This window comes from Erithacus rubecula (genome assembly GCF_903797595.1).
Source record: "Erithacus rubecula genome assembly, chromosome: 3".
In the NCBI taxonomy this organism is placed as follows: domain Eukaryota; kingdom Metazoa; phylum Chordata; class Aves; order Passeriformes; family Muscicapidae; genus Erithacus; species Erithacus rubecula.
The window spans coordinates 53,832,979-54,121,336 of record NC_136689.1 but is presented as its reverse complement, the minus strand read 5'-3'; the positions used below and the strand labels follow the sequence as shown (position 1 = coordinate 54,121,336).

At 39.5% G+C, this 288,358-nt stretch overlaps 1 protein-coding gene across 1 annotated transcript; it reads right to left on the bottom strand.

The window, feature by feature from the left end:
• Positions 1-58,779: 58,779 nt before the first annotated feature.
• Positions 58,780-273,011, bottom strand: ITGA9 (integrin subunit alpha 9). Its single transcript, XM_079301914.1, has 28 exons — positions 272,840-273,011; positions 264,607-264,734; positions 263,261-263,367; positions 257,579-257,702; positions 252,051-252,118; positions 249,621-249,750; positions 248,003-248,088; positions 246,552-246,620; positions 243,249-243,386; positions 240,563-240,668; positions 239,080-239,174; positions 236,059-236,149; positions 235,491-235,536; positions 231,854-232,008; positions 223,329-223,489; positions 167,372-167,527; positions 158,666-158,742; positions 143,444-143,594; positions 123,705-123,791; positions 122,288-122,367; positions 119,158-119,247; positions 116,392-116,500; positions 112,964-113,071; positions 96,885-97,010; positions 96,169-96,288; positions 94,403-94,504; positions 81,190-81,309; positions 58,780-61,666 (listed from the first exon to the last, which is right to left on the bottom strand). The coding sequence occupies exons 1-28, from the start codon at positions 273,004-273,006 to the stop codon at positions 61,568-61,570; spliced, it is 3,096 nt and encodes a 1,031-aa protein (XP_079158040.1). The 5' UTR covers positions 273,007-273,011; the 3' UTR covers positions 58,780-61,567.
• Between the last annotated feature and the right edge of the window lie 15,347 nt (positions 273,012-288,358).

The window sequence follows — 288,358 nt, the reverse complement described above, 5'->3', positions numbered from 1 at the left end:
GGGATTATCATAGCCTGTCTAAGACTGAGGAATATCTACATTCAATCACAGAAATGTAGATATAATCACTGCTTATTTTAAAAAGCAACCATGGTCATAACTGCTATTTACCAGGTCATTCTCCTAACCATGAAGGCACATTTGTAAAAGCACTGAGAATCTGATATGTCTTTTAGAGAAAACAGGACCAAAATATAATAAGATGTTACAACATCAGATTTACAAAGCTTGAAAAAACCCTACAGAACTTAAAAACAACCAAAGAACCTAAGTTTTGACAAGGATATATAGATAATCTGTAAGTGAGGCACTGCTGAATTTTTGCACAATGTACCCAGAGTTGTGCTTGCATTGCTATTAGCTTGAACACATCAACTGGATACAGGAAAAATGCCGCAAATACATTTCCTTATCAGTAATCTTGTTGCAGAACACTGTCACAATCGAATGAGCAACAGTGCCTGTTTCTCTCTTACCTTCTTCAACCATACCAAATTCCAGCAATACCTAGCTCATTTTTACTTAAGAAAGCCTGCTGGAGAGTGATTACAGTGGATCTTATTCCTTCCCCCTTTCTCCTTCTTGAAAAAAACCATTCAATATGGGTTTATATAAGTATATCTTATAACCAAAGTAAGATATTTCAAAGCATTTTTGCTTTGTTGGAAATTTTCTGATCAGCTTTGTTAATAAAATTGTCGGATTCCCAGCATGCCTTCTCTTTTTGTTCAAACTGGCACCAGCTGTGGCATGGTGATCAACATCAACAGTAAATAAGGCCAAAATCATAGGCACAGAATTATTTTTTTCATTAACAATACTTGCAACTGACACTTGTTTGGTGCATCAGCATCAGTTTTGGTTTGGCATTTTTCATCTATGCCTGGATTTCACTTGTAGCTGGGAAACCACATCCAGCACAATGCTAGTGATATCAAAACTCAGAATAAGAAAGCATGGGGCTGGGGCAGAAAAAGAGGTTTTCATACCCTGAGACCTAGTACATCAAGTTACATCAGAGGTACCCATCAAAGGCATGAGCACAATCAGAATTAGGAGGTCAGGCTTATCAAACATCCACGGGGCTGCTCAAGAAGAATGAGAAAGAGGTTCTTGATGACTTTATCAGAGACACATCTGAGGCATCATTAGCTGTTGGTTCAGAGTGGTTGTTGTAAGCACAGCAAATATAGACATAGATTTCCTCTCCTGGAAAATATCTTTGCCAGACCTCTCCTGGGCAGCAAAGGAATCAGCACACCATTGCAGCCGGGCTAGACACAGACAAGGGAAAACGCAGCAGCACTAACAATGCTGAAGCCTTAATTGTCAAGGTACTCAATAAAACAAGTCTCTAATCCAGGCAGTTTTAGGATTTCAGATTATTTTGACTAATTTCTAACCTACATTTTTGGGACAATCCCAGACAAAATTATTGTGAAAGAAGTGACACAGATGGAGGGAAGGAAACAGAAGCAGGCAGCCCATTATAACTTAATCCTTACTCTTTCCAGCACTCCTGACATCAATCAGCCCTGTCCACCAGGAGGGCATCACAGTGAAGAGAGGGCTCATGGATGTATTTCACTGCATTTGCACAATGATTTCCTGAAATGCCAGGGAGCGGGGGAGCTGCCTTCTTTATTTTAGTACTGTCAACTGTTAGTACAGAGAGTCTCTCTGGTGTTATGTTCTCGTGAGCTGGCAGATCTGTCGGGAATATAATGAGGTCTGTTCATGCACCTCCATTCCTAACAACTTACTCCTCACATGCTCTCCTGATTTTCTTCAGGCGTAAGGACCAGTTGACTATGCAAATGAAATAAGAGAATGTAGAAAATGAGTTTGACACAAAGGGAGTTGCTGGCAAATGCCACCGCTTCCTCCAGGCATAATGGTAAGAGACAGCTGCTTCTGCCAGCCCAGAAGCAGTAGCTGAGGGGGCTAGCACAGCTCTTTTGAAAATCTTTAGTCTGATGAATAACTAGGCAAAAGCTGCATCTATTTACAAGGGAGGACCCCCAAATCCAGGGCTTCAAATCTTGATCTGCTGTTCCGTGTTATTATCCACTGTAAATGCACACAGGATTGATGTTAGGTGACTTTTGTTCAAGTTTTTGAGTTTATTGTCTTCAAGTCCAATTAACAGGAGGAGCAAGCAGACTGTGAGAACGTGAAAAGCACCGTCCTTTGCAATTTCCAAAAGTGTTATTTTAAGAATACAGTTATCATTTTTGCAGCAAGATGCTACTTTTTGGATCAAACATTTTGATATACGAACAACCCCAGTGACTTTAGAATAAATAATCACAAAAATATTTAATCACTGTACACAATACTGTGATTTTATTTTACATTTTCATTACAGAGTTATTCCCTTGAGTAATTATCATGGCAATTGTAACTCTGATGACACATGTATTTTGTTGATCTGTCTAATAAAGAGTAGCAGAGTACTGTAACTGACAGGCATACATAAATGTTTTAGGAGTTAGTAATTCTTAAATCGTTTTGGAATAGTTATAGTAATCAGTAAATACTGATACTTTTACCTCTAAGAGCATCCGTCAGTTGGAGAACTGTCAAAATGCATAGAGTACCACTTTATGGAAAAAAATAACAAAAACGTTTATTGGTAGTATTAAAGGAGTGGCTTGGTGTTTTTCAGCTCTGAGCAGAATAGCTGTCTGGAGTACCACATGTTATGATCAGCACACGAATACAAAATAAAATCTTTCCACAAGGGAGACCTTCATTTCAAACAAGGGAGAAAACAAAATTCTCAGTATTAAATTATTAAAAGCATACAATACTCGGAAAAAATAAAAATGGGCATTTGTGCTCTTACCTTTCCTGAGAGGATAGGGACACATGGTACTTTTCAAAGTCCCAAAGTTAGCAAGTTGTAAATAAAATTCACATTTCCTGATTTTCCATCCTTTCCTCATCACTTCCCAGGAAATGTAATAAATCTCTATTATGTGTGCCCACCAATAGAAGGCCAGATCACTTTGGCAAGATTCTGCCCTTGTTCCTACCAGCAAAACTCCTTTAAACACATTGGATTTGCTCAATTATTAATGGAGATAAGAATAAAAACTTGCATTTAGTTCTGCCAAAGTTCAATATCCTCCACACTTCTACCCCATAACAAATCCAAACATCCTACTCTTACAACATTCCCTTCTTTTTTTATTTCCCTCAGAACACTTTGTATGTGTGAGCTGGCACCATTACTACAGTTTAAACGCATGAGAAAACCCAAGATGGAGCTGCTGTCCCAAGAAGTTACAAGCTGAGCAGAAACCTAGTGAGTGATCCACTTCCTGAACCAAGCTGAACCCAGACTCCCTAAATCAGTTTTCAGACATGTGACTGAGCTGCTTTGGCTTAATGGCTGCCATGCATCAGCTGAGCCCCAGTGAAAACAGTTTAAATTAGCATGTGCTACCCTATATTTGCAACAGCTCAGCTGCTACATAGGAACTCATTAAGCTATGGTAACTTGCTCAAGTCTGAAACCTCAATCTGATGCTCTGCCCAGTGGCCCACATAACTGCCCAAATCATGCTCTCTGCCTTCATGCCAATAAGCCTCCTGAGCCAATCTTTCACAAAGCAAGGATGTGCCCAAGAAAATAAGCTCAGTAAACTTTTCCAGTGAGATGCTTCAGAAGATTTATTTAGTTAAGCAGCTAGGTCTGGATCTCTCTGCAATTCAAATAAACTTCATGGATAGTACTAGGATTTCTTCATGTCCTGTCTTTGCCTTCTGTTTTACATACCATGTTTTCTTCTTTAGCCCACCAACAAGTATTACACTATAGATTCCTCTTTCCTTAACTATTGTAAGTTTGCCTTGTGGTCACCTCAAGACACACTTCTCTAGAGTACTTCAAGCAACTGCTTTTTCCTAGGGAAGAAAAGAAAATTAAATATATATATAAATATATATATATATATATATATATACTGTCTACTCCTTCATTGAGAAATCCAGTTTCAAGTTGTCTATCATTTTCTCTTCCTCTCTAAACCAGTTATTCATATATTAGAAATGTAGTGCAGCAAACTTTCCTACAGCTAGTGACATGGGAAATGCACATCCTGATCCTTGAGCCTTCCTATAGGAAAGAGGGCCCATATTCATTCTTGATTTCTTTCTTAATCTCTCTTTTGGAGTATTGTAAGCATATAATTTATTAAATATAGGACACAGATCACATTAAAGTGTTATGCAAAATTAATTTGTATTTTATTTTTTATTATTTTGCAGCCTGTAATATAAACCAAGGGTAATATCTCTGAAAATAATTGAATTATATTAAATGCAGAGCAAAAGTGAATATCCCAATACACCTGACCCAGTATAGCTCAGCATCTCACCTTTTGTAAGGCACTAGTTTAAACCTTGGGGGTTATCTCAATAATTATGTCTACAGGTAAAAAAAATTGAATTGAGTTTAGAAAATTTGTCCATATATAAAATTATCAGGATAAGATTTGCAATTTTTCAAGTCAACTAATACAACAACAAAATTGTATTTTGGAGTGGGTGAATGCAGGAAGACCAGTTACTGTCTGATGCCTCAAATTTATGCAGCTCAATGAAAAAAAGCAGGCTGGTCTTGTTCCATCTGGCAGTATTATCATAGCAATTTCAACAGGTAAATATAATTTCAGCTTTGTTCTGTGGCAGAAAAGCTCTGATTATCTGTGAGTTACCCCTTAACACACTATAATAATCTTCCTAGATTTGTGCCTCATGGGCTCACAAGAAACTGAAGACCTGCTTAGTTTTAGGAGCACCTCCCAGGGCTGATGGCTGGGCTGTGCTAGCACAAGTTCTGCTAGGAATTGCAGTTCCCTGACTAAAGGAAGAAATTGGAAAGGGAGGATTGCTGTAGTTTTTCCATCTGATTGAACTGAGACCTTGCTTCTTCCTCAGCCCAGTCCCACCAGCTGTGAAATAATGTGAATCTAAAGGACCCATGGCCATTGCCATTCTTCACTTGTTCTCTCAGCTCTCTGGGGGAGATGCCTCTTACTGCTTCTATGTATGAAGCAATGTTGTGGATTTAGGGCTCAGCCTGTCCGTCAGGGCACCCTGCAATCTCTCCATTGTCCTACAGGAGACAGCTGTCAAAAGTCTCTAACCAGTCAACAGTGTCCAAAAAAGGGGCTGCCCAAGATTTGCTTGAGGTAGACGCCAAATTGTCTTACCTGGTGATAATTTGTTCATATCACTGGCAGGTTTGAAAACTGTATTCATAGCAAAATCTCTGGGAAAACACAATCAAAATTTTGTCCTTTGGCATCTCCATGAGGGAATACATACCTTAGTTCAATCAGTAGCTACTAGAGAGGTGGAGAAAATGAGATATGAATCCTTTTCAACAAAGGGGAAAGGGTATCTATGCCTGAGTGCTTATGTCTAGATTCTATTCCGGGAGCAGAAAAGTGTACAAATGGAAATGAATAGGTTTGTAATAAACAAGACAAATAGGGAATATTCCCCAAACAAAAATTATATAGAATAGAATAGAATAGAATAGAATAGAATAGAATAGAATAGAATAGAATAGAATAGAATAGAATAGAATAGAATAGAATAGAATAGCTCCCCACACTAAAAATATTGCAGGAGACAAAATCAAATGCATTTTGCCAGTGCTATAAAGAGAGTACCCAGCTCATAAATTCCATCAGGAGCTTGGGGATTTTTGATATAATGAGTTCTACAGTTTCAGAGGAGACTGCTTTGCTAATAATTATGTAACAGTAATTAAATCTGAAAAAGGTTGTACTCTAACTATGTTGATTTATTGCAGCTCCAACAAAATACTTCTAGAGTGTGCTTTGGAGCGTGCACCTCCTCCCTCCAGTTTTCTTTAAATTCTCACAGAGCACTGGGTCACAGATGGTCTGAGATGCGATATTCTCCCTATTAAATTCCTAATAATCTTTTTCTGAGGCTGAGTCATGGAAGCCTGGGGATTTCTCATTTTAATTAGAAGGTTTAAGGAGCTAACTCTGTTTGAAATTTCCTCTTAGGAGATATGGGTGCAGGTGATCCCATTCAGAAGAATGACACAATATCAAGGCCAACATCTCATTTCCATATTAGATTGCATCTAGTTTGGCATAACTCCTGATCTGGATGCTGATGATGTGCCGCCTGAGTTGAAGGCACAACATTTCACCAATTGGAAACAGAATTATTTTAGGATTATGTCTGAAGACATTTTAGGTGGATGTTGTCTACCCTACCACCATGCTGCATCACCCTGTGAAGAAACTATTTATAAAAGTGAATTATTTATTAGTCTGATTGAAACAATTAGTCTATATCATTTGGAAACAGAACTGTTGAGGATGCTCATACAAAGAGACATACTATATTTTTCAAAGGGTTGATCATCTCTGTGTTTAAGATATTAACATTTCAGATTAATTATATCTGCAAATATCATAAGCTATAAAAATACAACACACACCTAGGAAAATGGTTTTTTTTGTACGACTTTAGCATTCACAGTATGCAAAGAACAGTGTCCCACCTCTGCCATCCAGAGGAAGTTATTCTTAGGCCCTCATAGCTGAGTTTGATAATTTCATGGAATGCCTGTTGTTTAAGAGTTAGTCTGGTGTACTATTCACACGTCCCTTGATAGTCTATTGTGAAAAAAATCCTACTTCTTATAAGACAGCTGTTGAAGTTTCATCAGCTTACACTCTACAGACAATTCCAGTCTGCTTTAGGAAAACAAAGTGCATCTCTTATTCTTCCAGCATGGCATGCAGTTGTCAAGAAGTCAAATGAGACATTATTTGCCTTTTATAGCACTAGGTATCTTTTCTGTTTTCGGCAGACAGAAGTGACTGTGATTTGGGAAAGTAAAAAAATTTCACCCACTCTCAACTGCACCACTTACACATGCTAAAAATAAAATTTTATTTGAAGTAGTACTGCAGCATATAGACTTGGCTGTGAATAAAAGAAATAACCTTTTCTACATTAAATCCTGCCAGTTGTGCCATCTCCATGAATGAGTTTTTGTAAGCCTGAAGTTTTAATTTTGTTATGTATTTAAAAAATACTCTGCATGTTATTGTTCATAAGCTTACATTGACATAAATTGTTTAAAAGGTTTAATTTCTATATAAAATCCATTCATTTGTATATGCAATTTTTATGCCCTAGTTGCTGAAATGTTCTAAAGATTTTGGATTTAATATAATGGCAAGTACTTCTCTTATGTGTCACAGAATCTATAAACAAAGACACAGAATAGCACTTTATACTATTCTCTTTCCAGAGATCAAATCCATCCTTACTGTCTGCAAATCACAGACTGCAAATGCCTCACAAATAAGGTTAATCTCAGTAAAGTGCTACACCACTTGTGAAGGAGGAGGAAACCATGCTATTTTATGAGCAAGAAATGCCAACTCTTGTCTGGAATATGGTGAGAATGAAGAATTTGGCCCTACCCTAGATTGCACATAATATTTTGCGTATTAAACATCAATGTGTAAACTGCAGAACCAGCCGTTCTTCTGAATGCTCACAAACCCAGCTGATGCTGTAAAAATTGGCTGGATTTGTCCACTTGCTTCATAGCACTTTTTGTTGAGCCCAGGAAGGAGGTGGCTGGTGGCAGCTGCTTTCCCAAGGCATTCCCACAGAAGCAGCTTGGCCTCTGAGGTCTATTGTTATAACACTGTCCCTTGCCATCACAAGGAATGCACATCCCACACTGTAACTGTGTGGAAAATCCAGTGTGTTAATTTCTCCCAAAACCAATGTAGAGAACAAGAAGTCCAGCTTTTTAGGCCTCATTCACATAACAGTTGAGACACAAAATTAATTTCTCAGCAGAGGGCCAGCAGAAAACACAAGCAACAACAGTTTTTTTTCCAAAGCAATTAGACTTCCAATATTTTTCTTCCCCTAGAAGATCCAAACTGTGAAAACAACAAAGAAAAGTAGATTTAAAATACTCAGTAAAGCAAAGAGTTAAAGTGGCAGATGAAATCAGGTTCTGTAATGAGTTATAGAGAAAATGTCTCTGAGTTCTGATTAATGACTGGGGACACCTAGAGCTGCTTTGGCTGTCTCAGCAGTACATGACTGGTGCATCAGGGTAATGTCTAATAACTAATCTTTGACACCAGAATTAAGTCATTTTGCAAGAAAGCAGGTCATTAGAAGCTAAATTGAAATATAAGTAATACGATCTCTGTGGAGGATTGTAAATTAATTGGTTTTTAACAATAACACTTCTGTATTTTATTAAAGCAGTGTAAGAATTCAGAGAAGAAAAGAATGTAGCAGATAAACAGGGCAGGTGTTGATGATGCAAATGAAATAGATGACAGATGGTTAGTAGCACGATCACTCACTGCGTGTGTATAATGGATAGAGGTAATCAAATTCCTTTGTGAATTGGTGACTTTCTTTACATCAAGAACTATAACTGTTCCATGCTTATACAGCTTCTCCTTTAAAATTACCTCCACTCCTTGTCATTATCCTGGGGTGCAGGACACTCATATTTGCATACTGTCATAGTCACACACACAAATACAAAAAGGAAAAAAAAAAAAAGGCATGCATGCAAATAAGACCCCACCTGGGCAATTACCTATATTTAAAAATTGGTAATAGGATATTAAAGCACAGTCTGCCATCAAAGAGCAGCTCACTCCCCCAGTATGGTTGCTGACCCCCCAAATGCCAGGTCATGGTACTGTCTTTGAGGGAAGGGAGAAATTACTGCTTTAACAGAATGGCACAACTTCTTGCTTGCTGGTGGGTCCCATACTCAGCTCATTACACAAGAGTTATAAAGATTTTTGAGGAAGATTTATTTCATGGCCCCCCAGAGCTGTGCTTCATGATTTGACATAGACTATATGAGAAAATCAAGCTCTAGATTCAGAGGTAGCACATATATCTATCACACAAATATATATACAAACATATCCAGAGATAAAGCAGAGAATGTTTGAGCCAGCACTTACTTTACAGGAATCTCCCTCTGTCTGAGCCAAGCAAATGAGCAAAAATAATTGATCAAGGGTTTCAGACACCCTATCAGGAGCAAATCTATTAGCAGAGCAGCTTCCAGGATGGGTAGAGAATGGACTGCTGAGGCAGTAGATGAGAAATGGTATCTAAACACATCACTTTCTTAACACTGTGCATTTCATCAAAACAAAGGCATGCCTTTTCCATGGAAATACTCTGTGTATGCCTGCAACATATTTCTAGGATTGCTGGTGAAGCCAGGTTGACATTACCTCTGTCCTTGCTCTTTACAATTACAGGCATAACTTTGCTGCAGCACAGGAGTGGCATTGTCAAGGTGTCTTTGGGGCAGCATAGAAGGCTCTCATGGTCTAGCACAGTATTTCTGTAAGAACATGTTCTGCTGAAGCACCTGCTTTGCACACCCCTTCCTCACTCTCAAGAAACAGAAGTCATGCCTGCCAGGGGGAAGAAGGGTGGCAGGATTCTCTGCAGCATCCCTCTGTCACAGCTAATTCTACTAAACTGCCAAAACATCTCCTAAACTCTGTAACTGTTCAGCAGAAGGCTTTGTTTGCTCTAAGGCTAGAGCAATTTCAGGGTCACAGTGTCAGCTGCTTGTACCCCTCTCTGTCACCAGAAGCTGGAGCCTGGATAAATGCAGATCACTCACCGTGCTTATGGAGATAAGCATGGTGCAGAGTAAATATTGTGCTTCAAGCTAAATGTCAAGAATTCTAGCAAGCTTCTGTGGGGAGACAACAGATATACACAGATGCTAAAGAAAGATTACTACATTTTATATCACAGAATCAAAAACTCTCTATTAGATGACAGAGCATGTTATTTGATACTTTTAGTAATATATCAAGAACAGAATTCTTGACACTGTTTTGAAGCAAAATGCTTTTTCCCTAAAAATCTAAATCTACTCCCTATTGAAAAGAAATTGTAGCAGGTTGCTGCATCATTGGAACAGAGGAGATAATGCATAACCCAGAGATTGCCATATTAAATAAAAGCCTGGAACTATATTCAAGACCCTTTGATGTTTTAGTTTATTCACGCTGTATTTCTGTGTTATGTTTCTTTATTATTACAAATTATTATTTTGGCTTATTCATGTCTATACTTATGACTGTTACCTGCAAACAATTTAACAAAGTTATTAGGGAATTTTATTATTTTTCCCACAGCAAAACTGCATACTATTTATTTTGGGGACAAAGACAAAACACAGAATCTTTTAGTTGTTACAGGAACTATGCATAAACTTGAAAACATCATAAGCATTTGGAACAAAGAGAATGAATCTCATGGAATAATAATAGAAAAACCATTTAAAAAACATTTTGTCACTGCTTTTAAATAATATCTGCTTAGACATCAAGTCGTTGTTGTTGCTATTGTTGCTTCTGTTCTTTGTCTGCCCTCCAGGGACAAAACAGCAAAGAATGAACTTGGTTATTTTGTTTTAGGAGCAGTGTTGACAATGAACTGCAAAATATATGAACCAATGTGTTGCATGAACCGTGTGTTACATCTAACCTTGAATGAAAAGTTGTGGCAGGGGAAAATATGGACTGGTGTATTTTCACCACTAGTGGTGACTAACAGCTAAAGAAGAAGGTATTTGGACACCTGAATGGTAGGCTGAGTTTACAAGAGAATTTTTTGTAAGGAAGATTTTTTGCATAATGCAGATAATACAGAAACTAGCAAGGAATGAAACTGAACATGAGAAAAGTGCAGTGTTTTTGCCATCACATTTCTGAGACAAAAGATACTTTCAAATGAAGGAAATCCCTTAGAGAGGTATTTAACTGTCAAATGTTTACAGGCAAATATGAAGAAAGGTGCCAGAACAGGTAGAAAATATGTGTGACCATGGCTTTCCAAATGGCTGTTAAAAATCAGTTTTAAAATCAGAGCCTATAACAAGGCTGGGTCCTGTGAACAATCCAGGCTAGGACTCCAGCTCAAGCCTATCAAGCATTTGACTACTGCCTGTGTTAAAGTAGCATTTTGTCACTGCTGCATGACAAAATGACTGCTGCGTGGTCATTTGATACAGGTAAGAGATCTTAGAATGGGTTCCCTCTAGGGTTAGAGTCCTCTCCTGTGGGGACTGGAACTATTACATCTCCATATGGTCAGAAGCTTCTTTAGGAGGCCACACACCTTGCTCTGTGTCATCTAGGCTTCACATTTCTGCCCTGGTGCCCAAACTCACTGAAATTTGAGAATGATTACCCACTTTAAATGAATGAGCATTTGAATATTCATTGATATTAGCTATTCCCTGCCACCTTGGGTCATTTTGACAAAGATTTACAAATTTCCCAAATATGACAACATACTGCTGGAGACCTCAATCCTACATTCCATATGTATATTAGCAACTATACTACAATCTCTCAAATATATTCCCACACACCTTTCAGATCATTGCAGAAAAGTTGCATTGGCTGATATATCTCACTCACCCCAAGGCAGGTGTGTCACAGAGGGAGGAACTAAATTAAATAAAGGTAGACTTTAGGTGAGTAACTGCTTTCTAGCCCTGCATGTGCTGTGATAAGTGGGTCTTTGGAAAAATAGCAGAAATGCTAGATTAATTATTTTCTTTTTGGAATGCAAGTTTCTTCTGGAATTACTGGTGTTGGAAAGCTGAAATAAAGAAGAATGTAAACAAGGAAAAGGTACACCTCTGCAACAATTTGTTTCTTAGCTTTTTAAAATTCCTGCTGCCAAAGAGGATCTAGAGAAATAGTCTGATCATCACCTCTTTGTTCATCAAAAACCTTATTGTGTGGGGAGGTTGGAAAAGGAGCAAACATACAAGATATCATAAGAATGAGAACCTAAATTTTGCTGATTTGGGGAGTCCAAATATCAAAAGACTCCCCATAAATTACATGGGTCTTTTCCTTGAGCTATTTTTAAGGCACAAGAGCTCTCTGAGGTAGAAATAATGGTCTGAATTCAAAGTCTTGAATGTGTCCCTATTCCAGTAAAAATTAACTTCTACGTACACTATGCAGCAGTTGCAAGGATGAGCAGCTCTGCATCACTGCTCTGGTGTGTGCTCTCTTAAATGACAGGTAAGCATCAATTCTTCACCTTGACCCCTGCCACACGCCTATGACTGGTTCTTGCACTGAAGCATTACCATCAAACTGGTCTCACAGGTGGTAGGCAGAAACCAGGGTTTTGGTGAGGTTTCTTGGGGGGGGTTTGCAGTTTGGGGTTTGTTTTGGTTTGGTTTGGTTTGGTTTGTGTTTTCTTGGTTTTGCTTGTATGTTGGTTGGTTTTTGAGATGGGAGCAGCAAAAACACCACATTTTCCTCAAAGGCTACAGAGGATTTTTGGTTGCTGTGGGCTGGGAGAGTGTTAGAGCAAAGGCTGAGCATCAGGAGGCAACTCTGAATATCAGATACAGCTCTGTAACCTGACACAGACCAATGGAGGAAGTCATACTGAAAGAGCCTTTAAAGCAGGCTCTTGGGATCACCTAAAACTCCTCTATCATATTTTTAGAAAGAATTTTAAATTTTCTGAGTTTGATTTACTTTTTAAAGCTTTTAATGAGAAGTAAATGTTGCTTTTTTTTTTTTTTTTAGATGCCTTTTTAACTCAGAAAGCACATCATTTCTGCTACATTAATCTAATTTTGTAGCTGATACATCACACATGTTTGACAATGAACTTTTCACATTTATCTTGAACTGGAATTTTGGAATAGGCATCTAAAATTGAAAAGCTATTGCCTCTTCTGCTAGAGTCTAAAGACTCAACAGGCCCTTAAAATTGCCAAGGGACTTCAAATAGAAGGTGGAATTTGCTGCAGGTCACATAGGATTTCACTGCATGAGGACAGAAATGAATGGGTTCCACAGCTTTAAGGGAAAGCAAATAACCAAGAAAGGGAGGTGTCAAGTAAGGACTCCTTCCTTCCTGTGGAAAGGCAAAAAACCCCCCTGTCCATGGACATGTGAGATGCTTTAATGAGAAAAGTTAAAGTTATGGAAAAAGGGACACAAAATACTAGTCATGAGCTGGATGTGAAGCCTTTGCAGAAAAAAAGCTCAGCCAAAGTAGCCAGCTGAAATACTGCATTTGCTTCCCAGCAACCATGTTGCACCAAAGATGAAGCTAGAGCTACACAAGCCATAGAAAAGGTTCAGTTCTGAGAAAATCTGTAACCTAAAATTAGCAGTGGACAACACAGTCCAGTGATATGACATGCATATGTGATCCATGGCATCCATAATGCAGTTACTCAGATATGTCATGGAAGGATTTTGAGTTGCTTTCACAAGAGCTTGACTGCTGCAGAGAGGGCAGCTGAAAGGCTTTTTTGGCATGGATATTGCAATAGGGAACTGCACAGGAGAGGAGATGGAGAGGGTGCTGTGGAAAACACCCAGGCAGCAGCTGGGTGAGGCACACAAAAAGCCCAAGCAGAAAAGAAAGCATCTGCACTGAAGCACAGTGATAAGCATTTCAGCCTCTGTGCCTATTGATAATAGAATAAGGGGAAGTTGCACTACACTTGCACTGTTCAGAAATGTCTCAAAGCTAAGAAACCTCCTTACAGGCTGCATCAGAATGGCAGCCAGACAGCACAAGGAAATGTGAGCCTCTGTGCTGATGGCAAGATGATTTTTTTAATATTTTCATTTATATATGTAACTTTTGTGTATCCTCAGTATTCTTAGCATGCATACTTGTAATTCCTTAAGTCTGATGACTTTGCATAGTCCTGATATTTTGTTATGCCAGGAGAATAAACATCCTAAAGGCCTCATAGTAGGAGGCCAGAATGCACTATGCTACCTTGAGAAACCAAGGTCACTCCCCTACCACGCATCCTGTAAACTATCCAGTAAAACCCTTATCCCTTAAATGCATCTGGCTCTCAGTTTTTTTAAGACCTGCAAAAGGCATCAGTGTAACACAAGCACTATGCCCAACACAGTTGTGACAGAGGCTCACAAGCCACCACTCCCCACAACCACCTTCTTGTCAAACTTTAAAATAACCCTCACTTAACAAGATGAACACAATGTACATCAGCAGCTGCTTATAAACAACCTGCTGTGCCAAACAGAAACAATCAGTTGTGGCTGCACTGGACCTGCACATCCACATGTGACTTTCAGGGGACAACAACAAGAAATATTTAATCTACCTCCCTGCCCAGAGGATCAGCTCTCACAGGCATCTCTGCTTCAGTTCTCAATATAAACAACAGGTATCGTGGCCTCATTGCTCTGGCATTTTGATAAACTTCCATGTCTTTCCACAGGAGACCCATCTCAGCTGCAGAGATTGGAAGCTTCATGCAGCTGAAGAGCTGCCTCCTATGTTATGTCTGTAATATGCAGCTACAGCCTCCTGGTGCAGACACACCCAATGTCACTCACTGGAGAACTGACAATACCTAAGTGGTCAAATCATACCAAGTACCCTGTTTTCTGACTTTATCCTTTCTGACACTGGTATCAATGTCTAACTGTGCAGACACTGTGCTGTGCAGCCATCAGTGTAAGAAAATGTCAGCAGGTGATGGTTCACGCCTCATTGGCGCTGCTCTATAATTTAACAGCAGTATATACAAATCAGATCTTCCTCCACTGTCTTTCTTGAGAGAGCTGATATTATTTTAATGCTGTTTGCCAGCAACCTCCTTGCTCATGGTTAAGGGAGAATAGCAGTTACTAGCAAAAATTTTTTCTTGATGAAAAAATAGGTTATGCTTGTGATAGTTTATTTGTGGCAACTGCCATACCAGCTATAAAATGTATAAGGAATAGATTCAATAGGAACCAATATCTGGCTGTGAAATCTTCTAGTAAAAGGAAAAGCAAGAGAAGAGCATCTGCTTAGGAGAAACATATTGTTTTCCCCTTCTAATTTAAAGAAAGGTATGACTGTTTTGTTCCATAGAAAGGTTACATCTTCTTTGCTTTCTTTTTCATTGCTAGGTTCAGTAAATTTTCTTGAAAGAAACTCTTTTCATTGCATCATCAACAATTTCTATAGATTTTTTTTTTATTTTGTAAGGTCAGTACAAAAGAACTCTTCTATTACCTATATTTTTCAATTTTTAAATTACTTTCATGATACCATTTCAGACAGGTAAGAGTCCCCTTCACAGTACCTTTAAAGTAAAGCTCCTCTTTTTACTAGAAAATTTTTGAAAATAGGAACAGGCAACATGCTGTAATTATAACATCCATGTTGTAATAATATTATTCAGGTTTGCTGGGACCCCTCCCAATGCTGGTCAACTGCAACCTATGTGGCAACCAGGACCAGAATTTTACGGAAAAGTTCTTAAATAGTTTCTCTTAGGACACTGCATCATCACATTTTTTTTCAGCTACTAAATATGATAGATCCATAGCCACTATAAATCTTCCAGATCTGAATCTTATTCACAGTTATAGATGAGAGGGGGAAAAAAGGTCTTGTACCATTACAGGAAGATAGAGAGAAAAGAGGAGGAAGACGAAGTGCTAAGCTAGGAATGAGAGGTTTTTTGCAGTCAATTTCAGTAAAAGCTGACACTTGATAAATGAAGAGATGAAGTTTTTTGCACCTTGTTAATTCTTGGAGATTCTTGGAGATTTATTGACACCAACTCCAGTTTTCACATTCACCTAGCCAGACCTAAATCTCTTCTGCTTCAGCACTCTGGTTAGCCCAACTTTCCAGCCATGACCACAAGCTAAAAATCTCCCATTCATTGTTGTAGGGGAACAGTAACTATATCCTGAGAAGTGACAGTGAGCAATTCAGCCTCTGGAAGTACTTTAATAGTGAGCAAAAACTTCTTTTGTTAACTGTTTCAGCAACTGAAACCCTTGACTTACAATTACTCAGTCTTCCTAATTTAAATACCTTATTCAACCTTGTTGGATCAGGTGGCTAAGAAAGACTCTTAATTCCTCCATCACACAATGTGTATATTAAGTCTCCATATTTGTCATTATTTACGTAACAGTTCATGTAAATCTGAAAAAAAATAATAAACCCAGCCTTTTAGGACTACTCTCTAGACAGAAGACAGTATTTTTTTTTTAATTAAAAAAAAACCCCACCAAAACAAAAACAAATCAACAAAAACAAACAAAAAAACCTAAACAACAATCCAACATCTAACAAAAAACCCTCAAACAAACTAACTAACAAACCAAAGCTAAAATAACTTATTCCTAAGGACTAAGAAAATCAGTGTCTTTGGAAATGCCGCTCTGTCTCTCTTTCAGCTTATTACCAAAGCAGAGCAGATTTTGAATTATTATCCCCAATGAGTGAATTGCCTGCTGGGGCATATAACACTAAAACACATTTCATTTATAAATGAAATGGTTTTTTTTCAGCTTGCTGTCTTAAAGCAATCCCCATGCTCTGCTGTCTTAGGAAATACCAAACTTTAACATGTTGGTGATACTTTATACACACTTCTATTTTTTAAATACAGGTATTGTCAATCATGTTATCCATGACCACATTATAATCTCTATTTACACCAATTTAATTGGTACTGCTGCTCAGCAATATCAGTCTAATAAAAACAACTAAAGCACTGAGAATACAGCAAATGTTTTCTCAGCAGAAAGTCATAATCTCCATTGACCTGCTCCCCCCTTTCTGTCTCTGAATTTAGGGCAGCATGAATGGAAAAGTACAAGACAAGACTCAATTTACAGCTAATTTGGTACTAGGCCACTTCTCAAAGTCCTGCCCCACTTTAATCACAGGAAGCATCATGCACAAAGGATTGATGTGTAACTCTGTTGCAAGGGTCTACTCTGGTTTAACCCAAATCCCATTGCAGTCAGACCAAGTCCACCCTGAAAATATGTACTTACTCTCTATAACACATGCATAATTATTAACCAACAACATCAGCTAAAGCTATTTGAGTAAAAGACCTCTAGGATTTCATAGGTAATAAAAGCTTTTTTTGAAAAAAACAAAAAACCTTAAATCAGAAAAATGTTTTCTCACTATACTTGGTGAAATATTTAAAGAAAACCACAGAAATGGTATAATTCTTTATTAAATATTAAAAGGTTCTGAAAGAACAGTTTCCACAGGGCCCCTTTAATTTCTAAACAGTCCCACCGGGTTTCATTTCTTCTGAATTCCATGGGGAAAAAGAGATGAATTTGCATTTAACAATAATAAAAATCTGATAACAGGAGGAGAAAACATCTTGCAGGCACTGCAATCACACCAGGAAAAAAAAAAAAAAAAAAAAAAAAAAAAAAGGAAGAAGGATTATTTAAACAAAAATTAAGGACAACTCATATTTGAATATTATATCTTAAGGCACAGAGCCAAATGCAGATGCATCTAGCCATGTTTTGGACCAAAGCCAAATTCTCTCCATCCCAGTTGTTCAATTTTATAGTGAGAGAACAAAAGGGGAGGTTGATAAAATATCATTTGGTAACCAATGCTTGGGGGCTTGTTAAGGTGCAAGTGAGGGCATTTATGTGAAAGTAGAGCATAAAATTAAAAGTGTTCTTCAAACTAAAGGATGACGTGTGTCATGTATTTTGTGATTATTTCCGATAGCAGCAGGGCAGCTCAGCGTAACGATTTACAATCAAAGACATTGTGTCAATCCTCTGGGTTTCACTTCACAACCATCTTGAGAAAAATCAAATCTAGAAGTGATATGCAGTGACAATCCCAAATTTACTATGGCAATTGTGTTTCTATCTCTAGGCAAACAAACATCTACAACAAGGTTTTTTATTCTTCTCTCATAGCATTGATTAAATAAATTTAGCAAATCCCAGTGTCTGGGAATATTGACATGCTAATGTTAGGGTTTTGCTCCAAATTGCAGTGAATCCACTGGGCCCTTTGTACCAGACACAGGGGAAGGGAAGCTGACAGCACTGGACTGGGACAGAGCAGAACAGGATTATCAGCAATGCCAGAGACCCAAGCCCTCCCTCTCCCCTCCAGTCACGCTAACATATTTCATGGTGTGGAGAATCACTGACTGGGGAAGTAACAGCTGCATAGGCAGTACCAGCCTCCACAGACGTATGGAATATTAGCAGGTACATTGAGGCTGATCCTCTTGTTATTAATTTCCTTGCTGTCCTCTTCAAACTCTCCCTGGAAGAGTTTTTGAGCTGCAGAGAGGAAGCTATAATGGTATCCAAAGTGTCTGGGGCCAACTGAGGTGGCAAATAGTCTCTGCCCCCATCCTGGACCTCCATCGCAGTGACAGTTAGGGGTGGCTGCTCTTCCAAGGCTGGAAAAGACACCTTTCTTCTCAGTGGCTACTGTAAAACTAGAGAAAAGCTCATTTAAGTAAGTAATGATAATTCTAGAGATTTGTAGCTGCAGGGAATTAGACTGGCTGGTTGGAGGGTGAATAAAGAGCCTTTTTCATATATGGGATATTTACAGTGTCCAAAGAAACAGTCAGTAGAAGGAAATGCAGAATCCCAAATTCCAGGCTCCAAGTGGGGAAGAAATGTGATAGCCAGAGGGTAAGGACTGGCACTGGAGCATGTGTGGAACCACCACCCAGGGCTGGCTCTGACTCCAAACCAACATTCCTAAAGAGAAGGGGAAGGGTGAGGCCAGATCATCCATCAGTGCCATGGCCGTCCCTGATGGCCCAGGAACACCTGTGACACATTCCCCCACGCAGGCAGGGACAGCAATAGGTCTTAGAGGAGCATTTTGAGTGCTCTCTGGGTTGTTCTTTGGCACACTTCTCCAAGCCTAAATTCAGCTTGAGTACAGGCGGCTGCCTCAGAGTTGAAGTCAATGAAGTTGCACCCACCTACACCAGATCTGAATTGACTCTATGAATAGCTATGTACAGGGTAGGATATTCAAATTCTGTCGTTGCCAAAACCAGACATCTGTGTCAAAGCATTTGACAAGTGCACTGATATATGTCAGCAAATTGCCTGAGGTACTTGTTAAAAAACTACAGTAACTTTTTCTTCCTGAAATACTTAATCTGCACAATGATTAGGAAATGGCTACAAAGGCAAAATGCTAATAAATGCCTGCCAGAGAATTTAACTATGTGCATGTATTCAAGAAGTGAGACTACAACATAAATTTTGTTATATTCAAAAGAAAAAAGCCAAGCAAACCCCACAACATTCAAATATGTACCTCCAAAAGCATTGCTACCCGACAAGGTGCTAATGGGATGGGACAAAATACTTCTGTGATTCCCAACTCAGCCTGTAACCATTGCAGGGAATTCAAGATGGTCATGACCATCGGTTCCAGAGAGCAATCTCTGTGTGATGTAACATTGATGGGTCAAGTGCCCTGTACTGTTTCCTAGCTTAATAATAGAGCTGCACACCAGATTGCTTGAGGAATCCATATGCCGACATTCTGACTCGGGTGCCTCAGCCCGGGCTGCACTGCTCATTACTGGTGTATCAGGATACCACATTCATGAGAGGAAAAAAGCCAGCCTGAAAAAGAAAAAAAATTCTGTTCTGTCTCCTTTTATCACCAAAGGAACTCAGGGCTTCTAAGGTGTGGAAGGAGCCATGAGAAAATTCTGTGGAAAGGAATATCCGAGACTGAAAGATATCACCTCTGTTTTTCAGGGAAGAAGGAGTATAGTTTGGATTCCCAAGAGACACAAAATAGATGTTCTATGAATGAAGGTGTCTTCATAAGTAACATCAACAAAGCAGCCTATCCAGGTCATTGATCATTAGGATTTGTATTATAAAGATATATATTTATTTTTTCCTCCGGCATATAAAACCCCTGAACTCAGAATTGCTAAAAAACCACAGTTCTGGGCTCTCATGAATTCACTGATTCAACATTCAGGGGAAAAAAAACCAAAAAACAAAAAACCACACAAACCAAAGTGATGACAGCAACATAAAAAACAAAGCAATTTTTTAGAGAAACATCAGATATTTTGAACCCAGCCTGAATAATTAAACAAATTATATAAAAATAAAAATATAGTTACAGGGAATAAATAAGTACAGGAGGTTTTTTTTTAATAAAACAACTGAGATAAGGTGGTTATCCAAAACCAAGAACAAAAGGCAGTTTTCCTAAGAATATTAACCCATCTGAGAATAATTAGTTAGTAAATCTTTAGCAATCTTTAGAAGCAGAGCAAATTACTCTGGTGCACTGCATTTGTGACATGGTATCCATTCTACATAACAGGTAGTAATACCTCTTCACAGCACAATAGTATTTGACATAAGTTTATGTGAAGCTGCATTGCACAGATTACCTATATTTTAGAATTTACTGTAGCTTAAGCTATGTTACTCTGATGACTGCAAGATTTAGTTCAGTAATTTTATGCAATTGGCAAACAGGCAGAAACAGTATAATTTAACATTTATGAATTGCCAATTTCCTCATATAAATACTGTAAAGAATTCTGCAATTATGCAATTATCTAAAGATAGTAAATTGCAGTTTGGAATGCTGCTTATTTATTAAAGTGATTTACAAATGAACATAAGAACATCGACTTAAAGAGTCTAATCCAGTGACTCAACAAAATGTTACTCTGCCTAGCCCAGGTGGTTTTGTAATTATTATACATTAGGGAATTTCACTGTCTTTAATGGACCTATAACTCACCATTCTTCTTGAAAATAAACTATTAAGCTCTTTGATGGAGAAGTGCCCATTAGGCCTTTCTGGAGTCAGAGTAAAATGTGAAAAGGTTTAGTACAACTGAATTCAGCACCCTGATATTTGTGATCTGGTCTATCAAAACTATTCTTATCAAATATGTTATGCTCACTACAGGATATTTAATTACTTTCCTTTCTCTTGCCTACAGGCAAGAGCAACTCCTCTTTCCCCACCCCATTGCCAGGGCTGCTCAGAAAGCACTTGCTCAAGTGGCAAATCTAGAACACAAGAACAGAGGAACAGGCAAAGTTAGCCTTAATTCACTTGCAGGAAGGAATGTTTCCATGAATGAAAGTAACAGTGCAAAGAGAAATCACTGTTCCCTGAAATTTGATATTCATTGTTTGAGTGCAGTATCAAGCCCACAACTTGGAATGAATCAACAAGCAGAAAAGTTCCAAAATTATTTGAGCCCCAGACACACAGAAACATTTGCACTAAGGAAGTGCATATAGAATGCATACAATAAGGTAGGATGTGCAATAAAGAATATATATAAAAATACATAAAGAATGCTTTTCGTATACTAGCAGTAATACTTTATTGACAAGGAGAAGCTAAGAATTCCAGTGATATGCACTTACACATTGTCATACACATATTGCTTAGTTATATTAGGCTTTTCTTGGAGAATGATATTCAGTGGTCCATATATCTCTTTTTGATATGATCCCAAAAAAAGAGCAATAAAAACTTGACAATTTAGCAAAAGTACTTCTGTTCAGTCTCTTATATTGTGTTCATTACAGTATCAGAGGACATTCCATTAGACCAGGAATTGATGTGTATCACACATTTGTTCTTTCTTCTCCTCAAGATGTCTATGGTGTTTTTCTTCATTTCTTGCACACATAAACTGCTGGGGAAAATTCGTGCTGGGGAAGCTGGGGTGAAAGACTTGTGTTAGTGTAAAAGATTAAATGATTGAATTCTACGGTGCTGCTTCATCTTTGTGAAAAAGCATTACAAGTCCATACAGAGAATAATGTCCTTTGAATAAAACTGCCTTTTAGCCTTATACATACAAAGTTGTTCTCTCATTGACCTAAATATTTACTGGACAGGACATGTGCTGAGGGCTGAGTTATCAGTATTGTAAAAAATTCAGAGACTGGTAAAAACTTGGTCACAATAATCCACTAGAAATCATAAAGGTTTAAGCTGAACTGTCTTCCATTAGTAGACATGCAAATCTATGTAATGAAATGTTTAAACCACTAAATCACCAAGAAGAGCCTGTTAACATTTTCCCAACAAAACTCTTTCAACAGAAAACCCGTGCTCTGGCTAAAAGAATGTTTACAGAAAGTACCTGCTTTCTATGGAAATTTTGCCTGGTTGTTGAAAAAATAAAAACATGAAAAGTTTTTGAAACCTATTCTCTGAAAAGTTCTAGTCACAGACATAAACTTAGCTTCTTTCACACATCTTGACAATGTTTAGATCTGTTGACAGTGTTGTTATCAAGAAATGCCGAGGGGACACGGACAGAAATCTGTTTCATGTAGCTCATTTAAGATAGTACCTTCTCCTACCGTTTGCAATCCCAGCACAGCCAGAATGTCCAGAAATAGATGGAAACAACTGTGTGCAAAGGGTGGTTGGTGATAAATCCATCAAAATTAAAATTCAAGGTTCGAAAAACCTTGACAACAGAAGGGATCCAGATTTGAATCTGACAGCAAAATGAAAAGAGCAAAATTCTCATTATACACTCTTCTATGGTGTTCTGGGGGATTTAATCCTGGAAAATTGCATCACAGCCAGGTGCAGGTTCCCATTGCTCTCCTAGAGGACTGACAGGCTCGCTGTCACTTTCAGGAATCCATTTTGCTTAGGCTTATGACACTGCAGTTTGAGGCCAAGAGAGTATTAGGATAATATCTGCATAGAGAGCAGAGCACTGGACCTAGCACCAGTACTGAAGACTGAAAATTGATTTTAGCCTTATCTGCTCAGGGTCTAAGCAATTTCTATATGTTTTTGTTAGGTTCTTAAATTCAGACAAGTCCACCTTGAATTTAATCAGCAACTGCCTAAAAAAATATTCTAATATAATAGTGCCCCAAATAGCTAATTTGTTTTTCAATTTGCCTATTAACTACTATCATAATAGTCTATTTTCAATTAAGGAAAGGGCAGGGGCAAGTGGGGAAAAAAGAAAAAAGAAAAAAAAAAGAAAAAAGAAAAAAAAAAAAAGAAAAAAGAGGCTGAACTTCTTATACCAAGGAGATGAGCATAGTGCAGGATCGAGGGTACTCAAATCAAAACAAAAGAGGTAAAGTCAGGCCCTGGAGTCTTAGCCCCTCCTTTTCAGCCTTTGTTCTGTCAGGTGTGTCAATAATGGTGTCAGGTTGCAAAAATTTGGGGTTAATTGCGTTCTCAAGCTCTCAAAAGTTTTCACCATCACCACACGTTGTTGGCTCTGCACAGATGAGGTTTGCTCTTAAGTGAGCTCCAAAATGGTCCAAACACAAAACTGTTACTACAATCTCCCTTCTGGATGAAAATGGTATTTTTGGAAATTAAAGGACAATGACTGAGCACCTTCAATAGAAGGGGTCAAGAACTGAGAACAGGTTTGCTCTTCACCAAGTCACCTGGTGAGGAGAGTGTCTAGAATCCAGCACAATGCCTCTGTTGTCCATGTATGTTCCAATGTTGTGTCTTGCTGGTGTTTTCCAGTATACAGGACTACATTGCATATTTACCCTGTGCCCAGACAAAAAGAGCAGAAGTATAGTTAATGACTGGCCAACACACACAGATATCAAGCAGAAATATTAAAAGTCCATACTGAAAAATGAAGTAATGTAAAACAGTCAAAAAAAAATTCTACAAACATTGATAAGACATGCAGCTTCTCTAACATCACCTCAATCTGTCCTAAAGCAGAGGGTGCCACAGGAGAAAATGCAAGGCTTTGTGTAGTGAGGGTTTTACTTGTTACCTTATATGGCTGTTGACTGAGGGGTTTTGCCTTACATTTTGTTAATTTATACACATGGCAATTCTGCAGGGAGAAAAATAATGTCCTTGTGGGACAAAGGTACACCCTCCACTGTTTTTGCAAGGCATCCTGTGGGGAAAACCTGAAGCTGGGGTTGACATGATGAATATTAGTTTCTTCAGTATGGATTGCATTATCCCACACTTCAAGGGAGGATGGGACACACCATTTCCCACTTGAGTGTTTTGACTGTGGGCAGCACCAACTCTTTAAAATCTTCTTTCTTGTCAGCCAGGGAAGAGCATTTTCATACATTTGATGTTTCAGTACAATCTCTTTAAGCAATCCCTGAAACTTCACGTATGAATGTCTTAAGTGCCAGGAATGCAAATGTAAAGAGAGTTCTGTGGGTTTTTTTAAAATCTATACTCCTGTCACCATGAATGCTGAAATCTCTGGAGGTAAAAGTCTAGATTATTTCACTGTCATTGCCAACAAGCAAACTCCATTATGAGTGCTCTGGGACCATGGTAAATGAACAAAATTGTGTGTTGGCCTTGGCTTTGTGTTTGAATTAAATCTGTCTGAACTGAGTGACCAGTTGGGCTATGAATTTGAAGGGATGATAAATGAAGGATAGCCTTTCCTTCTCTCTTCTCGAAGTCTGTGATTAGCCCAGTGGCCTGCTGAGAGAAAGGAGGCAAAGACAAGGACAGAGTAACCCTGGATTTGCCATGTCTTGTGCCTGGGTGTTGCTGATAAAAGTGTATCATACACATAATCTGTGAGAAGTCTGCATATTATCTGGTGCCAGGTAACCTTGCAATTATAATACTGGTTTTTGTGGGAATAAATAATAAAAAGTTCTTCAATCAGCTTTTCAAACAATTTCCAAGTTTCAATGTCCACTTATAAATATGTATACCAATAAGTCTGGCCTGACTAAGGCACTATGTTCTTTCACTGAATATCTCCATGAAAGAGCCCCTTTCTCTGCTCAGTCCTGGATGGAGTCTGTGTTCCTAAATGACTCAGTAGGTTAAGGTCCCTAACTGCAATTTCTCATGCATTTTCTTCTATTACCTACTTTTCTCAAATGCAGTTGATTTTATCAGTGGCATGTTTGGAAAGACAAACTCCTGCAGCAACTTCTGAAGAGGAGTTTGCCCCATATGCCAGCATGTGAGTACAGCTGCTAGGCTCCTCATCTCTCCAGGGAGATGAGTAACAGTGGTAGCTGAAGACAGCAAGATCTAGTACGTCTGAAACTGGTCTGGAATGCAGGAAGCCTGTATTTTATTCCAAATCTGTCACTGTGTGTTGTGTGGCTCACCTTAGGTAAATCTTCATCACTCATTAGCTTTTTTTCTCTACCACTAATTTTCTTCATTTTCTCTTCATGGTATAAACTGAGATAAGAGCTACTGATCTTTACAACTAGAAAAACAGAAGACCTAAGCTGAGCCTTACACAAATCATAAATACAGCACTTCAGTTCTTTTGTACTTGCATGTAATTTTTAAACACTTTAGAAACAATCAGTTAAATCTGCTTTTCCAGTGTAGCCAATTGACAACAGGATACTCAAGTGAAAAGCTTTTAACTTCTGAAAATCATTAGCAAACTACAGACTACAGCCTTGAAGCCCTGGCTGATACCACCAGATCCAGTCCTTGTTCTCTCTCTATGGAATCTGCTAAGTTTGAGGTACAGTATCACTTTCAGTGATACACATACAAAGAGCTTCATAAAAGTGCTCTAAACTTATATAGCAAATGCACAAGTGTATTTTAGCTCAGAAGTATTATGGATCCGGAGCTGTCTTTACATGTCACAATTACATTTTCTTACCCATGCTTTTACCATGTGTTATAAGCATATGGCATGTTGGCAATGCATGACAAAAATGCACAAAGCATGGTGTTAAAAAATATCCTACCAAGAAGTTTGAGAGTCTGCCTATTACTCTATTTTCTCTTAAGTAAGTCAGGCATCTTCTTGGGTAATGATTTTCTTGTAAACTGAAGACTCCCTCCACACTCTCCAGAGGTTTTTCTTTTCATACTAAATAGAAACATGCAGCTCTGGAAGGGACTTTATATTCTGGTGTCTTGCTGACAATAGATACAGGTTAAATTGTTAGCTGGTTTATCCTAGTAGGGAGTGTAGACATCTGGTATGGTAGGATGGGTTGACAAGGAGAAAGCAGTGGGTGCTGTCTACCTTGATTTCTGCAAAAATTTCTAGACTATCTCCTGCTGCTATAGGTAAGCTTTCAAAATGCAGGTAAAAGGAATGGACCATGAGGTGGATCAAGGACTGGATGAATTACACAGATCAGAGTGCCATGATCTGTGGAGCAGAATCTGGTTGGAGGCTTGCAGTCAGTGGCATTCCCCAAGGACCAATATTGGGTTCTCTCTTATTCAATTTGTTTATCAAAGACCTGGATGAAGGGATAGAATGCATCCTTAACAAGTTTGCCAATCATATGAAACTAAGAGGAGTGGTTGATATGCCTGAAGGCTGTGCTGCCATTCAGTGAGGACGTGATGGGATTGGATAGGGAGAAACCTAATGAAGTTCAACAAAAGCAAGTGTAGGGTTCTGCATCTGGGGAGGAATAACCCCTAGTACCAGCACAGGTTGGAGGCTGACCTGCTGCAGAACAGATCCGTGGAGAAGGACCTGAGGGTAGTGAATGACTGACCATAAACCAGCAGTGCTCTTGCAGCCAGGAGTGCCAGTGGTATCCTGGCGTACTTTGGGAAGACTGGGGACAAGCAAGGTGATCCTGCCCCTCTATTGGGCTCTAGTGAGCAGCATTGTGTTTGATTCTGGTCTCCACAATTCAAGAACAATCCACAATTAGATTAAATAAGGATATAATTTATGGATTAAAAGGATAATCCATAATCCTTTTCTCCCTCTTTTTCTCACGGGAGAGAGTGGGAAAGCAGAGGAGCTGTAGGGAGTTTAAATTCCATATTGGCTAAAATCATGACAGTTTTTAATTGGCACTCAATGTGGGGTGTGAAGTGTTGAGATAACAACAGATCTGATAAGAATGGGCTGGAAACAATTTTGATCTAAATATATTGATATTTGATATTTGTATATTAGCTGTAAAGCCCTCTGGTTACAATGTTGCTCAGTCTTTTCATATGTTTGGGCTATCTAACCCTGTATATGTTTCACTATATGCAATTTGTGCCCACCATGGTGCTTTTTTTCAGAGTGGAGAGAGAGATCAGGGTTGCTTTGTTGATATGCTTTATGATATCAATTTATGGCATGATAACATCAAGGGCGAGCAGGTCATTTGGGACATGTATTCAGAGTTGCTCTCCTGCCCTGGAGTTGGCTTCTACCACTGGGAATTCATTAACTACCACACCCAGCCTGTGAGGGGAAGGATGATTTTCCCCAGCTTTTTAACCCCTTTTCCTTCTTCAGGCCTGTTACAACAGCTTTGGAGAATTTGGAATTCCCTTTGGATGTTAAGGAAAGCATGCTGCTGTTGCTGAGTCTGCCAGGTCTCCTCAGTGCAGTCCACACCATGGTTAGAATCAGGACAGAGATTTACAGGAAGGTCACTCAGAGATCTGCCCTGATGGTGGAGAGTGATGACAGGCAGAGAATGTGGAAGAAAAAGGACAAGTTGCTGGAGATCTGATCTGCTCCAATGACTTGGGAGCTCATCTCTGAATAACTGTGGGACCCTGATAAAGTGACAGAATATTTGCAAGGAGAATGCTGTGACAGCTCCAGAGAGGAGCAATTTATTGCTGGGTCCTGGCTACTATTTATACTGCCCTGTGCTAGATAACACCCTCAGAGGGAGGGGAATGAAAACAGACCCACAGGCACTGTGGCCACAAACTGCAGATAAAACAGATGAAGAACTTGTGCTTGTAGAAGGTATCCCTATAAAGAAATTTAAGACAAATTTAGTTCACTTAGTCAGGGATGAAGAGGAACAGGGCACTCACAAAAGGAGAAAAGAGGGCCAGAGAGAATCCCCTGATCCCTACTCCCAGGTGAATTGCAAGATATGCAAAAACATTTCAGGTGCCAGTCAGGAGAGCCCCTTGTGACCTGCCTCTTCTGATGCTGGGATATCACAACACAAAATATGAAACTAGATGGTAGTGAAGCCAGGCTATTGGGATCCCTGTTCCAGGATGTGGGCACTGGCAAGGGGATTGGAAAGAGGACAGAAACTCTCAGCCTCTAGAGGCAACATTTGTCAAGCATGAGGGAACAGGATTCTCTCATGGATGACCTAATAGTGCACCAAGACAAGTGGAATGTCATGGAGAAAGGTGTCCAGGACTTGAAAGAGTTGGTTGTGCTGGAGGCAATCTATAGAGATCCAAATAACAAACAGTCCCCTGTAGACCCAGATCAGGTCCAATGCACACAATCCATGTGGCAGAGGTTTCTATGGAATGTGCCATCATTGTACACCAACCCTTAACATTGATGTCAATGAAAGAAGAAGAAACACGGCTTCAGGTGATTACCCGACTTCCACAACATGAAATTCTTCTTTCCTCCCTACCAATCTGTGCCTCAGCTGTGAAAAGACTGAACAAGGCTGCAGACAGACTGGAAAGACTCAAACAACCTAGAAAGAAAATGTCCCATGCCCCAGCTAATATGGACCAGTCTCTGCTATTGGGAGCATGGACCCCCCTGCTAGAGAGAGGAGTACACACCATGAGGCAACCTGCAGTTTTACCTGCATGACCTCAGAGAGGACGTGAGAAAGTGGGATGGAAAACCCATCTCTGTCCTAACAGCAGGGGTACATGGAATTGAGAGGAAGAAAAACCACCAAATGAAATTCTTCAAGGATAATCCAGTTTCCAGTGTGCAGGTCTTCAAACAAAATGGAAGGGAAGAATGTTATTTCTGAACCTCTTGAAGAGATCTCCAGTTCATGTTTACAAGAGCTGAGCAATGACTACCATGACCAAAACTACCAGGGCCCTGCTTCCAGCCATGTGGAAGAAAGGGATAATCTGATTTATTGGACTGTGTGGATCCCATGGCCTGGCACATCAGACCCACAAGAGTGTAAGGCTTTGGCTGACATTGTCACAGAGTGTACCCTGATGCTATCAAGATCTATAGGGGCATAATCTATCTCTGTTTCGGGGTGACAGGAGAATCCCAATAGCTGAGAGGACTGGAAGCTGAGGTGAACCTGATTGGGAATGAATGGCACAATCACCCCATTCTGACAGAGTGCCCATGGACCCTTGGCATAGATTAACTCAGGAGAGGGTATTTCAAGGTCTCAAAATGGCATGGTTGGATTTTGGGATAGCTGCTGTGAAGATAGAGGAAATTAGAGAACTGAACACCTTGCCTGGTCTCTCAAAGGACCCTTCTGCTGTGGGACTGGTGAAGGTCAGAGAACAACAGGTACCAGTCACCACCACAACAGTGCATCATCAACAACACTGCACCAACTGGATTCTGTGACCCTCATCCATGAGATGATTCCCAAACTGGAGAGCCAGGGAGTGGTCAGAAAGGCTCACTCACCCTTTAATAGCCCCTTAACATGGACAGTGTGTAAATCCAGTGGAGAGGGGAGACTGACAGTGGACTATCATGGTCTGGAAAATGTCACACCATCACTGAGTGTTGCTGTGAAGGACATGCTGGAACTTCAGCATAAACTGGAGTCCAAGATCCCACTAATGCTATGCATTTGTACCAGACTGAATTGTAAAAGAGGCTCCAGAATAGCTTCAAAATATTTATGACATCATCACGTGCAACAACACAACAGAGGAACTTTTTGAGAAGGGGGGGAATCCTGCTGTTGGCCAGTTCTGATATAAAGCAAAGCAAGGTTGAGGAACTTGCCCAGGAAATTTAGTTTTTAGGAGTAACATGGCATGATGGACATCATCAATATTCCCATGGATGTGGTCAATAAAAGAGAAGTTATGTCCCCACCAATCAGCAAGAAGGAAACATACACTTTCTTTGGCACTACAGATTTTTGAAGGATGCATGTTCCAGATTAGTTGGATTGCAAACCTTTTCCATCAAGTAACCCAGCAGAAGAATGATTTCATGTGTTGTCCTGAACAACAAGGAGCTTTTGAGCAAATTAAACAGGTGCTTGTTCATGCAGTAGCCCTTGGGCCAGTCAGGACAGGACAAGATGTGAAAAATGTGCTCTACACTGTAGCTGAGGAGAATGGTTCTTCCTCTGGTCTCTGGCATAAAGGTTCCCAGAGAGACTTCAGGAGGAGCCCTGGGGTTCTGGAGTCAGAAATACAATTTAAAACCTATAAAAATCCAGCTGAAAAAGAGATAGTGGCAGCTATGAGGAGGTTCAAGCTGCTTCAGTAGTGATGGGCACTGAACCACAGCTCCTCCTGGCACCCTGAGAGCCACTGCTGGGCTGGATGTTCAAAGTCCCTTCCACACATTCATGCCACTGATGCTACATGGACTAACTGGATCACAATGATCACACAGCGAGCTTGAATAGGAAACCCTAATTGCCCAGAGATCTTGGAAGTCAACACAAACTGGCCAAAAGGCAGAAGTGTCAAGCTGTCATCAGAAGAGGAGGAGAAGGATGTCATGTGCTGAGGAGGCCCTAGCACATAAATCAACTAATCAGAAAATTAAAAGCAATACTTTCTCTTTAATAATGGTTCCTGCCACACTGAAGAGATTCACTGAAAATGGAAGTATGGAGTCCTATGTGGTGAGTTGCAGAAACTGTTGAGGAATAAGGTAGATAAAGTAAGGTTGAAAAGCTGAAAACCATCCAGCTGGCTTTAGATGTCACTGAATGAGAGAAATGGCCAACACTCTGACTCATGGATTGCAGGGGTGGAAGAGTCTTGGGTTTGTAGTGAGGTGGGTGGAATAAGAAGTGGAAAAATCCTGAGCTCCAATCCAGTCCCCAGCTTCCTCCCTCTCTCATGTTGTACAGGTCTATCAACCTCAGTTTCAGAGGAAATTTTATTTCTCTGAATAGAAAATACATCAAAAATGCAGCTTGAGAAGCAGCATAAAACACCACAGAGCCTATTCACAGTCATGTTGAAGCCTGTCAACAATCTCAGCTGACAAAAGTTGGGGCTTTTTTCTGAGAAGTTAAATGCCTGCTTTAAAACTTCAGTGTAAAATGTTTTCATTGTTCTTCTCATTGAGATTTCAATTTTAGAGTTACATTTTTTTAAATGTATATTTTGAGTAGCATACAGACTCACAAAGCAAATATGGTAAATTTTGTATAAAAATAAACATTTGGCCACTGTTTTTATTTCAGTTTAGCCATTGGAACTTCAAATGAATATAAGTATGAAAAATTGCTAAAAAATAAAATATTTTTAAGGGTTTCACTTCACTCAAGCTACACAGTGTCTCAAGCACAAATGATTAATTTAGCAAAATAAGAATTCAGGCTAGAGCACTCAAGGAAACCACCACCACACCCCAATACAATGCTTTCAAAATATTCTTGCTATAATTCAGATGAGGTTATTCTTTAAACAAAAAAAACCAAACAAACAAACAAACAAAAAAAAAAAAACCAAAAACAAAAAAAAAAAACCCCAAAAAGTAACCAAAAAAAAAAAAAAAACAAAACCACCAAAAAAACAAAACAAAACAAAAAAACCCAAAAAACAAACAAAAAATCTATTTTTTCCATCTGTGACCACAGGGCTGATTCCTTCCTCAGTTCTCCCTGGTGCACTCAGTTTGCAGGAATGTGAAGGCAGACGTGTTGTGAGAGCCTTGAAACTGCCCATCTCCATGTAGCAGTGTAATTGTCAAGTGCAGTGAAAAAGTGAAGAAGCAACTCTCTCTTGACACCTGCAATTTCCTCAGAGCCACTGAAATCAGTGGAACTGTTGCAAACATATTAGCATTGGGTGGAAATATGGTTCTTGCCAGAATTATTTGTATTATTTCTCTATATTTGTATTATATCTCTATATAACTCTTAAAAAGAGTTATAAAATCTGTTGATCATGGCACATTCATTCTAGCCTGTAAGAGTAACTAAAAGTGGAAAGAATATTAATAACATTGTTTAATTACAGCCTCTCTTCTTCAAACATGGCCTAAACCTGAGACCTGAACTAGCTTCATATGAAAGATCTTCAATGACAGTTATTGTACTGCTAGGACCATTTGTTACTTTTGAACTGACACAAATGCTAAAGTCTGTACATGACACAGTTTTAAACTACTTTAACTGGCGAACTAATTAATGTCTGTTCTGGTTTAGGAATAGTATTCCCCAATTTATTACCTGAAAAGGACTCCTTCTCCCTGAAAGAGACTGACTTCCCACCTGCCCCCTCTTCTGCCCCACAGCCCACCCCCCCAGACTCCCACCCCAGCCGGTATAGAATAACCTCCAGGTCCTATCCATGCTCCCTCCTGCAAAAATTAACCCTATCATGGCTGAAACTAGGAAAATCATATTATGTGAAAATTTTTGAAATTCATGGAATACTTGTAAAGAAAGAGCTCACACTTTGATGAGGGCATGCATCACTGTTCAAAGGTTAAAAAAAATATATATGTGTTAATCTCTTTTCTATAAGCTAAACAATACCAAGTTGTAACTTTTGCATAGTGTCTCTGTGGTGTTAATTATTGTCTGTTTTACAAATTTGAATGGCCCATAAATATTCTAGCAAATGAAGAAATTTTAATTTTAAGTGTTTTCTAACTTTTTATTGTTATACTTTTATGAAAAAATTCACCTCCATCAAGCAAGTCAGTGCAGCTTACATTCTTGAAAGTGTTGTCTTACTGTAACAACTTCATTGCTTTTACATAGATATACTTTTGGCATTTAACTACAGAACCATCCCAACAAAGAGGTGCAGACATGCTCTCCTCTCCTGACAAACACACTACAACAAGCTTAGAGTGCCTGCTTGGTTAATGGTAGGTTTGAATTCCATCAGACTGAGAAGGAAATTATATTTGGTTGCTTCAGGCTGGGCTGCAGTTTGCTGCATAAATGCCAGCAGCAGCAATATTTCAGAAGGAAATGGCCACAACATTTCCTGAAAGGTCCAATTATGTTGATATTCGTGGGGAACACCCATAACATACTTTCTGGCTGAAGCTACTGAAGGATCAGAAATAATGGAATATGGAGGTTTCTGGATCCTCATTTTATTTAAGCAAGCTGGAAATCAGTATTGCCTAGCTTGATGTGGTGCAGGGTGTGAGCATAGTTCTAGACACATGGGCATTTCGGGAGTGATGGAGAGGGAAACAGAAGTTAATAGGCTTAGGAATTCTATATCACAACCCTGGATGGCTGGTTTTACCTTTCATATCCATCCTGGTTTAGGTCCTGCATTTCTTTTACTGGTGGACCTTTCAACCAGAAGTCAGGGAACATAATTTTACTATGATTTTATGTTCTGAGGAAAACAGCTTGTACAGTGTTGTTATGCAGCCTGAAAAGTAACACAGTGAGAGTTACATTTGGTACAAATGTACATTTGGTACAAAGCATTCAGGATGGTGTCTTACAAGTCAATTCACTTATAGCACAGTTTACATACCTCATATTAGTTGTAAACATTGTAGGGACTCTATCCTGCATGGTTGAAGGGTTTGATTTAAAACAAGGTAACAAAATTGCCAGTAAATGGCCTAATTGCATTTGAAAATATTCATTCCCATTTAAAAAGAAAATCATGCTAAAATAATCATGGTAGTCTGAAATCAAGTGATCAGATTCTATTTGCAAATGATTGGGGTAAAAATGTAGATGGATCTGAAATGCAATACAATGAACCAACTATATTCTCAACACCTCTTTCAATACCCTTTAATATAATCTAAGGAGAAAAAAAAATAAGGTATTGCTGTTAATGGTAATTATTGGAAATAACAGTACATAATTTCTGCTTAACAGGCAATATCAGTAATTAAATATATTTCTGCTGGTCTTGTGACCATATGCCTGCAACATGCAAAATAATTTTTTTCTTTTCAATTTCTTTTGTTCCCAGTACTGACTGCCTGTCAGAGTGAACCCTCCAGATTCCTGTGTGTTGGTATCCATGGGCTCTTTCTTGCCAAGCTGCCAGTCTGGAGCGTCACACCTTACTGCCTTTAAAGATTGCCCTGCAGAGATAGAGGAAAATGGCAATTTTTACATGATGCAGTCTGGCAGCCCAGGAGATTTGAAGTCAAAACTGGTGCCAAGATTTACCCAGGAGAGCAAGCAGAGGCAAAAAGAGAACCTGGGCCAAAGGGGAAAAAAATAAAGCAAAGGAAGAGGGAAGTGAAAGGCAGGAAAGCATGGCAGAGTGGGAGCAGGGTTTTTTTAATCAAGCCTGGAACACAGGGCTAAGTATTGGACACTACATGTTGTTTGCATGTGTTTATTGAGAGGGTCAGGGTCCTAAAGAAAGTCAAAAGGAAGAGGTCGGCTTTTTTTGCATGCCCCAAATTGTAGTAGATTGCAGAATGTAAATGAGACAATTATTACACCAATGCTCATCAAGCTGTGCTGGAAAGACTTCAATAGCCTGATGAATATGCATGCAAATTTGTTAATTAAGTTAATTATTCTGCTGAAAATTCATTTGTCTTCCAAGGACATTTTCCCAATGATTTTAACATGCTTGTGCCATTAGTCATGCTCCATGCTATTTAACATTACTTTTTGTCCACTTTTTCTTTTCCTCTCTTTCTTCTTGATTTTCTATTCTATTCAGTTTCTGTCGTTGTTGCTTTTTCTGTTTTGATTTGCTTTTCTTATTAACACTTTAAAACCAGATAATTGTTTCTCTTAATTGACCCCTGCAATGCTGCAAGATGCTAGCAGCTAGCTCTGTAGGAATCCCCTAAAACTAGATTTCATTCAAATACTTGCTTCATATATAAAAAAATCCCTAAAATGTCACCTAGGAAAGAGGGGGTGCCAGGGGGAGGAGAGCAGGGGGAGCAAACCTATCTGGCATCATTAAAGCTGGAGTCTGAATGAGTCCACACAGGAATCAGGAGGAATAAATCTGTCCTTGCTTCAGGCTATTTCCTCAGCACAGACTTGGTTTGGCACAAGGTGTTACCTTGCTCCAAAAGGTGTGATCTTGTCACACCTCCCTTCCCTCTGCCTGTTCAGCTATACATAGAAACATATGTGTTCAAAGAGGAACAAGAACTGAGATACTTTTCTGTCACCATGAGGGCCAAAACCTGTTACCATGGCAACAAAAGGGAATCGTGAGTTTAAAAATCATGTCTAAATGGCAAAATGAGATAATTTAAAGAAACAGAAGGGGTTTTTTTTTTCCTCCTGTGCAAGGGAACCACAGCATTATTACAACTTTGCGAGATTACATTCTCAAAAAATGGGATCTTTTTCTATCCCTTCTCAAATCCCCATAATTTTTAAATGTATCAGAGTACACAATAACTATTTTATACATTTCTGAAATGGGTTATTTCTCTTAAGTTCACTCATTTTTGTTCTATTATTCTCTTGTTCTATTCCACTGCAGATAAAAAAAAATGTTTAGGTTTTTTCAGCAGATGCAAAAAGCCCCTGTACGGCAATGGGATGCTTTTTCTCTTCCCACAGCACAAGGATACTAGGAAAAAGCTTAACAGAAAAAGAATTAAAAGGAAGCAAAAAATGGAGATAATGGAGTTTAAGAAAATTAATTGGTGAGGATTCTCTTTTGTGCAGTCCTTATACATTACACAGTCTGAATGGCACTGTAGTGTCACATAGATCGTAAACCAATTAGGACGGTATTCTAAACCCTGTAATTTCTGTAATTCCATCTGCTTTAGATGGTTTAATTAGTGAAAGTCACAAAAGCCAAATATATTACAATATTTTGAAATCAAGCCCAAAGGCAAGAAATAAAAGTTACAAAAGCCACTTTATGTGCAAGTGGGCATATTGCATGAGTATATGAAAAAGAGGAGGGCAAGCCTTTTTCTTTTCTTTTTTTTTTTAATTTAATTGAAGATGGGTCAAAATATATTAAGTAGTGTAATTTGAATAATAAAAAAGACAGTTGCAAAATTGCCATGGACTCTAAAAGGATAAGAATTCAACCTAAAAGATGACAACCTTTAGTCCTGAGCTATCTTTCTAGCAGGGATATAACTGCTTTCTTTATTACTTAGATCCCCCATTCCACTCCTTCTGACATCAAAAACAAATTCCTCACTGGGGACTCTGACAAGGTTTTCATTTGTAGTGAGTGGTTGATGAACTCTATAATTTTTCTGACTTTAAGGTGGTGAAATGAAAGGCTGGTCATTGGATATAGCCCTTTTATTCCAGGCACTTTGCCCTGAAGCAATTGCCCCAACTGTTTTATATTCCTAAACTTTACCCAATAAACTGATGAATGCTTTAATGAAATGTCTCAACTGGGTGATTCTATACAATGTATCCCTGTTCTTATCTTTCTAAAATTTGTATGTCCAGTGTGTTTCCAAATGCTAACAGTAAAGAGCATAACATGGAAAGCCACTGTACTGGTAACTTCTCTCCTGCCAATAGTCCCAGGAAAGTTCTTAAGAAGGATGATTTGCATGAAAGAGAGTGACACAAACAACCCATAAAATCACTTTAACAAACTGGAAGGAATAATGTTTCCTTTTAAAAAATGAAGTTTTTCAGAATTTTAAAAACATCTACAACCAATAACATAGCTCGCAATGCACTGTATTTATCTAGAAATGGTGTTTCTCCTGCAAAGCAACTGTGCATTATTATGGACCACAAATAGCTTCAGTAACTGGTGACTGACAGCAGCATACTGAAGACAGGGTGTATGCTATTGCACTGTCTGTCACCCTCTGATTGAGACACCGTAGGTGTCCAGGGCTGTCTTTGCTTGCTGTGAAATATTACAAGGTAAAACTGTTACTCATAAAAAAGATGACTTGTCTTCCCCCTTAATGAGAACACAATATAGAATTCAGCTATTAATTCATGGTACCTCCTACAGTTCAAACAAATCACTTTTGTTCTAGCTGTTGTGAGAAATGTCAAGTCAATGAAGATATCTTACATAAAAACAATTAACAAACAGTGATGATGGAAAGGAAAAATTAAGGGGAGACAACAATTATATAGCACAGTTAAAAAGAAAGGGGGGGCTAATAAAATGCCTGTGTCTTTATAGGGCAACAGCTGTTGCCTGTAACTCTTAGGAAAGGTTTTACTTGTAAAACCAGGCACATACGCTTGTATATCTGATTCTATAACCATTTGCAATGTGATAGTTCTAGTTAAGAGGATAAATGAAAAATTTTTTCCCTATCCAAAATCTACACTGTTGGCTTCAAATGAAATCATATCAGAAGCAGCTGTGGAGATGAAGGACACCTCCTGAGATTACCTAGATGTTTGACTCTTTCTCTGTGTGACAGGCAGCCAACTTGCTCTCTTTCCCATAGCCGAAAGGTTGCACCCAAATGTGTAGTGACTGAGACACAGACTCAGGCAGGGAATGAGAGTCATTTATTCAAAGAAACCAGTTTTATACACTTTCTCAAGGCACAGGATTTCCTTACCATGGTAATTCCCACTATATGACCTATCCCATGTTGCCACGTCAGCAAACACGTTGTAAATGTCCTTCTGTGGGGTGATCACACACTGTTCACCTGTCAGTCAGCTTCCAGCAGGGCTCTATCCTGCAGGGCTCTGCCCTGTGAGACCTCTTCACCCCAAGGTCAGGTGGAGACAAGCCTCTCTGTGCTGCCATGTGCTCCTTTGTGCTGCCATGTGCTTCTGCAGGCAGGTCCCACACCCACAGCCAGCTCCACCCCACCTCTTCACACACTAATGTCCTTGTGGTCACACCCACATCACTGTAGGTGTGAATGTACACCTTTCCTCCCAGTTCACAACCCACTGGTAAAGCGTAGTCTGAGCTTGTGCTCAAAGTTGCTGAGAGCAACTGAGTCTCTGGCTAGTGACTCCATTAGATTAAGAGTAAGGCTGTCAGACCATGGACTACAATTTTGGCAAACACCAATGATGTCTAGAAGTACCATTTCTTCAGGTAATCTCTTTGGGGCAAAATATTTGTGGTTGTATGTTGAATCAAATGAGCAAATTTGGGTAAACCATACATCTTTGCTAGTAAATTCTTTAAAAAGAAAGCACTTTTTCTTAGCATTCAAGAACCTCCTTCCTTTATGCAGTTCTGGTTCCTGTGCCCTTGCTTTGTATTTTTTTTCGTCTCTGGACTTTATCAGCACATTTTGGGATTAATTTCTATTCTTTGCTGCTCTATGACTACAGTGTAAGAACACCAAAGACTTAGCCATATGGACAATATTAAGCAGGCTATGAACAACAGGAAAAAAGATAAACATTTATGCCACAACAAGCAGAAGTAAATTAAAGAGAAGATTTAAAAATTCAGAGCTAGGGACAAGAAAGAAAGAAATAAAGGTAGTTATTTACTCAGAAAGGTTCCAGCAGAATGCTAAAGTTCCATAAGGGTTAAAATTCTTTCCACAAGTATAGAAGTTCCACAAATATGTGGAAAATCCATCCCACATCACTCCATAGGCATAATCAGTGGAATTAGAGGTCAGTGAGATGCCTGTTGTTCAGTGCTAAGAAGTCACACTGTCGTTTTTTGTGGAGAAACCATGGGACATTTTGTACCTCTCTGCTTTCTAGTGTCCTCAAGGCCCAGCTGCCCATCAGCTCCCACAGGCAAAAGGGAAGAGTATAGCCCACTTTTCCCAGTGTGAAAAGAGACTAAAAAGCATCTTGCTACCCATTGCAAGGAGCAGTTCCTGTGCTGAGCCCTTCGTGTTGCTGTAAATCAAAATGACATCCTCTGTGCCATGTTGGGTGCCACAGACTCATCCTGGGGAGACTCTCTGAAATTCCTCTCTCCCTGCAAGTTATAGCCACCCTCTTGCCAGGTCTGAGAGGTTTAGCCCTCCTCACAGGACACATCCATTCCACAGAGCTGCAGTAGCTCTTTGGGCTCTGGAGCAGCTCCTGAAGGAGCTCTTTGTCTCCTGGGCATGGACACAGAAGTAGCTTCACCATGAGGCAGAGCTGACATTGATCCCTGGTGTTTTTTACAAGCCACTAGGGCAGCAGGAATGTTTCCATCTGTTTCTTATAGGTGGATCTAAAACCTTGAATGGAGAGGGTTTTACTGCCCTGACTGAATGTCAATGACCATTTACAACAGTGCTGTTGGAAGGTACTATTATTCCAATGGCAATTTTGCTCAAAAGTTAGGCCAGTGCATCTCATTCCTTCCTAGTTCTGCTATTTCCAAAAAAGCACCACTCTAGCTACAGTCAACTTTCACAGACTTTGAGCTACACTGCAATGTTCCTCCTTCCACTGATCCTCAGACACTTAATGTGTCCTGAGGGACTATTTTCCTCAGAGTGTTTCCCCTCAAGGACTGAGACAGCCCTTGTGCTCCTGCCTCCTCTGCTACACTTTCTGTTGGTGTCTCCACTGTTAATTGTGGCTGTGGGATGGAGGCAGCAACAGTGGTGACAAAACCTTAAAAACTGATCCATTTGAGCCTTCAATTGCAAAATAAACTTGTAAAGGGAGTTGACTCAGCACATGGTTGCACCAATTCATTTTCTTCATTCAAAAATCCAACTCAACCCATTTTAAAACAAAAAGGGTGTGGGAAAAGGCAATAGTCTTACCAGTGAATTAGTCATGGCAGATTTGGGATCTTCTGAGACTGGCAGAGCTATAGAAGTATATCTAATCCTGTCACAGTTTAAATTTAATATCATAGCCCACTCTCCTTGTGTTCACTAGAGCATTCATTGTGATTTTCCTTCTCCAGGAATGACTGTATGAAACTCACGACCTGCACTTGTTGGGATCATGGCTGGAAATGCCCAAGCAGCCCAGAGGACCATAGGCTGCTGTGACAGATCTTCCAAAAGAGGGGAGGAACTTGGGCAGGGAGACATGGGTTTGCAGCCCTGCAGCCACAATTTTGCAGGAGTTTTCACCACGTCCAATGTTGCTCCCTTCCATTTTCATCTGCTTCCCTATGAAGGGCAACTCCATCTTGTTCTGACAGCACAGCTGTGTTGGTCAGAGGTGTGATGAGATATGTACTCTGACAGCCTAAGCTGCCACCACACTCTGGCATGCTATTTTTCTCCAGTTATCGTTAACACTCACAGTGAATAAACCTCTTAATGCAGATTGTCGCAAATCCCCATTTGTCTTCTGTTCTTTTAGGCGAAGAAACACAATATGTGTCTGCATTGCAGTCACAACAAAGTCAGTGAGTTCTGCCCACCATCCAATCTCATTTCAAACCAGCAGATGTGTGAATGCAGAACTGCACTACAGACGACAAGAGACAGATCAGCTCCTGCTGAGCATCACCAGTTAGCTTGAATAAGGCCAGCCCAGGTACACCACACACACTCAAGTGTGTCAAAGGCTCACCATAAAAATCCCTAAAGTGTTCAGCTGAAGGTACTACTGTGAATTACTTGCCAATAGATAGAGATATTTGTGATTTCTCTCAATGTCCAAGTACTTTTGAATCATGAAATTGTGTCAGCAATTTCAGCCTCTGGTTTATAAAACGAAAATTTAAAAGTAGACCTTTATCCAGGAAAAAAAGTCAGAATTGAGACCTCCCTTCTCAAAAAAATGATGAAACGACAAGTGTCTCTAGAGATTTTTTGAGGGCTGGACACACGAGCTGTTGCTTAGCATGTTTTGATTTATTTTTCACTTCTTAAAACATTTCATCTGCTCATCTCTGCAGCAAATGCTAGTGAAAGTTTTGGCATGCTTTGTGCTCGCAGTAGACTAATGTATGCTGATCCATACACTTCAAATTCTAGGAAAGGCATGTTTCTGAGAGTCCAAAACCCAGCTACATCAACTATTTACACAACAGGATTTTTCAGCACCAGGAGGATTTTAAGCTCTGTTGAGCAAACATCAGGTTCTTATCCCATAACTTCTCATTGTGATGTTATTCTATTATCCAGTCCAAAGAAACAGACTCACAGTGTATTTGATTTATGTGATAAAGAAATAGGACACATACTTGGATGGAAGGCAGCCTGCCCTGCTGACAAAGAGCTGTGTGTACACTCAAAATGTTGGCAAGAGACAGCTTCTGAAGGTAGAGAAAGAAAAAACAGGAAAAAAGAAAGAAAAAACCCAACAAACCAATTCATACTTTCACTCCACTGGTTGCTAAAAATTACAATGGGACGGGTTGTTACAACATTTGCAAATTAGGACATTGCTAGAATTACTTAGAGACTATAGTTAACTACATGGGGATTACTGTAAACTGAATTTAAATATTCCTGTACACATTTTGATCTAAGTCTTCTTACCCAAAATAGACTAGGGTTAGCTTTCAGAGGACATTATGACTTTGCTTTTAATGGAAAAAAAAAGTAAAAAGACAGATGCTGAAAATATATACAGTTCATATGAACAGATAGTGTAATGCCAGTTAGAAACCAAGTAAATGGCAGGGATTTTTTTCTCTCTGTATTTTTTGTTGTGTCATGTGAATTATTCTTTCTGAGTTTTTTTAAAAAACTCAGAGAAATAAGGACTTCCTTGCAGAAGTAAATAGGGCACCTTTTTCAGTTTTTCCTTATCCACTTCCTCTCCTCTTTCCCTCCTGCTCTCTCCTGCCACCTCCCATACCCTCTGTACAATTTCAGCTCTATTTACTGATAATGAGCAAAAGTTTAAACGATGTAGTGAGGGTGGTTAACACTGTTAAATCAAGATCTTCAGCCTTGAGCTCGCTAATGCTGCTGGGAACAATGGTGGCTAAAGAGAGACGTTTTCAACTAAAGCTGAGCAAGTGCCTAATGTCTGCATCAGTTCTGCAGAAAGACTAAATATCTTTAAAACTGCAACATAAGTGCACTGACATTGCAAGAGGAAAATAAAATGTCATTGAGGAGTGAATGGTTAAAAAGGTTGCTGGGATTGTATTTGCATTTTTTGGATGGCGAATTAGGTCACAAGGGTTAATATGTTAAAGAATGGTCTGTCTGCTATTATGTTGGCTGTCAGAACCTATCTCAGTCAAGCACAACTACAGACTAAGGGGCTGTCTGATCAAAATCTGAGTTTTTATTTAGTCTCATTCAAAATGAAAAGCCTAATAGTTAATATTGTAAAATATTTTGCAACCAATGTATCATTGCAGTAAAAGTCATACTGTGGAAATAAAAGTGATGACACCACCATACCTTATTTGTGGTACAAAGCATCAAACAGATAGTTTAAATTTGTGAGAATTTCCCTGTTTCTTTCATAAGGAAGACTTTGTTTTCCTCAGCACCAGTCCAGTTCCACCTTGTTTCTGAGCAATATTGGCCAAAGACTTGTGTCCTTGCATTACTGAACTATTACTAAAAACTGAACTCTTACTAAAAACGCTATTCCTATGGGCATATTCCCCCATTAATGAATAATTTCTCAGCAGTCTAGGTTACTTTAATGGACATACTATTTTACACTAAGCTTTTGCATCAGCTCTACCCTCCAACTACACATGCAAAAAGATTATTCACAACTGCATCATAAGAAAGGAAACTGTGATTTAAACACATGTGTATGTTCTTTAATAAATGCAACATTCAATCTGCTATGTTTTTCCCACGTGTTGGAAACAAATCAGATGGAAAACATGATGCACTGACCAGAGATTTCTCTTCATCTCTCCCTATATTCTCCCAGTAGAAGAATGATTTTACTCTCTGAATGACTGTTAAATAAGTAACTGATAGAAGAAATAGGTATTGTCCTGCTTCTTACACAGTACAAGATTGAACAAAGTTCAGCAAGTACTTCATGTGTCTTAATTTATTTGGAAAGTTTAGATGTCTTCTGACTTCTGAGAGACTTCTTTATTTCTGTCATTCATCTTAACATATTAGGAAAAAGTGACACACAGAGGCTACCTTCCCCTTCTTTTCATTAATGCTATGTTTTTAAAAAATAATTTTTATACCCACTTATTTTTCTCTGTAGTCAGTTACTGCAAAACCAGAGGAATTTTGCTACCATTTTCATTCCCAGTCCAACATGGGCAATTTTGAACTGCCATCATATATGTCAATTTGGGCAGACTCAACTAGAACACAAGTTGCTTGATTCATGTCACTGTGGCTCAGTGGTTCTCAGAAATAGGATGACAGTAAATTATTGCATTTAAAGGTTTCATTTTTCCTCTTAATATTTGCTTCAAATTCACTGTTTCAATAAATATGCCTATTAGTAAACTCTTGTGTGAAATATTAATATATCTTGTATTAATATATACTCAATAAAATCTTTTTTATGTCTACTCATTTCTCCCTATAATACTACTTATGGAGCAACAAAGGTACAGTTGAGAAGTCATTTTCTCTGGCCTATCAGTCCAGTCCTACTGCTTGTTTTTCTAGGTGCTAACTCCAGGCTAGGAGGATGATAGGCTCACACACTTTACAGACCTTCACTTCCTTTGCACATTTCTGTGAATGTTTCTGAAGAGCAGACTGTAGGACTCCTATCCACAAACTCGATGCTCTCATATAGCAATACATTTTACCGAGCAGCTACAGTACTGTGGTTTTGTAGTTTCCCCCTCAACTACACAGACTGTCAGTCACAGCACAGGAACAGGAACAGGAGAAGAAATCAGGAGAAATGCTGATGTGCTTGAAAATTTTTACCATATTTACTGCCTGCTGTAAGCCATTCTCTCACCTAAAAAAATCCTTTCTCTCATTTAGTTTGCCTGTAATTTTATGGAAGAGATGGTATAACTGAGAATTGAGCTTTTAGGCCAAATCTTTAGATCTCTGATGCAATGAGATCTCCAAAGGGATTTGAAAAGAAACCGTCACCTACTAGTGAGCTTCCATGATTATGGAGTATTACCTGCCTAGCCAAGAGCTTCAGCTGGTCACTGAGCAGACCAGAATAAACTCCATTTTCATAGTTTTATCCCTATCTTTGAACCTGGACTGTAGTGTGTGTGACTTTTCTTTCACCTTTGAAACAACAGAGACTCTCCTCAGGCCTTAGAGAATCCTACACAGTAATACCTTTTAAAAGGACCAAACACCCAAATCTTTAATTTTCCCTTATTTTCATGGTTGTTAGTATACTTCAGCTCATTTTAAGTTTGCAACAATATCTCAGGAGTATTTGGTGGTGTGGGTAATGCATAGAGCTGTCTATTGATCCTCCACCTTTTAAATACCTAACTATTGTGGCTAAACAGCTGAAGAACAGCAGTGCCCAAACACTTCTGTCACTGCTCTGCATTAGAAACAGATCTAATTAGCAACTGCTGAGCAAGACTTGAAGTTTAATGATGTAAGGCTTTGGGGGAAAAGCCTAGATCTGCAGATTTCACTGAGGTCTGAGCTTGGCAAGCCCTGGCTGAAAAGTGTTCTGCTATACACTGTCCCCTGGACTTGACATCATTCTCCATAAGAGAGACCTGTGGCACTAACATACAGAAATGAAACATACAGAATTGCTTTAATAGATCTAAGGGCTGCACTCAAGAGACAGAAACTGAGGGTTGACCCTACAGCCCCACCAGCAGCTCTCACAGTCCCTCTCAGAGTGTCACTGAGCTGTGATCCAGCCAGAGTTCTGGGCTAGGACATTTCTGACAAGCCCATATCCACTCTCTCCAAAAGTCCACAGTAGTGTAAAATTTGGACAGAAAAACAGATTTCATGCAACATCATACGCTGTTTTCCTTTCCTTATTTCTCTCCCCAGCTCCTAAATGCTAGCAGGCAGCAGGGGCAGCACATCAGGACACACTGGGGCTGGAGCCTGAACAGGATGATTCAGCAGCCCAGTCCGAGTATCCCCTCCTGTCCCTTTCCTCCTTTCCATCCTGGCTGCAGCAGGCACAGCAAATGGCCTCTTTCTCACTGCAGCAGTTGGCTTCTATTGTTTCTCCTGGGCATCAATAGGCCTCCATCACTCTGCTTTATCCCTGGAACAGCGAGCACCCCAGCAAGCTGCTGCACTGTTTGTCGCTCTAGTCTCCAGAGACAGGAGAGACTGATTTTTTTTCTCAAGAAATGACAGGTGTCTGCTCTTTGGCAAGGCAAGTTTAAGTCTAGCGCAGCAGACATACTGAGAAGAAAACAATCCTCACCTGCATTGTCCCTCCAGCATAAAAGGTAGTTTCCTTTGGTGGGTTCTGTCTGTTCTGGCAGTGTGGTGTCCTCATGTTGGATGGGGAAGGGGGGTAAAATATTGGAATGCCAAGCTGTAAGCACTGCGGGCAGGACCAGTCACTCCAGATGCTGCTTTCCCTCTGCACTGGGCTACACTGCTGTTTGCCCTCTGTGAGGAGTCAAGCCTGCATGCCTCTCTTTCCCTTTGCCTGAGTTTTTTTTTCCTATACGCTCTCTATCCTTCCTGATGATTTCTTCTCCTCCTCCCTGCCCCCCCTACAGTAATATGCCTATTTAAAACAGATCCACCTCTTTCCTTTTTGCTACTCACTGCCCTAGCTGCCAAAAACCCCTGTATTCCCAGTGTCTGAGATTATTCCTTGCTCCTGGTTCTTGCAGATCACAACCTATGGAACAGAAGCCCATCTTCCCCTATAGCTCCTGAGGACTGCCCCAGTGCTCTCATTAGCAGCACTTTTCCTGCATCCAGAATTGCAGCAGTAACTGCTAAGGTCCCAAACAAGACAAAAGGAAGCACAGTTTGGGGCACAGGAGTCAGGACTGCTGGTTTTTCTGATGGGAGTTGAGGATTGATGAAACTATCCTATTTCATGGGTTTTTGTCTCCTTCATCGTCCTACTTCTTCTGGTGTGCTGCAAGCCTGCCAGGAAGTAGGCTGACCTAGAGAGAGAAACAGATACATTTTTGGTGATGAGAAGGGAGCAAGAAATGGGAGGGTTTCTCACTGGTAAGAAATATCCTTTACAGAACAGCATCAAATTTGGCAGCTCTGAGAAATCTCTCTGGATCTCCTAACCCCATCATATGCCACAGCTAAATGATAAAGCATGTTGTTATCTCATTAAACAACAGTGACAAAATCCAGAAAGTAGGACATTGCTTTCTCCTGAGTGGTGCTGCCTCTCAGCTTAAGCCCAGGTGGGCTGCAGGAGGACTTTTGCCACTGATATTAAAAAACTGTATGATCTCACCCTCAATCTTAACCATAATGAATAAAAACAATTGCAAAGTAAAGCAGGTGATCAATGAACACTACAGGCAAAAGCAGGGGTTTGTTACGTGAGTGAAAACCCACCTCACAAATAGCAAAATTTTCCACACTGAAGGAAAGACTGAATGGTTGAAGCCGAGTACATTTTCAGATAATTTCCAGAAATTTCATATTTCAATAGGATTATGATGATCTTTTGTAAGGCCACAACTGCCAGGCATTTAAGCAGCCACAACTAAAGAAGATATTTTTAAACTGAAATTAAAAAAGAAAATACAAAAAAAAAAAAGGATTAAATTAATGTTCCTCTTAGAACTTTGATCCTTTGATATTTCACATTAGCAAACTACATGCATATGTTCACACATACTTTGTATTAATTGACACATTTTTAGCTTTTCCAGTTGCCCTTCTGCTGTGGCCTCATGTAACAGAAGGGTCTCATGGCTTTGCTTCGAATGGACATTGAAGTGCTTTCAAACCAAAAGTACTTTCACTGCAGCCAACAGAGACCATTAAATTCCCTGTGCTGGAGTTTCCTGTAATGCCTTCACCAGAGGAGGCCCTATTCTATTTGTCTCAAGTAACCTCTAAAATTCAGCTTTTTCCCCATTATTCCCCTTCTTGCAAGAAATAGAATGTAATCAGAACCAGCATTACCACTCCTCCCCACTCCAGTCCAACTAACTTCTTCCACCCCACTAATGTTATGCATATACCCTCCCCACCCCAATATATGCAGCTCATTTCAGGAACTTACATAAGGTCAATTTCTGTGTTTATTTATTGAGCTATGACAGTGGTATTTCTTCCATTTTCCCTTATAACTATGTAATATTTCACAGTATGTATTTTTTCCACCATGGTGATATTTTATCATAACTATTTGGTCAGATAGCAGTTATTTCAGTAACAGAAAGCCTGCAATTTTCTGTAAGTTTTGTACTATCAAAATAGGATTATATAACCTGTGTTAATAATTGATCATTCCCACACAATGTTTACTAGTGTAGCTATGTTGAATCTTGTGCAAATGAGGAAAACAAAAGGTAGAGAGTTTAAATGGCTTGCCATAGGGCTTACCAGGAATCAGTAGCTAGACACAAAAACCAAAATGCACCTGACCCTTTCTGGATTGGTGATTTCTCCTCCATGTGCTAGGCCAGTTCAAAACAAATGAGCACAGGATTATCCCCAGAATGTACAGTATTAGATAGCTGATTGTCCTGGTTTGAAGGATAGGCGTCTGCCAATAAAGGCAGAAGCTTCTCTTTGGTACAGGAAATGTAAACCCCCTCCCTCCAAATTATTATAATTTTGAAATCAAGGTCTCTCAGGCAAACATACGGGAATTAGGAATAACAGTTCTTTACTAGGAAAATTAAAATAGAAATGCAGTATTACACAAAAACAATCCCAACCCTGACAGAGTCAGAATCCAACCTGACACCCTGTCAGTGAGGGTGTTGGTAGCAGTCCCGTTAAATGGTGGATGCATTCCTCCTGCAGTGGCAGGTGTGGTTCAGCTGGAGCAGTGCTTCTGTAGAAAGGTGCAGTTTTCCTCTGAAGGTCCAGGGAGGATGTGGAAAGGTCCAATGTTCCTCTGGAATCCAGTGGAAAGAAGGATACCTTGCTGTCCAGCAGCTCCATTTTTATCTAGGTAACAAAGGCTTGGCTCCTCCCTCTGGCTGGAGCATCTCCCAGTGGGATGATGTAATTTTACCAGTCATACAGTGGGACTAAATGGGCCATTAACAGATAATATCTTCCTGGAAGGAGGATGGGCTGTGGAAAAGATAAAGGTGATTGCCCCACCTGTTTTTAAAGATGGCCCATAGCAGATAGTATGTCCCACAGAGATAAGAATCACTGCCCCACCCATCTTCAAGAGATGGTGACAGAATACACATTTCTGACCACATTCTGTATTGCAACTGACACTGATGTTATTTTAATAGCAATTCCAGGTAATAAGGAATATAGCACCAAGGTTCTGCAAATGTGGCAAGAGCCCAAAAGAAGGTTGGGGCTTCTGATACCACAATGGTTCATCAACAGGATAAACATACATCTCTGTCTTTGCTAATAAGCCATGGAGCAGAATCCAGGCTGACGTGTTTAACTACTTTTAATCTCTTTTCTAACAGGAATAAATCTACTATTCACAGAAATTTAGTTATTTTACATTGTGATGCAAAGCTGGGCTTCTGCTCTATTCAATTACAGTGCATGTCATATGGGAGGGACTGTATGTACCCAGCTCAACTAATACACTTATTTCTATCCACAAATAATATTGTGAAGAATCAGAATAAAAATTTTATACTTTTTTCACACATTTTTGTATGAATCGATTCTTCTATGTTTGAGACAAAGAAACTTATGTTTCAAAGGTGTTTCAAAATTTCTAGCACGACCCAAAAAACACTGAACAGATTTATTTGAAGTGAGACACTTTGGTGTCCTTCCCCATACCCAACTGAAACTCTGGCCTGTGATTCATAAGAATGCTACCAACAGCACAGCTTTACCTAATCTTTGGTTGTTCTAAAAGGCAGAGTAAAAGTGAAAGTAAAGCATGAAGAAGTCATCATACAAAATCCTTACTAAAGTATGCAAGGATTGAACCAGTCGGCATAACACTGAGCAATCTACACTGAAACCTGAGAGTCAAGTCAGAAATAACCTGAATCATATGCTTAAAAAAAAATAGATACTGGCAAATCATTCCAGAAAGCAAAATCAGATGCATCCTAAATTATTCAGCGCAGTAAAATCCACTTCCATAAAGAATTAACACCAAAGATTCCAGAAGTCAAGTTCTTCGCCTGCTGAAAGGGACTTTTCTCTTGAATTTCAAATAATTACCAAAAATTGTGATAGTCGTCTTTCTATTTTTTTTTTTTTTCCTGAGAGCAAAGGAAAAAGAAAAGCCAAAATAAAATAAAATTAAAAAAAAAAAATATAAATAAATTTTTAAAAAAGACGGAAGAAAAAAAAAATAAAAAAAAAGGAAGAAAAAAAACTCCACCGAAGATATTGTCATCTGGAAGAAAGCTGACTACCGGCTGGTTTCTGGAGGTAAGCCTTAAATGCCATAAGGAGAGAAGTCACGGGAGATAGGAAGGAGCCCTGATGAGCATCGCTCCCTGCCAGCCCTGCCTGCGGGACCCCCCGGCTGCAGCTCCCGGGCGCCCGCTGGAGCTACTGAAATCCCTGGATCGCAGTGACCTCTAGGGGTGAGCTGTACATCTGCAGGATTCCCCCGGTCCTGAAGGAAATGTGTCCTTTTCCTGCACAAAAAGAGACCTAACAGGATTTATATTGAGGATTATCCAAAAATTCCTCCATTAGTACCTCGAAAGTGCATCCAGGTATTTGAAGCAATGATAAGTATTTCCAATTAGGAACATGACACAAAAAGGTTGCTTTACAGAAAAGGTTAATCCGTTAACATGATCTGAGAACATTATCTCAGAGTGGAAGAAAATACAAAGTGAAATTAGTACCTCTATCTGTTGAATACAGTGGAAAAATTCACAGCCACCTTCACAAGTCAAGGGTGCAATGGAGTTTCATTCATTTTTTACTACCCAAACAGAATGCAGTCCTGCAGAAAGAATAATGCTCTAAAAACACCCCAGCAATCCTTCACACCTAAAAGCAGGTAATTTGTGAGTGTTGTTCTTTGATAACCCACTCAAGACTAAAAACATTGAGAATCCATTTACCATTTATTCAGGGACTCCTTCTTGCCAGATCAGCTGAAAAAGTTTGTGAGGCAGAGAAACATTTACTGCCAGGTTATGTTTGAGTGCCTTGCATGAGGAATTAAAAGCTCAGATCCTGTTATTGTAAAAGTTGTGTAATCAATATGTAGCATGCATTAGAACTCCAAGGAACTGGAATAGGTTAAATTAATAATTGTACTACTGTTCAATGAAGCTAAAGTTGAATTCTAAGGGAAAAGATGTTTGGATCCAATGTTTTAGGTCTGAGGAGAAGGTGACACATAACTGTCCTAAGGAGAAGACAAAAAGTGTGATGATCTGTCCAGAAGTCTGCTGAGGAATAGTCTTCCACCTTCTTCCACCAAAACTGATCCTTGTACATTCAAAGGTATTTAGACAGCTGATCTGGCTATTTCTCCAATGTAATTTTTTTGCCATTAAAGTTTCAAAAAACATTAATTTCTCTGCAAGGGGAAAAAAAAAATCACTAACAATTAAGTAGCTAGTTAGAATTTAGTGGACAAGACCACAGACAGGAGAAATACTGCCTGGTATAAAATGAAAAACAACATAATTTTTAAAAGGTCCAATGCTTTTTTAAGCAAGGAAGAATCACAGCAAAACAGCCTTGCAAATCAATCATCCATTACAAACCAGAACATATTGGCATCTCAGTCTGCAGTCACTCAGGATGAGGGCAAAGTCTCCTGATGCCAGCATAGCTTGAGGCTTTCTGAGACATCTGGTCATTTCTCTATATGAAGACTGTAGATAGAACAGAACATATATGAAAATTAAAAGAAGGGGAAAATCATCTTGTGAGTGTTGTTGGGGTGATTACATGCAAATGCAGTGCATTGACTGAGGCAGGAGGTGGAGGGGAGTGTAACTGGACTTGGCTGCATACAATAAAACCAGCATCCAAAGCAATTGATGCTATTTTCACAACCTTCCTGGAAACAAAGACACATTGGCTAAATAATGCTGAGCTTTACCATTTTCTTTTTCTTTCTCTCTCACCCCAGCCCTTAGGTACATCTCACTTACTGTGCTCCTTCAGCTACCTCTGTAGCCTTTAACTCCCCAGGGAATTAAATCAGCCCTCTTCAGGTTAGGAATTCCACATATACCACCATCCCCTGGGTGTCTGTCTGAGCTTCATAGTCTCAGAATCTATTTTCCAGACCTATCCTTAGAAAGAGCATACTGTGAAGCAGTTGGACCAACTCAGATTTCAAAGAATGATAGAATGACCTTTCAGACCATCCTGTTCCAACTCTCCACTGTGGCCAGGGACACCTTTCACTAGACCAAGTTGCTCAAAGCCCCATCCAACCTGCCCTTGAACACTTCCAGTGATGGGCCATCCACATCTGGATATCCTGTTCTGGTGGCTCATCATCCTCTTATTCTACCTAGTATCAGATTATCCGGGGGGAGTGTATGGTCCTTTATCTCCTATCTGCTGATCTCTGCCCAGTCATGAGTCCTGAAGCTTTTGTCTGCAGTGACAGTTATTATTTAGCTTTTCTTTTTTTTTTTTTTTTTTTTTTTTTTTTTTTTCCCCATGCTTGTGAGCAATCTGCTTGTTAAATAAACATGGGGGTTTTTTTCACTTTCCTCCAGAGATTCTTTTTCAAACCTGGGTGAGGAAGGGGTTGCAGACACCTGCATTCTGTTAGAGGACATGTTCATTTCAGGACATTTCCTCAAAATTTGTCTCAAACCAAGACAGTAATCTACATCTACCCTCTTCTGGTTTAAAGCCATTTCAATTTTAAGCCATTTCAACCCATTACCCTGGTCTTTACATGCCAGCATGGCCAACGCTTGCTGGGCAAATGATCACATGGCAACATCCCTGGGCAAGCTACAGGCAAGGGGCAGTGGGTGCCTCCTCTCTGTATGGAGCACTTGCACAGAACTGCCGTGGGGAAGATGCAAAATAGTAAGTGGCATCATAGAATCACACAGACATCTGTCAAGAATAACAGAAACTTCTTTTTAAAGCTTCAGAAAGCTCTGTAAAAGGAAAGCTTTTCAATAACCCTTGGTTTCTCTTAATGTGCCTTTTGAAGTCCTCACAAAGGCAAGAAATAGCTAAAATATGTAACTAATGCAAAATCCCAGGGGCTGCCAGTGAAGAAATACTGTCTAGACAGCTGCAAGTAACTTCCAGTGCTGTGGCTATGCTACTTTATATTATGGAGCCTGTTACACCTTGACATAATAAAGTGGTTTGTAAAAGAACTAAAAAAGGCTGAACCAATCCTGGGAGGTTGAGCTATGGACAGCTAATAGCATAGACAGAATAAAGAAAGTATCAAAGCTGAAAAAAAGTTTTTATTTTAATGTCATTTCTGGAATAACAGCAAAAATTAAACAGAGTAAGTTTCTTAATGTGGGGCTAAGTCACAGGGAAATCAGGGACCACTGCTTAGACATCAAGGTATCTTTCAAACCACTTATGTTTTTATAACTGTTGTGAAGAGGTTGCTTGCCTCCCAGACTGTGAAAATGGTGATTTCTGTTAAGATGCTTTCTCAGCTTTTTAACAATAAACACTCAAGACAACAGAATGGTGTTTTTTCTACTTATTGTTCAAGATCTCACTAATACAAAACTGTACACAAAAACTTGGTGCTTTCTTGAGTTTACATGGAGTCAGTTTTACCTGCAAAGTTACATTTAGCATGCTTGTCTGTGCTAGCATTGGACTGTAAAGTAAATAAATGAAGTTTTGTGGGGAGAAAATATTCAGAGTTTCCTTTCCATTGCTGAACATTGCAGAAACCTAGGAAAGGAATATTTAAGGTGAGCCAGAATGGGCAACTTTCACTCATTTCCATTTCCAATATCTTTTCCAAATCCATTCTTTCCTCAGCTACTTTAGCTCCTACCAAAAAAAAAAAAAAAAAAAAAAAAAAAAAAAAAAATATATATATATATATATATATATATATATATATAAAATCAATACATTAAATAAATTCGTGAATCCCTAATGTACTTTATTCAAAAATGTCACCAGGGTCTCATTCAGTGCAGTTGGCTGAAGCTGCAAGGCTAATGGTCACATTCCTTAGTGAATATTACAGTTGGTCTGATCCCTAATTTTACAGTCATCTTGGTAACTTGTAGGTTTTCTTTGGAAGGCTGTTTGTAATGATAATGAATTGATCTCTGCTGGACTCAAGAACTACATCAGCTTTATAGACAGTGCACTTAAACTCCCTCAGATTTACATTCACTCAGCCGTTCCAATTACCTCAGCCCTGTGCTGCAAGTGCTTGCCATAAGGAAATTAAACCTCCAAACTAAAAAGAATAGGTTTTTATCAACCAAATGTTTCTACAGTTTTAATGTTTTGGGGTTTTTTCTGTCTAAGATTCAAGGTCCATCCTACTACTGATTTCAAGTAGCGAGGTTTGAAGCATCCATAACACAGTCTCTGAAGAAATAGACTGAATTAAGGGCATGGCAAATAGAGGAAAAAAGGATCCCTGTTCCATTACTTCTGCAATTCCTATAGTCCAAGGTACCAGGCCAGTAAAATAAAAGGTACAGGAAAGAAGAATGGCATGAAATAGCAAGGCACTTGGTGTTGCCATAGGTGAACAGCAGGATGCTGCTGTGGTATTTTTGTAGGCATCATGAGACATAGTCAATTTCAGGAGATTTTCCCAATTATTCAGGGTGTTTTTTAATATATTAGTGATTCAAATCCAGGTCAAATGAGGAGAGTACTCATATTAGAGGATATGACCTATATTTTCTTAACCCAGCCTAAAGCATTAAGACTATTATATCATATCACTGCTTGGCCAGGGTAGGAATGCTTTTTTGGCATAGTTGGTCGTTCAGTTTTTAGAAATTTAGATCTGACTAGTAAATATAAATTACAGTGAAAATATGTCTAATATCAACATGCATGCTACTCTAGAAATCTAGCCATCATTCAGAGTGTGTTTAGAACAGAATAACAAGGAGAATGCTGCTTCATACTAAAACTTGTTTTCACACTTTAGGTCCAATGTCACTTCTGCTAAAACCAAAATTTTGTGTTTCATTCTCTTTCACATACTTTGGGTTGACCAGAGAATTTTCAAGAGCTGACAGGATTTTTTGTATCATTGAGATCAGTCAGTAGGATAAATACCAAAATACTGTAGGATCTTCTAACCCTAAATAAGCTTTGGAATATTTCTCTTATTTCACACAAGTGAGCCTAGAGCTTAGAACATCTGGGTACTAGGCTAACATCGAAATACAAAACAACAGCTCAGGATAAAGGGAGGTGTTATTCAGGTTTACAAACACATATTTCAAATTATCCAGAATGGTCTACATGAAATTAATTTTTATCTCTGTCTACTCCCTGGTTAAACACTTGCAGCACTAAATGGATTTTGACTTTAGTCACAATTTCTCTTCTTAAATAGATCCAGCTGCCTAAAGGACTATGATTGATTCTGCTGAGCAGCCCATTCATGCCCACATTACCACCAACAGTCCCACTGAAATTTTGCTCTCAGGTAAAATTAGGATCCAGCTTCCCATGCCCAAAGCACCTCTTTCAGTATGGAAATGCTTATCATGGCAACACTCATCAGAAAACTGGTGTGTTTTGAGTGCCTCCCTACCCCCTTGGAAGGAGACATGGTCCTCTGGAGCTTTTATTCTGCCACAACTCAAATCTTTTCATCTCCTATAGAAAAGAGGAAAAAAAAAAGAAGTGTAGCATAAACATTTATTAGCACATCAGCTTATGTAATTGCTGCAACACAAAGACATAGAAGATGCAGCTGTCACCTGCTATTTTGGATTATGGCTCTTCAATATTCTTTAGGAGGACACCTTTAACTTTCAGTCATGTTTCTGACCAGTCTTTAGCCTTTTAGGATGAGCCAGGCAAAGTAGAATTAATTTTGTCATTGTTGCCATTAATATTGTTGATTGGCATAGGAAGGACAGTTTTCCTCTGGGAAAAACCTGCAATGTTTTGCTGCAGGAACATATGTTTGGAGTGGCAGAAGTAAGGTATTTATTATCAACCATATGATGGCAAAATGCTACACAGTAAAACAATCTGTAAAGATCTATGCCAGAAGGAGTGAAAACTTTCAATGATGGAAACAATCAGAATGTTTGTTGAGGTTTGAGGTGGCTCAAAAGCATTATAGGGAAATTGGATGTTTGGAGTGCTTGATATTGAAAGCTTGGGATATTTGATACTGAGGATACTACATGTTTAGTCTAAAATATTGATTTTCCTTGGAAGTAGTCTTTGATAAGGGGAAAGAGCTATTGAAATAACTCACACTCCAAATGCAAAAGATCAGTATTTTTTTTAAAAGTCTGAACAAAAAAACCCACAAGACTGAAAAAAACTAAACTGTATTCTTGGTCTTCCTTAGTCTTCCTTATTCTGTTATTATGCTGTATTATTCAGTCTAGAACAGACAACAGCTAACTGTCATGTTTTAACTCCAAACAGCAACCAAGACCCATGCATTTTCTTGCTCACTGAGCCCTGGTGGAATAGGGGAGAGAATCAGAAAAGCAAAAGAGAAAAAATACTGGGTTGAGGAAAAGACACTTTAATAGGTAAAGCAAGAGTTGCATACACAAGAAGAGCAGAAAAAAGGAATTTATTCACCACTTCTGGTGGGTGGACTGTTGTTCAGCCATCTCCAGGAAAGCTGGGCTCTGTCATACATGATGGAGCCTTGGGAAAATAAACACCATAACTCCAGATACCTTTCCCTTTCTCCTTTCCCTCACTTTATATAATGAGCTTTGAAGCCACATGAAGCCACAATGAAGCCATATTGTCTGGGACATCCCTTTGCTCAATTCAGGTCAGCTGTCCGAGTTTCTCATGCACATCTGCACACCCAGTCTGCTCTGTGGTGGGTGTTGCACAGCCTGGGTTTTGGTAGTGAGGGGCCACAGAAGTGGCTCCTGTGAGAAGCTGATGGAAGTTCCCACCACATCCAGCAGAGCCAATCCCTGATGGCTCTGAGAATGGATATGCTGCTGGCCAAGCCTGGGCCAGTTAGAGAGGTTGGTAACACCTCTGTGATTACATATTTAAGAAGAAAATCAAAACAAAGTGGGGGCAGTGTTAATTCCAGCCAGAGAAGAGGAAGAGGTGAGAACATGTGAGGGAAACAACATGGAGACACCAAGGTCAGTGGAGAAGGGGAGGAGATTCCTCTGCAGGCCATGGTAAGGCCATGGTGAAGCAGTTGTGAGTGTGAAAGACGGATGGGCTGGAGGGAAAGGCTGTTTTAAGGGCTTATTTTACTGCTCATTATCCTCATCTGATTTTGTTAGTAATAAATTCATTTTTCAACCTTAAGCTGAGCTTGTTTTGTCCTTGAGGTGTTTTCTCCTGGTCCTTATCTAAACTCACTAACCCTTCATTAATTTTTTTTTTCCTTTTCCTCTTCTCTGCCCAGCTGTGGCAGCGGAGGGTGAGCAAGTGACTCTTGTGAGTGCCTGGCCCTGGGCCAGTGTCACACCATGACAATGTCCATCATCTGCTGTGCAGAGGAGCCCAGCTGCAGGGGCCCCTTCACCAAGGGAAGAGCCACATTCACATGAGGGACTCACAAGAGGGGGTGTCATGGCTCATCAAAGGCGAATTCAGACAAACTGGGAGAGAAGGGTAATACCAGTTATGAAGCAGAAGAAAAGATTCAGAAAAAGACAGGGGGGAAAGCTGATAGTATTTGTAGAATGGGAGTGAGAGTGGGAGAAGCACAGCTGAACAGGCAGTAGAATATGAGACAAGGTGTAACATGTGCCACCTGGCCAAGGTGAAACATGAATCTCCCCTTTGATGAAGCCACATCAGGGACACAGACTTGAGCTAAGAAATAGGGCAACATGATACCTTGATTCTGACATTTGGCAATCTCACAAAAAACCCTTCTGTTTCATAGATTGTTAGATTTGATTTCTCATCCCTCATCCTGAAAATTAAAATGGAGAAAAGTATTTTACCACATTTATATAATTTTCCGTTCAATCCTACATATAGATTTCATTAATTTAATACTGAGGAAGTACTCTGACCTCTTAATAAGTAATCACTTTATTGTCAGTTTCCTACTCTGTGCCATTCACCTGAAATCAACACAGTAAAATAATAACTTTAGTACTTAGTCGGATAATTTAAGACAGATAAAAGGGGGGAAATCATTCCAGTTCTCAAGTGCCCTATCTCCACTGAGAGATTGATGTAGGACTGAAAACATTCTCTCAATGAAGTGAACTCTGCTAGATAAAGCAATCACTCCCTTTACTATTCCTTTTATCTTTTTGACTATAGCACAGAGCAATCATTAAGATTGAATTACAAAGCTCTCAGATTTCAAGTCCAGGGGAATAATGATTAAATAACAGAAATTACTGTACATTACCATTTACACTGTTAGTGCAAAGCTTGTCTCATGGTGCATGTTCTTCAGCTTCAGGGGAGCCCGCTTGAGTCCCTTCTCACTTGTGTTGGTATAAATTCAGAATACTTTAATGCAAGTAAATATATCATATCTGAATGCATGTCTGCAGCAGGGACATCTCTGCTCAAGGTTAATACTTCATTAATTTCTGATTCTTTACAGCTGTTGAACTGCAGGTTAATTTACTAAAACATTGCATATCTAGAAGTTAAAGCATTGAAATGGCACTAACTACATAAAAAGCAAAGTAGAAATGAACTAGAAATATGTGTATTATTCCTTTTCAACACTCACAGGACCAAGACATGATAAACTAACTTACATTGCTCTTATATTAATAAGATTAATTTCTCCACTCATTCTTTATTTCTGTCAAAACCACTTGCAAATAAAATCTCCATTTGCAGCCATTTGAAATACTGAAAATTTAGATTTGCAAATAGTCCTATGACTTTAAATTCATTTGTATATTTGAATCTACACAAAACAGCTGTCTTCATTGTATTTTAATTCTGACAGTAAGCAAAGTGGAGCCAGAGGACACTAAATCTGCTTTGCATCCTTAATGACTCCCATGACACTGTCCTAAGGCCTTTGGGATCTCAATTATCCAGTGTGTTATGCACCCAGAATTTCAATCAAATCAAGACATCTTACCCAGGACTACTCAGGTCAATATGCACACCACTAGACCCAAAAGGTGTGAGGAAAAGACTCTTATCTTTTTTCATGGGGTATTTCATTATTAAATGGAAAAGATTTAGCAGAGAATAGTGCTAATTATGTCCAACCTGAAGAGCCAATGGCAGGCAAAGGGAGTCAAAATGTCAGACCAGCTGCAGTCCAGATATATAAGCCAGGCTGAGCAGCAGGCTAACAAATGAGCTGGCTTTTTCCACTGTTAAAGGATATCTTTTTTTTTTTTTTAATTTCAATCTACTTCTTCCTTTCTCGGTGAAACTGGAAGAAACAGATCTGCTAAGGTTGTGGGTTTGATTTCTAAAACAAAGCCGCATTGTCACACAAGGCTATTAAAAGCTGTTTGGGGTAACACAACACACAAAACTCTGCTATGTACAAACTGCTGTTCTCTGCTTATCAAGAAGAGAAGTGAGCCCCACAGAGGGCACCATTAGCCCATCAACCCTCTGGCCCCAGAAGGGGATGTACACTACCTGCTTACACACACACACACACACACACACACAATACAGGCTCACATGATAACAAAGAGATTTCAGTACATCCAAAACTCTCTTGTTATTATTTTAGCTGCTGCAGCACTAGTGCTTCCAGTAATCTCCAAAAGCAAACTGGGCACTGTATTCCTGAGGAAACAGACTGCTTTAGTATAGCTGGAGAACACTGAAACACTTAAGAGTTGTAGAAGTAAAAGCTCACATCTAGCTTGTGCTCCCTGTACAGGTGACCAGTAAGCATGGGGATGTATAGAGTTGAAGACATAATTTTAAATACATTATTTACCTACTATATTCCAGCTACTATGGACTATAAATCCTTGCAGGAAAAGCACATGAAGCTGAAAAAATTCTACTTTTATCCAAATTCATAGATTGAAACAGAACTGAAGTTACACAGGTTGACACTCATATAATAGGTCTGTATCACAATCCATGGGCTTTGATTTGATGTTGATAAAACAAGATTGATGAAATATCAGTAATTCTTACTACCTTTATTTCCATAGTTTTAAAATACTGTATGAAGTCAGTTGTAGTCTTTGTCTCCAAACAGTTTGATATTATAAGTCATAGAATTACAATAAAAGATGTCCATTATCCACACACAGATAAACACATACATATAGTATTCAATTCAAACATAGAGGAGAAAATGCCTCACACACTTAATGGAAAAGCACTTGAGCCAGACAAGGACAATAACTGACAAAATGTTATTATTAGGATAATTTTGCAGTAACTTTTTATTCAAAAAAGTTGGATTTTTTGTAAACCTGATATTTCCAAAACAGTGCAAGTGAATCAGAATACAGGTGAACACAAGCTTCTAAATACAAGTGACATCAGTAAGAGTGAACACATTCTTCCAACCACAAGTTCACAGAAAGAAACATACAATTATACAATATGTAAGCAGTGACATTCTGAGAAAAAGAAGGGACAATGGTGCAGGTACTCTACTGTGCATGCAAACCAAGCTCCAAAAGCAATTAGTCTTCATGCCAGTTTATTCAATGCACATTCAATGAACAAAATTCTACTATCATTTATATCCAGGAAACCCTAGCAAGTGGGTAGACTTGGACAAAGGATAGAAATTAGTTCCATGACTCCCTTAATTCTTCAGTGAAAACAGTGTTATATATTTCCATGCCAAATGGATACTATTCTTCAAACTTGTGCAAGACTCCAAAATGTGCCTACAAACACAAGACATTCAAGAAAATTGATACTAAATATTGTCAAGGAAAAATTTTTCATATCCAGTGCTTTCTGCAAGCTGGGCTACCTGCACATCACTGACTTGGTATGTGGGGCCATTACCATTCATGTATTTAGGCACAGAAAGGGCTGTTTTCACTATTATGCTTGGCATTGCAGAAGTCTTAGCCACTTTGAAATGGAAAAATTGCTTAAGTGGTCTACAGGCTTGAGGTTTACATCAGCCATAATTTGTCTCTCAGATAACCCAAGCAACTTGTGAGTTTTTCTTGTCAGATATTGTATCAACACACTTAATTCACTTTAAAACTATTTTCTCCCTAATGCATGCAGATAGCTAATAGTTAATAAATATCAATACTGTAGTTATAGCAGGCACTTGATGGTGGTGGTAAAAAGCAAACAGGAATATGAATGCGGTCCATTTTTATAATTTGAAGCTATCATGAATATGGCAAGGAAGAGCAAGACCTGTTCTCAAGCAGATTTCTTGCATGTTCTCTGCATTCAAGTATCCAAACTTCCAGCTGTTCTTTTACCACACCCTTAAGGAAGAAGACATCCTGCAGCTTTCAATCCTGGTTTCACTTTCTACCACAGAGCTTGGCCCTTCTTTCATGGATTTTATACCAACATTTACTCCTTATTTACACAAAGTGCAAAATACAAGTAGTATCTAAACCCAAGTCTTACAAAGTTCCACTATTTCTATTCAGAAATCCAAGAGCTTTTCGAGGAAATGTTTCTGAATTAATTACAACTGGATTTCTTCTAATACAACAAACAATTTGTTAAAGAATTACCAGCACTAAAAGTGGCAAGCTGAGATCCAATGACATCTGTGCCTTTACTAAACCTCCTTCTAAATTCTTGAGGAAATACATTCAGTTCTTGGAACACCCAGATAGGCAATTTCAAGACTCAGATATCCAAACATTTTAATCCTTGTATCTACTTATCTCTCTTAAAATTATCATATAAACAAACTCATGACTCAAGTATGTAACTCACATGGTAGACATAATGCTCACAGCATGTAGCAATTTATCACTTGCTTTGATAGCAACAGATCATAATCTTTAACAGTAGCTTTAAAATTATCTGTCTCAATATTAATATGACTTAATTACTTTATTATTATTATTATTAAGATAATTTGTCAATGTCATAGTGGTTGGCCCAGTTACATCCTTTTGGTATATTAAGTGTACACTCCTAGAGACTGCAAAAGAAAACTTCCCAAAGAGAACATTCTGTGCTGCCTTCTTCAGTGAGCCAAAGCAAGCTACATCTTGCTACATGCCATGAAGAAGTGTTTTTATCCTCTCCCATCCAGGCAAGTAAAGGACAGACCCAAGATACAGAGTATCACAACTTTGACATACTTTAGGTTCTGTAGCTTATAAATCAAACACCAAATTTAACTTAAAGAAAGAGATTGTAAAAAGATTTTGGCTTATTTCTATTAAATTATCTGTATATGATATTACCAAGCGTTGTGAATTAAGCATATGAGGATTTCAGCTACTTTTATCTGCAAATCTCTCTTTTCTGTCTTGCATTGATGTTTAAAAGTACAATAGAATTTATATATATTTTTTTTCCCAAAGATTTAGCCAGATATCAGTGCTTGAGTGAACTATATAGCTATTCAATAGAAATTATAAAACATTGATACAAATATAAAGACATACTCAATATAAAAAGCTTGTATTTATAAAAAATATTCTTAAGTAAAAGTCTTCCCCTGAGGGCATACTATGTAGTTGGATTTATAAATATTGCTTTTGCACTGCAGCTTGGATACCAAAGTTCAAAGTTCAACTCTTAAATGAAGTGTGAATCGCTCCAGTCACCTGACATGGCTGCAGTGGTTGCCTCAGGATATGTTCCCTAGCTTTTTGGAGTAATAAAGACACAGCATCAATGGGGTCTCCAAAAAATCTGGAGAAGATTCCTTCTTCCACATATGGAAGATACGAAGCAGGACCTATAGACTAACGAGTGCATGTCACATGACTGGGCAGTTTTGTTCTCATGGGCTGGTTACTGGTTTTTCTGGACCCAGTTCCAACTATCTTCATTCTCCTTTCTGCTCTTTTCAGCCTCAATAATTTCTTTGTACCTCCGGCGGAAGAAGCCCATCTGCAAATCAGAAGAGATGACAGTGGTAAGTTATCAAATCATTAAACTGAAACTTACTTTGTCAGTATGACAACAGATAACATTATGCAGAAAGAAATAACTCAGGTATTAGCATCTAATTCCTCCAAGTGCCAATCCAAAAATCTTCGTTCCTTATTTTCATCAATATAAATGAGATCAGACTGGGTCCCAAATCTTCACAAGTACCCTGGTGTCTATAGATGAACTGCTCTGAGGTAGGAGTCCTCTCATATGAAGTATGATCTCAACAAGAAAAAAAAAGTGCATTAGGTATTTCTAATAAATACAGACCAGCAGAGGCAGATACAGGTTTATTGGTTTAAAGTAGAGGCTAATGCTAAATTTGAAGCTGAACTTAAAACCAGGCTAACTCCTGGGTCTTCTGTAAATGCTGATGGAGTTTTATGAGCAGTACTCTCAGTGTCTACAACCATACAAAACAAGAGGGACCAGAGGAATACAGTACAGTCACCCACATTCCATTTCTCAGTTCCAGCCATAATCACTGATATTCACTTTTGCATATCTTCTTGTTTCCTAAACCCTTGAACCTAAAGAAATACAACTGGTTTTCATCGCAGTTTGGATTAAAATTCTCATATCTGTTTCTTTAAGTCTCTCAGATAAACAAACATTATTTTAATAACAGACTTTGGTAAGCATTCAAAAATAACTCCTCAAACTTAGCAGTGCGCTGTTGAGATCACTGAATAAATATTTTGTTCAACATAATTAAACATTTATGTAATTCCTACCACTCTAAACCTGTTTTCTTACTCCTGCTGTGTAAAACATGTTTTAGTCTTCTTTTATCAAGCAGTTATTGCCACCCTTTATCCCCAAATTGCCTGTATATAGGAATATTTTATGTTGTTTTGTCATTGCAAACAATAAAATTCCATTAAATTGGACTTCTTACTTTCAGTTTTCAACAACTTTAATTTTCTTCAAGAGTATTTTTAATTCCCAGTGGTCTAAATCTGTCAAGGGAGCTTCTCCAGCACATCTTCCTGAAGTCCAAGTCCTTCCCTGTGCCTTGAATTACACCCTGAATTCGCAGCAGCATGACAGTATGCACACACCATCCCAAAATCAATCTCTATCTCTGCCTCTTGCTTTCTGTGCAAAAGACATAGAAGTGTAGCACAGTCGAACAAGCCCCTCTCTTTTGGTAAATGGGACATGCTATTAATCTAGGAGCATAGGTATACATTACAAACATACCTGCTGTCCCACCTGCAGACAGGGGATAATTTCTGCAGTAGCCAGAGGGAGTTCCAGGTAATATGGCTCAGTAGCATTTGCATGCAAATCACTCTTTCTACTCCTTTGTTATTAATATTGTTGCTGATATTGTTTGTTTTCTTATCTCATTGCTATTTCCAGTAAATCATTCTTATCACAATCCATGATCTTCACATTATATACCTCCAATTGTCCTCTCCATCCTGCCTAAGGGGAGTTTGGAGTGTTTCAGTAGGAACATTTAATTCAATAATACAATTCCTAAACCACAACAGCCTAATTTGGTGCCCAAGTGGGACACACAGATTATGATAACAACAGATCTGCCCAGAGCAGGCTGGAAACAAACTTCACTAAGCCTTTGTTGTATTAGGTACAGAGCCACTGTCTACAATGTTACTTGATCTCTTCATGTGGTTGTGGTACTTAACCCTGTATATATATTCCTGTATATAATCCTTGCAGTGCTCTTTTTCATAACAGGGAGAAGGATCAGGATTACTTTGACGATGTACTGTGTGATAACATGTTTATCACATGATAACACGTAATAATGGTCATTTGGGGCTTGTATTCAGAGTTGTTCTCCTACCCTTGCCTCAGGCACAATATTTAGTGGTCCGGTAAAAACTGTACCCAGTCTGTTGGGGAAGGATGATTTTCCCCAGCTTTTTAACCCCTTTTCCTTTTTCGGGCCTGTTACAACAGCTTTGGGGAATTTTGAATACCCTTTGGATGTTAAGGAAAGCATGCTGCTGTTGCTGAGTCTGCCAGGTCTCCTCAGTGCAGTCCACATCATGGTTAGAGTCAGGACAGAGATTTACAGGAAGGTCACTCAGAGATCTGCCCTGATGGTGGATAGTGATGAGTGGCATGGAATGTGGGAGAAAAAGGCCAAGCTGATGGAGGAATCTGCTCCAATGACTTGGAAGCTTATCCCTGAACAACTATGGGACATGAATAAAGTGACAGCAAGGAGAATGCTGTGGCAGCTCCAGAGATGAGAAATTTATTGAAATATGCTGGGCACAGACTATGATTTATTGGACACTGCCCTGTGCTAGAAAACACCCTCAGAGGGAGGGGAATAAAAACAGACCCACAGGCACTGTGGCCACTCAGACTGCAGCTGAAACAGGTGAAGAACTTCTGCCAGTAGAAGGTATCCCTACAGAGAAATTCAAGAGAAATTTAGTTCATTTACTCAGGGATGAAGAGGAACAGGGTGCTCACAACAGGAGGAAAGAGGGCCAGAGAGGATCAACTGATCCCCACCCCCAGGTGAATTGCAAGATATGCCAAAACACTTCACTGACCAGTCAGGAGAGCCCCTTGTGACCTGCCTCTTCTGATGCTGGGATATCACAACACAAAATATGAAACTAGATGGTAGTGAAGCCAGGCTATTGGGATCCCTGTTCCAGGATGTAGGCATTGGCAAGGGGATTGGAAAGAGGACAGAAAGAGCCTCAGCCTCTGGAGGCAACATTTGTCAAGCATGAGGGAACAGGATTCTCTCATGGATGACCTAATAGTGCACCGAGACAAGTGGAATGCCATGGAGAAAGGTGTCCAGGACTTGAAAGAGTTAGCTGTGCTGGAGATAATCTATAGGGATTCAAATAACAAACACTCCCCTGTAGACCCAGATCAGGTCCAATGCACACAATCCATGTGGCAGAGGTTTCTATGGAATGTGCCATCATTGTACACCAACCCTTAACATTGATGTCAATGAAAGAAGAAGAAACACGGCTTCAGGTGATTACCCAACTTCCACAACATGAAATTCTTCTTTCCTCCCTACCAATCTGTGCCTCAGCTGTGAAAAGACTGAACAAGGCTGCAGACAGACTGGAAAGACTCAAACAACCTAGAAAGAAAATGTCCCATGCCCCAGCTAATATGGACCAGAATCTCTGCTATTGGGAGCATGGACCCCCCTGCTAGAGAGAGGAGTACACACCATGAGGCAACCTGCAGTTTCACCTGCATGACCTCGAAGAGGACATGAGAAAGTGGGATGGAAAACCCATCTCTGTCCTAACAGCACGGGTACATGGAATTGAGAGGAAGAACAACCACCAGGGTAGTTACCATGGATAATTCAGTTTCCAGTGGGCAAGTCTTTAGACAGAATGGCTGTATAAGTAGGTACATCATCTAAACATACAAGTATGTCTTGTCATATCCAAGAGTCAGGCTGTTGAAGAACACCACAACAACAGACAGGTAGATTAAGCTGCCAAGATTAAAGTGTTGGAGTGTAGGCAGATCTGGACTGGCAACATAAGGGTGGTTTTCTTCTGGCTCACTGGGCCCATGTTGACTCAAGTCATCAGAGAAGAGATTCAATACACAGATGGTCTTGTGATCAAGGGATGGACTTAACCATGAACAGCCTCCCAGGTTACCCACAGCTGTGAAACATGCTGCAGGCCATCCAAGAAAAGCTCCTATGGTGTGGACAAATGGTCGAAATATAAATATAGAGGGGTCTGACAAATTGATTGAATCACACTCCTGCAAACCCACCAAGGCAAATGCTGAGTTCTTACAATGGTGGAAGCAACCACTGGATGGCTGGAGATGTACCTGTGCCTCACATCACTGCCAGGAACACCATCTCTTGGGCTTTGAAAAGCAAGTTCTATGGCAACATGGCATCCCAGAAATAAATGAGTCAGACAACAGGGCTCATTCTAAAAATGGCTTCATAGACAGCTGGGCCAGAGAGCACAGGGTAAGGAGTGGGCGTATCATATTGTTTCATGCACCAGCCTTTGTGAAAATTAAATGATACTCTTCAAAAGGGACAATTCAAAAATCACATTCAAAGCAATAGATGGTGGAACCTTCAGACATTGGGATCTACACCTAGCAGAGGCCACCTAGTTAGTTAACACTAGAGGCTCTACTAATTGAGTTGGCCCTGCCCCATCAAAACCTCTACGTATCAGAGAAGGGGATAAAGTCCCCATGGTCCATATTAGCAATATATGTTAGAGTAGACCGTTTGGGTTAATCCTGCCTCAAACAAAAGCAAAGCCATCTGTGGAATTGTTTTTGCTCAAGAACCTGGGTGTGCATGGTGGATAATGCAGAGGGATGGGGAAATGCAATTTGTTCCTCAAGGGGATTTGATTTTTGGGTAAGAACAGTCTGTAATGTTGAACTGTATAATATTGGCCATTGAATGGTACTGCCACTGTGTGCCATAACCATGGACAAAATGTATGAATTGCTCCAGATACACCATGCATGATCTCCTGATGCAGCTTGCAAGCACCCCACAGCACACCAGCCTCCTGCCCTGGAAGGAACCTAGGATGGATAGAACCCACAGTCATGGACTAAATGAACTCAACAGGCATCTTGGAGGGATGGCAATTGACTATAGAAATGATACCAGAGCTTGTATATACATACATAACCCACCCCCCACATATACATATACATATACATATACATATACATATACATATACATATACATATACGTATACGTATACGTATACCATCTATGTATGGAGTTGGAAGGTGTAGGATCTGGGCATGACATCCATAGTACAGAATAAGGGGTGGATAATGTCCTAGTTCCAGCCAGGACAGGGTTCATTTTTGCAGTAGCCAGAGTAGGCATGGCTAGAACATGCTAGAACCACCTTGTATCATTGGTGGGGGGAGAGGGAAGACAGAATCTTCAGGGGAAAAATGTTTTTTTCTGAGTGATTGATGGGGTTTGTTGGTTCCAAGCTGGAGGGAATGGTTGGGGTAGCACAGCTGTAGTTGGGCCAGGTTGGCCTCAATGAGCCTTTTGCTTTCTTCTGTACACTTTTGATATGAGTGTTGTTGCTGTTTCTGTTTGTATTCTTACCTCATTTCTGTTTTCAGTAAATTTTCTCAGCTGTGATCTTTACCTTTTGTGCTTCCACTCCTCTCCAGCCCACAACAGGGGAGCAGGTAGAGACAAGGAAGAGCAAAAGGCCCAAGGTTTTAGTGGAAGCACTAAAATAAGAATACCATTCCTGAATCACAACACCTGTAACTACTTTATAAATAGTACAGTAGGTAGCCATACATATAAATGCCCATGATCTCAATGTTACAAAGGCCCCCTGACCTGGATGCCCCCTTGAATAACTGGAATTAGACCTCAAAAGTCATTTGTTCAGTCATTCTTGGGCACAGACTGTGAACATAGTATCTTTCCCATGAACCATAAGCAAAGGTATATCTGCTGAAATATCCATGCAAATGCATGGATAATGGTGGTTCTGTTCTGCAAAATCAACTCACAACTGTTGAATTTTCTCAATTCCTAGGCTCTTTCAGAACACTGTTTGAAAGGATTCAGGAAGAGAGAACTGGAAGGGAGTTTCTCTAGTTCCCAGTTCTTCAAACTTACACTAGAAGTGAGATCAAATTCTTTTTCATTAGCAGAAAAATATAATTATTAGTAATTTTTGTACTTGCATCCACAAGCTATACCAGTGCAAAGAATTTATTTTGAGAAGACATCCTCAAGATTGCACCATCATAAAAACACAGTGAAAGTTTGCCAGTGATGCCAACAGAATTCAGCTGAGTGGAGACTGCAAGCAAATAGCAGAAGTTTCTCTAGATTTTCAGTCTGAAATTGAAGTGAATTATTATATTGATAATTTTAAAAAAGTGTAAGAACCTACTACTTTTGTGTTCTGCTCCAGCTGGATTAATCATGGGTACTTATTTATTCACAGGAATCTGCTGCTACTACTTACATATGCTCAGGGAGCAGATGTTACAAAAATGTGGGTGGCTTTTTTGTATTATCAGTTTTTGTAACAGACCCTACGTGTTCTGTGCATTAGAAGAGAAAACTGCCAGGAGAAGTGTAATTTCTAGTTTTAAAAACAGGTTTTAAATCCTTAAGGTTTTCATCTTTCATGCAACCACATCCTTGGTACAATAAAACTTCCTTATGAAGTTACAATCAAAATTATAGAAAGGCTTTTTAATTTCCTTGAGGGCCAAACAAACAAGCCCCAACTATTTCCCACTGTTATTTTAATTAAAAAATATCTGTTTCCAAACATCTGCTTCAGGAATTGTCTTTAAAAGTTGGTAATGAGGGTTTTGGTATTTGGTATTTTACTACTTTTTTCTGGATAAAGAATGCTGTTGTATAACTTTCTGGTAGGGATAAATATTAATAAAGCATGAAACCTTATATCTAGAGATTATTTCACTATAAAGAGTTATGTTTATTTGCTGTAAATTATGTAGATACTCTAAAATTATGTAGAGGACTTCAATGCAAGCAAAAAGAGAAACAGGACCTTAAGGATTTTTTAAATATTTTCAGAAATAGTGGTGAGGGATTAGATACATTTCCCATCCTTGAGAGACAAGGATGTTCTTTGTTATGTGACACTGTTCTTCAGTGACACATATTTACATTTAATGTGATAAAATCTCTACCATTATTAGAAAGAGATATTTTTTTGTAATCATCATGAAGAAATCACACCATAGTTATTGTCTCCCAAAGGACCACACAACCCACATACCCTTCACCCTACAGTTAACTCATTTCATTCAAGGAGGACAGCAGTATTCACTATGTGGGGAAGGCTGGTAAGTACCTGTAGCAAGCTGGAGAGAATGAGTGAATTTAACATACAGTGATGGGCAATAAGGAGACAGACAACTGGGCCAAAGCAGGAGAGTTGATACAAAATAAAATTGAATATATGCAGGTTCTTTTATCAATGGGGCTGAAGTGACACCAGGTCTCTTTCCAGATCTTAATGGCAAAGCCATTAAGAGAACTGAGAAAACCCATTGAGGAAAGCACTGCTGGGACTCAGTCCTGAATTTCAAGCAAGGAAGGGAGAGACCCTCATCTTTAACAGGAGTATTGCTGTGATCTCATTTGTAGAATTGGTGTTTGCAGTAGGCCAATGGTTGCTAACACTTGTTTCACAGGCAATGAGTCTCTAATATTGTTAATTTCACACAAATTTTACTTCCCATATATATAGACACACATATGTGTGCACACATACAGTTATATGTATAGAGCAAAGAAATACCCAGCTCCAGAACTGTGAACCCATCAGGCAGCCTGTGAGTTCACACATCTCCATCCAAGAAAAGCTCTGAACAGTAAATCTCTGCCTGGGGAAGGCACTCATGGGAAGAAAAGCAGCAGGAGAGTGTGTTTACAGGAGACAAAGAGAGACTGTGGAAAGCTGAAGGGTTATAAGGGAAGAGTAGGCATCATCCACTAAAGACAATGCAGGAAATTAAAAAAGGATAGATGGGCTAGAATAACTAAATTAAAAGATGCATGTAAAACCCATGGATAGTTTCAGGTTTTGAATCTAAATCACCTACTTAGAGCAGCTCTAATACTTCTTGAAGCACCTCCAGAAAGGACTGGTTATTGTTTGTCACTTCAAAACCTGAAACCATCCGTAGGTTTTTACAGACATCTTTAATTTAGTTATTCCAGCCCAAGTACCCTTTTGTAGCATAACCTTACTGCCACCTACAGTATATACTGAGCAGAAAGCATGTTTATGGCAATATTGAATAATAAAGCAACACAAAAACTGCTAGTCTGAGATGGGAAATTACACCTATTATTGTGAAGTTATTTCTTGCCATGTGACAGCACTGTCAAGTCCTCTATTCAAACACAGATATTTAAAGTCTTTAGCAAACACAACTCCTTTTAACTGCCATGCCAGATTTAAATCTCTTCAATCCCAGATAAATTTTATCTAACTACACTCAAATAGAATAGCATTCATCAAGCACCTGCAAAAATGGAAAACTTCAGTCAAAAATTATTTCAAACTGTTGAATTATCATCACAATAAATTATCTTGCCAAGGTTTTTTTTTCTGCTGCTACTTTCTGCATGTCCAAAGGCTGAATTACTAGATCTTACAGTTTCCTAAACTCCAAAAGTATAAGCACTTACCTAACACATCCTGTAGTATGGGCCTGTGGCTATCTCTCTAGGATGTGAATTATAAATATGTTTGAAGAGTAATGAGATTACAAAAAAAAAATTACTTTGCACTTGGGAAAAAAACAAAGCTGATAGAGGGCAAGCAATATCTCTGCTTTCATTTTATTCACACTTAGGTAAATTTCTAAAGTGTTTTTATCATGCCCAACAAGGTTGATTCTCCCAATCAATGAAAAAGAGAAATAACTTGAAACGTGGATTTTAGAAGAATAGTTATGTTTTGCATTTAAAAAGCTTTTTTTCCTATTAATATAAGTAGCTAGGAAACAATAAAAAAATTGTTGCAGTCAGGTACCACTGTAAAAACAACATTATATCTTCATTATGATAGTGTTTCAAAACTATAACTGCGTTAGGAATAGAGGTTTTTGAATAGCAATATTAAAACAGAATTCAAAACTATCAGAAAGTTTTGCCACTTCTAATTTTTTAATTAAGTTTCTCTAGTGCAGGCTGGATGTTAAACTACACACAAGAAGTACTGATTTTTAACAGTATTACTCTATTGACAAGGTTACTGACCACAGTACAAGCCAATGTGCAAAAAGCAAAGAGAGCAAGGTAAGTACTAACAAAGGGGTAAGAAATAAAACATAAGAACCACTGAAAAAATCTCCCAGGGAACTAGGCTTTGATAACATATTTTGGGTTCAGTGCCTTAGTCACAAGCTGTCTTTCCTCTGGTACACAATTTCTTTATCCAATATAAGCAGTGTCCAGCCATACCTGATGAATAGTCTGTATTCACATAATATTCATAATCTAGGTGGATGTCCCAAGCCATTCACAATTGACTTACACATCTCACCTTGTTTTGGTGTATGCTACTTGGGCACTTTTCCCTTCACATAAACAGTACCACAGTTAGAAAAATACACAGGTAATCACGGGTGGAAGCAGGGCCAGGAACCTCACTCCATTATAAGATGCCACCAGTTGGCAGAGGAGCAACATCCAACATCTGCAAAGCAGTGCTGTTGAGATTAGAAGCATAGAGTATTTTGCCATGTAGAGATCATTATTAAGTGCATCTCATTTTATTACCACCAAGAAGGCAGGTTAAAACACTTGGCACTTTGGTTTGCATAGCCCTGGGTGATTCTAGCAAGCCATCAGTTTCAAGAGGATGTGTCCTTTCTCCCAATTAAAGGATGCTTGCCACAGTACAAAGGGGTGACAAACAGATATTTGTATCAGCTTTTCCATCAAGAACTGTCAAACTATCAATCCTGGGCCACCACGTGAAGAAGAGGCATGTATGGAGAGGAGCCATGTGCCTTGTCTATAGTTAAAGGAGAAAATGTGCATTTTGGAGAAGGATGATAGTGTAACGAAAGTAAGCTCCTGAGGACTCGGGAGGTCTGGCTTTGATTATTCAGTCTTTCATTGATTTTTTGAGAGGCAAATCCCTCAACTTTCTTGAAGTGCAGGTTCTCATTTGCTCAATGAAACAAGTCCAAGAAAATAATGTAATTCAAACATCATCATTCCACAAGTGGCTGTAAATATATAAAGTGACATATATTCTTATACAACTGGGGAACTGAGGCAAAAATAAGTTCAGCAGCTTTCTCAAAGGTAAGTTCTCCTCTGCAAACATTTTGTTTAGTTACTGTGGAGGTATTTGATACCTACATCTTTATCTGATCCCAATACATTGCAACTGATAGATATTGCTATGGCACAAAAGTATTAGCAATATACACAAAATAGCCCTTAACTTTTAACTTACTTTCACCTAATCTGGCTATGTTTTCTTGAGATATTACTGCTGATATGTTGGGAGAAGATCTGTAGTCTTTCATAACTATTAGAAGTAAATTTATTTCACATGCTGTAGTACTAAAACAAGAATAGTTTTTGAGTACACATTTTATTAGGCAGTTACTTTTTCATGTTGAAATAATCAGATAAAACTTTTTTTTTTTTAATAAGAGCATTCAAAATTAATAAACTTTTCTAAAGGGACAATAAAATTAACTGTTATTATAACCAAATGCTCTATACCTATCTGAAAGGCCAAATATAAAAAAAACAGTCACTAAGGCTAGGTACCTCAAAGAGATGCATAATTCAGACTAGCAGCATGCATGGAAAAGATGCATTTAGGTATGTGAAACAGTTAACTGCACACACAGAGGGACACCAGTACAGAAAATCTAATTTAATATAGTGGCATCCCATTCACCAATAATTTTTTCCTCTAAGCAATTCTTGTTCAACTTTTCTCCCAGCAGCTTGTCAGTAGCTTCAATGGAGCTACTTAGCAATGTGGTGAATAGAGCTGTTAGATCTGTTATTACCCTTGGAATATCTTTAGCATGTAGGTACCATCTAGACTGAATCAGACAAGACTTATTAATCTAGAATTCTGTTTCATTTGTGCATACATAATATCTTTTGTTAAGGACTTAGTATTTATAGTACTTCAAAAATTAAGATAATTCCACTGACTGGACTTTATAAAGATATTTCAGTGCTAAGTTAGGGTAGCCTGAGTTTAATGAAAACACAAACTTCTTGCATCTTGCAGGATAGTAACTATGTACAGTATCTTGCAAGACAGATGTTACTAGTATACTTGTAAGTGTAATTAAAAAGAGAATTGGCCAACGTTTAAACTTACAAACACTTCCAAATAGTTTAAAAACTTTTCCCTATTGCAAAAGTTCACCATACAGCTTGTGTTTTAAAAAGTTTTTTTTTTTAGAATTAACACAGCCATCAACAAAAGTTCATCTCTGATCATCACTCTCAAAATTGAGAAAGAATACAATGTCTGCTGCAGATATGTCCAGATAAAACTGTCTTCTAAAATCTCAACAGGGAACAGGAAAGTAACTAAAGACAGAATTTCTGTAAACACAATTAAGACATATATGAGTCCATATTTTCTATTTCTCTCCAAACAAAAGAAAGAAACATTACTGAAATATTTTTTGCTTTGTTTGAAAACCAGAAATTAAATATTAAAGACTATTTCTATAAGCAATAAAAAGTACCTTTACAATCATCATTGGACATATTTGATCTGTCAAAAATATTTCAATGAAAATTCACAATTGTCAGAAAAAGTCACTTCCACAGGTTAGCCAAGGAAATGGCTGTAGCTAGTGTAAGTTATAATACAGCATTTCCAATTGTTAACACCAAGCCTAAAGACAGAATTGAGACTAGGCAAATCACATTTGCTCTATTATTGGCAATTGGGTCTGAGAGATACTGACTTTCAACAGCACACATATTGTGTTCTGGTAGTGGGAAATCTTGGAACCTTATTTGCAATTTTTTGGTGTGCGTTCTTTTCTTGGTTTAGACTTCTGAAAACGATGGTTATCCTTTGTCTTTTCTGGAACATATTCCAAACTATAACTCTACCTCTCTCTTGGCAGTATATTACATTTGTATGTAGCATGCACAGCTCTCACTTGGAGGATACTGAGACCACAGAGAACATTCAATCACAGCATTATTGTTGAACATTTGCACAGCTCATTTTATCAAGAAAGATAAGAAAGGCATTTTACAAGTACTAGACACATACCACCACTGAAATGTTGCTAATCTTCCTCTTGAGAGAAAGTGAACAAATATTACATGGCGGCCAGGAAGCTCAGTGGTGATGGCAGTGTTTTAGCTGCAACAGCAGCATTAACCATTTACTTGTGCAAGAACAAATAAAAGATGACCAAACTCAAATCTTTCTGCAACATCCAGTAAGAATTCAAAAAGCACAGCCAATCACTGGAGTAGCTGGCTGTGGAAAACCCAAAGTCTGAGTCACTGTTGCAAGAATACAAACCCTACTGGTCTCAGAGAGCCATGGGTCTACAAAAGTTTTGTGGTGCTTTCTTTGGTTCAGGAAAACGAAAAAATAAAACAAGTTTGATTGTTCTTTAACAAAATAGGCAGACTTAAAATGATCCATTCAACTTCTTCCTGGTGAAAACTTCATTATTTGCTCAGACAGCCAACCACTTCTATTGTCCCATTTCCTCCTCGAGCTTTCCCAGATATTATACAAAATGAAGATCTATCTGTGTTTGGGAGGTAATACAGGCTTGATCTTGAATGATAGAAGTTAATTATCATCTGACTGTATTTTTAGTATTTGTAACAGGGTAATATTGAAAAAAACTTATTCTAGGTCTACGGACCCTTGAGTGTGTATCAAAAATGTAGTATCCTGAGAAGTCTATATGTAATACAGCAAGTAACAACTTACTTAAAGCTACTAGATAAATCGGTAACAAAAGCAATAAAATTGAAAAGTTCATCCCAAAACTGTAGAGAATGCAATGCTTCAAGGACTACAGAAAGAGGAATTTCAGAGAACACAAAGTCATTTTTTGCAGTTTTTATGGACAGATGGGTATGGGCTTTTAGGTTGCTATACAAAGGGATAGTATTTTTTGTGAATGAGACAACCTGAAAAATTAGTAGAAAAAGGAGACCAGGAACTTAGAGCTAAATTTGAAAAGATGGTGTTGACATGTATTTAAGTAAAGGAGAGGTGATGAAGAAGGAAAAAAATCCAGAAAGAAATTAGGAGAAATATAGACTTCTTGAGTTCCAAGGCAACTGGAGCATCCATCTACATCTCTGCAGGGAAGACCTTTGTAATCTGTTCTCTTGGGTTACAATGTAAGATGCAACCAAAAGTAGGTATTCTACTACCATTTGCATAAACTGTCAAGACAGGTGGAGCAGTGTTCTTTATCTCCTCCCTGACTGAGCCCTGATAACTCCCTCAGGGAAGCAGAAGCCACCCTGGGAGTCCATCTCAAGGCCCTCAAAGTCTCTCAGCATGACTCACAGAATCACTTCACCCCCCTGTGAGATGTTCTGCCCTGGGGAAGAACCAAGCATTCCTGGATGTAATCAGAGGCTTGGAATATCATGAAATGACCACCACTGGATTCCCAGAGGCCAGGAGCTCTCGATTACTACCACTGGACCTCCAGAGATGGACCAGACCTTTTCTACAGGATCACTGCTTCAACATCTGCTTTTACATCCATCACTCCAGTGGTGCTGCAGTCACCATTTAACTGGACTGCTACTACCACCCTGAACAACAGGGTAGCAGGTTGTATTTTGACTGTTTAAGACAGTGTTTCTGTACTGCTGCCACCATTGCAATTTTCATAGTAAATTGTAGGTCTGATTTGGAATCTCTCACAAAATATTTGTGCGGAGTTAATTCCTCCTGTGATTTGCTTTCAAACAAGCACAGCTGTAAAATATATTGTTCCCACCAGTAGTGCCTAGTAAGTGCTTTCACAGCAAGTTGATCTGACTGCCTTATTTATCTGAACAACAATTATGATCCTTAATTTTTGGCTTTAGCATACGACAAAATGGTTTATTCTTGAAATTATATGTACAGAAAGGAAAAGCATGTGAACTTGGAAGAGACACAGTAACTTTCACCACAGATATGAAATGCCACTCAGTTTCAATAAGTTTCTCTAAAAACAACATTCAAAGTTATATAGCTATTACACCTAGCTGGGGGATTCTTTTAAAAATTGAAATATACTCTTATTGGAAAGTTTATATATATAAATAGAGTGGGGGAGTGAGGGGGGGGGAGAGAGACAGAGATAGAGATAGGAAGTATATGTATATGTATGTGTACATATGTGTATATGTACATACGTATAAATGTATAGTTTGGTCACAACAACCCCATATGTCACTACAGGATGGGGACAGAGTGACTGGAAAACTGCCTGGTGGAAAAGGACCTAGGAGTTCTGGTCAACAGCCAGCTGAATGTGATCCAGCAGTGTGCCCAGAAGGCCAGGAAGGCAAAAGACATCATGGCCTGTATCAGCAATAGTGTGGCCAGCAAGACCAGGAAAGTGATTGTCCCACTGAACTCAGTACTGGTGAGGCTGTGCCTCGAGTTTTGGGTCATTCACTTCAAGAAATACATTGAGATGCTGGCTCAAGTCATGAGCAGGGACAATGAAACTGATGAAGGGTCTATGGAATAAATCATATAATGAGTAGCTGATGGAGCTAGATTTGCTCAGCCTGGAAAAAAGAAGGTATCAGGGGATACCTGACTGATCTCTACTACTAGCTGAAAGCAGGCTGTAGCAAGGGAGGAGTCAGCTACTCCACTCAGGCAACTAGTGGCAGGACAAAAGAAAATGGCCTCAAGCTGTGCCAGGAGAGGCTCTGATTGGACATGAGGAAGAATTTCTTCACTGAAATGGTGGTTAAGCATGGGAATAGGCTGCCCAGGGAAGCAGTAGAGTCACTATCTCTGGTAGTGTTCAAGAAATGACTGCATGTGGCACTTAGTGCCATTGGTCTAATTGACAAGATGGCAATTGGTCAAAGGTTGGACTCAATGACCTTGGAGGCCTTTTACAACTTTGATTTTATGACTATGAATATATATATATGGTGTGTGTGTGGGTGGGTGTGTATGTATGCATAAAAGCCATATTACTCCCCTGCACTGAAATCCAAAGAGGTTTTGTATAATTGTATAATAATAATAATATTAATAGTGACTGTATTTCCCTATGCAACTCAGAGGGAAACTGTGGTGGTGGAGGTTTTTCATGGGTTTTCTTAAAATTAGTTTTATTTTGTTGCAGAGCTACTTCTTCAAAACCTGGCCACCAGGAAAGAGACCTAGTGTGATGAGTACTCAGGAAACAGTAGTTAGACAGTGCCACCTGAGCTGTAAATGAAAGAAAATGGTTTGGGGCTTCTAACACAGAATACAGAGCAACCACTGGGAAAGATTAGGTGCAGAGTTTAGGAATATTTTTTTTTTCTTTCACTGGAACATGAGAAGCTGTATGTTTTGGCCCATTTAAAAAGATTTAATGTTTGAGGCCCTAAGTAAAAGAAAGCATCTCCTTCCAAAAAAGAGAAAATAAAATGTTTTTCGTTTTACTACATAGATGAATTTCTAGCTAGCTTTAGCTTTGGTTTAGCCTCAGATATCTTCTGAATGCTGAAACAATATATGAGGCAATGGCAACTACTCTGTGTAGGGGAATGCAAGCATTCTTTCAAAGACTCTTGTGCAGTCACAAGTTATTTCTCCTAAAATCTGGGGGGAAAAAAGAAGTTTTCAAATTCTCATTTTAAGACAAAAGGCAAAAATGTACTGTACAGCACACACTGAAGAGCAGGGACCCTCTGGCTAGTCAGAAAACAACATATGGGGGTTATTCCCTTTGTCCTCCTCTATACAATCCTCTCGAAAATCCACAAAGAAGAGGTTATAACATAAGGAACACCTAGAGAACAATTCTTTGACCCAGGAATCCAGAAAGCAATGCTAGAAACCTCATTTTAGACAAGTCAGAGCTTGGATACCACAGGGACAGGATCAGCTCAGACACACGCTTAAGAAAAATAAATTTTGATAAAAGTCCATCTCCTGTGTTAAACATACCACAGAGAAACAAAATAACATTGCTGCAGTGAACATAAATTAATATAAAATCCTTGTTTTGAAAATCACTTCCATGACTGGCTCCATGGATCACTGCCCAAACATCCAGCCTGGTGCTCACTTACACATTCCCTCTTTGATAACATTTTTGTTTTTCCTGTGCACTTAATCTAAAATGAAATGGATTAAATAATTCACTTCACAATGCAAGCCAGTTCTGATGCTGATTTCAACCCAAAACATTGTAAAGCACTATTATCATTAATAGAATATTTATTGTGTTATAATAGATCATGCTTCAGTTTTGCATTGGCATGGTGTGTACCTGGTCTACATGTGCATAAATACATTATGCCTGAAGGAGACTTTGTCCTGACACATTGCTGCAGTCCTGACACCGAGGGAAGCATGTTTGGGACAGCACTTGCCAAAATAAACCAGCTATTGCTGCCTTTCCCTCCTGAATTGTTGCCAGTGCTTGTGAAACCACAGGCCTGTCTAGCACGAGGGTAGCTGGCCTGAAGAAAAGCAACCTCCTCTCCTGCTCCATTTTCCACAAGAATCTGGAGGCCAAAGGGGTACAGGCCAATCTCCACATAAAAAACCAAAATGTGTTGCTGTGGGCAGGAGAGCTCCTCCTGCTCCTCCTGCAAACAGGTGACCACAGGTGAGGTACGAGTGTGGAGAACGAGCCACGCTGCAGAGAATCTGGCAAGTAGGAGAGCATGTCCCCACAGGTGCCTGCACAAAGTTATCCAGAGCAGATGAACAAGACACAAAAAACCACAAGTTGGGCTGTCCAACAAAACAGGCAAAAATGGGGCAATCCTTGCCAGTCTGCCTTAGGCATGGTGTCTTGTGGAAGTCAGGGAAAAGCTGCTCAGCCCCTCTGAATCTGTTTGCACTTAAACCAGGGAAAGCACAACATCTACATGAAGTATGGAAATAAATAGAGAAGTAAAGCCTTTCAAAAACTGATCAAGCTCATGCTAAAAAGCTTTTTGTGCGTATAAACATGGCTGTGATCTTGCACACGAATAAGTAAGCTTTTATTTGAAGTGAAACAACCAAACATTTAACATCACTTCCACTGACAAGAGCCCTCAAAACTGTGCAATTTTAGATCTACAAATAATGAAGTAATTACCATCCAAATCTTAGTATGATGCACAGTAAACTTATTCTGATTTAAAATGGAATTTTGTACTGAGATCTCACTCCTGGTAATGCTATCAATTCTAGCAGTGTGTAAAGTAAAATATTTACACATATTCTAGTATTCTTCTGCAGCTTTAAGAAACTGTTTACTCCATTTGCAAAACATCAGCATGTTTGAGGGTTTGTCCATTGTGTAGTGCCATTTGTGGTGTAGTGCACACAGCAAGAGTGTATTTTCCACATAGGGCAGAGACAGGGGTGCTGCCAGCACACTCTGCACTGCTGCCAGTGCTCAGCTCTGTCACAATGAGTTTGCTCCAGCTCCTGCTCTGTTTTGTGTAAACAGCTGCCTTCCAGCACCACCGTTTAGCTATAATTAATTTCTTAATAAAAATATAATTTATTTCACAATCTAGTCCTGAAACTCGGGTAAATTCTTGTTCTCACTGGCAGTTCTAAGATATCCACAATGTAATTAAAATCTGTTATTTCATTCCACATTTAAAAACTAAATTCTAATATAAAGTTAGGATTTTTTTTGACTTCTTCACATACAAAATTTAGGAATGACTGTAGAATCTACTTGGCCAATTCAAAAAAAATATTTATGATCAGACAATTAAGATTCCTCTGTAGGACTGCAGCTTTCCCATGTCAGTTTTATCTCAGCTTTAATATTACCATAATTTTAACAAATAGAGTAACTAGTGAGTGCAAAGTATTACTTATATATATTTATGTATCAAACTACAATAAATTAAAATACTGGCTGATAGCAGCACCTACACAGTTTTAATCTCTTTTCTCTAAAATAAAACCTTAAATTGTTGGATCTTTTAGTAATCATGCAAATCTGTGCATGAAGCACTGGAGGTCCTCTGGAAAAGCACAACTATCATCTCTGACTCTGGGCAAGGCACCTCAACTTCCTTTGCATCAGCACATATGCATGCAAAAAGAGCTGTGGAACCCTAGTTATAGCTATTGCTGATGTTACTTGAAATTTCTCTCAAAGTTTTCATGCAAAAATATGGCAGTTTTTTCACATGTACTGAATGACCCTTATAAAATATAAAAGAGCTCAAAGTATCAAGATTAGCCCAGTAAGCAAAGGACTGTACTAACTCTAGTGGAGACCAAGAATTGAACTTGTGCAAGTTTTACCTGAAGACTTACAGGGTGATATTTCTCTTGTCTTACACATTTTCAAACAGTTCATCTCATGCCTTTTTATGACAAAAAATGAGCTATATTAAATCATTCATATAGGTATCAGCAGCAATATATCCTTGTATCAAAACTGCATGTAATTGAGAAATAAACCCTGGGCCTCTTCCAATCTCACATTCTTCCATTCTCATGGTTATTCCCCCATCTTAATTGCATGGACTTTTTTTTTCTTTTACTATTTCTGACACAGAATGCAGAAGTATTTACCAAGAGAAACAGAAGTTATGAGATATTCTAGACTGTGGTCAGACATTGTCTTCCAAATGAACCTGGCCAGTAAGTACTTAAAAATCTTCAAAACTGATTATAAAAATACTTTAAATCTATAAGACATATAAAATGTATATATTATATGATGTAGTGTATAATCTATAAACCAACTATTCACGCATCTATATAATTTAAAATAAGAATTGCATGGCCAGTTTTAGGTTTCCAAATCCATTTTATGGATTTTATTTTTCCATTTTATAGCTTCACAATCTATGAAGCAATATGACCAGCTCACTGGGGCTGTGGTCTCCTGTCCCAGCACAGTTGGCTAGCAGAGCCTGCAGCACACATGCTGTTAAACAGTGCAAGTCAGGCTTCTGGATTTCTGCCATGGGAAGCAAAATAACACTGGATTTGTTCCCATGTGTGCGTTTGAGATTTACTTCTCTCAAAGACAGTCCATGACCTTGACTGTGGTCTTCTAAATTTATGGATTGGTAACAGGGAACTGAAAAATTAAAACACTTGAAGTTCCTTACCCTTCATATTTACCACACCAGATGGCTGCTGGCAAGTGCTAGCATCAGCCCAGTTTTACCCTGTAACAGTGCTTGGGTAAAAGAATTGCACTTTATCAGAGATGGTGTGAAGGCCATCTTTTAACAGGTCCAGATGCTTCTTGCTCTGGTAAGGCATTTTACTGATCTGGAACTCTTTGTCTGAGGGATCTGAAAAATTTATTGCTACTCCTTTCCCTAGGGCATATATCTCTTGGACAGTAGCTACCAAGTAGTTTTTGCTAGACATGCACCCTCTCTCTTTGGTGGTCAAGTAAAGTTGATCCGATTTTCAGGAAACTGTGAACATCAGTCATCATAAAAACATAGAAATGCAAAGTATGCAAGTGAAATATAACAACAGATTTCTAAGAGAGACCTTCTGTTGTCCTGAAATGGTTATCAGAGGTTTCAACTTTTAATAACCACTCTAAAAACCCCCACTTTTTCACTTCTTCTCTTGTCATTAGTATCCCCATGTCTCTCACAAAAGCTTGTATATTAAATTGGTTTTGCTGATTAATGACTTCTGTAATGGAGTAGACAATTATTCAGTTCCTAAAGAAAATGGATGTTAAATACAGGAATAAATTTAAGCTTTTTTTCCTTGAATTAGCTTTGCTTTTATGTTGTATCTGTAACCTTACCTTCCATAAGAGCACAGCCAGCAATAGGAAGATGAGAATTCCCACCAACAAACTGATGGCAATGATCCATCCAACAACATACCCACGAGGCTCCAGATTGTGCAAAGCCTCAAAGACCACCTACAAAGCAATTAGAAAAAGATCTTTATAGAATTGGAAGATGTATTGTTTTCTCTTGTACTTATCTTATTAAACACATTGTATGGTGGCCTCATTGATCATATTTCATCTGTCAAACAAATAAGGAATGCAGCCTTAATTTAGTGCTTTCCATCAATTTTTCCCAAAGGATTTAAAGCTTTCAAGTGGATTTTTAGTCAAGTGTTGGATCCAAAGAATATCAGCCTCCTCTCCAGCATAACACTTACCCTGACAACCCCCAACACTGAGCTTGTTCAGGTGCTGGGCCATCAAATGTGCACAAAGTTTTGCATGAAAAATTCCATCCCTTGGATTGGCAGGGATTGGCATGACATCTTGCATAGCTTGTCTTACTCATCATGTTCTGGCCCAGCCAAACCCCCTGATGTGACACATGAAATATTCATTATGAGCTTCTGTGGGTTAGGTTTTCTCAAGTGAATTTCTTCTCATTTGTTGTCAGGGAGATGCTGGGGGTGGCTTTCTAGGTAAATATACAGCAATTAATAAACAAAAGGAGTAGTCAATCACCCTCATATGCCATGGAAATGGTTTTGGGGAGGAGAGGGGAACAGGGGTTTGGAGTTTCTTAGCTGGGTGGGAATATTCATTTCCCAGCTGGAAGCAGAGACAGTCATGTGGGGTTTTTTTCCACCTAGGACCTCTCCTGCACAGTGGTTTCAACACTGCCATGGAGCTCTGCCTGCCACCTGCTTGCAAGAGAGAGAGTCCTGGCTGCCCCATTGACTGAGACCTCACCAGCTGCCAGCACTGAGGGGGACAAGCACAGTCCATGTGGGTGCCTGGGGGAATTTTTCCTTCCCACTCCCTCCCCAAAGCCACTGCAAGGTGAGAGTCCTGAAGCTGGAGCTGCTCCCTCCAGACCTCTTCTCTGTATGGCAGTGCAACACCAGGATAAATTCCTGCCTTCCCTCCCAACGTGTGCTGGCTCCAATTATGGGTGTCTCAGGGAGTAATTTTCCTTTTCCTTTCCCCCTCTCTCACCTGAGCTGGTGATACCACCACCAGGGAGGTTCCAGTCTGGTATCAGAATGCCCCCTGAAGCAGTGAGGGGGGTACCGAACCTCCTCTGCCCCCTGTTGAGCTTCCCCAAAGGGGAAATAGCTTAACTGATGGGAAAATCTGTTATTGGGGCTTTTTTAAGTATCATTGTTGTTGTTGTTTGTCCTTTCTTGTTACACATATATGTTCTAGTAAAGAACTGTTATTCCTTTTCCCACATTCTTGCCTGGAAGCCCTGAAATTTTGAAGTCACAATGCTTTGGAGGGAAGGGTCATCTCTGCATTCCAGGAAGGTTTCCACCTTCCTTGGCAAATATTTGTGTTTTAAACCAAGACTCCTTGTTAACTACTTTTTCCCCCCAGAAAAGCTGGACAACTCATACATCACTATTAAATACAAATCACCCCTGCTGTGCTTTACAAGACACATTGTGTGAGAGGCAAGGACACATGCAGTCATGGGTTCTTCTGGAAATGCTGGGAGCTGTTCTCTCTTTTTCTATTGCATGTACGGTTGGGAAATACAGACAACAAAGAGCCTTCCCACCATCTGTTTCAAGAAGACAATGGGAGCAAATTATTCCTTGACACTATTTGAATTTTCAGTCTCTTATTTCAATCAAAACTAGTTCCTCAGTGGAAAACTCAAGAACATCTCTCCTCAGTGAGGGCTATTTCTATGTAAAATTTTGTAATTTAATATCCAGCAAATGCAGAGAGGTAACAAGGTTTTTTTAAAGGTAATCCATTTGCTTTGTCTGGTTTTGTTTTGCAAGACAAAGTAGTTAGTTCTTCTCCCTCCTTCATGAACCACTTACACCATCTTTGCTTAAAAATGCCAAAATCATTTTGTAGATATGAACTGCTAAATCAGTTTTTTTCAAAAATGAACTGTTAAAAGTAGGTGAAAATCCAGGGGTTATAGACACATAGAATTAAGCAATCCCAAGATAAAAGGTCAATGAAAGACTTCTAAAATATATTCACTCACTGGTAACCCTGTTCAAACAGCATCATTTGTGAGACAGAAAAGGTGATGCAATACCACACAACTTCTATGAATCTTGAAGGTGGGCATTCAAGAAAAGCCTGCAAAAGGAAGGAGATGGCAGTACTGCTACAGGGGCCAGACATGCCCTGTGTTCTCCAACCATGCAGATTTCTAAGCCTCAGAGAAAGCCACGAGGATCCTGAGTGAGTGCAGGCAACAGCTCTTCTTTAAGTGGGAGATGGGACAAGGATAGTCTCTCAAGATCCCACTTAACAAATGTTTCTCTGTTTCCATAAGAATGTGTAGCCTTAGCAAAGAGCCACAAAAAATACAGGCACAGATGAGAAAAAGAGGGTGACTATATTTTGTCATGGTTTTCCAAGAAAGAAATACTCAGACATTCTTCATCTCAATTTCACAGATTAACTTAATGCTGATTAAGATAGCAGCTTTTCTAGAGGAAGAATCTGAATATAGCTGATTTATATACACTGCTTTTTTCTATCCATGAGGTGTTATCAGACATTTCACAGAATTACAGAATGAGTGAGGTTGAAAGGGACCACAGTGAGTCATCTGGTCCAACCTCCCTGCTCAAGCAGGGTCATTCTGGAGCACATCGTACAGAATTGCATCCAGATGGTTCTGGAATACCTCCAGTGAGGGAGACTCCACAGCTTCTCTGGTAAATCAGTTCCATCACTCAATCACCTGCACAGTAAAGAACTTCTTCCTCACATTCAGTAGGAACTGCCTGTGCATCAGTCTTCCTGTTGCCTCTTGCACTATCGCATGGCACCACCGAGAAGAGTCTGGTTCCATCCTCTTGATGCCCTTCCTTCAGATATTTATATACATTGATGACTGGGGGCAGAGGGGGGGCTCATCTCTTCTTGAGACTGAACAGATCCAACTCTCTTGGCCTTTCCTCCTAGGAAAGATGTTCCATTCCCATAATCAACTCTGCTGTCCTCCAATGGCCCCACTCCAGCAGCTCCATGTCACTCTTGTCCTGAGGAGCCCAGAACTGGACACAGCACTCCAGATGTGCCTCACCTGGGCTGAGTAGAGGGTCAGGGTCACCTCCTGCACCTGCTGGCAATGCTCTTCCCAATGCACCTGAGGAGACCATTGGCTGCCTTGGCCACAAGGGCTCACTGGTGGCTCATGGACAGCTTGTTGTCCACCAGGATCCACAGGTCCTTCTCCACAGAGCTGCTTTCCAGCAGTTTGGCCCACAGGCTGTGCTGGTGCAGGGGGTTATTCTCTCCCAGGCGTAGGACTCTGCAATTGCCTTTGTTTGAACTTCAAGACCTTTCTCTTCTGCCCATCTCCCTAAACTCGAGGTGTTTTTAAAGGGCTTCACAGCCCTCTGAGGTATAAACCACTACTCTCAGCTTTGTGTTGTCAGTGAACTTGCTGCCCCTCAAGTCACTGATGAACAAGTTAAACAACACTGGGCCCAATACTGAACCTTGGCAGACATCACTAGTGACAGGCCTCCAACTAGATGCTGTGCCACTGTAATACTCTGGTATCTGATGTTCAATCAGTTCCCAATCCACCTCACTGGCCATTAATCCAGTCCACACTTCCTGAGTTTGCCTATGAGGACATTGTGAGAGGCAGTGTCCAAAGCCTTGTTGAAGTTGAGGTGGACAGTATACACTGCTCTCCCCTCATCCATCATGGAAGTTGTCCCATCATGGAAAGCCATTAGGTTGGCCAAGCATGATTTGTCTTTAGTGAATCCATGCTGACTACTCCTGACCTCCTTCTTGTCATCTATGTGGATAGAGATGGACTCCAGAATGAGGCACTCCATCACCCTTCCCTTTCCAGGGATTGGCTGGTAGTTCCCTGGGTCCTTCTTACCCTTTTTGAAGACCAGGGTGATATTTTTCAGGCACCTCTCCTGATCACCACAACTTTTCAGAGATGACTGTGAGTGGCTTTGCTTTCGTGTCATGATAACAGGACTTGAAAACACAGCAAATAGACATGAACTTAGCATTACCCAAACATATTCCCATAACTAGCATCACAATATTCAAAACAGCTCTCAAACACGGACCAGTTCTCCAATCAAGAAAAAATTAATTTAGCATTTCAGGTAATAGAACAAAGGCTTTGTCAGGCTTTTAAAGATATTTTGCTGAACACAGGGCTTCTTAAGCAATACTGTCCCTCAAAGCCAGTGTAAGGAAAACAACAAATAGAGATCAAACACCAATCTTTTGTCTTCCTTATTGTTGGGGTTCAGGATCCTTTCTCTCAAAGAATTTTTCCCCATAAGTGTTGGCAGGAGATAATAATGACCGAGTATTTAAGAGAGACAAATTAAGTGACTGTGGCTCAGGGGAGGGGTCCAGCTGGCTACTCTCTTTTTACCTGGGGGTTTCTTTGGGAAGGGCAGAGGTACTGTAAGAATTGGGCTGGAAAAAGAAGGGGCTGGGTCCTCTCTCTCTCTCTCAACTCTCCACTTCAGAGGAGGACGGTTGGAGCTGCTGCTTGGGGGAGGGAATTCGCTGCTGCTGCTGGAGCCCAGCCCAGAGCTGCTGCTTCTGCTGTGGAGCGAGCTTCTGCTCATGAGAGCAGTCACAGAACTGGGACCCTGTTAACACCCATCTCACTGAAAAAGGACTTTGACCACCCACTGGGGTGCTTCAGGGCAAACCCTGGGATCCCTGAGCCCTCTCCCACTCCAAGGGAGCCTTTCTCTCCAAGCTCTGTTCAGGAGTCAGGCAGCCACTGCCCAGTCCCCACCGATTTTTGCCACTGCTCTGAGGTTTCTTTGCTGCACTGAAACTCGCACGCCCTGCAGGGACATCCTGCGGCTCTACAGTTGCCGAGCTTCTGATACATCTCAACCACACTCTGGGACTTTGCTTATCCCTGCCTTCCCAGCTTGCTGCATCCAAAATCCCTGCTACAGCCCTTTTTGCTATCCAGAGGGGGCACTAGGATCGGCTGGGCGATTTTGTAAGGGAATCCCCTTTCCATCCCTTCCCCCGGCTGTGCCGCCATTGCCGTGTGGAGAGAGGGGCTGGGCCCGCGCCACAGCGCCCCCTGCAGGCGCAGGGGAATCATCGCACCCACCCTGCCCGGCCGGGAGCCACCAGCGCCCCTGGCGGCTGTGACCAGAACTGCACCAGAGGGGAAAGGGCACCACGAGCAGGGAGAGACTGTTCATTGGGGTTTGGTTTCTTGTTTGCTGTTGTTACTGTTGTTGTTGTTTGTTTGCCTTGGTATGCATACACACACTAGTAAAGAACTTTTCTTGTATCTTTGCCTGAAAGCTCCTTAATTTCAAAGTTATAATAATTGGGAGGGAAGGGGGTCACATTTTCCACTTCAAGGGAGACTCCTGCTTTCCTTAGCAGGACACTTGTATTTCTAAGCAGCTTGGAAAGATGAGTTGATGTGGCAATCCAGATTCTAAGGTTAGCGTCTATCTTATGTACATACGTCTTATGACTATTTCTTAGATAACAAGACATTAATTTTATTTTCCTTTCTGACTCTAAAAATCCCAAACTCCTTACATTTTAAGTATTGCCAACTGTATTGAAGAGACCTTTCAAGCAGTCTCTGGTGCCTTCTTTTCGCTACTCAGTGAGCAAATGTTAACGTATCACAGCCTCCAGCACAATAGACATATATGCACTTCATCCTGCCAAAAGACAGTGCCAGAAAAAGCATCAGAGATGAAATAATATGTAATCTCCATAGCAAGAGCTTCACATTTCAGGTTTGAATCATACCAACTAGAAGAACCTGGCTGCTGCTTCTGCAATCACAGCTTGAGCTAACAGGGTAGAGAAACAGCTTCTTATCCATCTGATTTCTTCTAGCAGTCTGGAATCCACATACATGTATAAAAAAGCCCATTCATGGCTTTATAGTTTGGAGAGAAGCAGGCATATATTAATGTGCCTAACCAATCTTAAGTCCTCAAAATCTGCATGCATTAATACAGCAACTACAATCAGTTTTGATGAAGAAAGTACCAACAACAAAAAACCCAAGCCAAACCCAAATCAAGTCAGACTGAGCAGAGAGTTAGTATATATTGCATATCCAGAATATCAGAAAGAAGGTGATAGAGTCAGTGGCAGGATGCCATCCCTGGGGGGAATGTTGGAGGCAGAGGGTAATTGGTACTAAAGAGAAGCACACCATCTGCCACCTGCTGCATGACTCACTGACCATCGTGCAGTCTCTAAAAGCTGCTCTTGGGCAAATATTGGATTCCCAATATGTCCTTTCCACCCCAACAGCACAGCCTCTACAGGGTGGCTAACAGGTTGGGCAGCACAAGGCAGCCTCCAGCTCAGCACACTTCCCACAGCTCTGACCTGTAGAGAACACAGGAGTCATAACAGCAACTGATGCGGAAGTTAAAGGGTGTGGGGCTGCCCAGAAAGGGCAGTAGGGGCAGCAGGTGGTTCACAGAAAGCACATGTAACAGTTACAAAATACAGATGTTTGTTTTCAGACTCTGACAAAATGACAGGGAAAAATCTTGAAAAACACTACTGTCTTGATGACATATGAAGATTTTTAGTTTCATATTTATATTTTGCACTGTACAGGCAGGATTTGAAAGTGGGAAAGCCCGGGAGGCAGTGCAGCTCGCCATTTAGCTTAATGTAGCTCACAACTCAGGTTTTACACAGTGTAACTGTCCTTCTGGAAAATAACTGTGATTCCCACCCAGCTACTGATTTTTGCAATGTCAAACCCAGATGTACAACAGCACCTATCAGTTCACCTTCTGCCTGTACCAAACACTCGCTATATTCTGACAGTTTTATCTTGGTTAACAAATAATGAAGAAATAGAGCTTTTGTTTTTAGGAAGTTTTAAAATACCTTATTTCAGTAAGGCATGTAAACAAGAAATTAAGCTGAGTAGGAATTTCTGAAATCAATTAAAGTTCATACTCCATCAAAGCCCTTTGCAGAAGAGGTACAAGCTGCTTCATTGTATTCAAAAAGAAAAGAAATATACTTCAGCAAAAGCTGATAAAATACAAATTGAAAATTTTACTTTTCTTTTTGCTTTTGTATATTAATTTTATGCACTTGCACCATGAGCCACAGCACCATGGAAGGCACAGGCTTATAAAAATGCTATTCTATTTCTGTATTATCACCTAGATTACTTCTGGTTTTTCAAACTACACTGCATTGCTGGTTGACTTTTCCATTCAAGTACTGTAATGCTTGGGGGGGATTTCACCAGTAAAGTCACTATTCTTCTTTATGTCTGTACATATATGCACATACACCCCTTTTACATGTGTTTTTTTATTTACATATACTAAGAAAAGCAGTATTTTCTTAAACCTGAGGTTTCCTTGCAACCTGCTTGTGTCTATCCTTGGGAAATTAACTGTATTTTATTGTTATTGTGTATTCTATTCCTTCACCCAAATGTATATTTCTACCTGCAGTGTAAAGATAAGAAAAACTATAAAAGGAATATTATAGTACCAAATCTATAAAAGGAATGTTATAGTACCAAATAGAAAGGTAAAACATTAAAGTGAGTAACTTAACATGACGAAAACAATAAGGCAGCAAATAATTTGCTGGCAAGAAGGCTGCAAAGCTGCTGGAGAAAGCTCCAGCCAGGCATCAAAAATGTAAGCTGGAGAGAACTGGTGCCTTAAAAGGCTGAGTATTTCTGAAAAATGAGAGGTTTGTGCTGGATTGCTGAGTGGAAGAGGTATTCCCACATGCATTAAAAAAACCAGCTGGAACATCATGAACACTGTCCAGTACCACAGGCTGCTCCTTTCAACAGACATGGAGAACAGGCCAAAGTCAGGAGTCACCCATGCTGCAGACAGACAGCTAAAGCTTAGGCTCATAAATATACATTTAAATATCTTTGCATAGAGATATGCATATAAAGACACCTTCCAGGCCTTCACAACCATAAACTTACTTTTTGTAAGTTTTTTTTTGCTATATTTTTTCCCCAAAATGTATTGTTTCATCATTGTAAACATAAACATACCTAAATTCTGAGAAGAAAAAATTCATGGAGAATTGGCAACCACTTGCCGGTGTTGCATGGCCTTAATGTAAGACAATTTAATGGGAACACTCTACAATGAGTTCTCCCCCTTAGTTTTAACCACTCCTTTTCCACCAATAAGGAGAAACTGAATACTAGCAGATATAAGTAGAAAAAAATACCAGTTTACTAGCAAGCAAAACAGCAACAGGAAAAAAATAACAGCAATACCAGATACAGAAGTGCTAAATCTCACAGACCCCCACCAGTGACAAAGAGAAACCTGAATTTGCAGAGTGATCCATCCTAAGATGCTGAGTGTGTGGTTACAAAGCAGTTCTAGAGGCAGACAGGAATTGCCAGCGGGATTGTGTGGAATTAGTGTTGGTGCTTGCTGCCGCCTCCTGACACCTGCTGGACTCTGCTGCTTTTGGTGCTGCTGGCTGGGGTCCCTACTGCATTGGGTTGATGTGGCCAGAAGTGTGTATTCTATCACCATCTGTTGGGGCCAGGTGGGGGTAGTGATTTCCTTATCTCCATGGCACATATTATCTGCTAATGGGCCATCTTTGGGACAGGGTGAGGCAATCATCTTTATCTTTTCCACAGCCCATCCTCCCTCCAGGAAGATACCCTCTGCTGCTGAGCCATTTAGTCCCACTGTATGACTGATAAAATTAACATCATCCCACTGGGAGATGTTCCAGCCAGGGAAAGGAGACAAGCCTTTCTCATCTAGATAAAAATTGAGATTTGCAACACCAAGTTATCTGTCTTTCCACTGGATTCCAGAGGAGCACTGGACCTTTCCACGTCATCACTGGACCTTTCAAGAAAACGGAACCCTTCTACAGGAGCACTGCTTCAGCTGAACTACACCTGCCACTGCAGGGGGACTGTAGCCACCATTTGATCAGACTGCTACCAACACCCTGACTGGCGGGGTGACAGGTTGTATTCTGACTCTGTCAGGGTTGGGATTGTTCTTTGTAATACTGCATTTCTATTTTAATTTTCCTAGTGAAGAATTTTTATTCCTAATTTCCCTGTCTTTTCCTGAGAGCCCCTTAATTTCAAAATTATAATAATAATTTGGTGTGGGAGTCCAGGGTTTTTCCCTGGCTCCTTTGGGGGTGCAAAAACCTCCCTGGCAGACCCCTCAGAGACCCCTGAGTGCTGCCCAGGAGCTGCAGGGGCTGGATTTGGCTCCTTGGGAGAATCTGCCCACATTGAGAGAAGAGACACAGAAAATAATTATGAGTAGAGTGTAAATTAGAATGTTAGAACGTAGATAAATAGGTTTTTTTGAATGTTTATGATAAGGGACACGTGGCCAAGATGGAGAATTTGGGGGTGGACACCTTTTCCTCCTTCTTCTCCATGTCATCCATGTTGGGTGACACGTTGGCCTCTTGGATTGGTTGGGGTCAGGGCTGGACCATTTAATAAAATTGCATTGTATTGGGAAAATTTTGTAAACATGTAATACGTAGTACTAACTATATAAGATAAGCCCTGCCTTGACCAGGCAGATTCCACCATGGATGCCAGGCTGAGCAGACCGCTGCTGGCCAGGCAAAATGTCCCAGAGATAAGAAATAATAAACTGTCCTTGGAAAAAGAGAAAACTGTCTCCGGCAGTCTCTCTCCAGTCTCTTCGGGGAAAACCAGGTTTTGAACCACCTTCGTGTCCCTCTGGGGTGATCTCGGGGCAGAGGAGGAACCCCAGACTGGGACAATTTGGAAGAAGGGGGTTTACATTCTCCATTTCAAAGAGAAACTTCTGCTTTTATCGGCACACACCTGTCCTTCAAACCAGGACACCTAGTCAGATGGAAGAGGAGGGAAGGGAATAACAGACTTTCAGTGCTGATGCAGGGTAGTCTGGCACCAGACCAGTTCTGGCTCAGTGCTGCCCACAGGTGTTTCAAAATTCACTCTGAAAGGGTTTCTGAATGCAAAATGCAGATTCTCCATTTGCTACTGTTGCAAGTAGAGGCCAGAAAAGTCCAAGAGGCAAGCCAAACAGGGAGAGAGATATATCACTGGCTGTCCCAATTTTTAAAAGTCCTGGGCACCACCTCCCCATTCTGGCTTCTGGCTGCAAGGGTCTTAAAGGGACAGTAACAATTTCAGGCACAGATATATAGGGGATACTGTAATATTTTGGGATACCTGTGATATGCATTAAACAAAAATGGACTGACTGAGCTGGAAATAAAAGAACAGTGAACTCTATCCAGAAGGCAGAAAAGGTTCAAAGGCTCGATGAAGCATACCTGTACTAAGTGGATAGCACCAGAGAGTGGCCTTTCACTTTACAGGTCATTTATCTGGGTTGGCCTTTTCATGCACCCAGCTCTGCCTTCCCTTACTTACAATATAGGAAGACTCAGAGACAGTTGGATAGTTTTGTTGCAGTAAAATCCAGTTAATCTTTCCTTCCACACTTCCAAAGGCAGTGATTTTGCTCCTTAAGAGCAGTCCTCCTCTTCCTGCATAAAAGCAGTGAGCAGAAAATGTGGACTCTTTGATCTGGTCTTTGACTACTGTATTCTCTTGGAGCTTATTGTTGGTTTTGCTCACAGACTGAGAAGAAGCGAGTCAAACCTTCATAGAAACTTACATGATTAATACCACTGTCATCACAGAGCCAAACTCTGGATCACCTTCTTAATGTGATTTGTCTAATATAAGAGCTCAAGCAGCCTATTGTAACCAGAACCAAAAATATGCAATTACAAATCACATAAAATCATATCCAAATCCAGATAAATTATTTCTGAGAATTGCATAAATGCATATTTTTAAAAAGGGTTCATTTCAAAGACAGTCTGCTATCCAGTTTAGAGATACTCACACTTTTGCATCTCCCTTACAAATTGTCTATTGAAGTTTTTTACAAGGTTGGTGCTTATATGGGTGGTCTACCAGTATTTCTTACACTATTGTAAAAAGTAGCAGCCTTTCTTTTCCACTTGTCTTCTGTCTCCATTTGTCTTCTTTACAGAGAGTTTGCACTCTGATACTGTGCACTATAATGTAAAATAATGTAAAATGTACGCTATAATGTAAAAGCATCAATTGAACTAATGGTACCTGGTCCTAAAGAACCATTTATATGTGATAATAAGCCCACATTTAGCCATAGAAAGCAAAAAGGCCTTTTTAAGCTTAGCATGATAAAGTTTCTAAGTCCATGCACAGCTGTACAGAAGGAGCTGGTATCCAAATGGACACAGTACAGTCTCTGTCAATGAAGAGAACAGGATGAGCTTCAAAAAGGAAGAGAGGAGTTTGAGCTAAGACATTTTCTTCCTCCACTCTCTATTTCCAGCTAAATAGTTGTGGCTTGCAACAACTACTCTTCCGTTCTGCATTCCACAAGAAGAGAACACAGAAATATTGATACCTTAAGCCAAGTAGTATCTTAAATTTTTGCCTGAACATGGCTTTATGCAAAACATACAGCAATACAGAAGCTGGCATACAGAAATACCATAAAGCAGAGAGGAAATGGCACTCACATGAGAAAAGACTTGGAACTACAGATTAATGTTAGATGGCTACAGCATGGCAAGCATGCTCTTGTACATCTAGGGCTTCCCAGGAGCTAGAAGCAGGCTCTTATTTGAAGATTAAGATAGCTTCCCAACACACACACAGTGCATTTCATAATGCAACTCAAGGCTTGATGAAAGGTTTTCTGAGAATAAAAGGACAATTTATTTTTTACATTAATTTTCTTTTTTTTCTCTAAGCATTAGAAACAATGAAATACAGTAGAGCTTGCATCCCTAGAAAAAAGCATTTCTAAATTTTGAACATTAAAAAATAGCAATCCAACACATTTTACAGTGTGCCTATCATTCTTAGATATTCTAAAACCGTTTACAGTTGAAAGTATTCGTCATAGAGATACTGGCTGCTTCCATTTCAGTTGGGGTATGGGTATCACACTCAGGTATTACTTCAGTCATTAATGAAATTTTGCCATACAATTGCAAGATGTGTTATGTGCAAGATGCAGAACTTAGGAGAGGCCAAGCAATGTATTAAGACTCAGACCACTTATAAGGCACACTCCCAGCAATGACTAACTATGTTTTCATTTTAACTTCCAAGCTTATTTTATAGAATGGTACAGAAACCTGACAAAGAAAGTAAAACAGAAGAGAAAAAAGAAGTTCCTGTCATATAAAAGAATTCCTTTTTCTGACAGGTCTAATGAAATAGAAATTCAGTACTACAGTTACAGACATTATGGATGAGGGGTACATCTGGTGTAAGTAGCTGGGTTTGTAAACTGCAGATTAAGATGCTGATCTAAATGCACATTGAGCCCCTTGTATGAGCCCAGACAAGAGGCTGTGAACTGAGTGGTGCCAGCCAGATGAATGGACACTGAGACAGGGCAGGAGCAGTGAACTGCCAGACTTTTGGATAACAAAAGGAAGGAAGACCAATGGCACCAAAAAGGTAGAAGACACAGTAGGAACAGAAGATTCAGGAGGAAGAGGGAGATGAATAAAATATGTAGTATCAGCTCATACTTGATTTTTACCAGCTCAGCACAAAAAATTTAAATGAATTTCTGAAAGTTTAGACACTTTTTCATTTTCACAGCTCCCAAAATATCATTAACACATCTAAATATTTAATTCTGGCACATATGAAAAGACATTGCTGAGGTTTCAAGTCTCTACTAGGTTTTCAAGGGAAATTTTAATTAGATTAAAGCAAATGCTAACCCTATATCAGGACCTAAACCTAATTTTTGCATTCATATCTCTAGGGCATTTTAGCTAGTACAACACAGATGACTCTGGTTTGACATAAGATCATTCACTCTGTTGACATGGTTATCACAGAGATCCAAACCACTGAAACATAGTTCACGGTACTGTTAGCCAAGTCAGACAAAGTCTGGGCACTCTTGTGCTCAGGCAGAAATTCCAGTTTGTATAGAGCTCTCAGTGATTTCCAGCCACTGGGATAAAGAAACATTTCTCTTCAGGTTTCTCTACTCACAGCTTTTTCTTCTGGGCTCCCGTTGGGCAACTCCACAACTCTGAGGTCATGGTCCACCTGCAGCCTCGCCCTTGTGACAAACTGGATGACTGATGAACTGTCCTGGGAAGTAAAAGGAGGAAGAACTGGACTTAACCACAACAAAAGCAACAACAAAAAAAGCCCAACAAACCATCAAACATTTGCCAGTGTAATAGATACACTCAGATAATGCTTAGTGAAGGTTAGGCTGGCAGTTAAGTACCAGCCTGGTTACAACTCTGCTTTGAAAAAATATACTTTATGCTCATAACAGACAGATATAACTGAGCACATTATTTCAGATTATAACAAAATCAGGTATGTTAGACTTTAAACACACACTTTGTATTTGGTTTGTTAATGTTTCCCCTATTTACCACAAAAGCAAGACAGAACATTTCCAAAGACACAGGCAGGCTCAAAACTCACTGCGAAAAATATTCTGATTTGTTTTTCAAGTTAACAGAAAAATTATACACAGAAACTGGGATAAACTACAATATATCCCAGAGGGAGAATTCTCATTTGAATCTGTGCATGGCAAATATTTTAATTACTCACTGTACAATTCCTCTCATTAATAGTATTTCTCCAATAAAATGCCTAGTGCATTTTAACAGGCACATTTCAGTAAGATGCCATTTCAACTTAGGGATTAGTCACTTGAATGCAGTTTGGGAAGGGCACACAATAAGTAGAAAATGGGATGCACTGGTGACACTCAAACATGTAAACACTGCATGTCTTTTAAAGGAGTGTTGCTAAAAGCAGTCTTGGAAGGGACCCAGCAGATGGGATGAATCCTGGCTATTCCCAAGTCTGAATTAAGCATATCTTGCATGCACACAGTTACTTGTTCACATATTTCAGCATTTCTATAAGCATGTAACAAATAGCTGAAACTTCTGGCCTTGCCTGTGCTTCCTGTTTTCAAATGCAAACAAACATTAACAGATTTAATGGTTTCAATTGGAAAAGCTCAGGTCTATTAATTACTTGAACAACTGTTTTCTAATAAGGGCTCTCTCTGACATTTTAATCCAACAACTATGAAAGACAGGTTTATTTTAGTAGGCTCATGTTATCAGTTTTCTCCTCCAGTTATCTTATTCCCTCATAACCTTACAACACCTTGCCATAATTAGAGTCAGAACTTTTATAAGTAAAGGAAATTAGGTCAAAACGCAGTAAATCACAAAAAATTTAAAAGATTTGCTGTCTCATTCAGTGGCTTCAGAGAAGACAGAAATTAACTTGAAACCATTTGTTTCTTGTCACAAATGTTAAGTTCAGCATTAATGTGGTCATGATGCATCTTCTTTGAATAATAATATTTTTAAGTAAAAATGACAAAATGCTACCACATCTCTGTTTACACAGAAAGATAATATATAACTGGTCACAGTTTACATTCACTTACATTCTTTAGAATGAACTTTCAGAAATCAATTTGATTTTCAGAAATCTCTAGCCTTAGCATCATGCACACAATAAGGAGTCTCATTTGTCATTTTTCAATACATAAATTTCTTAACTAAATTTATTTCTATCTTAATGAGCAATGGGTAAGAACTAGGATGAACACCTCCATGCACACTGTTAATAAGTAGATCCATTTTCTTTGACACCATGATTATTTTTCACACACTAGTAAAGTCAGGAAAAAATTGCAAGTTTTGAGTTCATTGGTTCACATAAGCACACTTAAATTAGCATTGAAGATGACCTACAAGGACACCACGTACCTTCTTCAGTATCTCAGTATTCAGCAGCATGTACATATTTATATCACAGGACTCTGCTTTAGCTAGAGAGCTTAAGTTGCAGTGTACAATTAAACAAGATCTGCCTGGTCTTTCACAGTCCTACAGGAAATATGGAAAAAGTTGTTAGGCAAAGGAGGCAAAAATTCCATGATAAATGATAAATTGTGTGACAGCAAACATACCAGAAAACTAAGTTTTATAGTAAATTGCTATAATACAGCACTCCTGCATTAAAATAGCAACTTCCAAGAACCGAAGACAGAGGGATACAGATGCCTGCATGAAAGCAAGCCAGGTAAAATTCAGTCCTCCACAGAGGCGCTGAGCCAGGCAAGCATTCAGGAACAGGACTGCAGCTGCACCTGAGCTCTTTGTGTGGGTCAGGCACCAAGTACATTGCAGTGACCCCCTGTCCACATATGCCTTTGACAGAACATGGGAGCAAAGGATCTGGTACCCAAGTGTGTGCTGCCATGACAGCTAAATCCCTTTCCACTGCAGTTCCTGCATATCCATGCTTGCTTTTAAAAAACAGACAACCATAATCACTAAATGACCCCCCAGCACATCATCAGTATTGTTATGTATGCTCCATAAAGAACTATCTGCTTCACATCTTCATGCCAAAACATGCAAAATATTTTGTAAAATATGCTGTATGTTCAACTGGTGCCATTAGTGGCACCATTACTTACCAACACTTTTCTGCCAGACTTCGTGAAAAAAGCAAATATTGTGTGAAAAATATTTTCATTTTCTTGAGGGACAATGCATGGGCTGTGGTTTCTGCGGAAAGAACAGCTTCCTTTGTCCTGACCAACCTGCATGCACAATTAGAAATCACAATTATTATTCCGAATTAATTAAATTATACAAGAAGGTTTAATTAGCCTGTCTGTAAAAACACACCTAAATCTGAGCTAAATGTCTGGACTCCCATTAATAATCAAAAGAAAAAAAAAAAAAAACACCTTGGGAGCCAAATAACCCTAAAGAAAGTATTTGAAGTAAACCAGATTAATAATGGACTGAAAACACTTTGACTGGACAGGATACAAATGCGTCTAACCTAGCTCAGGTGTAGGTGTCTGTGTTCTACATGTCTGGAAATAAAGGAGAAAATCCTCAGAAAAATATATGTTGTGACATAGCATTTTAAATCAATAGTTGTCCTAGTTACAGAGATAGTATGGAAATTTAGCATTAGGGCTGACCTAAAATCTTTCTCTACATCAACCCGCCACAAGTTTGTTTATTGTCTCTTTATGACTTGGAGTCAGAAGCAGAAACTCTTCTATTACCCCAGTTCACAAAACGGGGAGGGGTGCTTCGTGCCATTAAAAACTGGGGTAGGAAACATGGAGCTCTCCCGCCCATTCCTTCTGGGCTCCGGATCATTCCAAAATCCCTCCAGCCGCTGCCGTGGGCCATTGTCGGGAAAGGATCAGGCTTGCCCACCATGCCACAGGGCAGAGCCGCTCCACGAGTTCAGCCGCTCCATGACTTCCAGCCCTTCCACGAGTTCCAGCCCCTCCACGAGTTCAGCCCCTCCACGAGTTCCAATCGCTCCATGAGTTCAGCCGCTCCACAAGTTGAGCAGCTCCATGAGTTCCAGATGCTGGAGAGCCCCTGGTAAGAGGCGTGGAGCGGGCAGCATGGCAACACTCAGTGCTTTTGGATAGAAACAGTTTTTCCAGATTTTTTTTTTTTTTTTTTGGTCCCTGTTCCCTGTTGGGTTAATAGTTCAGTGTAAGGGAGGGATGAAGTTTCGGAACAACGCAGGCTTGTTTGCTGTGCTCTTCCCTTCATTCTCTCTCTCCCGGCTGTGTGGCCTGGGGTGGAGATTCTCCACCATTTTTCCCGTGTTCTCGGCATAATCAGGGGGAATCTCTTCCGCATTTGTGCATGGGAGTTGAAGCGTTTGTCTGAGTATTTCCTGATTATCACTGTTTCCTTAAGTAAACCCTTATTCTTTTCACTTACATCTCTTCGTATTTGTCTCTTCTTATTAGTGGAAAGGGGAGAAGTTAAAACTAAGGGGAAGCAACGGTAAATCCCTGTAAATTTTCTTAAACTAAGACAAATGTTACCCTTTGTACTACATCTTTTTATGTTTTGGCCAACTCAGGTGCATCCCTGTTTATACCAGAACTAACAAGATAAACCTTTGTGTAAATGCACAAGCCTAGGCACTAAAACTGTTCTTTTACCTTTAGCAGATAGAGTACAAAACTCCCTTTTTGTATCAGTAGCTTATTCACTTTTCCAAGAAAGTGGATGACTGAGGCAAGTAAGACTTGAAGAGTACCAAACTCTGATAAAATGAGCTTCAGTCAAGATAATCTTGTTCAAAAAAAGCCTTCTCACGTTTTGCAGCTTATAAAAAAAAAATGAAATTTAATAAAAACTATGACAAAGTATCAGCAAATTCTTCCTGCTACCATCATTAAAGCCTGTAGGAGTGATAGAGGGAGATTTTCTCACAAAACATCAATTGACATTCTTACACATCCTGCTGTTGACCTCCTCACATCCTCTCTGAAAACTTACACCTTTTTCATAAATCCTTGAAAGAGGAGAAAAGAAGCTGTTACAGATACAAAATTACTGCATACTCTGAGTCTAATTTAGCATTACACAATTTGTGTTAATTATTGTGAAAAAAAAAAAAAAAAGAAGTAAAACCCAAAGGTCTGTCTAGATTTTTAAATGCTATTTTCCAGACAAGTGATATCTATGTCTCTTTGAAAGATGTATCTTTTCTGCTTCACTGGCCAACACATTCTTCATAATCTGTTCTTTGCAATATGTATTCACAACATGATTTAAGGTAATCTGTCCTTACATTTCCAAAAGATATACCCAAAGTTTACAGTCTCCTTGGGCTCAATTGAAGATTAAGACTATGGTTTGTCTAGATCACCTGAAATGAGTTTTCATTATTTATTTTAGGAAAGAGATTCACAAAGCCCATAGACATTTATTTCTTTGATCTTTCACATGGAAATTAGTGCTATATCAACTACAAGGTTTATGTTATATTAAAACCAGCAAAAAGTCAGGATCTATTAAGTATTTGTTCTTTATTCCTGAAAGTTTAAATTACAGATGTCATTAGATTTATGCAAGAGATACAGGAAGGACAGTACAAGTTTCTTTGCTACACAAACTTCTGGCATACTCCCTAAATAGTCCTGATTTGTATCTTGTAAAAGTACAGTGTAAGAATGAGCCAAAGCAGAAATATCTCACAAGACTAAAAGGAATTGTCTAGCATGAAGCAACATAAACTTGGTCCTTTCTCCTTGAAGTTACTGTCTTTTTTTAAACTGAAAATTGGCATAATTTTTAAAACACTTTAGCTGAAACAGAGAAAGGTAGCTCCAGAGAACCAGCTCTGAACTTGGAAATATCTTTTCCTCTCCACCAACAACACAACAATCTTATATGAGGTGGGTTATAAATTCAGTGTTTCAGTCCATATTAGGAGAATATGAATAAGAATATAAGAATATAATATTCTTATAAGAATAAGAACTAAGCACCTCCTGTTACCTGCACTACTGTGGAACAGATCATCAGGTCACCTATACCCTGTTCTAGCAGCCAAAAGCAAAGGTTGCTTCCCAGAAGGCAGGCACTGCTATTTGGCCAGCAGAATTTGGGGGAATTCAGCCAGGCAGAAATTATATTACACTCATCTGTGTACCTGTGATCAATCAGCATGTGCTGAGAGCCAGCAGGCAGGAAAGGATGCAAGGCAGCTGAGCACCAACCCATTTCTTTAGCACTCTTGGAAGTCACAGAGCCACAAAACTGGGAAAAATTAACAAAAAAATTCTAAATTGATGGATCATGCTAAGGTAGAAGGAAATCCATCCTTTTTAAAGGACTGGCCACAGTTGGTTTGGTGGGATATTTTTTAGGGATTTTGGTTGGTTTGTTTCCTTTTCTTAGGATGACTATTAGGCACTTCACACCATGTGTTATTCTCAATTTTTACATGCATAAGGGGTCAGTCAGCCAGAAAAAACTTGTGGCAACTTTTCAATAGACTTTGTTTTCAATTAAATATTCATCTGTACAAAGACAACTAGTTAAATAAAATTCTAGCACAAAACTCCTGTTTGCATTATGCTGAGACTGAACTGCATCTCTGAAATACAAATCATTATTTCTATTGTGAGCCTCATTGTGAGTTTCTTCTTGTTTGAACACTATAATATCCCAGCCACCTTGTGGTACACAGACAAGGAAATTTCTGGCCAAATGTTTTTGATTTATAGATGCAAGAACTGCACAAGTCTTCGAAATGGAGTAGGAAGCAAGCCAGGCTCTAGGAGTTTCAGGGTACCTGGCATACCAGAGTTTTTTGAAAATTTCCATTTCTCAGCAGCCTGTAAACAGAAAAGGACTACCCCCAGAGTGGTCTTCCCAGGATCCGGTATCCAACATCTTACAGAAACAGCAGAAGGGACTTTTTTTGAGCAGTGGATGTGGAAAGAGATGTGCACTGCCTTTGTGGTCAGTGCAAGAACTATACAGAAGCCACAGAGAAATGTCAATATCCAGCTCCTAACACAAATGAACAACTGAGGCAGGGAACAAGAGGCACAAAAGGGAGGCTCTCTTAAATCCTACATTAAGACTATGGATTGGGAAATAAAAACCTTTCCCAAGAGAGGTACCAAGTAGAAGTAGTCCTGCAGCCTTCAAAGAAAGGACTTTCAATGAGCTGTGTTGGGGCTGTCTGTGCTGAAGGTTGCCTCATTCTGTTTTCCAGAAACAATTTACTAAGTCCTGAATAAAATAATTTGTGGTCTGCTGCTCTGGTCTGGCGCATACAGATAAATCTGTACTGGAAATATATCTGAAATCTGTACCCAGACAGAGGTACATACACAAAGTCCATGTTACCACATAAAGTGGGCCAAAGAAAAAGGTAAAGCAGGCTAACTGCATAGCATCTTCAGTACCTATGCTCTTATTACACATTTTTCTAACCTGGTCTGAGTCTGGTCCTGTGGCCTGAATGTGCTGCAGCCACAAATTAATGGCTGACCTAGCAGATTTGACTGAATAGTTTTACATTGCAGGGAAAAAAAAAGCCTAATTTCAAAGATCTTAAATTAGTTTTTACTTTTTTTTCTTCTCTATATTCAAGAGACTATGTCTTCACATACAATCTATAATACCATACATATCATGAGGTTTTTTTCAGAGCAACTGTGTAAAATTTTTGTTACACAGAGGTAAGTATTACTAATTACTGATCCTAGCCTTGAACTCCTGGAAAACATTTTTAATTTTAAAAAAATGCATTTTTTGCAAAGAATTTACATTTTCAGAATTCCAATTCTAAACTGAAAAATTTGTGAGGGGGTGGTTGTCTGATGGAAATCCAAATATTTTATAAAATCTTTTCACACATATTTGATATATCTATTATTTGTCATTTCATTATTAGAATGAAACATTCTTTCACTATCTTGAATGTCTTCAACTTTCACGTGAGGTAAACCAACATCAAGAGCAAAAGTAAGATCTTCCCACAGAAGTTTTTAGTGACTATTTCTTTTTACCATGGTTGAGATGCTCCCATTCTCTAGCAATGTCTTGCCTTAGACTGCAAAACACTTAACATCAATACATGCATCATGTTTTTGCTAGTTTTTACCTTAATTACAAAGGCACTTTTGTCAAACTGCTCAGCCCCAGTGCAAAGAAAGGTAAAACAAAATCATTCTAATATTCTCACTGTGGAATATCAGAGTGATTAGTGCAGTAGCACAGCCTGCACTCAGATATCATGTGCATTCTTTAACACCACTGGATGTCAGAATAGCCTTCAACATTTCTCAATAACAACACATTATTGTCAGGTGTCTCACTTAGACATCTGTGCACTTGAAAATCACCACCTTTCCAATAGTTTCAAGTGGACAACCAAAACCTAATGGACTGAAAATCATTACCTCGCTCCAGAATATATATATACATGTGTGTGTGTGTATGTATATATCTCCTATTGTATTCAATGTGTGCATATACATGTAACGTGCATAAATGTAAATAGAGACAAGCCAGAACATCTGCACTACACAGACTCTAAGTGGAACCTTGCCTCTACATAAGAGGCATGTCCCCGTAACTCTGCAAAGGCTAATAATATTACTAATCTGTCATCATGCAGAGTAGCAGAAAGTCCCTCGTACTGCCTGTACTACCCATTCCAACACCATTCTCTCGTGTTACATTCTATAAATAACCACACACTCATTCAGAGACAAGTTAGTCTCTAGCTTGCTTAATTTAGTGTAAGTTGCTCTCCCCTTGACAAGCCTATGAACATACTTGAGAGATGTTTAAATAGGACTGCCTGTACAATGAGTTACTCTGCCAACTTTTTGTTGTCAGCACAAACCACTAAATTTCTCAGAGAGGAGATATAACCACTGGAGAAAGCATGCACGTTACTCCATGCTTTTAACATACTCTATCTGCAACAAGGAAGAAATTACCACAGGATGATTTTAATGGATTCCAAATATTTGAGTCTGAACTACTTTTTTCCTGCTACTTTATAGGCTGAACAGAGGTAAACCCATAAAGTAGCAATGGTTTTTAATCATGTAAGATTATACCATTCTTGAGAAAAAGTAGCAGGAGGACATTTCAGAGTGTAACAGCTGTGTGTAAAAGGCATCATGTACACTCCACACACATCACATCCTAAAAAGCCTGAAGGATTTTTAATAGGACTGTATGAGAACAGCAGGTTGAATTTATTGCATACACAGGGATTATAATCTCTGACTTTCCCTGCATGTGTAGAGATTTATGAGAATACTCAGGTCTGGTGTGCAACTCCAAGAAGGAGGTATCAGCACAAAGGGAAAATCACCACACATTTTCCAGGAAACACAGAGGATAACCAAGGGCTGCCAGTGAAGTCAGGTCACTCAGGAGTGGTTGGCATTTCTAGGAGAGATAATACAGCACATTTCCATTCTGCTAGCAGCTCTGTTTCCCACCTTCAGGGTACTTGCAACATCATCTCTGCCCGTCTGTAGCTACTCTCAGAACATGGCAATTTCTGGGAAGCCCTTGAGGCCTTTCAGAAATTGTTGGGGTTTATCAAACTGTTAGCAAACTGTTTAAGGGTTTAGGCTTATACTGTAACATAAACTTCCGTGAACTGAAAGCCAATGGCCTCTTCTAAATTTAACCTCAACCCATTAACATGCAACAAAGGCAAAGGCATTTTTTCAGGACCCTGCATCCAGCACAAGATGTCAACCTGGGACAAAGGAATTAAATGAAATTCCAAAATGGGCTGGACAGGACAGTTGAGGACCAAGCACAAGAACTGGATATAGCAGCTGATGTGGGGTTAAGTGTGTGCAAGGGATAGGAGTCTCTTGGAAGAATGAGACAGAAAAATGGGAGGGAAATTGGCTGTTGCTTCCAATAAAGGATTATGTATAATCTCCCCATTGTATTGCTATATATAAGAAGCCAAGGGCTATTCCCATATTTAATGATTGACATTTTACAAAATAAATGGGCGAGCAAATGTGTATCACTTATACAAGAAACACTAGATTACCACTAAGAATTCATTACGATATTAAAACAGTTTCCAGGCTCTTTCAGTAAGTCTGGGATTCCCTTCTTGAGCTAAATCATCACCAGGTGTGGAGGAGGGGAGGGCCTGGAAGCCAGCTGAACTCAGCTGATACAAAGCAAGTATGAAGGTGGAATGCAGACGTGAGTGCATGTGATAAAACAAAACCCACATCCGACCTCAGAAACAGTGTGTGGGCGAGTTCAGGGAAAACATCGTGACATACAAGATATTTGGAACCACATGCTCAAGGTCTGAACGCAGGCCAATAATTTCACAAAATTTTTAGCATTGTTCAACTCTGTAATGGATGCCTTTCTCATCATCCCTGGGCTATACTGACTCCAAAGGACAAGGCGGTTGGCCATAGTCTGGAAATTACTGGCAGAGAGTTTTAACATATTTTCCCCTGTATGTTTTTTTAAACTGTTTTTATTTATGTATGAATAACTAAGCAGTGGTTCAAGTTTTCAAACTTGAAAAATAAATAACAGATGCGTTTGTCTGTCTTTGTTGCTAACCAGAGCACATTCATCCTAGTATTAGGGAAAAAATGTATGCAAGTATTCTGATTTAAAGATACTGACTCACCCTTTATTAGGTGAATAAAGAATTGATAAACAGGGTTAATCTGACATGTCACACTGAGAAAAAAAGGGTGCTGACAAGAAATTCCAGACAAGGTCAGACTTTCTACAGTAGACAAATAAGTTATGTAAATATGTTATCTGACTACTTGTGCCATATGCCAAGAATGTTTAATATTCACAGATAATGAAATACATTTGAATCAGAGCAGTCTTGTTGATTCTGGTTTAAGAGCCACTGAAACAACAGAAAATAATTTTTTAAATTAACCCATTTTACAAGTTCTTGGAAGATTTCAACTGAAAACAGCAATGATGGCAAGGAAAACCAGTAGTCCACAGATCCAATAAGTAACCTTGCAAGAGAAGAGGCAAGCAGAAACAAAGTGGAGATGCTAAAGCCTTAAATCAGCTTACAGAAGGAGTATACCATAACTGTGGCTTCTGCTCCTCTAGATAACAGGAGAATGCACCAGATGCATGTTTGGCATAAGTCATGCTAACCTGACTGCAACACCTTTGGATGTTTTTCTGATGCACTTAATATACAGCTCAATTAAATAATCAGGTTTGATAAGCATGATTCTTGCAACATTGCCCTGGTCTTGGCCCTGCAGCCAATTTGCAGATACTTAGCAGCAATTCCCAGAAGTACTGCTCTCAAGAACTAGTGATTCCTACCGAGTTTTGTGACAAAGATCTTCTCATATGAAGTTCCTGACTTACAAGACAGCGGGTACTCTCCTAGACAGAGCTGTACATGCCACATGTACACAGTAAGAAGAAACACTGACCACTTGGTATGATTTAACTGTGAGATCCACAGAAGGTTCAGTCCTAGGAATGAATGACCCCCACCTTACACAAAAATCATCTTACCACTCACATAACTGTGCTCCTTATATATTGGCCTCCAGCAGATGAAACCCGAGAAAGGGTCACTGAGAAATACTTTTCCTCTCCCTATGATGAGCTGTGAAATGTTTAACCAACATGTGAGGCAACAAATAATTCTCAGAGTATGTTTCTATTTAAAAAGCCCCTGAGATCACTTGGCATTGGATGTTCCTTCAGCTAGGTTATATTGGTCTATAGCACATCCTCTTCTGCAGCCTTACCTGATTTATTGAACACAAATAAGCCCATGTTTGCTGTTTACCTAATTGTTTGACATTCCCTATGGGTTGTGTATGGTAGGATGAGGAGATCTGAAGATTGTGCAGGTAAGTACATTTCCCTTTAGGGCTCAAACAACTCCAGTGGGATGATTCACTAAAGCAGATGTTTGAATATACCAGAAAGGTGTCTAAGACCTAAACTCTCTTTAGAGGCAGTGGAGAGAAGGTAGGACTTCCAAGAGGATGCTTTTCCTTATCTGCTGTAGACAACTGAAGATTGAAAGGGTCATTCTTGCTCAAAAAACCTCCTGGGATGTGGAGGAGATATAATAAGTTAAGCAGAGGATGTCCTTTGTTTCTAAGACATCCTCAGAGTCTCCTCCAATAAATGGTTTATTGGTACTTTTGATACCATCTGGTACCTTTCAGAAGACTGGAACGATATACTTTCAAAGCCAGGAGAGAAATCCAATAAAATATGCTCATTTTCACTCTGATACATGAAGAGGGAGGAAAACCCTTCTGCCACCAGATATGCACAGATACCATTGTTTTAAACACTTCCTTGTTTTTTACTTCCATCGTTTACACCACAGATCTTGTACATTGGTTATAGAAGAGAAAGGCTAATCTAAGAGTCAGGATTTAAAGCAGGACTGTGTGTTAAAAGGATATGCCAAGCAATTACTTTCTGATTTTCCTTCTTCATTGTTTATGGCAGGAAAAGCTTTACCAATGGAAAAATGGTGAATTCTTACACTCATTCCTCCAAAAAGAAGAAAAAAAATTAAAAAAACAATTTGTAGATTTTCTTTTCATTCAGTGTCCTTCAACAGGGGGAGCTTCCTTCTCGGGCTAGGAAGATTATGAAAAACCCAACTATATATATATATATATTATTTTATTTTCCCACACCTCAGCAAAACTCCTGATTACTACATGATTACTCCTGGTAATCTGCCAAACTTCCTGCTTCCTTCATCATTCTGATAACAGATTATTTATATATCCATTATATTTCATGTCTTTCTTTATCTGAAATTTCCTTTTATCAAAAGGCAAATCAGCCATCTTTTTCAAAATTGGAATTCACATATTCAGCCAAAAAATAGGGGCTATGGGCCATTCACAAAGTAGCAACACTTTCATCTGGCCCAAAATTAATCAATAATTAATGAAACTGCTGCTCATTTAAAAGGCCATGATTTTGGAGGGGACAGTGTTGTAGAATTTCAAAAACTAAGTAATTTGACAAATTTCACTTTTGTTTAGAAGCTAATCATGAGCAAGCCACAACTGGACAAGAATACCCTGTTGCTGTGGCCTGATTTATTATATGATCACAGTGGGTTTTTCCGTGTTTCAATGGCCCTGATTTTTATATTATTAGACTTTCTTGAAAGACAATTTTTTTACATTCAAAATGCCTTTTCCAAGAGCATCCTCTTTAGAATTTTCAAAAAAATCCACTGCTTATACAAATACCATATCACTTTCATTTTTAGGAGATTTGATCAAAACAACTGGAAAATGTAAAACAATGTCATATCTGGCTTCTTCTAAAGACCCCAACTAGGAAATCACAGAAAACTTTCTTCCATGATAAGAAATTTTGCTCCATCTTCAAGGACTCACTCAGCAATGCATGAAAAGATTATTTTGAAACAGTGGAAATGCTGTGAGATGTGACCGACGCACAACTTTTGTATTATGATGCCAATGGCAAAAATTCTGGAGTTTTTAAGATTTTAAAGTCTTAACTTAAGAAAAATCTTAATTTTATGGCTGGGTAGCCTTTCCTGTATAACAATGGAAATTTAAAAGACAGCAGAGTTCTTCTTGGCATAAAAAGTTTCAGTTCATCAAGCTGACATGAGGAACTCTTTCTGAGTTTCTTTGCAGTCCTGCTCCCTGCTCCTGTCTGAAGGCAACTGTGCCATGCTGGACCACAGTCTATGATTCTGCCTCTCCTCACAGCCATCCTGGATGTGGCAGATGCACTAGTTTCTCCTGCAAGGAACACAACTCTTAGGCAAAGCCAGATCCAGTTGATATCATGGAGGTGCTCTGCACTGGGGGTGGGGCAGGGAGCACCTCCAACTGCCGAACCAAAAATATTTAGGAACAGCCATTTAAAAAGCAATGAAAGTGAAAGAGGCAGGAAGGTCAGAAAGTACCTGTACAATTTTCTGTACAAATTTCTGTACAATATGTTCCCTGAAATGAATAAGTTTCTCCAGTCATCTAGCTATGCCATTAAATATGGTGACAAAATATGTGTATGCCAGTGTGTGTAAATCACTGAAATTAAGAGACTATATGCAGGATTACTAACACAAAGGGCTAAAATTAATCTTGCTGTAAGTGCAAAACATTCCTGTACAATCCTTCTGTCAAATGTAGCAACCAGCAGCAGCATGAATTGCTGCTGAAACAAAACAAAAAAAAAAAAAGCTGTAGCAAATACTATCAGCAAATATTTGTTTCTTCACATGCTAGGACTGCACATCTATGTTTTCAGAGAAAAGACCTGAAATGTCAAATTGCATAAATAAATTAACAAACCATCTACCAACAAACAAGAGGTTTTCTACATAATTTTATCAATATACAGGCTTGCTTCTCTATGTGGAACATGTAGCTGTGAGCTTGCCAATCTCAGCATATGCCTCAAGAAATACTCATGCCCAACAACACTTTATAGATCTTTGACAGTCCTTCTTAGCTTAGTTTTAGGTTTTAAACAACAGCACTGCAGCAGACAAAGCATCTTTTTTCTATGCTGGAAGCTAAAACCTACAGATAATAAGCAGAAATTACACTTAAGGTTTTAAAATTGACTATTTCTTTTACATTGGACCTTTCATGGAATGAGACAGCAAACTTTAACTCTGCTCCCTAACTTCTTTATGCTCCTTACAGACATTACTGTGCAAATGCAGGAAGAAAAATTACATGACTGCTATACAAACTGGCCTTACAAAATGTAACCTGTCATCAGCCAGCACTTGTAGTTCTGGGACTGACTCCCTTTTACTTTTTCAACATTCACAGGAAGAGATCAATGCTTCTTTTACACAGATTTCCAAAATGAACATGACAAGCATTTCTAGAGTCCCACACTCAGGCTATCAACTTAAAAGGCAACCTGTAAAAGGAATTCTCTTCAGTTCTTCCATTAATTCATTCAGTTTTTCTTTACTTTTTAAAATCTCACTGATATCCAGCTATCATAAAGGCACAATGCAGGTCTCACCTCTGCAGAAAGAAGACAGAAGTGTGAATATGCAATACATAACAGGACAACTGGAGGACTTCTCTTTGTCCTTGCAAGAGAAGGACTTTTTATCACAGAAGTGATGGGAAGAGTTGGAGTAGAAACTAGTGGCCTGGGCTAACTGGCCCATTTAAGGTTGATGGGGACAGAAGTCACAAGATGAATTTTAACTGATTTTTTAATCTCTGTAAATAATTCTCAATATCTAAGTTTAGAAGCCTATGGAAAGTCAGGGAAACTAGGTGGCTTCTGTATTATCAGAGGAGACTGGCAAGTGCTTCTTCAGAGCTGCTTCTATGCCTCTCTATTTTGGAGTAAGAGAACATGGTAATTTAAATATATTCTATTAATGGCAATTACTGAAACAGTAATTACTATACTTAGACATCAAGAGTTACATGCAAGGAGGGAGTTTGTCATCAAAAAACTGAGAACAGTATTTCTTTCCCTCTTTCTTCTGAATTCCTTTTTATGTCATTGCCTAGATTGCAAACTCTTTCTGAAGAGACTGTCTTGCATCTTCATTTCCAACAAGATCCTTGTCTCAATTGTGTTTTTTTTATATCCATGGTACTGATTCACCCAAACAGGCTCTGCCTGGTCCCTCCAAGAGGAAGGAAGAGGATAATCCAGTTCCAATAGACAAATTTAGGTTTCCAACTGTTAATTTCTCACAATTGTATTTACCTTCAATGAAAATAAAAGAAGCCAGAAGTCAACAATCCGATCCAGTTCCATAAAGCCACCACCAGAATAATCCCAGACACATTGTTAATTTATTAACAGCTTCAGGAAATACCCTGGTTTATTTAGTAGGAAATATCATTATGAAAATCTTCTTAGTGACACTAGAAAGCAGCTCCTTGGCTGGCAAGTCTGGTGGTGTTTCCCTTGCTATTGTGCATCCCTTGCTGGATACACAAAGGAAATAATTTCTCTTTCAGTACAAGACCAAAAAACAGACACAAATATAATGAGGACTGGTTTTCTTCTTGGAAGAATAGATAATCAATGACTTGAAGAGTGGAGAATATAACTTTGTATTAAGACTAACTTCTTTGCTTGTGTGAAGCTCTTCTATGTCATCATCTATTCTATCACAACACTTTTACTAACAAACTGAGGTATTTAATTCATTATGTTTTCAACCTTTGCAAGAAAGCAAATACAAAAATACATAAAAACAAACAGCTACTAATTTGACTTAAGGGTTTCCAAAATATCATTTACCTGCAAAATCTGACTATTGACTATGTGAAACCAATGTCAGAGGTGAACTTTCCTAGCTAAAATTATTTAAAAACTTCTAGTATCTTCCATTTGTTAAAGAATTTTAATAGGGAGGAAGCCCAATTATTTTGGGGGTTTTTTTTTCCCTGGTTTTCTTACAATTATCCATTTTCTAATTTACTTCTGGCTTTTAATGTGGATTCATTCCCTATATATTTGTTGGGGGAAGTGCTGCAGAAAGTGCAGTGCTGTACCCAGTAGTCCTTGAATTGCATCTGAACATCTCTGAGGCAGAACTCCAAATGCCAAAACATCTCCACGATCTGAACTTGTCTGAAACAAAATGTTAAAACAGTTTCTGCAATAAAGCCAAAAGCTCAGAATGGCAGGAACAGAGGAAGCATGAGGGCTGTCATTTCCACCAAGAGCAGCAGATAATACTTCCTATTAACACCTCCCAGAGATACAGACTGTTCCAGTGAGCCATATGTGACTGTCTTCCTGCTATTAATTTTTTTGCCTGAAAGACTAGCTCAATCAACACAATATGAGGGAGTTTGCTCCTGAAACTATCTTGTGTAGTTTATGTGTATTTGAGAGAAACTCTGGTGCTTTATCTATGCATTTTGATTCATAAATTTCACTGCCTTACTGTGTATCAGAGAAGTGGCAATAGAATTACTAGCTTCAAGATAAAGACCATTATGTTATCAAATCTCAAGTGCTGTATCAACAGTGTATTTTATAGATAAATGACAATTCCTAATCCTCTGTATTAATGACAGCTATTCTCAAAGTTTTGGCAACACTGACAGCTAGAATGGCTGGATTATAGGCATTAAGAAAATAATGACAGAAACACCTTCACTGTCTGAAAGGATTCTATTACCTTACTATCTTTATTAAAGTCTAGATTCTGGGAATAAGCAAAATAAGCAAAATATTTTATGACTATTCTTAGAAAAATTGTCTTGGAAAAAAGGCTATCGTAAACAATTTTCTAAATCTCCTTTTGGGTTTCTTTGTTTAATTATATCTATCCTATGAAAAGTTGAAAAACTTCATGATTTTAGTTCCCTTTTCAGTCAATATAAAGTCACTGGGAGAGAACAGTGGGAAAGAGAGTGGCATGCTTTCTCTGTTACAATATGAAGATTTGGGATACACTGGTTCAGTGCCTGGCTCTGAAACAAATTTCCTGTGTGAAGTCAAACAATCCTTTTGGTGTTTCACCTGTGCATCTGCAAAACAAGGATAACCACTATCCCAGATAGGATTTTATTGGCTCACATTTATTAACATGCTAGAGGTATTTAGAAAGTCATGTAGGAGAATTCTACTGACCCTATACTCAAAATCAGTATTCAAAATTACTGGAATGCCAGTGTATCAGGCAGACATCTCTCATACAAACATACTTGCCTACTACCTGCAAAGAGGTCTCACAACAGCAGTTTAACATTTCTACAAAAACAAATTTTTGAGTAAAATTCAGTCAGATCATATGCAGAAAAATGCAACCTGTTGTTAGGGAAAACTAATACAAATCCTGCTAGCATCTGTTAGTCACCACAGTGCTCAAAGCCACACCACCCAGCTGGGACCTCCTTTACAGGATGACTGACTTTAGAGGAGATATCAACACTTTAGGAGATTAAATCTATTAAGGAGATTCCCACTTCTCTGCAGCTGCTGTGAACCCATCTTTGTGTGTGAGCTACAGCACACAGAGACCAGGGAATGAACAAAGAAATGGGTCATGGATGTGTCAAAGGAAACGTGATCTTCTGCACATAAAGACACTAAATAAACATTAAAAGGAAATGCCACAGAAAATGATACATAGGCTGGAGAACAAATTAAGTCTAGTTGGTGAATTGACTCTGTCTATACGCTACTATTGCTTCATACAATATTCCCTTTTGTTTCTCAATCATTCTGTCTTTAATGCCCACCTGTAAGCCATATTTATATTTATCTCATACCTTCCAACAGCAAAAAATCTTCTAAACCTGATTAGAAAGATCTTTCAGATCTATATTTACACATATTCAGTGGCACTGTTACCTATATAATAGGTAATACTTTTCAGCTAAAAGACTAGAAAAGTAACCAACAACATAAAAGTATACTTCCTTTCAATTATCCCAAAGAGCTGGTTTCATTTCACAAAGGCAGATTACTCTGAATTTCAGCAATAAATTTACCTCAGTACTAAGGTTTGTGTCTTTTGGCCATTACTGTGTAAATGATGACATTTTAGTGGTCTAACAAAGGCTTTGAAATTTATAAATAAATACATAAATAATTAAATATTAGAAATTAAATCTAAGAATTTGTCTACCACAGTTTACGTTGAATTTCTCTGAAACTGACACAAAATCATCTTTAGAAAAGCATTGTGTTGAAAGAATAACTTTCTCTATTACTTACATTTGTTAAAAGAACACTCCAAAAAAGAGCAAATTGTAACATGGACTACAGCAAAATAGATATAGATAATGTATTCAGACCTAGCTGATAACCACAGATAAAAACCCCAGGGAATCTGAGTCAGCTTGATAAAGCATCCTATTGATATTACATTCACAATTTAATCCTCCCCCAGTCAGGAAGAACTGATTAAGAGACAATTCTCTTTGCAGGTGTGACTTGTGGAAGTGTTCTCTATATTTCCTTCAGCATCAGCCTGACCTAGTTTTGCAGGGCATTATAGGACACCAGGAACATACACCTAGTTGTCTGTGCCCTAGGTGAGGGAGAACAGCAAACAGCTGGAGGGGTTCAGTTTCTTACCATCTGGCCACAGATGCAAAGAACCTTTGATTGTCTTAAAAAGCAACTCAGTGAATGAGATTTTGTGGACTTCCTTTGTTCTAGTCATCAGTAGCTCTCAGTGCTTCTCTGGGCTCAGAGCACATTGTAACATACTCACCATCATCTGCTGAATATGGAATATTTCAGCTCCAGTGGCAGAGAGGCGATTGGGAATTGAAATATCAAGTAAAGCTCCAGGAAGAGTGCTTGGTCCAGCATTGTAAACCTGTAAGAGAAAAAATTAAGACAAATAAAATTGCACATTTGACTTATCATAAATGGAAAACTACTGTAGATTCAGAGTTGGGAGTACAGGTAAATTTGAAGAAATACAAGTGCAGGTTTTTCAATGTCTTCAGACTAAAACTTCTTTTTCAAGTGCTTTCATTTTTCAGAATGATCAGATAGATTAGCTTACCTAACAATCTTCAGGCACAGCTGACATATCAAAGGAGAAATAGTTTTGCAGGATAATTGCCAGTTCTCAATTCAAGCATCATAATAATTCTATTTTGTACTGCTAGTACACAGTGTTTTGGTAACAAAATCTTGAAGGTTATAAGAAATATTACTGTCTCAGTTAAAATTCTCATTTCCATCTGGTAACCACTGCATGATATTCTGCACATGTTTTTCTTACAGAGCAGAAACCAAACAATTATTTTGACTACTGACTGTGGGTTTTCTGAGAGTGTTGCCAGGAAATGCATGTGAACAACTTCCATTCAAGGTCTGGCATTTTCAATTAAATTACACTTTTACTGGAAAATATTAGCTTCCTATCACTCCCTGACTCCCAAAATTTCAATAAAAACTCAAAGAATTTCTCATTCACCACCAACATGTATCCAGTGAAAATTCCAAAATTTATGGGGTTTTGCTGAAGAGAAATAATCCATGGATAAAATTCAATTAAAGTAAGTTTTTATTTGTATCTATATTTTTTTTATTAGGAAAAATATTTTCTGGTCCTTTTTAACAGCACAAAAATAAATGCAATAAAAAAACTTTTAAGTAAAAATTGAAGCCCATTACAATATTTATCCACACTGAGATACTACTATGAAAATATGTAAGATGTTAATTGTGTAAAGTATAAATATTAAAACCAATAGGTTTTCATTCTTCAAACACTATTCATATTTCAAGAAATGCCTGAGTGATAAACAGAACTAGTTTGCAATGCCAAATCCTCATAAAAGCCCTGAGGCTCCAGGCAGGGGGAGAAATCCCATTGGAATGGAGTTGATAAATGTTGCATGAAATACAAACATAATGCTTCATGTTAGACCTTTTAAATACTTTGATTATCTCACTAATATCTCATACTAAGGTATGAGTTATTGCAGAAAAGACATTTTCTGTTTCCTTCTTCATATTGGATCTAGTAGAGATTTTCACATATAAAAACTGCTATAAAGGCCCATATTCTTGTAACTCATCTCTTTCTCTTGGCTGAGAAGCTATTATTTTTCTCCATCAGGAGAAGTTAAATATATGGCAGAAAATAATTAAGCAAAGAGTGATACAAACAATGCTTTGCCTATTATGAAACTACCTTTTCTCTCTGACACACACACAGTTATAAGGTTTACCCCATTTCTGGACAAAAGATGTGTGACTTGTTTTTGTACTTCCATATGGAAAAAAAATAAATACTGCAATTGCTAAGTGTGTGCATGAGATAGAAGAGCATTTGGTAGGACAAATGGTGGCACTGCCAATACATAGATTTCCTCTCCCTTCCCTGTTATCACTTTGCTTTACTGAAAATATTTATCGAGTTAGAGCACCAGTGCATTTGTTTGTCATCTGGATAAACCAACCTCTGGGTATAAGAGGGAGGAAGGGAAGAAGACCTATAAACCCCTAAGAAGGAAACCAGAATCACAAGAATTAATAGCCTGGTTCACAAAAGCTTTTATATCCTGAAATCCTGCTTTCCAGTCCTTCAGTAAATAGCTAAGGGCACTGTATGACTGTGGGGGTTTAATTGGTCTGGATCACAATCTGTCCATGGAGGCAGACGTGTTATTTGTTATGAGCTGTTTTCAGTCTAGGAAAACAGAAAGAAAAATGACAAAACACTAATTTTCACAATAAATGAACCTACCTCTGCAGGACTTATCATTCCCTAGTCCCACCTAGCGGTGAAAGAGGATTTGTAGGGCTTGTAATAGATGCAGTTACAGCAGTGAAACACAATGCCAGTTAATTTTGGCCAAATTACAAGAGTTTCTTATAATAAATCATCCATATATTTTGCCACATCAGGAACCCATCTAACTGTCATGTGAAGTGTAACATAAAAGTAACACTTGAATAGTGCTGAGATGCTATAAGGTATTTATTGAGAGCTTCTCATACTTTTCTTTTTAATGTCCTCATCTCTCCCCTGTACTGTACTCTTATCAGTACTATAGTATCAGTGTATATATTTATCAGTAGTATAAATATTTTCATACTGGGGCATCTAGCAGAATGAATCCCTAGCACAGATAGGTGTTTGTTCCCTTGGATAAAGGCTGCCCACTCCTTTGCTCAATGACCATGCCACTAAAAGACTTCCTCCTCCACTCTTAACCTGTGGCTTCATATAAGATGTGGAACTTAAGTAACTAGGGCTCTTGACTCAGCATGTGAAAAAAGTTGAAAGAAACAAATGGTAGGAGTTTTTTTTAATATGGAAGTGAGATGCCACGTTTGTAACTCTTGTCATAATATATGCAGGTAATGGACATATGCCATCCCTGCTGTAAATATGGTATCCAACCAAGAATGCATTGTACAGCATTGTAGCAGGATGCTCTGCCTGAGTAGAGGTCAAACAGCACAAATTAAACCCTATTTGTAAAAGTTACCCATGATGGATGGAGAAGCTGGATGGATGGATGCTGCCTTTGGTGCTGAAACTGCTGAGGCTGACTAATCAATCCCAAAGTTAAAAACACAGGATTTCCTGACAAAAACTGGTACCAGTGAGGATGTGACAGGCAAAGTTTCTGATAAAGGAATTAAAGGAATCAACAAGTGATGGTACAGATAACTTGTCTAAAGCTGCTGAGCTGGCAGAGCATGAGTGACATTTGATCATTTTTACTATAAAAGCTCATCCCACCTTTTATCAGCATGGATTTCTAACACACCATTTCCAGGAGAGGGTCTGGGGATTCTCCCCTTGAGTGGAGATGTCCCTCAAGGTTTCTCCTTGAGGCTGAGAAAAAGAGATTTGCTCACAGTTGTTGGTATGAGTGAGTACACCTATATAACCTTCAGATAAAAATGTTGACCCACTCAGGGCTAGGATTGGATCCAGCTGCATCTAGACTCCTCTCTGAGAAGTTTAGAAAGCAAGGGAGTTCTTTCTGAACCTCCTAACTCAACAAGAGGGACTTCTTTATAAACCTTGCCCAAAGCTTCCATTCTACCCATGGCTGTGATATAAAAATCATGCACAAAATCCCATACCACACTCAGAATAAAACAGACACAAAACAAGAACGTGCTGTCAAGCAGAAAAGCAGTCAAAATAAGGATGGATTTTACCTGCAGCGTGAAGTTGAGAGACTGGAAAAGGCATTCATGGTTTTCCAACCGAACAAAGTTGGACACTTCCACAGAATCACCATAGAAAAATGAACTAGGGAAGACTTCTCTGTAAAACCAAGATACGGATTCAGTAAGCAGAAAATGTAACTAAAATGAAATATATTTGTGTCTAGCTGAATTGCACCCTGCTTTTTAGTCATGTGAAATTCTATATGTGGGACTGTTTTACAATGGTCTACTTTTTGTGATTTCATTTTCTCTTGGCAGCAAGTAGCATCTCAACTGACCTGAGTTAACATCCCACCAATGAAGCAGATTTCTTTTGATTACCTATCCTTTTTCTCCTTTCCTATCACAAATCCTCCTGTCTCAGGTCCCCTGCCATGGATGATTTGCCCAAGATTGGATCAACAAAGGAAATCATTGCACAAACAAGTTAAGGAACAGTATCTACAAGGAATACTTTAAGCTATATATACATTAAAGTAACATTTCAATTTTATTTAACATTTACAAAGCATGTCTGGAACAAACAGTTAACTGTCCAAATTTTACTACCTTTATCTTTAGCAGATGACTAAAGGCAAGATTAGAGGGGGATAACCTGCTTTCAACTAGAGTGGATCAGTCCAAGTTTCCTCAATCACTCTTATCTTCTAATCACAGAGTAAAATGCAGTAGGATTTTATCAGAAGTTACTTGGAAGCACAAAACAGTACCTGAAAATCTGCAGAAGAGGACTAGGAGTGCTTTAAGCATTCTTTATAATCTCCTTCTAATCCCAGGCTTCTCCACTGTATGGAAAGGGACCTGGTGTATTTTCAGACAAATCATAATGCACCCTACTGCTTAAAATTCTGCTTACTTCCCAGGCTGTCCTTTGTAATCAGAGCACTTTGGGACAGGAGTTTAAGCCTGTTTAGGCACATTTCCTTTTTTTCTTCCTGCATCCCATGCCAGTGATTGCTATGGGAAGCAGTGAAAGACAAATTTTCTCTTCCCATTTACAATGGGAACCATAAGGCTTCTCCCAAATATGGTACACACCATTCTGGGCTATTTATAACCAGGAATGAAGTTTACTCCTCTAGATTCAAATATAGGACAATTAAGCTAATAAAACAAGCTTCAAAAAGATACTGTCCAAAAAAAAAGAGTATTACTAATATTATCATGCCTGGGAGCATGCCCTCCCATAAACCCAGCTTTTCTCTGGCTGTTGGATTTTTCTGTGAACTTCAATTAACTAAGCCTTGTCTATGAGAAAGAAAAATAGAATTCACACAGGCACTTGGGTGGGGCTTATAAATTCAGAGACCTTGTGCTTAAAAAAGTACATTCTGAAGAGAAAGAGAAGAAAGCAATTTTAATTATGTTTTGGCATGCAGTATTGTGAAGGTAATAAACAGAGATCTAAAGACACAGATGAAAGCATTTATATTTGTAAAGCTGAATAAAAATCCATCTGTATCAAAGCATCAAGAAACAAGAGTTAAATTTCTAAAGAATTGTAACAATGAAAGCATTCAAAAACTTCCAGAGCATGCTGCCGAGGCTGTACTCTCAATACAGAGATTTTTGTCCTCACTAGTCATCTTGTGAGGTTTGATAGTGCACTTCCTTTCTCTGAGCAGGCTCAAACTTTTACCCAGTACTGCTGGCAGTAATTAAGGGTTTTATTTCTATCCAACAAGATGAGTTTTATGAGGCAAAACCCAGTCTCAGCTTTGAGTCTGAGTTTATTCAGCTTTTCAGTCAAACCACGTCAGTGCAGGTTAACTTTTTTCCTACATGTGTAGCATAGTGGTCAAGGGAGTATTTGAGTGATTCTACTGATGCCAACCTGCACTGGTCATTTAGACAATACCTGTAGTCTGGTGGCTAAAACAGACACTGACCCTCTGGGGACACTGATGAGTTTTTGCTTCCTCAGTTTAGCAATTAATGTTAATTTTCTCAGTCTACATGAATATCAATTCATCTTCAGTGACCAGGTCAACCAATTCCAACTCAAAGCACTGTTTATGCTAAAGAATGGTCTGACTGTTGAGCCTGACCACAAATATTTCATTCTAGGCTTAAGATTGTGATGCCAAGTGGAAGGGAAGAGCCTCAATTATAAAGGCAGGAGCTCATACACGTGCAGCCTTAGGGAGAGGACGCAGTGGCTACATCTTAAACAAGTATTTCAGTCAAAGGGTAAGTGATGCTCTGCAGTTGGTAGTCAGATGCCTCACAGACTAGGGAACAGAGGAAGTAGGAAAATAAACAGAAGCAAATTCTGTTTGTGAAATTAAACAGATAGATTTCACCAATCTCCTTAAAATTCCAGAACATTTGGCCATAACCTTTGGCCTGATGACTCTCAACCATTTCCTTAAAGACATGCTCTAATGAACAAGATGTGGTTTACTTTTCTTTTTAAATGTAATTTTAAGGTTCATCCTATTTGCAATATCACTTGAATTCAAACACAATCACTAAAATATCTACTATAAATGTGTTGGTAATTAATTATCATTAATTAGGAAGTAGTGAAAATGAGGTACAGTCCTGAAATGAATAAAATTTCCAGATATTGAATGAGATTGTGGGAATGATCAGAGTCTGAGAAACAAGGAAAAAACAACAGTCTGGCTACATGTAAACAAAGAAAAGAAATAATTTTTTCACTGGAAGACACTCAGATGTTATTCTTAGGATGATGATAATGCTGAGGATTACTATTGTTGTTTTTGTTTTCATTTGGTCACTGATACTTACCCATTGATGGATGAGTCCACTTCATGCATCAGGGGCACTGACAGGATTAGAGTGTTATCGTGCAGACATTCAGTGCGTTCTAGGTTTCCACTGTGCCAGAAAGGAAAAACAAACATACTGCAAATCAACAGCCTTTGCAATATATAACAGCTTCTCAGCTACCATCCCTCTGCCTTGTACCCTGAGCCTCTCTATTTGAGTAATATCAGCTCCTTAAAAATATCCACCCAGCCTTGGAGAGGGCACACACAAAAAACATGAGTTTTGTGGCTGTGTCATGAACAGGCTCATAACAAAAAAATGCATATTGGAACAAGGTGTGAATGCAAATGCCTGTGGGAAACTGCAGCAGCCATCACACACAGTGGAGAGAAACAAGAGCATTTAGACTTCCATGCAAGGGTTCATTTTCTCCCAGTCTGACTGCACATCAGTTTGTGAGGGACATACACACCTGCACTGTACCACAGTACCAATTTGCTGCCACTGCAAGCAGGTTTTTGAGAAAGACCTTTGTAATGAACTGGCCACAACCTCTCAGCAATTCCACTCTCTCTTTTTCCCTCTTCCTATACTTAGCTGCCAAAATGAAAGCATTTCTATTTTACAGCTGCCTCAGCCAGTCAAAACCAAATTTAAGTCAGTTTGTTTCAGTACACATACTTTTTGTATGAAGTCTGGGAAAGGTTCCCATAATGCATGTTTAGCATGCAAACCTGCAACTATTCTAATTCTGATATGAGTCTGCTTGTTGGGTGACAGTTCAGAGCAACAATCCTGAAAGACATGTTACATGTATTTCCAATTTCTTCAGCAGTGACTGTGGAATTACTTTTACTCTGCTGCTCATTGGATTTACTCACAAATCAAACTGGCAAAACAAAATATATGATCATATTTGAGGACAGTATCACTGAGGCAGTAACATCCCCAGTGATACCATGCAGATTATGAGCTGCTCAGATTACAAAAACAGAACCTGCTGGCTACAGCCTGCTGCTTAGATAAGCTCAGCTTTCTGCAACTGACACATTGCCTATGTCTGCTGATAAGACTATGGCCCAGACAGAAAACCCCACAAACTTTCAGTCCTGGGAAACAACCCCAATTAGTAAGAGCTTTTTCTCTGAATAGGCTCATAGAGGAGTCTAAAATGGAGATATTTCTCATCCAACATAAATACCAAGATACCATGGTGGCAAACAGAATAAGCAAGTAGAATACAGGGTTCATGGCTATGTTCTTATCTGTTTCAAATGCAGTAAAAGTACTGTCATAAAAGGAGAGCACAACTCAGTGAATCCAGCTCTAGAAAAACAGTTCACATCTGGAAGCAAAGAAGGAGGTTTGTTGTTTTTTTGAAACAACCAATTAGTGTAAGAGGAATATAATGCTCTTTCTCCAGTTTAAAACAGCCTCTTGTTACAGATTCTACAGCCAAATTTACAAATTTACATGGGACAGGCTAAAGGGCAACTTGAAGGGCAACACTTTCTTTCCCATGACAGCATGACACAGCTTCCCAGTCCAGCTCTTTCTGCCAGACTAGCTCCAGTTCTGTGTGGAAACAGTCTTCACCTATTGCAGTCTGACTGCAGCACAGGCACATTCTCTCAATTTCCTTATCACTGATTTTACTTCATGGCTCCCTGCAACTCTTGTGGTAGAAAGATTTTGTTACACTCATTTGACAGACAGGGAATTGAGCCATTTGCCTAAAGGCACAGAGAAAATGAGGGTAATCAGCACTGAGACCTGCACTACTCTCTTTGGAGGTTTAGCTAAATCCTTCAAAACATAACAATCCTCTCTCAATCTTGTGCAATGAGAATGTTCTCATAACACCTCAAAGCATGCACTCAATGTGTAACAATTACTGTTTATCTCTTTGCTCATCTAAAGGCACAGACTAACACTTCTCACTGGTAGGGTACAGAAATATAAGTGAGGTTAGAGAGGGATGTCCTGTGCTATCCAAGGCTGGAAAACACTGGTTGGGCAAATTTAAAGCACTACTGAGCCATCTTTGCAGAAGCTGGCATTCACTTAGCAGATACTGATGTCTCTGACTGAGAAGCATCACAGGGTCGCCTGAACACATGATGAACTTCTGATGGAGGATAAAACTTGGCTGACATGCAAGACATGGTGACATGGTCAGTGTCATACCAGTCCTACGTGCTGCAGGATCTTGTTCCCACCTACAGCTGTTACTGCAGGGGAGGACTGTGCCTTATGAGAGCAGTCACTCAGCAGCTGCTACACCTTATCTCTCATCTCTAGCTTTGAGTAGAGGTGTCATCCCACTTGGGAGGAGAATTCAGGCTGAAGATCCTGATTTGGATACATAAGGATATGAAGTTGGCTCATTTACACAGCAAATGGGAGGAGTAACTAGTCAAACACCCAACACATCAAAGCAGCAGCTCATGGCCAACATTAGCACAGCTGCACATCCCATACAGACATTGACAGTGCTTGTGACTGAATCACCCATGCTTCTTCATGCTACATCATCCTAGAAGGCACAGAGCATGTGTCACATCTTTATCCTGCCCAAGACAAAATGCCTATGCATGCACACTTGGCAACACCCTACTTTAATGCCTATTTCAAGTGCCCTTTGGAAGTGCCCTGTCTAGAGACTGTCATAGCTCATTAAAGATCCACAGGGGGGAAAAATAGATATATGACTTTAGGACCTAACAGTGGGATCCTTGACCATCTGATTAAAGCATTTATCTTTTTTGGTTTGCACCCCAGCATGTTTGTTTCATTCAAATGTTGGAACAAATGGGTCTATCTTGTGTTGATCATCAATTGAAGCTGAGCTGAGCTTGATACATGGCCCAGAGAGAAATACAAGAATCTTTCAACTCAGAGAATACAGAATGATCCTTCAGAACTGCAACTGCCTGCAAAGAAAACCCATGCATGATCTTACCTCATTTTTCAGGAAGCTTCAATACAGTTACTCTGCCTCACCAAAATGCATGCATTTAGCCCCAGTAATTTAACCAAATTTACTACACATATACATATCTACAGCTAATATTGTCAAGCACACATAATGCACACTTCATGTAACAAAGAATACCCAAGTCTTCTAGACATATAAGGATTCCCTTACCTTTGGGCAGTGACAAGGAAGGTGAGTGTTTCTTCCTGTCCAGTCAAGTGGGTTGTGTCAAAGACCACATTGAACTCATACTGTGCAAAGAAAAAGCAGTATTTAGACACACTGCATATTGCTTCAAAATGTATTTATTCTGAAACTTTATTTATATTTTACTAGGCTAATTTTACAAAAGTAGCATATTTTGATACATGGAAGAACGCTTCCTCAACTGCAAATTAGCTTTTAAATCTTAGTAATTGCAAGATAGTAATTTTAAATCTTAGCAAATACTACAGAGTTTGGGTTTTCCTTCATTAAGAGAATGCCTTTATTAGAATTGCCATTCAAAGATATTTCTTGAGGAGATGATCTGCCTGGGAATAAGTTTTCCAGTACAGGAGGATCACTACGTGAAACTATCTCAGCACCAGGTTATTTGCTGATAAAGAGATCTTTTGGGGGAATAAAGGCCACATCACAGGCTTGTCTCCACTTGGAGACTTGGAGCAAGTGGCACAAGCTAAAGCAGCATTCAGGACACCCATCATAATGGGTGAAAACAGGTGCCAATTTTGAAATAAGAATTTTACTTTGATAAGTAACTTCTCCATGTTATTTTTCTGGCTAACTACAAAACAGACTTTGGCTAAGTAAAACAGTGTCCAAATTCATTGTAACTTCAATGGCTTACATTCTTACATGCTAGATCATACTGCATGTTTTTTCAATTCCATTTAAAATATATTTTACTTTTTCAAAATAGCAAGAAAAAGTCAATTAAAAAAACAGAAAACTAAAACTTTTGTGTTGTGTCAAAGGAGACATCAATTCTAACGGAAAGGATTTGCTTATAAAATTGAAACTTTCTGAACAATTTCAGACTCATTTTTTTCAGGTCATCCTTAAGTTATTATTCCTCATTTTCACATCTTTCTGGGTTGGTCATTCATATACATCATTTCAGTGGCAGAAAGAACCCAGATAGGTTTTTAAACATTATGACAGAGTATATATTCTCTTATAGAACAAAACCATCCTTTAAAAATCTACCAGAAGAACATAACATGAAAAAGTCATTAGTGCACTTTAATGTGAAAGAAGACAAAAACTTACAGAGGCAACATAAGTGAGACAGAGAGTCCTTTTCTAATTTTCTGCAGAGGAAATATGTAAGGTTTTCACAACTGCAGCTCTTGCACCATTTTTCAAAGCCATTTTATTGCAGTGCCCAGGGCACTGCCATTGGCTCTGTCTGGTGGGAAAGAGGATAGCTACTCTCTGTAACTGTGAAAGGCTTGGATATCTGGCTTAGCAAGCTAGATAAAGTATCTATCACAGACATTTAACAGAGCAGTTGGCTTTCCAGGCACTCCTTGGAGACAGAGGTAAATGAACCATTATTCTGCAAATGCAAATATCACAACTGTACCGTAGATTTGGATCTCATGAAAGGAAATCCCACACTGCACTTGAGGAAATCTGACTCCAGTAATTCACAAGCAATGCCCAGCTCCTCCTGCAAGAAAAAGAAAAAAAGAAAAAAAAGACCATGAGATTACAGATTTGGGGAGGAAAAGAAGATTGCTAAGAAATAGCAACATGATGAAGTACTACAGAAAATTAAATATTTCCCATCGTAGCACTGTGTTATACTTCCCTATTCCACATTAGTCAGACCAGCATTGGAAGAAAACAGCCATCAGAACCTTGCTCTAAGATCATGAGGAAATACTGCATGACTAAACACGTTGGAGTCAAGTGATCAGCCCAAATTCTTGGATAACTCAGTCCTTCCCTCCATTTATTAAAAGAAAGCTTTCAAATGATCCAGAATACAGGTTTTCTAAGGTAGTTTTTCCAGATATCTGTACCATAAAGAGAGAACAGTGTTGGGAGACAGTGGCTGAACCATGCTATACACAGATGCAGAAGAGAAAGTTAATCTGGTTCTGGTGACATTCAATCCTCTGCTCCACAAGATGAGTCTTGCTGGTGTGGATACAAACTTTCTTTACTGAGACAATGGTGGCAAAGATAAAGTAGAGGAATGAGCATCTCATGCTAAACATTGACTATGGGCAGTCAATTATTCAATACAAAAGATTAGAGCAGCCCTATCCTGCTTGATTGGTGACTCCACTACAACAGAAATTCTTCTGGTGACTAGAGAGTTTCATTGCTCCATACAATCAGTGCCTAGCTCCAGATGAGCACATTCTCCTTACAAGACTATCAGGAACAGTTTTGTACTTTGCCACTGTGGGCAAGTTCATCTAAGTTCACTAAACTTTAGGAGTGTGATTCAGCTCTGGAAACTGATATATGCTTTTAAGAGCCTACACAGCAAGTGACTGCTATGTGATTTACATGCCACTGTTCCCATGGTGGTAAAAGGATGTACAAAACAGTCCAGCAGACCAAATGCAGGTGTTTAATTTAGACTGGGTTGGATCCCTCTCTAGGCCCTACTGTTGATTAGATCATCACCCAAAGTATAGTGCTTATGGTATGTGCTATAATACAAATGCCTACATTTTAGATATCTCAATCTATAAATTAATTTTATTCCAGACATGCAGCTGAGAATCTCTTTGCCACAGAACATATGATTTACTTGACCTATATTCTGTATTTACAGCAGTTTGCAAAGCTCATGCACATTTCCTGAGTTACTTCAAATATGCACTTAAAAGTTACATTCTCAGCTGGAGCAAGCATCAGTGGAAGGAGCTTCCTGAACCATGTACTTGGGTTATAGGCATCTCCAGGAAATGCCTCTCTGCCTTTCACATTCTGACCTGAGCACAACATTAGTGCTCTACAGACATTCAGCTTCAAAATCATGGTTCAAATCAGGGCACATACTTCTAGAAAATGATAGATCAAATACTATCTATCTTTCTTACCTGACTCAGACAGTATTTCCCTGGTTTCATGAGAAGCAAAAATAATGTAAGGAGAAAATCAGTGCACACCTGGAGATGCCTGATGGAGTGATATTACTGCAATACTACTAAAATGCCAGAGTAATCCCCTTCCCATTCAGTTTCTCTATGGATTTGTTTCCTTGCAATCTTTAGCAGGCTTCCATTTCTGGAAATACCAAAGAAGGCACTGCTTAGCAAATCAAATATCTAGCTTCAGTAGTACAGAGTACCATCCACATATGTGCTAGATTTTCTCCTCTAAATGAACATGAAATAGATAAAAAAGTGCTTCATGGGCAAAGCATCCCTTTCACTAGCCTCTTCCTCTCAGGAATCTGGAAGGTTTTCCAGTTTTATGAGAGTGATCAAGAGAACACAAAGTCTGAGCAGCTGCATAACCAGATGAAAAATTTCACAGCTGTTTCCTCAGAAAATATTCCTGGTTCTGGGTTGATCAAGTGTCCCTTGCTAACTGGAGCAAATTATGAACTCTCTTCCATCAACACCTAGCCTGTGTTCTTTCAAGGATGGTTTCTAATTACACAGCTGTCCAATATTTGACAGTGACCAGACAGATCCAAGGGATTGTCTCCTCTCCTTAAGGCCATATCCCTTCAGACCCTTAAAGACCAGGATAACAGAGAGCCCTCATACTGATAACAGAAGAAGAACACCCCTTCTTCATTTTGCACATTGATGCCTTTGCAGACCAGACAGCTGGCAGACAGATGTCCATGGTTTTACTGCCTGTGAAAGGAAATAAGATAACATTGAATTCACTGGTTTTGCCATTGTTGCTTGGGAAAGTTTAACGGCTGCAGGAAGATTGACTTGAATGACTTTCATTAGCATACTGTCCAGTTTAATGATTAATATCAATGCAACACTACTGAAGTTCAGAGTGGAGAGTGTGAAAAGGTTATTCCCTGAGAGTGTGGTCAATTATAGCAACAGGCTCTCCAGGAAAGTGGTCAGGGCACCAAACGTGTCAGAGCTCAGAAAGTATCTGGACAGTGTTCTAGGTTATAGGTTTAATTAGGGAGTCCTATGAGGAACAGGGAGCTGGATTTAGTGATCCTTATGGATCCCTTCCAACATGAGTGATCCAGTAATGGTGCACAATAAAACTTTTCAATGCTAGGAAACACCAGAAATAAGTTTGGCTTCATCATACTGGTTCAGCCTCCCACAAATCTGTAAAATTAAAGGCTACCCAGAAAAACTTTTCCCATGGACTTCCTGTCTCGCTCTGTGATTAAGATGGAGAAACTCAGCTAATGAGTAAATATTTTGGTTTTCCTTCACTGCTCACTGTTTAGCTTCAGGCTTCAATTTCACTGTGCTGTTCTGGAGGGAGAGAAAACTGTTTCTTTATGTGGCTTCCTATGGTGGTCAGCTCTCTAAACTCAATTTTCACACTGCTCCAGGACGCTGAAGGGTTGGTGCTGTCTTATCTTACAAACAGGGAATAGCAGTGCAACTCAGGGCTTACAGAAATTGCAGATACCACTTCTTGATGTTAGGTCATGCTTTTATTGAACAATGCTTCACTATGACTATACAGTCCATTTGAAAAACTCAGTTTACTGCATGAGCTTCATAGCAGTTCCTAGTTTGCTCAGAAAACATAGCCAAAAGGGTTGGCCATTTCCTTTCCAACGAGACAGTGTGATGCTTTATCTGGAAAACTTCCTTTCGGCAACATTTCAGAGTGTTACATACTCTCAGTCAACCAGATAAATAGTCAGCTAATTAGTCAAATAATTGTACTATTACTTCATTCCAAATGTTGACCTGGTTATGAGAAATATGAAGCCCAGGCTGGCTCACAGTCTGCTTCTCAAAGCTATTTATCACAGGAAAAAAAAAGGTTCCTCATCATTATAACATGAGCAATGAAACACTCAAGTTCAAGACATTGAAACTTCCTCAGCCTCATCTTGATTTACCATTTTCAAATCAGACCCCATGTGGGTTTTTTCCTGAGTCTTGCACAGTTTGAATGGGATGACTTACTGACTAGCCAGTACAACCTGACCATTCTCTCCCTCACTTATATCCAACCAAAACTCTCCAATCTTCCTGAGCCTGATCCGGCAGTTCACATAATTATATTTGGTTTTCATCTTTCTCACCCTTAGCATCATTCATTTCTTCTCTAAAGGTAGAACAACTCCTCTGAACTGATGTTGGCCTTGGCACCAATCCAGAGTCATCATTCCACTTCCTCAAATTTCTCCCCACTCACACCATCCATGACTGGTTGCAAGTACCTTGCCTAAAACATCTCTTCAAGTACTCTTCCCCAGCCTATTAACTGCCCTTCAACACTGGTACTCTAACACCAGGTTTTTATCTATCTGACAACTCTTCTACCATATTATGACTATCAACAAAAGCAAACATTCATGTATGTACAGGTCATTTGTCTTGCTTTGCATTCACCAGTGTTCTCACAGAGAAGGGGTGAATTCAACTATTCTAACTCATTTATGCCCTTCTAGCTCTTTGCTTTTCTCACTGCCTACCAGCAGATACTGCATCTGCAGTGTCAACAAGGAGATGCAACAGAACAATACTAAACATGTGAAAAGGATATGCCAGATGTGGATCTCAATAGAAAGTTATATTAATTTCTGAACTAAAGGTAATTTCTGTATTGTGCTGAATATTGCTGACTATCTGTGCCAGAGTTCACATCATACTTACAAAAACTCTTCTGATTACCTGCTATATTTAAGGAACTTTGATTAAAACCACCAATAAAAGGCATTGAAACTTCACTGAGGAATTATTAAAATAATCTGTACATTTTAAAAGGAAAAAAACCTCAAGTTGCTAGAAAATACATCTGCCAGCAGTTTCTATCTCTCTTTCCTTAGCTATACTCAAATTAAAGACCTTTTTTTATTGCTGTTGTTTAAATTGCAAAAAATACTCCTTGCAAATCTTGGCTATTAACACATACATTCTGGAACTGATGAGAAAATGTCCTGGAAGTCTTGATAATATATTGGCAGAACACTCTTGTTTTGAAGATGTTGAAAATTTACTTAATTGTTAGGATTTTTTCTCGTGATGCTGCTTGTTTTCCAAAAGATACAAAAGCAGAATGACAAGAGTGAGTTCAGAGGAACCCCACATCTGTTGTCAGAGCACACACTCTTGTTGCTGCTTTCCTTGTTGTTATTAGTTTTCTTGTTCTATGATGCTTGTCTGTGAACTGGTGCACTTAACACCACAGAGGATCATGAACAGCATCCTCATCCAAGAAGTCTTAATTCCTGAGAAAATATCATAAAGGAGGGCTGTTTGCACTGTCCACCTCATGCTATGCTAAGTCTCAGAAGTTAGGTACCATGCATCTATTTACTATATCCTCTCTGGCATATAAATTTTATAACTATCCCCACTAGTTATTTGGAAATTCTCTCACCTGCACCAAAGGTAGAGGCTTACGCTGGACACTGGGAAAACTTGTGAAATTTGTACAGTTTTCTATTCTTATCATGGACCCTGACCAAAAGTGCTCAGTACTTTCAATGTGAACTTTTTGTGAGAAGGGATACTTTCCCAAATGAGAGCTTAGAAGAACATCTGGATATTTTGTTCCACACAACAGGACAATTATATAGACTCGACCTGCATTTTAAGAACTTCTTACTTTTGGGAGATATCACAAAACATATGTCTGTTCACAGCTGGTAATATGCTTCCTACACACGTGGCTTGCAAAGCTGGGTAGAACAAACATGTCAGGAACTTAAAGACTCATGTCTTTGATGATGTTTGAAATGGCTCCTTCAAATCATTCTTCATGATCTTGGTCCAAAGCCCTTCAGCTGTGCTATCAAGAATTCATGGGTTTCTCTAGGGTTTGGAAAGCAAAATCTTTATTTTGATCCTACTTATCTCTCCCTGCCTTGCAGTTCTCTAAATCCCTTCACTGAGGCTTCAAGGATATAAAGATGTACCAAATAATTTAACAGCCACCTCCTGAACATACTAATGTCCTTTCTTTCTACAGCAACTGATAAACAAAAGAGTGTGGGTCACAGCTATCCACATATGCAGTGCAATTAGGAATGCCTGAGCTCATAAAAGGCTAGGGATCTTTTTTAAAAAAAAAAATCTGGCTCTGACTGAGTTTCCTTATGACTGACAGCAAGTACAGCTCAGAGTAATTTAATCTTGAGGCCTCCTCATGTGCAAACAGCTTAGTTGTTCTAACATAAAATTCCACAGATACCACACTTTCCTCCAAAATAGTGCTTTGTATGATATTTTAAAACTGCAGGAACACAAAGAGGATTAGTGGTGTTACTGACTGGGAATTCACTGGCACTATGCAATAATTCAAGATCACCTGAAATTATTGAAATGTTGTGTCTGATCTACCTCAGATACTTCCTAAAAGTTGTTCAGTCTGATGTCTGTTTTGTGTCTTTGTCAGCAGTCCTCTCTGGTAACTGAGCAGACAATATTTCTACTGTGTTTCTGGGCTGGACCTTGCCAGTCACAGACCTTCCCCAACTCCATCAGTCCACAGCCAAGGCAACAGGAATCCATATCAGGAATCCATCAGAAATCTCAGTATCTCACAAACTGAGCCTGCAGTTTTGGGGTGTGGTTGTTCTTCTTTTGCTCATCTGTTTCAGGAGTTCCAAACACCCAAAGCCTTCAAACAACCACTGCCATCAGTACCCAGCTCTCTCAGTACTGCACAACCCAGGGATTGGACAGGGGGAAGCACAGGCAGAGCTGTGCACGGTGCCAGCATGCACTGGTTCCTTGAGGCCAGCTTCCTAGGCAGTGCAGACAGCACTAGTGTGGCACCAGGCCACCTGGGAAGGCCACAGTGCCTCTCGTGAGCTGTGAGTACACCTTGCAAGCTGGGGAAAAAAAATCATCCTGCTACTGATAGTAACTCTGGAGATAGACTGCAGTAGTTAGCACAGGTGGCCATAGCTTAAAGAGCAATCATGGGTCCAGGAAATATTTTCATGTGCATTTCAAGGAGTTTCTCCTCTCAGAGTGAAAATCCCATGAGCTTTGTTTCACTATGGAAATATAGCTTACTTGGCAACTTCAAGCAAGCACCTTGTGGTCAGAAACTCTTCTGCGTATCGTTGCCAAAGCAAAGTGGGTGATGGAATCACTCAAAAGGAGGAAAAAGATGTTCATGATGGAAGGAGATTAAGATGGCTTTACTCTTGTAACATAACAGCTCTGGATCTTGACCTTCAAACATTCACTCTCTTGTAAGTAATTTCCAAACACAGGTGGAGTGCAAGTAACAATGTGAGTAACATGAAGGCCAAGTCAATGACAAACCAGCATCAACAGCAACTATAATGTGAAAATTACTGTCAATCCTTACTTGTTAGAAAAAATATTACAGAGAGGGAGTCATAGACTCAATGCAGACTTGCTCATCTAGACCTTGTCCTGAAACTAGCATTTTATCTAACCTCCTGAATGCAATGATTAAAGAATTCTGGGTATCAAATCAAATTATAAAATGGAATAAAAGGATATTATGTGTGTACAGCAGAGGTCTATTTTAAAGATGTCACAGGGACTGAAAATTTTCCTTTATTTTCAAGACACAGATATTCCCCTAACAAACCACATCAAGAAATATGAATGTCACACATTATGAATTCTTTGAACTTCTGTTTTACCAATTGACCCCCACCATCCCAATGCTTAATGAGCAGGGAAAACTACCTACCTGGGTAAACTGACATTCACACAGCCAAATCCACATAGGAAGATGAGGGGCAGTGGACCTTTATCTAATAATCTGGACCTGTATTCTAATAATAAATTGATCCTTTGATTCATTACCAGAAAATAAACTTGAAAGGGGGTTGGGGAACCTCAACTGTTATTTCATTGAAAGAACTAGAAGAAAAAACAAAGTTTCCTTTGGCATTAGGGAGAAATTTTCTGTCTTTATCCATGATCTCACTAGTAAATGCTGTAGGCACATCTCACTCTGAAACCCAGCAAGTCTGGCTTCAAATCTTGGATTTGCTCCTTATTTTGAGAAAATGGCTATTTCTGTATTATTAGTTAAAGTCTCTCACCTCTTCCTTCTTGTCTCTGGATGGAACCTATTTTACAGATAGGTCCTGATCTGAGCCGAGACAGCAAATATTTGAGCAAAAAGAGAAACACAAAAACTTTTGTATTTACTAGATATTTCCAACTCTCATAAACTTCTGTCTTAACTGGAGAAAAGCTGTTACAGCAAATTTTTAGAGCACCACACCTCAGAAGCTGAAGAGGCAGCATGAATTGTTCATTCAGCTCAAGTGATTCAGCCCCAAAACAATTTTCAGAACCAGTCAACAAAACCAATCATGTTTTTGTTCCTCCCATCTTTTAAGGGATGTGCAGTGAAGGTGGTGAAACTATAAGGAGAAACAGGGATCTGGTACCACCCTGAGAAGTTCCACCTCCTTTGCTGCCATACTCTCATTTTAACAGACTAGTTAGATTTACATTGACTTTCACTGTAATATGCTAACTAAATAATTCTTTTCCCTGCTTGCTGAGAACTGCTGAACTTAATTTTTTCAAGAAAACAATACAGGAAACATCACCAAGATACATTACCCCCATAGAGCTGACTCTCATTCACTGAGAGGATGGCCACATTTCAACTATGCTCTTTGGCCAGGCTTTACTCTATGACACATTCCAATATGTGTTTATGTACAGTTACACATTTCTCCACTATAGAAAGTACTTAGAATTATAGAATTATAGAACCATTAAGGTTGGAAAAGACCTCTGATATCATTAAGTCCAACCTTTGGCCAAAAATCAGTTGGTTTGACTAGACCATGGCACTAAGTGCCACATCCAGTTTTTTCTTGGACATCTCCAGGGATGGTCATTCCACCACCTCCCTAGGCAGTCCATTCTACTGTTTAACAACTGTGAAGAAATTCTTTCTAATGTCCTGAACCTCCTCTGGCACAGCTCAAGACCATTTCCTCCTGTCCTGTTACTGGTTTCCTGGGAGAAGTGGCCAACCCCCACCTCCTTCCAGGAGTTGTAGAGAGTGATAAGATCACCCCTGAGACTCCTTTTCTCCAGACTAAACAACTGCAGCTCCCTCAGCCACTTCTCATAAGAAATGTGCTCCAGACCCTTCAAACAGCTTTGTCACCCTTCTCTGGACATGCTCTTTCTTGTAATGAGGGGCCCAAAAATGGACACATGATTTGAGATGTGGCTTCAGCAGTGCTGAGAACAGTCAGACAATCACTTTCCTGGTCCTGCTGGCCACATTATTCCCAATATAGCTCAGGATGCCATTAGCTTTCTTGGCCACCTGGGCACACAACTGGTTCATATTCAGCTGCTGTCAAACCAGCTCCTAAAGCTCATTTGCCTCAGGGCAGATTTCCAGTCACTCTTCCCCCAGCCTGTAGTGATGTATGGGGTTGTTGTAATCCACATGCAGGACCTTGGCCTTTTGAACCTCCTACTATTGCTCTCAGCCCACCAATCCAGCCCATCCAGAACCCTATGCAAAGCCTTCCTACTCTCCAAGAGATTAACACTCCCTTCTAATTTGGTGTCATCCACAAACTTACTAAGGGTGCACTCAATCCCCTCACCCAGATCATCATACTGAACAGGACTGGTCCCAATATTAACATCTGGGGAACACCACTAATGACTGGCCACCAACCAAAAATGCCACCATTCACCACCAAAAAAATGGATACTTAGGTAGAGAATGGGAAAAATCCATGATCCACATAAAACAAAGCATGACAAAAAGCTGCCTACTTAGTAATGTACTATCAGATTGCCAATCAAGACAAAACCTTTGCTCACAAAAATTTGAAGACATGCCTTTTAAAAACATTGCACTGGCTAGCAAACACACCAATATAAGCATAAGGCAACTTCCATGTACTAAACCATGTTCTCCAAGTTTCACATACAAAACATGGTAAAATGAAAACCAAGGGAAAAATCAGTTTCTGACTCCACAATGACATATTTAAAAAGCAATCATATGAACTATTCCACAGAGTATCTCTGACACACATACAGCTAAATTCAGAAGTAATTTCGATTGTGCTATTCCCACAAAAAGGCTTTTCTCTATAAAACTGCAGAAAATTTGTTTGATTAAATGCATGTCCAGACATAATCCAGTTATCTAGAAAAGCAAATTCAGTCTTAAGACTCAAAAATGTGCAGAATTATACGCTGTTCCTATATTCTCCATAGCCTGACATATATATCCAAAATACATATGCTGTTGCAATCTGTCAGCATATTGCTTTTGAATATATCTTTGTTTAAAATAAAATGTGGATGAATATATATTTTTGTAATCTTTATTATTCCTGCATTATCTGCACATAAGATTATTATGATAAACTTAATAACAACAGTGCATTCTTGTGTGTATGAGTCCATGCTCTCCAAAAACCCAGAGAAAAATCAAAGACAAATAAATCATTTGGAGAAGAAAAGGCTCTGGGTTAAGCTTTCCTTCATCCCATTTCACATATAGATATATGTATACACGTGCTCTCACACGTTTCACACTATTAAATTGTGGCTGCATGCACTATTAACAAAGATACAGTTTTTAAATTATTACAGAGAAATACTCTGGTGGTTTGATCCTGGCTGGATGCCAGGTGTCTACCAAAGACACTATATCACTACCCTCCTCAAGTGAGCAAGGGAGAGAAAATACAGCATAAGGTTCATGTGTTGAATAAAGACTGGTAGAGATCACTCGTCGATGGCCATCACCAGCAAAACACACTCAGCTTGGGGAAATTAATTGAGCGGGAAACTGAATTTAATTTATTACCAACCAAATTCAGACAAGGATAATGAGAAGTAAAACAAATTTTAAAAACCTTCTCTCTATCCCTCCCTCCTTGTTGGGCTCTACACCTTCTGCTCTCTGAGCATAGGGAGATCGGGAATGGGATTTAAGTTCAGCTCATCACACGCTGCTTCTGCAGTTGTGTCCTGATCAGGGACAAAAGTCCTTCCCCTGCTAGAGCATGGTGTTCCTCCTACAGGAGACCATTCTCCATTAATTTCTCCAACATAAGTCCTTCTCATGGGCTACAGTTCTTCACTTCCACTGTGTGCAGTCCTTCAAACCATCTGCTACATTATGGGTCCCCCACAGCATCCCAAGTCCTGCTCTAGTGTGGGGTCAAAGCCTCTTGGGCATCCACCTGCTCCAGTGTGGGGCTCCTCCAAGGGCTGCAGGTGGATCTCTGCACTCCCACTGACCTCCAAGGGCTGCAGGAACACAGCTGCCTCTCCATGGTTTGCACCACAGGCAGCAGGGAAATCTCAGCTCTGGCATCTGGAGCACTTCTTGCCCCTCCTTCTCCACCCACCTTGGTGTCTGTAGAGTTGCTCCTCTCATGTGTTCTCACTCTTGTCTGGCCAAAGTTACTACTGCATGATAATATTTTTCCTGCTTAAATATGTTATCACAGAAGTGTTAGCACCATATGACTGCCTTGGCCTTGATCAGCAGTGGGTCTGACACTGGACATGGGGAAAACTTCCAGCAGCTTCTCTGTGAAGCCACTCCTATAGCCCTCCCTGCTACCATGCAAATCCAATAGTTATACACATTTTATTCAACAATGAAAACTGTATTTAAAACATGCTGCTTCAAAAATTAAAAGCAGGAGACAAAAGGCAGAAATTAAACAAGTTAGCCAATATTCATTTTCTAGTGGTACTTTTGAAAGCGTGGATAAGAGATGCCCAGATAAGCCATAAGACAACCTTCTGTGTATAAGGCTTAGTTGAAATTAATATTGGTGTTTTCAACTGCAACATAGCTATCCACTCTTAGGAATGCTTAAATTCATAACAAGTTCAGAAAATAAATTCAAGTACCATCAAAGTCTGAAAAAGCAAACTAAAACCCTCACAAATACTTCAACACAACCCCAAACTCACAATTAAAACCAAATACATAATGAAGAAATACAATCAATAAAATCAAGCCTTACCCCTACCCTTCTGTCTTTTCCATCTTTCACTGGTAGTAATTTTCAAATGTAAAGAATAAGGAAATAACAATGATAATGAGTTTGGCAGTGGATATTTTCCTGGAATTTATAAACCTTACTCAAAATAAAATCCCTCAACAACTAAAGCCAAATCTGAAACCCCAGGAAATGCCTTGTTGAAACACACATAGGTTTGGGGGTTTTGGTCTTTCAGAAACCCAAACACAGTCTGCATTAGGATATCTTCCCCAAAAACCCTTTTAACATTATGAAAACCTGGAAACCTAGGGATAATGCTGAAATCCAGAAGTATTACCCATTACCTGCTGCACTTGAATATTGAAACAGGCTTATTTAAAATATATTTTACTTTCTTTAAAATAAAAGCTCAGCAGATCACTTGTAAGGCTTTAGGATGTACCACACTACTTTATAGAGCAGTTTTTTAGTGCACTCCTCCTTTTCCCTTGCTAAGTGGAATTTACTGTGTCTGCAGATTGTTATGGCCAGAAGTCAAGTGCAGGTTTTCTGGCCTCCTCCCAAAGTCAGGCTGCAAAATGCTGCCATCTGGGAATGTGCCTGGCTCAGCATCCCCTGCAGCCTGCCTGGGTGGGGACCACAGTGAAGAGGCAGTCCCCTGCTCACCCCAGAGCCTGCAACTAAGCCAGCTGAAATGCTTCTCCCTCTTCCTCCCTGCTGTGCCCAATGCCTCTGGTTTTGATGAAACACCACAGGAATATCCCTCTCAAAAAAAAAAAAAAACCCAAAAACCACAAACCAAAACTAGATTTGGGGCCTCTTTCAGATTGGGTTTAACATGCCTGCTTCTGCTAACAGGAACACAGACTGATACAAAACCCACAGAGAGGAAAGTTTGTGATTTCTTAAGCAGCACTGGCCTCTCCTTAGATTTTCAGCTAAAAAATTTTCACAACTTTACTCATGTTTTTGATTGTGCAGCTGTCTTTTTACAGCAAAACTGTCATTGACTTCAGAGAAGCTATGCCTGAAGTATGCCACATGATCATGTCTTGTGCTTAATAAGATTAAAGAGGGTTTGGGTTTTATCCTATCAGTTTCACAGGAGAAAACTAAACAACCAGGTGAAAGAGAACAATTGGCACTACTTCCAGCCACAGAAGACCATGACTACAACATGCTAAAGGACTAAGCAATGCAAATAAGTATACATATATCTATTATCCCTATAATATACATGTTTATATATACTGTGTATATATATATATATATATATATTTGTTTACAATTCTATTGGATTTTTCACCAGGAGTGTCATTTATGTTCTGACAGCATCAGAGAAGCCTATCAGAAAAGAGACCAAGAGAAACTCCTGCCAAAGCAGAACTGACCTTTCATACCAGAAACTCATAAACTTAAGGCTTCAAATAGCAACAAAAAATAAACCCCCGTTTCTTGCTGTAATGAAAGCCACTGAAAGCTGTGCAAATTAATTCTCATTTAGGCCTTTTGCAGAATATGTTAAAGTTCAGACAATTTTAAGCCTCATCCTAAGAAGATAGGAGATGAACCCTGTCCCATAGATTTTTTTACCTCAAGCATGGGCATGTCTTTGTCCACTGAGTTTAAAAGCAAAACATGATAATAAAGTGAGAGACTGGGACACAGAAAAGTCACTGGTGATCTTTGGGATCCATTGGGAGGGACAGCATAATTTTTAAATAAGCATATTCAAGACAAGTATATTGAGTTCACTATATACTGGGCTCTATCCTCTGTGAAGGTTTTTTTTACCTTTCTCCTAGTAATGCAGTTTATCAAAATAATAGATAGGTGTGGCTGGATCTCAGCAATAGAGACAGCAAAATCTCTGTGCCAAAGCCCTTTCCCATAACCTGGCACTGCTGGTTCCCAGCTCTGTGCAGCTCCTGAAAATGCACAGGGAGATGCAGTTTGGTTGCTGAGCTATGGGCCACTCAGAGACTGAAACAGGGTGAACAGCTACTGCCTGAGGCTCATGAAGTCCTTCTCCACCTCCTTGAAGAAGTCTCATAAGTTAAATGCTTTGGATGTCCTTTTCCCTACCTCACCTGGATGGAAACCAGGACCCCTGCTGATGCCCAGACACAGAGAAATGCAGCATTGCCTGGTACATCTGTTCATTACAATGATCAACACCAGTAGGTAGGTCAGGATTCACTGTAAATGGTCTTTGCTATAGTCACAGATTGGTTCTAAATCCCTACAAAAAGTACATCTCACATGACTGTATTCATCCACACAGCTGTTTTTCCTTTAGAAAACCATTCCCCTGGCAGACCTGTGAGAAGGGCAGAACTAGGCAATTACATAAAACCTCCCTTAATAATTTGAGCCACACAAAGCATCCCAGGATCTTCCTCAAAACCACACTATATATGTATACATAGGATCATAGAATCAAAGTTGGAAAAGATGTCCAAGATAAACATCATGATAAATCATTATGAACTACTTCCAGACAAACACTTTCCACACTGTGTAACCCAAAGCCCAGCCCCACATGATCAGCATAAAACTTCTCAACACATATTACAATCAAACTCACACAGGTTCTTCCAACACTGATTTAATGTCCTGAAAAATCAGAGCTTCTAAACTGCACAACTTCTAAGCTGTCAGTCTATTCATTCAATTCATTTGTTGAGGAAAAAAAATTAAATTAATAAAAAATTACCTATATGCCTTCACATCTATATATCTATATGTACACAAACCCCATACAAGCCAAATATCAATATCTCTCAGACCTACATGATAAATCATAGCATAGGATAAAAATCTTAAAAACTCAAATTGCTACTATCTAGACAAATAAACCAAATGTACAAGTTCATTCCCTGATGATAGGAATGATACATGAATCCCAAGTGGAAAGTTTGGATCAACAGTCTAGCCTTCAATTCCTGCCTGCTGTGCGTAGGGGTATATTATATAACACTTACAGCCCCTGACCTGAAAAAGCACTGCTCCTTACTTATCCCTAGGGAAGCAGAAAAGTTATGGATTCCATTGAGCATTCACAGGAAAAGAATATTAAAATAAGCAATTAAGTTTGATAGCTTGACCTGCACATGTTTTTTTTCTTCCCAGTTAAGAAAGTGGACAATTTTACCCCAGGGAAAAAAACATTTTGGCACACTCTGAAGCAATAGTTGACCATTAGATTTACAAAAACAGAGAGGCAACAAATGGCATGGCTACTGTCACACTACTCATATTCCCAAGCCATGGCAATAAAAGCTTTTGCTTTCTTGGCAAAGGGTTCAAATCTCTTCATGTAAGTGATACATGGCTTGGGCAATCTTCCAGATGAACTCGTGCAAGGGGTCAGAGCTTCCACACTACTCAGCAGCGCTCTCCTCTGACCCTCTGCCAGGGTGCTTTACAGAGCTACTCAAACACACTACATGCAAAATCAGGTGGATTAAATCAAAACACTAATTTAAGCAATTTCTGGTAGCCATCTTTAAGAGGTTTCTGCTAATAAGCTGGACATGAATTGAGACTGATCATGTTAACTTCTCTGCCAGTGGATCCTGATGCCAAACTGATTTTTGCTTTCATATATTCTTCACATGCACATGTAGCTCTGTGGCCTATTTTTGTATAACTTAATAGATTTGTAGCCAGTATTTTGCCTGCCATTAAACAGAAAGACAAAACACATTTCCAGGTCCCAATCCTAACCTTGATTTTCCTGAGAACCAAGCTCAAGTGCTGCTTTCCCATAAACAACTAATGAGGAAGGGGGACTTTAAAAAAGAGTTGAACCAAAACAGGGAAATTACATCATCAATTGTATCTCTAACTAGGAATTCTTATCAATTATGCTAATTTGCTAAAATTATAAAACTGTGCTTGCTTTATGTCATGGGTAAATCTTCAGTGCATTTCAGCATCTTGTGCACCTGAGGGGATTCTTTATAAAGTTAGCTGCATTTTATCACCTAACCATAATTTTAGAGCATCAACCCAAAGGGGCAGCAACTGCTAGAAGAACAGAGATAATGAATACCCAGGAACTAAATTTTCTTCCAGTTTTTTATGTCCTATCCTCTCCTCGCCAGACTTAAGACTCTGGGACAGTTTGATTGGTGTGGGAATCTGGTGCAAGAGAATTCCAGTTTGGAAAAAGTTAAACTCTGCTTTCATCTGCAGCCCTCCTGGACAATTCTAGTCAAGAGATGGCAGCAAGAGCTCTGGGAGTGAGGAAGAAGAGTGAGTTCATATCCAAATTGCATGATCTCCCTGGTAACACAGAGAGTATCCCATTACTCATCAGAAGTAAAACCAGAGCCCACAGGCAGCATGACTGTGGATTTCAGCAATATTCATATCCACACCAGTGTTTCAGGTACACTCCCACAAAGAAATCATGGGCAACTACTGCACCCAAAGGAGCCATAACCTCACTGTTAACCCTGCCCTGGTCTGGCCCTGCTAACTTCCCTCACCTACTGCTTGGCAAAAGCTGTTGTGAGAAGCAGCAGGAATGTTACACGCACTGGCTTGGGATACTGGAATCCTGTCTGAAATGTAGGAACAATCCACATCAGGGAATGATGTTCAGCGATGGAATCTCCTGCTTTCTCCAAAACCAGTGCTGAGTTAGCTGGGAGATTCCTATCAGTCCTTGCAGAACAGGGAGAGTTTAATGCCATGCATTATTGCCCTTTTACTGTTATTATGAAAATATGCTGGATTTATACTATGGCTATAAAATTTCATGCCACAGCTGAGCTCATTTAATAGAGACATGGCTCCTGCCCTACACATTTACTGCCACTGCCAGCAAGCTATTTCTGCAACTGTCTTGAAAATATCCCTCTGCACTGAGCAGCACCTTACAGTGGTTAGCAAAGTGCCTATTGCTGACATGCACCTTGAGCAAAACAACACAAGCCAGGACGTAATTCCAGTAGAAGTAAAATGGTGTAGAAATTGGTAGCAATAACTTTTTATTCTTTTCCAGACTCAGTACTGCAGCACTCTGCATTCTTTGATAGGAAAGTTGTATCAGCTCTGTTAAGTACATTTTTTGGACTCTGAATGCTTTCCTAAAGCAGAATTAAAATTAAGGAATGGTAAATTTTGAGATTAAAAAAAAAATTTAAAATCTACACAGAAGAGGAGACTAAGATTTTTTTTTGCCAACACAGTAAAGAAAAAAATCTAAGCACACAGGTGAAGTGTCTTTCTTCCTCTCTATTTTTTAAAAAAGAACATGTATTTCAAAATTTTCTCACTGGACACCTTTTGAAATTCACTGCAGTGCACCTGTAAAACAACCCTATCTCAGAGTGAGATCTTGAAACATGGCACAGGAATTGTATCCATAGGACCACACAGGAATGAGAAGTCAGCCCATGCTCTATACTTCTTCAGAGAAGAACTGTCTGCCAGGAGGGATGTAAAGAAAAGGCTGGGTTTCATCCATGAAATGGAAAGAACTGGCTGTAACATAATAGGAAAATTAGACAGTGGAATAGGTGGAGTCTCCTAAATATCAATCAGCAAATGCTTTTTCAACTTGCAGAGATATGGCCAAGTCTGGAATAGCAGGTTGGAAGAGAGCTCAAAGACCATCTGATCCAACCTTTCTTGGAAAAACACAGCCTACACAAGATGGCTCAGCACCCTGTCCCCTGAATCTTAAATGTGTCCAGCACTGGAGAATCCATCACTTCCCTGGTGAAATTATCCCAGTGGACGACTGATCTCTAAGTGGTGTCTCTATTTACAAAGTCACATGAAATTTTAATCTTCAGGAAGGAAAGTGGAGCTATCTTACTAAGACTCTTCAGGGAACAGTACCATCATAATCCCTGAACTAAGCCACCCCTCTGCTTTTCAAACACAAGATGCTGCATTTTATCTCAGGAACTCTGTTGAAAAAAAGCAGCATTAAACTTTTGCACTGTCGGGTCTCGTAACCAATTCACAGAAAGAAACAAATCTGCACTGAATTCACTACAAATGTCCCCAGTGGAGTCATAGGAAAAACACACAGGGATCTTACAGCATTTTGAACAGACTCCAGAGACAGGTTGAAAAAGCCTACTATGTGATCATCATTCTCAGTCACCTTTCAGAGAAACAATCCAGCAATCACACGAAAGATCTCAGGCAATTTCACTTTAGCACTATTTATTAAAAGGCAGGTGAAACTTAATGCTTCCCATCACACAAAGCTCTTTTGATTCCAAAATTACTCCACTAAGGAAAAACTCTAGGCTCTGTCTTTTTTCATTCTGGATTTTTGCTTGGACAATATTCAACAAGAAACAAAATCTGTAGATGTCAAAGGATGGGAGTAGGTTATGAGACATGGAAACTGATATTTTACCAAAGGAAACACCCCACATTGTCAAAGAGCTTAGGGAAAATATAACAGTGTAATTGAGGCTATGAAGTCATTATCCAGTTTCCCACCTGAAAAAAATTATGACTCCAATGATATATTAGTTTGACTGAAAGCAAAAGCTGAATGAAAGTAAAATAGCCTAACAAAATCCTGTAACTTGGTTTTCCAATACTCTTACTGAAATAATGAAATGAATATCAGAAAAAAACCCCAAACCTTATGAAATTAATCAGAGGAACATTGGAACAGAGGGATTAATAGCAGACTATACTTTGATGCTGGTTGCAGTACTTTTTTTAAAGAGATGGTAGCTTCTCTTAGAAGAAAATACACTGAGTAGTGAAATAATACTAGAATCTCAAATGCTTTCAGAAACTGCTCCTTCTATGCAGCGCTCAGCACAGATGTTTTCAAGTCTTCTACAGACCTAAGCTCAAGGTAAAATACCATGGAAAACAACACATCAGCTTCTTTCCTCACAGTGTCAGCCAAGGAAAATGATGAAGGGAATTGGTGTTCCAGTTACATGGCATGTGTAAAATATTCAAAAGAGAAAAAAAGCTGACAACAATCTTTTAAAAGAACATGCATCAAGCTTTGTTTCTTTTCTAGTGAAAAGGAATGGAAACCCCCTCACTGACTTCAGTAACAACTGGGCCAGACCCTGAAAATCTTCCCATAAAACTTTTACTACGGAGAAGTCGTACATTGATGTAGGCATTTCTAGTTTATCCCCTACCTTTTCCCTCCTAATAAATTTGACACTTGCAGCACATAATGTCTGAAAATGAAGCTTACAATAAAAAGCCAACTCACTGAGGCTTGCAACTGTGCAGTCAAAACTGAGCAGTAAAAGAATTAACATGCATAAGAAATCATGATATTTTATTATGCAGTGAGTTATTTTAAGAGGCTTATAATAATTTAAATCTATCGTAAAACATGAGAATAATGGCAAAATTTCATTGGTTCAGTGGACCAAGTTAATCCTGAACTTTGCAATAGTTGTATTACTGTTTTTAATATTGCTTATATGGCTTGTAAAGCAAAGCTCTAGAAGAGAGACAAAAACTGAAAAGCAGGAACAAACAGACAATGTTGTCACAATCATACAGCTCCCATTTTGCACAATTATTGTCACATCATTCACACTCAAAAACCTTTCATAACCATCAGTTTGCAAAAAGCTTGATTCACTGCTTGCATTACAACACCTTTGCTTCTAAATGAACTCCTGCTGATGAAAACATCCAAGCATTTCTATCTAAATGAAAAGAGACTAGAACTCAACATATTTACCTGATGAAATTAAAATTCTTGGATCTAGTGATGTCCTCTGGCCACAACCCAAAGCTGCACTAGGACATGAGCAAAGAAACAAACCTTGTATCTTGGTTTTAACAAGGAGAAAGTCTGGAAGCCCAGCTCAAAAGATAACCAGGACTGCTGGGTACAGTGTGGCAGCACTCAAACAAAAGTCAGGCTTTGTATTTCAGCACCATTTGGTACCTTACCAGTTTCCAACCAGTCCCCCTGAACCTCTATATGCCTCAAACTGTCTTCATTTTTCATTAGTGCACCACAAATAACAGGCATGTGTCTTCTACAGAAATACAGAAGGTGCAATCAATACACACTGAATCCATAAAAGAAAAAAAAACTCATTAAAGAGCCTGAAAGAAATTGAAGTCCAGCATAACCAAATACAACTTCCAAATGTCTCTTGTGTGGATTAGGCAATCCTCTAGCCCATCCTTAATTTGTAAATAAATTGGCTTAAGTTAAGAGACTTGCTCATAGTGAGATTAGCCTTTCTTACCTTTTGCCACATTTTGATGAAGAAGAGCTCTCCAGAAAAATTGAAGAAAACATTGGTGTCGTAAGCATCATCACCAATGTTGGAGATGAAAATGTTAAGTGAGATGTTCCTCACTGCTCCCAGGGCCAGGTAGGCAGTTCTGTCATCAGCACTGTAGGCAGAAACAGTTACATTGGTTAAACTCTGGTCAGCTTTCACACTGGTCCTGCTTTCCTCCTGCTACAGAAATGTCATAACTCTTTAAAAGCTCAGCAGCCAGAAGTTTAGGAATGTGCTGTATTGCTGAGTGCCATACTAGGAATGAACAGTTCCTGACTCATTGCTCTGACACTGTATTTTGGGACTGCAGGAAAACCCCATGATTCCCACATGAAACTATTTCACAAGCCCTACTTTTTGTGATAGTAAATTAGTTGAAAACTGTAAAGTAATCATATGGGAAAAATGCACTAACTGCAAGATATTATGCCTGCATTCAAATACACAAGCTATTTCAGTTTGTCTCTCAATAATTCAGACTTATTCTAGGAACTCTCTGAAAAGTCTTCTTAGAGTTATGCTATGGATAGAAAAAATCTAAAACAGGCTCAAATAAAATCCAGAAACTGATGTAAATGAAAAAAAATTGCAACAAATTACCACTGAATGTGACTAATCTTTCTTTAGATGTTTATGCTGGACCTAACAGGGTGGATCACCTTCTATAAGTGGAATATCAAAGGTAACAGCCATATATCATGAGTCACCACACTGTAGCAATGTGGCATCACAGATTGTGTACAAACACAGACATGCACACACAGAGGTAAATATAGGTATTCATGCACACATATTTATTATTTGGCATTTAATCATTCTAGGCTGTACAGAAAATGAGCTAACAAGTAGGAATAAAGGCTAAAGATAAATCACAAGAATATACACTATCAATGCAAAGACCTGCAGGTCTTAGAAGTAACAGCAAAAGATAATATGGAATACACCAGGTATTAATTTAAAAATTGGCAAAAATAGACAAATATTAAATTTGGTAGTTATCATAACTGGACTCTAAAACCATCCATACATCCTGAAGAAACAGAGGCAGTGCCACACAGAAAACACTGAGTAGCTAGTCAGAAAAGGACAAGGAACTCCAGCCACACTGCAGGGAGATGTTTGCAATTATTTCCTCTAAAGTACAGCCAGCCCAAAAGTAAGAAGGAACCACTTTTCATTCACCCAATTTCTATAAAGGAACAGCTGTTCCAGTGGCATACACATTGCCACACACCACACTTCTGCTAATAAACAGTTCTCTGAGGATGGCTGGTGTGCAGGCCAAGAGCTGTGTTTAAAGGCAGCCTGACCTTCCATTGCCAGTCCTTCTCAGCCTTCTTCACATTACTGCAGCCAGGGCATTTGCATAGAAGTGGAGTTTCTGGAAATGCAGTGTTTATAAACTGTTCAGCACCTTCTGCCAGTCATAGCTGTCCCAGACATACAAAGACAGAGCTTGCTGTACTCCAACTGCCTGTGCTTACCAAGAAGTTTCTAAATGTGGATTTCTGATGATAGATACCAAATCAGCCAGGGGCTCTAGTGAATCAGAACTTTGGAAGAAGATGGTCTAGACTCAGGCTTTAAAGCTGATGGCTATGGATTGTGACTGTAACTTCACCATGTAACATTAACAATATTTGTAGCACATTTGTTTCCTGTATTTACTTCATTTATTATGATCTTCATTTATTAAGTCTGAAATTATGGCTTACAGTTCAAGAACAGCTCATTATGAGGAAGATATAAGTATCCAGGAAATGTGTCTGCTTTCTCAAAGCAGAGAAAAATCTTAACTCTTAAAAACTTAAAATCAACTGCAGACACTGACCGATCCTATTGAAAAATTGACATTTTGCTTTCAAAATATTAGCCTATTCTCATAATCAATTATCAGTGTAAATAAAGATTTGTAGAAGTGTTTGTAATATAGTACAGAATTAACTGCAAAACTAATTTAAGTTGTTGCTCTTTATGCATCAAATCAATGGTTCATCTCTATGGGAATACTTGAAAACATTTAACCTTTTGGCACCAATTTCAACGCTTACTGTTGACAAACAGACAAATTATGAAGATGCTAAACAATCTGCTGGGATTTTCTAATAATCAAAAGTGCATACTTGGAGGCAAATAAAACCAAAACCCAACCATTTAATACTGTGAATTCTCACAAACTTTATAATCTCACTTCTTGCAATCATGTCAAAACTTAATCAGCATCTGTTATACTCATTAGCAGAATCTGGCAGTATCCCTCCAGTAAGCAAAGGAACATTACAAGCTCTTCATCTTATGTAGAGTTGATATTAAATGCAATGTACAATACAGAATGTTCTCTGAATGGGTAGTCGCAGAACTTTGAGATTCAACATAAAGTAAAGACATTTGAAAATATTCCCCTTCCTAATGAATAAGAAAAAATTCTCATAATAAAATCATATTAAAACTGACCCCCCAAAAAAAGTAATTCAAAAATTAACACCAGTGGGTTGTGTCACTCCTTTTTATAGCTACCACTCTGTATTCAAAGTGTATCACACAAAAATTATCTTCTTTCACAACAGAGAAAGAAATCCCACTTTTAAAAGCTCACTGTAGATGGTCCTACACAAAATTCACACACTAACAATCCTCAAAGTAATTTTAGGCTGGCAGGTGAGTTTAGTTCACCCCCTGAGAGGGGCTGTAAGTCCCATAAGACAGTGCTGTAAGTCCCATTTTAAAAGAGCAGCCCTCTGAGTCACTGAATTTGTGTACATCTGGAATGTACAGAAGTGAGAAGAGGATTAGGCATCTCCCCATTTACAGGGGAGCTACCAGCCCCTGTTGGCTGCTTGAGAGAGTAATGCCACAAGTGCAGAAGCCTGCTGTGGTGCTGGAGCTGCTCTGGTGCCATCCTGGTGCAGAAGCCTGCCACACATTAAGCACCCTAGCTGCCAAGTCAAAATATTTCAACTAAAGAACTTGTCACCGTTCAGAAACAAGAAAACTAACTAAAGCCATCCCCCCATCTCAGCAAGGTTTGTCAAATAATTTAAGAAATGTAATCAAGCAATGATGTTTTGTTTATATTTGCTTGTATGAGAACTACACAGCTGCCAACATTCTCAACATGATCCTTGTAACCTTGATCACATCAAGGAAGAAAGGCCAGAGAAAAAAAACAACCATAAACAAACAAAAGAAAACAAAAACAAAACAAACCACAAAAACAAAACCAAAAGCCAACTAACCAACCAAGCAAAAAAACTCAAAAAGGAAAAAGGAAAGTATAGAAAGAAAAGAAGTGGAAAAATATCAAGAAATAATCAGTTAATTGGACAGAATACTACCATCTTGTTATATTAGGTACTGCATCCAAAAAATGAACTGAGTAAAAGTTCTGGGTAGACTGTAGATGGATATATTTATTATATATAGACAAACACATTTTTACATACATACATACAGGTGCCTGAAGGATATTAAGTTATCACTATTTGCATGGAAAGAAAGGAAAAAGTTTTAAATTCAGAAGCACTAAGTACTTCCAGCTTTCATTCACATGACCCAAACTTGAAAGCAACAAGCGATTCCAAAATCAGGCTCCAAATTTCTGCCATAGTTTTAAATTGACTGGCAATGGTAGTACACATCAAAGGTAGAGATGTTTAATTTACTTCTTAAGTGATTAAGAAAAGGAAAGCAAATTGCAGGATAAAACAAATATCTTTTTTGAATATTTTAATGCTCTAATTGTTAATGTCCACACCACATCATTGGTCAGTGAGCGAAGAAAGACCATCTGAGGAAGACAAAGTGAAAAGATCTGCAATCTTCATTTGTCCACCCCTCAAGATGCTGGTTTTACTAACATGGGTCAGTGGGCACACAATCTGCATTCCAAATGGTGTGCAGGGACATTTTCTCTATTTAATCAGGATGAATTTATTTAGAAGTGAGAAGGCATTCAGCTCTTACTCTCAGTCACTGCAGATCATACATAGAGCAAGGAATGTGGCAGGGTCACACTTAGCCTATTATCTGGGTCACTGACTTTCCCTTTCGTATTAGGAACCTTTCTTTACAGCAAATTAGCATAACTACATGGATAAATCACTATTACTGCTCAATAGACAGTGAAAGTCACAACTATGGTCAATTAGACAGCAAATGGGTAAAAAATGCTTTAAACAACTGAAGTCAAATCTGTCCTCCAACTCCATCAAAAGAAATTAAAGAACCCTAGCTTTTGCTTTTAAATCAATAAAAGCTGTGAATCAAACACTGATGCTGTGACAGAACCAAACAGATTTCTACCTTCAGCAACCAGCACTGCAGTTGGTCTTCATAGTTACTAAGATAATTAAATATTAATTTTGTCTACACAGACTCTTTACATCAACCCTGGATACCTTTCTTCTGTTGGTTTAATTGCAGGCTTCAGTGTTAGTCGAACTTCAGAAGGAGACTTTGCAAATACTTAAACCTCAAGGGCCATTGAAAAGCTGAAACCCTCAGTTGATCTGGGAAATTCATTTGATATCTAAGGGCAAAACTGAGAGGTAGCAGCCTCAGAAACGAATATAAACCAAATAAAAATTTTAAACAGCCTCCCAGGGGGCAAAGCTATCGGATTTTACACTGCTTGGTTACACTGCCTTATCTTATGTGTGTTCATTGCAATTCCCTCTGGAAAGTTCACAGCCAATTTAGACTCAGGACTGGGCTAAACACTTGAGATACCATGGTTATTCTGCATTAACTTCTGTTTTTCCCTTCTCATGCTGAAGTCTATGCCAGCAAAGGCACAGAGACCTCACACAGCTGATGACCAGAGCCTGTCTGAGATACATTAAGCCAGCTATGACAAACTAGCAGTGAGGCCATCAGATCATTTCATTCATGATCTTTCTCTGCATTTTTCAATCTACTTCTCAAGCAGAGACTTTGCAGTATGCCCTGAGCAGTGCACAGCATATAGGTGACAGAAAGTATGTAATTGAGAATTCAAGGAGTGGTCAGCCAAGGTTCTGTGCCAGAAGAACACAGGTTAAGAGGAGTACCATGACAATATGGTGCTCTTGATGGAAACTGAATAACAGTGTCCCAGTGTTCCTGTTAGGAAGGAAATAAATGTCCCACATGTAAAAGTTCTTACTGTGATGAGCCCAGGGCTATGGCCATAGAACTGTTTGTGCCAGCACCTTTTTGGCACAGGGTTGCTGTCTCTAGTGCTTCAGTTCCCACATATATTACAATTCAGGAATATGGCACAGAGGCTTAGCTTTTCCATCTTTCCTACACTTCAATGTTAAAATTTAATGCATTTGAATAGTAAACAAGAGGTGGAAAGGCCAGGAGAATTGGAGGTGGGGGAAGACACCCATCACACAGCACTTTTTATTATGGTATAGGAAAAACAGTAATTCCTAATTATAGCTAGTTACCACATATTTGATGCTTCTCTGGAAATTGTTCTCTTTTCCCCAAGTGTAGTTTATTCCCCTTAAGTACAAAACAGATATAAATCCCAGCCATGTGTGCCTTTGAACTTTGAAATAAAATGACAGAACAGGGAATAACATTGGCATAAAAATACCCCTTTTATCACCCTACAGGAATCTGATGCCCTTTTACTATCATCAGTAATTTCAACTACACCCAGATGTTCACAACCCTTTAAAAACAGAACTGAAAAATCAATAAGGAAAAAGCCACCTCTGTTTTCACACAATGTTTACTCCAGAGAGCAGCTTTTGGCTTGAATCAAGCTGCTCTGGTTTGTGAAACTCTGACATGACAGCAAGATGTGGTACAACACCTAGAGAAACTTTAATCTAATCTAATCTTTCACCCTTCCAGTCACATATACAAACTACCATCTTTACAAGTTATCCTTGAAATCAACATTACTCTGCTTCTGGGACAAATTCATCCCTCTATTTGTTAAAATATTTGAAGAGCTCTGTTAAAGTGACCATAGATCTGAAATTTGAAGCTGAATCATTAGCACTTTATACCATACTGTTTCAAGAAACTAGATAATTAATGAAGTCATCATACAAACCTATGTGTTTGCCATAAAAATTATGCCTTCAGAAACAGATTTCCTGCTATGAGATAGCTTCAATTGCTTTTCCTGCTTCTGGGATGTTGGGGTGCAATAAGCAATTTAAAAACCTAATGCTCATCTAAGCATTGATGAGAGAATATCAGTGCCCTACCCAGCAAACACTTTCAGAGGTCAATAAAAGGCAGTTAAACAGAGAGAATACATTAGAAACATTACAGCTTTGTTACTTAAGGCAATTTGTTTTGCAGTAGCAGGGATTATACTCCAAGAGTAAGTTATGTCTAAATGTCAAACATGATAAGCAACATATCCCCATAAAGCACACTTCCTCCATGGCTCACACAAAACCAGGAGGAGGATTTACCTGGTGACCTATGAAGAACCTCAGGCTTACCAGATTTCACAATTTCGAGATGTAATACAGAATACAGAATAATATGTAATACAGAATACATAGCTGCATCACAAAAGATGAGGTCTGCATGTATGTATATGTACATATATGTGCACATCTGTACCAGTACTACAAATGCAGAACAGAAGTGCATCTGCTTCTCATTGTGGTCTGTACATTATCAAGAATTTCCACCTCTTGAGGCAGCTGATATATGGCAGTGCTTCCTGAAGTTAAGCTTTTGTTTTGTTAGCTTTATGCTTTGGTTGCTAGAGTAACAGTGACTTTAACTATCTTAAGCCCATTAAATACTGAAGTTGGGATGTTCACAAGGAGAGCCAGGTTACACAGCAGCCCAGCAATGAATTCAAATTATATGAAAGAACATCTCTTTAGGGTCCAGTTTAAAATAACAAACAACAAGATCCTAGTCCAGTAGATACAGTTAAATTATTCTTTCAAAAGAAAACCAGTGTTTAAGAAGGGACAAGACTGGCTGGTACAATATTCTTGACTGATCATCAGTGACCTGTTACTAGAAAATAGAGACTGGAAACCTGTATTCTTGTACTAGATATGGGGACTACTCTGGTTTGTTAACACTCATCACTTGATAGTTCTATTACCATCCATATGGGTTCCATCACTCTATTTTCAAAAGGAAGAGGACTGTCCACTGTTATCAAGCTGGGTTTATTTATTTTGGGAGAGATTTATGAAGCTCTGAGCACAACTAACCAGATGGGAACCAAGAAACCATTTCTTAATCCCCATTCATCCTCGACAACAGAAAACATTCACTTCAGCTTTGAGATTATGCTCCCACTGCAATTTGCACTACATCCTGATTAATTATGGGCTCTGCCCTTTCAGGAAACTGCAAATCCAACCCCGGATGAGTTACAACAGAGTTTTCCATATGCCTCACAAACTCAGCATTCCGTACACTAGCAACTATCTGCAGGTAAAAGATAAATAAATTAGAAATCTGAATTCTGCTTCCCAGCTTCACCAAAAAAAGCTAAATTCCAAAGAGAATTACAAATGTACAGGAAATGCTAGTAAGTAGTTTTTCACTGCAACCTTTGCAGTGCAGCAAATCACTTTTAAGTAACATTAAACTGTGCTATAACTTATGAAAGGTCTTAAATTACAGCACAAGACTTGGTATTTCTTTTTGAGAAAAAAAGGAAGGAATCTACTTGTATCCATTTTTCCAGTGTTTAATCTTTTTTTTTTTTTTTTTTTTCCTTAGAACATTTTTGTTAGTTTAAAAGATCATGAGCTAGGACAGCACTGGGTATTATCAAATAACCAACGGGCAGCACATGACTGCAGTCATGGCTCTGTGTTTGTGCTCTGAGAGTTGGGACTATCCATATTGGCTTACACAGCTTTACACACATAGGGCCTTGACTGTCAAGACCACTTCTCTAGAACCAGAAATGCTAAACCATAAAATTTGCTAATTTCAGTTTGGTTGTTTTTTGTAAAGCAGATATGAGTTTCATCTGAGTAACTCCACTACATAGGGTAGATTGTCTAGGGTAAACAGAGTGTCAGAAATATTGTTCCAAAAAGTGTCTATTCAATGAAAGATAAAATAAGTGAAAACAAATTCTTCATCTGCTATGAATGAAGAGGAAGGGAAAAGCAGATATAATCAGAGCAAATGATTAAGCTCCACAAAAAAAGGATATTGTGTTTCCTCACCACAACTCTTTTGTTAAGATGCACTTTTAGGGGCATAAAACCTCAATGGGCATACTATGAAACATGGTGCTTCTCTGGAAACAAATTTCCATTGTATGATCAAAGGAGGCTAAGTGCTAAGGTGTGACCCTGGTCAAATTTATCAAAGAGCTTTGCTTCCCATATTAAACCACAGGCTTGCAACTTTGCTTTGTGGCTTTGCAAAAGTCTATGATCACTGAAAACCTTTACTAATTTTTTTAGCAAACATTACTATATTAGTGAGATATACTCAAAAAGCTTTGAACTTTCTGGTCAAAATTTTTTCCTATTGCTCCTTCCTTCAGAACACACTGATTTTCTGCACTGTTACAACACTAACTCATGTTCGGGGCCATTACACCTTGTACTGGTGAAAAGCAAATTGGGCAAGGCTGTTGTAACACATTCTATCTATGGTTTCTGGATTCTTTCAGCTCAGGTTCTGTAATAATTTGACAAGTCAATATGAAACTTCTGAGGTTCATTTTTCTAATCAAGTATCTAATATCTGATAATGTGCCTACTGAACCAGAGGGAGTGCTTGTGCTGATTTTAATAGGTTCCATGAGCATATTCATCCTTGTATCTATACACACAACTTGCAAACAGTCCATTTTGCAGTTGCATAGAGAGTTCCTATGCAAAATTATTCACTCCTCAATAACACAAATAATATTATTGTAAAGAGAGTTGTAAGCTCAAAGTCTGGAAGTGATGCACACTCTCCTTTGTCTTTTCAGAGAGGCTTGGGTTAAGTACTTCAATATTGTATCTTGAAACATCACATCAAATCATTCACCTGCTCATTGTATACAGAGCCATTCATAAGACAAAAGAGGTCACAGAAATAAAAGAAGTTTTGGCATAAAAAATGTTAATCCTTTAGTAAGTCAGAGAAGGAATTTATATGGAAAAAAGGCAAAACCAATCTTCTGAGAAACTGACCAGATAACACTGGAAAATACTTTTTCTTCATAAATTACTATTTCATTAAAATGGAAACATTTTAAACTCGAGGAAATATTTGACAGACTGGAATTTTGTCCCTTCTCTGGGTAATTTCAGAGGAACGAATGGAAGGAGAAACAGCCCAACCCACAAACTTGACCTTTCAATTGGAAAAGGACATTTCACAAAAATTCCATTTCATAAGAGAACTTTTGAAAAGTGTTCACTTCAACTCAATTAAACCCATAATTTGGAAAAAGTTGAAAATTTCTGCAAAATACACCTGTCACTCCTTTGGCTTCTAATTTTGCATTAAAAAAAAATATCAATTTTAAGCAGTATATACAGGAACCTACCCCTGCCAGTCTGTAGGAGAAGAACATAAATTTAGGCCTAATGAATGGTGGCCTTTGAAGATGCTCTAAACCAACACATAAAAGCAAGCTGCTGCTTCTTCCTAATAACCAAACATCAGTCAGAAGCACTTGGATGGACGAGCAATTCTGTTCTAATGATGGATAAAAAGTAACCTCATGTCAAATAAGGTCTGAATGAAAGACAGACTTCCTCTTGGAACCTTCTGAGGAATAGCAATATTTATTACAGCATTTGCTATCCAAGGGGGTTCACAGTCCTATTCTTTACAACCTGATTTACATATCACACACACAGCTTGTGCAGGAACACAGCAGCTACATGGCATTCACAACATCATCTCTCTCTCTTCTTGTACTGTTTGGTTTTGGTAAAGCTGCTCAGTTCATTGCAACACACAGGTTGTCAGTGTATTTACACAGCCATACAGGATTTCCCTCTTAGCTGTATCTCACATGGAAGCAACCACCCCTTCTGCTCTGGTCTTTTCAGCTGCCTTGTTTATTATAGCTGGAAGAAAGTCCATTTTTTCAAACACCCTCTCTGTTCCTCAGATAACTTCACACTTTTCAGCTGGCTCCTGTTACATCCTAAAAAGGTTTGATAACTACCACTGCCTTTGCAGAACCATCACATGGAGAGGCATCAGGTCAGGAGCCAAAACTGCACTGGGATGTCAGACAAGACCTCCCTCAGCAATTTAAGGTTCTTCTTAAATGGCCAGAGATCTTTTCTCCCACATAAAGTAGCAAATTAATGGATACAAGATTTTAAGGGCTAGGGAGATATGAACCTCTGCAAAACTCCTACTTCAGAGTTTACCTCAGCACACATTGAGGAAACAGATGCAGTTCAGCTTTGAAAAAAGCATCTATGAGAGGGTCAATAAAAATGTGCTAGTTGGTCCAGAAATATGATGGAAAATATCTACTGTGCTGAGAAAACAGCATTAAAGTAAAATGATAGGCAATAAATATATTTTTAACATAAAAATAATATTAGACAATAATAATTAACATAACATTTTGTTTTTCAGTAAAGAATTGCTGGAGAGGAAACCTGGACCAAGTTATGATCAAAAAAGATAAAGTTTATTGCAAAATACTACATTCCTATTTCTCTTATGGTTTCAGGTTGTGTCATTAAAGTTACCCATACAGAAAACATACATATATTCTTTATATTAAGACACTTTTAAGTCTCTTCATTTATAAATCACCAACACCACTATCGTCAGGGTATAACTGCATGGATAAGGCCAGATTTTGCCATTTCCTAGGATTCAACATTAAAGAATTGTTGAAGGGGAGGCAATGAGTCATGTTTCTGTACCATGCTGCCAAAACTTCATGTATTTGTTCTTTAAGAAAAATGGATTTGACAGCAGTCATGACTGAAAAGATTAAATGCCTCTCTTCTGCTCCTGCTGTTTCTCCTATTGCTGTCTTCATCAAGTTCCCAGCACACTCCACAGCTACTTTTTTCCTTTTTCTTAATTGCCATGTGTAGTTCTAGGCTATAAAACACTCATACTCCTGTGAGATAGTCCAGGCCAACCACTAGAAAAAACATTTGTAGGGATACTAGCACACACCACTGTATCTGTTTCCACAAGCTAGCTCATGAAGTCTGCCATAGAGAGTTCAATCCTCACAGTTGGCTTTGCTTTGCCTCCCCTCTTGGGAAGCTGCATGTTCTTGCTAGCAGAGGTGGCACTCAGTGACAGGCATGGAGTCCCACTGGCAAGGTTTCAGCCACGGTGCTGGAGCATGACCATAACCATCCCCACTCAGATGCTTCTGTGTTGAAGGAAGACTGATTTTGTTAAAGCAATTTTGCTTAGGTTACAGAGAGGATTTACCTCAAGAAATGTCAGAACACTAAAGAAAAGCTGCTCAGAAATTATTTCTAAAGGTCAGAAAATCCATTCTAATCCTCCTGAGCATATTTATTGCCAGCAACAAATGAGGTCAGCAGGGACCTAGACCTCCAAACTACTCCTAAAACCAGGATGGCAGAGCACACCATCTCAGCACACCTCATTCCTCAGCAGCATGGACTGCCCACACAGGAAGGTTTTTCCAAATCTCTGGTCCGAACCAGCCAAGCCACAGCCCATGATCCTTGCCCTACTTCCCTGTCACAAGCAACAAGATTGCTGGCTCCTTGTCCAGCAATTCCTTCAGGAAGCTGGGATGGGTTTGCATGCAAACTGATGCTAAAGAAGGTGCACAAGTCTTAAAGAGATTTATCTGTTAACTGAAAACAAATTTCTTTCCAGAATAATTGCATCTTAACTCTTCCTCAATCCAATACAGCATGTATCTCTGGTCTTCAGCCCAAGTCACCAAGGACTCCTTTCACTGTAACAGAAACTTTCAAGAGAAGAACTCATCCCATCTCTAGCTTCCTATATCTTTGCAAAAGTTCCAGATAAAGTTAGAAGGCTTTAACATTTTTTATTGTCACTTGCTTCCAAACAATCCTACCCTGTCCTCTTCCATGAATTCACAGTGAAGGGTTTCAGCTTGCCCAGCAGCACTATTTCCACATGCAGCAGCACCTCAACAACATTAAATAACAAGGCAAACCCAATCATATCTGCTCAGAGCACCAGTGAAGTTTCTAACACATACAAATTTGCTTGATTTCAGCACTTTGGATAAATGGCCGTCTATTATGTAGCCACTTAGACTGAGTGTTAACATCCTGGGCTGTTTAGTTGTTATTCATCAAAATGGAGTGCTCCCAAATTAAGTGCACATGAATAAGTTTTAATGAGAGGAAGAATATCCCAAGAAAATTAAAATCAGAGCAGGCTTGTTTAGCCCTTGCCAGCAGAGGCTGGTTTTCCTATTATTCATTTGGCATGTAGGTGTGCTAGTTTCAGCTGGGGGAAAGTTTATTTTCTTCACAGTGGCTGGTATGTGGCTGTGTTTTTCATTTGTACTGAGCACAGGGTTGATAATATAGAGATCTTTTCATTACTGCTGGGCCAGACTTACACAGAGCCATGGTCTTTTCTGCTTTTCATACTGACACACTGGCAAGGAAGCTGGGGGTGGCATGGGAGGTTGGAAGGAGACACAGACAGGACAGCTGACCACAAGTGATGATGCCATATAACATTACACTCAGTATATCAAGAGGGGGGAAAAAAGGAGGAAGGGGAGATGTTTGGAGTGATGGCATAGGTCTTCCCAAATCAGTGTTATGTGTGATGGCCCTGACCTACTGGAGATGGCTGAACACTTGCCTGGCCATGGGAAGAGGTGATTTAATTCCTTAGTTTTCTTTCTTTGCAAAAAAAAAAAAAAAAAAAAAAAAAAAAAAAAAAAAAAATTTGCTTCCTGTAAGAAACTGTCTCTATCTCCACGCACAAGTTTTATAGCTTTTACCCTTCTGATTTTCTCCCCGAATCCCTCTGGTGGTGAAGTAGCTGTATAGTGCTTGGATACTAGTTGGGGTCTCATTTCTCCAAAGCTTTTAACTGGGTAATTCCAATGATTCAAATGCATCATGGGTGAACTCTGTACCACAGTAGTTTGTGCAGTTCCTGAGCTCATAAGAATGCAAACAATTCTCTTGATGACAATGTAATTTGAGATAACTTCCTCAGCACATATATGCTGTAAGCAGCACACATTTGAAAGCATATATGGTGATGAACAAAACTATACCTTGCCATATATAGCAAGGTATAGCTTCAGCTCTGAACAGCTTTTGGCTCTAACATGCTTCAAATTTAAGAAAAGTGTGTAAGGACAGCCTGTTCATGTAGCAGAGAGCCATCTCCAGCTATGTCTGAAAGCAAGACAACAATGGAAGAACAAGGCAAGTACAGAGTGGCATTTTGCTGATATATTTCTGCAGCTTTCTGAATTTATATTTGCCATTTCACTACTACATACAGTCTCAGCACTTACAGTATCCCAAACAGTAAAATCCACAGATTAATCCCACACTTTATGAAAGCATACCTCCTTGCTTCTTTTTTTCATTGCTCTGAATAGTTTAATAGGTTTATCAAACTTTATCATCTTGCTATTCAATTCTAGCAGATTATTTCTCATATAATTTGTGAATATGCTGAATACCACTAGCACTTGCACAGCTTTCTCCACCTCCAAAACTCTTCACACGTTTTCTCTGTTCACTATCTTTTAATCAGGCAGTAGTAAAGAGCCCTTTAGCTAAAGAAAGACCATACTGTGCAGAGATTCAACAACATCCTGTTTATTTCAAAAAAGACTTCAGGCTGTCAGTGGGTAAAGAAAATTTGAGAGCATTTGTTGAATATTTTGCTTTACAAATGTAGAAACCGTATTTGAATAGCCTAAGCTCTTATGACAGGTGTGACTTTTAAATGGCCAAGATAACCTAAATAACAGATGTAAAAACCAACAGCCTAATGGTCCAATCCCAACTGCAGCTCTTACTGCAATGATTACTATACACTGACTGACGAGTTTTAGGATCTGTCCTTTGCTACTTATTCTTCAGCTGTGGGACAAAATCCTTCACTAGCTTCTCTAATCCACACAGACACCTATCTGGCTCTCAACAGATTTTGCTCACCACAAAGATTGAGTCAAATCCAGATTAACTGCAGTCAAACCTTGGACTCTGTAGCCTGAAACCTAATCCTGCTCCCAATTCCCCAAAACATTCACATGGATTTCAGTCATGTCTGGAGAAGTCTGTCCGTAACTTCTCAGACTTGACTCTGGTTCAGTTTTGCCTCCAATTACCATCACAGCATGCTGTAGATTTATATAAAACATGTCTGTGACTATTGCTTCTTCTATTTTTTTGTTTTGTTTGTGTTGTTTGTTGGGGTTTTTTTGCCTTTCACTCTCTTTCCTGACCTGAAAGCAAAGCACTTCACAGATTCTCCACCAAATAGCAAAATCTCTGGCACACAATTAAATAACTCACATCAGCATTTCCATCTCTAAAAATACTGAAAAAAAAAAAAAAAGGAAACAGAAGTCATGTGAAGTTCACCTTTAGCCTGATTTATGTCCAAATTGAATACACATCCAGGCAAAACAATAGACAATTGTTTTGTCACAAGTCACAAGAGACAGAACATAAACTTCACCTCTGGTCTATTTGATGAGTTCTATTATCCCAGAAGAAAGTGAAATCCGACACTCATCCCCAAGTTCAACAAGAAGAATTTGAAAGGAGGAGTATTTAGAAGAGTTTGCAAAACTACAAGTTGAGAAACAAAGCAGTAGTTTGAAGATAATTTGCCATGTTCAGAGGGATATTTTTAACCTTACATTTGACAGAACAAACTGCTTTTCTGCATGCAGTTTTGCTCCTACCATGCCATGAACATGTATTTTGAAAAATTCCACATCGGTACTTGATTTTAGCATGCATCTTTACTTTCTTTGCCCCTCTCTGCTACTCTATCTGTTTTCTCTATTTCTGTCCATTGTGACTGTTAAGGTGTCTTGCACTCTATGTGACCACAACCCACCACCACAAGAGTTCAGATTCTGTGAACATCTCAAGACCTTTTTGCACTAAAGGTGACATCACTGTCACCACTTTTCTAGGCTGGATGTAAAACATCTGTGTATTTTCACTTTTTAATGCCATTCCACATAAAATAAAGGGCATACTAGTGTGCAAGAAAGAAAATAAAAATTCACCTACTCACCCAGATAGCAATAATTTACCCTGAAGTTTCAAATCAGCAGCACAGTCATCAGATTGACAGTTCCTCTCAAAAACAGTCTGAAAAACAGAGAAAAGAACTGTTAAAACATAAAAAGAGTAGGATCAAAATTCAAAGAAGGAACATGCTTGGAAGAAAGAAAAACAAGACCAAAATCTGTGATATGGGGATATATGGTGTGAGTGTTAAGGAAATTCAAGATGAGACAAATCTTATGATAAAACCAGTTAGAGCTGCTTTAATTATCTCCTAACTGAACAAGAAGTTTCATCAAAACCAGACTCTCTCTCTGAGGTTTTCATCAATCCATCCTCCCTTCTCATCTGACAAGGGTAACTGCTCATACAATACTTCTGGCATTCTTCCTTCTCTTCCCAGCATGAAAATGAAGCAGAATATGAAGTATTTATGAAACTATTTTCAGTCCTCAGTAAGGACTGAAAGGAACTCATATAGCAAACATTTCCTCTAGATTTTATATATGGCAGAAAACATTTCTGCCATCATGCAAGCAGTAGAAAATTACTAAGTTATGCATCATTGATACTCTCAAATAATGGAACAATTGTCAGTTTGTGAACTCTGGTAATACTGAGGAATTGTAGCAGATTGATAAAGCTAGAAAATATGAAGAAACAACATATGGGCACACTAATTAAGTGGCAGTAGCTTGCCATGACTAAACAAGACAGTCACTAGAAAGTGAAAGAAGAGAATAGAAACATGTTCTTGGCATCAAAGAAACCCAGGTGTCATTAAGACTAGGGTTACTTTACCCTGCTGGTTAGACCACACACTAATACATTTCTAAGCATAAGGCCAGACTTCTCAGGTTGGAGGACTCATTATTTCAGAGCTATAAGGCTCTTCAGCCTACCAAATATTCAAATATGAATATTGCAAACACTATCCAGCAAGGAAACCTGACAATCCACTGATCTCTTCCTTTAATATGAATGTTCCTTTCTACAGGCTTCATGACTTTTATTACCAAAATAAATATACCTCAATCATAAATGCAAGGATAGGGAAAATTTGTGCAGTACACATGTAATGGTCAGATTGGTTTGGAGAGACTTAGATGGCAAAAAAACGCAAACCATACTGAGTTAGGACATTTCTTAAGAGCTTTACCCAACTGTATCAGGACTGGAAAAATACTTGAATCTCAAGCCCAGAGGGCAGAGACTTCTAGTCCTTTGCTTTCCAGGAAAGTTTTTGACTAAGCAGGCAGCTTGTTCTCCTTTTTCTGTGCTGTCTGAGCTCACCAAAAAGGAGTGGATATTTAAGAAGTCAATTGTTGTGATGCCAAAATGAATTTTGCCTTTTTGCTTTCATATTTCCTTAATATATATTCATAGCTCTATTGCTATATTGTTATATAGTTCCCAGCTACCCTCAGTACCATTCCCTACCTTTTTCCTTCCCTGAGAGGCAGAAGGACAAAACACATTCCAGAGGCTCCAAGATGGGGGCTCCAGGGCCCCTATCCTATCTTGGTTCTTCCTGGGAGCCAAGGTTGAAACCAGCTCTTCAAGACACATTTTCATAAACAAAGTTTAGTTCCTATCTAAGGGGGAAGGATTTAGAAAAGGGTTGAACCAAGCACTGAGGTAGAACTTAACACTTCTGTCTCTAACTGGGGGGTTTTGTTAGTTATGTTAATTTGCTGAACTTATAAAACTATTTTCACCCTATGTGGGGGTGGGCATTTTCTGTGTCTGACCTGGAAGCCTCCAGTGAAGACTAGCCTTTATATTACCTTCTATACAATACTGTCTTGAAAGTGTGTTGTTTTATTTCCAGGTTCTTTAGTTTGGTAACAGATATAAAACTGACCTGTAGGTTGTACTGTGTTACAAAAGAAGAAAAGTGAAAGGTGGCCAGCTCATCTGGACTGTTTACTTAGCCCTTTCATTTTTCTTCCCTACCTTTTGCTTTCTCAGAACCTCAGAAGTGAAATTTTTGGAGAATTTAGAAACAAGGACTGAACTTACCCTTCCTCCTCAATAAAGACTACCACAACCAAAGGACAAGAACAATCCTGAGACAGGAACCAGCACTAGGCTTCCCTCTCAAACATGGCACATTCCAGTGGTATGTTTTCAAAAGTTTCTCAGAATGAATCCTCAAACCACTGTAGTGGTTTCAGATAGGAAAGACCACTTAGTAACCCTCAGAGGAGAAAGAATAACAAACTGTAAAAAAATTCTAGTCTGTCAGTTTCTCTGTGTGAATTGCAGAAATCTTGGCAAAGTGAACACAGCAATCAAAGAAATTATCTGTACTTTGTAAAGTATAAAGTACTGTAAGTACATTTAAGTAACTATCTAATAATCCTGGAATTTTCTTACTGAATCTATAGTTACTGTTACTGAAAGAATGAACGAATACTTCATTTTCTAAAATTGCTGAGCATGTGTCTCTTCCAGGACATCATGTAATAGAGAACAAGCTACTTGGAGATACACTGGGAATATTTCCTTATGTCACAGATACCCAGGTTTCCACACAACACCTGTTTGGGATAAAGGAATAAGGATGGTGAGTTCCAAGATCTGTAAATGTGTAGGAGTGAGCTGTTTGCTTCTGTGGAGGATCTTGAACCTGTTCAGGTTTGGGGGGAGCTCTCTCACCTCAAAGCAGCTGGCTGGTCTGGATTGCCAGTCCAACAGGCTCCTAAGAGCCACAGATGCAGGCACAACTTATTCAGCAGCCCAATTCCAGGTTAATGACATCTCTGGACTATTTTGCTATTTTCCACAATTTCACTGGTCTACCTGGACTCTAGTCCACTTTCCCTTTTTGTATGTCTTCTAGAGTCTCAAGCCTCCAGCTTCTCACAGTTCATTTCCTCCATATTCTTCTCTGTTATCTTGAGCCCTTCCTTGCTCACCCTTTTGTCACTTCTACCTTTCAGGCTGACTAACTTCTGGCTCTTTAAATCCCCCCTAAACAGTAAGAAGTAAACACACTTTAAGGCATCACAACATTTATGAACTCTGCTTATATATTGTCACTGTGTCCTTACTTGGTCTATTTGGGCTGCAATGTTTTTGGGACAGAACTTGTACCTAACTTAACACTGCATGTTGTTAGGGCAGGAGTCCACTCCTGGGATGTGGTGCAGACCCTACAACAACATCACCACTAATTTTAACTCTAAGCAATCTTTGAAGGGGTTGCAGCTTTACAATATCAGATTTGAGGATTTATAGAGCTCTTTAATATCAAAACTTTTGAAGAAGGTAGCCCATGGGTTCTATAGATTAGCCACAATTGAAAAAAGGAAGTCGAGTGAAATTAAATGTGGAAGCAGCTCATAATTTTTGCTGTTACTGCTACCCAAAGTGAAGAGGAGCCATTCTGAGCAGTGATTTCATGAAATTTAATTGTATTCCACTGACATTGTACCAAGTACCTCACAGATTTGAATGTATATATCAGAGCTGGCCAGGAAGCTTCCTTACATAAAAAATACATGCATGAAAAATTGAGGAGTGTGAGGTGGTGGGTAGAGATCAGGGCAAAAATTGCCCTGAGAAACACAGCTGCATCTCTTATGCCAAGGCCATCACATGTCTAGCATTTCCAGGAGAAAAATAGGTGTTTGTGTGCTCAGTAACAGGATAACCTCAATGCTTCTAGGACACGTCTTCACTGTATAAACAAAAAACTAGTGTAAATTTCATTCTCAGTGAGTCTGTCAGACTTCCTGCCATCACCAGATGCACAGCAAAGCAGAGACAAAACGCAGCATTTTCAGAGAGCATTTCAATGCCTCCCTGCTCTCTCTCCACTGCTGCACAGAACCCAGCAGCTGTGGGAAATTGTTCCAGAGCAGTTCCCACCAAGTCACCAAACCTTCTCGACAAACCCGGTTTTCTCAAATTCTGCATGGTAACTTTTCTGAATAAAAAAGATCATGCTCCTTGGGAGGTCCAGACAGACAGACATCTCCCTAAGAGGTTAGGAAAGATGGATGGCACCCATGTCCTCCAAAGGGTAAGCCAAAAAGCCTACATTAAAGTACACTCATTATAAAGAGTGAATATACACATCTGTACACAATCAAACCTACAGTAGAGATCTAGAGCTGATCAGGAAGGGAATATGTCTACACAGGTAGTCAGATCAGGGCCTCAGAGAAGTATATTTTTGTCCACTCTGCCTCTTGAAGAGAGGCATAAGGAATAAATTCCACATTTTGTAATGTGGAATTTTGTAATGTAAAGGGGTAAATGTAGGAGAAAATAGGAGAGGGATAAATCATGAGCTCCTGCATCCTAAGCCATCCTAAGCTTACTAAACTGCTTCACTTTCTTTCAATGGCTATCTAAAATTAAAGAAATTTATGTTTCTGTAAGTAGGGAAGAGGACAGGAAACATTAAAAAAAAAAAAGCTCCTGTGCCACTCCAGCTCACAGAAAATACTGGAAGTCTTTTAATATATCAAAGGGGAAAAAAGCTCTTCAAAATATCCAACCTACCAAAATTCAGGAAAGCACATGGAAATTCTAGGTTGTAGCTAAAATGTACTATCAAGAGTTAGAGAAGTTGGCAGCACTATTCTGGTAAGAGTTCTGCCTATGCTTTCACAGAAAGGGAAAGCAACAGCTGAATGTCAATATTTGAAAAGAAGGGACAGAAACAGGATTCTCAAAAGAACCCTTGAAGACATGTCATTTTATGGACTGGACAAGAAAACAGTGATTCACTCTAGATCAGACATTTAACAACTTCCTCACACATCAGCCTACAAACAGTTCAGATAGCATCCCTTAAAAAGTGGCAGAGTTGGCCTTTGGTATCTGAGGATCTATTCCTTTAATTTCATAAACTGTGCCATGGACTTCTGCAGGAATACTTAAGTTATGCAAAATAATCAGGGTTAAGAATACAGCAATTCAATCTCTACACTGATTTCCAGTAAATTGTCACCAAGCCTTCAGTATGCACAGAGATGACTTAGCAATTAGCTCATGCTAGTAACACAAAATTCAATAAAGGGTCTTGTCAGTCTAATAATTATTTAGTTTTTAGATATTGATGCTATCTGATTATAAACATATTATCTGGTGAAGTTGAGTTCCTGGCTCTTATTTAGAAACCAGGATATATCATCCAATTTTCAAATGCTGAGCTGTAAGGAAGTCTCACTAACCTTTCTAGAAAGTATTTTCTGTTTATAGCTTTACAAACCAATAACATCAATGTGCCTAAATATAGATAGATGAGCTTTATTTTAGACCTGAATTTATTTTGATTTTAAACCTTGAAGTTGCCTGAAAAATAAAAGCTATTACCTACATGTCTACTGACCACAGAAACAGAAATATAGACTGATGCTTTTGAAGCACCCCTTGCTTTACCATACTACTCATGGCAACAGTCCATTTATATATGCTGCTGAGCCAAACACAAAGTGGCTGATTTAAATTCCCACTAGAAGAGCAATTAGTACTGCAAAAAACATTCCAGGATTTAGTCAGATGTGCTGGCTAAAATGACACCCAAAATGACAAAGGTAGGAGTGTTAGGAGAGTGAAACGAGTGTGCTGGTACTGCATGGTGCAGGGGATGAAAGTTAACTACCAAGCTCCCTCAGCTCCACTCAGACTTCATCAGAGCCTGTGTGAAGGCCAAAAGGAATAAGACCAGGCTCATCAGAGATGAGCCATGGGGCAGCACACCACCATTGGGGGTGAAATCAACAGCCAGCTGAAGTGCACCTACACCAATGCACACAGTACACGGAATAAACAAGAGAAGCTGGAGCCACTGTGCAGCAGGAAAGCTATGATGTAGTTGCCATCATGGAAATTAAGTGGGATGACTCACAAGACTGGAGTCCTGCAATTCATGGCCACAGATACTTCAGAAGGGGGAATCTTTGATAGGTAAAAACTGGGCCCAGAGACTTACAGTGAATGAAGCTAAATCCAGCTGATGGGCAGTCACTAGTGGTGTTCCCTGGGCTCAGTTTTAGGGCTGGTCCTTTTTAAAATAGTTATTGGTGATCTGGACAAGGGAATCAAGTGCATCCTCAGTAAGTTTGTGGACAGCACCAAGCTGGGTGCGAGTGTTTATCTGCTAGAAGGTAGGAGAGCTCTGCAGATGGATGTGGACAGGCTGGATGAAGGAGCTAAGGCCAATGGTATGCAAGGTCCTGCACCTTGATCACAAACCCCATGCTGTACTACAGGCTGAAGAAGACTATAAACCAAACTTTTCCTGTTGAGGAACACTACAGGGGAATTAATCCATTTCACTGAGCAGAAGACTCTGGGCGAGCTCATGAGTAGCACATTGCCACTTGTCAAGCCATCTATGCCAAATGTGGTCATTTGTCCACTATTTCACGCTGTGTGTGTGGACACTGCATTTTATCCTGTCCAGATCTGTCATTTCTTTGCAGTATGAGATTGATGTGCATGTGCATGTTTTAAAATATAGAATGGCATTGTTTTTGCAGCAAACCAAAATCACCAGATGTGTTCATAAATCACCTCCATGAAAATCCTATACTCTCTCATCCCTGCCAACCAAACTAATTTATTTACTTAACCAGCTTTTCACACACAGTACTTCAAAAAACTGACTCCTGCTTTAAAAAGTTGAAGTTCATCCAAGAAACATGCAGTCTCATTCGCCCAGGAGTGCAACACTGGGCACAAATTTTCACTGCAAGACACAGTAGGAATGGAAGGTTGTAGACATTTTCTCTCTCTTAACTAACAAACAGTTTTGGCACTCACAAAGTCCTGGAGACAGTGACACAACTAAATCTACTGAGAATATTTTCCTAAAACAAAATGGTATCTCCATCCACATAATAGCTGGTGATTTTATTACAGTATTTATAACAGGCAGAATTCTAGCCTATCACATTTTGAAATCTAAGATACTTTACTGGATACTACTAAGAACAAATCCCCACTGTATTTGGCAGGATAGCTTTCTTCTTCTTGGTTAACACGTATTTATACAGTGGGTATACAAAAATAAATGTTATAGTACAAATAATTTACAAAGAACTAAGCCAAACCCAGTTCTAAACACACAATTTCCCTGAAGGAAGAAGACTTACTAGCTTTTTCCTGTGGATGAAGATAGTAACTGGATTTGGGAGGCAACAAAGAGGGTAATGGAAAGTCACTTCTTACTGGATCAGCAAGATCTAGGGCTTTTGAAAACAACACACAACTAGCTCTATTTAAAGACATTATTACTAACATTAACACTGATTTTGTCTACCTGACTCCACCTGTGCCACATCTTTTGGAAAGAGAAAACTCTAGGGTCTTGAACTAGACTTCCAAAATGTAAAGCTCCTCCATAATCATCAAATTCTTTAAAAATGTAAATCCTTTATTATTAATTTTGCTTCCTACTGTCTCTTTTGGCCTTTTAAAACAATTTTTACTTACAGTATAATAGCACTTCTGAAACAGAATGCTACATTCCAGTTTTCCCATGAATTTAGTCTCTGAGAGCCCCAGCACCATGCCTTGAGGCTACTTCATCATGGCTTTGTCACCATGACTGCCACAATAATTCTGAAGCTATTGTCACATCCTTAGCTGAAAGCATGCTTGCCAGCACACCCAGTGTCAAAATCCTTCACTAATCTAAGTGAACAACATCTGGAAAATGAATGAAAAGGGATTTTAAAACTGGTTCTCTCCCATCCAAATCGCAAAAGAAAAAAAGTCAGAGAAATTCCCAACATACTTTTGTCCCTGATCTATAACCTCAGCATTTAGGTATTGAACATTGATCTGAGACTTGCCTGCAGGGCAAGATGTGACCTTTTGAGTTTAAGTCCATTAGTAAAAGATACAAGGAGCTTTGTTCATGTAACACTCAAGTTTACAGCAGTGTTAAAGTTCCAAAGTTCTCCACCAATTATCATATTGTTGCAACAATATAGAATTCATATACACAACAGCCCCACAAGCCATCTTCATAAAAGTAAGTAATTCTTGAATACATATCTTTCATTCATAAATTTATAAAAATAAAGCATACTTGAAAAAAAAATTCATGCCTCTAAAGTACAAGGCTTACAACCAAATACAGTTCAAAGCACTTGGTTATACAGTGAACCAAATAAAATGCTTTAATTACTATTTTTAAAAGTAGTATTCAGGGACCTTATGAGCAGAATCAGAAAAGTAATACTACAGATAGGGGAGGGGAGGGGAGGGAAAAGGGGAAGAGAAATAAAACCATCCTCTTTTAGCACAGCATGTCCCACAATAACAGCAGGAGCTGGTTTCCCTTTCAACATGACTGTATGTGTGAAGTCCCCATGAAAAGAGGACAGGTGAGTCAGGCAATTTTTTGTTCTTCTGCCCACTGTTCTCCCCTCAGACAGTTCCCATGTCCCCTTCTGCACTAACAAAGGCTTAACCTGGAAAGAAGGCCAGGACCAAGCCTTTCACAAGAAGGAGCAGGACCCTTCTCATCTTTCCCTTCCCAGCACAAACACCCTGAAAATAAGAAAGTGCTGCCCAAAGGCACAAGCCCACATCACAGAGCAGTGCTGAAGTGAGCGGCAGGACAGACTGTACAAAAAGGTAACTGTGTGCAAATGACCCAGAGCTTGGCAATCCCCTTTTAGAGCACCTCTGCTCTAAGTTCAGCCACAGGCTTTCTTGGGAAATAACACAGTCCAAATCTGACCTGATTCCTTTGTGCTATCTTCTGTCCTCTCTTCCAGCGAAGAACGGGCTTCAGAGCACTCAGTTCCTTGTCCTCTTTCCCTCTTTCCACCACATGTTCCCCAAGGCTGTATGAAGCTTCAAATACAATTGGAGAGATGACATCCTTGACTCTTTTCTGTACAGGAAGACAAACAGGTATTTCACCTATAAATATGACCAAGCATGTTTCTATCTACAACAATTATATATTTAATTAAAACAAGTCATTTAATTAAATATGGAATTAAGCCAGATTCAACACTGCAGACAGGTTTCTCTTCTTCCTTTATCCAGGTCAAACAGGAATAAGAACACTACAATGAACAAGTCAGAAGTTTAAAAATAAAAAATCTTTTGAGACCTACTCTTCAAGACACAGGAAGCAGTGGAATATTTTTCCCACCTATAAATCAAGTGGGTTTTAATAAAAATATTTTTAAAAAGAAATAGAAAGCTATTAAATTATTCCTGCAGAAGCAAAGAGCAAATAATCTTAATCTCTGGGGTTTCAAAATCCTAGACTTTGACTGAGATCACCTCTAGTGAGCTCCAGTCATTAAAAGAACAGAAAACTCCATCTTCCCGCCTTGCTTTGCAATATCAGTGAAATAAATGGCTGAGTAAAGATACTAATGTGGCTATAAAATAGGATTACAGACAAGCAGGAACAAGAAAATCCATCTTCCAATATGTTTCTCAAAGTGTCCCCCATCCTCAGCACAGCAACACTTCCAGTTTGTAAAAGAAGAAAGGTTTTCAGTTTCTTTATTTGCTTATTGTAGGCTTCATATCAGATAGAATGGTGCCGTACTATTTGCCTGATGGGACAAAAGGATCACCTTTACTTGTCGCTGGAGCCCAAACCACAAAATTCATACCATTCATTGCAACAGGCAATGCCTAAATCCAGATTGCTCTGCCAGGACAAAGTGCTCATTGTGCTCTGTTCAGTCCTGACTTCCAAAATCCAATTTACCAGAAAACCTAAGTGCAAATGCTCTACCTTTTCATAGTAAAACATTCCTCTTAAATTTTAGTTACTTAAAAACACAGCATTAATTCAGCACAGATGAAACTGAGGCAATAAATAAATCCCATAAGTAAGCACATCAAACCTTCAAATGGGCCAACTCTCAACTTCGCCTTGCACTGGTTAGTGGGTTTCTCTGAACACAGCCCACCAACCACAAGAAGCAATTGAGATACAGTGCCATTAAAATTACATCTTCCAGATGTGGGAAACCTAGGTACTAAATGGCTTTCAGACCACCCTGTTTGATCTGCTTCAAGACAACTCTTTGCTGTCTCCAATATGTTGACCATCCACAGATCTCTGAAGTCAAAGATTAGTGGCTAACCAAATTCCCAAATCATTGGTTGGTTGGATGAATAATAGCAAATATTAGGCTGGAGGACATTTACCCTCCTGCACCCTCAGCCAGCCCTTAAACTCCCTACCCTAATTACGAATGTCTGCCAGGACTCTGAAGTGTAGACTGTACATTGCTTGGAGCAATTTGTGCTTTCTTGGTAAAGAACACTGATCAACAACAGACATAGCAGCAGCGGTGATAGCTTGACCTCTTCCCAGTCCCATAAAAAGGACTATGCATGTTCTGTAGCACTGTTAATTCTCTCAGCAAAAGAGACACTCATGCTTGCAGCCTCAGGGTAGGAATTGCACCATACTGAGTCTACCAAATAACAACAGTGCAACTCACAGAAGCTGCTAGCTTTGCTCTCACAGAAAATCAAGTGTATTAACTTAAGTGAGGATTGTTATCAGCCTATGTGAAGACTTCAAATACAGAGAAACAAGGCTATAAAAGAGCATGCCATACAGCAACAGTCAAACACAAAGCATCAGGCAAATTTCCACCCAACCCAACTAAACACAGCTAACTATGTAAACACAGAATAATAAAAATGTACACAATGGGTTAAATTAAAATCCATTTTTGTAATTTTATTACTGCAGTATGGAAGTACTTAATCACATCTAAGTGTTTTAATATGGTCTTGCAGTTCAGTCCAACGGCTTTTAAAGTTAAATGCTAAGTTTCCTATTGACTTTGATGAATGTTGGAGTGTGCCTTTATTGTTTGCTGGTGATCTGCTTGATTTTAGTGGAGACATTGTGACTTCTTCACCACCACAGCCCTGGGAAGTACATTTCACATACCCATTTATCTTTCAGTAAGGACAAAATTATGAATGCTGCCCAGTTATTAATTTTGCCACATATTCAGTTCCTTCTGCTCACAATCTTTCAAAAATGAAGGCAACAGTCTGTGACATTTGTCCTCAGCAAGACAGAGACAATAGAGTTCCATGTCAAAGGTACACCAGACTGTCTGGGATGTGAACACACAGAGAATAATTAATATTTGGCCAAGCACAGTCTGGAGAAGTACTATTTTAGGCTGGAAATACAATCAATTTATTCTCTTTCAGTCTGGTCAAAAGTATTGTTTCCTATGTTGAATCATATATTGATGACACAACCCACAGATTGCTTTTAAGTGTTCCTGATTTCTAAGAGGAAGTCAAAAGATTCAATGAGAATAAGGTTTGAGAGAGACTGAAAAATCCTCTAAGTCAAGGAAACTGCACATTTTTTGTATAAATTACATGATGAACTGGATTTGTCAAGAGATAAGATTTCCACAAGCAGCTTTTACATGTAATCACCATTTGGCACCACAAGGCTATGGAAGTGGTGTAGGCTAAAGACATTTCTGAGCCCTGAAAAAACAAACCTGGTAAATCATAGCATATGGATTGCACAGATCCAGTAACAAAAAACAAAAAAAAAAAAAAAAAAAAAAAAAAAAAAAAAAAAAAAAAAAAAAAAGCTTGAAGGACAATATAATGAGTGTAATATATAAGGAGTTCAAATTATGAACAGAAACAACTATGCAATAGGGTTCAGTGAGTAACAGCAATAAATACTTAATCTGTACAGACTGGAGTCACTGAACTGGTTTTTGCCGTGACTGAATTGCAAAGCTTAACCTAGCAAATGTGATAACAAAAGCTTGCTATGTCCCTTCACAGAACAATCACCTCAATTAAATTTTTTAATGTTGTGGCAATAACTGTACATATTTCTTCCACATATTCCTTCTTTTTTTCTCTGACTTAGCAGAGAAAAAGCAAGAAAGCAAAGCCTCTCCCAGATTTATGACTGCATTTCTGTTTGACTTTAGTACCAAAAAGTACTAAAAATCTGAAAAGTAATCAAAGAGCAATGATCAAACGCCACATCTGTGACTCTGAACATAATTTCCAATTGAAGATGAAGTGTAGTAACTGGAAAAAATAATTTTTGTCACTTTCAATAGGCATGGACTAAGGCACATCGTGACAATACACAAATATAGAGACCAACACCCTAAAGACACACTGCCTTGGCAGGCAGCCACTGCCTTCTACAACCTTAACTTCAGGCTACCAAGAGCCCACACACATCAGGAATTCAAGCAAATTTGGCTGGAACACGACAGAGTTTTAGTCAAGGGATAGGATTTATTCTGCTCATGGTGCAAGTGGCTGCCAGACTGGATATCATTTCAGCTTTCTTTTGGCTCGGTGCCGCAGTACACTCAGGGGACTGCACATGAGCTCAATAAATCATCACATTTAATCCCCTTTCTTCAACAAGGTGAAAGTCTCCAGCAAGGACTCTAGAGAGTGCCAAATTCCATTTTTAATTATGGCCAATGGGCTGAGGAATAAATTGAGATGTAAATAATGCCCACAATCTACAGCAGGAATAAAGGATGAAACATGGCCCTTTAAAGGAATAAATATGAACTAATTTTCAGCAGCATTATCTGAAGAAATACATATAATCATCAGGATGACATCTACAGTTGCTTGGTGCTTTTGTTCTTGTTCATGTCCTTCTGGAGTTTCTCTTTTCTTTCTCTGTGGGAAAGTTCTCTGATCTCTCTGGCCTCTTTTCTACTCCCTCTGACTTGATCCTCAGGATTTTAACCCATGCATGAATTCCAGAGCTTTAACTGAATTTAGCACAGCTTTTCAGTACTTCTGAGAATTAAGTTCTGTTTAGTTAAATGACAGAGACTGAATTCCAGTACCTGTTTTATAAACACTCAGCTTGAAACTTTTGGTCTAAATGTATTTATTTCAGGTGCTAAATGACAAGCACTAATAATAGATAGGAATTTTTACTGGCTAAAATACACAGAATAAATTTGACAATCCCAGTTTAACAGACAACATATTAATGCTGCAAAATGCATGAAAGATACTATACTAATGCTAATCCAGAATACAACTTTAATCAACTCACAGATCACTACCACATAAATCCTCAACTCAGTGTCAAGAGATAAATAGTTCCCTGATCAGTGATCTCAAAAATTACTCAAATGTCCACCAGTCATCAGAAACAAAAGCCACTACTGCCACAATCCATCAAATTAAATCTCTGCTGTAGGTATGAATAAGCATACATTATAGCTTGTGAAGCAGTAAGATGACAACGCTTGACTTTAAAATAAACTATCTTCTCTTGTTATCTCAGTCTCCCTCTAAACTGTGAGTCATCCAGGGTGCAAGGCTTAATGCAATTCAATAAGAGTATTAATTAAATTGGCTTTTAACTTGAGGAGAGATTTTTCATTCATTTCAAATGAATGAATGTGTATATGTCATTCTAGTACCTGAAAATGAATAAAGAGCAACTTCCATGCCCGTTCCTTGCAACACTTTCCAACTCCATGTTCAGATACCTTGGTGTTAAGTGCCAGTGCAAGTCAATACTTTCAGCCTCCTACTATGTGAAAGAATAACAACCTTTGTCCTCACAAGAGCTTTCCTCTGTCCTTTGCTTACTTTAATAAAAATATTCTAGGACTTGTGATAAGTTATTTCAGACTGGCATAATTTTAGAGCTGATGTCTCCCCACTGCAAAGGCATACATAACACAGTCATGACAAAATCAGCTAGAAAAGATATAGTTTCCTTTACACACAAGTTGGGGATTTTTTAATACATATCTTTTTTAAGGTTTTAATATGTTACTGTGGTTAAGACGGGAAAAAAAAAACAACTGCAAACTCTTTTCATGAGAAGTGACAGAACTGAAAGTTTACTTGTTTGGCAAAAGCTCACTTACAAAGTTACAGGTGAATTTTTTGTCAAATGTATGATATGAAGGCAATCAGAGGCCTGATGTTTCAATCAAGCATTCTACTGTTTTACAATCTTGTGACAGCTACAATTCAACAAGTAGGTGAATAGCCTTTGTTGCTAAACTTCAACTATTACAAGATTTCTGAAGAATCTCGAAGTATATAAGAAGGGAAAAAAAAACCCTGGAACAAAAATACAAAGTATTTGCAGGGTATCTCATGCGCTAATGTTATTTAGGGTTAGCATAGGCTTACTGTTCAAAAGAATGAGTGCTTTCTTTATCATCTTCCTAAATGCTTTACTCCAGCACACAACTGTTTCCATTAGGTCAGCAACTCCTCTTGGCACACACACTGAAAAGTGAAAAGATGTCCTGGGAAAGAAAAAAGCAAATCCTAAATCTAGTTAAATAAACACCAGGCGCCTGGGAGCCTGAATGCATTGAGAGAACACCCTGAGACACTGAACGAAGAGCTGGGAGTCAAAAATCCAAGCTGACTACAGTCTCACTGTGAGTCTCACCATCCTTGTGCACCTGGGTTCCTGCTATCAGCTGGTGAGTGATAAAGGCATTACTGATAAAGGAGAAATTGCAATCAATAGTGTAAACATTCCATGTCAAAGGTTACAAAGGCTTTGCAATAAAATGCTATGAATTACTGGAAAATTACATGAGCTGGTATAGAAAAACCTTCAAGTCCCAGACATGCCCCTTGTGGCCACTGCCAAAATTAACAGTCTTGACTGGCACCAGCACAGGGTCCTGGGACCCATTTTCTCTCACACTGTCTTAAAGTATATCTATGTTATATCCAGCAGGTCACCTTACTCTCAGTAGGTCAAACATCTGTGGATGAGATTATCCTGCTATTCCCTAAAACTGCAATGGATTTAAGAAAAGCATCAGTCTGTACCAACTGATAGATGTCCAGCTGTCACTTTAGTTTGAAACCCGGTATCTCTAACGGTCCAGGTGGCTGAAAATCTGCTAGAAGATCCAAGAGGCAGTGGATAGAAAGGCTGGATGACTCTGAAATATCACAGTAGCACTGGAAAATGTATTTTGATAGATACTTCATTTTAACCATTTTTTTCTGAATTGAAGGCTCAACAATATGCTGTTATAATTCTTTCAATGCTGTTGTTACAAAAAGCATTTCATCAATACAGCTTTATAAGAAACACATGTATGAAACAAGGAAATATTCTAGTTAAGCTCAGTTTCCTGTAAAACTGTACAGGAAAAAATAGTAGCATTGTGTCAGGATTCAAAGTAAGCAGAATCATCCTGAGTAGAAGAGGATAGCTAGACATGAAAGAAGGTTAACATCAATGTTTTTAGTGACAGTTAATTCAGTAAAGTGATAGAAATGGTCCTTGGAGCTCTTGCAAAGCAAACAACATACTACTTAGCATGCCGTCCTGTCTGCATGCATCTGAAAGAGAGAGGCAAAGTGATTGAGAAGAATGATGTTTCTATAGCTTCATTTACAAACCACTGAGATGAGAGCAGACTGCATGTGAAATCTAGAGGTATTTATACACAAAAATATAAACCCTTCTTCTGGTAACAGGAGAACAGATAGAACACAATGGGAATATGGGAGGAGTGTTGCCATAGGGGTTTGACCAGGCTGAATGCCAGGTGCCCACCAAGCTGCTCTGTCACTACCCTCCTCAGCTGGACAGGGGAGTGGTGTGATAAAAGGTTCATGAGCTGAGATAAAGACAAGGACATCCAACAATATCATTATCCAAGGATAAGGAGTCACCCATTACCATCACAGGCAAAACAGACTTGACCTGGAGAAATTAACTGAATTTATCTCCAATCAAAATCAGAGTAGGATAATGAGAAATAAAACTAACATTAAAAACACATTTTTCCCATCCCTCTCTCCTTCCTGAGCTCCATCTCCTCCCCTAGAGTGACACAGGGAGATGGGAGTTATGGTCAGTTCATTATAGGTTGCTCAGGGAGAGAAATCCTTCCCCTGCTCCAGCATGGGGTCCCTCCCACAGGAGACAGTTCCCCAAGAACTTCTGCAACATGAGTCCTTCCCACAGGCTACAGTTCTTCATGAACTCCTCCAGGAAGGGTTCCTACTATGGATACAGTCCTGCAAGAGCAGGCTGTGCCAGCATGAGTAGCCCATGGAGTCACAAATCATTCCAAGCAATGTGCTTTTCTCTCTGTGGTCTGTAGGTCCCTGCCATGAGCCTGCTGTAGTATGGGCTTCCCACAGCATCACAACCTTCTTTTGGGCATCTCCTGCTCCAGCATGAGTCTGCTCCATGGGCTGCAGGGGGAACTCTGCATCCCTGCAGTCCTTCATGGGCTGCAGCTGCACAGCTGCTTCACCTGCTCTGCACCAGGGGCTGCAGGGGAATCTCAGCTCCAGTGCCTGAAGCACCTCTTACCCTTCCTCCTCCACTAAACTCAGTGTCTGCATTGCTGTTGCTCTCTCATATTCTCACTCCTCTCTTCTCTGAGCACAATTATATCTGCTCAGTAACTTTTTTCTTCTTCTTAAATATGTTTTCACAGTTGTCACCATCATCTCTGATTGGCTTGGCCTTGGCCAGCAGCTGGTCTGTCTCAGAGCCAACTGACATTACCTCTATTGGACATGAGGGAAGCTTCCAGAAGCTTCTCACAGAAGAACCCCTGCAGTCCCTGCTACCAAAACCTGGCCACACAAAACCAATACAGTGGTAATAATGTGACCCAAGTCTATTCTTGCACTATTAAACAGAGGAGGTAATATTTGTTAGCCTAATTCTCTTCAAAGCAGAATTTTAAATCAATACAAGTAAAAGGAAAGAGTGCTACAATAATCTGCTCTGTCACATGAATTTAAAAATGTGAACAGAACTCATCTGTGATGTCAGCTTTTATGCTTAATATCAATTCATGTTTCATATCCTAGAGGCCTTGTGAAACGAGGACCCACAGGTTGAGCTCTTTGCTCCCCTATGCCATGGCTTCTGTACAGACATGAGCTGCAATATCTGAAGAGGGTGAGGGAACCATATTATTCTGGAAGCAATATTTGTCTCTAAGGATGACAAATTCCCATTCACTATATTGTAACACTCTAACTAATAGAATTAATATTATTAACCAAGAAATACTGAGATGAAGAGTTAAAGGAAACTTATCCATTACATAGTCCAAGCATTATGCATGGTGTCAAGGACATTTTGCTAGCCTCTATTCTGCTTTGCTAACACTCTCCTCTCTTCAGACTCCCAGCCTCTACTCATAACTTACACAAAATCTAAAGGAAAAATCCTAAAGAATCAGTACATCAGTACTTCAGAAACTTTATGGTCATTTTAGTCCATTCACAGCTGAAATCACAAATTAATAGAAAGTTTGACATTCTTTACAATGATAAGGCTTTTCTCCTTGTTTCCTAGATCATTTGAGGGGCAGAAACCTCCTGCTTAGAAGCCACACCAGCAAATCCAGCTGCCCAGCTCTCAGAAGACTGGGCTGGAGGATATTGTACAATGACAAAGGGAAACTGTTTATCTCCATGGACGAAAGCAGAATGAACAAGTGTTTCTCAGGGGAACCAAGGAAAACCAAAACTTTCCCTTCAAGTTCAGTGGGCTTTAAAAACAAACAAGGCAAATATTTCCTCAAGTAAGTGGAAACCAGTTCCTCAGATCAAAGTTGAGAGCTCTCCTCTGAAGCTGGAGATGCATTTATGGGGAATTGCATGAACTGCAATGATGTTTTAACCTAACATGATTAGGTGCAGGTATTACCACTTTACACATCTCCTTTGATTGCATGTTTTCCTTTGAGTACTTTTAAATTATTTTATACATTATTCAATGCGTCAAGTGTGCTTATCCTGACAGCAGTACTTTTCTCAAATCCTCAATTCTCTGCTCCACAACATGTAAAATTTTGGTAACATCACAAATTTGTGGCCTACATGGAAGGCTACTCTACATGATACACAGTGACTCTAAATGGATAAACAGAATATGCTGTGATTTGGGACAAGAGAAGATATTTCAGTGAAGGTGAGAAAGGGCAGAATAAGCATCCTCCCAACCACAGGCCCTGACAGCTAAATACACACAAATCCTTGGGGAGAGGTCTGAAAGAGGTTCTAACCAGTGGGAGTCATAGGGAGAAAGTATCAGAAGTGAGGGGTGGGGGCAGGGGAATTGGGAATTGGTTAATTGTTTTATAATTTGGTTTTCAGAATGATATATAAAAAATCATTAAAATACACATTTATCTGTACTAGATATTATGTTGCATTGTAGAGGTATAAAATAATCTTGATCTGTCCAGATTGCTCTCCTTGGGTGCATCAGAAATAACCACTTCTTTCCTCCTGACTATCATAATTTGCATGGCACCCTGAGCATAATACAGACATTTTGTGAAGGGCTCTGATACAAAATGACCTCCTCTGTATACAGCAACCCATTTAAAGCCAAGAGACAATCCTGTGGAGAAAGGCATCTTCTCAGGTCTAAGGCATAAGACAACTGGAAGCAGTTGCATCGTGCCAAAAACATCTCTGGTCATGGCAGACCCAGGTTCAATGGGAAAAGAGCCCTTTGTAGCCCAGTTTGAGTGTATGTAGCAGAGCAACACTGCCCTTGGGTAACTAAGTTTTCAAAGGTTGAGGGCTCAGCAGCACCAGGATGGAAGCAGCTTTGCTAACAGCATCAACCACAATAAATATGCTTGCCCTAGCTATGAAACTAGGTCAAAATTGATGTTACTTCATTTTCAGGAAAGAAGTCTTTCCTTAATTTTCCTACTGAATGAACTTTGGAACATATTTTTCCAGGGTCTGTTTATTTCCAAATTGGCTGGAGTGCAGTGCTGAAGTAAGAGCAGATCAGGGAACGGTAAGTGCTTGGAAGGAAAAATATCAGACAGTACAAAGAGCAAATGCAGAGAACTGCAAGTGCATCAAAAGCACAGTACTCAGAACTTGGGAAACACAAAGTGGAGGGGAGATGGAGAAGACAAGGATATCAAGGCTACAGGCCAGGATGACAGAGCATTGACCCTACACATAACACCAGGAGCCTGCTCTATTCACCAAACTATGCTGTGAGGCTAATGAATACAAATTGACACTAAAAAGTTGCAATATTTATCTCAGCTCCTGTATTATTTGTTCAAAATTGTATCTTCACTCCCAGACACGAACCACATTCTTCAATTTTTATCCCACTGGCTCTGGGATTTTGTCATATCTCTTTGCTTTGGCACTGTTTCAAAACTCCTGTACAGAGAGACTGATACTGCTTTCCTATAATTTGTCTCTATTTTATCAACAGAAAAGTCTCAGAAACAAATATTGTGGTACTAATGATACTTTAAATTCTCCCCTCTTAAAAATAAATTATCCTAAGAGGCAGTAATAGACTGTATAATTTAGTCTACCTTCTTGTATGTCCCAGACATTACAAATCATTTGTTAATCTTCCACAACATAATTTGTTTAGCTACAGTGCATTTCCTAGGAACACTTATAGTTAGGTCTTACAGTAATCCCTCTTGAATTTAAAAGGTCCTGGGTCTGGCTTCTTTAAATATATATGACATCACATTTCAGTCACAGGTTTCTGTCACACCTTTCTCTGCTAGATTACAAATAGCTACTTATTACAAATAGCTACAAAGTACTTCTTGACTTTCATTAAAATAAAATCATTGTGATTAGTTCAAATTTTTAAGTGAGGCCTTCTCTTAAACATTTGAACGGGTTTTATAGATTTTTACAACATCATCTAAACAGGAAGCATCTCATCATTGAGCACACAATTCTACCCCAGCCAAAGTTACAATCTGTACAGAAGACCCACTCCAAGGCACCATTCCCTCTGTACCCAAAGAACTCACTGCTGCTTTTTGCCAACCATCACACTGAAAAAGTTATGTTCAATTGCTGGTCTGCTATGAAATCTTTCTCAAGGTCTTTGTTTGCAGAAAACAAACCTTAGGTTGCGTCATCATGATATAGTGTCCCATAATCATCTGTGATTATACAATAACACATTATACAATAATATAATAACACAAATTATTACTTTATCCTTAAGACTCTGTATCCAGGGATGTTTCTCATGTACCTCTGTGGGTGGAGGTTGCTTGTGCACAGGTGTTTGTGTGGTATTTATGCCAGTGACTACTTAATCTTTGCTTAGGTAAAGGTTTCTCTTTCTTTTTAGTTTGGTTTTTTTTTTCCCCTTAGCTCAGAGAAGCTGCAGTAGCAATCTTTAAGTTGCCTTGAGGACAAATTCCACAGATCCCTGTCTGAAAAAAAAAAAATGGGTTCCATATTGGGAAGGGGTATTTCCAGGATTTGGGGTTTCTCTTTGCTCCATTGGGTTGGTGAAGTCTAACACTTTGATATCTAGCACTTCTTTGCCTTTTTTCCCCTCCCTCTCTGCTGGCATCCTGTTTGTTAATAAACCGGGTTTTTTTCCACTTTCATCTGTTAGTATTCATTTCTTATTGGTGGAACGGGATTGCGGGAACCTCAAAGGACACCACTAACTCCAGAGTGTTTTCCTTTGAATTGCCTCAAACCAATAGAAAGCCCCTTCTCCCACTTCTAGAATGCACAGTCTTTGGTCCTGAATGAGTGATCTCACACTTAAATGGATTAAAATAAACTTTACTCAAGTGGCTCAGCATAGTAGATAATTTAAAGCATTTCTTATAAAGTCCCTATCTTCCCCTTTCAACCAGATATTTTTCTGTTATCTGCAAAATGTGGAAGTAATTTTGTATTTGTTTTCAGATCTTTAATTACTAATTTTAAGCTTTCTACTGATCTCTGTAGAACGTAATTCAAAATAATCCACTTAATAACCCTACACTGACATCTCCCATCTATATCAGTCTGCTGGGTATTAACTTTTATATATAAAATTTTGTGCAAACTTTTTTTTGTGTGTGTTTTTTTTTTGTTGTTTGTTTTTAAATCATAGTGCCTAAAATGTTAAGTGGAATTGCAGGCTCCTAAAATTCTATCAATATTACCATAGCTGCCTTCACTGATCAAGCTCATTAATTCATTACTCAGGGTTTGGGGGTTCTTTCTTTTTTAAATCAAGCTGGTTTTTTCCTTTAATTTCTTGAGCATGACATAATTGCATTTCCATTATATTGTTTATACTATGATGTCAATCTACAACCCTTTAGATCAACTTTCCTACCCTTTTTTTGGTATATTGACACTTTAAAGCTCTCAATGCTTCCTGAAATTACTCTTGCATTGCAAGATTTAGAAAAAGTTTACAATATGGAGCCAGAGAGCTCTTCAGCAAGTTTTTGGGACTCTTAAGTTTCCAGACCATTTTAGTCTGTTTATTTCTGATAAACAGTATTTGACATTGTCCATATTTACAAATGCATTAAAAGCACAGCATGAACTTCATGAAATATGAATACATTCTTGTCCTCCTTAACAAAATGTACAAGTATTTCATGAAGCACTTTTGACTCCATGTACAAACGATTTTATTACTATAATCAAATAAAGGGCCAATATTATTGCTAGGATTTATTTCATTAAAACATCACAACTTTATTCTGAAGAGGCTGAAATCACAAAGGAAAGACTCTCACACACATTCTGAGGGAACAAAGTACAGCTGCTGTACCACCAGTTCAGGTGGCCTTGTTATAGTAATCATGGAGCAGCCAGGCAATAGGTCAGTAATGATTTATCACCTTAGAGAACAACACAGGGAAGGATGCGAGCTGAGAGAGCTTTCTAAAAATGCACTGCACTTCTTTCTTTCCTCTCCCAAGATAAATGCATGTATCCAGACAACTACTCTCAGCTTCCTCACCATCCAGACTGATTTCAAGCATGACAGCTGGAATTCTCCATAACCTGAAGTCATGAAAACAGCTACAAATGAGAGCATCAAGGCAAATTTATAGCTAGACTTACTGGCATGATGTGTTTCAATAGACACAGAACATTCACTAAGAATGGGAAAATGCCCTGTAAAAAGCTCCATACAACAGTAGATATTTAGATCTAGATGGCAGAAATTATTTACCTCTGCCCACAGGTAATCTCATTCTTTTAAAAAATACCTCAGTCAGGCAAGGAAGAATAAAATGAGTCATCACAACAAGATAAAAAGGCTTACTTAGCTCAGTCTTGTTAAAAATATAGAAGGATTTTTAGGTTTTCTTTTTATTTAAAGTGGTTGGAATTCTCTTTCCACATAAACCTGTTTTTAGCACTACTGGTCTGTAAAGAAGAGACTTCTCTCAGCATGACATTTAAAAAGGAAACAAAAAGGAAAAAATACAGCTCATGTTACAGTTGTCAGTATCCACCTCCAGCAAGTTTTTCCAAGGCCTCTGAAAGGAAAACCCTTTTCATTATGCAGAAATAGCCTTGGTTGACTTTTCCACTCCTCTAACTGCCAGTTTGCAGCACATGTCATCTCAAAGGTCTACCTTTTACCAAACAACTACATCTTTTCCTTGGAAAGGGCATAAAAAAAAAATAATAAAAAACCTAAGCAACCAAAACAATATAAAAATATATTACAAATCATCCATAGGATCCTAAATTAACAATTGTTCACTGCCAGCAAGTCCCAGTATATGGTAGATGAATGAAATATTTTCCTAAAACTTCAAATCCTTGGGTAAGACTCTTACATTTAGTGTTGCTTAACCTTAATGCTTTAGGAAATAGTCACTGAGATATTTGTGGTATTCTATGTACACTACATAATCCACAGTGTTTAACATAAACAATGTTACCTGCTTTGTGAAGACAAAATTATATAAAGACTGAAGGTTTGCCAGTTTACTTTCTTGGCTAGAGTAAATGGAATATAAAATGAAAATTGGCTACCCAGAAGAAGCCATGACTACCGTAAGACTCAGAATAACATTCATGAGGGCTGGTTAATCTCCTTCTCTGGAAACCCAAAGAGAGGAAAATTGTCTCATTTTCAAAGAAAATCAGGATTACTCAAGAAGTCCAGAAGTAATTTCTCCTGAAACAAAGTACAATCTTTCTTTGAAATAAAGGAAAACCTGCACACCCAACTGATGAAATCATTGCCTTGGAGGTGAAACACAGGTGAACATCCCTGCAGCCATGCAGGCCTGAAAAGCATTTGGGACATGACAACCAAAAAGGTTACACCTTTTGAAAGTCATATTTTACACATCCTTCCCTTCCTTTCACTTTATTTTTTTTTTTAAAGCACTTGGTCAAAGAAAACATTTTTATAATTCTCCAACTTGATAGGCAGAAATTTATGGAACTCTTCAAATAATGACTTTGCCATCATGAGTTCTCACATTGGTATCTCGGATGACAACCTTCAACCACAACACTCACATTCAAACAGTGAGCTACACAACTAGTCAAAATCAGTTCTCTCTGAAAATTCCTGCTTAAATAGCACCTGCTCATTTTATTCTCTATGTACATGAATGCACATCTTTGGCACACAAATCAAATTACTACCCTTCCAACTGTCCCTTCATATTGCTATCCAAGTCTACAATTCCTCATGAGGGGAAGAGGAGGGGCAGACACTGATCTCTTCTCTGTGGTGACCAGTGACAGGACCCAAGTGAACGGCCTGAAGCTGTGTCAGGGGAGGTTTAGGTTGGATATTAGAAAAAGGTTCTTTCCCCAGAGGGTGGTTGGGCACTGGAACAGGCTCCTCAGGGAAGTGGTCACAGCACCTGACAGAGCTCAAGAAGTGTTTAGACAACACTCTTGGGGATGGTTCTGTGCAAGGCCAGGAGATGGACTCAATGATCCCTTGTGGGTTCCTTCCAGCTCAGCATATTCTGTGTTTCTGTGATTATTTTGTTTTTACATGAACGCAGATGCAGTTTGCATGCACAGTTTTCAAAAATCTGCCCTTGGTCTGATGATTTCTACACTGAAAAATCCTGATCTATGTCCTGAGCTCCATCCCAGTCTTGAGGGACCATAAAAATCTATAAAAAGTATAACAGTTCTAAAAAGGTCCATTTTTCTTTCCATTTACTAAAACTGTAACATATTCCACTTCCCTTTCTATGTTTTACATTGTACTGTAATACACTACCCCTTTATTACTGAGAGATATGGGACCTAAAAGTTTCTGAAAGACTTCTACTTAACTAGCAATCCTTTTCAAACTTAGCCCCATTAGGCTTGCTTTAAAACTGTTTCTTAAACATACACACACAAATCCCACATACAATCAAAATTGTTTGTCACTGTAGACAAACATAACACATGGTCTGAATGAAATATATTACTTAGGAACTGATTCTGTCAGTACCCACAGAGAGTGAATGGTACATTAACAAACCTACAGACCATTTGAAAATAATTACATGGGAAGGGAGAAAGTCAATGAAAATAAAGGCTGGACATCTTTCTAACTGTCTTAAGTTGCAATGCAAGATGTAACCAGCAGTATGTATTTTATCACCATCTGTTGAAACCAGGTGGAGCAGTGTTCTTTATCTCTCCCACAACCCATCCTCTGTCCATGAAAATATCTTCTGTTAATGGGCCATGGAGTCCCACTGCATGACTCACAAAATTACATCATCCCACTGTGAAATGCTCCACCCAGGGGGAGGAGACAAGCCTTTCCTAAATCTGAAATTTAGAACACCAAGGCAGCCTTTTTCCACTGGATTCCCAGATGATAACCAGACCCTTAAGCATCACCACTGGACCTTGAGAGGAAAACTATAACCTTTTTCAGGATTATTGCTGTTCCTGATCTGTCACTCCAGGAGGACTGCAACCAACATTTAACTGGACTGCTACCAACACCCTGACTGACGGGGTGTCAGGTTGTATTCTGACTCCGTCAGTGGGTTGTTGTTTTTTGCTGGTTTTTTTATTACTGCATTATTTTAATTTTCCTAGTAAAGAACTGTTATTCCTATTCCCATACATTTGCCTGAGAACCCCTTAATTTTCAAATTATAGTACTTCAGAGGTAGGGGATTTACATTTTCCAGTTCAAGAAAAGCTCCTACCTTCCTTAGCAGACACCTGTCTTTTTAAATCAAGAAATTAACTAATACTTCTAAAACCAAAATACATTTCACATCTGCTTTGAGACAGGACTGAAACTGCAATCAGGAGCACCTGTTGTCCCATGAAAAGTACATGCAAAGTCCCAGTTCTCTGAATGTGGCAGTAACAAAGATCAAGAAACTATTTTCTGTACAGCACTGCTTGGCACCAAGTTCCTTTAGCCTATTGAAGTAAGCTTCTGTCCTTCCAGCAGTACTTCCTTGCTACCACTGCTGCTGCCATCTCCTGTGAGCTCAGTCTGTTTATAATCCAGATCTGCAGACCAATCTCTATGTCCACCACTGCCACCTGAATAAAATGCAGCAACAATATCCAATGATTTTAAGATAGCAAAATGATATTGCTATCTTCACCTACTGTTGGGGGGTAAGAAAATATATATCTACTTTAAATAGCAGAGCAAGGCCTAGACCAGTCAATCCCATAACTCCTCAACTCACTATTTGTTCATCAGCTCAGAGCTTGCAAACCTCACCAGAGGGAATTGAGTGTCAGAAGGCCCTGACAAGGTATGCAGTGAAAGGGAAAGAGGCAGGAGACAGCTGTGGGAAAGGCAGGCAAATGCCACTTTTGCTTTATAAAACTTCTGGGGCACTTCTTATTAATGGAAACACTTGGCTTTTGGTCAACCTGAAGAACACTTCCACAGCCATTTACAATAATGCTGTCAGGACTCATTTATATACAAAGCAGTGAGACACAGACTGCATATCCTGTAAACCAAAAAAGGAAGACGCTGTGCGTTCTTGATTTGGAATCATGGTGCTTTTTTTAACACTCCACTTTCTACCCATTTACTAGCTGGAAAATTTATATATTCAGCATTTTTTTTCTCACAGAAGACAGACAAAGCAACCTAAAACAGGATCAGCAGTCTCTCAACTAGAATAAGTATAAAGTGTAAGGTATACCCTTGCTTTCCTAAATCCATTTCTTTCTGTTAATAAAATACAAATTTTATTTTATACAAAGCAAACGAAGTGCAATGGAGGAAAGAAATGTTTTTGAAGGGAGTACAAGTGGAAACAGTGCATATGAAATCTCAGCATGAAAAGCAAATCCATTTTTCTCAACAAACTTGAAGAGCAGCCTCAGAGCCATCTGTGTGGAATCCTGCTGCAGAACATCCAGGCACCATGCAGACCAGAAACAGGGCTGCAGCCCAGCTACCTGGTCTGTGAATGGAACACAGATCATGAAAACTAATCCAGCTACCTGAACATTGAATCAAATGCTTTTTATCTACCCATAGGTTACCTTAATTTTCACCTGACCTTTTCCTCATGGGTAAATGCATATGGGGGGGGGGGAAATGAAATACACAAATAGGATTCTGTTTATCTAAAAAGCACTCCTGATAACGATCTTGTTTTACCTTTGTTTTAGAGTATATCTGCTCTACCATCCTTCCCTTGTAGAACCCAAAGACTCCAGCTCAGGCCAAAAAAACCTCAGATTAACATTGCATTATTCTTTTCAAGCTGCAACAAGTGAAAAGGGCACATTCACCAGGTAGGACTTACAGGAAACCATCATATTCACATTCAGTGTGTGCACCATGAATAACAGAGCACACATCAGGAATGATGGCATTGCCAACCCATGTTGGTAGAGAACAGGTTTGTATTTCCAGATTCACCTTTTATTCCAGGATGTACATGTACTCTTTTTCACTAATTTCATAAACAAATCCCAATCTAGTTAAGAGTTAGTTTAAAAGTATCTGCCTCTTTTACCAGCTATTGGCACTTCACAATCTTACTTTGGCAAATTTAAAAAAAAAAACAACAAGCAAGAAAATCCCACACAGCAAGCAGACAAACAAATCAAGAAACGTCCTCCACAAACTCAACCAATTAGGTTCCTTAAAAAAATACAGAGACTCAAAAGCTCATGAATATCACCATATGCTGCTTCTCCTTTCCAGTCAGGCCCACTGATGTAGAGCTGGGTATTTAGCTCTCAGCTTCAAGCTAGGACACTAGAAACTAGTGTGCTTGGTCTTGGGGCTTCACCAGACTTGAGTAAAGGATTTCACAAGAGCACATTCTTTGCATGTACTGCCACCCAAACTGCACCGTGCCCCTCACCAGGGCAGTGGGTTTCCCCACAGGTAAATCCCTGTTTTGAAGGCAGCCTGTCATGAGGGGAGAGGGGACAGCTTGTCTGGGAATTACCCTTCAGGATGTCCACTCTTGCTTTCTCTGCAGATACCTTTCCTTTCAAACACATATTTTATAAACTGCAGTGTTCACAGCCTCTTTCCCACCCACTCCAATAGAATTGGTGCTTACTGCAAGTGCCATTTAAAGATTAAAAAGGTTTTATACTATTGTGATACCATCATCATCACCTTCACTGACATTACCCAAATCCCAACACTATGGCAGCTCCCTGCCACTTCTAATGGAAGATGCACCTGTCTCTTCCCACCACACTGTCCCTGGGGCATCCTCACGATGAGGTGTCAGCCCCCAGCTACAGCTGGTCAGAGAAAGGTTATTTTTCAGGCTCTGGCTGTAAAAGCCATTTGCTTGACAGCACTCAAAAACCTTTTAGACATTTATTTTATTACTGTGAACTTACTAGTAAGTATTTTAGTTTATCAAACTTTTAAAATATACTCCTTGTGGAAGGCTAGTTTTGTCTTCACTAGTTTCATTTACACGTTGTATGCAAACTGTGTAGATGCTAAAAAGATGAAAAATAAAGCAGTTCAAAAATGAATTTTTCTAACCTTGCCCAAACCAAAAGACAAGTCTTATTTCCTCTACATCTCACAGCCACACCACATGGAAACTTTCATTCCCCAAACAGCAGCCTACCAAAAAGGTACAATAGTGTGAAAAAAGGGTGTTATAATTGAAATTCTTTTGCAGCTATAATTACTGCAGTTCCTATAAAGGCAAAACTGTAATTTTTGCAAGCCGAACTAAAGTGAAAGGAACAAAAATTTGCAATTTTTTTGAAAGCTGTGAGGGAGGTTTTCTGCCCTTTCCTGCTGTTTAATCAAAGTAGTGAAGACTGGGGTCATGATGAGTTACAAAGGCTCTACTACTGTTCTCTGCTGGGATCCAGGCTTCTCCATATTTTTGCAACAAATCACAATTAAATTATGTTCATAAGTCATCTGGAACATTACTCAAAAAAAAGGGGAAAAGTAAATTCAAGTCCCAATCCTGTAATAGCCTCCATAATGACTTAAATTACTATGGCCACAGAGTAACTAATAATTTACATATAGTAGTTGAGAAAAGTGTTGCAAAGTAATGAAAAAGAGAAGCAGCAGGAGCAGGATCTTCATCCAAGTCAGTCAGGCAAAGCAAAGCTGTAAGGAGGTGTCCTCACTGAAAAATGCAGGGTGAAGTAGGTACACAACCAACCTCAACTTCTTAGACCTCACCATGGTCTAGAGAAATCCAGCAATGCAGATAGAACTCAGATCTTTGGGGTGGAGAGCAGGTTTTACTTTGGCTACAGAATTTACATTGATCTGCTTTTTTTTTTTGTTGGTTTTTTTTTGGCTAGGGTTTTTTTTTGTTCTGTTTTGTTTTTTGGTAAAGATTTTATTTTTGCTTTTCAGCACAGTAAGTAGAGAACAAAAATATTTTTGAGGATAACTGAAGTAATGATGTTGATGATGATATTCCAGTCCTTCTTTGGGTGAGGGGATACACTATCAATGCAAGAATCTCTGCTTTGAATATTTTATCTACATCTGTACTTCCCAGTTTCAAAAGGGGTGTTTCAGTTCCTATACTATTTGCTGAGGGCATGGGATATACTCAGCTGAAGCATAAGGAGACAATTCAGGGTCTCATGTTTATGTTTGCAGCTAAAGCAAAGTAGGATCGACTATTTGAGCAGAATTCAGCACCACTGCATGCTGAAATAGCATTTTAAATTTGAACAGCACTGGCTCAATTTATGAGCTCTGAGGATTACCAGTTTTCAAAATTGTAAATATATGGAAATATCAAACATAATCATACTTAACCAAACACAGACTTTAAATGTACCACCCTATTTGTTCTTCACATATCTTCTGCAGCTGGCTAAGGGGTATGTGGTTTAGATATTTTTTTCAATATATAAAAATGCTATAAAAAGAGAATGTGTTTTATTTTCCCCGTATTTGAGATAAATTGCTAGTTTAGCAAACTATCAATTTAACAAACAAACAAACCTTTGTTAAAATATCCATAAATCACATTGTACCATGCTCAAGAATCCATTTTAAAAAAGCAGCAAAGTATCTATAATTATTTAGTCCCCATTTACAGGAATAATGAATGCTACTTTTGGCCACTTTGAGGTATTACTGAAAAAAAAAAAAAAATAAAAAAACATTGACCTCTTCCAAACTACTGAATTACCAGTCAGTTTCTCAAATGCAGTATTTACATTCCTTTCTTTCATAGCTTCTCATTTGTCTAGATATTTTCTTTGAGATAAAAGGCTACTGACTATGCTTGTACCTACAGATGGGCAGGACTCAAGACTGGTTCTCTTTATCTTGTGATAGAAAGATAAATGGTGTTATATTCAAGGTTCAGAAAATTTTCTGCTAAACTGAAGGAGAAAAATTGCAAGTTCTTTCAGTGACAAAAAGCCCTCTTACAACTCTTTGTGACACTGTAAGGAAAAGATGGAAAGTTTTTACAATTTTTTTATAAATTAGGTTTAGAAATAGTTAATTCTGAATTTTAAGGGAAAAAATGTGAATATAAAAATGAGGGATTTATTTACAGACATTTCCTGTAGAAATTACTATCCCAAATAGGAAAAAAAAATTGAGCGTAAGGTGATCGAAGAAAAACACCCATCATATCTGGAAAACCAAACAAACCATTTGTTTTAGACTGTCTCTTCTCACATAAGCACACAAACAGAAAAAATATATTTTCAAATGTTGTATGAAATGCCTAAAGTTTGAAAAAGTGATTTTCTTTTGATCTTCAAACTTCTGGGTATTTACATAGCTTTATAAAAGGCTTATCTTTTCCACTTAAACATGCTGTATTTTCTCAAGGCCAAGTCACTGTCTGCATATAACTTATTCTTTACTGGAAACCCCAGTCACTCCTTATTCCCTGTATTTTTTAGGTATAATGCCTCAACCTTCCCACATTACAGTTTTCCTCTCACTTGCAAGCATCATTCACCACAGGCAGTGTGGCTTTAATAAACTTCCACTTCTGATAAGCACAGAAAAACTTCTATCCTAAAGATAAATGTTGCAATTAATAAATACATAGTGTATTTCAGGAATTGTACAAATTTACAGAGGAATTCATATGGAAAAGCATTTGAGCTTATTGGCAGTGCAACTGACTGCTTACTTGCAGTTGTTTAGAGTTTACATAGCTGTACTGTGGAATTCCGCCTTCCAAGAGTCTGAATCGAGAAAATGCATATGTCAATTAGTACAATTTGTTCTCATATCAAACCAAGCCCATTTTTACCTAAAGTCAGTCAGAATGTCTTTACATCTCTTCATCATGCAATTTCACTTACACAGAATAATCCCAGTATTGCCATAAAAATTTCTCTTATTTTAAGCCATGTGAATGTCTGCCACACACATTTGACTATTCTTGTCCCAAAAGCTGCAAGTGCCATGCAATTCATCTTACACAGAAACATATTCTTTTACATTTGTGCCAAGCTGACCATGATGGCAGACCACTTTCATTTTTTCAAAGTCATAACACTTGCCAGCAAAGCTTGTGTCTAAAACACAATGTTATCCCACTGAAAAGACACCCAAACATCAAATGCTGACTTATTCAAATGACAAAAGCAGCTTGGGTTTGGGGTAGTTCCAGTATTCCTCTAGGGCCATTATGGAAAGATTGCTTCAATTTTGGGTATTGAGGGTTTAATGGAGAAGGGTCAGATGTGGCTACATCACGTCAAGTTCCCTTCAGCTTATTAATATGAAACCTTGAAGAGCATCATCATAATGAAGAATCTTTTCCCTCCTTGGCATGGTATTCGTAAGAAATGGTCCCTTTATACTTGAAAGAAAGCACAGTCTTTAAACTATTCCAAGTAATGCATTTCAGAAGAATCACATTTCATATGAGGAAAACCACAGGAGACAAAAATAAGGCTGAAAGATTTAAACCTCTTGATCAGTTCTTAAGCTACTTTAAGAAAAGCAACTTATTTGCAAATTGAACATGCAGACAATAAAAAACAGACAGGCACACTTTTAAAGTAAGAAAATGGAGTTCCTTAAATGTGCAAATAAAGCAAAGGACATTTGGAATAAAATAAATGGGAATAATCTGCAGGATTTGGAAAAGATCATTATCTAATTATCTGTGTTACATCTCACTGCCAGCTTCTGGAATGAATGCAAAAACCTTGATTTATTTACTGAAAGTATCATATACTATCTATTAAACTCACCTCAAAGACACACTGTGCTACAGGGCCATGCTTATAACAGCACTTTCTCCACAACTGTCTTTCCTCTCTAAAATTATCAGTCGTTGCACTCTTCCACCCTGAAATCCTCCAATCCACAGACCCAAAAATTCCCAAGGACACATTTCCTGCCAAGGATAAATGGTGGCATCTGTACTTCATTAATCTCCAATCTCTGCCAAGTCTGTGGGAGCCAGCCATTACCTATATGTACCCTGATGATTATTAAAGCAGCTGGAGATTTAAATTAACTCCAAATGCAGCCCAGCCTTCAGGGACAGCTATCAGAAGCTGTGTAGCAGAGAGGTTTCAGATGCCACAACAAGTAGAGAGGACCCTGTTGCTCAATGCCACCAGGGCTCTGTCAGGGACAATGCAGTGCCTTTCTTCTGGGTGCAGCTTTGTGCACCAGGACAAGGGCTGGGTGCAAATGCCTGTTCACTAAAACAGAAAAAAGGATTGCACACATAATGTGAAGTAGTTCCACAGAGCCTCCCCTGGATGGAGAAGCACACCTTGGATAATGCTGCTGCTTAAACAAGTATCCTCAGTATTACAAACAAAGCCCCCAAACACACTTGGACACAGAAAACTAATTCCTCTTAGAGGGGTAGAGGGTGCTGCCATTACCTCCAATAAAAGTGCAGAGGATCATGGCTTAAGGCCCTGGAAAAACCTTTTGCAGTAGGGGTGAGTAAAAAATCACCCCCAGAATCCTCCAGTTCCAACATATTGATGATTGCCAGAAAGTTTTCTGCTTTCCTTTTTGTCATTGGTTCCTTTTTGCTACAATAATTACAATATTCCTAATCACCCTTCTGTATTGGATGCCCTACCTAAACTCTGCCTTAATTCCTCCCCTCCTCCAAGTTTATAAATACCCCTGCCATGCCCTAACATTTGCTTTTTGCCATTGCCCTCGTGCATGGAACAAGCCTCCCTGTACCATCTTTCCTGGTTTGTTCAGTATAAACTGTTTGGCTTGCTGTTTGTTGTTTCCTATTATTAAAGCTTTTTAGTTCCCAAACAATTTTCTGCCTAAAATCACTGAGTTCAGTGAAGCCACTGACCCTAATAGCCAGGCTGGGATTGGCCAGAGGCTTCAGGAGGGCTTCTCTACACTGGTGGAAGAGACCAAGGAGGGAAAATCATTGTGGGATGCCATGGGTCCTCAGGCCACCCCATGGATCCAGCTGGGTGCTCTCACAAACCACCCTGGCCAGAATATGAGCTGTTACAGACCTGCCAAATCCAATCCCAAACCCTCCACTGATAAGCAGGCATCTACAAACTCTGCACACCGAAGGCTGGCACACACCATGGCTGCCTGTGTTTTGGGGCCAGGAGGGACAAGCTGCAGTGTCAGTGTGGCGTCAGGATTTGGCTGCAGGCAATGCACACAGCATCTGCTGCTTCCTCCTCCTCACTCCATTCAACACTACCAGTGTTCATTCCCCAGGGCTCTGCAGCTCTCTGAGTTGCCACTGAGGGAACAGAACATGGTTTTAGGGGAGTTTGACAGAGAAAAGAAGATGGCAGAGTGCCTACCAAAACTGTTCCCATGGTTAAATATGCCACACACGGCAACGGTGACTCCTCTGGCACTAAGACACCAGCAGAAATTAGCATAATGAACTTTTTATCAACTTGATGTCCTATTAAAAGAAGTCACATCAGAATGACACCGGATGTCTGAGAGATACTTTAAAGAAAAATCAATAACAGAAGAAGACCTGAAACAAATTCAAGTTTCAAAATATCAAAGGTATGCACGTGAAATAGAAATACCTTTCTGTACCAAAACTACCAAAATCTACTGATTGAAGGCAACCTACATCAAGGAGAGGCACAGGTATAGGAAGATTTCAAGTCTGGGCCAAACATTTCATTGCATTCTTTTCATGACTGGTTTCCCTTTCAAACCCATACTCCAATACCTTCCAAATTCTAGTAAAGAAAAAAACAACTGAGAAGGCAAAAAACATCAAAAATTACTTCTTAAGTGATTTGTACATTTCTGAAAGTTACTTCTTGGCTACATCTGAGCTGCTAAACAGAAAACTCCCACACGTAACTTATTTTTAATTATTTTCAATAACTTATTGTCACAAACTAAATAAATTTAACAGATTCTCACACAAATTTCTTCCAATGAACCTAATTTTATTGTTTAGGTGCAGCTTGCATGAAGTGTAATGTGGCCAAGTTCCCCTAATGCATTGCCTGACCTGCCCCTGGTCCTTCTTCTGGATTTTACCTGAAAAGGAGCAAAAGCTGCACAGGATTTTAATGCTTATTTCTTTTGTATTTTGAGCAAATTGTTTTGTTTCACTACCTCACTTTCTTATCTGTAAAACAGAGATAATGCTATTCAACTATCTTAAAGGAACTTCTTGCAATTGATAATTGTCTGCAAGACACCCTGAAGCAAAACATTTTAAAATGCAAAGTATTTTTCAACTAAAGCTCCCATTGCTATCATGTTTATTAACAAGAGGAAAACATCTGAGCTAAAAACATGACACTAGGCTATTGTTTCCCATGAGGCTCAAAGAAATAATTTGTCTCTAGGATAATCACACATCACTTAATTCATATCTCACAAAAAAAAAAAAAAAAAAAAAACCCCAAAAAAAACCTATAAAACTATACTCAGAACCAACTGCACTAAGAGCAGCAAGGCACTTGGGTGAATAACCCACAACTCTGCTGTGTGCTCAGCACCACATGCTACAGCTGACCACCAGGAAGAGAGTCCTACTCCTGGACTGAAGCCAAATCCCCATGTACCAGCACATGGCTGTCAGTGCAGCTGACTTACTGAAACCCAGGTGCAGACTCTTTCTGGAAGTGGGGAATAGGATATGGGGGGGTTTCCCCCTGTGCAGCATGTTGTCATTTCATAAACTCTATAAAGGTGGGAAGTTAATTCAAGTGCCTTCATGATTTACAACCATTTACACACTTGAGCTGTACTGGAGAATTTAATCTTACAAGATTTTGCTGACCAAGAGTTTTCAGAACTTCTGCAGCTCCCATTACAAAGAAACCAAGGAGTGTGATGATGCTGCTTTCAGATTCAGCTGCATAATGGGTGATGCAATGTTGGCACAAGACAAATGCTAATACAGAACACAGGAAAAACCACTGAGATAAAAAGCAGCAAGAAAACTAGAGTGGTTACTAAATAAGGCAAACAAATTTAAAATTAGAGCTGCAATGGGACATTAGATCAGAAAGAAACATGAGAGTTTCACCAGATGTTCAGTACTGCTGCTCACATGAATGGAAACAGCACAACTACTGGATGAATTGTGGGGTTTCTCCTGTTCTTGGGGAATTTTTTTAAATACCAAAAAAACCCCAGAAACATTTCAAGTTCAAAAGACAGACTCAGGAATGATTACAGGTTTCATGAGAAGCCCATCTCTAACACCTTTTCTCCTGTTACAAATTTGTCACTCAAGTCCAGTCAACAGAAATTTTTTAGAAATACAATAGTTATTATCTTTGTTTCTGTGTGTGTCCAAAAGTTCCTAAAAGAATTCTTTCTATTAAATATTTGTCATTCTACAAGTCATTCTTCTACTGACTTCTCCAGTTTATTTCACCTAAACAAGAATGAAGTTGAATGGTTACAAGCACAGTAGCAGAAGTTTTGTCTCAGTGTAACCTTAAGTCATATGAAAATCAAGGAGCTCCAGTGAGCTCTGTGAGCTTTCTGTTGTAAAAAATAAATTACTGAGTGGTGTGAACTCTGCTTGACATGACTGGGGACTAAGGACTATTCAGTTTTTAGCATTTGACACTTGCTGCAGTGCTTTAATTTACTAATTCACAGTGTCTTCTGAGTTACAAAATCTGGGCTTGAACTCAACCTCAGGAGAGGAAGGGGCTTCAGGTTGCATCTGCATCCTGTGGAGTTATCATCTGAGCATAGTCTCAGAAAACAAGCATAGAAACATGTAAGATTAGTGACTGAATGCTGTGATTGGACAGCATAGTCCTTGCAGTACTATTTAGATTAAAAATATAAATGAAATATAATGAAATAAAATAAACACAAAGGAAAGAGCAAAAGAAAGGTAATTATATTAACTCCAGAACTAGCAGATGGAAATTTACTTGTTTCATTTTAGAATGCATCCAGAAGGCTGTTCCATCAACCCCTCATCTGGAGACTTGGTCTTTTAACCAAAAAACTTGACATTTTTAGTTTCCTGGCAAAAAGAAGACACTACTTCCCTATTATCTCCAACTTCCAGTAAATTGAAGTATTATGAGCTAGATGTCATTCACTTTGGATTGCAAACAGCAAGTTCAATCCCAAGTCTGAGGAAGAGTAGGAGTAGCAATATAGATGGGACTTTCACAACTGCTTGGTAGCCTTGCTGTTTCCCAGTACCACCTTGCTCAGTAGCAGGGCAAATCAGAACTGACAGAACATCAAACTAATGGACTTCCTGCTAAACAACTTGCTGATACTTAGTTAGCAAAGCAGGTGGCCAAAAATACATCATGTAAGACAGCAGGAATCACTAGAAAGGAGATTGGACAGTGTCAATTTGAATGTAAAACAAGTTAAATGGAGCACATATCCTTGATGACAGTAACAGCGTTTTCTTTCCCAGTGGACTCAGTGCATTTCATAAGAAGCAGAGAATGCTAATCAGCAGCAGCCTAAAATCAACCTAGTGCACCCTCAGGTAAAACTGGGGGGTTTTTTAGGAGCAGAGTCATTAAGGGACTACAGTATTGTCCATTCTGTTTGTATCCATTGAAAAGAACCAAAGCACCAAGACCACCACAGGACCTCACTAAAAAATTCCAAATACACAGGGGAGAAACCCCAGACATTTCATCTATTCCAACTGCAAAGTTGTCACACTTTTTGGAAGGGTTTAACCATCCACGTTATTTTGTGTGAAAGAGGGGCTGAGTCATCCCATGTAGGAGCAACTATAAATATCTAATGCCAAGTTCTCTGCACAAAAGCTGCAGCACTCAATATACAGTATTTTAGAGACACACTAATGCTGGAGAAAGAGTGCAGCATGCCCTTTTTAGGAAGGAACATCTGTTGCACTGGCTGAGAGGCAGCTGGCGTGACCCCCTGTCCCCAAAGTAATGTCAACTCATCAGTGTTACTTTTTACAAGCAGGGTTGCAAGATTTCCTCACAGTTTGAGGGGGGGAAAGAGTGTTTGGAATGGAAAATGAAACTGCTGCCAGAGGACTTGTTCAGCCATTAAAACTTTGTTCCTTTCAGTACATAGTCATTACGTTATCTCATAACAATGCAAATATCTGGTTCTCTTTATCCTGATGCTATATTCTGCAGTTCATCTTGATATGGAGTGGCTGCAGTGCAGCTACCACCACACTGCATTCACACTTTTCCTTAGTAGTCTCCTGATTTCTATTGATTTCTCTGGAGATTAGCAAATATGAAATCAGCTATTTTGATACTGTCCCACTGGAAAAGAGGACTTGAGGAGGATTCTTTTTGATCGATTCCTTGGATGAAAATAAGGTGCAAATGTAGCCATGCTATATCTGAGAACATTTTATTGATAAAGGAAGGTAAGTGCTCCTACCAAAGGAGTAATAGAAAAGGGAGCAAAGAGGAGAAAAGAGAGACAGAGATAGAAAGAGAATACTGGGATAGATCATTACTTGCAGCCCCATGGTGAAGCTTTCTCTGCCCTGATGGGCTGCTAGGTGAAGTGTTCCTGGGATCAAGGCTGCCAGCACGTGCACAGCCTTCAGAGTTATTTTTCACCTCATGTATATATATAACATATGTTGAGGCATAAATAAAAATCTGATTGGTCCCTTTCAGATACCCAGCAGTGAAAGCCCACATATAGTGGTTTAATTCAATGTCAGGATTGCCTTTTCCTGCCATAATCAGATGTAGCAGTGTAACCCTAACACAAGAAGCCTGAGACAAAGCAGGAGAACAAATCTAATATATAGAACTACTTCAAGCAAGCACCTGAGCACTTCCTACTCCCTGCAGACAAAACAAAAAATCTGCTCCAAAATCCCCTGTCAAATACTGTAAACAACCATGTTTCCTGCAATGTTAACAGACTATTGGAATAGGTCTTGGGTCTTCACTCACATGCTCATTTTTCCCTTTCACATGAACACTTGGTTGGGTCATTTTTAATCAAAACGTGCCTTGATCCTAGTTTAGTTTGCTAGTTGTTTAATTTTGAATCCATAATTAAAACCTTTAAGACCAAGTTACAAGATTTTTTCTTTTCTTTTTTTTTATATTTTCTCTTTCCCCTTTCTTCTTTAAAAGACTAAACAAACCCAAATTCCTTAGCATTTTCTGCCAGGATTTTGAAAGGCATGACTTTCAAAATCCTGGCAGAAGAGAAGTCTAGATGAAAAAAATAAGAATGAAAACTTCTGAAAAGAAAGAAAATCTTAGTTACAACATGGAACTTCTTCCCTGTGATCAAGTGGTAGCTACCTTGCCCTCTAACACATAGAAATTAGACTCACAAGTATTTAGATAGATTCTTTGTTCCTGTCCATCCTGTACATTACATCTATAAAGCAATCAACATCACAGTGCTCTGTAGCCTCCTGGAGATCAGCCAGTCCTGAGACATGATTCTTTAAACCTTTCCTGTGAAATTGCTCTGCCTGCACAGAATACACAGCCCCTTATAACTCTCTCTGAGGGAGTCTGATAATGCTACAAGTCCTTTGCCTCAGGCTGGGATTTGCCAAAGAATGCAGAGATTCTACTGTTTAAAAAAGGTGAAAGGGGCTCACAGCATCTTGCTATGAGTACAACAAGAATACCTTTTTCAGTCAAAACTGCTAAGGGAAGTCTTAAATTACTTCCCCATCCTGCTCTCCCACAAAGTATTCACATTTCTAAAGCAGGACAAGAGCAACTCAAGCAAATCAAGTTTACACTCACTCTAACCCTGACTCAGACCACACCACCAAGGATACGGTTTAACAATAAGGTTTTGGTCAAAAGTTTACTTTTCTTCCCCAAGATTACAACACTTGACAGGGAAGTGAAATAGCAAAGTGGACCTCAAAGCCAAGAACAAAACATTACACAGCCAGCCTTGTGATAAGGGCTCTTCCAGTGCCAGTGAGAAATACACTTTCAGATAGGAGCCCAGACTATGGAATTAAACAAACCACTAGGTGTGACATGTGACACTAGTCAATAAAGGACATTGACATGAGCCAAGAGAAGAGAACAGCACTATTTCTGCTGTATACTCTCAGGTTCATACACTTGATCTTTTGCCTATAATGTTTGTAATGGCTTTTCTTTATTGAATTATTCTACTCATCTTTTGAGGTCATCTCACTCATCTAACTATGCTTATTTTTGTATAACTTTTCCAGTTTTATCATACTCTTTTCTGAAAGCAAAGAAAGATGACAGTACCCGGGGTATGCATACACCAAGAAATATCCTGAACCTAAATGAATGTTTAGTTTGGCTCTCCACTTCTCTCCTAATTCTGATAAAGATTCAGAGTTGGAATAATATCTTTTGGGTTTTTCTGCCCCAAATACTACCACATCTATGGTATTTTTTCCTACTGTGAATTCTACTGCATCATCAGCACACTTTGCCATTTCATCATTTATCTCTTTTCTATATCCCTTGGAAAGAACAGGCCAACAGTGACACCCCAGTTATCTTCAACTACAAAAACAGACTATTATTTTTACTATTCAGTCAGCTCCTAATTCCCAACAGTCTCATCTTTAAAGGCTTTATTTCAACATGGTTACTTAATGAAAGAGATTGTAAAACCTTTCTAGAAATTAATTTACACAATATCCACAATAGTATGTTCACTGACACTTTCCAATGAATGAAAATAGATTTGTGAAAAAGATTTTCCCCTAAGAAAATCACATTGATTTTCCCTCATTCTATAATATGATTTATGGAAATAATAATTCTATTCTTTCTGAGCTTTCTATGAGTTTTCTTGGTATGTAAGGAAGACAAACAGTATTTACTCTCACCGAACTCCGTTACATTACATCACTTTTGCCATTGCTTTGGTACTGAATAGCAAATTAAGCAGCTTATGAACTGGAGTTGCTAATTTACTATCTGAGTTAGCTCAGAACTTTTGGGTGAAAATTGGTCCAGAAAAACGCATACACAATTATTCCTTGCATCAGCTGGTCACTTTGCCTGGAGACAGCTCACCTGATCTGCCTCCTACCATGTAGTAAGCCTTCTAAACATCTGGAGAAGAACCTTCAATTAAAAGAATCAACCGAGATTTTTCTGTCATGCTATCTGTAAATCTTCATTTCAGGACCTGATATTCTACAGATCTTTTGGACTGCAATCTAGGCTTCTTCCTCTCCTCATGCAGAGGGAAGTTAATGTTCCTTACATATCGAGGATTAATATGAAACAACTCACTGTCTAACAGTAGCTGTTACCTCCAGCCCACCACATACCTCTGTTTTCACTGGATTTGTAAATGCTTTTGAAGTCTTTGTTTCTAATACTTTTTTTTTTTTTTTTTTTTTTTTGTAAAAATCTCTTCTAAAATGAAAAAGAAACAACCATTGCCTTCATCAGAATGAAATATTTAAATTGAAAATGTCTGAGTTTGGTGGGGTTTTTTTTCATGGGCAGTTTTGTCAAAATGCTTCTGTTTAATGCAGCCTTTGATATCCCTTTGAGTTTTCTTTCTCCTTTACCTCCTACTTTTTCCAGCGTAGGGCTGAGCTAAAACACATTTAGCATTCACATAACCTCTAATTAACTAATACTCATGAGATAAGGAAATGACATCATGCTCTAAGTATTAATTTGCAAATAAATCAGAAAACCAGTCTTCCTTAAAACCATAGAAGGCTTCCTCTCTGTTGCTGAATTGTTCCTCATGGGCTGTACAAATACAGCAAGTTCATCTCTCTGCCATGTTGTTCTGGCATCTTTTCTGCTCCCAGCTACTGCTCTTCCAGCTGCCAAATGTTAGCTAATTCTTTTCAGAGCAGTCCCATGTTTCAGTAAATATACTTCATGTACAGCCACAAATAATCAGTTTATAGTCTGTTTGGGAGTAAAATCCTATGCAACATTTAAAATTGGTAGATACTATCAATGTGCCAAGGACACCTCTCATTTTTTTTGGAATGTGCAGTTCCAGGAACATGAAAGGACACAACAATGATGACTCCAAGACATAAAACTACTAAGACCTCATGATCTTTCTCCCCTCCAGCACTGTGCTTCTTGAAACAATCTCTGTGAGACTCATCACTCCTCTTTGCTGATTAAGCCCTGCTCCCCAAACAGACTCAAGCAGAATGAAGCCAGTGCTCCTCAGAGGCTGTCAGGCACACTTGTCCCTGAGCTGAAGGGAAATGTCCACCCTGACTTATGTCAAGGCAGATCTACAGAATTTCATATTGATGGGAGTGTGAGTTACACAAGCCAATGAGCCTGCACAAAAGCTCTTTCATCTTTTTATGGATAAAAACCAAAGTAATCTGAATCCCAAAGATACTGTCATCTGTGTAACCCAGGAAAGGAGAACATTAATAATCTAGGCATTATCAGAGTGGGAACCAAACACTCTCAGAGGTTTGAGCACTGCCAGCTGTCACTGTATTTCTCTCCCTTCTGAGAATCAGCTGAATATAGCTATAAGCTGTAGTTACTCTTTGCTATCTAATAAAATATTTTTTCCAGACCACTTCTCAGACACTTGACCCATCATACAACACACCAGACAACACAGCTGCTAGAGTTTCATGATATCATCTGAAATCACAAAATCTTCCCCAGCCCAGCCACTCCTTCAGGAGTTCAAGTTTTCCCCTTATTTTGAATAAGCAAAATATTAACCCAGAAAAGGTTTTCAACATTGTTCCAGCTTCTCTTTGCAGCCCTTCATTGCCACTTTCATTAAATCACAGGACTGTTTTTAGATCCAATAACATAAAATAATAAAATCATTTTTTTGGCTTGTCAAGGAACCTGTTGCATGGACACAAACACAACCACTATTTTTAAATCTAAAAGTAAAATCAGAGTACAGCTTACATATTTTTCATTCTCTTGACAGTCACCAAGATATTCATCATGGGACATTGCAATGATTTTCTTTCTTTTCCAAGAGGTGGCAGAAGAAGCAGAGTTTACAAGAGAGCTTCACTTTCATGTCACTTGCAACTTAATGAAATACTTGCTTTCTGCTTGTTTAATAAGAATACTCCCAGCTGATTATGAAAACAGGAAGCAGTGCAAAGAGCTGGTGTCTTGAAAGTAAACAGTGATTTAAAAAAAGATTGTTCAATAACGTTATGGTCAGGTTAGAACCTTTCCCTCCCTTGTGGTCTCTGGAAACAAATACACACCTGCAAATGAACAGTGCAGAACTGCTTGCCACTGTCTTTTTTTTAAATGAAATGAGATGTTTGAAAAAGTGGGAGACACAACTTATATTAAGAGGAAGTGTCCTTTCCAAGAGCACTCTGGCTTTAACCCACTCATCCTAAGAGTGTCACATCCCATTGACAGCTACTTTTCTGGGCTCTAAAACATCTTGTTCCTCAGGTTACAGCACAGAGTCAGCCTCTCCCCCTAGCTCAGACCCTGTCCCCTCTGATGCCACAGTTTACTCACCTGTAGGTTATCCTGCCTGCAATGTGCCTACAGGCACAGCTCTTCTGTATCTTTCTACCTGTCACTGTAAAATACATTGAGTGCAACCAGGTCCTGAAAACTGTCTGTCAGTTTAATGAAGCACCAAGAGACATGTCAAATCTATTAAAATACTCTTTAAGGACTTTGGTGTTTAAACAACAATTAACTGCAAGGGTCAGGAGGGTGAGGATATGGAGTAAGAATGGTGGTTAAGAACAGAGAGCTGTCTCAGTCTGTGTCCATTCCTTACCACAGCCAATGACAAACCCCACCAGAGAAGAAAAAGCAAAGGGTTAAACAGTGAGAGTTCTCTCACACTGTCCCAGCTTCCAGCAATATGGAAAGGCTCTCTGAGTCCAGGATTGTATTTCTGCATTTATCTTGGAAATATTATGCCATGGATTCATGTGATCACTTTTTGAACCCAGGGACATTTTTGGCATCCAAAAGGAACTCGATTTTAACCAGCTGCCTTCTGCCACACTCAGTTAAGACACTCTCAGGTTACCTAGAGCCATTCAGACAAAAAGCTGTGAACACTCCCTTCCCCAGCCCATCTTTTAACCAAAGCCTCATCTCTGCCTCCTTTGGTTGTTCTCTGAAGCTAAGCTAGCACCAGCTCCTGGAGGTAAGGAAAAGCAAATTAAATATTGGCTGCACCAATATCTGTGGTGCTGGTATCTTCTGAGAAGACTTGAGATATCCCAAGGTCAAGATTTCATCTGAGACTCATTACTGGATGCCTAGGTGTTTCTCTTTCACACTTTCTCTGGTCACCAAGATGCCTGACCCCTGGAGTTATCAGTCTCATGTAGCAACACTCCTCGTCTGCAGCAGTGCAGCCCTCACTTTACAGCAGTTAACTGCCTTAAGTCATAAAGGATAACCTAAGCCTAAAATTTCTCAGTCCATTTGAAATAAAAGCCCCTACAATAGCAGAGCCATGTCATGCTAGGTAACTGGTTCATTGCTGAGTTGGAGGAACGAAGCCCAAAACCCAAAGCCCAATTTTGCTACATCTTTTTGGCCTTCAAACTTTTCTAGCTTGCTAGGCCTTGTTTTTATTATGAGATATAGCAAGGTCACAGCTTGAGGTATTAAGAGTTTGAGGCCCTCAGATCAATTCTTTGCTATCAACAGGGCAAAAAACAGCTAATCCTGCTTTTTTTAGGAAAAAAAATCTACATTGAGAGATATTTGTAATGGAGCTTACAAGGTTTAAGCTGTGCCTGTATGAAGCCCTCAAATAGATTTGTGTGGGAGAACTTAACAGAAGGTTCCAAATAGTGAACATGACTGAAAGCATTGTGAAAAACAAATTTCCAAAATGAGGCTGATGTAGCCCAGCTGGAAGAGAAGCACGCATACAAGAAATGTGGGGAAGATGAGAAGAATTTTAAAGCCAGCTCAAATGTGAAAGCAAATCTGTGGTTCCAACTCAAAAATGATGATATCCAACTTCTGTGATGATGTGCATTGGGCTTTAATTCTAGAGTGTTCTCTCCACACCATTGGTAGCTGTAAGTAACCAATCTATACATTTTCACCCAAGCTTTCCATACCACAGCATATGGTGGAAAGATTTGACAATATCTGCCTTTGCCCAAACAGCCAGAGAGGGGGAAGGAAAAAAAAAAAAAAAAAAAAAAAGGAGTGCAAGAGGGAAAAGAACAAAATGAAAATGAATTTGCAACAGAACCACTCTAAACTTTTGAGCCAAATTCAGAGGATTAGTGTTAAAGTAATAGAAAAATACATAAAACAAATGATTACCCCAAGTCCTGACTGTCCTGCAAAGAGCCTATGGAGCAAACAGGTGTGACAAGCACAGGCAAGACAGGAGGGCAACACAAAGATCAGAAACCAAAAGAAAAATTGTTAAGAGCCTTCTCAGCTTCACACCAGATTACTGTTTTACAGCTGAGAATTCAACTCAGATTTCTGAACTCCCAGGCCAAGGCTTCAAACATACAACATTTCCTCTTAGGGAAACAGCAACAGTTTAAAGCAAAACTCTCTAGGACATGCCAAGTTTAGTGGTGGTGGTGTAAGGGCTAAGGTTTTTTCATTTCTCTGGATTATTTAAACAACAAACTGGGTGGTCAGGAGTGCCTGCCATACACTGGTTAGTTGCTTGCTGCTTCACAAAGGAGATGGTGACTGCTAATGGTAGCAGCTAATAAAGCAATCCCTACAGTTCAAACGGTGTGATTGCCTTGGAGATCAAACATCAGGATTTCTTTACTGGAGATGGTGACTTCCCAGGCATGTTTAGAACTCCATTTGTTAAACAGGGGGTGCTTGGAACATTCCTCTATTTCATGGTGGGCCCATGAAGGAACCACTGAACACTTTGGAGTCTATTGTTATACTGAGGAAGACCAGGAAAACAATCAGACCAGACCTGAATTCACCCTAAGCATGGAGACAAGCAGTAACTTCCTATTTTTAGGCATCCAATTATGAGATTTCAGTGCTTCTAAAACCATTTATACAGCATGGAAACTGTTTAAGAGGAGAATAGAATGATTATTTCACAATTTTCTGGTAAGAAGGTAAGTTCTTTGTCTAAAAAAAAACAAAACCAACAACAACAAAAAAACCCCTCCAATATTAAAATCTAAGCATTTACCTGCATCTCTTGTGCTTTTATTGCCTTCCTTTTAGGTTTTGTGGCTTAGAGGGAAAAGGGGACGTGGGTTTTTTCAGGCTAGGAAGGTTAATGAGGGCAGTGTTATAGTGATGTGATACCATTTCTAAAAGCTTTAATTTTTATGAACCTTAAGATCACACTCCAGTCATTGTCTTTCACATAAACCTTCTCCTTCCCTAGATGATTCACATCAGAATTTTTATCACCTTTAACTCTTTACAATGGAGACATTGCAAGAGGTCAAGAGTGCACTCTAGCATTCAAAGAGTGAAAACCACCATTAACACAATCTTAAATGACTGAGTAAAATGAACAAGCCACTGAAGTGGCAAATGATGTCAACTTATTAAGTTTAGCCCAAACTAGGAAAGACCATGACAGAATTCAGAAATACATAAAAATGGAAAAGATAGTTGGGACACATGAAGTTTAATTTTGATAAAGTTAGGATAATAACCACTTCAGAGGAATAATTTAATTTATATTGTTGGGTACCACTTAAGAAAGACAAAGAACAGGGCAGCACTACAGACAATTTAGGCAGACCCATCTTCCATAGTATGTAAGGCAATAGCCTGAAACAAAGACATCTGAATTAAATGTTGAGATTCTGTCAGATATTAAAAGAACAGGTGCTTTAATCTTTTGTGAGCCAATCTGCTCTTTAGAGTGTAATGGATCTATGAGTCCACAATTTTGTTCTAAAACCTGATTTTATTCTAAAACTAGTCTTCTAGCTGAAGGGCTGGTCAAGGTGAGGACACACACTGGTGAAGAATGTGCTATGGGTCTGGCTCTGGGACAGAGAGAAAGTAGTCCTGCCTCAACTGTCTATGCTAAGGTTTGTTTTGGTTCACACCTAATTTCATGTAATTCTTACAAATTTCTACACTACTTGGTAAAGTACTTTTATATATGTGAGAGCTTTCAGCCTTGCCAATAATCCTTAGACACATGCTCTTTGCCAGAGAAGGATAACTTTTTAGGGCTGTGAATTACATCAGCCAAGAAAAGCACTGGAAACCCTGGAAAAAATAAATCCATACAACAATATGGCTACCAGGCATGACTATATTGACTCAGAACTTGCAAAACTACACTAAACATCACTGCAGCCCAACATAACAAAATATTTTCATGGGTACATCTCAAAACAGGGAAAAAAATCCCAAAAACATATCCAAGGTATGAGCTGAAACCCAGGAATAAGGCCAAACCCTACCTTTACCAGTAGTCACTTTCACATCTGCTACCCTATGTCTGAAATGGCAGGTCCATGATCCAAGGGCCCCAGCAGTAAAGGATGCTCTCTCCTGGGAAGAGGAGAGGAGCTTGAGAGTGAACAAGCCATGCTGAGCTGCAAATGGATGATGGGTTGTAGATGTAGAAGAAGGGATTACAGGTGTCCCCACCCCTGATAAATCACAGCTGTATTAATTATCAAAGAAGGGGAATAGCCTTGTCCTAAGTGGGTCACAGCTGTGACTTATAAAGATAAGTGTGATACAAGGAGTGGGCCGGCTAGTGAGATTATCTTGGAGTAATAGGACCTGGAGAAAGTAGAAGAGCACTGAGGAAGAAGAAAGTATCCACAGAGACACAAGGAAGAATGAACCAAGGAAGATTTGCTGCTGTAAAAAATCTGCTGTGAGGTCAGTCTGGGTCTGATGGAGTCAGAGCCTGCAGTTGTAGCTGAGCTAGGTAAAAGCTTGTGGTCAGAGTCTGCAAACCAATGCTTGCAGTCATAGCCCAGCAGGAAATAGCCACCAGTCAGAGCCTGCAGCAGGACCCTGTAGTAGGAGCTTGCTGTAGTCAGTCAGCATGGCTGAGCTGTAAAGAGTCAACTGGGACCTTTTCATGTTGTTGAGTCTGTGTCTTGGCTCATTTCTACCCCTAATGAGAGGTCTGCTGCAACAGGTCTTGGAGATAGTAGAAGGTTGGTAAACACTAAGGCAACAAATTGATCCCTCTTTGCATTCCTGACCACTGAAATCCAGGTTGCTGCAGCTCTGTAGCAATAAATTTGCCAACACCGGAAGTCACTGCTGCAGCTTATCTGTTATTTTACTTGCCCATTGACAGAAGACAAAAATTATCCAACACTCTTCTCATGGCAAAGGCAACCTGGTCCTTCATGTTTGGAACAACAAAACTGAAACTGAAATACATGTGCTGCAGCAAGAATGCATTTTCTCAGCAAAAACGTCGTTTCCTATGGAATAGCAGTGATTTTTCCTTAATGTTCATGACTTACTTGTACACACCACCAAGTACAACCACTTTGTCACAGTACTCAGCAAAAGCCATTTCAGACTAGCACAATTCTTTCCACTGACATTTTGAATCAACCTCCCCACAGGAGCTTTTAAGAGTTACGCCTGTACATGTACAATCAATATTGCTTAACTCTCATGCAGATGTTCAACAGCTACTTCTTTCAGCTCAACAAAACAGGTGACAATGATTCAACAAAACAAAAGTGTTTAATACAGCTGTGGTCATTGCTAAGAGGAAAAAGGTGATAGCACTTAATCCCAACAGAGTCCAAACACAAACCTCAGATATCCCTGCACTAGCATTCCCAGGCCATCTGCCTTCTACACTTCACAGATTTCTCCAAATTGCCAAACAGTGACAAAAATGGTAAAAGAGTTATACTATTGAATTCATGTACATGTCATTTGTAATAAAGCAGGTTTCATCCCTATGCCCACTCAATTTCCAAAAGATAAGGTGTAAAATATGACAGGCTCCAAACACAAGGTAAATTTTATGGGCGTTTCAAACTTGAAAAAGTAGACCATAATAATGCTACCACTAAGCTATTCAGTGAAAGTAATATAAACTATTTTAAACCATTTAACTAACATCTTTCACAGCTGTTGAGTTGTTTGCCAGGGCTCTGATCCAACTACTACTACAGCTCTCAATAGAAAAGCTATGATGACCTCCCATGTGGATTGGCTGCCATCTTAAAAGCAAGGTGGAATACCCAGCTGTAACACAGGAACATAAATTTGATGATTATGGATATCCATCAGATGACATTTCAGTAAAGCTGAAGAGAATTAGGATGTAGATGCATAAAAGATTCCTAATCTTTTAACCCAGGACCAGCAGACAAAAAAAAAAAAAAGAGGAACACTGGACAGAGTTGTTCAGTAAAAATTCAGTAAAACAAGAAGCTCCTTAATACCAATGTAGCAATGAAAGGCAAGCATTCTTTATTTGGCCAGATCCAAAATGGGGATAGCTCTTCCTAAAACCCTGCATGCTGAGTACAGGAAAGTTTCTGTTTATAGACTGCATTTTACATACATATTCATTGAGGTCCCAGAATAAACATATATATGATAACATTTTCCCCAAAACCATTAACATATTTTCCCTCCCCCTTATGCATGAGTTCCTCTGTCTTGGGGCTCTCTTTGATGGTCCCTGGTGATCAGGGACCCCAATGCTATAGCCAACCTACTAAGCTACCAGGGCTGGTGAACGTCATGTTCTATTTCCTACACCATGGGCATGGTGCACTTCCACAGTCCAGTGGTTTCTGAAGAATAAGCACTGTGTTAACTCACCAGGTGTAGACAATTTATCATCTGGTAACAAAATTGCACTCTGCTTGCTTTAGTTTCTTTTCACTCAATTAGACCTTGTATATGTCCCCAAGCTGAGTTCAGATTTACAGCTTTGGGGCTTTTTTCTTATTATTTCTCTGCAAGGGCTGGGAGTGGAATGAAAAATGGGTTTTTGACTGTACCACTTCTCTATTCTAGAGTCCTTTGGCTAAAATTCAATCTGGTTCACTTAAACAGATTATTGGAAACAGATCAGTGCTCATTACCAAATGGGCATTTGTCCTTCTTAAATTGTAAATAATATCAAACAACACTGGACTGGATTGAGTGGGATCCTTTGGCTAAATGTTGACATCTGTAACACAGATGTCAGCCTCCAAGAACTTGCTTTTGGCTTTTTTGTGAGTCAATGGAGTCTAACTTGTCTTGCCCTAAAACACACATATGGAGTGGCCCAAGTGAATCATGCCCTAAAAACTTTTATTTCTTACCACTAATTGCAAGGGCAACCAAAGGTGAACAGTAACAGATGGGTGATGAGTATGATCATGAATATCAGCCTAATGACAGGACAACTATCATACTTCTCTCAGATGACCAGTGCTGGCATCCTATTCCAATCTCAGTAACTTTCTTAAGTCATGCTGTGTTCCCCTGAAAATAGAATCAAGTTTCTTCCAATGCCTAAAGTAGTATGAGGTAAGAAGCTTTAATGAGTGATCTGGAATGAAACATGCATCACAGCTTAATCTCTTTGCACTATTTGGAAAAGAGATTACATGGAAAAAACACCACTTTCTTGTAGGCTAAAATGAAATACCTGCTCGACAAAACCTGAGGGCTGCCAACTAAAAAGATCCATTTGCAAATACAGTATTAAAACACCAATACACCTCTTATGAAAGTCACAACTAAAAACATGGAGAAGATAACCAAGTTTCAGTTCTGTAGCATAGACTTAACTCATAAAATCCATCCACCCATATTATCTAGCTGCAGAGGTGGTGTGGTGAACACTGCAGCTGCCCTTTAGCTGATGGGCAGTGCTGACTCCCAGTGCTCCACTCATGCTCCTGCTCACCACTGCCTGCATAAAAAAGGGCCTGGTATGTTCTTCTTGTATATGGTGGCAGAAATTTCGGGGGGTTTGGTTTAGGGCCCCAGTGCACAGTCATTGGCTGGTTTTGCTTGGCCCTTTTTTTGATAATGGGGTGGCCCCAGAGGTGGCTCCTGTGAGAAGCTGCTGGAAGCTTCCACCATGTCCAGCAGAGCCAATCCCTGATGGCTCTGAAGATGGACATGCTGCTGGCCAAAGCTGGGCAAGTTAGAGATGATGGTAATGCTTCTGTGATAACATATTTAAGAAGAAAATCAAAACAAAGTGGGGGCACCAGTTTTTCTAGCCAGAGAAGAGGTGAGGGAAACAATATGGAGGCACCAAGATCAGTGGAGAAGGAGGGGCAGGAGGTGCTCCAGGTCCAGAGCTGAGATTCCTCTGCAGGCTGTGGTGAGACCATGTGAAGCAGCTGTGCCCCTGCAGCCCATGGGATCCATGGGGAATGCAGAGATCCACCCACAGCCCATGGGGATCCATGGGGGATAGAGAGATCCACCCACAGCCCATGGGGATCCATGGGGGATGCAGAGATCCACCCACAGCCCATGGGATCCATGGGGGATGCAGAGATCCACCCACAGCCCATGGGGGAGATGCTCACACCCATCCATCTGCACTGTATGGATGGATACCTGGAGGAGGCTGTGATCCAGTGAGACACCTGATGAAGAGAGGGGGTCCCTCCTTCCAGGCTGGAGCAGCCTGTCCTTGGAGGACTGGAACCCTGGAAGAGTGACCCATGCTGCAGCAGTTTTGGGAGGACTGTCTGCTTGTGAGATTGGAACCAGACTGGAGAATTCAGAGAGAACTGTCCTACCATGGGAAGGGACCCCATGGCATAGCAGGGGAATGACTTGCCTCTCTGAGCCAAGCAGAAGAAAACCTTGGGTGATGAACTGACCAAAACCATGACACTGGCAAAAATCATGGATAAGTAAGGATCCCTTTACTCCTTTCAATTGTGTTTATAAAATCTAGGCTTGAAAGAGATCTATTTGAGATTGTGGGAAAACTACATGCAAGAGCTGTATCTCTCACTTCCCTCACTGACTTCTCCTTCCTTAGATTATCCAGCAACAATGCCCAAGCCAGCAGAGCAAGAGCAGTTCAGAGAGATTATCACATGCAAGGGGCAAAGGCCAATTCCTTAATATCCTTTTGTTCATGACAGTAAAAGTTAGTGTCTTGTTAGGCATTTTAAAATGTTACTATAACATACCAGTACTGTATACTAGAGAAGATGTCTTATAAAATTCCTTCTAAACAGGCTTTGTTTTTCAAAGCAATTTTGGTTAGGGATGACTTATTTAAACAGTCTTTGCACATCAAATATGCATATACATTAATATACACAGAAAAATAATAGGAACCCCAGCATCATTCCCTCTTTCTTCATATGAACAAATCTGCTCCAAAGCAAGAGAAAAAGTGAAAGCAGAAGCCTTAGTTATGCAAGTGACTGGAGTTTATTCCCACTCATTACTTAGAGATCTGTGGTCTATATAAAATAAAGGATAAGCTGAAAATGCATACTAAAAAATTGTAAATATTAGTAAAAATTTTAGTCAAATTTATATTAATATATATATGTCAAAATTATATTAATATATTAGTGGAAATAATTCTAAAATAAAAATAGAGATTTGTTTGTGCATACACTTTATGACCTGAAATCCTTTCCCACGGGCATGAAACTAACTTGCATATTTTGAGTTAGTTTCATACATATGTCCAGTGCATCAGTCTTATGAGTCAAAACTTCCATCATTTCTGTTTATTGTGTACATAAAATAATTATTTGCAGCCCACAGCCTGATGTAGTCTTTATTGCATACCCACATTCAGAAGCATGCATCCACAAAAGTAACAACTCAACATCTCAAAAGGAAAAACTTTTCTGAGGGTGGAGAACAGATCAATGGTGAGGACAAAACTGAATAAGAATATTCCATGCACTAAAAATGGCAAGTGGTACACAAATAAGCAAAACCTGATCATACTGCTCCTTAACTATGTTATTACCAACTAAGCAACTATGAAGGAAATTAGCACAATTACTTAAAACACTGCAACCTGTAGTTACAGACAGAATTTGGACAGTTATTCACTGACAAAAAGGTTTTAAAAGAAAAGTGGTTTGCAATAGAGGTATAATGAATTCATCTGCCAAAGCCTAGAGTCAGCTGAAGGTCCAACATCAACCATCATGCTCCTGGATAGAGTGCAGGATTGTCAGTATGCTTGCCAGATCTTGGCAATCTAAGCTAACCTCTCCAAGGACCATAAATCAGGCTCATTTTGGATAATGCTAAGCTGTTGGCAAACTGCTACACAGCACTTGTCTCATGGCCTATACCATTACCCAGCCTGGCATTGGAGGAAGGAGTGCAGCAGAACAAGAAGCAAGCCAGTAGCAGGAAAACCAACACATGAAACAACATCTGTTTTGGTGTGAAGACCCCCAGGTATCACTCTTTCATATTCTGTCCTTGGCAAATTACAGCTCAAAGCATAAACATCTGGCTGACTGTATTTCCCTCTAACACATATGTAACACATCTCTAAGTAGGAAAAAAGTCAAGCTGGAAAGGAAAATAAAGGAAGATGAGACATGTATGACAGTTAAAAACACATCATTACATTCTAAATTCATTTAAACAGTCCTTGCAACTTGACATTAGAAGCATATGACACATATATATACCCAAAATTTATGGTCCTCATTTCTTCTTCACACCTACTTATTTCCTGCTTCTAAAGCTACCTCAGGACACAGCATTGCTCACATGGCAAAGACTGCAGCTGTATCAAAATGTAGCACATATACATTTACCTAACTCTTTTCAAGCATTGGACTTTTTTTCTTAATAAGATACCAACTATTTCTGACCTTTTTTTTTTCTGGTTCTGACTAGAACTCATAGGACAACAGCACCCACATACAGTCTCAGAAACTCTCCTACAGTACACCTGCAGACAAGGCAGAACTCTGAGCTACAAGAGAGGAAAACCTCTCCTAGGATGTCCAGTCTAAACTCTGCTTTCTCAAAAGATTTAGACAGCTTTTGGATTATACTGGGGGTGTCTATTTTAAGAAAACAACCCTTCAAACATTCAAACCTTGCAATTTCCTCATCTATCAAGGTTTTCCCTGGCTGCTTATAATCCATGAGCACTGCTGTGGTTTATACAAAGCACTCCTTTATACAAAGGACTGTACCAGAGGTGGTTCCTCTGGTACACACAATCCAAAATCCTGGACTGATGCAATCACTTGCTAAAGAGACAATTAGGTCTGAAATATCAACATGAAAAGAAGATGAGTTGTTGTAATTCAATAATCCCACTGACTTCTTGGATGAAGTCAAAGATAAATCATGGTGGTTTCTGTGTTTCTGTCATATGTGGGAGCAGCAGCTCCCAAAAAGTACTGATAGCCAGACAGAAAAGCAATAATAGGAGACCTACAGAACCTTATTAAGCAGCATTTTATCTCTATTGCCTTTGCAAGATTTTCAAGGCTGACAGTACAAGAATTGCTGCAAAAAATTAAGGATAGGAATAAGGTAAACGTTTAGAAGAAACTATCAGTAATAATACATAAGTATTAAGTGTTAAACTGGCTGCCCACCATGCAGCTTTCCAGAGCCACACTCAGGAGTATTATTTTAAAGGCAAAAAAGACAACACTAACACCAAAATAAGATACACACAGATTATGAAGTCAGAAAAATTAGATTTTCAGATAGCCCTCTTAGTAGGCAGAAGAGGAACACAGGACCCCTGTAGAGATACTCTGCTTGTTCCCTGAAGCAAGCAACTTTGTTTTGAAGCCAACAGCCTTTAACCAACACAGGACATTAGATCATTTTGTTACAAAAGCAGGGGAAGGCGGGAGTGAAAGAGACAAAGTCAGAAAAAATAACAGCAACAATGCAGGACAAAAGTAAGAGTGTTCTCAAAACAGTAAGGAAAGAAAAAAGAGCCATCACAAATATTTATGTTGCTTATACGGAATATAAAAATATTAAAAATAAATTATGGCATTTGTCCAAGTTCTTGGAAGGGACAGATTAAAACCAGTGTCACAGCACACTTGTATGCAGTATCTCCACTTCAAGAAGATATTTGCAGAATTGATTGGATATGTATGCAGTCAATTCTGCAAAATACAAGCAGAGACACAGACAGCACACCCTGTCCCAGTGCATTCAGCAGGAATGAAAATACCAGAGATAGAAGCACCATCCCAACCAGATTAAATACTCATTCATTCCCCCATGCCAGAAATATTTAGTGGATTCAGGAAAGACTTTGAAAATGCTTTCTCAAGTGAGTAGGGTCCCCAGGCAAGATCCTCATCCCTTAGTGAAGCCTGCAGTAGTTTTTGCCATCAATTTCTATTGCCAGGGTTGGGTTGCAGGTTTTGTGTTGTCACAGACTGTGGGTCACTCTCAAACCTGGCTGTGCCAGCTTCTCAAAGTCAGCTTATGAATTCTGCAGCTGCAATGTGAGAGCAAACAGGGGCAGCTTTCATGGAAACAATCACATGGGCACTACAAGAAAATGGAAACCACTTCCTCCAGCTGCCTTCCTGCAAGCAGGCACTGGATGGGTGAGTGCCCACTGACAAGTCACAGGGAGTTTATGGTTGCCAATTAGATTTGGAGGCTCAAGCCTTGCCTTCACTGTGAATTACAGAGCTCATTAATGGGGGCAAACCAGCAGCATTTCCTGGGCAAGCTGCTTCTGTTGTGGGGGGTCATGCACGACAAATGGGAATTGAACTTACTCTCTTTCACAGAGGTAATAGTTTCTCATTAAAAAATTGGATTTGTTATTGTATGAATTTGTTAGAGTTTATTCTTTATTAGGGTACATAGCAGTGGTTTCTCCTGGTGGTGCATACCTGACAGAATTATTCCAAACCACTCAGTGATCCACTTACTGATTTAAAAGTAGTTAATAGCTACTACAGTTGCATGTTTTTTCTGAAAAAAAACCTTATGAGAAAGCAACACAAAAAAAGTTCCTCCTTACCATTTTTCAATTTGAACCTTATACCTAAACAAAGGTAATTGCAAAGGACATTGCAAAACTCATAGAGCAAAAAATCAAAGCTTACAGGTCATGCTACCCCAACTCTGCTGGTGCTTCTGTACTTTTAGGAACACTTGGTACTTTTTTTTAATATATATTTTATCAGGACTGAAAACCTCAACACTTCCTAGAAACATTTAGGGCGCTTTACTGTTGAGGAGTACCTGGAGTGGTGGTAGCCTCAGTTGTGCCCTGGGTGGGAGGAATGGCTGGAGTCCCAGCCAAGGGGCCATGAACTGGCAGCAGCCCTTTGTTAGGACCCTTTGCCTCACAAAGGGCACAGGGATTGCAGTGTGGCTGTGGAGGGGCACCCAATAAACAGCAACAAGGCCAAATATCTCCACTGGACTGAAATCCAAGGGTAAGGGGTGTGGAAAGCACATGAGGAGCAGATATACAAACTGTAATGGCATTGTCTACTAAAACAGCTTTTCGTGGCTAATGGTACATTTCATTTGCTACTATCTAGATTCTAGCAGGACAAAGACATGTAAAGAAGGTATAAATTTATGACAACCTGTTTCAACTTAACATTCTTTGTTACTTGTTCCTATTTTTATTCTCTTTTCTTCTCACTAAATTTATTAATGTCTGCTTCCTTTTAGTCAATCTTGCCAAATGAGCAGCTGTAAGTTTGCTAATAGGATGAAAGTTACCAAGTCATGACAAGTTTAACCAGCTGTATTTTCAACTTACTGTAATCTAAAAAGGAAGTAGTAAATTTGCTGTCACATTAGATTCCCTTAGACTTAGCATTAACTTTTCACATTTCAGTCTTTATTAAACTCAGAATTTAACACTAGACATGGGCCTTCTCCCAGGCCAAAAAATAAATTAAATTAAATTTTAAAAAATAAAAATTAAATTAAAATAAAATACAATAAACTTTTTTAAAGGGGAGAGGAGTATAAACTATTATAGGATTCTCTCCCTTTTTGTTGTATTTTGTTGTTACAGTCAGGCTATCACCCAGTCCTACCCTTATGGTATTACACACATTCAGACAATAAAGAGCAAAACATATTCAGAGCCTTAAGGCCCATTTATAAATGGAGATTAAAAATAATGAGAACAACATAGAAAATAAACAACTTGCATAAAAAGCATGCAAAAGCCAGTCATTGTTAAGTGCTATTTAGTTTTTCACAAAGGAGATAAACGTTCACAAATACTTTAAAGGAAGACTTTTTTACAATAAATGTCCTGTGTTACATATGAGAAATCACAAACATCAACATGTGCAGCTTAGGCAGAAAATGTGGTCAATTACTTGACAATAAAGACAAACTAGAAGATCCTCTGGTGAAACTTTCTTTGCAATGCTGAAGTTGCTACATTTTGTTCTCAGTGGAATTTGATCAGAGAAATCTCTCTCAAGCAGGAACACTGAGCTTTTGCTCAAATATATTTGCTTAAATGTATTCTACACAGCTTTTACAGTAATTCCTTCTGAAGATTGCCCTTTTGAAGCTGTGGAATTCATATACAGCAATACAAGTGTTAACACAAGATGAAAACAAATGGCATATTACACTGAGCCAGTCAGAAGATTTGAATGGATGAAACAACACCTCAAATCAAGATTGCACATATTCCTAAAATTTGACTACTTCACTGCTTTGGGGATAGCTTTCATAAGTACAGTTTTTTCAATTGTGAACATTTTTTCCAAGTAAAAGTGACCACTGAAAGCAAGCATAGTTGTCAGCTGGTGACATAATTTGATGGGAGAAAAGGCCATTGTAAAATCACAATAATCTAATTTGCCTAATACATCAAATCCATAAAATCATCTAGTATAAAGTCAGGAAACAAGTTTAAGAATATGTCATCAAGTCAAAGATATTGTGCAAGGGGGAAATAATATAAATTTCTGGACAAATATCCATTTCAAATCTCCAGAGATCAGCTAATGCAAGACAAAATACTACACATTACTGTAGTATCAATACAAAATACTACCCATTCCCTAAAGTAACTAGGATTCCAGGAGAGGACACAGAGCTCTATAAGGTGAATTGACAAATAAAAATAACAAACTGCCTGATCAGGGATTTAATTTCAATCACCAGCACAACCATACCAACTGTAACTACCCTGTTGCTTATGTAAGTGCTGGTGGCTATGTGAGGGTGACATGACAGAGTATGCACCTTTCTTCAATTTCTGGATCCTAGGAGCTCAAGATTAATTCAGTTCCATGCCTGTAGTGAGTATCTCCTTATGAGAGAAAGGGAGAAAAGGCATTTTGTGCCAAAGAATGCTCTATGCTGCAGGCTATTACTCCCACATTTCTCCAAACACATTGACACACTCCTTTGGTATGAACTTGGGCACTGGATTAGCATTATGTTGTTGCCACCCAAACTAAACACAGCACGTGTAAGAGTCTCCCAGGAAGACTCTGTTCTAAGAGGAGGTTATAGGTTTGGAACATACCAGTAAACAGCCACAGCCAGTAAAATTAATTGTTTTCTCTTTAGCCTAGAGGGGTTTCTATTGGAATTTGCTTTCAGTGTTTCCTGATGAAATGTCCTGGTCATTCCTTCCCAAGGGTAGCAAAATGAAAGGGTAATAATTTTAGGCACTCCCCAGTTCAGGCAGGGCAAGTGAGTGTGTGCATGTGTGTGTTGTTTGATTGTGTGTGTTCAAGATTAGCACACCTGATATTCTTCCATGTGTTCTAAACAGGAAAACCACTAAGACAGACAAGCTGTTCTCTATTGCAGTATGCTGCAGCAAAGCTCTACCCTTAAGTGTATTCCCCTTATATGTAAATTTGTCCCAAAGAAGCAAATAATAAACTTTCACAGCACAATTTGCCATCATGTATTTAATTTATGTAACTCTACCAAAAACATGTTGCAAAATTTCAAAAACAGTAGTGTTGCCTTCTCTGCTACTTCTTTCCACCTGAGAAAAACTCTTTGGTTAACCAAGAGTGCCAGAGAAAGCAAAAATGTTCCTATCCATCATTACTTGCCATTTAAAATTATTTTTTTCCTAGCACACAGCTAGCTTTTCTCTCTGTTTGGCTATTAGCTTCCTAAAGTGCCATCAATGGGAAATGCAATTGCTTCTTTCAGATAAAAATCCCAAGGAATGCCTCACAAAACTGTGGTATCAAAGGATCATGGAAAGGCTTGGGATGGAAGGGACCTTAAATATCATCTAATTCCAACCCCACATACCCCACAGCAGGGACACCTTTCACTAGACCAGGCTGCTCAGGGCCCCATCCAGCCTGGCCTTGAACACTGCCGGGAATGGGGCATCCACAACTTCTCAGGCCAACCTCTTCCAGTGCATCACCACCCTCTGAGTAAAGACCTTCCTAACCTCTAATCTAAACCTGCTGTCTGTTAGTTTAAAAAAAGTCACTCTCTCTTTTTTGCAAGTCTCCAAGTCCTGGCAAGCTGCAACGAGGTCTCCTGGAGCCATCTCTTCCCCAGCCTGAACAGCCTCAAACCTTTCAGCCTAGCTTTGTAGGAGAGGTGCTCCAGCCCTCTGATCAACCTCCACCCTAAAAGCACCATGCACTGTCCAGGCCTAAATCTGCCTCTCCTCAGTCTCTGAAAGCTTTTATCTGCAAATGAAATCTCTTTTTGAGAAACGACAGTATCAGACAGAGATGCGTCAGTGGGCAGACGGCAAAGCCAGGCGCAAGTCTGTGACTGAATATCCAAACGCAGCAGTGAAGTGTCATGCTTCATTAAGAGCCTGCTTGCAGTAAAAATAATTCTCAACTCTGCCAAAACTTGAGAAATAAGTCTTTTTGAGATACTCTGCTTGAAAAATGAATTTTATTTCCTTTCCATTACAGAACATGTCAAAGGGACAAGTTCACCAAAGGGCTCAAGACTAAAGATTTGCACCCTTTCAGGGTTTAGCAGGGCACACTACAGTTTTAAAAAGGAGGCAAAGCAGAATTTAAACACCTACTGTGCTCTAAGCCTACCAACTGAGCCTCATTCAAAATGTCATTTATTTCATTTGGGCACTACAAAATCTCTACTTGGATTCATAAATACAATTAGCCAGGTACTTCGACAGCCACTTCACCACAGCAACCTAGTTTCCTCCTGGGCCATAAACATCATATTTAGCCTTTTTCATACATAATGCTAAAAGTCAAAGAGCAACAGTGAACTTCAATAAAATCAATTACCTTGTTAAGACTTAAAATCTATTTAAAAATATCCCATTTAATGATGGGTAAGCTCTGTACAGAGCAGAAAACTTTCAAACTCTCCAACTGTAAAGAAAGAGATAGTCACTCACCCAATTATATCACCTAACAATGTGAGAAGAGGGGATCAAAAAAGTAATTTCCTTAAAAACCTGTGAGGATGTGCAGAGGAGGATTTCTGGACAAAACCTCTACCTTCAGTTCACAGCTGAACACCTTCCAATGGCCTCAAGCACCTTTGGGCTACCATACATCTCTCTAGCTACATTGCCCAGTAAAAAGCTCCCAAACTGTTAACAGCACAGTATGTGATACAACTTGCTTTCCCACCAAGCAGCACTACTAGTTCTTATAGATCTCACAGCACTTAACTACTTGCAGCATGGGTCACCTCTGAAAGAAGGCAATATTTGGCAGCTTGATTTTAGTCAAATGGTGCAGGACAGTTTTTAACTGGACTATAAACTGACCCCTGAAAGATAATCTTCCTTGTTCTTGGTGAAACTTGTAAAAACCTTTGAAAAAGCAAAGATAACTCCATGATCATTAACAGTATTTAAATCTTGATACAGTTAATGCTGAGCTCAAAGATGTCACTGACTCCTAATACTCCTTCTGGTACTCCCAAATCCATTTACTTAAGAGGTGATGAAAAGAGTTATGCAGCTGACCACTGTTCTTCCCTTGCCCATATGAGCTATGCAGGAAAAAATGCAGCTTCTCTTCTCTCTGGCTCATTTTTCAAGGTGAGACATCAGCTCTACTCAATGCCAGACAGAATTTATCCAAAAAGAGATGATTAATCACTTCACAGAATAAGGCAACACAAAACACTACTAACTTATTTTTACTTGTATTTATGTATTAAAACACATTTATTTTGCTCTTCTAGAGAGGAGGCAGGCTGTCCTAATAGATTATCAGTGGACTTTGCACAGTTTTGGAAAAGAGAACTGCTCTGGAAACATGATTCTTGTAAATAAACCCGTCTGTGCTTCATGATCACCCCACCTATCCCACAGCCTTTTAAGGCTGCACACATGTTATGACTGCATCTTGCTGGCCCTAACAGTTTCTCCAGTTGGCTCTGCAAAAGGGTAAAATAAAGTTACATAAAATAAGTAAAGGAACAAACTCAAAGGCATCAACTCTACTCTTAGCACTGAATCTCACCATAGTCATCACTCCTGGTAAAACTCCACAGCAGCTTTAGTTCTGCAGTGATGATAAACTTTCTACTACAGGCTGGAACAGTTCAGCATTCCCTTTGTCTGCCAAGTGGTCCAAACCCTGTGAAATTCTAGATAATCATGACCAAGTTTTCATTGTTGTTGCTGGAAAAGCAGTCTCTGCTTCAAGTGTTATCTCTATCCTGTAATACTACCAGACAGACCTTTATATAGAGATATTAATTCACAGGCAGACAACTCTCAGAGGAAAGCATATGATCAAAGTGACACCATCTCTACATCTCATGTGACTGAGATTCAAATGCTTTGTTAAACAATCTCTAGAAAAAAACCTAGAGTACTATGAATCAAAAAGAAAATACTTCAATACATGCAACCCCCTCAGATGAGATCAAACAGCTATAGAGGGAAAAACAAACATGACCACAGACCTTGACTGACATAGGTGAGCATCAGAGATTGTTTGTGCAAGGTCAGCAGTCTAGAATATCTTTAAAAGCAAGCGATGCATGGCAGACAAAGACCAGAAACATACCCATAAAAATGCAAATTTTTGGCTAGAGAACTCGGCAATGAATAAATCAGAATTGTGAAATTTCTGTTGAAAAGTCAAAGTTTTTTTCCAAACCTGTCTTTATGAACACTAGCTCTTCACTTACACACATATTATGCAAAGGCTGTTACTTCTCAGCCCCATCCTTCCCCTAAGCTATGTCTGGATCCATTAAGAATTAATATTATTACTTACATGAAACTACTTATAACAACCAAGAAAAAGATCTCTGGAAAATGTAATGCTGGGTCTAGTCTAATCATGTGCCAGCACTGCTGATGCTGTCTGCCACTATTGGAGCATCCACTCTGCACACAGACAACAGTGAGTGGTAGCAATAGGTAACCCAGCTGGCTTGCAGTGGGGTAGGAAACCAGATGGTGCTTCTTTAATAAATGCAGGAATTCTTACAGGGGCTTTCAACATGATCACCATTACACCTTTGTGATAAATCAAGGAAGATGTGTTCTGATCCTGCTTAAATCTGCAGGCACAATGTGCTTTGGTATCTCTGTAAAATTTTCATCCTATACACTGATAAATCTATCCTAAATATTAGGAGAGCCCACATAACCAGGAAACAACCAGGGCAGTTATCAGAAAAGAGAAACAATGTTTCCTCAGATCACAGCACCTCTTAAGCCCATTCAGTCTTCTGAACACCATCAAATGAGTGCAGTTGCCATGAGAAAATTCTACATTTCAGTTGCAGGCCCAGATATTAAGGAGACACTTCAAAAGCCTCCAGATCCATTTGGTTTTTTTAGTCTTATCTGATTCTATTCCCTTCTGCAAACTCTTCTTCTTTTCCTCTTAGTACCACATTCCATTTTCCCACTATTCCTTACACCAAAAAAAAAAACCAAATCCTTTTACAAAAGAAAGGGGGAAAAAAGCTAATCAGATTTAAACTTCGCATCCTTGTACTCCAGCAAAAACTGATGGACAGTTGTCACACAAAGTACTCATCTCTCTTAATAGTTTTATCACCACTGAAGGAGAGAACATCTTTGGTGGCAGCACCATCATCCCCAGGGAGCCGGAAGAAGAATGGTCCAGCAGTGAAGCAACTCCTCAGAGGCACAAGGGATCAGCCATGCATTGACAGGAGAAAGCCTGGGCTGCTCCTGAACCTCTCAACTAACAGCCATGTGCTACTCAATCAAACCTTCAAAACTTGTTTAAATTAATACAGTTTTGGAGATGCCCCTGAGGTTTTGTCTGTATTGGTTTTATTACCCATGTGTACTAAAGAAAGCTTCTTAACTAGTAATCATCAAAAAGGTTCCAGTAAGGATAGGAAATTTTAAAAGTATAAAAGAGTCATAAAACCATATCACTCCTCTATGACTCTATGACCACTACAAAACCAAATCTAATACATTTTGAAGACCCAAAGCATTTCCCTTTCATTCTCTGTTCACAACCAGAAAACCATGTTTTCTCATGAATTACCACAGCTCTAGCAACTTGAGATGTAATTTCATAGCCTGCCCTGTACAAGATCCCAGCTATATGTATCCTACAAACCTTCTGAGATCCACTTAGTCATACAGATAAGAGGAAATACAAACTTTAATAGTCAAATTCAGTAGCAGCAATAAGCAAAGTAGCTACTATCCTGAAAGGGAATCACAAAGAGGAAATGAGTCATGCTCAAATCATGGACACTTATCAATTGCAAAACAATTAAATGTCAGTTTATTTGTAGACTGCAACTCTTCTGGTGCACGGTTTTGCTGGAGTTTCTTGAGACCAAATCTATAAAAAACTGCAGGCAGCCTGTAGAGATCTATTTTTTCAATGGCTTTTCTCAGGCCTTCCATTTTGTGCCTCCAGAATACTAGAATTACATGTTGATAAGACAATATCATCCAGCAAGGCCTGGAATAGGCATCATTTAACTAACTTAACTCACAGAGTTCTGCTGTGCTCCATTTGGACTGGAAACCTAGTGTACCTAGCAGAGTTTGTCAAGTTAGCACATGAGGTCACACACAAATCCAAAGAGCTTCTCTGTCCTTCATTACAGGCAGCCCAGAACTGACATCCTTAAGCCACATAGACCCCTCTGTGACCAGTGACACAGATAAACAATAACAAAGAGCATGTATTAAAGATGCAACTACAAACAACTCAATTTGCCATGCAGGAAAATTCATCAGACATACAGTAAATAAAAGGAAAAAGGGCAGCCTAAGTGAAATATTTGCATATTTTAAGCCCACGTATTTTTAATCATCCATTCCATCACAAATATCTGCAATTAAGGAGAACTCCAGCTGGAGTTCGTGGAGGGATTTTTTTGTTTGTTTGTTCTTCAGGGAGTTTGTTTCACTAGCTACTACTTAAGGATAGCAGTGGTCCTGACCCCATTTCCACTCCTTCAGACTGTGCAGGGCTTTCTTTGATGCTTCTAATGTCCTGTAGTCTTGTGGATTACACCATCTTTTTCAGAAAAACTCTGCCATTATCTTCATCCACTACTTTGCATTCTCCTTTACAAGATTTCCTGCTATTCTTCCAACAGTGAAAAACAGCTGCTTACATAAAAAAACAGTAGCCTTGTTTGTTAAGCAGATATTTTGCTTTAAGTTCTTGGTACTTTCAAACATGTTTAAATATTACTCTTGCCTATAAAAATCCAATTTCCCAGGAATTTTCCAGAAGAATTATTTCTATCTTTGCCCAATTATTTCTATCTATCCCCAAAATTAGCTAGAAATGTCACAATAATTTAAAGGGTTTCTTAGGCATATGTAGCTCTTTAATGAATTCTGTGTAGTATCCAAAAACTACAAGAGCAAGTGTGAAAGATATCATTTTTGGGTTAAGATAGGCACGTGGCTCCTTTTGATCCAAACTCAATAAATTCTAACCAGAATAAATAATCAATTCTAATAAAGTCTAACCAGATGTGTTCATTGGAGAAAGACCAGGATTAGTAAATTCAGTGATACATTTTCTAAGTAAAGATAATCTTATAGGCCTAAATTTTCTTTAACAAGCTTTTCCACAACAGAAAGCAATGGTTGTTCCAGAAACAAAAAAAAATGTGGAAGATCTGTAGTTTCTTCACAGAGATCCACACAATTTAATAGGACAGCATTTCCTCCTTGGTGCACTTATTTATTTTATTTTCTCTCAACAACCATGCACAAAATGTCAATGGAGTCAAAGGATGAATTTTATTTCCCATTCCCACAGTTTTTAGGCACAAAAAAAAAAGCTTCCTGGAGAAGTTTATACATTGAGAAAAATCTGGATGTGCTGTATTCTCAAAACAAGACAGTGCCAAGTGTTATCCATCAAATTTAGGTCACACTCATCCATGGGAAGAAGTCCTTCAGTAAGGACTGGTAATAAAAGTTAGTGTTTGTAAGACTAATACGTGGTTTAAAAGATAATTGTCCTTCCTATGTAATTTTAAAATCCATTCTATACATTTTTAGCATAGAAGAATATTGTTGGGTTACTCTGAAAACAACAGCACCTGGGTGACATTTCTTCAACACCTGCCAAAGGAGGATAACTACAGTCCTAGCAAGCTCTAGATGAAGAGATTGTCACAGGAAAAACAGACCCTGTCTATATCTCAGTCTGGAAAGCACTGTCTGTATCCCTAGGACCATGAAGCATGTGAAATTAAGTTATCCCACTGCTATTTTCAAGCCCAGATTAGATCCACAGGGCTCTTCAAATCCAAGAGCCCAATTACTTCTCTCCAGGCCCCACATTATCCTGCCATTCCCATGCAGATTTGTGTGGTCAGACCGCAAACAAAACTAAACACTAAACCTGCTGTTCCTAATAAAACAAGATGTTGTCTCCTTGGGAATAATACCTGCAGCAACAAACCAAGGCAGGAGGAGAGAGACAGAGAGAGAGAGAGAGACAGAGACAGAGACAGAGAGAGAGAGACAGAGACAGAGAGAGACAGAGACAGGCAGAGAGACAAAGACAGACCTGTCTGATCAAACATTAAAAAATGGATTTTCCTGGCACCAGGTCTTGAAGGTGCTCAAACTGACAAATCATGCCATGCAAAAAGTTCTGAACTTCTACATATCAGGAAAGCAAACATATGAACCCAAAGCAGCAATACTTCGATTTGCTCAATAATTTTCTAAGAAGAGTGGAACACAATAAGGCCAAAGTAAGGAAGGACATGAATGAACTGACCTTGACATAGGCTAGGTAATGCTCGCACTTTTCCTGCAGGAATGACAGCTGTAACTTCTCTGTGATCTGCCCTGCTGCCTCTCCAGAAGTCACAAAATAAACTCTGGGTTGCTGGCTCTTTTCCTTCTTTGCCACATCAGCAGTCAAGTTATAATTCAAACCTGTTTTGAAAAGGAAGAAGAGGAAGAAGAAAACAAAGGATGTCAGTGAAAAATAGTTATTTTCCAGCCACCTATCAATGGATCCTGTTGCCTCCAGGGCATCTGTGCTTGAAGAAAGGTCAGCCCTTGAGGGCCCTCCATCAATCACTGAGTTCCCTGTGGCTACAGAAAACCAGATCAAATTACAAACATACTCCTGTGTTTCATGTCACTGTTATTCCCAAATATCCTTTCCCATAGGAAATTATGTGCAATACATCTAGATACATACACTTAATGGAAAAAAACAAAAAAAAACCCAAAAAAAACCCAAAAAAAAACCACCCCAAAAAACCTACCAAAAAAACCCAGAAGATGTTTAAATGGTGCTCCTGACAGAAAGAGTAAAAAAACCAACACAAACAACAGCAGCAACCTCAAACTCTGTTTTCCTTCTAAAACAGCACAAATCATGCAAATGTCAGCCAGGACATGGCACTTCCTGACAATCATTTTCTTTGATTTACAGTCATCTTAGCAATGAATCTCTTAACACTCATACCATATACTTCCCCCCACTACAATTATTTTGCTTCCAAAATGCAGCCTGGGGCAGTGGGGGTTGGGGAGATAACTGGCCAAATTTACCACTGCTGGTGATGTAAATTGTTCCTGCTCACTGCAGTAGGAGATCCTAAGGCAAGTTTTCACTAGCAAATTAACTCTTCAAGTAATGCCTTCAAATATTTGTCCAGCAACTTAAAGTGAGTTTTCCCTCTTTCTCCTGAGGATCTACCCACTCAACTTCACACAATGAAAATAAAACTCTGGCATGAATTCGATGAGATCAGAAGAATGTCTCAGTTCTTCTAATGACTACTCATTTTCCACAACTAAAGTTAAATGCCTAAAAGCTTTGATAATGACTCCCCCTGAGAAATTTTTGCTCATATATTCAAGATGGCTGCTACTCAGCAGATCAGGTGAACTATTCCAGCCAGTAAGAGATGCACCATGTAAATGGTAGCAGGCATTTTATAATGCATTTTCATCCTAAAGAGCATATATATATATACTTACTTATGATGCAAGAGTCATCCCATGGGTCTGAAAGCACCCCTCAAGCAGTGAGGAGTGAGAAGAGATTAAGATCAGGCCATGGTATCCCACAAGCTAAAAATTGTGAATCTCAGCTGGTTGTGCTCATGGATGAGTTGCACACTCTGAACCACTTGGAACATCCCTTCCTCACCCACTAAGACAATGACAAAGCACACAAACTGCAGAAGGCAAAAGGCTCATCAGGAACAAGCACATCTGTAAGTGCTTGCTAAACTACTAGCTGTAGTACTGATTTGCTGGGGGTAAGTGGGAGGCACCACATGGAAAAAATGAAGAACTAACTAAATAATTACAAAAAGCCATTGGAAAATGAATGTGTTTCTTTGCTGTCTCTGCCAGTAATTATGAGGAGAAAATGATTCATGAATTTTGCTTGAAAAGAAAATTCTTAAGTAATGAAAGCATTAAAAAAGTGCTAGTAAATGAGAATATATAGGACATTCACTCCATTCTCTTTCAAAAAGCTTTTTTGTCCCAGTACTTTCCACCTTGGTCAAATCCTCTCATGGTGTTGTCCCTAGATCTAAGAAGGGAGCAATCCACACTGCTCCATGCATTGAACAACAGATCCCTGCAGCACATTTGCTTCTGAGGCATTCTGAGTGTGGCCCTGACTCATGCCTGCCTCCAAACAGACTGGAAAAATGAGACAGAAAGAATACCCCTGCACCAAACCATAGCTGCATATAGGTTAGAAAATGAGAATCTTCTTTTGAAAAGCTTTTGATTAGGCATGTTTCTTCAGCCCTAGGAACATGCTTAAACAGTGAAAATATTAAACAACCTTTATCCTACACTAAATCTTGCCAGTCCTTCAGGCAACAGTATTAGGGACATGAGGACTGCCCTAGACATGGATCAACTATCACATGCTATGTACATCTGAAATGAAGAGTACAGGAGAAAATTTGGAGCAATTTTTAACATATCTATCTGCTTAACTCTAGTCAAATGAGTTACATCTCATACTAGCGCTATTACTATAATTATTATTGAAGAGGAAATTATCTAGACTGTTGTCAGAGACTAAAATAGTTCATGCCTCAAACACTGATATAAAATTTTGCTTATTATAGCAAAACTGTGTAGAGGAAACATTGAAGCCCATCCCTCCCTAAAGATGCTTTTCAGGGTGACCATCATGACCAAGAAGACCAGCTGGAAAGGATCAACAGAACATGACTGGGATAGGATCCACAGATGGTGATATTTTCTTTATGCTATCTGTCACTCTATCTCTGTTCTCTCACCTATTTTCTATTTCTTTCTTTGTTTCCCTCTCTCTCTCATGTTTACTATCAACTAAAATCCACACCATTGACTTTGGCATATGGTTTGCACCAATTATTTGGGCAGAGGCATTTCTAATAGCATTAATAACTGGATCTGGACATTTAATCAGCATAGTCAGCAGAATTAACATTCTCTGATCCAAAGTGCCTTTCACAATAGTATTGTCTCCTCTCACAAAACTATTTCATATACTTCCTTCTGTAGTAAATCTTAGAAATCTAAACACTACTTCTTGTAAGAAGCTTGAGGATCGTTAGGATTCCTTCTTTAGGAATTCTTAGCTCTTGGACCAACTTCATTTGAGGGGTTGTGGAGCCATGGTTTTTTCTGCAGGCTCAGAAATTTGAATTAATCTTTCTCTGAGGGAATTGTGGAAATTTCGGTAAGTGGATTTTTGGGAGTTTAGTTCCCTTGTCTCCATGAGGTTTTGTGCAGAGCCAAAAGCTCCTGATTGGTGGGGACTGATGGCCTTGCACTTTTTGTGTGTTTTGTTTTGAAAGCCAGAATTGCTGAGTTCCAGTCCTTGAAGCCAATTTTGCAGCTCCTATCTCATGGGGAATGCCCTCCCACCAGTCTGTGGTTTGTTGTGGAGAACTAGAACTCAAAGGTTCTAATCCTGGGGCCAATCCTGTAGCTGCTGACTTGTGGGAATGTTCTTGTTCCTATGCAGGCTTAGGTAATTACCATGCAGCTTCCTCTGTGGGGGTTGTAGGAAAACTTTAGGGGAAAATGTTTTGCTGTCCTTCCTTAGTTAATTTGTTAGTCACCTCTCTAGTCCTGGGGTGAACATAGCGAGAGAAAAAAAAAAAATGGGATAGGGAGCAATTCGTTACTGAAAAGGCAATGGGTTATTAACAAAAGGTTTTAGGCAGTGGCATTGCTTGCTGCCAAATTTGATCATGGAAAAAGGAAAACAACTTGAATAAAAGGAGCAAACTCATAAGACTGACTGCTCCCAGGTGAAAAGCAGAAGCCTACCAAAACCACAAAAAAAAAAAAAAAAAAAAGCAACTCAAATGCCAAAACCACTTCCTAATTCACAGATTGCAATTAAAGCAGTTTCACTTCCTCCACTGAATGTGAAATTGGTTGGAGGAGACCTCACTGAAAAACTGTGGGAAACAAGAGAAGTGGTGGAACAAGCACTCCATAGAATAAAAGCTTCATCTAAAAAAGTTAATGCAATTAGCAACTTTTTTCATTCTGGCTTACTGTGCCAGTGAAGTTTATTTATTTCCTTTTTTTCTAGGAATGTCAAACATTCCTATATTCAAAATAAGGAAAACAGTTTGGGAGCAGAGAAACTGCAAGCAGCACATTCAGTTCCCTTTTATAGGAATCTACCAACACATGAGATGGAGCTGCATGAAAACCAATGAAATTTATACATGTCACAATAATTGCTTGCATTTTCAGTTTGTGAATGTTTGTAATTTGCTTGTGTTTTCATTTTAAGAGGCTTGCTGGGAGATCAAATATTAGCCAAAGTAAACTCAAATGAGTTTGATTTTTGTCTAACTTGTTCTGTTTTTACTGAAAATTGATGTGGCAAAAGGTCTAATGATTCTATAATTTGTCGCAACCAATTTTATCCTGAGAGTCGGTATAAATATTTATACATATTTGAAATCATGCAAATATGTACTCACCTCCCAGTTATGCCTCAGAGAGCTTTAAAAGTATTAGGATTTGGCTAAATTTTTCTAATTTACTAACTAGAGAATTAAATAATCTTAACAAAACACCATTAAGAAATTATTGAATCCTGCTCCCTAAACCTGGAGGGATAGCCATGGACTGCAAAAGGGACATGAATAAAATACAGAAAGGACTTCTATGTGTGTTAAATTTCCTGCCCTATGTCCAATGAGAGTATTTTAACTTTGCCTCACTTCTTCTATTTATACTAATCAGTGGAGTGACTGTAGCACATTCTGCAATACATATGCTTCTCAGTGTGAGTGTAGAATGTGATGAGGGCAATATACTCACTGAAATTCAAAAGAAAAAGAACTACTTGGGATAATACACCTAACTTTGAAAGGGAATTAATTTCATTTCCAATCCCTCCAATAATAAATCCAGTTTCTATTTTGTGTTAAGATTAAATTACAACTGCTTCCTGGAAAACAGAGCATAGCTCTGATGAAAAAAATACAAGAACATTTTGTATCATAAAAACTGGCTTCCATAATACACAGAATTATCTGGTGGACTAAGAATATTGCATATAAAATTCTTCCATGTGAATGCAGTCAAGAAGAAAACACACATCCTCAACAAATCCATTAATTTTTATTCCAAGGTGCAAAGTTAATCAATTATACTACAAGAGCTGGGAATCCTCTCAAAGCATGGCTGGCTGACACATGTTAATACATGTATCTGTTGAGGATACTCCTCTATAGAACTTAAAAATGAAGACCCGCTCTATAATTTTATAACTAATTTCAAAATATATTGAACCAACACCTAAGAGATACAATGTTGTATCTCAAATCCCTCACACCCACTGCCCATTAAAAAACACAAATTCTTTGGATTCACGGGGTTGGGGCACTGACTAATGAGAATTGGGTTGAGAATTATTGTGTGCTGTATAATTACTCATGCTATAGCTTCTGCTGGTTCTATCTTTTTTCCTATTATTTTTCTTCATCCTCTCCATGGACAACCCATAAACTGAGGAAGATTGCTAGGAAAGAGATATTTATTACAATGCTTGAGTCACAGGGTGGATGTCAGACTGGAATAGTTCATGCCTCAAACACTGATATGAAATTTTGCTCATTACAGTAGAACTGTATAGAGGAGCCAGTGAAGCCCAACCCTCCCTAAAAATGATTTTCAGGGGGACCATCACCACCAAGGAGATCAACTGGAGGAGATCAACAGAACATCATGGGATCTACAGAAAGGCGCATTTTCTTTACTCTGTGTCTGTCACTTTCTCTCTGTTCCTCCTGCCTATTTTCTATTTCTTTTTTTTCTGTCTTTCATATTTACCATCAAATAAAATCCATACAATTGACTTTGGCATATGGTCTCATTTGCACCTAAATTTAGGCAGAGGCATTTCTAATAATTTTAAAAACCAGCCTCGACAACTGTGACCACAATTTTATTTCCATTCTCCCCCAGGGATGAATGCAGAGGCAGCACCTGATGCACAGATGCCAGCAGCCTTGCTCTTGTCCTGGTCACACAGAAGTACACAGCCTGGGCAGGCTGAAACCTTTTCTTCCAAGGTAAGTAAGCCATTCCTTTAATCTGCCTTTCCTGGTGATCCAGAGACCCCAGGGGAGACAAAGCAATGGCCCCTCAGGTGAGGGGGCAGCAGTCTAAGTGAGATTGTGAGATGACAGAGTGGAAACTTTAAATGCTGTACATCTCCTATGTCCAAAACATACTGGAGGCTGTCAGCAGGCACACCACTAGGTGTTCAGCTCTCCAGCAAGCACTGGGGCAGAGTGAAGGGTCAGACAGAGTGTGGCACAAAGTGCAGAGCACATTTCACTTGGTCACAGGTCTTTGTTCAGACAAAAACATTTCAGCAACAAACTCATACTTCTGAAAACTATAGTCTGCAAGAAACAACTTAGTGGAAATTGTGCAGTCATTTGCAGTATCAAGCAGTATCCATAAACACAGATTCTCAGATACTACCAGTAGAAGGAGAAGAAAAAAAAAGTAGGTTTACGTGCAAGTGTGAGGCAGGGCTAAATGAAGATGACATTTCTTCCCATTCTTGTTAGCAAAATAATCACACATCCAAATAAGTATTGAAGACACACATTTGCCACAGGAGAATGCTGTGTGCATGTTCAGCTTGATTGTCTGAACATTATGTAATAGATGGCCAATTCTAGGTGCCCAAAAGCAGGAGAAATGCTCTACTGTACACCAGTAAGCAGCAATCCTGAGAACCCATGCTGGCAAACCCTAGGGGAGTGCCACTCTAGATAAGCCTCTTGCAGTCTGATTTAACAAAATGCACTCAGATATCTGAGGGTGAGATAATCCCAACACTTTTAGTCACAAAATTCTGGCATAGCATTTTAATCCCTCCATAAGCCTTTCAAAGTCTGAACTGCCTAACAATGCATTAGCAGGGATATTCTAAGGGTTTTTTCCCCTACCTTTAACCATGGAGGAAAGGAACCACTACAATATTACCATTAACTTCCATAATTTGTTAATTGATATTCTTCAACTGCAACATAATTAAAATGGTCTGGCTGCTAGAGTACTAACTAAGAGCTTATTTGAGATATTTTTGCCAAATCATATCCTGAGGGGTTTTATACAGTCAGATAGTTCTGGCTGTAACATTTTCAAGAAAAATCACTTTGTTAGAAGTATTGTAAGAAAGGGCAATAATTGAAGTTTATAATAACCTACTTAATAATTTAAAAGTTCCTTGTAACACAATGGATGTTGGTCACCAAAGAAGATGTATATGTGCTTTTACCCAGTAAATCATGAGAAGTGCAGTTTGAATGACAACACAGGGGAATTCAACCAGCTCTTACAAGACATGATGAACAGGAAGACAGTTCTTTGTAAACAAGGGAAACAAATATTTAGATTGGAAAAAAGGCAGTGTACTTCTTAGCCACTGTCCTAAGATATGAAATTAAAGCAAAGGAAACATTTTAAATAGTACTCCAGGAATATAAGAACACCTAGACAGTCAGAAAACCTATTTGTACTTTTTGAGAGAGGAATTAATACCTCAGGAGCCCTCAGAAATGCATTTTCTTAATGACAGAGTAGTGGCTATTAAAAAAATACTCTATCAAAGCATGTATTTGTCTAGTTAAGAGTCATCCTTTGCAGGGAAGGAAAACATTAGCATTTAGAGGAAGCAAAAATCAAAACTGAAGTCTCAGTCACACCAATATGTTAGAATACAGAGGAATCTTAAATACAGTAACTCCGTTGTTTTGAGCTGTTCAGGTGACAGTGACTAGCTGCTTGTAGGTCTCACTTCATGTGAATGCAAGAAGTAGCAAGAAGCCTTTTCCTTTCCTGACTTAATTAAAAACAGAATACTGCAGAGCAGGCTCAGGTGAGGATACTCAGATACAACTCATCCTTCTTAACTAGCTGCTCAGAGAGCTTAGGGCACAGAGCAGGAAGAGGCAGTGCTTCCCCCAGCTCCTCACCAGACTCACTGTCAAGACACAGCATGCTGTGAGGGTGAGGCATCTTCCCTGAACAGCACAGTCTGCATTTCCTAAAGCATGGCAAAAGTGAAACATCATGAAAAACTTTAACCCAGACCTTAAATATTTAGAAATGCTGCGTCTGTCCCATACCACATCATAAAACAGCTAAGATTTGTAAGCATTGGGACGTAAAAGTAGCATTTTAATAGAGCCAAGATGTAAGGGCAATTACCTGTTACACAATTCCATTCACCTGAGAAACTCTAAGTGTTTTACACAGACTAACCAATATCTTCCAGAAGATACTCTTGCAATCAGTAAAATACTGGACTATTGATAATTGTTTTACAAACACGTAAACTGATGGACAGAAAAGGATTTTCTCATGTCTGTTTGAAGAGCTCCTTGCAGACTTTCAAACACTATTAATCAAGGGCAAATCATAGCTGTTCTCTAATAACATTGATAGAGGATATGGACACAGGTATGTAATATCAAAAGGTAGACAGAGAATATGAACTCAGAAGGTTGTGTTCTCTATCCTTGCAGTAAACCCAAGCAGACATTTCCCTCATTTCACTAAGGAAGAATCTGCCTCAGTATTATGTCAGCCTCATCAGAAGGTAAAAACACACCCAAGAAAGTTGTCAAGCCTTCAGTCTTCTGGGACTGTATTGCCCATATTCATCTTGAAACTACCAATTTCACACAAAAGCTCTGTCACCAAGCACAAAGAGAGACCCCACCACCATGTCAGCCTGTTACTGTGCTCCTGTCTGGGGCTGGCACAGGTCCTTACCTATTTCTCCAGGAACATGCTTGCCACTGAAACGAAAGCATGCTGTGACATTGAGGCAGTTCACTGGCTGCAAACCATCATGGCACTGAGGAGCTGTGATATTGATAGATATGGGCAGGAAAATGGTGACATCCATGGTAATGACAGGCCTGGATCTGGAGATCAACAGAGAAGTAGAATTGAGTGACCATTCAAAGGGAAATTCTCCACAAAAGGAAAAGAAAGCAAATTTGGTAAACTGCACAATTTCAAGCAGACAGGAAAAATAAGAGAGCACATTTGAATTGTAAAATAAATTAACATTTTACCTAGCTGGCAAAAGCTACTAGCATTTAAGTGAAAGTGGTAATATCAGCTTGAAGTTTAGTGCTCAGATACAGACTACAGGCAGGCAGCTGGGGAAACTGATAATATGGAATTACAATAATCATCTCCAGCAAAGGTTGCATAAAGCCTTCCTGAATAACTACAGAGGACAACAAATTACAAGAACAGCAAACAAGAATGAGAAGTTCATGCAAATGAGACTGGTTGCTAATCAACTTGCATGAACAGGGACAGGCAGGGAGAGACTGTGGGTTTCCACAGAGTGGTCTACAGAAAAATTTGTGATCTCAAAGTCAAGGAGAGAACACAGAGGTCCTCCACAGGAGATGGAGTCATAGAAAATTTTTCTGACAGTATAAAAGGGACAACAGACACCACATCCATGTTTTGTGGAGGATTAAATGTTTGGCTAATTCCTTCCTGGCAAGTGACAAGGACTGAATACTTTTATTATGCTGCTGAACTGTGTTTCAGGAGTTTTCCAGTGCACTATGAACAAAAGCTTTCTACTCTAATAACTCCAGCACCAGGTCATGACTACCAGTACTCCTGGTTGAGGGAGACTCCAGCCAGAATCACAGAGCAGGCTGAGTGATCAAGGCACAGGTGTCTTGCTAAGGAAACTTCCCTGTCTCACCATGCAGGAGGCACTCAGTCATGCTCCCACGACCAGAGATTTAACTGCTGGCACCAAAGCTCATTTGCAGTGTGGCTCCAGCGAGCTGACAGTGCCCCCCTTGACTTCCTGCACACACCATATGGCCAGACCATATTTCCCACAGTTTCGTAAAGCCTTTTACTCATAGGGCAGTAACATGCAAACAGCTCGGGGTGGTGCCTCCAAGGAGGGACCCCAAACAAGGGACCCCATGAGCTTTTATACCCTCAAAGTCCAAGCACACAAAAGTCTCTGCTTTGTCTCCTGAGGCTCCTGCTGTGTCTCTGTGCCCCTAAGTGTCCTCTTGCTTTGGGCTCCTGCCACAGAGCTCAAGGTGCAGGTCACACACCAAGCTACCTGCACTGAAACTCAACAGTTTCCTTTTCCATACAACACAGAAGCCCCAGCACCTTGACTGGGAAAAGCAGTCCTGAAACTCAGGCACTCCTGAGCCATCTCCAGTGCAGGACTTGAGCCCAAAAATTATGAGTGTTATTCTTCCTGCTTTCAATGCTGTACATGTTCAAAATGAACACATTCTTCCAAAATCAACTACAGTAATAAAAAAAAAAAAAAAATGTGCAGCAACTAGCAAATTCATTCTGAGATAGTCCCAGCAGTCATGCAAGGCCAGAACCTGTAAACCACTTTAGGACTCACTCCACAAGCCACTTAAATTTAGAGGCAGGAGAGGGGGAGAAGAGAGCAGGAGTTGTGGTTATGCCAAATTTATATGAACTGGAACAAGATTCACATCAATCTCTGATACAGCCACTCAGACTCTTGTACCACAGCCTGAAATAACAGTGCAAGTTCCCACTTTCAGATGGAGGATAAAAATAAATGCTAGCCTTAGAAATATATACAGTAGTGGGAAGGGAGGAGAAAAAAAATCAGTGTCCTAGCATCATTTCACACCTCACTCTTTCTGAATACTTAAGGAAACATAAAAGAATAAATGTTATAACTGATCTAGAAAAATATTTCTCCTTTTAAAAAGTACTTCTCCAGCTATCATGCACTGTGCAATTTTTCCTTAATGTTATGTCATTTGCTTATTCACTGGGGAAAAACACAATGTATCTGTCAAAGGGCCATACACACACGATCAACAGATCAATGCATCTGTCCCTAGTCAAGAAAGGCTTCCACCAAAGGCACAAAATATCACTTGGCAAAGCATTTGTTGGTTTTGGTTAAAGGACTTCACAAAAGTGGGAAGGGTGAAGGGATGCATGGGGGAGAAAAATTTTCTCTCTTTTATCCTAACAGCAAGAGGGACACACTTTAAACTGACAGTAGCAGCAATTAATCAAGCTGCTCACAAATGCACTAATGCATTAATGCACTAATTTCCTCTGAAATGCACAAGCATAACTGAACACATGAACAGAGGTCATGATGCTGTTGTGATGTATGTGGTTTAATCACAGTAAGTAATTTCAGTTTGTCTTCCCTTCTCTGCAAGTAACATCAAGGTAGGTAAAAATCCAGTTTTCTTTCCAGCAGCTTCAGAGCCATGAGACTGCAAATTCCCATCTGGGGTATGGCATTACCTTTTCACAGAATCTGTTATTAGTGTTCTCTGCATATATGATGAAGAAACAGAAAACTCTTCAAAAGCCTTGACCACCTGCCATGCTGATCATCAAGAGTATTTCTTCCCTCCCTCTCCTTCTTCTTTTTCTTCAGTGCAATGGATTCAAATGGAAACAGAGCCAAACTTCTCCTGCCTTGAGCAGGAAGAAGACTGGCACATCTGTTCTGCAGTGCCAGCACTTGTATTACCAGGGTCACCCCATCCCTGTATCTTCCATTAAGATGCAGGGGTCCCTAAAGATATCTAAGTATTGAAAGGATTTTTTATTGAATATTAACAAGTGGAACAAAGGAGCTACTCACAACTTTCCACTTTGTTACCCAGGTCACTTGCACTCTAACTCTCCACCTGAGTAATTTGGTGAACCAAGCTGTCCCAGTTCTATAAGATGGAACAAGCAACTACTTAACTCAAACTTGGAACAGCAGCCCAGCTCCTGTGTGCACTGCAAACATATCCATATTTAATTTCCCCATAGACTTTTGTGTCACTCTGCATCTCGTTATAAAATTATATATATGCCAAACTGTGTGTATATATATATATATGCATATATAATGTGCATATGTTATATCTATGTAGTATTTTATATATATATATATATATATATATATATATATATATATATATATATATGTAGTTTATTTATATTGCAGATATATCTGCAAAACTACATCCCAGCATGCTACACAGCTCATTTTTTGCTCAACTGCATTCCCTTTAATCACAATTGATTTACTTTAGGTAAACATAAGAATAAAGAAAAAGCCTTGTCACAAGTCAGGAGCAACTTTTCTAAAGAGGCACTGAGATACAACACATCTCCTTTTGGCTCTAACCCTTTCCCTTCATAGACCAGGTATTATCCTGGTATTATCAGTCCCCACTATTCTATTTAAATTAGGCTGCATTCTTTGATGCCATTCATGCCTAAGTTTTTGCTTAAAAAGTAATCCAGCTTGCTTCTTCTGGCCACAGTAAACTAGGGAGGAAAATGTAAGATACAAACAGAAAACAGAGGAAGACAACAGTGAATGAAAAAGATATCTCACCTAAGAAGTACCACATTGTCTGACAGGAAGGCTCCAACAGTCATATCTGAAATGTTTGTAACATTGAGGCAGTTACAAAAGAGGCATAAAATTCAGTTCTCTCAAATCTCTTGCTAAATCATAGAACATGAATAAAAAAAAGCATTTTCTGACTTAGCCAGTTTGTCCCTTCTAATGTCATTGTGTCATAAGTCTTGCAACTGAAGGATTAGTTCTGTGATGTTCACTTCTGCTTCCTTGTTTGATTTTTATTAGTACTATTATATTACTGTATACTTTTTGGGTCATTTTAAGATTGCCGTCCTGACACAGCAGCTTCCCAGAAACTTAAAACATTGGCCAGATACTGAACCCTCAATTATTGTGACTGTCCAAATACTTGAATTAGGCAATCACCTAAAATTTTTATCAGGAGTTTTGAGTGGCAGAGGGGAAATGGAAAAAGCAGCTCAGTTCCACTGACCACCTGCAATGGCAGGAACCAGCAGCCTGACAACAACCAACTCTGCTGTTTTCTCAGCCTGCTGCTGTGTTTTCCTGATGCTCTCTGTCAGAGCAGCCAACATACCTGGATAACCATTGCTATCCATATCAACTCCCCCTGATATGGACTGGCCAAACATTCGCAGCTTTGGGTTTATTGTTTGCCCAGACAGCTTCTGCAGTAGAAAACACACAAGTCAAATTAGTCATTAACACAAAAAAACCCTCTAAAATAAACCCTTACAAAACATCCCAAAAACATGCAGGCATGATTTTCATGGCCACTGGGTCTCTCCAGTGGGCTGGAAGTGCTGCACACCTGCTGCTTGCACTTCCCCCACAGCCCTAACAGGAAGGCTGTCCACTGCCCTCTGCTCCCAGCTGGTAGGACACCAGTGCTGACTTGGACTAAAAACCCACACCTGCATTACAGGTCCTGCAGACCCAAGCAAAATGAGGAACACATCAAACAGATTTCTGCACGAGGAAAAAATATAACTGCACCCAGGAGATTTTATTCCCTTAATTTCTGCGAATAAAAGTTTTAAGAAGCATCTTAACAATATTAACGATTAGTTAAAATAGAAAATCACACACAACCATTTCTTTTCCCCAAGTTTGCCAGCATACCCAAAGTCAAAATTATTCTTATCTCACTTGGAAATTCTCATTTCCAGCATCTATTACAAAATATTTTCTGTCAGTTTGGAAGCTGTATTTCATTTCTGCCTCCCCAACACAAAGATTAACTAACTTCTAACATAGCTTCTTTCTTTTTTAAAATACTAATACAAAACTTTCTCTAAATTATTTGCACTGTAAATGCCTTTTTCTGAAGCAAATTATCATATCAAAACCTCTTTTTCTAGGAAGGCAATCAGAAGTTTTCCCAGCTTTCAATCATTCTGCTGGGCCATCAATGCAAACCTGAACTCAAATCAACTTCTGACAGTAAAAGTTACAGACAGAGGAAACCATAAAGTAATTTTAAGTCTGTTGGAGGTGCTTCACTCTTTGTGACATGTGACCAACTTTTCCTGGCCCTCCCATGAAAAAATGTAATATTGGACAAAAGATCAGGGAAGAAATTTATGAAAAAAAAAGACTAGTTGAAGGTAAGCAAAATATCCCAACTGTTAGCTTAAAGGGAAAACAGTTCTCCTCTGGGTACAGATCTCTTTTTCTACTCTTAGGCAGGTAAGTTTAATGCAATTGGAAATGAGTTCCAATTCCCACATTACACTCTCATTTCATTTTTGGAGATCCCAGTTAGGGTGGCAAATCCCACCTGCAAACACCTAAGAGACATCTGTGGGTTCTTTCAGCCTGCAAGACAGAAGAATAATGCTGCTTTTAAGTACCATAAATGAAAATAGCAGGACACAAAGCCAGGTCAGGAGCTTCTGCTAATAGCCTCCACTGAAGCTGCTGAAGGGACAGAGAACAACACTTACCAGCACTTTAATTGATGAAAGCAGGAGGAGGGAGGAAGAAGAGCTAACAAAATGAAAAGGGTGAAAATATACACTCTGCTAGACCCTCCCCCCACTCCACCTCTCACAGCTTATTTCAGAGAGGAAATCCACAGCACTAATATAGTAATAAGATAGAGAAAATGTGTTCCACCTCCAGGCTCAAATCCAGAGCAGACAGGTCAAGAGCTGAAGGTGCTTCACAGTTCTGGTTGCACAGGACTTGAACCAGCAGTGTGTCTAGTGCCTGCACCAGGCACTGGGAAATGGCACAGGGACAAATCCTGTCAGGGGTGCCCCCTTGGCTGCCTCAGGACATGGGACAATGATAGCAATGTTTATCAAGGATCAAGAACCACATGCCCTGCCACACTCTTGAGCTGGGTGCTTTCCCACTGACCAAATGGAGAGACATGAGCTGTATTTGCTGGCCTTGCTCCAATAGGGAGGGAGAGATCACAGACAGGATGCCTTCCTTCCCACCCTGCTAATCTGTCCTTCTTAATAATGTAAAATTTTCCCATGAATGACCAAAAAAAAAAAAAAAACCCACCCAAAGTAAAAAAAATAAATCAAACCAAGCCAAAATACAAACTTAAAAAAAAAAAAAAATCCAATCCTTTTCAGCAAGAGCTGGAAAGCTCTGGGGTTTTCAGAGAAGAACCTCCCAACCAGTGGCTCTTGGCAAATATCAGGCAGAATCTTCCACAGGCCACACATTATGAATACTTCTAAAACACACTAAAGAGTCACTTAACTTCCTTTTTTCTCAAAAGCAGGGCAAGCCATTTACATGGTAAAGGAAGAAGGGCTGAACTTTTATAGTCTGTTGAAAGAGTTGCCAATATAACCACTGAACTCTTTAATTCTGTGTAAACTGATTTACTATGAAGGATCCCACCCAGCAACAAAACAAAACAACCAGAACTTCAAACACACAGAGGGAGGGAAGAGACAGGCTTTCAGAACAATGAAATGTGCTAGACAGAGACTATGAGACACATGTTGGGCAGCAGGAGCATAAATTTCTTCTCTACTGCCTGGCTACAGCAGCTAAACTGCACTGTGTCCTCTCTGCACAAGATATCATACATATCCCTAAGAAGGTTTTATTTCATAATAAGTGGGTAAGGGAGTGGCACCTAAGAATGGCATTCTGACAGATTGTCAGAGTGCAAGAAGGCCAGCAAGGTGGGTAAAGAGGCACAAAAAAAAACCGAGTAACTCTTCATTCTCACAAAATCTGCCTCTACAGAAATAAAGTGCAACCTCCCAACTTCCCACTGGCCTCTCCACAATTTCCATGCTCAACCTTTCCGGGTTTTCATTTCTCCTCTGCATTAGCAATATCTCTAAAATCTAACACTCAACTTTAAAGGCTCCACTTGCTTCAAGAAGATGTAGCTGACAGCTCTAACAGAAGACAGTAAAAAATACCTCCTGACTAACATAATTTTGCCTTTCAGCATAGATACAGACAAATTTTGGGAAAAGCCATCTTCAAACCAGGACTGAGAAAAGGATGTAGAGCTATGAGAAGGTTACCTATTAAGGGACGCTTAAACATGATTTATTTCTGCAAATCCTGGGAAAGTGACTTCCAGACAGGGATCATAAAGAATAGTGCCACATACCATAGAGTACTGAGGTACAATACCACTGGCATCCCCATGGTAAATGTACACTGCTCCTATGTAGTTATCCTCCTTAGGTGCTCCAATGGCCACATCTGTAAAACAGTGCACATTTCACAATCCATGCCATTAATCCAACTTTTCCCTAATTTCAGGATGCAGCTATCCATAGGAAAACAGCTCCCCATGACAAAGATGATCATAGCTTATATGAACCTGGGTAGAAGGAACCTGTTTGATTTAATTAAGAGCTCATATTAAGATAAACTTTAAAAATACACAAACACATCTGAATTTGTACACATATCTATGTTTCACAGAATCAGATGCTGTGCCTAATTAGAAACATGTTCTTTTTCAAAAATCTGTTTATAAATGAGCAGCCATACTCAAAAAAAAAGTGAATTTAGAATGTTTTCATAACCAAATCTTCAAACCATGAGAACACCAGCTTTGTGAACCAATACAAGACTGGTGAAACATTTACTGTTGCAGTACCTTAAGGCTAGGTATATTAAATGGATAGGCAAGAATTAAAACACGACTGCCGAGAGTGAATTTTCAAATTACAATTGATGCAATTTAACTGCAAACTCCTACAGGAAGCATGGGACCCCACCTTCCATTCTCCTCTCCTGCTTGGATGTAGTGACTATGCTGTCTGCTAATATTAAGCTTTTCACAATTGCTTCATACCCACAGACTGATCCAGCTCTCTCTGCAGTCTCACCATCACCATGATTGACTATAAATATTAGCAAGAACACACAAGCACATGTCACAGTGCAGAGGAAGAAAATGTTCATGATTTGTGAGGGCAACCTGAAACAAGGCTGGGTTAGGCTTAATGGGATACTGTGACCTGAAAGGCCTGGAGGAAATAAATTCAGGCACACACTAAGTTGGCCTTTGTTTACAAGTCCTTAATCTGCACTTCTAGGGCAGAAAAGGAACATCAGTTTTTTGTTCTCACAGCATGGGGTCTCACACTGAGCATTCTGAGAGTGGAGCAGGGGGAGAACAAAGCAAAAGAGAGAAATTAATAGACTGTGTGCTATCAGGAGTGAGAAGCTACTTCTAAATGATACTTCTTGATAAGAAATGATTATGTCAACAAATCCAGAAAGGCTGGGAAACATAGGGAAATGGGTAAGAAGGAAGGAGTCAGACATAGGTTTCTGTTTAGTTCAGGGTAAGGGTATCTAAAGCCTTTTATAAGCCACACAGGAAAGAAGAAAATACAGCAGCAAGGAAAGCAAAGCAGTGTTAATGTGACCTGCACAGACACAAACTAAGCCAATATGAGGGACAGTCAGCTACAAAATGCTTCAGCACACAAATTCTGCACAAGCAGATTTATCCCTAGGCTGCACCCAGGAGCTAGTCAGGTCTGGGTAAGCAATGCCTGACATGCAGGACTGACCAGCATTGTCAGCAGCACTGCTCACCCCGCTGCAGAAATGGCCACGGGAGCTGCACTGACCTGGGAATCCGTCGTCATCGATGTCACCAAGGGCGGCCATGCTCTCCCCAAAGTGCGCGTTGTAGGCGCTGTCCCCGCCCAGGGAGAGCTGCTCCTCCAGCACTCCCTGGCAGGCAAGAAACAAAACAGGGTCAGGGACACGGTGCAAGCCCTGCAGGAGGTGACCCTAGCACATGGAAGCTGCCCATGTGCTGTGGGCATCACCTGGGGCAGAGCTGCAGCTGCCTCTTCTCCCATTGCAGTCAGATTACCTGGGCTCTAGAAACCGCGTTTAGTTGTGCTTTAAACCTTCTGGATTTTAGCTTTAAAGGGGGAAGGGAAGACAAAGGAGTGCATGACTTAACCAACATACTAAATTAACTGAACAGTAACTCAGAGGTGTAATTAAATGCAGTCACAGAGATTGGTGAATCATGGAGGTTTACAGATGCCTAAAACATAACAGCCCAGAGTTTGCTCTACTGGCAGATTACATCCAAGGACCAAAATCCCCAATCCAAGTTTATTCAGCTAAACTCCAGCAAGCTAAGGACAATTTTCCCTAAGCAAAGAACATTTGATAATTGCATTTGAAAACATTTTTAGGTACAGGACAGAAGGATTAAAGCAAAGTCCTCCAAAAGCTTTCTTAAATTAAGAATAAGGAAATTTATTTAATGAAATAAAGAAACTGAGAAAAGTTGAAAATTAAGTAGCTTTGTATTACTATGCTGTGAGAAGCCTTATATGGTGCTGGCATTTCTTGCCCACCCACCTTCTGGTCAGCTATGTAAGTTTTATTTTCTTACAGCCTTCCCTTCAGGGGAAAGGAACATTTCCATAAGAAAAAAAAAAATTAATTACACAGTCTAAGTCTGTACCCCCCTCAGGGCTGTTTTGGTTTTGCTTCCTTTGTAAATGAGAATAAGCTACCCTCTGGAACATGTACTAAAATCTTTTACTTAGCTGCAAGGAGTTGCTGACTTTAAGAAATTCCCACATAATGAAATTGAAGCACAACAGAGAGAAGACAGGCAGGCCTGTATGTGTGACTCAATTCTTTGTAGTCCTCAGAGGAAAGAGCAAAATAAAAGCATTTTAAATGTAGCATCACTATGTGTGCTTGTTCTATTATTCTCTGACCCCCTGCAACAACCTCTTAAGCAATAGTGCTTGCAGAATGAAACTGATGCCATTATGACTTTTTGCCTTTTCTTTTATATATCTTTTATATAACTTTTATGTAACCTCAGTGCTCCTAGCATGCATACTTGTAATTCCTAAAGCCTGATCATTTGGCATAGTCCTGGTATTCTGTTGGGCCAGAAGACAAAACATCCCAGAGGCCTGGCAGTTTGAGGCTGGAAAGCCCTAAGCTATCTTGGGAAACCAAGGTCTCTTTAAAATACATCCTGGAAATTAGGATTAGGTCCCTCCAGGGGAGAATTCTTCAGGATGTGGAGATATCATGCTATTCATTCAAGTCTCTCATTGAGGCATCTTTGTTAGATATGCTAATTTGTAAGGTCTGTAAAACTGTATTAATGATCTATCAGGTGTGTGCATTTTGGCACATTCCACTTTGGCAAAGTGGAGCACTGTAAGGATCCTTATTAAATACCAAGGTAAAAACCATTTAACCCTGTCCGGCTCTTAAATTTTAGGACCAGGGAAAAGGGATCAAAACAAAGTTTAAAATGTCCCTTGCCCAAAACAGAGCCCAAATTGCTTCTGCAAGCAATTCTAACACTCCTGATGCAGGAGCAGAAGAAACTCATACTAGCTTCTTTTACAGAAGATAAGCATTAACTCATGTATACTGCCACTGTGAGCAGGAAGTGTTGGCTGTTTGGCATTCTGGACTCTACAACAGCAACACTGCAACATAAAAGGTGGAACCTCCTGTGGATAAAACTCGAAATGTAAGCCTCAATTAAAGGAGCGGTAATTAAAAATAAAATTACAATAAAAACACTTCTTAAGTCCTTGAAATGCTAGGACTTCTGGTGAATTTGAAGTCTAGTATAAATAAACTCAAAGTTCACTACATACAAGCCAATTTGATTTTAGTTCATAACAACTCTTCCTTGAAGACAGTAGCTTTAGGACCTGAATATTAAATATTTAATACTATGTAAACAACCACTGCTTTCCTATAAATAAAACATAAGAATGACTTTGGTTAGCCAATGCAAAAAACTTCAGACTTTTACAAGACTGTTGTTAGATCAAGTGAAATCCAGTGCCAGCTGTTAAGAACTTCCCCTAAAATCTCTGTATGGGACATAATGTAAAAGTAACATTAATTCAATCTCTACTTTCTCTCCTCTTCCTCAATCCTCAGATATTTGTGTTCTAATTTGTGTTTAAGGTTTTAGTGACCACCCAAAACACAAAGGAAACTCAGTCAAAGCTGCTGACTCTCATTTGGTTTTGGCATCAAATCCACACAAAGCCACAAATGCCACCAAGTTTCAACATACAACCAGAGACTTTCTCAGATCTCCCTGAAAGATTTAGAGGTCTGTGATGAATATGGGCAAGATACAATACCAGATGAGTCTTCCTGTGACTTCATGTTTTGCTAGAGACATCCAGAGCCCCACTTATTTGGGACACAGAGTTTCACCATGCAATGGTGGAAGGACATGAGCACTGCCTTGCCAGGGACTCACACTCTCATCCCTCACCTCCTGTGCATACTCACATTTCCTCTGTTGATATAGACTGTGACTTGGCCCTCATCTCTGATCTCAGAAAACATAGGTGCTCCAACCAGCAGGTCTGACAGCCCATCTGAGTTCAGGTCAACTGCACATAAGGAGGAGCCAAAGTAAGAGCCCATCTGTAACCAAGTTGAGTCACAACAAAGCATTCAGTATCTGCCCACACACAGCAGGAAATCATACAGGCGTGGCTTTTGTTTGACTTGGTTGTTCTTTCAATGTCACATGATGACTTGCTGCTTTATCACTCTCAAGCACTCCTAGAGAGAAAGCTTTTGGAATAATGCTGGCAAAAATGAAAACTCTTTACTATAATAGTGCATCAAGCCTGGATGTTTTACCAGCAGAATAGGAGTTATACTCTGGGACACACTGAAGTGGGACACTTAAAGAGCTTTCTTGGACCAGCTTTTGCTTGTCAAATGCTTACAACTAGGAAGGGGTGAAATGAATTTCTCAAAGCAGAGGTTGGGTACCACAGATGATCTGGGGATATCTTAAATAAATAATGAAAGAAAAAAAGAAAAATAGGCAAGAGGCCATGAAAACAGATATCTATGACTAGCTCTTGATTGTAGAACTATCTTTCTCTGCTCTATTGTAATTATTTGTGTCAATCACTGTTAAAGGACCTACTGGTTGTGGGTCCTAATCATTTCCTTTCCTCTCATGCACAAGCAGGTAAGTTGACACAGAAACAAAGACTTTCAATAAAAGCTTTTCAGTTGATACAGAGCAAATGCAAACCACTTTCAATTTCCACTTATTATTGCTCAATAAACTTAATTGCTTCAAATAAAGAAATATATTAATTTCACTTCTTTTTTTTTTTTTATATGGGGGAATATTGAAGACTATCTACCAGCTGGCACCCGCATTACAAATTTCAAAACACATTTAAACAGAAGAAGGAAACTAAAAGCAAAAATGATATTTCATCCTTATTTTATCCACTTCTGCTAAGGTAACACAAGACATACTCCCTGAAACCAACTACAAATTATAGACTCAAAATTAAAAGCTGCTTGAGCAGGAAACTGGGAAAGATACCACTTCATATTTGAAATTGAGTGCTGCTTCCTACAAAGTAGGAAAAACTGAGGTTAAAGAAAGAATTATTTATGTTCTTGAATGCTTTTACATTCCTCATAGCAGATGTCTGACCTGTGGTCCTTCATGCCTGTAAGTCAACATGCATGAACTAGAGCTACTGGGCATGCTACAAGATGGGCAGCAGCAACTCTATTCCATGCAGTCTGTAAGATTTAAAAGCTGCTAAATATACAAGGCAATGGTGATTGAAGAACAGCATTTTAGTTTGTTAATGCAGATTTTTGTGCTTGTGTGGGTTTAAAGCTGGATCTCAAATATCATTTGATTCCAGCTATTTGGTAGCTTAAGTTCCCTTGTGGGTTTTTTGTTTATTTTTTAATCCACAAAGGTTTTGAAAGAAATTTCTCATGGGTAAATTTCTCATGGGTAAGGAACAAAAGTTATGAAAAGCATTTTATTATGTATTCAGGCAGTTTTCAGGAAAAAGCTATTATTTACTTAACTGCAACACAGTATGTCTGCAGCATGGGTGAGTTTACAGTATTCACAGCTGAGGTAAGAACCTGAAATTTGTACACTTAATATTTGCAATAAGGTACTGAATTTTCTTTCATCTTGCCTGCATTTCATTTCCTAGTTCAGCCTCCATTAATAAAAAAGAAAGGAAGAAACTGGCCTGCTGTTCACATCTGCCTACCAAGAATGTCAGGGCAATGAACTTTCCCACCACTGGGGAGGACATAGCATTTTCTGAGAGCTCATTTCCAAGCAGTGCTCATTGCTGAGCAGGTCTGGTTTTGCTTCTACCCCAAAACAAAAAACAACAACCAAACAAAAAAGGTGATTTAACACAGCCTTCTTTTTAAAATAGAATTCTCATTAGAGAATTTATAGAAGAAGATGCTAATGGAAAAGAACCCTAGATGATGTAAGTGATAAGTTACATGTAAGAGCAAAGCAATTCAATTGAAAAGGGAAAGGTTTTGGCTAAGATCTGGAAACTTCCTGATGGCTCCATTTATTAGGCTGAGGAATAGTCAGGAGCACATCCTTAGGGACATTTAAAACTCAACAAGGAAAGACATTAACAGGAAGCAATCAAACACAGGAGATGCCCTGGATGAACTGGGAGGTCTTTTCCTTTCAAGATGTCTGTAATTCTTCTAGTGCAGAGAAAGTAAAATTTTGGAGATGCACTAAAATACAAGTCACACCACCCACCTACAAATTCTAGTAGTTAATTTCATTAAATTCATTTTGTTAAATTCAGTAAATTAACATTCCCTATTCCAGGCAAGTTTTTTAATACTGCAACTGCATCTTGCTGGGAAAAAAAATAACAGGATATAGTAACACTCCCAACCTGAGGTTACAGGCAAATACTTTGTGTCTTCCTGAGGGCAGCAGGTCTTCCCAGAGTCAAAAGCCTCCAGAAAACTTTTTTTTTTTCTGTATTTCTTCTCCTTTCAGAAGAACAGAGGAGACCCCAGATAAGAGGTACCATTTAATCACTTAGTTATTCCCAAATAAAGCATTTTTTTGTTGTTACCTATAGCTAGACATACTGCCAGCTTTGTTTCTCCTGCAACACAGCTCCAGCATCTCCCAAATGAAGAAGACAAGCTGTTCCCCATTCAAACACAACACCACACTGGGGAAGCTAGATCTCACTAGTACTCACTAAATTTCATGGAGGGGGAGGGCAGTTCAGCTTTAAGACAGCAAGACTGATTTATAGCTGGAAGGGGGAAATCATCATCTGTCGAGGCAATGAAACTGCTCCTCCACAAAACAATGTAACTGCAACATCCCCCTTGTCACAGCACAACACAGGAAAACAGACTGGGGCTTTTTTAACTAAACTCCAGGTTACCTACATCTCCTGAAAGGAAATCTCTGCATCTAGGCTCACCTGGTGCCCCATGTCCCACATCTCAGAGGTGCTGCTACAGCCACATAAAACTAAAGAGAACCACTATTACAGTTTCCAGCAAAACTTTTTATTTCAGTCACATGGGCATTGAGCAGACATGGCAGTCATGTCTGCACAAGAAATGGCATACAGGTGATCTGTAAAATATGTTTAGATCTTCTGGGAGAATGAAAAGAAACAGGGTTTGCTGGACAATTTATGAATGAATGGAATGAAAATGATGTTCTGGGATGACTCTGCCATTATTTCCCTCCTCTACCCCTCCCTCAATAAAAAGCACATATGTACAAATACTCACCTTTTTTCCTGAAGCCTGAAAAATCTTTACTAGAGAGCCTGATTGTCTGTCCGTTCTGAAAATATAAACCTGAAAGGTGAAAAAGAAAAAAGTTAACCAATACTAACTATGAAGCACTTCTGCTTTCTAAATAACATCTAAATCATGTTAATGGCTATTGCCAGGATCCAACTTCATGACCACTTTACTGGTCAGTCTTCTTTTAAAAGATGACACAGAGTTCTCCACTGTCCTGAAAAATCACAGGCTTGTCATAAGAAACACTTGAATATTATCTTGTTGCCTACATTTTTGGTACACTAATGGTATGTGCACATGTGTGCATTTAAAAGCACCTAACCAAGCAGCTTTCCAACTCTCAAACAAGTGGCATCTGGAGACTGTCTGGAAATAAGTAGGGCAAAAGACTGAGAATGCATAACCCTGGTGCCCTTCCCTTATCTAGCATTACCTTATCACAAAAATGTGCCTCACATACTGCACTGCAAACTGCATGATGCTTTAGCAACAGCCAGAGCAGAAATCTCAATGGTAGTGAAGACTTCTCACTGCTTGTTATGATTCAGCTACAATTCATGTCACAGAGCATGAGAGCCAAAGGGAGGAAGATGAAAGGAGACTGCAAGACACCTCAGCTCAAGCAAGTGGTGACAGCAGGTCCCAAAAGGATTACATTTTGAAGTCAGAGAGACAAAAGCAGATCCTTTACATTCCTTCCTTCTCTCTCCCCACTCCCACTTTTTCTACCTTTGGTTTAGAAGAGGTCACAATGCTCACCCTTAACCAGTTTCTCCAACAGCACATGGATACTCAGCACAGGAGAACCAGGTTAGCCTAACAAGCCATTTCCATCTAGCCATTCACTGCACCTTTGGGACATTGAGCCTACAGGAAGAGCTTTTTGAGTCTTTCCTTCTAAAGAGACTATCACCAAGATTTCTAAGTACAGGTAGCAAAAACCCAGCCTCTAATACACTGAACATCAATGTATTATGAAGTTCTAAAAACGGCATTAAATCACCTAATCTCATTCCATTAGATGTTACCTTGAAGTAAATACTGAAATAGCCACATGTGTGAATAAAAGAAGCAGAAGACAAATTATCTTTTACAAGTATTTTCATTTAAGTAATGAAAATTCAGTTTTAAGTAATACTTAAATGTAACAAATACTAAACAAAAGCAATGTGCAAGAGATCTTGTCTATGTCTCATTACATTGGGTATTGTAAGGATTGGGTGGGAAAGAGAGGGTAGAAAGCCAAAGAATGCAAGGCATCAGGAGGGACAGGTTGAGAAAATTTGACAACTTCACCAAACTCTTCTCTTCCCTGCTCAGTGCTCAAAAGAGACAAAAACCTCTTGTCTCCTCGTACATGTCAGAACTGCATCAGCACTTCTTTCCCTGCACTGCTGCATCCAGCCACATCACCTTTTGATAAAGAGCCTCACCTTTCCAATGCCTCCATCCTGGGGAGCTCCTCCTACAATGTCAGTGGTGGTGGGCTGAGAGAAGTGACCTGCTGTCACTGCGTATCCTGGGTGGTAAAGGGAATAAATAAATGCATAAATAAATACATAAAAAAAGAAATAACCATTGCAGAAAAGAACATGAGAGTCAGATTAGCAGATAGATCAGGCTTATAAGGCTGCACTTAAGAGTTCAACAACCATTCTGCTCAGGATGCACCAATATTCTGTTCAAAAGTTCATGGGGGTGGGAAGTGAGAGTGCACCCTCCAGTACTCTTCCAAAAGCTGAGAGAAGCAAGCTATGTGTGTGGAGATGACCAAGAGACACAAGCAGCTCATACTGGGAGCAGTTTGCCAACTGCAAGTCAAGAGAGGGAAGCAGTAAAACAGGAAAAGGCATAAACAGAGAAAAGTGACCATATGACCACAGAGAAAGTATCATGTCAGAGAGCAACAGTCCCACTTGGATCAGACAGAAGTGTCCTCCTTTGGCTAAAACCACTGCCCACAAAGGCTTGGGAAATCATGCTCCTTTTTGGTTGGGAGAGACAGAAGAGGACAGTAAGCAAAGAGGTCAGAGAAGCCAAGAGCTTAAAAAGACTTTTGTCTAGGCAAGAGGAAAAATGGGATGATATATCAAAACAAAAAAGGTGTATTTGAAAGAAAAAGATCAAAGACTCAGCTTTGATATATTAAAGTAACACATAATGACTAAAGATGAGTAGAGTAGCTTTCCTTCTAAGGCTCTTTTGTGTTTCCCTTACTCTTTTGCTACAAATTATGAGGCTCTCATCAACATGATAAACCCTATAATTCAAGTCCATCAGTGGCAAAGCCTATTTATGTCTGCAAACAGGAAAAGATTTACTCTTCATTTAGCTATCACCAAGCAGCATCTCCAAAATGATGTTTTTTAAAATATTAAAGGTTAAGGGGACAATGAGAGGTCAGTGCAAGGCTTTAGTCAAGCAGTATTAAACTGCTGAAATGTCTTCTAGGTCTCAACAGGTATTTCAGAATATATGGAAGCCTTTCAATTAAGCATTTTAAAGACATTAGCTGTTTTTAGGGCAAGTAAAACCAATTGAGTTAAAGATGTACCTATAGCCAAACCTTTCATAACTTCCTTCAGTTGCCAATAATGCATTTAGATAGTGTTGTTTTTGTTGGAATAAATGCATCTGCAATATAAATTCTATAATTAGATGTTGTACCCATTTTAAAGGCACATCTAAGCAGACATAAAATTTAACTAGTGAGAAATAATTTGCCTGTCACAGGGCAAAGGCAGGAATGTTAAGAGGCCCACCACAATCCGATGGGCTGTAGTTAAAATGCCTATTCTATATTAGCCAAAAAAGTTACAGCAAAGTGGGGGGGAAGGTGTTAGAACAAAGAGAGAAAAACTGAGTGTTTTAAATGCTTCTTTCCTTCCAGATAAGTATAATTTTAATTCAAATATTCTTCCTTTCACATTTTTTATAAAAATACTCTACATCACCATAGAAAAAAATCTGTATCTACTTTGTAGCATCAAAGCCTTGAAATACTTTTTTGGACAATTTCATATTCACAGTGAGCACTAGAGAGCTGCTTACCAAGGTATGTGTACCTCCTGGCTATCACAGCATCATCATTCAGCTTGTAATAAGTGTTGTCAGTGAGATTCAGTACTTTGACAGTTCCTGTCCAATAATAGGATCCTGGTGCGCCCATGATGACCAGTTCCTACAACAGGAAAAATGGAATGTGTGGGGAAAAGGGTAGGAGGAAAAAAGTAACAATCAAAACTTTACACATTAATAGAGGAGGGACAGGATATTTATTTAAAATACCAAGAATAAGTCTATCTGTAACAACCATTCTCTGTGCATTTGGACAGTATCCTTCTTTCTTCCCAAACATGGAGGTCGCTGCATATACCCCAGAGACACAGTGCCCTTTTATGGCCCTCTTCTGCTGCAACAGAAGTCTTTCCTCAACCCTGCTAGCCATCAAGCTCATCCCTGCTAACAAAGTTCTCTGAAAAATTTCTCTACTTGCTGCCTTTCCCAACCATCCTTCAGAAGACCCAGAGACAGAAGTACTCCAGCCCATCCAGAACCATCACTCATCTACAGATCATGCCCTGATGCTAGCTGACATGCTGGACTAAGCAACCATGATGGAAACAGCACAAAGGATTTTGATTTTACAACTAGGAAGCTAGACAGCTGCCATGCACTCAACAGGCAAGATGTGTCTTATGTCCTAGGTGGAACATTTTGCTCAGCTCTGTCATCAGATACACTCTGATCCTTGAGAGACAACCTGGCTATAGAGTCATCACAGCACCATAAAATGGCTTGGGATCATTACAGACAACCAGAGCGATTGGGCATTTCAAAAGATCACAGAATTCAGGCACAGTTTGATCCAGCATTCAAAGGCAGATAGTCATGGATAATGTTTTTGAGTCCAAATCCAAGGTACATTTACATTCACGACAAATTCATAAAATGTTGTCCCAAAAACATCCTGCATCCTTGCAGAAAAACCTTGCTCCTGGATGTGGTTTTAAATACCTCCAGCAAGAGACCAAATTAAGCCTGAGGAGCACTAAGTCCAGGAAGTTCTGCATCCCCAAGGAGACATGTGAACAGCTGCTTTCCTCACATCTCCATTCAATGCAAAGCCCTGGTTGGACTCCATCCTTGTGGTAAATTGCTATCATATCTGGGTCCCCTTCAGGTGACCAGGTCCAGTCAAGGGGAGATGTAAAACAAAGGATTCTCCTAATAAAACTACAGGGACAGGACTGCAAAACCAACCAAAGAGCAGGATGTGCTTAGAAACAACTTTTTCCTCATTATGGGCCATACCTGTTAGGTCACTTACTGACAGGAACAACTACCATCCACAGCACTGATTTTATGATAGAGGATTGCCTGTTTGACCCAAAAAGGTCAAATTTTTATCTGCATTTCCTGCTGCCATCAGGCTGAAGTGATAAAAGTTCAAAGATATCTTTTGAACTAGGGAAACAAAGGAGAATTTAAGCCTGGGAAGAGAAACAGGCTGGGGAAAGCAGAAAAGTCAGGAAACAGCTGCTGCTGGCTGAATATCCAGTTATCAGAAAGTGCCCTTGTGGCAGCATTGCCTGCCATCCCAGTTTACTGAAATGGGAGAAGGCAATTTCTGAAAGAGAAAACCTTTATTCTAGTTGTACCAGTCCTGAAAATACATTCTGTAGATCACTGCATATATATAATTAGGACTGGGTATGTGTTCTTAAAAAACTTGAAACCAAAACAAACAAGCAAAAAAGCCACAACCTTGCAGCATTTACACAAAAAAAAAAAAAAAAAAAAAATAAAATAAATAAATAAAATAAAATAAAATAAAATAAAATAAAATAAAATAAAATAAAATAAAATAAAATAAAAAAATCTATGCAAAAGGGAACAAATTAATTCTTGAAACTGAAACATGGCTGACAGACTTCTGTCCAGAAAATAATGTGGTCAAGTATTTAGAACAACTGCGGTACATATATTTTACCACACTATTTTTTCTCCATCTTTCTGCAACAAAGAAATGTAGCAGAACTGAAAAAAAAGTGTTTATCTTCTGTATGTATGTGCATTATTTTCATGCACATGTACACTTACATAAAGAAAATTATTTGGGAAAGACTGTTTTACATCATCACTTACAGTAAAGAGCTAATGACAGACAGAAATGCTACTATGCAAGTTTTGGGATGTTCATAATAAGAATATTCCCTGAAGACATTTCCAGAGTCAATTCATTTATCCTTGTCCACAGACCTTGAGACACACACACACATGTGTGAACCACTGTGCAGTCATCATGCAAGAAACAGACACCTGAGAAGCTGGACAAGGCAGGAGGGTGTTTGCTGGCAGGAAGGGACCATTCTCAGCACTCAGCCCACTGCCCAAGCCATGCTTGGGAATCTCCTCCTGGGCCATGCAACAGCAGAACCACTCACCAGCCCCACCCTCCATGCGTGTGCCCCGGCTCACCTCGGTGAAGAAGCCTGCGATCCCTGCCTGGCATGAACCATGCTCCTCCCCATACTTCTTCTTGTACTCTGGATGGAAGAAGGGAAGAAAACAAACTGTGGTCATCCCTGCCACACACTCTTCAGCTGAGCCACCCGTGTTGCCACTCACACAGCCTGGAGAGACCCCAGCATGCAGAGCTCCTGGGTCTGATCAGAGCATCGGCCACAGCGTGCACCATGCAGATACTCACCACTCCAGGCAGCATCACAAGCAGCCAGCTCAGGAGAGAGGCCAGAGAAACAACAAGCAGCACCACAGCAGCATGAAAAGAGCAGCAGCATCACCCCAGTAAAGGTGCATTGGAAGAGGCTTCCACCTGTGGCAGATCACCACAGCTTGGAAGGGAGGAGCAAAAAGTGATGCCGTGCCTGTGTGCCACAGACTCTGCACTTGGAGGTTTCAGCTCTCAGGCTCATTATATCCCAGAGAAATGAAGTGATCTTCCCCAACAAAGACAGTCATCAAAGCCCCCAGAAACATTTCTGGTGAGGGTGCTTCAGGACACGAGCTCCAGAAAGAAGACAGTGACTCAGGAAAAGCAATGTACTTCTACATGATCAGACAACAATCTCTTTTGCAGGATGTTTAGATCTGCTGCTTTTCATGGCCACTTGCTCAGAGCACCCAGTTCACAGGGAGCCCAACCAGCACCCCACAGATTTGTTCATGGATTTTACATAGCAATCATTTGCCCTGTCAAATGTGAGGAACTTGTACTCTATCTTTTTGATGATGAGGAAAAAATTATCTCTAGGAATACATTAAGTTCAGGGTGGGGAGCAGGAAACAGAGAGAAAAAAAGAAAATCACTTTCCACCCTGCCCTAACTCAAATATTTTCATCTTGGACATATTTGAAACTTGCAGCTGGATCAGAGCCTTTGCAGTTTTTTCCAGAGCATTATTTTCAAATACCATACTATCACTACTTCCTGTATATTACAGTAATTCATGTTCAAAAATAATTTATCATATAACCTGATAATTTTGAAACTTTTTAATGTTTTTTTTTTAATTTTAAGCCCTATTAACTTAGTGGTAAATGACAAAAATTATAATGAAATCAATGAGCAAACTGCCTCTGGAACCAAGCAAGTTTCTTTGCAATTTCATTTTGTCTTATTGAAGATCAGAAGGGATTAATTATAAAAGTGGTTTATGTAGACATACATACACCCCCCCCTCACTCTCCCTTTTGCATTGCATACAGTATCCTCCTAACATCATAAAGATGTACAGAATTTCAGACATTTGCTGAGGTCACATCTGTTGCACAGGGAGAGGTTTAGCTGGAGACACCGTGCAGAATAGGGACTCGATCCACAAGTTACAGTCCAAATGCCCCACACTCCTGGCCAAGGCAGGGCCCTGCCAAAGCAGATATGCATCCCAGCAGACCAGGAGCACAGCTGGGTCTCCATGTAATGCTAGACAATTCCACTGAGAACTGAAGTCAATATTAGCCCATAGCTATTTAGCAAATGATGGGCTTCTGAATTGCTAACTCTCCATATACAGATTCTCCAGGCAGTACTTGCCTGGGGAAGAATATTTTTTTATCAACGTGAACACTTTTTTCATTAAGAGAGCCAAGCAGAGGAGATTCCTCCTCCCAGCATTTCCTGAAAAATAATTCTGTGCATGTCCTTAAAAGCCCCACATCCACTACAGCAGGATCCCCACCCTTGCACGATGCAACAAGGAAGGCCAAGGCCCATTTGGAATAATATGTGGTGAAGGCTACCAAGGCTAACAAGAAGGGCTTCTTCAACAACAAAAGGATACTAAACAAAATGTAGGGCCCACTGCTGAATGGAAACAGGAACCCCTGAGCCAGCAGCCCGGTACAGAGAGACACTGGGCTCCTGGACTTTTCTGCCTAGCCCTTTCAGCACAAAACCACTCCTCCTTGTCTTCCCCCTAACTCCCACCTGCAGTGATGCACACCTGCCTCCACACCCAAGCAAGATTCCTTTTCACCCATGCACCCATGGCCAAGGGGTGCCACCCATCCCAGATGGCCACATCCCAGCACCACAGACTTCTGTCTGCTCCCTAGAGCCAGTCTGCCTCTCCCAAGCAATGGATGAGCCCCAAAGGGATGAAAACCAAGATTGCTTCTCCCTTGCCTCCACTTCAGTGTCCAGTAGAGACACCTGTCACTTGTACAACATAGCCAGCCATGAAGTAAAGCAACCAACTGGATGGAAGTTGTGCAGTCATGATATCAGCTCACAGTTTTTGTGAATAACAAAATAAACCTGAATACCTAAGTAACAACCTTTGCATGAGGTTAAATTCTTTTTCTTTTCACATAGCTCCAGGCAATAACTGCAGTCAAGGACAAATTTGTTGTTTCTACACTTCTCTATTCTTTCTTGTCTGTCTGCTGACTGCTGTGCATTCCTGATTACAGAGACTGCAAGCCATGAAACTGCTGCAGCAACAGCTGGCAGCAAAGCAGCATGATAAGGCTGAGTCTGGAGGAAGTTGCAGCCTGTGCAACTTCAAAGATGTGCCCTGTGCCATAAGCTAAGCTACAGAGTACAATAAAATAATCTATCATCCTCAAAGATGTAAACTATCACATGCATTGAAAGCTTTCTCTTTCCTCTCTTACAGTGTTTCACTACCCTAGGAAGAAGCAGTAGTAATCTTTCTGACCTAGCATTGTGATACTGAGTTTCCACCACAAAGCAGGGATGTTTTTATGGCTCCCAGAAAACCAAATGTAGTTTGGACCTGTGGGAAATTTTTTTTTTTTTTTTTGAGGCAAGAATATGAGCATGTGCTATTCCTGTTATCTACTAACCAAAGGGATCAGCAGTCTTGCCACCTTCACCATCAATTCTTACCATAGAAAAGGAGAAAACCATTCCAGCTCTCCTCATCAGCTGGACTACCTCTCATACACACAATCATCCTTCTTTGCAAACTGAATGCATTGGGGGAATGAAGGGACAGCTCCCTTTTTTGGAAAGCCATTACAACTATGGGAAAAATAAACAACTGAAAGTATTCCCTGGAAAACTGTGGCCCCATACATCAGTTATACCACAAAAGACATCCAGCTCATCTAAACCAGATCAGTTCCTACTCAGAGAGATTGTATTTAAGATTGCTGCTGTTCTAATTGTCTCTTAATTCCAGACTTCTTTCAGCCCTTTCAGGGTAGCCAGGCAAGAATGAGATGGATTGAGACTACCATGCAGCACCAGTGCAATCTAGTCAGGAAGTTTCCATTTCCTCCATGGCTGGGCACTGATGTGCACTCAGCTGGCCTGCACCCTTCACCCTTCAAAAACAGGGTTTCCAGAAGGCAGCACTCCACTGTCTGCCCCTATTTGCACATGGTAAGATCTAGAGAAGGCTGAGACTCTGGAATCTTGGAATCAAAGGCACATGTCCTAGGGCAGGGTTTGCCTGGTGGCCTCCCAGCAATGGCCTCAGAGGCTGTCAGTGCAGAAGCACTTCAGACTCTGAATGCTTTGCACCAGCCATTCCTCAGTGCCAGTGGGGGAAAATTATTCTGCTCCTTCCAGAAAATGAAGGAGAAAAGTTACAAGGATGACAGCAAAGTTATTTTAAGAAACCTTAAACAATGAACTCCTCTGTGTGACACACCATAGCTATCTCTCTTGGAGCTTGATTTATTGGAATTTAAAGAATCAGGAGTAAACAACTGCAGCCATTCCTTGTGACACTGTGATTTCATGTCTGATGGGCTGAGGGGGCTGGGTGGAAATCAGTCCCAAACTTTCAATTTTCACTTTACCATGTAGTGAAATTAAGCCAGAAGAGTACTGCATCAACCCTGCCAACTTTCCATTGGCTGCTCTACATGTACTAGGGCCCACACATTTCTATTTTTTAGCAATTCCTGGCAAATATCCTGTCAGATTAACAGTAGTTTTACTCCAAAAACATGACACATAGATAAACACAAGTGATTCTTCTCTTCCAGAAACCACATCCCCACCATGGCTTCAGGCAGTGCAGGAGCAGTAACAAAGGCTCACAGGGAGCCCCACTGGCATCCCTGCATGTGCACACTGTCCATAAAGTTAATATCAGATGATTTGCAGTGTGTGACATCAGTGTGAGGCCTTATCCTGATTTTCCTGACAGTAACAGGGAGGGCAGGGAGGCAGGAAAGGACAAATACAGTAGCACAGTACTCACAACAGGAAGGCTTACATAGCTTATAGGACCCAGCTGAACAGCAGCTAGCATGGCTGGGACAAGCCCCTCAAAATATCTCACATACCAAATAATGGCCAAGTTCAGGGCAGGGAAGCACTCAGTGCACAGCTGTATGCCATCTCCAAGAGGTGTGTGGGTTTGCAATGGCAGATTCCTAAGCAAAGCCCAGATGGAGATGAGGAGCCACTTCATAGAGTGAGCATGAGACAGACACAGCTCTGTCACAGACCTGCCTTGCAGGCCCCTGAGCAAGGACCTGGCCTCTCACCAGCACCAGAGAAACTCTCCAGGGCATTCACTGCCTTACCCTCTCCAACTTACTGTTGCCAGCAGCAATCCTGCTGCTGGCTGCTGCCAGCTATGGACAGGAGGGACTTAAAAGCAAGTAAGTAAAATCAGAGGTCTTGCCCACAACAAACTGCTGTGTTTTGTCCTCCAAACTCACCCACTTCCTCAGACTCCTACAGTGAAGAAGCAAAAGAAAAGAGGAAGCAAGGGTGCTGTCCCCAAAATGTTCCTCTCTAGGTAAAGAATCTTAGGACATACCATATCTTCTACTTAAAAGTACACTTGTGCCTCTAGTTCAGATAATTGCTCTTGGCTAAGGAGACTCTGTCTTCTGAAGTCTTTAAAAAAATGGAAACATGGTATAAAAGAATCACATGCACTAGAGAAGGAGAAAGTAAAATGACAGCACACAAGATTTGGTCTAGAACCAAAAGGCACAGCTACCCATGGCTCAGAGCTGGAGCCTCCCTCTGCATCCCCCTCAAACTGAGACCTTAACACAGAGCAATATAAATTGTTGCAGAAGTACCCCAAAGTGAGGAAGCTAACACTTCTCCCTGTCCCACATCCCAATCTTCTGATAAACGACAATATAAAAATGAAAGTGTTTCCATAAGATAGGCAAATTAGTTCATGATTGCAGAATAATCCAGGATTTTTATACCATGTCACAGTAAGAGGCCAAGCTCATATCATATCTTCTCATTATTTACCAAAGGGGAGAGCTGCTGCCTCAAAACACAACTCAGAAACCTTTTTATTCCTCCAAAAGAGCACAACCCTGCACTTTACCAGTTACAGAGCCCAGTCATTGTGCTACTCTCCCAGCTTCATCCAAAACTCAGTTGCTACCACAGCTGTACCACAAGGCAGCCACATGTTACCAAAACAAATCAAAAACAAAACAAACAAAAAACCCAAATCGGTAGTAAAGGTTATTGCAGTACTAGAAGCACAGCTGGGACACTGAAACTCCACTCCTGTCTGACTCCTTACCTTCATAGCAGGGCAAGAGCTTCCTCCCTCTGGACTGCAGGTCAGGGGGAATGATGTTGCAGAAGCCATGGGGCAGGATGTACTCTGTCTCATAGTAGATGTTTTTCCAGCGGTGTGCACATGCCTGAACAGATCATACAACATGGGTTATGGCCCAGAGCCACAGGAGATCACTGGCCAAGGCACAGCATGCATGGACAGGACCACTCAGCACTACCTTCACCCCATAACCCACTGTGCTCTCCTTACATTGCCCTGTTTCTAGATAAATTATCTTCTCATTGTTAGCGCCTGCAGCTCAGGACATTGTCTGACCTGGCAGCTGAGATCTCAGCCTTCACATTGTATAACTAGGAAAACAAGAGGTCTCAGAGCCTAGAAATCTCAAAATCTCTGACTGTGCACAAATCCCTGCAGACAGCAAAGCTTTTCTAACTAAAACTGCACTAACACAACCCAGCAAAAGGTAAAAAACAGGAATAAAGACACTTGGAAGGTTAAACCACCACATAATGCATGTGTGAGTCCAAGGTTGGTTTCCACTGGGAAAGGCAGCTCTGTGTTCTGGTGACAGGTGTGCTGAGCCTTGCTTACTGGTGGTGAATTTAATTGAAATTTTTTAATTTAATTTTTAATTGAAAATGCCAAGGATTTTGTAGCAACAAGAGAGGCGACATTGGCCAAGGTCCAGACAAGCTGCAGAGCTTTATAGTGAAGAATGAGATCACCCTGAAAAACAGGGATTACAAGGACACTTGTTCTGTACAACTGCCATGCACAGGCACACATGCAAACCATACAGAGCCTGGTTCACACCTTCTAAGAACCTATTTGCTCCAAAAACTAACACTGCATTGCTGCCAGCCAAACCACAAGTTGGCTTCTGCTCAGGATTTATTTGGAATAAAAGAAAAGGAAATGTGAAACAGCAAGAGCTTTGAATTTGGCACATGCCAGACCATATCTCCAGCTGGCCTGGGTCTATACTGAAGTCATTGCAGATGTGTCAATTTATATCATTTGAGGCTTAACCTCATGCCAACAGAGCAAGCCTCTATGCCACAAATCATCTTCTTCACACACCTCCAGCTTTTCTGGAGGCTTTGCATCAACCCCCTTCACAAACCCCATATTTGACCCCCTCCTCCCCAGATGGGATACCCTCTGTTTCCATTTCTGTGTGCTACCCCACTTTTCTGCCTCAGCACCTCAGAGCTGACCAGCAGAGCATCTCAACATTGTTTAAAATTATATTCACTCATAAAGCAGGCACAGCTGTATCACCTCTCCACTAAAGGACATGGGAAGTGTATCTGCTGCTGAGAAGCCCAAAATTCAATCTAGCCATCAATAGATTTTAATATACTTATGTCCAGAAAGACATAAATAAGTAACACTACTCTAAAAGAGTTTGATATTTATTGCTTTCCCAATTTCCTGTGCTCAAGGAAAGGCACATATTTCCATATGTGTCTGTCACAGAGGGACAGTGAGGGGCTCTGGGGGCTGCAGAAAGTTTTGCACCACACTACATGCTGCAGGCTGTCACCTGTGATGCAAAGAATCCTTCTGAGGGCACTCCACAGCCAAATGCATGTGAGAAGCACAACAAAGAGCAGCTTTGGAGACTGCTGTATGCACTTTAGGAGGCTCAGTTATGATTTCTACCCTCACACATTACTCATTCAAAATTCAACAGCAACAGACCACCAACATGTGAAACGCTCATTTTCAGCAGAACCAGGAAACAGTTTCTCTCCTGACAGATCTGTGCTGTGAGCACAAATATACACATGCACAACCCTTGCAGAGACATGCCATAAAGACACATACCACTGCAGCAACAGTGGAGTCAATCCCAACTCTGGATAGAAACTCAAATGGAAACAAGATCAAGAGTATTTCCAAAAATTTTGGAAAGATAAAGGATTGTGGTATTATAAATTCCTTGATATTTTATATTTCAGAAACTGCAAGACACTCACATAAATTAACCTACTAATTAATCTCTCTTGGAAGAGTACAAACAGTGGAGTCATGGAGAGCAACAGCACTTCATCACAAGCAGGTGGCTTTGCTCAGGACTGAGGTGCAGAGGCCAAGAAATATAAAACAATATAAGGAGTGAAAAAGCTGCTGCTGGGTAAGAAGTATGTTCAAAATCAACTGGAGGCTATCAGTCTAGCAATTCTGGGCTCTCTTAAACCAATCTGTTAAATCTTGGGTAAATGACCACTTTTCTGTACCTTCATCACGAGGTGTATTCAGGCACACACACTATAGTTCACCACTGAGTGCCTTACTCTGCAAACCTTCCAGGGGTGAACTCTCCTTCATTACCTGAATCAGCACTTCCCCAGGCTTCTCTGTGCCACAGCTACAGAACATTTTCACAATGGACAGGAGTCCAGCAGCACCTCTTCCTCCTAAGAACTCATTTCTCTACAGCCAGACACATCTGATTTTGGTTTTTCTGTCTTCCCAAAAGTGTTTAGAGTTGATCACAGTTCACTGTCACTGCCCCATCATTCAATGTTGCCAAGGCAAGGCAATGTGGCTACAGGCTTCCTTCTCTGGCAGCAGTGGCACATGTCTGAAGAGGTTTCTGGAACACAACTGAATCACCTGGATTTGAGGCAACTGCAAGCAATTGACAGCCTGTGCACCCTATTTCAGATGCAAGTTATAGGTAGGTCCCTGTGCAATAAGGAAACCATCAGCATATTTGGTGCTCAGCAGCTGCTGCTGGGGTGCAGGTTCCAGCTCTACCACAGAACAGGGGAGGAATGATGCAAACCCTTGACAAAGCAAGATGAGATATCTATTGATAGCTGACTCTGCATTACCACAACACAATGAATAGGCCATTTCAGAAGTGCTGACACTTGGCTCTTCTGCATATTGTGCAAAACACCACAGGCTTTGCTCCACAGAAAGAGCACAGTGACAGAAGTGGCAGGTATTTAGGCAGAGCAAGACTGAAGGATGTGGTTTATCTCCAAATCACAATGCACCATCCCTGGTTCCTCTGCCAACAAAAGTAAAAGGAGCAATTTTACTGTTTCAGTTTGGAGAGAGCAGGCAATCTCAGATGCATTATTGCAGTCCTGAGATTAATGCAGACTGACTGATAGCTTCTTGTCCTTGGATATACTTTTTTATTTAATCTTACTCCTGGATTTTATATCCTCACTGCTTAATGCTTTACTACTTAATCCATCACACAAACACTAAATTCTAGTTTAGTAACAGCCTGGCACAATATGGGCTCAAACACAATCCACATTTTCCCAAACACCAGCTGAAGCCCTCTGGCACACTCCTCACCTCCCCTACTGCCCCTTGCCACCAAAGCTGGGACTCTTATCAGGCAACTGGGAAAGGCTGATAACAAAATAATTTAGGCCACTAAGCAGCTACAATGCAAAAGCAACAACTTCCTTATACAACCCACAGCTAAAATGTGGAACTAGTTAATCTAACATAGGATGTCAAGAGAATGAATGTTTCAGAGAGGCAACTACACTTGCTCTTAAAAACAAAAAAAAAAAACCAACAAAAAAAACCAAACAAAGCTAAAAAAAAACCAAACAAAAAACCAAACAAACAAAAAACAAAACAAAATTTAAAAAAAAAATAAAAAATAAAAAACAAAAAACCCACCAAAACAATCCATCCAGGGCTACTGACCAGAAAGATATTACTCTCCCTTAAAGGAATCCTTGGAACAGATGCAGTAAATAGAGCTGTGATGTCTGACAACATAGACTCTACACTCTCCTAACTCAAGAAATACACTATTATCTAGCAATTTTTAAAAAATTGGCAGATACAGCTATAAACACATATTCAGACACATCTTCTCAAAACACCAGTTTTTCAAATTTGCTTCAAAGAAAAGCCACATTTTAAAGAAACGCTAATCCTTCAGATTAGAAGAGCAAGTGTACTGAAAACTATGTATGGGAAAATTCACAAATTTCTACTTCCTCAGCCCTAACCCAAGACTGTCCATGTCTCTCACCCTTGTAGCCTCCATTTATCCAGCCAGCATCCAGCTTGGCACTGCTGGGCTTTTTTCCACACCAGCACTCCCTTCAATTACTGATTCTGTCTAGGGAGGTGTCCCCTAAGCATCAGCTGCAACCTGTTTCCCTTTGAACCAAAACACACAAACCTGCTATTCGTAACATGTACTTTGGACAAGAAATTTAGAGTAGACTTAAAAAAAAAAAAAATTGAGCAACCTTCTAAAAACTAATTAGGATGAATTTGTCTATTTCAGCCTGGACAAAGACAAGGATGATCTCTCTCAAGGGTTGTGTTAATCTTGTTACTCCTCAGTTGTCACACACAGCTGAGCTCACATACAGCTCAGGATACACCTTGAAAATATTAATTGCTTGCACTAGCCTGAATGCCTCTGTTGTACATGTTTACAGTGTACCTTATTTATGACCCTCTTTCTCCCCTCCTCCTCTAGTCCTGAACATATTTAAAACACCCAAGAAAATAAAGGTAACCCCTATCACACCAACAAGGTATCTACCAAGAGAGATGAGTGGAAAAAAAATAAATCACAGTACTGTGAGAGAAAGGTCTCAAACCTACCTGTTCTCCCACAGGGGATCAGTCACCAGGATTTGGGGCATAAGCACCTCTATTCTAAGCACAAATTAAAAAAAAAATCTGAGGGAAGCAGGTTTGTCCTCTTGCCTTTTACAGGTGATTGGTACAGTAATCACTGCACAAGATCTTTCTCCCTAGCAGCTTTTAGACAGTTTGATGTTACACACAAGGGCATTTATTCCTCTATATCACTGGGAAGATGGGGCCAATTGAAAGTTTCCTACCCACAAACAGTGCTGCTTAGAATCAGACTGCTGTCAGGGTTACCCTGATACAACCTTTACATTTCCCTGCCACATATAATACACACAACATTTTACTGCAAATTGCTTTCTATTTCTGTTAACTTCCCTGCAAACACAGTCACTCAGATAAACAGTCAGAACCCAACCATGGATGCATATACAGACAATTATTGATCATAATGTAAAATACCCATGCATTCTAGAAAAGACTCTCACAATATCACAGGAAAAGTTTTGCAAAGAAATATTGCACATCCTAAGGATGGCATCTACTCTCCTTGTCCTGTCTCTGTGCACAGTAACCACACTGAAGGCAATAAGCGAATCCACACACACTTTAAACATCTCTATTTGCAGCTCTTCCACCTTGTTAATAGGAAATTAATATAGATAAATGAAAAATACAGCCACAAAGAGCAATTTACATTTTTCTTTGTAAGTTTTCAGACACAATTCATATGCTCAAGGAAAATGCATGTTTTCATATTTCCTACATAAACACAGGCAAACTACAAAAAAGAACAAATTAGTAGAATACCTCCCAGACAAGCTGTATTAATTCAGCTCAAAGATATAAACCCTCAGATTTATGAGGAAGCCCTTGGCTGACACAAGGCAGGTGTGATGTCTTGGAATCCTCCCTCTATAAATCACATCTGGCTGGGACTCATTTCTGCTTGCAGAAAGGGACTACAGAATCTGCTGCCTCTTACTCTGGACTCCTCCAGTCCCTGCCAAACACAATCCTGATGTGCTTAGTCAGGCAGCAGCTACATTTTTAATGAGATCAAAGATAGTAGGGACTTACCAGCACACTTCCACCAGCCTTTGGCTGTCTAGCTAGGCTCACACCCATCCATTCATCATCTCTGTCTTCCTTACAGGTCTTTCCACAGAGCATGCCCCGAGAATTGCCTACAGAAAAAAAAAAAAAAGGAAAGGCAGCAAGGCAAGGAGACATGAGTTTTAAATACCTACCAAAGAATCCTAACAAGAAAAGAGATTGCCCATCAAACATCTGATGATGCATTTCTTGCTCCCTGCATCCTGATTATTTGTTAGTTCTTGAATGCATTAACTGGGGCAATCTTCTCACTCTTCAGTGGCACCATACATATAAACAGTTGAGGGCAGACCCTGTTCCCAACAGGCAGCAGCTACCACACTTTTACTGGGCAAAACACACAGTTCTACTTAAATAAACCATCAAACTATCAAGTCAATGGGAGAGGTATCAGGTTGTCTCCTGAATGCAATCTTGAAAATGAGATCAGGGGCACTTGAAAAAAAATGAGGCTGAAATCTGTAGTACTGTCAGGCAGCACTCATGAATCCATGACAATTTACAGTCTGGTAGAGGACAAACTACTTAGCCAAAACACCATTTTAACACATGTAAGTTTCATAAACAGAAATCCTACATACTGTAAGTATGAAAAGATGAGCAATGCCTTTTTTTTATAGGCAGAAAAAGAAACATGTCACCAAGAAAACCAAAATATTAAAATGCTTTAATCTTTACCATCATTATCCAGCAGGATTGAGGCTCTCACCTTCCCCTGCCTCAGACAGTTCATCAGATTAACTGAAGTCAACCCTGATCCCATGCAAAGGCATACAAGGGGTCTCACTGAGAGCACTTTAGTACAAAAAGTAAACTCAAGAAATTATTTGCTGCATTAAGAGGGAACCCATAGATCACCACATTACTAATAACACCACATCTCATGAGGCTAACACTGCACTGCCTGGGGTCATCTCATGCACTCTTACTTCAGCACTGTCTGGAGTAGGCAGGAGCACCCCAAAACACCCAAAAAAATGGTGAACTTCATCAACATGCTGAAAAGTCACACTGAAGCAGGTGAAGACAGAAGCTTGGGTTAATCAGGGAAAAATCTACATTTACAGGGTTACTCCCTGTAAATGCAAGCAAGGTCACTGGGAGAACACCAGCACCGGTGGGGTGTTATTTTGTAATGCTGAAGAGAATATGACACTTGTGCTAATAGTGCTCAAAACCCATCAGGAAAGGCTGATGGCTCCCCCTCAGTATTTCAGGGCCAATTTGAAGCTGGCAGCAGGGCTGCTAGCCACATGGTTTGGATTTTTTTTTTGGTTGCCTCCAGCTGTCCCAACATCATGACTACCCACCTCTCCCCATATCCAGTTCTGTGCATCTTCTGTCAGGGTTGGTATGGACTCGACATTTAAACACTGCTCCTGGGGACTGAACAGAGGTGCTGTATTTAGATTCTGCCTTGGGAGCACCAACCAAGACCCTGGAAACCAAAAGCAAAGCAACAAGTGATTAATTTCAGGAGGAAAGGAAAAAAAACCCAACAAATATCACCAAGGCTCACATTAGCAGAGCTTCACCAGCAAAAGCACTTTTCTCAGCAACCTTGTAAAACAAGGGCACTGATTCACAAACTGATAACATCACACAATAAAGGCATTTCTCCACAGTGAGGGCACAAATATTTTTAACAAATTAAATTCCCATTAGGAATGCACCACATTTAAAGTGACACACCCTCACCACACACCTCCCAAAAGCATTTAGGAAAGCATTAGGATGGAGAAAAGCATCTACACCCATTTCCCCTCAGTTGTAGCTACATCCCTATCAAACCAGAACGATACACCCACAGGCAGACAAAATTCTGAACCTTCTGCTGGCTGCATTCTTGCCATCCAGCCCAAGATTTGTAAGCTTGTTTAGAAAGCCAAGGCACACCATTTTCAGAACATTTTACATAATTACATCTTTAAAAAAACAACAGCAAAAAAATCAAACCAACAACACAAGCAAATCTCTTCCACAACACATTGCTATCAATCAACATTTATCTTTAAGGCTGTGAAGACTTTTTCTGGACTATTTATCCCATGAGATCTAGTGTTTCTGGGAAGGACCAATGGCCTGCTCTGGCCATAGGGTTACCCTTGGAAGAAAGACTGTCAGTACTTCTAATCACCTGTGTTAGGATCTAGTTAAACTCTGTAGCAACCCAGCTGCTATGTTCTCATGCCCTAAGGGATGTTTTTGAGGAGGATTACAGGGGAAGCCCAAGTATTAAAGGAGTTCTTTCACTGTCTCCTCATTAAAGGGACAATTTTTCTCAAGTGGTTGTGACCCCAGACGTGGGCAGGTGAGGAAGAGGAGGGAGGTTAAGCAGGAGGAAGGCAGTGGGGAGCACCAGGTAGCCAAGCAAGAGTTCTGCAATTCTCCGGTACTGTCATGCATGACAGAGCTTCTGAATGGAAAAAAATCCTCCCTAAAGTAAAGCCCAGGGCTGGAACTAAGGGTGACCATCTCTAAAAGGCTAAGGCTCCAGAAGTGCCCTGTGCAGAGCCAGGCTGCTACCTGGGAGGCAGCAGCTGACCAAGGAGACACTGCTCCTGGCTTAGCCACTAAAGAGCTACTGCTGCTAAGCCAGTCTGCATACACAATACCCCAATCACAGATGGACAGCCCAGCATCAACCCCAAATGGATGCTTTCCCTGTTCTAAACATCTTTTCCCTCACCCTCCAATCTGAAGTTCCATGCCAATCACCACTCATCATCACCACCCCTGTACACACAGGGAGACCCAAGGCACAAGGTGTGCACTTGTCCAGGGTCAGTCTGAGTCATCCAGAAGATCTTCTCCTGCATCAGAGACTCATCCACCTATACACAACAGGAGCGCACCTCCACTCCTGACACACTGCCCTGGATGTTGGATGAAATAAAACTGTCCTGTGGATCTTGATACATTTACAAAAATATGAGAAACTCCTGTGTTAAGTGACCATTTTCTCTGAGGTTTTATAGGCTAAACCGTTTCATTTGGAGAATTCTGATGGAATTGCAGTCTTGCACTCTACAACACACATCATGCTTTCACAAGTGAGGAGAATTAATATCCAAAATACTTAAATTGCTAAAACCTACAAAGGCTGCACTCTTGGGGACCAAGTGCAAAGGAGCTTGAAAAATAGCTCTAAATGGAAATCCTGCTAGGCAGGCAGCAGATATAAAATCAAATGCCAGTCATTTTATTTAAACAGGCAATGAATGCATAACATTCACTTATTGACATTCATGAAGTCTAACAAAAATAAACATTACTAGCTTAAAGAGTTACAGGTTCAAACTGCAAAAGGAAACACCATGTTTCTAAGACCCATTATAATAATAACACAGGTCACACTGAACTCCAGTTTAAAAGAGATTCTGCTCTAACTTAAGAAAAGTACATATGATTTAGCAAGACCATGCACAAGATCCATTGGTTTGCAACATGAAAGAGACACTGGAGCCTAAATTACAAAGACTTTTCATCTCTCTTTAAAAAGATAAATGGGGAAAATTTATAATTAACCATTTGAGTAGGCTACTGGCACAGATAATATTGCTTGAGCAATTATACCTTTCAAAAGAAAACGTTCATTGCCATTTCTTCATGTGGACTGAGTAGAAAGAAGCAGCCAGTGATGTGTGCCAATGGAAAATCTATTTTGGATTGTTCTGAATGTCCATACATTCAAATTTGAACTTGCAAATTCAAATTTGAGTCAGCATACACTATGGCATCTTCAGATCTTGTCTCATTCATTCATTCACTCTTCCACCTATGAGCCCTTTGCAGAGCTACTGTTTCATCTGGCATGTTTCACGTGCTCTTTAGTTGGTATTTGTTACATACCAATTACTTTCATTTTATTCAAAGGTTTGAGATTGAAACATTTCCTTTGTCAACAAAAATATTTTATACTCTTTGACTAGCTTCTGCAGGTAATGCCTTAACTGTTGTAAGGAAGTCACTCATTTAACTATCATGCAACTTTTCAGCAGACCTGGATAGGCAACTCCTTTCCATCTAAATACTTTGGGACTCCTGGAACAGAAAATAGCACCTGGTTTGTGTCTCCTCTACATATTTAAAACCCCTTTGAAATCTTTTGCAGTGTCTATGAAATAGCACAGTAATCAGAGAAAGTGTTTTTCTCTGCTACTATTTTAAATAAGAAATGCATTTCAAAACAAAATCTTAGAGTCTAATAGAGCCTTCTCTCATTTCAGTGCTGTGGAGTCTTGCCTGGCATAAACACAGAAGATATAAATACAGCTAGAAGAAGTACAACTTTCCAACATACTCCAAATAGTTTAACCAGCACTTGTTTAAAATGAGTGACTTTTGCAGTACAGATTTCCAAATCTATTATATGACTAGTTGGGCTGTCAGCATCAAGCACCAGCACTTCTCCAGCCTTTTGCCAAGAGGCTTACTGTGTGAGTAATACTGTCTGCAGAGATTATTGATGAGTGCAGGTTCTCACCACAACCGTACTATTCCATGGGAAGCCCCCAGAATATTAGTGAGTAGCTGCATGAAGGCACCTGGAATGGGAAAACCCTTTTAAGAGAAAGGGGTTACTTTCTATGCAGAAAGGAGGAGAACCAAGAACAGGAGGAGGGGAGTTTGGAGCCATTTTAGCCATTTTTCTTGAGATATACAGAAGTAAGCAACAGCCTCATCACACTGGTTCTGTGGAAAAAAAAAAAAAGTATAAGGGTTTAAACCAAAATAGGGAGCATTAAGCAGAAAGGCCACTTAACTTTCTGTTCTTGCATTCACACATGATCAAGGACAAACACCTTCATCTGTATTGAAAAAAAACTCTGCAGCTGCATGGCCAGAAACCATCCCACTGGAAGAGTAGCAGCAGCCAATTTTATTGGATAACAAGAAGCTTTTGGCCACAGAGAAATTCACACCTCCTTAAAATTACTTCCTGAAGAGCAGTAACAATCACTTCTCTGGTGATTGACCCTCAGGACACGCAGATTTGGAAATTAATTGTTGCATTTAACAGAAGGAACAGTGAGCAAAAGTGCAGAGCTGACCCTATGGCTGGAGAGATGCCAGGCACATGAAGCATCAGTCCACAGCACGTCAGCAGTGATTAGACAATCACAGTTTAATGCCTGAGGACTGTAGGTACCTCACCTCACTGCAATGTTAAGTGGCAGGGGGAAAAAGGTCTTTAAATATCCTCACATACCACAGCTCATTTCAAAAGCAATGCCAGAGAAGGGTGCCCTACCATCACATCCCAGCTGAGTTTGTCCCCTTTAGAAAGGTCTCTGTTAGTTGCAAAATAACCCCAGCTACTTGAAATAAAACACCTTGTTTCATCCATTACATGCAGAGCAAGAAGCAGGAGGGCTGGATGATCCATGACCAAGGGGTCAGCAAGCTCATGTTCCTCAAAATTCCATGGCAGGATCTACAGTATCACAACTTAGATTAAGCACACAACATCCAGTCTCCACTGGGTCAGTCTGTTCCCATACATTTGATAAATAACATAGGGAATAAAAATTTTCAGCACCCCTAAAGTTGCTGAATAGAGCTTAAAAACTAAGCTAGAAAAAAAAAAAAAAAAAAAAAAAAAAAAAAAAAAAAAAAAAAAAAAAGAAGAAGAAGAAAGGATATAAAGGTATATATAGAGAATGATAAGTGTGAATGGAAAACAGTGGAGAAACAGATGAAGAGGCCTACAGTGTTTGTTTGGGCAAGTTATGTAACAAGAAGCAATAGCGTGCCCAAAGAAAAAGTTCAAGGAAAGGTCACCTTTAATATTGAAACATTATTCAGTGCATACAACCACCAGAGACCCCTCTTAATAAACCTCCAGAACCATAAAAGGACTTTGAGAAGGAGGCAGATGCATGCAAAATAGTTCTAGGAAAGTGATGTTTATGCATTAGATAAGAAACACGTTTAAATGAATATATATGTTTATGATAAGTATCTTGCTGTGAAGTCTCACAACATATGCAGAACCAGGAGAGATCAGCTGCATGTCCTACAGATAAAGAATGCCTGCTTTCTAATGTTTCCAAGTGTACTAGAAAGTTTATTCTACCCAATTTTGGATCACCTTCCTTCCTCATAAGTTTGCATGAGATGCTAACACTGATCAACCAGCCCAAGATGCAGATCAACCTTCATTATTTCAGCAGCAGTGCAAACCAGTGAAGAGCAGGGCTGAAGGAATGATGCAACAGCACAGAAACCAGACTCATTCTTTATTGTAAAACTCACAGCAGGACACCATGCAACTACACTGACTTCATTACTTTTTCATGCCAGATCATTTTGCCAGACAAGATGAAATGGTCACCCTTGCCTTGCTGAGAGATTTGAGGGTATCAGCAAGGGGTCATGAAGAGAGAAGGGGAGAGAGAACAGAGTAACATTCAATTTAAAAAAGAAGAGTCAGAGATTTCAAATTATTAGAACCTTTTATTTGGGAAAAAACTGTTGCAGGGGTTTTTTTTTTTTCTTCTTTTTTAACTGTCTGGGGTAGTTTCTTGGTGGTTTTTTGAGTCCTTACTCCAAGTTTCAAAATTATATGCAGAGACCAGAAGCATTTCAGCTTGTCACTGCTCCAAATGCAACCAGCCACCTGGTTCCTTGCTGAAAATGACAATGATGGGTAACTGAGTAAACCTGTCAAGATTTACAGCCATAAAACCTACTAAAGGAAGGAAAAGCAGACATTGTCAGAAATACAATGATTTCAGCACATCTATGTTGAGAAACCCTTCTTGAAGCAAGAAAATGTGCAAAAACCAACTCAATGGAACCATCATTGCAATCAACTATTGCAGAAAACAAAGGCACTGATTTGCTCCACTACTGTAGTGGTGGCTGAACACCATATTCCATTATAATTTCTGCGTGCAGCAGCCTGATTATTCACATTTATCTGATGTAAGATTTCATACCAAATATCCCATTCCACCCCACCCCCCTTTTTTTCTTTCTATATGAATATTTGGCTCATATAAAGCCTGAAATAATCATCAAACCCTGAACCAGTTTACTGGAAACCTATAGGCCTAAGGTAGGCAATACAGACAGGTGCCTTTGTGGTCTTGGAAAACAAAGAGTTGAAACATGGAAAATGTGACTATGAGAGATACCATCTTAATATGAATTGGTGACCATATATATATGTGTGTGTATATATATATATATACACACACACAAATATGTTCACACATCAGCACATGGACAAGGCTACCAAAAACAGCACAGCTCTCATGATCAGAAGTACTTTAGGTGAGTATCAGGCCCACAAGCAATAAAGAGCAAGAGTTCCCTGAATACTTTCAAATGCTTGAGAGCATATTAAACAATTTTAGATGGGCAGGAGCCCTACCAGCCTCAGATATGAGCAATCACATTTTTGCAGGCTCACAGAGTGCTAAATTCACCAGGCAAGCCTTCAATGCCCAAAATACCACTGAATAAGGTTAAATTATTATCACTACTTCCCATTGCAGTGTACAGACCCAATGGACATGAGAAAACTGAAATCATAGCTCTTCCTAGGTATATAAATGTCACAAGAAGAAAGACAAATAACTTCGCACACAAAACCAAACAACAGCCCTGACTTTTAAGAGGAGCTTCTTCAGAAAACTGGAAGAAGGCTGCATATACTTTTAAGACATTCATTATTGACCCCTAGGGTGCACACACACATTACGTGCACAACTGCACAGAGCACACTAGAATCAAGGAGAGTGCAAAAATACTCTTCTCCCAACTTGTTATCCCAGTGATTGTTGGGAACAGGATTCTGAAGTACCCATGAAAGCAAACTTCCTGGTCTCACAATGAAAAGAGGAACTTTCCCATCAGTGGTAACAATCCCACCCTCATGATTTCTGACTGTGCTGATGCTGACCATATTAAGCTGCCATTAACCCTTCCAGGTGTTAGGCAAAAAAAAATTTTTATTTTAAAACATTTAATGATCTTAGATGCTGGTTGGTTTGGTTTTTAAATTCTTCTGGGTGCCACAGCGAAGGCATCATGAATCAGTTCCATTTAAAAGAAAATGGATTTTGCACAACTGGAGATTTTAATTTTACCACCAGACTTTTAACAGATGCCTGCCTTCAGAGAGATGCCCAACTTAAAGTCCAGCATGTTTCTAAACAAAGTGGGGATATCTGGAAGACTCTTCCCTAGTCCACCTTCCCTTCCAAAAATACCACACCAGCAGGTGCTATCTGAAGATAATTCATATTATCAATCAGAATGACAGATATCTACATAAAAAGCAATAAATTCTACCACTTTTGTCCCACCACACTGCACTAGATCAGCATTTCATTCACACCATTGCAAATCCCCAGCAACTTATGTTGAATACAAGCTCCTTTGAGCCTCTGCACCCTTCATTGACTCCTGACCTAAGTCAAACACTGCTTTAAACTGAGATCTCTTCTTCTCTCAGGGTACTTTTCCTCTATGAAATCATCTTATAAGTCCTTAAAAATGAATGCTCCATGAAAGCCACTATGGAGAAAGGCAGAGCATAGAGCTACTTGTGAACTAAACGGTGTGAAAGAAATTCATTTTTAAAGAACTGTATGCCAGAATGAATTCATTTATTTAAACCACAGTGCACCAAAGTTCCAAGATCAATAGCTGAATATCTAAGTGTAAAAAGATAAATACAAGCTTTGTGGACGCTTACTGGCAGCAGTGGCTGCTACTCACATCAGAAGTGCACCGGATGACACCAGCTAGGTCCAGTTAAGAGAAATCACTATTAACTCTAACAAAGAGCCTCTAACCCAGACAACAGAGAGACTGTGGTCTAATGCTCTTTTCAATCAAAGGGAAAACACGAAGCTTGCCAGTTTCACAAATTTTTGGATGTAGATAAACTTTCCGTCTTCGGCCTTCTTTTTTATATATTTTTTTAAGTTACACAGACATTTCCTCTACGATTTGGAAGCGTCCCTTCAGCCTCCGCAGGAATTTTGACCCTCTCCAGGCAGAGTGCGGGGAGTTCAGCTCCGCGGGCGCTGAGCGCGCTGCTCCCGCTGTAGGTTACTGGTTAGAAACATTTCCCATTAACACGGCAAAACCCATCATCTTCCGTACCCCGTGCGCTGTTTCGAGCCAGCCGGGACGGTGAGCTGCTGAACATTTTCTGCGAGCAAGGGGGACGGAGCCGAGACAGCGCCCGCGGGCCGGTCGGCACTTGGGGACAATTGAGTCACAAAGCCGAGCTGCCAGCCCAGAAAGGACATCCCCGAGTTAAAACACCGCCGAGCGCGGGGCCCCTGCTCGCATCGGGGAAATCCCTCCGGCACACGGGGCGCGGAGCCCAGAGCTCCGCACAAGAGCCGGACGGGGCGGGAGAGGCCCCGCAGCGGGGCGGGGGCGCTCCCTGGCCGCCCTTGCGAGCGGGCTGCGCTCCTGCCCCCCGCTGAAGGGGGATGCGGCTGCCTGCCAGGAGGGATGGATAGGGCAGGACAGGATAGGATAGGACAGGATACCCCTCCTGGCAGCGCTACTCACCACCGCGTGCTGTCGTGGTAGTGCTGCAGCACCGAGTACCCGAAGAAGGACCCGTTGGGACCCCGGAAAATCACGGGGCCACCCACGTCCACGTTGTAGGAGCGCACCGCGGACGCCCACAGCAGCGCCCAGAGCAGCCGCGCTCCGCACCGCCGCGCCGCCGGCATCCTGCGAGTCCCGCCCGTAGCGGCACCGCCGATCGCTACACTCCCGCTCCGGTCCCAGTCCCGGTGCCGACTCCAAGGCGAGCCCGGGCGCGGCGCTTTTGTGCCCGCCCCAGCCCGGCCCGGCCCGGCCGCGCCCCCTGGCGGCCCCGGAACGCGCCGTGCTCGGCCCCCCGCCCGCTCCTCCCGCCCGCTCCTCCGGCCGCGTCCCTCCCTTCCACCCAGCTGCCCGGCTGCTGCGCCTTTCTGACATTTTTCCACCTACTCCCGTTCTTTCGCAGCCCCTCCCCCGGTCGGCGCCTGGAAGGGGAAGAGGGAAATCGAAAAGTTTGGGGCAGAAAGACACGGAGGAATCAGTCCTGACTTCCATTAGTTTGAGGTTATCAGCCCTGCTTGAATTTGGCACGCGGAGAGGAACGCTTCGCGAGAGACAAAATTTGCATCATGCTGAAATGCAAGGGAGATTTTCTTGGGAAAAGGGAAGCCGTGAGGAGAGGCGGTGTCTTTTTTCAGGACAGCAGAAATGAAAACACTTCGGGTAAAAAAATCAGACCAGTGTTTTCCAGCAGAAGTACTTTGGGTCTGAAAAAGAAGCAGCAACCTTCGTGGTTAGGTAAAAGCTGAAAATAATTGTTCTAATACTTGAAATTTTGACCATCTGAGAGCAAAAATAATCAGTCAAACATGTACTGATTGAAGAGCAAGAGCAAAGACAAGAAGATAAGACAAGATAAGACTCCAGAGGATAAGACAATGGTGATCATCACTCTGTAGGAGAGGAGGAGTTAGGTGCTAGAAAACCCTTGGTCCCACAAAGCCCATCCTTTTATTAAAGTAAGAAGCAGTATATTTTAGTGCTCAGGATTCATGTGTTTAGATTTCTTTTGAGGATCGAGATCAGAATCTCAGAGGATAAATAGTTTCTCACAGATAACTGTAACTTTCACATGTTTCTGTTAGCCTTGGCTTTGACTATTTAATTCCATTTACACCCTTCATCCATAAGAAGGTGCACCAGGAGAAGCAGAGTAAGTCCTGGGAAACACAAGAATGGAGGGGCCAGGAACTCTGATACAACAGGAACGGCCACCTATGGCAGGTCACTGGAGATTTGTAGCCAGGTAGACCCCTTGCATATGCACATGATGGTTAATGCGGAATTTGCTTCTAATGACACCAGTGATCTCCAGGGAAGAGTGCTGCATGTTGAGGCTCTTGGAAAGCTGTCATGGAAACACCCTTGCAGGTCAAATCTTCTTTCAGTGAAGAATAATTCTTTTTCTGCAAAGGGTTTGCACCAGGGTTTGTGTTCAGTGAGGAGGGAATTCCGGGGTAAGATGTTTCATGATATCCATGTGGCTCTTTCAAAAGCATAGCCTGTTTCTGCAAGGGAGCATCCTCATCAGGAAGAAGATTGCAATCATTGCTTTTGAGCATCACTGTCAGAGCAAGTGCTCTGGTGCCACGTGTATGTTGCTGTTTAGAAACTGGCATTTTTGATGGAAGTTTGCTTTCTGACATCACAGTCAACATCAAAAAATGGCAGTTTCTAAACAGCAATATTAGCATAGAAATTTTCACAGATTAAATAAAGAAGTATTAATTACTGAACTTGATGGTGAAAAAAAAATCAATGGAGGAATGGACGTTTCCAGTCATCAAGGTGTTTTATATTAGCTGTGTGAAGCTTAGTGGTATAATTATTTAGTGTTCTTTTTCAAGGTGGTTTGTGAAAAGGTTGGAGTAGTGTGAGTCTTCCTTCATCTAACTGTGACCAGGATTATGGGGAAGTGAAAATTCTCCGGTCAAATCCGAGTGGCACAATGCTCAGTATCAAATAAAAAGGGAAAGTCAATTTATCTGTAACTTCAGCCTTAGATGTATGATAAAACTGCAAGAATTTACTTGTTTATTGGTGCAGCAAGTGAAAACAGCAAGGCATTTAATGCCATATTAGCAGGGAGACTAACATTTAATAGAAAGATTTTCACAGGGATTTTATAACTGCACAATCAATATGGATAAAAGTAATCTGATTTAGGCAGAAAGTCAATACCCCACAATTAAGCAAATTCCACAAATGACACGTAATCCCATTAACACTACAAAGCCACATCTCTGCCTTTTGAAGCAAGAAAGTGCTGGGGGTTTTCAATTAATTATCTGGGCACTAAACGATGCTCAGACAGCTCTCAAACCAAGTTAAAGGAAATGTGGATGATATGCTAGAGAGAGAGAGCAATGCGTTCATCCTTCTCCAGAGGGAGGAGGGAAGCAAAGCAACAAGAAGAGGTGAATAGAACACTTGTCTTTCACGTTGCAGAGTGCTCCCAGGGGGACTTATTTCAACTAGAAATGATACATACAAAATTGTGTCAGACCATAAAAATGTCAGCTCTTCATTCCTTGCAAGGAAGAGTATCCAGGGAAAGGCTAGGAATATGGTACTTCCATCCTTTTCTTTCTTTTATTGCACATCCAAATACTGAAGTCATCTCACAACATTTAAGCCAACAGGAATTTTGTCAGTCCAAACAGAAACAGAAACTGCCTGTCTCAGTGGTGTAGATTTAGCTGATAAAGTTCTGGCACACAATTTATGAAAGCAATAGGACATCCAACTGCAGCGACAAGGATAACAGTAATGTACAGTTAAATGAATATAATGGTAAAACTAAGGGGTGAGAACACAGAATAATACATTAAATCATATACCACAGAATTCCCTCCACACTGAACACAAATCCTGGTGCAAACCCTTTGTGAAGGAACCATTCAAACCAGGAATAGCTATAATAAGTATTCTATATCTCTATTCTCACTGTGTGAGCCTTGATATATATATCATCTAGACAAGCTCCATACCTGTGCCATAGGGCTAATTTGTACTTTACACTTACCTGTATTAATTAAACACTGTATTTTGGCAAAACTCTGTCTCCAGATTAGTTTGTAAATTAGAAACATTATCTGCAAATTGAGAATAAACAGTGAAGTAGCACCCTTGACAATACTTTTGTTGGGGGTTGAGTGTTTTTCTGTTACTGTGTCAATTGTAAGAATTTTTTCCCATTATCATGCCAATGGAGCTGGCGGGTTACACCCAGGGTCCCTGATGGGTCCAGACAAAGGCGTGGGTGGGGACGGCCCCGGAGGGGTCTCTGAGGCTTCCGGGAGGGCACTCGCGTTTCCGGCGAGCCGGGAGGAGGACGCCCGGGATCGTTCAGCCACGCGGCCGAGCACAGCAGAGCCAGACCCTCTGCGATCACCTGCCCTGCATCTGCCCCGTTCCAGCCTCCTGCCTCTGCGGACACAGCTGATCCCCCGGACACACACGGTGAGCGAGGAGCCGCCGCCCTCGGTGAGGGTGAGCCCGTTCCCACCCGAGACCGGCGTGGCCGCTGCTGCCCCTCCCCCCTCCCTCCTGCCTTCGTTCCCGTCTGCCCTCTGGCAAATCCGGGCTCTGGACTAAGCACAGAAACAGCGTGCTTGCATCTAAAGGGACTGACACCGAGTTACCTATTTCGTTCTGTTAGCAATTTTAACTGTTATTGTTTTCTGTTTGTACAGTTAGATATATTAGTAAAAGAGCTGTTATTCCCACCCCCCTTATCTCTGCCTCAGAGTCCTTGATTCAAACAATTATAATACTTGGGGGAGGGGAGTGGAACCAAAGTCTCTATTCCAGAGGGAAACTTCTGCCCTTACTGGCAGACACCTGTCCTTTCAAACCAGGACAACTTTTTAATTAATAGTAGAGCTTATAAAAAAAAGTCCAATGCAATAATGTTATGACTGAGGAAAGAAAATGAAAATTAAAACAAATGCCTCATGTCTTCATTGCTTAAAGATTCTGTTGTGTACAAACTCCATTCATCAAGAGTGAGCATTAAAGATAAGTTGTCTTCCTGGAAGCTTCTCCTCCCAAAATGGCACTTCAAAGGCGATTTATATATATGTGTGTATATATAAATATAAAGATAAATTAGTTCCTTTTGTACTGCACATGGTGAACTGTTTGGGTGTGGATTTCTCTACCTGGCCCCCAGGTATCTCCTGTTTGCTTTTAGCCACAGGTGGGGAGAAGATGTGCTGCTGAGTGGGGATGGGATGATACCTCCTTCTCCCACCCTAGCATCCATCTGCAGGGACATGGTAAAAATGGGAAAGCATCCCAGAATCTCATTAATACAAAGGCTACTGCCTCTCCCCATCATTATTCATACATTTATGTCAGTACATCTCAGTATTGAGGAGGTTTTTAGCTGAAGTTGTGTTAAAGGTTTCCCATTGCAGCGGTGAACCTTGCTGATTGTTCCTGTGCATTCTTCATATTTCTCTGGCAAGGAGATTGGTAACTATTTATAAATCAGGTCCTAATGATAACACTGCAGTTTATTTTGAGTCAATTAACACAGAACTCTCTGATCTAACCCACTACAGCCTCAGCTGAAAAGAGTTCAGGAGACCAAACTTAGATGAGATGTTTTCCAGACACTCCTTGTAGCTCTTCTTGCCTACCAGGTAAAGAGCAACCTCTTCAATTCTTCTTCCATTGTGCCTTGATTCTAAAGATAGATTGTGCTTGCCTCCCCCATCGAAGGAGAGAGAAGTGCTGCCACCTTTCGTTGCACTGCAAGGACAGTGGAACAGACTTCTTAATTTCAAGGCCTCATCACATTGAAGCTGTCAGAGAGAGTGGTGTTCCTTTGTAGAACACATTGAAGTAGTAACCATAAAATACCAAAATATTTACATATATACATAAAATATTAACAATATAAGGTATTTTGGATAAAGAGGAAACTCTCACTTGCCTACTAGAGAACTAGCTTGTCAGTTACTATAGCCACACTGAGAGGAACAGACAACATTTCTACTACTATGATCTCAGTCTGTCAGACATCACTTCCAGCATCCAGAGGCAAAATCTAGACTGCTCTTGTACAAACTGTACCTTTATACATTATTCCCATTAAATTAAGGAGATGTCACCCTCAATTTCTGCATCAAATGCAAGACTAATTACTTTGGTTCAATAACATGTTCAGGTCAAGTTCATGTCTGTGTGCCACTGATCCTGCACTAGGAGGTTTAACCCTCAGGCTGCTGAAAAACTGAATGAGGTGCCTACACTGATCTCCTCACAGAATATATAACTTTAATTCTAGTCTGTTCTTCTACTTGTCTGTAGGTAGCTTTCCAGCTGGAGGAAATAGATAAGAAGAAAAATTATTCTCTTGCTGCTACTGTTGTTAACTCTTCAACAACTTTTCTTACCTTTTTTATAGACCTATACTAGGATTTTCCAAACAGATTGAGAATCCTAGAAGTTTCACCTGCATGGAAGACAGTCTCACAGAATCAATTAGATTGGAAAAGCCCTCTGAGATCATCAAGTCCAGCCTATAACTGAACACTACCTTGCCAAGCAGACCACAGCCACATCCAGTCTTTCTTCAAACACCTCCAGGGACTCCACCACCTCCCAGTGTGGTGGAGTCCAGTGTCTAATCACCTTTTCTGTGAAGAATTTCTTCTTAATGTCCAAACTAAGCCTCTCCTGGCAGTACATAGGACTATGTCCTCTCATCCTGTCTATTGTTGCCTGGCAGTAGAGAACAACAATGTCACCCATGAGCTTCCTTTTCTCCAGGCTAAACAATCCCGGTTCCCTCAGCCACTCTTCACAGGACTTGTGTTCCAGACCCTTCACCAGCTTCATTGCCATTTCTGGACTTATTCCACTACTTCAACATCCTTCTTAAATTGAAGGGCCCAGAACTGGACACAGCACTTGAGGTGCTGTCTCAGCCATGCTGAGCTTCCCTGCTCCTGCTGGCCACACTATTGCTGATCTAGGCCAGGATGCCTTTGGCCTTTTTGGCCACCTGGGCACACACTGGCTCAAATTCAGCTGCTGTTGACCAGCACCCCCAGGTCCTTTCCCACCAGGCAGCTTTCCAGCCTCTCTGTCCTCAGCCTGTAGCACTGCCTGGGGTTGTTGTGGCCAAAGTGCAGGACCCAGCATTTAGTCTTGTTGAACCTCATCCCACTGGTCTCAGCCCATCTATCCAGCCTGTCCAGAACCCTCTGCATAGATGTTCTACCCTCCAGCAGACCAACACTCCAACACAACCTGGTGTCTATGAATCTGCTGTTGGTAGACTCAGTCTCCTCATCCAGTTCATTAATAAAGATGTTAGGGAGGACTGGGCTCTATACAGATCCCTGGAGTGCATTGCTAGGTGCTAACTAAGCCATTGCAAATCTTAGAAAGTACAGAAGCTGATGAATTAAATAAAAACCATCTTCTCATAAAAAGTTAAAATAATATAATGGAAAGAGAATTTTCAGAGCCTCATATACAAAAATCAATTCACAGGTATTTAAGGGATTTCTTTGCTTAAATTGTACTATTTCAGCAGCAATCCAGTCTTAGTGTTCCAGCCTTTTTCTATTCTCTTGAAAACTGTGCATTAACACTGCATTATCCACTGGATGTTTCAGTACTGGGGTTTATTTCAGTCTGACTTATGGTCAGTTTGTGCTTTAAATGCATCATATTTATAAAACATTTATCATATTCTGTATACCAGTAACTGAAGAAATTTATCTGAGCCAAGTAAAAGAAACGTAAATCCATCACGTAAATTTTTGTTATTTGGTTTGGGGTTTTTTTTCTTTCTTTAGTAGATCCAGATCTCAGCATTTTCATACTCATGTAACAGACCTCTACTAACAGTCTCTATCCAGCTATGGTATGTGCTTCCTTTAAGTACATGCTTAAATATGAGAACATGCTTTCACTTTATTGACCTAAGGGCCACTGAATGGCAGACCTGAAGCCAAGCACATTTGGGGTGAACAGGGATTCAGGCTACCTTTCATACTGCTAACAGCAAGCAGTCATCATGGTTTGCATCTCTCATTTTCTGACAGCCAGTATGTGGTCAGAAATACACTTTTGCTGTACATATTTATATATTTAAAAATGTGCACACACACTTTGCAAGTCAAATACACACAGGCTGCTTTTTTTGTTCACTAACATTGATCTCACTAGTAGGGTTGTGACTATGCAATTTAGTTTAGTGAGATCATGCTCAGTTACTCCAATTGAACCTCATTACCACAGCTCAGGGATCAATGGATATTTTTAATTCTTTTATCATTTTATCACAGCTTTTATCACTGTAACAACAGGAGATACACTTTAATTTGGCAATATACTATAATCAAATCTTCCAGGTGATATTTATTTTGTTATAGACAACTAATAAGAAAGACTAGTGGATAAAAATGTGTAAATCCAAAAATAAGCCATGTGGCAACATATTCCAAAAGCACATGCAATATGTCTCAGGTAGTTACCCCTAAAATTGCCACACCAGCTCCATGAGGCCTCTCTTAAGCAAAACGATGAAGAAATTTTGTTTCCTGAGGTCTGCTGAGAGATTCCCCATATGACCACTGTAAGAAAGGGGACAGGTTATCTAGGTACTAGAGATGTGGTTAAGGAAAAGTGAAGCTCCATCAGTAGACAATTCAGAGCACTCAAAGCTGCACTTTGAAGAATAGTCAAGAGATAAAAGCTCTCTCTTATTTATTACTACACAGAAACTCCAGAATACTAACCACCCTACACCAAAACTAGCTTCTAAGTACCTCCTAAACAATCACTGGAATGCAACCATAAATATGATACCCCTAAAACATAATTCATGGATATCCCCCACATGAAATAAAGTTGATGTGCTCTTAATTGGACTTGTTTGATAGCATTGTTTCAGTCTCATCTAACTTAATGTTTCTTGGCCATGTAGTGAGCTCTCACCCATGGCTGAATTTTAACCTCAGACTAGATGAGGCTGTTGAATGAATTATGCAATTTGGAGAAAAATATATTGCTAGCTTTCAAAAGACATTGTTCCAGGCCATAGCTCCTCCCCATAATCTTTTTAATAACTTCATGGTGATTGTAAGTAATGGAGATGAATGCTGAAATTGTGACTTTTCACAAGAGAGCTTTTTCCTAGAAGACATCCTCCTTACTGCTAACCCTGGAACTTCTGAGGAAAGTGCTAGACAACGAGAGAAATACATCAAAGACAAATGATAAATCAAATCCTCCTACCAATTGTTGTTCTCTGTCCAGGATCAGGAGCAGAATAGACCTGCCATAAAAACTGCACTTTCTAGAGCAACCTCAGATTGTCCCAATTTTGTGTACCTGAGATATAGAGGCACAAAGGATTGTTATCACAGCTGAGTCCTAACCTCAGCCAGTATATGAGTTGCAAACCACCAACAGCTCTTCCCCCTTCTTCTAGAGGATCCCAGGAGAATGGGACAATTTCCTAAGGAGAACCAACACACTGCAATGTTGCAGTGAAGAGAATAAATTATGAGATTCTGAAAGCATCACCTCTCATGGAAGAATCCCACTGATTTCAGCCTGCACATTTTACATGCTAAGCACAGCTAGAGGCTACCACACCCCAGGGCAGGGAAAGCCAAGTTGCAGTCTGCATATCAGCAACACTATCACAACAGTTTATGGATCTGCTGCTGTACAGACAGCTAACCCTTCCTACTAGATGTTCTGAGGCCAGGCTTGAAGGACTAACCAATGATGAGACCTACAAAACAAATACACTATTATGAACCAGGAATTATTCTATTTTCAACAACAGAGTTTTAAATCTATGTGGAATTAACTAGGCAAAAATTATACCAATTTACATGCCCTTAAATTTATGTCTTAGCTTTCTATAAAATTACAGCTTAAGACAAAGATATTAGATAGATAGATAGATAGATAGATAGATAGATAGATAGATAGATAAATAGATAGATAGATGATAGATAGATAGATAGATAGATAGATAGATAGATAGATAGATAGATAGATAGATAGATAGATAGTCTTCTTCCTTTGATTTTCATCTCTTAGTGAACCACCAGTGGTACAGGTTCAGCCTGGATCTACCCACAGAAAGTCAGGGAATAGTTCCCAGAAGCTTTAATGAAGCCAGACTGTTTGGAATTTTTAAACCAAATGCAAGTGGATTTTATCTCATTTTTCTCATTTGACTACATCAGAAGAAAAAATCACAATGGGAAGCATGTACTAGATATGAGAAAGTCATGAAATACTTGCCCCATAATGGATCCTGTGATCCACCATTTTTCTACACAATATTGAATCTCACTGATTTACACATTCAATTGTATCTCTTCTTTCTGATTTAACCTCCATTTTTAAATGTCTTAGGCTGACATCCTAGTGGTCACACAAGCTTTGGCCACTTGTTGAAAGGTCCACTTCACACCACAGCTTTTAAATATCTTACTTAGCATTCTTGGCACATCTGTTATCCATTATTCAGCCATTCAATGTTTATTATTCCACATGTTAGCTATCATACAGTCTTTGTATGAAAAGTTCATGCAAACTATAATCTATTTATGATATTTGAGAGATCCAAACCCATTCTCTACACAGAGAAGACACTTTTTGAATTTATGTGTGTGAGCTCAAAGCTTGAGTTTAAGTAAATAATCTGGGATACACAGACCCTTCTGTGATCCAGTTATTTGTAAATTCTCTGTTATGCCTTGGCTTAATTTGGTGTATATTGCACCTACAGAGAGTTCATAAAAATAAACTGTGGGATTCTGTAGGACTCCATAGGATTTGCTATTGGCCTGAGATATGCCAGAAGTAGCACAGTTATCCAGCTTAAAAATATGGAAAACACTGAATCTGAGCATCTGGATAGCAAGAAGGATATTGTTTGATGCCAGTGATTTTAGAAAAATAAACAGTAAAAAAGAAAAAAAAAAGCCAAACAAAATGAACCCCTCAAACACTGCTCCCCCTCTCCTCAGGAGAAAATTTTTGGCAAGTATAATTAAATTTAAATCAGTGGACTTAAGACAAGGAATTTGCATTCCCCAGAGTGATATTCACTACAAATAACGTAAAGAGAGAAGCACAGCAGGGGTGATAACACAGCAAGCTCTCTTGTTTATGAGCAACATTATTCACATACCTCAGTGACTGGCCCTGCTGTAAGAGAGATTCTGGGAGGAATTCAACAGTAACAACCCTGCCATCCCATAGACTAGAAAGAAAATATGACAAAATTGGAGGTCCATGTGACAGTTCCATGGTTCACTCTAATTTCTAACAAGTTGCTTACAGCATCACTCTATTAAAACAAAGTTACATGCTCATAGACCAACCAGGTGGTACTAGCAAGGTTAGAAAAGTCTTGGGATCTCATCCAAAATGGGGACAGCAACTGTCATGCCCAAGCTGTGAGATTTTTTTGGTATAGACTCCTCCATAAAAATAAAACAAAAACAAAAACAAAACAAAACAAAAACAAAACAAAAAAAAAAAAACCAAAAAAACAAACAAACAAAAAAACCAACCAAACAAACAAACAAAAAAAAAAAAAACAAAAAAAAACCCCAAAAAACCCCTAAGCTCATTCACAACTCCAATTTCAGAGAAAAGCAGAACCTTTGGAAAAATTAAGAGTATATCATGCTTCCCCCAGCCTCCTTCTGTGTGCCTAGAGACCTGCATGTCCCAGGTGAAAGCAAGCCATGCTTCTGTCCTCAGCAACATCACAAACAAAACTGGGAATAGCCTGGCTGGGCTATAGCACATTTCATAGCACATGAAATCAGTTGAGATGTAAATTGCCCTGCCTTCCCTGACACATGACAAATCAGTCCAGGCATCCCACTGTAATACATTAAACAACCTACACTCACAATTAGTTGACAGTAGCAGTGATATATAAGATATACTGCATTTATTTGATTCCCTAACTATAGTATGCCACTATTGCTGCCACAAAAGGCTTTCTGAAAACCATCAGGATCCTGATGAAGAATGTCTACAAATATACCTAAATTGACTTCTATTTTTAGTCAATATTAGAGCTTATCTAAAGCAAATGTTAATTACAGCTTCCCTAAAATCATATGCACTCCTACTCTCAACTTAAAAACAAGCTGTTGACTTCATACATTTGCTAATGTTCAGTCTCCCCATTTTATACAAAACAAACACCATACCTGTGCTGTCCAGCAGCTCATTGAAAGTCATTCTTCATCTTCTCCCTGTTTAAAAATTATTTCTAAGGAAATACTGATGCACAAGCTCAGGAAAGGGTCAATGAAGACAACTGAAACAAAATATTTAACAAATAATTGAACATAAAGGTGAGCTGCAGGGATTACCTGCACAATGAAAGGCTGGCTGTGGCTCTGGCTGCTGCCCAGCAGCTCTCCAGCCTGCAGCACTCTTGCCTAGGGGAAGCTGCTGGCTCTGCCCAAACTTCTGGCTTGCCCTGCTGCTTTACTGAGCTTTCCACGTGCACCCAGACAGAAGTTGTGATATTAAGCATGGCTGTCCAAGCAGAAAGGCTCTCTCTAATCATAAACTTTTTTCTTTTCTTTTCTTCTTTTTTTTTAAAGGTTTCATACCATTACAAAGAACTAAGGAAGTGCATCTGCATATGCCTAAAAGCTTAAACCTAGCAGATCCTATGCGTGGCCCTGAGCAACACACTACAAAGCAACCACATCTCCTTGAGAGATGGCCCTTGCCACAGGTACATTCTTCTCTCTACTATTGTACTGAGCAAGTCACATCTGAAAAAGACAACATTAAAACCCCAGGGGATGTCAGATAGATACGACTGTATATAAAGGCACACCCAGATGCCCAGGGATTGGCATGGCAGTTTTGTATTTACTCACTGGTTGAACAAGGATAGCACTCAAAAATCAGCTCAATACTATTTATAAGTAGCATGTGAATACTTGCATCTTGAGGAAGTGTACACACAACTCAGATTTCTCCTGCTCACCCTGTATCTATCTAACAACATTTCTATCAGTCCATTCTATAAATGAGGTCCCACCCCAGCAGAACCTGCATAAAATAAAGAGAAACTGTACTTCACCTCAAACAGTTTAATATCTTGAGAATCATAATGAGCTATCTCTGCAGGTGAGAGGGGGGAAAAATCCACATTTAACTGAGCTAGACACTTCCTGTACTGAATATTTGTTTGGATAGGATTTAATAAAGTAACAACACTGGAATCTTGGGGCTGAAGTGTGGTGTGCTTTAAATAACATGCAGGTAACACTCACTGCAGGGCTTCAAGGTGAGGACAGTTTCTTTCAATGTGAAAACTTATTTCAGGGAAGTAGAAGGTAGAAGCTCAGCCTAATTACAACTTTCTTTACTATAAAGGAAGACTAACTTTTTACCTCACCCTTCCTCCTTTTTTTCCCCCCCCTCTTATTTATCGACTCTTCTAAAAGGACCACATAACTGGGGATACACTCTGCTGTTCATTCCTTTTCCTTTAAGCAAAGTTACATGTTACAGAAATGCTGGACATGTGAGCCTGACACAACCTGACACATCCTGACACAACCAGAGCCAATCAGGCAAAGGTGTCTCAGCCACAGGCAGGCAGCCCTGGTTTGGCAGCAGCACCCACAGTGCTCTCCAGACCCTGGACCTGGTCAGCCCCCAGAGCCACACAGGCCTTCATGTCCATTTGAAAAGTTACCTGCCAAATCAAAGGGACTTTCAACTAATTAGAAAGCAGCTAATATTTGCCTAATGGCCACTGGTCACCAGGACTGCTCTGAAAGCTGCAACCAAGAGGTGCAAGCCATGTGTCACAGCAGATTCCTGCATTACTCTTAGCTCTGTTACCATTCATTGCATGATGTACTAGCACAGCCATAAAATAACATGTAATTACCATAGCTTAATTATTACTTCTCTGATATGTCACATGGTATTAGGTGGCAACTGCAGGAAATAATGGCTGTCACTGTTGTACAACAAGAGAAATTTCAGAGATGTACTTCCTTTAATTCAATGTCCTTTGAAATTATTCTAGCACATATGGGAAATTAACTCAGTGTTAACAGAGGAAGACTAGAAGTGTAAATGAGAGCATGAGAAGGAAAATAAAAGGTAGCAACTGCTATAGAATGGATAGACACAATGTAGAACATGCAACATGCTTACTTCTGTTCTATCATTTCTTATTTGCCATACGATGAATACACACAACCAAAGAGAGTTTGAAAATCCCACTCTCAATAGCACTAGTAGTGCTATTGAGGACCAGCACTATGAACAGCTATACCATAGCTTGTTCTGGATGTTCCTCACAAAGCTGAGATGCTGTTAGGCTTCTGCTCATATTGGTGGCCAAGTCCAGTAGAGGTTGCTGCTCTAACAGTCTGCACGGTGCCTTTCTGCTACACAACAGAAGGAGAGAAACATAAAGAATATTGGATCTTTAAAATATATATATATATATACATTTGATGTTTGATAAACGGGAAGAGTTTAATCCCTTTCCCCTAAACCTCCCAAAAGCTACAAATGATAAAGCAGCATAAAACTTCAACAGAAGAGGTGGTGAGAAATAAAGATGCAAATCTTGGTACTTACTATCAAAAGCAACCCATGTCTCTTTAAATCTTAAACAACAATTTAAAACAAGACACATTCTTTTGACTGCTAGTGGCCACAATAGGCCTTGGATCACTCAAATTGTTTCATTTCTAGTTTCATTAGAATAAAAAGCTACGCAAATAAATTCAGCTTTTTTGGTTTTTTATTTTCCTGCAGATAACCAAAAAAAGGTGAATTCCAGTGCACTTGCAAAAAAACAAAAAAAAAAAAGTTAAAAAAATCCCATCCTTAATGTTCTAAATTAACTTAGAGGACTGCTGTGAAGTAAGAAAATAAAGAGAATTTGTAATAAGAGAAGAATGCTATTCAGTCAAGGCAGGAGAGATGTAATAAAGTTTCTAAAATGTAACAAGTAGCAGAAGCACAGTAGTTTGCAAAAGAAATTGTTATACAAGCACTTGTTTTTGGAAAAAAAGGCTGATGTTACTATTAGGGACTTGATCATGTATATTACAGGTTAGCAGACATATGAACAGTTATACTGTTGGCTATCCAGGCTCATGCTATTCTAACCTGATAGTGAAAATATTATAGGAGCTATATACACTTTTAATAAATGCTTCCACTTACACCACAACTGGGGACCGTGCCTCATTCACACGTTGCAGGCAGCTGCCCCTCAAATATTGTTAAAAATTACATTCATAGAGGACTGGTCACCCTGAACTATCTTAGCAAACTAAGATACATTTACAGATGTTAGTTATTGATACAGTAAGTATCATAGTAGCTAGAGGTTAAATTTATGCATACTCAGTCTATCACTTCAGAGGACCACAATTTACATGCCAAAAAGACCACACAGGAATTATTTAAAAGAACAAAACTACATAATTTTCCATCATTGTGGATTCTATGATGGAATGACTGCAAAGACCAACCAATGTAATCTATCTAGACATCCATAAAGTCTTTGACATGGTCTCACATGACATCCTTATCTCCAAATTGGAAAGATATGGGTTTGAAGGGTGGACTGTTCAGTGGATAAGGAAACAGCTGGATGGACACAGCCCAAAAGCTGTGGTCAATGGCTCAGTCCAGACCAAGGTCAGTGATGACAGTTGTCTGTCAGGGCTCTCTGTTGGGACAGGTGCCCTTTAACATCTTTATCACAGTGACACAGACAATGGGATTGAGTACACCCTCAGCAAGTTTGAAGATGACACAAAACCGAGTGGTGCAGTTGGCACAAGGAAGGGATGCCATCCAGAGGCACCTGGACAAACTTGGGAGGTGGGCCCATAAGAACCTCATGAGATTTAACAAGTCTAAGTGCAAAGTCCTACAACTTTGGTCAGGAGCAACCTCAGTGAGTCCAGACTGGGAGAACAACTCATTGACAACAGTCCTCTGGAGAATAGATTGGGAATGCTGGTGAACGAAAAGCTGGTCAAAGCTTTGATCTGGGTTAGTCTGGAGAAGAAAAGGCTCGTAGAAGACCTCATTGCAGCCTTTCAGAGCAAGTATTTACACAGGCAAATAGTGACAGGATAAAGGGGAATGGTTCTAAACTGAAAAAGGATAGATTTAACTTAGATGTTAGGAAAAAACTCTTTACTGTGAGCATGGTGAGGCACTGGAACAGGTTGCCCAGAAAAGTTGTAAATGTCCCATCCCTGGAAGTGTCCAAGGTCAGGCTGGAGAAGGGGTCTGAGTAACCTGGTCTAGTGAAAGGCAACCCTGCTCATGGCAGGGGGCTGGAACTAGATGATCTTTAAGGTCCCTTCAAACCCAAACCAGACTGTGATTCTATATAATTTAGAACTTTTACAAATCAAGCTTCTCTATTTGCTATATTCTAATGCTAAATTTTCA

Excerpts from the sequence above, each read along its gene's own strand:
- ITGA9 (XM_079301914.1), bottom strand. The coding sequence starts at position 273,006 with ATGCCGGCGGCGCGGCGGTGCGGAGCGCGGCTGCTCTGGGCGCTGCTG. Across the intron at positions 252,119-257,578 it reads GCTCTTGCCCTGCTATGAAG|AGTACAAGAAGAAGTATGGG; the intron begins GTAAGGAGTCAG and ends TCTTCCATCCAG. Across the intron at positions 223,490-231,853 it reads GCATGTTCCTGGAGAAATAG|GTTTGAATTATAACTTGACT; the intron begins GTAAGGACCTGT and ends TTTTCAAAACAG.